The following is a 241,251-nucleotide window of genomic DNA, read 5'->3' as shown; positions in this document are numbered from 1 at the left end:
TTTAGAAAAATATTCACATTTTTAAAAACAAAATGTAAGAGTGTATAAACCAAACATTCCATAAATGTTTTATAAATATGTGCATGTTTTTATGTGTATGTGTAAATGCTGTTTGTTATATCTATATGTAGTGAATGACATGATCAAACATTTTAAGATTTGTTCCATTGTGCATTTCAAAGGTATGTATCTACAGGTTGAACATTGTAATAAAACTTATTGATGCTTCTAGTGCAATATTTGTTCTTATCTATTGTGTAATGCTACAGTTATTTTGGCACAATGATATTATTCCCCTTAACCAGGTGGCGTTGTTTATTTTATCCCAGGGAAACAGTATATTCTGATTGCTAACCAAAGTACTTTTATAACACAGTTATTTTAAGTAAGGAAGATTCTGAAAGCTGATAATGCCATTCCTGATGGATTTTATTTATTTAATATTACATGTTTTTTGTTTTCTTTGGGAGAAACTATCCATGTAAGTTTTAAAGGTTTTTATAAAATTAAATGGCTATTCCTTAATCAGTCCTACATGTGTATATTGCAGAGAGCTTTCCTTAATTTATATAGATTGGAAAAAAATGAAAATTAAATGTTTCAAGTAATGTTCCTAATTATTCTGCAGCTGTGTTAAAGGTGCAGTTAACTCAAATATTTATTTCAGCAATTGCCATTTAGCAAAAGTGAATATGACATACTATTATTTTAATTCTAGATGCAATTTTGAAAAAGGTCCTCTAATCTTTTTAACAATTTTATCAAACAGTACCAATATTTTTTTTATTTTTTAGGACAATATGTTTAGTGCCATATGAAAAATGTATCTGCTGAATAATAAGAAACACTGTTCTTGCACTTGCAGATGTCAAAATAATTCCTATTCCTGTTAAATTTGTCATGATTTAGAATTTATTTTACGTCATCAATGCTTGAATGCATATTGCAGTGCTAGGAAGGGCAGTTGCATGCTTTTTTGCTAAAACCTTATCTTAAGAAAGACTTATAAGGTTGCTATATGCTACATGTATCCTAAGGAGTTGGTCATACATTCATAGATTATGCAGTTTTGATATGTATTTTTATTATCAATTTTAACTTGGAAGTCACAAAAAATATCTGTAAAGACCCTTCACAGATTCAAGATCAGGGACACAAACAACTTTTTAAAGTATAGACCTTTGTTTAAAATTAAAAGTATTTCTTTTATGCAATTGCATATATTGACTCTTAGTGCTTGGTTAATATCAGATTGGTTTTACATTGGGATCAAAATATTGTCTGAACATACAATTCACAATCATTTCATTTATTATACAAAATGTGGAAATACATTAGTGGTTATCAGCATATAAATTTAGAATCCATTATAGGAAATCAATTATTCCTGATTTCTATTCAGTTGAATTGAAAGGTCAACATTATTCTAATTTTAGTTGTTATATGTATTGTTTTGAAGAACTTATCAAATTGTAGTCTCTTCATTAGCTCACCTGGCCTAAAAGGCCATGTGAGCTTTTCTCATCACTTGGCGTCCGTCGTCGTCGACGTCGTCGTCGTCGTCGTCGTCGTCGTCGTCTGTCGTCGTTAACAATTTTTCAAACATCTTCTCCTCTGAAACTACTGAATGGATTTGGTTAAAACTTAACATGATTGTTCCTTAGTATATCCTGCACAAAATGTGCGCTTCAATTTTTGATACGTCAAAAAACATGGCCGCCGTTACTTAAAATAGAACATAGGGGTCAAATGCAGTTTTTGGCTTATATCTCAAAAACGAAAGCATTTAGAGCAAATCTGACATGGGGTAAAAATGTTCATTAGGTCAAGATCTATCAGCCCTGAAATTTTCAGATGAATCAAACAAACCATTGTTGGGTTGCTGCCACTTAATTGGTAATTTTAAGGAAATTTTGCAGTTTTTGGTCATTATCTTGAATATTATTATAGATAAAGATAAACTGTAAACAGCAAAAAAGATCAGCAAAGTAAGATCTACAAATAAGTTAATATGACCAAAATTGTCAATTGACCCCTTAAGGGGTTATTGTCCTTTAATGACAATTTTTCACAATTTGTTCATCATATTTGCTAACTTTAAAAAATCTTCTCCTCTGAAACTACTGAATGGATTTGGTTAAAACTTAGCATGATTGTTCCTTAGATTATCCTGCACAAAGTGTGTGCTTTGATTTTTGATCCGTCAAAAAACATGGCCGCCGTTACTTAAAATAGAACATAGGGGTCAAGGGCAGTTTTTGGCTTATATCTCAAAAACGAAAGCATTTAGAGCAAATCTGACATGGAGTAAAAATGTTCATTAGGTCAAGATCTATCAGCCCTGAAATTTTCAGATGAATCAAACAAACCATTGTTGGGTTGCTGCCACTTAATTGGTAATTTTAAGGAAATTTTGCAGTTTTTGGTCATTATCTTGAATATTATTATAGATAAAGATAAACTGTAAACAGCAAAAAAGATCAGCAAAGTAAGATCTACAAATAAGTTAATTTGACCAAAATTGTCAATTGACCCCTTAAGGGGTTATTGTCCTTTAATGACAATTTTTCACAATTTGTTCATCATATTTGCTAACTTTAAAAAATCTTCTCCTCTGAAACTACTGAATGGATTTGGTTAAAACTTAGCATGGTTGTTCCTTAGATTATCCTGCACAAAGTGTGTGCTTTGATTTTTGATCCGTCAAAAAACATGGCCGCCGTTACTTAAAATAGAACATAGGGGTCAAATGCAGTTTTTGGCTTATATCTCAAAAACGAAAGCATTAAGAGCAAATCTGACATGGAGTAAAAATGTTCATTAGGTCAATATCTATCAGCCCTGAAATTTTCAGATGAATCAAACATCCAATTGTTGGGTTGCTGCCACTTAATTGGTAATTTTAAGGAAATTTTGCAATTTTTTATTCATTATCTTGAATATTATTATAGATAAAGATAAACTGTAAACAGCAAATATGATCAGCAAAGTAAGATCTACAAATAAGTCAATTTGACCAAAATTGTCAATTGACCTCTTTAGGAGTTATTGCCCTTTAAAGACTTTTTTCACAATTTGTTCACCATGTTGACTTACTTTAAAAAATCTTCTCTTATGAAACTGCTGTATCAATTTCAGCAAAACTTATGCTAAATGAGTTTCAGAGTTTCAGAGTATCTAGTATAAATTTTATATTTCATTTCCTTGTATGTCAAGAAACATAGCTCCTATGGCTAAAATAGAACATAGGAGAAAATGATTTTTTTTTGCTTTTGAAGAAAATAGGACGATTCAAAGAACATTTAAATAAATTGAAAAGCCAAAATAATCATTGATGAGAGATTAAACCAAAAAAATTCAGGTGAGCGATTCAGGCTCTTGAGAGCCTCTTGTTTAAAGAACACAGACCTTAAATAAGTAAAAACATAAATTTGCCATATAGCTGCCCACTAGATATCTTAGATTGTAGATAATTAGGCTATAGCATACAATGTTAATTTTTATTTTGACTTCAATAAGTGTGCTATGCAAAAAAATTGTAGTTAAATAACTATCCCACCTTAAACTTGTTTGTCATAATAAATGTAAATAGAATTGAAATTGTACATATTTAATTATATTTATTTGTTATATAAGGTTTATTTCTATCTTTGACAACTTTATTTATACATAAAAGTATATTTTTGTTATTTTAATCAGCTAATTGCTTTCATATATATGTTTAAAAGCCTTAATCAGAGCTTATGGGTTCCATGCAGACACATGTGTATGTGTATGTGTATGTTAGTAGAGATTTATTGTAGGTAAATAATCGCGTAAGCTCAATTCCACTGTTATAACAAGAGACCATTCCCATGGATTGTCTTCCCTTAAATTCTGATTCACCATCTGTTAGTCTTGTGTTAGTTTTGAGTTGTTACACAATTAGTTAAGTCTGTAGAGAAGTTTGTAGTTTAAATGAAGGAAGAATTTCTCATTTAGTAAAAAAATTATGATCTGAAAATACCTTTTTCACCTGATCTATTAATTATTCATGCTACTAGGTTCAAGCTCTTCAGGGATTTTTAATAGTGAAGTATTTGATTATTGAAAATTTGATATAATGAAAAATACCAAACTTTAAGGTGAATTTCAAATGGAAAGCCCCAACTAACTTCAAAGGTACTGTTTATTTCCCAATTAATTAGTGGCAAAAATAGTTTAGCCATGTTTATAACTCATTTATCTTTCATTAATCCCAAATATGAACACCTAACATTTTCATACAGTTCTATAGTAATATACAAATATACTAAGGAATAAGGATCTTACCTCCTCTCTTTCTTGCAATTCTTTAAGGCATTTAGGTGTATCTAAAGTAATTTGTATTTTACACACAAGTTTACTACTTTTAATTGTTAATGTTGGCATATTTGTATTGTGTATAATTTCACTGATGAATTTGGTGTATCTATTGTATGATAACTATGTATTTAATGATTTTGGTGTTGCTTAATTTGCTGTTATAACATTGGCTCTTTAAATTATATTAATTTAAGTATCATCATAAGAATACGCTTTTAATTTCTGTTTGTTATTATTTTTTTATTGATATGGCATTAATTTCAAATTAAATGGTATGGTTGTAAATAACATTATATCATAGTCAGTAATTTGAAAGTTGTGCATGAGTGTTGAACATTTTGTAACTCATTTCCAAGTGGGGAACCTTTAATAAAAAGGAAGACCAAATATTTCTTGTTATTACCAGTAATCTGATAGAAATGCATTTACACAAGGATCTGTGTTGAAGGCCGTATATTGACCTATAATGGTTTACTTTTATAAATTGTTATTTGGATGGAGAGTTGTCTCATTGGCACTCACGCCACATCTTCCTATATTTATATTGGCAGTAATTTTATAGTCATATGAATTACTAATTGGCTGTCAAATCTTGATAAGTTGGCCCCACAATCTGTTCAAGTTGGGAAACTAGTCAGAGGTGTAATTTGTCATAACTTAAAATGGTGTTGGGTTTTTTTGGTTTGGTTTTTTTCGATGTATGAGTTTGAATGTCCCTCTGGTATCTTTAGCCGCTCATTAAGTTTTTTTTGTCATTTGATGTCTTTTCACAACTTTGTTTTACATTGATGAATTATAGTGATCCAGCTCTTGGGAGCCATTCTGTTCTACAATTGTGTCAATGATTGGACTACGAACCCCCCCAGATTTAAGACTGCAACCATAGTTTATGACAAACATGCTAATCAGACTACCATTAACTCTAAGATACTGCTGAGACACGCATATTACTACTACAGTTACTTGAGCAAATACAGACAATTGACGTTTTAAAAGACTGCCAATATCACTTTAATTTGTGAACAGTCATTCCTAGGCAGAACATAACTGCCGCTGTGATATACAGTCTTTTATAAGAAAAATCTTTTTGGGGGGATTGGGGGTCAAAATAATCAATTTAAGATCGGAATCTGATTACCATTTTTAGAGGGACAACCATATCATCACCCAACTATAAAGTGGAAGTTACAGGATAATGCTAGCTTCTTTTCATTCTTTCTAAAAGCTTCTGTATGAAGAGTGCATCGCATGAATAAAGGAACAAGTCCACGAGGACATAGAGCACAGTCTGTTTACATGGGGATGACGATTGTTTCTTGAATAAGTTCTCCGAACGAAACTAATATGTTGTCAATCAAGTATCACAAGTTTACGTTTGACAAGAAACTCAGTGTGTATAGATCAAGTCAAACCCTCGACCACCGTGTACAGTCTTACCTGTCGCTGGCTTGTTCTTCTGGACATCTGGTCATCTGATTTAACTATGTCTAACATTTTTGTGACCAATCCCTCTGCTTGCTTTGTTGTCCCTTGTGATAAATCTTGGATCATTTTATGTTGGTTTATATCGTTTGGTGTGTATATATATCCTAAAGTATACTATTCCCATATATTACATTCTAGAAATATAATATATAAGATGTTTCCATGCAATCTTTAAATCAGATTCGTTTGTAACGTCTGAGGGCCGAGTGTTGAGTTTAATTTCTCAATACCATTTGAGATGTTGAAATATTTAGTAGTCACGTTGTGATTTGGTCGTATTGTATACTAGTATTACAGACAATCAACAGCCTAAGTTCTTGTAATTGATTTAACTGCATCTGGTAGGTCGTAGGTGTGATCTGACAGAGGAAGAAGACCGAGTTCAAATCCTTGTGTTTCTCTCGAGTCGACCGAAGCATCTCATTCATTGCCGCCATCAATAAAGAATTCAATTTTCGTTGGTGTTAGTAAATTTGAACTATTTATTCGGTTAGTTGATTGTGTGACACAGTGTAGAGTGCTTTTGAGAGTAGAGGATTGCGACTTCAGTTTTGTGTTCCAGAATGATTCATGAATTATTAAGTCATGCAGTTTAATTTGGATTTCACGTAAATGGTCGGACCTAACTATATATATATATATATTGATATTGTCACTTTCTGCTTTTCTTGTGATTTAGCAGGTTATTACATATATGTGTTATATAATTTCTACCAACCGTGTTAAATCTTGTTTTGTAGGAACCTCGAAATAAAATAAACATGTTACTAAAAAAACATTTTCCATGCAGTAGACATTGAAGTCGTTAATTACGGTTTGTAAAATACTGCATTAACATAGGTTAATGATATTTGTTCTGTAGTTTTCTGTCGTATATTTATTTCCTTTCTTAAATACTCTTGAAATGTAAGCGATTAGTCAGTAACTGCATTAGCAGTGTTTATGGACTTTGATATATCGATGTTTATAGCACACCCTTGGGATTTTATTTGGTATGTGGATCTAACGCTATTTTGTGTTGGCTGATTTTGGTTTTCTTCTCTGGTAAATGCTGATTTTAATTCTAGCAGTGATTTTGCAATTCTTTTCCTGTCGTTTACTTTACGGTGTTTGCTTTTCAAAGGTAACGTACCTATTTAATCTGTTTTTTTTTCGGAATTGTACATATTTCCAGAAGGGAATTGGGTTGTTGTTGTATCAAGGAAATATGGTAGTTGGTATACATTATGTCTGTTCACTTATGAAGTCTAATGTTTGATTTTTCCTGTTTATATGGACCTCTCCTGTTTTAATTTATACTGGAGTTTAGTATTTGTTGTTCATATTTTTTTAGTCCTTCCAAAAATAAAGTATTTATGTAGACCCTTCAATAATTCCTGAATTATCGTTTGCATTCTTCTGTTTTGGCTCTCTTTTCTTAATGGTACACCCTTGTTTTCTTTTTAAACATTTTCCTGATTTTGTTGTTTTTGCATTGCAGGCTTGTTTTAGAGCGGGTTAGTTTTGATGTTATGAAATACTCTTCAAAGATACTATGATTATAATTTGATATACCAGACGCCTATTTCGTCGTCTGCACAGCACCCAGCAGTGATGCGACAATCAAAACAGTTGGTAGGTCAAATAAAATACTATGTTAAAGAGACGGTGATAATAAAAAACGACAAACCCTAAGCTATTTATTGTCAACACTTAACAACTGGCTACTGGGCTGGTGTTACACTGGGAGACTGAAACGTCCATCATCAGTGGTATCGACCCAGTGGTTGTAAAAAACTCAAAGAAGAAACTCATCTATATTCGCAGGGATTTGTTTTCAGTGTATCTTAGAATTCATGTTCTGTAGGGCCATGTTGGCACATATGTGTGATTTTGAATGTTAAGATGGTGACTTTTATCATAGAATTATTGCTTTATAATCTTTACTTCACGATTAAGTTATCAGTTCTAAAGGACATCGATCTACGGGTAGCGGACACAAACATTGTTTAACTAGAGACACATGTCATGTTAATGAAGTTAAAGTAAAATAGGTGTGTACGAGATCTATGGGTGAATAGGTACTGTTCCACTAGTAGAACATGTCTGTCGTGTTGCAAATAACATATAATATTCAATTATAAGTCGCATTAAGTAACTGTCATTACAATACATGATCTTAACCATTATGACATGTAATGACCATAAGTGAATTGTTCTAAAGGAAGATGTCTGTCCTAACCATAATATTATCATTCACAAGTGACATACTGTTCAAATGTCTGCCCGTCATCTCTCTATGGTCATTTTCCAGAACTTTTTATTTATATTTTCTATTGTTTCTCATCCTGGAATCGCATTAAACATTTGCAATATGCTTTAAGCAAGCAAAACAATCAATTAAACACAAAGTTATATATACGAATTTAGAATGAAATCGTACGAAGGCTAACACTGAAATATCTGCTGACGAAGCATAATTCATAAATGGCAGTCCATACAAGTAGGTGTGTTAAAAAATGCAAATGAAATAGAATATAAATTTAGAAGATATGGTATGATTGCCAATCAAATAAATATCTGAATGAACCAAATGACGTTACTATAAGCAACTACAAGTCATCGTATGACTTTCGTTAATAGTTAAAGTTCATACCGTGTGTTCAGCTGTAAAAGACACTGACATGACAAAATGACAAACGAATAAAACAACGGCTTAAGTTATATAACAAAACAATAATTGAAAACCAAATATGACAGATATATAAAAAAAGAAGATGTGGTATGACTGCCAATGAGACTCCTCTCCACATGAGACCAAATGACTCAGAAATTAACAACATGTCCGGATGAGTAATACAGGCTGAATAGATAATATACAGATAATTCAAATATTATCAACGTATTTGTGACAGTTTATTAGTAATATAAAAACAATATTATAATTAATAACATGATAAAAAAAATATATCAATGAATTCATACACATATATGTAAGGCACGTTTGCAATAAACACCTTAATAATTTCATAATTATTTACGTATACAGTGAAAATGTTAAAGAATTTATACATGTTCAAACAACAATTGATTCATTTTACACTACTCTAGTTCTTTAGTTGGTTATCCCGTACCGTGACCTCTTCTTACACAATATAACCAAACAATCAATCTCATGTAAAAAAGAAAATAAAACAAGTGAGATCCACTTCAAGCATAGCACAAAAATCTGTATGGAAATGGTTCAAAATAACATTTTTTAATTAAACAAATATTTTGTTATAACATCATAGTATCAGTTTTTTTCTGACAGGAAAGCGTCAATTGCATAATTTACTCATATGATATATATGATTCGAACATGAGTATTATTGATATTTCAATCATATTGACCGTTCTAATTCGATATATCAGTCATCTTAAAAACCCAAGCATCAGTGCTTGGTATCTTCGAAAAAGATATATTTGGCAATGTTATATTTACACCAGACGGTTGCACTTTTGAATAACTAAAGTTATAATCTTGAAACCCTAACATTGTTATCAATGTGCTGCTACTAGTGATAGGTGCATTCAAATACAAATAATTTGTATCTGACCAATCCAATACGATTGCATAAACATTTGTTGCTGTTTCAGTCTTTTTCATTGTATACCAACATGTCCTAGTGGCATTGTCTTGTTGAACTGTCCACGGTTTTGAACTATAAATAGCTTCGCCATTTATTCTCATCCATTTTCCAAACTGTAGAAGTCTTTCTTCATAAACTGGTTGTATAGTTCCATAACTAGTTGGTCCAACGTTCATAAGCATATTACCTCCACAGCTTACAGTTTGTGCGAATGTTGCAATTAGTTCTCGTGCTGAAAAAAAGTCCTCTATCCGTGCATTTCGTCGGAAGCCCCAATGGTTTTTGTCTATTGTCATTGCATTTTCGAACTTTCTTTTCTGAAGAGTTGTAGGAAGGTATTTATCAGTGCACGTGAAGTATCCACCATGATGACATATGTCGCCTTTGCCCCAGCGGTCATTAGTGACAACCGTGTCCTTTACTGGGCTGTCATTGTACAGCCAAGCTAAGAATTCCTTTGACGTCCAATAGGTGTCCGGTGCTTCCCATGCTCCGTCCGACCAAACTACTTCGGGTTTATATCTATTCACAAGCTCATATAATTCAGGCATCGATTTAAATTTCACAAAATCTTGTGTTGTAAAATTGTTTGCTTTGTCTCTAAGATATAGTGGGTTGTACCATTCAAACAGAGAATGATACAGTCCAAATCGCAGATTTGTTGTATTGCGAATAGCATCAGCAAGTTCCCCCACCAGGTCCCTGTGTGGACCAACGTCATAAGAATTCCAGTTCCAAGAATAATTAGACGGCCAATTGGTAAATCCTTCGTGATGTTTTGAAACCAAAACAACATATTTAGCACCAGAGGCTTCTAGTATTGCAGCCCATCTTTTAGGATCATAAAATTCTGCTTTGAAGTCTGCTGCAAAGTCGGCATATGTAAAATCAGGGCGATAGTTGCGCTTCATAAAATTGACAATGTCTCGGTTTCCATTTTTCCAATTATTCCAGAACCATACTGCATTGTAACTAGGAACAGAGAAAACTCCCCAGTGCATAAATATGCCAAGCTTTGCTTCGTCGTACCAGTCCGGAAGGGGTCGGCTTTCTAGGGAGTCCCAGGTTGGTTGATATCTCTGGCCGAACGTTAATAAAGTGCAATAAAATAGCAGGAACAGATATAGAGCAGCCATTTTTAAATTCATGTTATGAAATGAAGTTATCGACCCGTATAGTCAACGAACCCGATGTGTATGTGTATGTTCTTTTCTTGAAATAAACAGGAAGTAATAAAAACAAATGTTTGCAAATAATGTCTCTGTCATTGATGATAAGTTTATTATAATATCATGTAACTAGTTCTAAAAGACCACTGCAGTGTGGTGATGCAAAAAGTTGAAAACAACACGTTTAATAATTTCTTGCGTCCAAAGCGCTATTCTGGATGCAAAGTGACCGCTTATTTATATGCACAGGTCGTTAACAGAAATTATATGTCTTGCTGTATTATTTCCTTTTAATTCATTTTAAATCTATTTTTACAAAATCGACCTAATTTGAATTCAATGGCCTATGCAATTTTGACAGAATTTATGTTTTGATTACGTGTAGTAAACAAGATATACAAATGTCCAAATGATTTAAAGATTACCCAATAGGACTACCATTTCATATATTTTGTACAATTTTGACAGACTTGAAGTTTTGAGTACGTGTATTTTACATGTGTCCAAATGACTTTAAGATTACTAAACACGATTACCATTTCATATCTTGACAGATTTTAAATATTACGAAAATGGAAAAAAAAATATTCTAACCAAACGTAATATGGACTTTGGATTCTGAAGATCTGGTAACTACATCTGGTAAACCATTAAATCTCGAGCAAATGCTTAAACGATAAAGTTTTTTACAGGCACTTCCTTGTTGAGCTTGTATAAGGTGTAATTCGATGGTGTGTCTATAAATGTTTTAGCTCGAGAAGGGTTGGTGTGTTTATTTAAAGGGATGAATGAGTTAACATCGTAAGAATTTGGATGTGATATTCTGTTTAAATAAGAATTCTTTAGGAACAGCCAAACTTTCTAGCGAAATCTTTCCGTCTATGAAAGAATTTAGTAAATTTTAGTTAATTTGTGGTGACGCAATCTCTGACCAGGGCAATTGACATTCATTTAAGCCTGTTTACAACGTTGTATATATGAGTGGCTTGCATACTAATAACATCAGGTTTTTTTTACCCGATCCAGAGGGACAAAATTAGAGGGATATGCAAATTGTTGACCATACCAAACAGCACCTGCATGTATTTTCAATAATGGTAAGATAAATTGATTCAATTTAAGCGAAAACAAAATTAAACCAAAAAAAAAAACATCAATTGTTCAGTATCGGTCATGTTAGCAACAATGAAGCCTTCATTAAGGAAATCCATAAAGCATACACTTCGTATCAACTGATATATGGGCGTTTTTCAATAAAAACGTACTTTCTTGTCCCAGCCACTTTAAAAAAAAATATGTTTGATCTTTGCAAGTAATTTTTTGTGCAGTCAGTACATTGAATTATATATAACATTTTTAAGCAAAGAAACAGTTTATTTTTTAGAGGGATTGATAAGATATTGATTCCTGAATGGTCCAAAACAACAAAATGGCATGTCCCTAGATCGCCTTTTCAACATTCATACTCTAAAATATCGTAAAAAAATGTAGAAATAAATATTAATTTTACTTAATATAAGTTCTTTAATAATTCAAAAGTATGTTTAGAGCCAACATATTTAAATAAACAGCTTTTAACATAGGATTTTTTATTTCAGAAGGTGTGTCCCTAACACAATGTTAACTACGAAACGAAGTCATTAAAACTTGCTTATAAACAGTTTTATAAAATCAATGTAATTTTTTGTTAGCAAGAAATATAAACATTAGGGTCTTACAAAAGAAGTGATGCTTTTATAACGGCAATTAAATTGTTGGTAAGAAAAATTGAGCACATCAAATGGACCAGAGTGATACCGTATTTTTGTAAATGTCCACTACGAAACGGGTCAAATCTCCTTCAGTAACTGGTTTTAGAATTATGAAAAAAATATCAGTGTACAGCTTAATAATGCTTTGATGAATACAGTCAGTCTTGTTACTATTGCAATATAGGGGTTGTGAGAAAAAAAATAAAACATGTGAATATGTCCCCTACGAAACGGTCACCTACGAAACAAGTTTGGGAGAACGTTTCGTAGGAGACACTAACACTACCATGCAGTCTGTTTTTACTCTTTTTTTTTAATTATATTCGTGCAAAGCAAATAACAATGGTTAGTTTCATGTAATTTTTATTATGTTTTTATTAACATAGAATAGGGTTGATGTCAACTACGAAACTTTTTGTCCACTACGAAACGGTTTTGTCAACTACGAAACGTATCAAAATGTCCACTACGTAAATGAGTTGTACCTTCATATGTGAAGTACTGTCTAATCTTTATCGATAAAAAATGGTTCTCCAATTCAGAAAAAAATGAGATTTTTCTAGTATATAAAGTAAACAAACTGGAATGTCTATAGGAAACATTTAAAATTGCAAAAATATGTTTGTTAAGAAGCAGTTTCGTTTTTGTCCCCTACGAAACAGTACACAAATTATGAAAATAATATCATTTTAAAGAGTATTTAAGATTGCACTTTTGTTTACAAACAGTTCTATAATAGAGGTATTCAAAATAACTCTTGAAAATAAATTTTAGACTAGTTGATTTTCCATTTTTTTTTAGGTCTGAAAGGAACGCTTTTATTGAAAAACGCCAATATTCCAAGATAATGTGTTGGTTAGAATATTGCTATTCGTAGCAGAAATACAGTATAAAAATACGCTATTGGAGACATTACTAGTTACGATTCTCCAAGTAAAGTTAAGCTTTCACATGCCATTTTTATGTATTATCCATAGTTTAAGCATGCCTGTTAGCTTTCTCTGTAGTCTTGATTTCGTTGTGTATTGATAGACTGTATAAAAAAAGAACATGTGATATGATTGCCAATGAGACAACTTTCCACAAGAGACCAAATGACACAGAAGTTAACAACTATAGGTCACCGTACAGCCTTTAACAATGAGAAAAGCCCATACCACGTAGTTAACTACAAAAGGCCCCGAAATGACAAATGCAAAACAATTAAAACGTCGAGTAAACCAACGGCCTTATTTATGTACAACAAATGAACAAACACCAAATATGTAACACGTCAACAAACGGCAACCATTGAATTTCAGGCTCCTGACTTGGGATAGGCACATATATACAGAATGTTGCGGGGTTAACATTTTAGCGGGATCCCAACCCTCCCCTAACCTGGGACAATGATTTAACCGTACAACATAAGAGCGAACTATAAAAAAAAAACAGTTGAAAAAGGCTGAACTCATCAGATGGATACAACTAGAAATACATCTAACAAAAAGACAGAGTGGACGTGACCGGCAACTTGTATATCCCAACAACAAAGAGACACTAAGTACTGATCTGAGAGTACTCGAAGTTACTGACAGCTTGTTCAAAGCCACTAACAACTGTTAAAAAAATCATGCATCTAAGACTAAATTATCAATCAGTAAACATCCAACATCCAATGGATTTAGTGTAAAAACATCATAAACAGTCAGAGAAAAACATGACCTTATACAATGCCAAGATACAGCTGGTATCGACAGATTGTAGATCCATGAATGTGTATATTTATATAACAATAATATTTAGTTTGCATTTAATTTACTAATAACCAACTGATATTGATACCAATCAATGATCTTATTAGAGTATTGAATTTTAGAAAAAGTTTATTTAAAGAATCGATAAGTTTCCTAAGTTCGTTTCTAAATTTCTGGGAACGGTAAACAATAGTTATCAAAGGTACCAGGATTATAATTTAGTACGCCAGATTTTCTTATCCCAGGAATGGATTACCTTAATCGTATTTGGCATAACTTTTGGAATTTTAGATCCTCAATGCTCTTCAACTTTATACTTGTTTGCCTTTATTATTATTTTGATATGAGCGTCACTGATGAGTCTTATGTAGACGAAACGCGTCTGGAGTACTAAATTATAACCCTGGTACCTTTGATAACTATTTACACCACTGGGTCCATATCACTGCTGGTGGACGTTTCGTCCCCGAGGGTTTCACCAGCCCAGTAGTCAACACTTCGGTGTTGACATGCATATCAATCATGTGGTCATTTTTATAAATTTCCTGTTTGCAAAACTTTGAATTTATCGAAAAACTAAGATTTTCTTATCACAGGAATGGATTACCTTAATCGTATTTGGCAAAACTTTTGGAATTTTGGATCCTCAATGCTCTTCAACTTTGTACTTGTTTGGATTTATAATTATTTTGATATGAGCGTTACTGATGAGTCTTATGTAGACGAAACGCGTCTGGCGTTCTAAATTATAACCATGGTACCTTTGATAACTACTTACCAGTAATACATGGATTACGTTCGTTAAAATAAAAAAACGTCACAAAAGACACAGACATAGCAAACTAATTTTGAAATATAAACACCGAAAGATGGTGCCAAAGGAACATTACCACCCAAAAATGGAAAATTAATAATAGGGAACGAAAAATCGTCCCTTTTGACGGTATTTTTAGTGTGGAGTTCCCCGTGTAAAACCGAATATCTAAACTAGGAAAGAACAGTTATTTCCGTTTAAATTTGATTTTTTAAAGTAAGTTCCTCTGGGTAAATGTTGACAATATATTTAGAAAATTCTTGATTATTTAACGAAAAATATCATCGAAATAACGGTAAGTGTTGTTGAATTCATCAATTAAATACAATTTAGACGGGTCGTTACTAAGTTTGGTCATAAACTGTGATTCATAACAATACAAAAACAAGTCTGATGTTAAAGGGGCTCATTGGGATGCCTACAATCTGTCGATAATGTTCGTTGCCGAAACTTGACGTACATGGATATTATCAAGGAGAAAATTAACAGCTTCAATCATCTCATCACACCTCCAGTAAGTATATCTAGAATATTTAGCTTTTCATTAGAGAAGAAGGCTTTAAATGAATTGCAGCAAATATATTTGCATTCAGATTTTCCAAACGACCATTTAATTAAATAGGAAAACTTTTGTTTGATAAGATTATGTGGAAGTGTAGTGTAAAGAGTAGAATCAAGAAGATCATCAGAATTGAAAGCACTGAAATATTAGTTGTAGCACACTTTCTATAGGCCGATATGAAACGATTTGTTTCTGTTTTTTGTGTAGTTTAGATGAAGCCTCAAGCTGTGATGTGATTGTGATATGTTTGTTTACTCTATGACTCTCTGTTGAGTGCACGGACTTGAATGTAGATGAATTTAAATTTTCATTCTTAAGAGCGTCCGTGTAGTATTTACGGCATATCACCACAACATTGTTGGCTGCTTTGTCGGCTGCTTTGTCGGCTGGTACAAATACAAACCGCTTTGAAAATTCTTGAAGTTAATTTCTTATTCTAAAAATAGGCGTATTATGCACTCTTTTCAAAATGTTATATTATATCATCTACAACATTCATACATTTACACCAATGTTTACAAAACGAGGAAATTGCGTATTTAGTGACCTGACGACACTGTTTCAATTTCAGATGGAGAACGATGTTTTGTTCCTTGTTTTTCCTTTTTTTTAACCTCTCTGTCCTGGACGATATTGATGTCCCCCGTATTAACATGGTCATAGGGATCATATCTTAACTTCGACGATTCACAGTTACAAGTTAAAGGAGTATTATTTTCTACATTGACGTCTATTGTTACCGACGTACAATTAAAAATTAAACTTCTGCTGTGTTTTTTTTTTGTATGTGTACGAAATAAAAGGTGGTTCTGTGTTATCAAAATAGGCCGGTATAAAATGTGAACGGTATAGTCATTAGAAATGCTCGATAAGTTAATAAAATCCATACCTCTGTTAATATATTTAATTTTCAGAAAGTGTCGTTTATCATCAGATTGTCGATACGCGGAGACAGTCTATGGTGGCAAAAAGCTGTACACGAATATTCATAGAATGGGGTGAAGAAAGAGATGATGTCACACTCCTTGAAAATATCATGTAATTTACTATTGATAATTGACCCAGTTTACAAAATAAAGGATGCCTATATAGCTACCATTGTTTTTAAATATAGATTGGAGATTACTAAGTGTATAAAAGAGGGATAGAAGATACCAAAGGGACAGTCAAACTCATAAATCAAAAATTAACTGACAACGCCTGGCTAAAAATGAAAGAAGACAAACAGACAAACAATAGAACACATGACACAACATAGAAAACTAAAGAATAAGCAACAAGAACCCCACCAAACACTAGAGGTGATCTCAGGCGCTCCGGAAGGGTAAGCTGATCCTGCTCCACATGTGGCATCCGTCGTGTTGCTTATGTGATAACAAATCCGGTAAATAGTCTAATTTCGTAGGTCACATTCATGAAAGGGAAGGGGATTGTAGTTACGACGTAATGAACATATCCGATATCATTTGTGAATTCGTTATTCTGTGACTCACATGTCGAAATGTAGTATTTTATTTATATATGTATTTCTCTGTCCTCAGTGTTCTTGCATTTATTTGTACTGTATGCCTGTCGTGTAATGTTGTCATTTTAGCGGTAAATTTAACATTGTCATAAAGCTCGAGGTTAGCCTAGCCACAAAAACAGGTTCAACCAATAACTTTTTTCTTAAAATGTCATGAACTAAGTCAGGAATATGGCAGTAGTTATCTAATAGTTCGTTTCTATGTATGTTGCAATGTCTTTTTTTTTTGTACGTCGGTGTTTCTTTTGTTTCGCTGTGTTCCTCTTTTAGTTGATGTGTTTCCCTCGGTTTTAGTTTGTAACCCGGATTTTTTTTCTCTCCATCGATTTATGACTTTTGAGAGGCTCCCTTTGAACAGCGGTATACTACTGTTGCCTTTATTTAGAGCAGATGAGTTTTTATGATATAAAAAAAATCTTCAAAGATACCAAGCTTATAAATTTGTATGTCGGAGGCACGTTTCGTATACGTAATACCCACCTGTGACACACGAATCAAAGGTCAAATCAAATACGTGATTGAGAAACACAAAAAAAAAAACGAACATTCTGTGTACCTAATACCGTAGTTAAATACGACTGATGAAAGTTATGCGAGGGGTAAAAAATCTACATGGTTCATTTAATATTTTATAATAAGGCAAACAAATCTGCTGACTATTGGGCTAGGGATACCTTGGTCGACAAAGCGTCCACCAGCTGTAGCATCGAACCAGTTGTTGTAAAAAACATTAAAGACACTAATTCAAGTTGGCATACATTTTTTTTAATGTGTCCCAGAATTTATGTACTGTAGCACCATGTTGGTGTATTGGATTCAATCACTGTGTTAAATATCTAAACTACATAAGTGTCCTTACAAACAACGGTATAGTACTGGGTATTCCAAGTGCTCCACGAAACCTCTTTCCAAATTATTAACATCTATTTTATCAGCAATCAAAGCCTTGCTTCAAAGTTATTGTGGAACTGCCTTTTCTAGAGGTGTCGTGATTATAGTTATCAAAGGTACCAGTATTATAATTTAGTGCGCCAGACGCGCGTTTCGTCTACATGAAACTCATCCGTGACGCACAGATTTGATATCGTTAATTATCAGATTTAACAGTGTTGTGTTTCCTTGAAACAAATGATATGTAAAACGTGAAATCACCAAAAAACTGACTCCGACGAAAGTTCAAAAAGGAAAGTCAAAATCAAATGTCAAAATCAAAAGCTCAAAAACACCAAACGAATGGATAACAACTGTCGTATTCCTGATTTGGTGCAGACATTTTCTAATGTAGAAAATTGTGACCTAAATCTGTTTTTAAAGCAGCTAGCTAAACCCCTCAATTGAACAAGAGGCGCAAGCAACAAATTCCATTATATTGACGACTATGTGTGAACAAAACAAACAGATATAAAAGGTAAAAATGTAACAACAGGGGTAAATCAATCAACATCGGGTTATAATCGTAATCACTATACAAACAAACAAATATATGTAGGACTCGGAGGTTCAATGGGGACGCCTGAAGTGCGATGGTCACTCTGAAGTGCGATGGTCACGCTGAAGTTCGAATGTTTACGTCGAAGTGCGAAGGTTTACGTCGAAGTGCGATGGTTTTACATGACGTTCGAATACTGTGACGTTTTCCAATATAACTTATATACAACATTGATTTGCGAGCAGGAGGATATGTATTTTTAGATGAAAGTTTCATGCTCACAAAGGCATTGAAGAGGAAAAGAACGAAACGAACAATTCAAGTCCCAAACAGTTTTGAGCATTACATGTGGAAGTTACAATTGTTTTTAACCATGTCAGGCAGTAAATAAGGGAGAGCATCGAGACTAAAACTTGAACGTAGTCAGCAAATGGGCAATACAGTGTTCGGAATTATGCCGCAAACTTGTTGCACGATAAATACAACTGAAATTTAGTATACTGATATATTTTTAATATTAACGTTAATTTATCTTTAAGTAAGCTTCACGTGATTTTATGTAAAAAAAAATTAATAGAAAATTATAATTGAGAGCATTAGCAATGTTTTCTTGATCAAGTAAATAATCTTTTATAATTCCGAGATAAATTCTGATTTGAAAGAACATCGTCGCGCTAGTCTTATTTTATTGCGGTTACAGTGTTAATTGTCTGCAACATGGTAGGCCGAAATTTACCTGACTGCTTCCTACGTGTACTTCCTAAAATAATACATTGGAATAATTGTTTTGATCTATTTCTATGTTTTGTCATAACATTGTATAAACTGAAATAAACCCTGCTAAATGTTATCATATAGACATACTCGCTAAAGTTTTCTCTCCCGTTTCGCCCTTGGACATTCTACTGCGTTATAATTGGAGAATTTGCAAATTTAAAATTACATTTAAAAAATCAAAATTTAAAAAACTAAACACATTTATTTAAAAAAACAGTTGTTGGAATGACACCGGTTGTGTTCTTCTCATATATGTTATGATGGTATGATACTAAACCCCTAACGGGAGGGATTGTGCCTGATATTCATGTGATGAAGATATAATTTTTCAATCAGTTTAATTGAGGTCTGGAGCTGGCATGTCGGTTAACTGCTAGGAGTCTGTTGCTATTTATGTATCATTGTCTTTTCATTTATTTTCTTTAGTTACATCTTCTGACATCGGACTCGGACTTCTCTTATACTGAATTTTAATGTGCTTATTGTTATGTGTTTACTTTTCTACATTAGCTAGAGGTATAAGGGGAGGGTTGAGATCTCATAAACATGTTTAACCCTGCCGCAATTTTGCGCCTGTCCCAAGTCAGGAGCCTCTGGCCTTTGTTAGTCTTGTATTATTTTTAATTTTAGTTTCTTTTGTATAATTCGGAGTTTAGTATGACGTCCATTATCACTGTTCTAGAATACATATTTTTTAAGGGGCCAGCTGAAGGACTCCTACGGGTGCGGGAGTTTCTCGCTACATTGAAGACCCGTTGGTGGCCTTCGGCTGTTGTCTGGTCTATGGTCGGGTTGTTGTCGCTTTGACACATTCCCCATTTCCTTTTTCAATTTTATTTGGTTTGATTTGAACAAAAAAAAAATTTACATTTTTAAGTTGAGGACGGACCGTTTTCTTCTAGATCTTGCATTTAGTCCGCTAATGTAGTTTGATACGGACGCCATCACGAGTTGGTTAACCGTTATGAAACATGGTATTGCATTATTACTTTGTGCCATTATTAAAAAGTTTTCTCTTAACATGTATTCTACCCGGTCGGTATTTTCGTACTTAGTTTTTCGTACCTTTGTGTGAACTTTGATACAGTTGATGGTCTCGCGAAAGCGCCACCGGAAACAAGGAGACGTGACTGTGTTTCGTTCAGTTTTCGTCTCATTGAAGTATAGTTTGTTTTTCTTTGACATGAAATGATATTCATTGATAGACGACATATGTTAGTTGGTTTATTAGTACACATACTTTGGGTACGGATGCAATATAACCATGCAGTATCAGGTAACTTCCTAAAGAATAAAAAAAAGTCAGTAAAACATGTCAAAGCGGGGCAAAAGATATCATATGGACATTTAAACTCATATATGTCGAAAATAAACAGACAACCCCAACGTCATCGGTTCATATGATAAATTGTTTTAGGAAAAGAGTTACACAACTGGTATAACATAAGCGAAGGGAGTGGCGAAAAATACTAGAGGTAGGGTCAAACTCATAGATCGAAAAAAAAAACTGGCAATGCCGTGGCTTAAAAGAAAAAGACAAACAGACAAATAGTAGTACAGAAGACACAACATAGAAAACTAAAGACTGAGCGACACGAACCCAGCCTAAAACTAGGAGGGATCTCAGGTGTTCCAGTAGGGTAAGCAGATCCTACTCCACATGTGAATCCCATCGTGTTCATCGGTCAACCAACTCGTGATGGCGTCTGTAAAGTTTACGAAGGGAATGATTTTAACTTCACCATTTGGAAATCTTGGTCTTATAGCTTCCTTATGAGCAACAACCATCTATCAAGGAAATCATGATCGGGAATACAGGCCCGGGAACTATCTCAATGAGGTGTATGTTATAAGAACCATATTAGATAGATATATACCCTGTCTTTCATTTATACATAAAATACAGTCAACTGTTTCCTATTACTATCCGAGATATAAACCTTCTCAAGAAAACTAATCTTCTACACTTATCACATCTGGGGACCGTTATAGCGTGCTGTTCGGTGTTGAAGTCCGTACTTTCAAACTAGAAAATGAGAAAACAGGCATACATTTCCATCCAATAAACCACACATAGTTAATCTATCACTGACCCCATCTGAGAAACAAACTTAATCATAAACATTGTATTAAAACAAGGTTTAATTCCTCATGTTCTAAATAAGAAAATGTCTGTACCAAGTCCTTAATATGACAGTTGTTATCCATTAGTTTTGTGTGTTTAAGCTTTTGATTTTTCCATTGATAAGGGACTTTCAGTTTTGAATTCTTCTTGAGTTCGGTATTTTTGTGATTTTACTTTTTAACTTTAAACCAGCATACCTGCATATTTTTTTGTTAGGATTTAATTTTGAAATTATTAATATCCATCACCTTAGTTATAGCAGCAATATACAAACTTTCCATACATATGAGATATACATTTCCAAATTCAATTTGTGTTCAACATGTAACACCTGCTACAAACACTTGATACAACGTAATCACTGTCAAAGCAAAAGTTTGATGAACCAGGATTATGTTCTTTTTCTAACAAATGTTCTTTGGAGGATATCTTTACAAATAACACATGAATAATACAAGATGGGCTTAAAGTTTGGATTCAAAATACTGACGTTGTTTATCATCATAATATCGCTGTTATGGTGATCATTTATTTGTCTTCGTGAATCACTAGCCTAACTTTAAAATTCACGTTTGGTAATATCCTTTTGGCGTGGATAGGTTTTTGTACATTTCACCTATTGCGCTAGTCTTTGATTTTTGTTTAATATGATCTTTGTCCATATGTCATTTTGTTTTTCGATGTTTACGTATATGTTTCTTTTATCATTTTATAGTGATTAAGATTGTATTGAAATATTGACTGCTGTGCCAAATTTTTGACTTTTTGAATTTTTATGTCATTTTGTTTTGTTCTCAAATTACTGTCAATATAATTTTATGCGACTGTTATACAAGTAAGAGGTTTAGCTAGCTTTGAAACCGGTTTTAATCCACCATTTATTCCATAATGAAACGACTTAAATTTTGAGTTTGATAATTTTTGTTATTTTACGCTCAGGCTAAATAATCGAATATAAATGCCCAATCTATGGTCAAATGAAAACAAATCTACGGCTTCCATGAATTATTTCTTAATTTAGATACATGCATAGAAAAATGCAATCAATTATTAAAGTATAAGAGATCAGAAACGTGTCTTTGTTCCGTAAAATTGTAACTCTAAATTCAAATCACTTCAAATACCTGAACAAATCATTTCATCCACCAACATAAAACGTGATGTTAACAGGATTTTTTGTATGGAATGGTGGCTCTCTTCAAATTTTGAATGATGTGGATCTATGTGGGTAGAAATATTTCTGTCAGATTGTGACTCCGGATTGATAAATGTTTCCAAAGCATTGTTTTCTCTATTTCATTACACGGTTTGTTATGAGCATATATGAGTTTGAGTTTTTAGACATGCATTTACCTCTTTTTTTTATAAAGAATCTTTATCTATTAGCAACATATAGGCATCGACAGAATGTAGGAACATGAGTGTAAATACATGGATAACAATAATTATTACCTTAACTTATTCGTGTTAACTTATTTACTTTGAACAATAAATGCGATGTCAGTAATAATAACCTACTAAGTATTAACAAGTTCATAGAGTTTACTACAATGTCTGAAATCATACTCCTAAGCAAACACGTTGTTAAATATATCACGTAAAAAAAAGTACCAACGGAACACCACTGGCCAAAATAGGAAAATTCGCAAAATACTGTAAAAAATTTGGATACAGAGAGTAATGGTGTGTTTGTTGAAGAGAAAACAAACAAACAACACACATAACGAAGAAGCTTGTTTATTTTGAATATTGAGTAGTAGGGACACAATGATAGTTATTGTATAAACAGCATTTTAGTCTATTCATAAACATCGAATCTTAATTGTTTTTTGGCATGAAAACAGTTATGAAAACTATGCATTTCTTATTTTCTTTTTAATCTTAAATTGTAGCATGGTATCCGTAAATGATAACAATGAATTTCTGAAAGACAGATATTCCGATATTTTACTCTGTCATACAGTCTTGGTTATTATTGGAACAGTTATAGGGGTTCTAGGTAATATTGCATCTATTGTGTTTTATTCTTGTCGGATTAAGGAACGAGGAGAACGTTATTTTATTCCTTTATTAGCAATTATTTTTTTAACCGTTTGTTATTTTATTACATTTTTGTCAAGGTTTGCTTCCGGAATGTCAGAACACATCATATTGATCATTAGTCTTCAAATGTACCTTTTAGTATGCAAACAGTTCGGACCAAAGATGACATAGTTCTGGAAAAGAGTTTCACTATCTGTTGCGTGTGTATTTACATTATTGTATATTTGTCCACTTTTAGGAATATCAGGAACGAAAACATTCGCAGACGTATTTCGAAATCATACAATCAATACCACATCGTGTAGTTTGTCGACAGCTGGCACAAAGTCAACAGCTATTTACTTTGGTCTACTTGCACTGATAATTCTGTGTAATCTCGTTATCACCACAGTTCTGTGCATACCAGTCTTGAAAAGAATTCAGACTTCCTTTCCAAATAGTTCGGGACAAAAATCTTTAAACAATAAACAGGAACAAAACATATCCAGTCAAGAAGTTTTGGAAATTAGCTCTAAGAAGACATCCGGTATTACGATAATATATGTTATGAAAACCACAGCTAATAGTAAAATATACGGAAATAGTGACACTCTGAACATTGTCTCGAATGAAGAAGTCGCATATGGTTCAAATCGAAATAAGGGTCCTCTTACTTATGCATTGCAAAAATCTTCTACAACAATTCAAGTTCTAAACAGGAAGAAAATGAAGAAAGCTTAACTGAGTCTACAAAGTCAAAGAGTAGTTCAGTAAAAGGAAGAATAAGGATTATGTTCCTCGCTATAATAACTTTTTACGTTATTTCTTATATACCAATGCTTGTCTGTGTAATATTGAGGTACACAATTGGTAGTTTTAACCTTACAACTTCATCTAGAGGTGAAATGTTTGCTTGTTTTTTTATAGGACGTTTTTTTTTAATCACCTTGCAAATCCTTTTAGTTATTGTTCTTTTGATGTAAAATTGAAAAGGGAATTGAAAACGTGCTTTACACACGGGCCAAAAATAAAGAATTAAGGTTTCGTTGGAAACGTTTTTAGATAGAGAAAATTATTCAGCTAAATTCAGCAATCTTGACAAAAAATTCACCATTCGATCTTATGCTTATTCGTTAGCATGGTAATCATAATCTCATTTAATTTGTGAAATATTTTGATGATAATTTTTTTTTCTGTGTTCTTTTTTAATTAAATTTCCTGATCTTAGTTGATCCTTAGGACATACTCGGCAAATGTGTCTCTGTCTCCTTTTTATATATATACTTCCAATTTGATATAACCGGTCATCGCAGAACCAGAATCTATAACAAACGAGACGAATTCAATCTTGAAGCTATAAACCCCTACCTTATCTTTAGCAGCAATATACCAACTTTAACTTCCTCTGCATATGAGAAATATATTTGATAACTGATTAGAAAGTGTTTGCAGCTGCTACTAAGATTTTATAAAACATAACCAGCTTCTTAGCAGAAAGTTGACAATCTTAAAATGTCAGGAATATGATCGTTTAATGTGTTTGAGCTTTTGATTTGTACGTTTGATAAGGGACTTCCGTTTTGAATTATCCCCAGAGTTCGGTAGGTATTTTTTTGTTTTACTTTTTGATGAACAACGATAATACCGTAAATATAAAAGAAATATATGAAATGTTTTTCTGAATAGTAACACCAAGTTTGCTTTATTACTTATCAATTTAATGACAAATTGAGAAATATCTTTTAACAATAAAATTAATGAAGTGAAGTTAGACTTTGCTATATTTTTGTTTTCAATAACAGTTTTCCACATAGCAACGGTTTTTTAATATTTCGTACTAGACATTACAAGGAAATGTTCGAAACAGTACCTTAAAACTACTTTTGACAATAGAACGGGGGGTTTGGCTTTGTATGATGTGTAAATATACATCCACTTCCGAACAAATTATAGATGTGTAATCAACTAATGTGTGGGCGAATTCCAGGCAATCTAGATAAGGAAAGCCCAATACCTACGCTTGCTCGTAGGCCGCAATTTTACCCTGCAGGAAGATGTATAACTGCACAATCACATTTATTTTATACAATCGGAGAGTTTTACACGCTGCATAACCTGGTTCAATCAGCTACCAAAATTCAGTATTTTGACTGTTAATCGTCAGCTGTTTCTATAAGCATTGCTTGAAATATTCCCCCAAAAATAACAAGTGTATAGTTACTAGTAAAATTGTGAATGGAAATGGGGAATGTGTCAAAGAGACAACAACCCGACAATAGAAAAGACAACAGCAGAAAGTCACCAATATGGTCTTCAACGAATTGACAAATTCCCGCACCCGGAGGCGTCCTTCAGCTGACCCTAAACAAATATATATACTAGTTCAGTGATAATGAGTATGAACGCCATACTAAACTCCAAAGTATACACAAAAAACTAAAACTAAGAATAATACAAAACTAACAATGGCCAGAGGCTTCTGACTTGGGACAGGCGAAAAAATGAGGCGGGATTAAACATTTTTATGAGATCTCAACCCTCCCCTATGTCTCTACCCAATGTAGAAAAGTAAACGTATATTAGTTTTAGTTTTTTTTAATTCTATCATTACATTTTTTAGGTACTCTTATTTGAATTTCAGTTTAATTATCATTAGTTATCTGTCACAAATTAGTTCAAACAGGGATCAAGCCCGTGTAGCAAACATGAGCATCATTCGTTCTGAGGATAACGAATTAGGCTAGACGATGAAAAAAGAAAAACATAACGAATTAACCTAGACAGTTAAACACAATAAAACATGACACGCGACAACGTTACTTTTGAAATATTTTAGAAGTAACATTGTAATTTATTGAGCATATTAAACTTCACGCTAAAACGTAAACTATTTATCTAATAAAGAGCTAATACTCAGGAGATAATCTACTATATCCAATGTATCCCATATGTCAGCGGGAGACATATGTTTTGAATATTTTATTCAACAACTAGTATTTTCGAGGTCGAATGGATTTTATGCATATCGCTAAGATACGTGATCAAGTTGGATGCGTAATTCGAAAATGCTTAGGTTGTCGAAAAATAGAGTTGCCAACAAAGCAACAGATCCTCCACCACTACCAAAAGATAGATTATCGTCCGAAAAACCATTTACTATATCAGCGTCAATTTCAGTGGTGCACTTGTAACATACAGAGACAATGGACTATTTTGTAAAGTGTATATATGCTTGTTTACATGTGCCAATATTCGAGCTATTCATCTTGAAAGAGTTCCAGATATGACTAAAAAATCGTTCATGCTAGCTTTCCAAAGATTCATATTCATTGATATCAGACAATGCTATAATATGTGTTTGCCGCCGTGGATGAAATACGTAAGCTAACTGACTCTGAATGTTTACATGACAAATTCAGAAAATTTAGAACCACATGAAAATTCATGCAATAACGTGCCCCATGGTACGGCGTTTTGGGGGAAGACTGTTGTACTCACGACGAATTGCATAAATGTGGTTCTTGGTCGCGCATGTATAGATTTAACTCTAGTACTGACTTTAGTTGTGGAAATAGAAGCTAACCTTAACAAAAGACCGCCTATATATCGTCGGACATTGCCGATCTAGAGCCGCTTATTTCGTCGAATCTATTATATGGAAGACAAATTAAATATTTCCGGTATCCATTACATACAAATGATAGAGACTGTTATAGGACTGATTTTACAAACAATCATTAAACTATGAATGATCAAGCAAAAAAGAGAGTCCGTCTTATTAAACAATTCTAAGCAAGATGGAAACACGTTTATTTGTCTTCTTTAAGAGAAATTCGCCGAGTGTCTGGATATAACAATAAAAAAAAGTAAAACTAGTAGAAGTAGTTCAAATAAACGTTCTACAAGCTGTCGTTGTATTCTTTTCATGCGCACAAGTCCAAATTGTATTGTCTCAATAAGAATTGTTATGAAGTTTATGAGGAAAAACAGTATGAGACGAAGTTCTTGACACAAATTTACATATCATCTTCATGTATTCGTTTCTCACCCCAGACTACAAAACAGCATGCCCTGTCTTCAAAAAACAGATTCTATCATAATTAAATGTTATGACAGTCTACGAACTAGCTTTGTGCTAATGAAGAATATATATTAACACTAGCTTGTTCTAGGACGGATGTTCAGATCATTAAAACCACAGATATACAGTTTATAAAAAAAGATGATGCGGTATGATTTTCAATGAGACAACTCTCCGCAAGAGACCAAAATGACACAGAAATTAACAAATATATGTCACCGTACGGCCTTCAACAATGAGCAACGCCCATATAAGTTTAGCCTATTTACCAATACATGCAATAGCTTATCACTGAAACCATATATTTTATTATTCAATTTATTATTTTTTATTACATTTTTCAAATCCTTTAAAGATATTATCTAAATTATGTCACATGACATTATATCCGTTTCAGAACTCCTCAGTGCATTACTAAATAGTGTTATTTAAGGCATTCCATGTGAAATGATGCAAAAGTGACTTCAAATACACGTGGCAGAGTTGTCTCCCACATCCAATGTCCACCCGTGAAAATAAGTAAAAAATAGTTTCCTTTATTGTTTGAACCCGAACTAATATAACTTTCAAATCGTTATATAAAAGTAAATCTCAAAAATACTGAACTCTGAGGAAAATTTAAAACGGAAAGTCCCTAATCAAATGGCAAAATCAAATGACGAAACACATCAAACGAATGTAATAATCTTGACTTGGTACAGGCATTTTTAAATGTAAAATGTGGTGGATTGAACCTGGTTTTATAGCGCTAAACCTCTCACTTGTATGACAGTCTTATCAAATATCCGCAAAGCCTATATTTGCATAATCAAAGTGCTTGTGGAAATGAATTGACCGAAGTGCTAAAAACTAAGTTGACAGTAATTCGTATATATGAATGTAAGTAGATCAAAGAAGCTAAGGAAAACATGCTTACAGAATCGATTAATATGACGCAAAGATTAACTTTTTTTAAATTAAGCAACTTATACTATACAAATTCAAACATACCTACTCTGGTGTACACATTGAATGAGAATACATTGAGAATACCACAATTGAGACGACCTGTGCTTATAGAATTGTAAATAAATTATTTAAAAGCTTCTAACGAACAACCTACCATGTATATAAATATGTGTCTTGAATTTCGTAATAGGCAAATTCACAAAGTGTAATTCGTTATATTCATGTATTTATGGAAAAATAATAGTTCTATGTTGAAAGTACACGTGACAATGAGTAGATCGGCGTATTCCTAAATTAAGTTTTATGAATTAGGTACCGTATAAAGGTTATTTTCGAGGTTGTACATTTCGCAAATTTTTTTTGGAGAATTCAGAACATTTATGAATGCCTTTGCATGTTGACTTTTAATTGGCGAGATTTATTTTGCCGATTTTGTTCTGTCCACGAAAATAAACGAAAAGTTACACCCTGCGAAAATAACCCACTATACGGTATAATACCTTGGGAATTTGTAATATGCTAAGTACTAGAAAGAATACTCCACACATAAGTGACTCGAGAGCGCTTTAGATTTTGTATGTAACATAGTTTGTCAATTTTTTTTTATAGAATTCACCCAAGATTTATAAACTTTAAACTCAATTATCTAAAAATGAAACAAACAGTGTTTAACAAATACTTCCTTTAAAATGTACGATTGTTGTCCCGAAATAATTTTTGAATGGTTACAGGCATATCCTTTATATTATTTTTTTGTCGAGTTTTTCATATGAAGAGTTTCCTTTCTATTGTTGAAATTGTTATCGCGTCATCGGATTTTTTTCCCTATTGTTCTGATCGGTTTTCCCACGGCTTATACTGAACATGCTTAGGATTATTTTGTAAGTTGTTTAATAAGTTGAATATTTCATTAACTCGTTATCCCTTCCTTTCAATGTGTCATCAAACAAACTGTGCAGCGGTACGGAAATAATCTAATATTGGTTCGTTGTTGTTCGAGTAAAGAGGAATTTTAATTCGAATTTAAGGTAAATTGTGAACAATTTGCAGTGTATGAACATATTTATTTAAGTGTTAAAAGGTACACTTTCAGCTTTTATTCTGAATATCTTTAAACGATTTCTTTTTATATCGATGTTTTTTTTTTATTTAACCGGTTTGATTATAAGAAACTGTGTTTGTTTTCTAAACGGAATTTTATGGTATTTTCTGCACGTGCTATTTCCATTCAAACATGTTAGCTTCCTCCTTCGAATTTTGAAAATATGAATCGGCACTTTTCTGGTGTTGACGAACGTATATTACACTTATATATAATTTTGATGAAGAAATTTACCTAAAAGCAATCGTATTAAAATTTGATTAAAAATCATGATATCATGGACATAAAATAAATGCCCACGGGTGAACTAGAAGTTATTTAAAGGTAAATTTCAAATACTGCAGTGACAAATTAAAAAAAAAGCATTTTAAGAGTTTAATGGACTGATTTGCATCACTATGAAAAATCTACACATGGAAAGAGGAAACATTTGTCTATCATTTTAGCTCTGTCGTAGAGTTTTTAGGAGGTATAGACTGTTGTTAAATCGCAATAAAATGTGACTTTCTTTTTTTTGTGAATAATTGTTTTCGAACTTAAAAAAAATATACATTTAAAAAGGAAAACAACCAATGCTACTAAGGTTTATATTATAAGGTTAGATAGTAAAGATTTAAGTTAATAATTAAAAACATCGAAATTTTAATATTCTTTATTATAAATTGTATCATGAATATCCTAATTGATACCATGCAGTTCTTATTTTGTAATTTAAATTGCAGAATGGCAACCGTTATAGACTACAATGAAGTTCTGAAAGACAGACATTCCGACATTTTTCTCAGTCAAACAGTTCTAATTGTTATTGGAACAGTAATAGGGGTTATAGGAAATTGTGCAACTATCGCCTTTTACTTCTGTCGGATTAAGGAACGAGGAGAACGTTATTTCATTCCTATATTAGCAATCGTAGATCTCATAGCTTGTTTAATTATTTCGACAAAACATGTTATGAATAATACATATTTATTTGATTTTCCTAGTAACACCTTTTGTTGTGTCACAACATTCTTGCAAATGTTTGCTACCGGACTGTCGGCCCACATTATCTTGATCATCAGTGTTCAAAGATACCTTTTAGTATGCAAACCTTTCGGACCAAAGATGACAATTTTCTGGAAAAGAGTTTTGGTTGCTGGTGCCTGTTTATTTACAGTATTGTATTCCTGTCCACTTTTAGGAATATCAGGAACAAATACATCCGAAGACGTTTTTCTAAATCATACAATAAATACAACAACCTGTAGATTGTCGACAGTACACTCAATACCGACAACTATTTACTTTGGTCTTCTTGCTCTAATAATACTGTTAAATCTTGGTATTACCACAGTCCTGTGCATACCAATCTTGAAAAAGATTCAGATTGCCTTTCCTAATAATAAGGAACAAAACATATCTGGTCAAGAAGTTTTGGAAATAAGCTTGAAAAAGACATCAAGTATTGAGGTATTATCTGTTATTAAAACACCAGCTAACAGTAAAATGACCGGAAATAGTAACACTCATAATATTGTTTCGAATCAAGAACTCGAATATGCAAATAGAAATAAGGGTCCTCTTACTTATGCAGTGCAAATATCTTCTGCAACGGATAATTCAAGTACTGAACAAGAAGAAAATGAAGAAAGCTTAAAGGAGTCTTCCAAATCAAAGAGTAGTTCAGTAAAAGGAAGAATAAGAACTATGTTTTTTGTTATAATTTTTGTTTACGTTGTTTCTTATATTCCTACGATTGTCTGTATAATTCTTAGATTCGCAATTGGTAGTTTTAACCTTATAACTTTATCGAGAGGAGAAACATTTGCTTGGTTTTATATAGCACGGCTATTTTTTGTTAATCACATGGTTAATCCTTTTATTTATTGTTATTTTGATGTAAAATTGAAAAGGGAATTGAAAAAATGCTGTAAACACGAGTCAATTAAAAAAACAATAATTGTCACTGGAAATATTTAGATTAAAACTTCATGGATACAGAAAATTTATATCAACCCGGGCTGGAATCAAATTGACGACCTCCAGGACTCTTTTTCGTGTCTGAAATACTTGTGTTTCTAAAATTGTTTTGTTATAAATAAGACCTTTAGTTTTCTTCATGTTTCATATTTTTTATGTTTGGTGCTTAATTAACCATCAATGCGGAATAGCATTTTCTCTTTGATGAATGTTATTAAGTTGGCTTTAATTGCTTACATTCATTTTATTTCAGTCTTAACGAACAGTTGTAGTCTCGCTTTATGTAAAAATGGCAAAAATAGGGGAACAGCAGTCAATATTGAGTTATAATCTTAATCACTACAAAAACAAACAAATATGTAACAAAAAAGAAAGAAAAAAGGCACATATAAAAATTAACAACTTTTTTTCATAATACGATTTTATTTATCTATGTGAAATCCACCCATAATGGATTGAAAGATTTTAAGAACTTAGACTCTGTCGTAGAATCGCTCGTTTAACGTTAATCAGTGGATTGGCATTTAAACGTCTCACAGGTAGATATAAAATAATTTTGTCGTTCAAACTTGAACAGAATATAATATATAGTTATTTAAGGCATAGTCTCTGCAGAATCTAAATAAAAAGTGTCCTTGTCCTTCTTTCCCCTCGTCTGTATGCTTATTGTGAATTTCTTCTAAAACAAAAGAGCCACGTCATTATTTATCAAAGTAACACAAAAGTGCATAAATACAATCATTATCAGATATGAAAGACAAGAACACAAAAAATATCATATAACAATAACACAATGGCGGGATCCATACGTACAGAGCCACGTATTATGCATCAAAGAAACACAAAAAGTGGTATAAACAAAGAACATTTAATTTAGCAAAAAATAAAAATAAGTATACAAAAATTATAGAACAAAAACACAATGACGGTACAGAGTCACGTCAAATGGATATCAATAAAACAGACTAAACAGTAATATTATAAGAGATTCTTTAGGAAACGAGATCGTCAAATTTGGCAACCAGTTAAATAGAAAAAATATACGTCTAAAATAAAACAAATGAAATAAAACAAAATTATCAAGTTATTGTATAACGGAGAGAAATCTTCTCAGAAATATAATAAAAACATGAGAAATGCAGATGTTTTTGCATCGATGATTTTGATGAAAGTTTGTGTTAAGTCCTATTGAAGCACCCTTTAGTTGTTGTATGAAAATAATTCTGTACATTACTGATATATATCGTCTACATTATCATCCACTTAAAACGTTTAAGCAACAACTCTTGAATCCTAAAGATGAGCCTTTGATAGAAGTTGGCGACTTTATAAAGCAATCTTTAGATTTGCGAACGTGATGTCCATGTCCATCAAAAATTACATTACCATTTACTTTTGTATTGTTTTATGTTTACATTTGTAGTTTTTTACTTGTCTATCTGTAATATATACATGTACATTTGTATTTGTGTTTGCTTGACCCATATGGGTGTATTTTGAAAATAAAATTATTATTATGTGTATGATCACTTTAAGTATAAGGTTTGTCTTTTTCATATTTAGCCATGGCGTTGTCACTTTATTTTTGACTTATGAGTTTGACCGTCCCTCTGGTATCTTTCGTCCCTCTTTCAAAGTAATTTAGAAAATATTTTTTTCATTGAAAAACGAAAATCACAAAAAATACTGAATTCCAAGGAAAATTCAACACCAAATGTCCTTAATCAAATGGTAAACTCAAAAGCTCAAACACATCACACAAATGGATAACAACTGTCACATTCCTGACTTGGTACAGGCATTTTCTTATGCAGAAAATGGTGGATTGAACCTGGTTTTATAGATAGCTAAACCTCTCACTAGTATGACAGTCGCAAATGAATGTAGACGTTGTGATATTTTGTTTTGAGTAAACGTTTGTATTCTATTTAAAAACGAAAAAAAATTAATTCGAGACTGTACATGTACTTTACAACTATTATTGCCAATTGAAGGTGTGTTTGGCTATGCGGGATGTATGAATACACAACCAAGTCCAAATTAACTGCAGATGTTTAATTAATTATTTTTACCCTGCAAAATTTATAAATGGCAAATCACGAACATCTTTTTCGTTACGTTTAGAAACCTTGAGATATTAATTTCAATCTATGTTTAACATACTATATAGTAAAAAATCATTTCTGTAGATCACCGAAAGGGGAAGTGGTCTAGAACACAGTATTATTTTATTTAGGGGGTTCACTATACACGCAATTTTTATTAGTCTTCACTTCAAGGTTAATCGAGCAAATTTTATTAAATAAGGCTTTTTACAGTTTTTTTACTTTACTACGGGCTCATAAGGATCTTAAATCTGATTTTATTGCTGTGCCCACAATAGACACAGCAATATTATTCTACGTATTTCACCTGTATCGGTTTGGACAATTCCATGGACTATTCCATACACACACCATTATGCTTAAGGGGTTTTCATATGTCATGTAAGATGATATAGGCTATTTACCGTTGTTTGCCACCCAAAAAAATCTGGTAAAGTCACTTTTCTGAAAAACCAATATAAATATAGTTAACATATTTATATATTTAATCTAACTGTGTTCATTGACCCGAATGTTTTAATGACAACACACACCGAAAATTCGTTTTGGTCTATTCCATGACATTTGCGCGGGAAATATTCATCACAGACTTAATTTTAATGGACGTTCATTTGGAAAAAAAATTACTATCTATTTTATGTGAACAATTGTCATATGTGTTTGTGTTTCGTACATTTAAAAGATCAACGTTATTTAAATTCCGTATATCTTCATTTGACATCAGGTTTGTACGCATTTAGTCTCTTCTCTAGTCTATAATCTAAACTGAAGGCCGCGAAGGGACACATGTCATGATGACACGTGCTGCACAATCCCACACATTTCAACGAACAAAAAAGTTACTATTGAATATACTTTATCAGCTGTTTATAGTCATCTATATGCATTTCATCCCCTAATGTCAGTCATGATAACACTGGCATTAACAGCGGAAACCGTGTATTCGCGAATTCTCAGATCCGGACATCCTGGCATTTACATTTGTCAGGAGGTGATGTCATCCGGAATCCTCTAGATTTTTCATCTATTTGAAGGGGATTACTGATTATTTATATTGCCGATTATTTTTTAACCAGAGGTTACAGTATGTTAAAAATCAAAATAGAGATATTATATAGTGTCTTTAACAGTATTAAAAGAGTAAAATTACTATATTCAACTGGTTACGATATATATCAATTAAATTAATTTGCAATAAGTCTATGGAAAATCTAGAGGAATCTTATCCGCATCACCTCTCAGCATTGTTTACATAACAAAAATGCTAATCATTGATTGGTCAGTTACATGTTGTGATGTCACTGCAGATCTGAGAATTCTGTCTTTCGCCTGGACGATTCCATACAACATTGTATATTAGGGGTTTACATTATGGACGATTCCGTATAACATTGTAGTTCAGGGGTTGTTTACATGTTTAGTCGTATCTGGTATCTTAATTAAAAAGATGTACATTATTTCTACATATTTGTATATGTTGAAGGAAACAGCTCAATTTCATGATAATTTGGTATACAGAAACATGACATAAGTTTTTTGTACAATTCTGGTGTGTATAAATGACCTACATTACAGCCCTGAAATTCTTGGTGCATTTAATGAGGGGGGGATAGGAGGGGTTTTCTCTTTAACAGATTTACTGTACGCATGGCAGGGGTGTGGAAATGCTATGCCCGACTCGTACATTTGAACAACCGGACAAGTAATTATTTTTGTCTTGGTTGCCCGTGGACAAGTAAAAAAATACACAAGACAAAGTTCAAATCCAACAAAAGATAAAATTAATTTCAAAACGTATAGAGATGTTTAATTTATGTAAGAGAAACCAATGTTCAGCAAGTAAAAACATCAATGTTCATGACGATAAATATTACATGATACTGGAAATAGATCGATTACCAAAACAAATAAAAATAAGTATGCGAACCCGAGTTGCGTAACATTGCATTGGCTTTGTCCATTGAACCGGGATCGTCGATTAGGTTTTATCCGTCATTTGCCGGAAGTGTCATTTCTTTCAATTTTGTATTGAGATTCAGATTGATAAATACTAAATAAAAAGCTGGGCAAGCAAGACAAAAAGAGTCATGAGTCGAGTAGAAAACCTTAAATGCAAATGGAGGACACAGAGTATTTAAAAAATAAAAACGGAAGCGAGAATTTCAGACATCGTGGATATCAGATTGCCCCTGGCTATCTATGGAAATTCGGAAAATAAATTAAGTTTTTGTCTTATTTTATAATGGATGAAAGGTCAACATTATTTGTTGTCAAAGTGGTAAAAAGAAGGGACGCTTTAATTGCCCATCAAGACAATAATGAATAATCAAGAAAAAAACAAGTGTGTCAGTTGAGAGAAACACCACAAAATCAATAGTTTTATCTATTATTTATAGTTTACTTTTTTTCAAATTATCAGTCACTCTCCTCAAATTTAGTATATGTATACTGGCTACAATTTTTATCAAAACTGCTGCAAAATTGACCTTTACATGTCATGTCATTTCATTGGTTGGTTTGCTGTTAGGTTTCTGTCCCATTGATGTTAACCCATTTCCTACTTTCCTATTTTTTTTTACACATATAAACAAATGGATGATGCACAACAGTGCGAAGTAAGAATCATATATTAGCTATAAACGAGAAATACTTCAATATTTATTGAGATCATCAGGGCAAGTAAATATTTTTCTGGACAAGTAAAATGTTAGGTTTCACTTGCCCGGGGACAAGTGCTCACAACAAATATTTCCACACCCCTGCATGTAAATACTGGTGGAGGATATTCAGTGTATTTTTATACACCGTACTCAGCTGGGTTTGCATTGCTTGGAAGAATATCTTTACAGACAGCTATAGTATTGATGAAGCAGCTGTATTTAGACTTGGCATTTACCTGGGAATTCCCAAAATACAATGCTGACATGGAATTTACCATCAATTTAGAATAAGCATGATAGTCATACTGTCATACACATCAATATTTCTTTTTTTAAACCAATATTTATTTATAAATGCAGTGGCGGATCCAGGAATTTCCATAAGTGGGGGTCCACTGACTGACATAAGAGGGGGCCCGCTCCAGTCACGCTTCATTGATTCCCTATATAAGCAACCAAATTTTTTCCCATCCGCCTCTGAAATGCATAGAGTTTGAAATGTATAGTTTAGCAATGATTGTGTATATCCCTCCCGTAAATGTGCTTTAAATTTGGTGTATCTATTTGGTATTATTCATTTATTTAAAAACATGATTTTATCATATTTTACAGAAACGTATCCTACAATTGTCATTTTTTTGGTTTATCTGTCAGTTTTGGTGTGATAAAATGGCAGCTCATAAATTGCCATGTTCAGTCATGCAGGGGACAAGTTTACTGAAATCAGTGATTTTTAAATCACTTTTTTTAGTAGAAAATTCAATTTGCAAGGTTTAGTCACAAATTGGGATTTTGTAGTTTTTCAAAACTTAAAACAAATAGATTTAAATGACATCTTTTATTTAGTACATGTACATTTAAAAAAAAAAAAACAACACTTTTTGCTACTTTTAAGTAGCAAGGTGTATGCTTTTGATGCTATCATTTAGCTGAAAATTCTATTTTAGTTGAAAAAATGCTATAATATTGGCTTTACATATTGAACTGATACTTTTTTAAATGATTTTTCCCAGTAATTGGAGTATTTTTCCTGTGAAGTTCAAGGTTTCATCTTTCAGATTATGTAATAAAATTCTACTGTTTAGGGGTGTTGAAATTAGGTCTTACATAGTTGATGTGTATCTGATCTGTGATTTGTATATATTTCAATGGTGCTCTCAGCCTCTCAGTAAGGCCAAAAAACTATATGTTTGTTTACGGGTACCTGACCGATCCTATTTTGAGAACCCACCCTAAGCCATTTTATTGCCGTCGTAAGAAATAATCCAATTATTATAAATAGGGGAACTCTCGCCCCATGGACAACTCGGACCATGCAAGACGGACCACACAATTCAAAATCATGGCGCAAAAAAAAAAAAAAAAAAAATACCGACCTACCTACCTACCCTACATATTTTGATGATGTAACCTTAAACAGACATGTTAGTTTTCTCGTTTGAATTGTTTTACATTGTCTTATCAGGGCCTTTTATAGCTGACTCGATATGGGCTTTGCTCATTGTAACATGTACAACAATCAAACATCAACCCACACTAAACTGAATGTAATTGAAAGACATCTAGAGGTTGATATCAGAGACGGATTTAGGGGGGGCGGGCCCCTGCTATTTGAGAAAAAAATTGGTTGCTTATATAGGGAATCACTGAATCGTGACTGGAGCGAGCCCCCTCAGTCAGTCAGTCAGTGGGCCCCCACTTTAGAAAATTTCTGGATCCGCCACTGGATATACAGTATCGAACAGAAGATAAAAAAGGGAACAATATGGTGAATTTTAGAGATTAATATTATTTCATGTACATGCATTTGAAATATTTAAGATATATTGTTTCGATTTTTTTAGTTCTAGGTTCCACGGTGACCTAGCTTCCATTTTCGAAAACTGTGATTTAAATGCTAGTCTATTACAGGGATATTTCCTTTTCATTGATTGTAGATATGGAATCTTATTTTACCATGAAGTCAGATTTGAAAATGACTTTGGGAATGAAGATATCGTAAAGACTGAATGTCAGTTTTAGTCTTATATATGTACTTTATAATTTTAGTCTTGCATGTACATAATTATGTGTACATATATCACTGATTCAGTGGCAATGGTAAATAGACACTGACAAGTCTTAGATAATATTTTATAGTTTTGAATGTTTTGTCCGTTGACTAAAATTAGGTGGAGGTTTGTGTGTTCTTATTTCCAACAGAGGTAAACTCAACACATATCAATATGTGCATGAAGCAAATTGATAGTTGCTAGATTCGGAATGATTGTACCACAAGAAAGTTTTAACCTGTGTATATATACTTAAAATATGATAAAAAAATCGTGTCTTTTTCAGGACTTCTGAATCCAACCATGTAGTTAAAATATGATAAAAAAAATCATGTCTTTTTCAGGACTTCTGAATCCAACCATGTAGTATGGAATGTTTTTGAGATGTGGTTTTGGTCGATGGATGTTAACGAAGGACCTGTAGTACAAAGTATATCACTGAATTTAGCTCTTTGTCTAAGTGTATTATTGAATACTTTGCTTTGAGCTCAGTTCATTGTTATGCAAATCATTCTTTGTGAAATAAAGATTTGACAGAAAACTCTCATGTACAAGGATTTGTCAAAGTAGTATCACCTCTATTTACAATGTAAGTATTAGGGAGATAAAAGCATTCTATTTTGATTTGAACCAAACATATTTTAAAAAAAAGAACAAATTTACCCGAGAATGCTACTACCACTACTAGCAATATGATGCTAGGTTGTTTTAATACATCTGTACTAGCTGCCTACTGATGACTCGGTTCTGAGTGTAAATGGTCCTTCAACTATGCAGGGAAAAATTATAAGGCATATCTAGGCTTATCAATTTCTAAAACAATATTTCATTGTACATGTTTGAAATTTTTAAACAACCACAGAAATTTTTGCAGTTGAAATACATGTAGGTATCCTGTCGTCGTCTTCCCAAGACGGATGGTTTCCAGATAATAACTTCAGTATAAGTAAAAAGGAAGCCTAAAATTATAACATACTGTGGATTCATTTATTTTTGTGGGTACCAATTTTCGTGGATTAAAGAAAATTTGCATTTTCGTGGATATTTAATTTCGTGGTTTTGCCGAAGTCTGCATACAAGCATATATATAGAAAATTTGTTAATCATTGAACATTTAATTTCGTGGTTAGACTCTACCCACGAAAGCCTCGAAAATTGGTATTCAAAGAATAATTATGAATCCACAATAATATTTATAATCATAAAAGGAAGCTTGGGATTGTTTTGGTGGGGGTTATATATATAGTCCCTAAGGTTTAGGAATAAGGGTTCCAAAGGTGACCAAAACAAGCATTAATCTAGTGTCCGTACAAAAAGTCGTGTATAAGTATTTCAATTGTTCTGAAATTGTACCATAATATTGAATACCATAAGTAGAAGGTTGAGGTCTATTTTGTGGGTTATGGGGCATACAGTCTAGGAATTAAGGGCCAAAAACAAACATTTTTGTAAATTCTAGACAATAAATTGGAGTTATTTCTTTGTCCAGAATGGTTGTTGAATTACCTAAAACCAATGCTTTATGAAATCTTCTTTAAAAATTGGAGTTTAGATTTCTCTGTCCAGAATAGTAGTTGAATCAACTTAAAATAATGCTATACATGTATATACAATATACAATGCAAAATTCACTTTACTACCAACTGATAAATTTAAGCAGTCTTTAATAGCCATTCAGTGATTACAAGCACTTTGATTATCATTCTAGGGAATGCCCTCTCACAAATGGAAAAATTTCTCAAGTTTGTCTCAACTAAATTTAGTGAAATATGTATATAATGCTTATTACCTCTAAACTCAGTTTAAGTTCAATTTTTGGCAGCTTCACTTTATGTACCTTTTTAACGTTATATGCTAGCGAGGGCATCATCACCATGACTGTATGACATTTATATTTTAATACTTTATGTTTTATTAAAATGAGTAGTTGAATAATTATTGTTGCATTAGAAATTTGATTTGAGATCATTTTTATACGACCGCAAAAATTGAAAACTTTTTGGTTGTACATTGGTATCACGTTGGCGTCATCGTCTTCATCCAAAGACATTTGGTTTTCGCACTCTAACTTAAGTAAAAGTCAATAGAAATATATGAAATTTAGACACAAGGTTTATGACCATGAAAGGAAGGCTGGGATTGATTTTGGGTATTTTGGTCTCAACAGTTTAGGAATAAGGGCCCAAATTAGCATTGTTCATGGTTTTTGCTCTATAACTCAAGTATTAGTAAACAGAAATCTATGATATTTTAACATAAGGTCTATGGCCACACAAGGAGAGTTGGAATAGATTTTGGTAGTTTTAGTCCCAACAGTATAGGATTTAGGAACCAAAAACAGGTCCCAAATAAGCATTTTTCTTGGTTTTTTTAACAATACCTTTAGCATAAGTTAATAGAAATCTTTAAAGGTTTATGACCACATTAGGAAGGTTTGGATTATTTTTGGGAGTTTTGGTCCCAAGGAATAAGGGGCCAAAATTAATCTTTGTTTGCTTTCATAAAAAAAAATGAATTATTGTGTTTCTTTGATATGCCAAATCTAACCGTGTTAAGATTCTTAATTTTTGGTCCTGTTTTTAAATTGATCTACATTAAGGTCCAAAGGGTCCAAAATTAAACTTAGTTTGATTTTAACAAAAATGGAATTTTTGGGGTTCTTTGATATGGTGAGTCTTAACATGTACTTAGATTTTTGATTATGGGCCCAGTTTTCAAGTTGGTCCCAATCGGGGTCAAAAATTATTATACCAAGTATTGTGCAATAGCAAGAAATTTTCAATTGCACAGTATTCTGCAATAGCAAGAAATCTTTAATTGCACAGTATTGTTCAATAGCAAGAAATGTTCAATTGCACAGTATTGCACAATAGCATGAAATCTCCAGTTGCACAGTATTGTGCAATAGCAAGAAATTTTTAATTGCATTGTATTGCACAATAGCAAGAAATATCTAATTGCACAATATTGCGCAATAGCAAGAAATTTTCAATTGCACAGTATTGCCAATAGCCCGGAATATTCAATTGCACAGTATTGTCCCGTTTTCAAATTGGTCTACATTAAGATCCAAAGGGACAAAAATTGAACTTTGTTTCATTTCAACAAAAATTGAATATATGGGGTTCTTCAATATGCTGAATCTAACCGTGTATTTAGATTTTTAATATTTGGGCCCGGTTATCAAATTGGTCCACATGGAGGTCTAAAGGGTCTAAAATTAAACATTATTTGATTTCATCAAAAATTGAATTCTTCAGGTTCTATGATATTCTGAATTTAACCATGTATTTAGATTTTGGATATTGGACCAAAATAGGTAAATGTCCAATTTAAAATTTTTAAGTTGAAGTTCTTTATAGACCACGTTCAATCTGTGTCAGAAACCTATGTTGTGTCAACTATTTAACCACAATCCAAATTCTGAGCTGTATCCAGCTTGAATGTTGTGTCCATACTAGCCCCAACCATTCAGGTTTCCACTTCTGCAGTCGTATAAAGCTGTGGAGTATCTGTCCCATTCATTTGTTATTTCTTAATTTGTGTGAATTAACATTGTTACAGTAAATGTTAATTACTACACTTGCATACCACAACAAATACTGTATTGGTACATGTATCGCTTATATTTGTATCCATATAACAAAACAAAAAATGAAAAGGAATAATTTTGCAATACCTTTTGAGTACTAAATAGCTTTTTAGGTATTTAGACATATTAAGGCTTATTAAGTAGATGTTGATGATATCTGCTTGACATGCTTCAAATTCGATCAGATTACTTTTGGAGCAGTTATGAGTCTTTGAAGCATGCTCACAAAGGTTCTTTTGGTGAAATCATTTTTATATTGGTCAAAATTTGTCTTTGCTTCGACCAGCTTTGGAGGAGATATAAAGAATTGATATAAATCAGCACAGAGGTTTACTTCCTATCTTATTTAGCCCCAATAATCATGTCAGACATAAGCCATTGTCATTACTTAAAACCAATAAATGTATTCTAATCTGAGGAAGAAATTCAACATTTTAACAAAAAAATTTACTAATGATACTGACGATCCACCACAAAGTAATGTAAATAGAACCATACCAATAGTAAGCAAATACATATAAAAAAAAGATGAGGTATGATTGCCAATGAGACAATTTTCCACAAGAGACCAAATCGACACAGAAATTAACAATTGCTCTCCCAACTACAAAATGTATCCAAAACCAAAGATGTAGAACATGTTCTATCATAATCATTTGGTAACTAATGTAATTACTGTCTCCCCATGTCTGTATTGAACATAAAAAAATATCAAATAAATAACACTCCTAATGCTCAGATCGGTTGTCACCGTGGAACACAGTTATCAACACCATATAGGAAAAACATAGAACTTTATTGTCATTAGACACTGTCAAACATCCAAACATACTATCCACACTCATCTGTGTCCACACTTGTATATATTGAAATAAAAATTACTGTCATACCATCGGGAGGGTTTACACGCAGCATAACCTGGTTCAATGATCCACTGTCTTCCATTCAAAAGAAGATTCTTTCCACTTTGCTAGAATTTATTCTCCTAAAAGTAGCTAGTGTATTATGAAAAATAATATCTTAATCTTAATCTTTTTCGCTTTTGGATTATTGTCATTATCATTAGTTATCTGACACAAATTAGATCAAAAAGGAACCAAGCAAGTGGAGCAAAAATAACCACCAGTCATTCCGAGGATAACGAATGAGGCTTGATAATGGGAAAAGGAAACATAATGAATCAGCCTATACAGTGAAACAAATATAAAATATACAAAAGTGAAACAAAAGGGCTTGTATTTATATATTTAAATTCATCAATTAAACGGACACGCGAGACCGTAACGTTTGTACATATTTAAAGTTACATTGTAATTTATAAAACTTCACTTTAAAACGCAAAATATTGATTGGCTAGTACGGGGGAGATAATTTACTCTATCCCATGGCTCAGAGGGTGACAACTTTTTGGGAATGTTACGCTCTATTTAAGATAAATTAAAAATCGATACTTTAAAAAGGGGCGAAGATACCAAGTGGACTGTCAAACTCATAGATTGGAAATAAACTGACATGGCTAAAAAATAACAAGACAAATATACAAATAATAAACATAGAAAACTAATGACTGATCAACACAAAACCCACTAAATACTGAGAATGATCTCAGATGCTCAGGAAGGGTAAGCAGATCCTGCCTCCACATGTGGCATCCGTCGTTATGCTCATGTAATTACACATTTGGTAAATAGTGTAATTCGGTAGGTCAAATTCGTGAAAAGGCAGAGGATTGTAGTTACGACATAAGGAAAAATTCGATATCATCTGTGAAACGGTTATTCCATTACGGTCAACAAACTCGTGATAGCGTCCGTAAAATTTACGAAGGGAGCACTAATCGCAACTTCACCATTTGGAACTCTAGGTTTCACAGCTTCCTTGTGAGCAGCAACCCTCTATCAAGGAAATTATGATAATATTTACAATTCCGGGAATATCGTATCAATTGGGAGATATATAGTCCGTATGCAGACGCTGCTGGAATGTTGTTACATGGAAATGGAAAGTTCACAATTTGGAAGCAGAAATCATCTCTATTGTCGTAAAATTTTGTTTTCAAACGACCATTATTGTCATTGTCAAAATGTAAGCCAATATATGAGGCAGACTTACCTGTCTGTATCTGTTGTTTCAATTATTACTATTTCGGTGGGATAGATGCGTTCTATATAGTCACCAACATTTGCATATTTTGTGAGAGAAAATCATTTAGATAGCGGAAATAAAGTTAAAGAACATTGCCATATTCTTATCTTTTTTCCGAAATAAATTTAGCCTCTAACTTTAAAGGAACAAGTCGACAAGAAGAGGGGCACAAATGGTTCCCGTTGCAATGCCGACAGTCCTCCAAACATTACAAATATGTTGTCAATCAAGAAATCAAGCATCTTGATAATTTCAGTTTCAGAAAAAAATGTGTTTGAATCAGAGTGATTCTTTACATAGTAGGATTTATCCCTCCTAAAACCAAGATACCTGTATTGACGTTGGCTATTTTTTTTTATGAAACAAAGCATTTCAGTTTAGAATGGGGAATGCCTGTGTGAAGTGTAGAGAAGTCAAATTTTAAATACTATTGCAAGATAAAGAAAGAGTCTTAGTTTGTATGTACTCTATAAGATCTTTTGAATTTTTAAGATGCATTAAAGGACAATGAATTGAGATTACAAGAATGAAAAAGGGAACTCAAGTTCTACGTTTTAGCCTCAAACCTTTAAATGGACTTTCAAAATGAAAAAAAAATATTTTGCTTCATTTCTGTTTTTTTGTTTGTTTTTGTTTTAATTATAACGTTGCTTACGTCATTGTTTTAAAGGTACTATTAATGTATAAGGCGATGACAAAAATGTAATAAAAAGAAATAAATTTTACGACAGCTTAATCGAGAATGGCAACTCGGGGATGAGATCAACCGCGGGTTAATGAATTTTAGCAAGCTAAGTAAGAAATCGACACAAAATTGAGAGACTCGAATATTCAATATATCTTTTTGAACAACACCGTAATCTGGTAATTGATAACGAACAACAAAAGGTTGAACCAGTCAATACATGCTTTGCATTCCAGTTTAATATCAGCAAAAGCAATATAGTTTTGACTGAGTAACCCAGCTAGATAGACACTTTTAATGAGTATTATATTTGTTTTGAATCCTTTCATATATGTGACGGTATCTTGCATTAATTTGTAGAGTCCTTTACTATAGATAATTGAGCTGATCTGTAACAATAACATCTCAATGCCTTATAAATCATGTACTGTATTACGACGCTAGATTGAAACTGACGAGGAAAGAAAACACCCGGCCACCGAAAGCTTCATTTCTATGAAGCCCAGATGGTCGTGTGGTCTAGCGGGACGGCACGAGACAGTGCAGGCGATTTGGTGTCACGACATCTCAGTAGCATGGGTTCGAATCCCGTCCAGGGAAGAACAAAAAAATTGCGAAAGCAAATTAACAGATCTAACATTGTTGGGTTGATGTTTAGACGAGTTATATATATCAATAATATTAAGTGACGTTTTAATTTAGTGATACAAACACAAATGTTCATACCAATAATATACAAAGATCTCATTCAGTTGTAAAAAAAAGAAGATCTCATTCAAAGTAATACTTTTGAACAATTTTATTTAAATGTTCGATAAGTAAACCCTGATCGTATCTAACAAAAATTAATAGTACTAGATCAACAATTATGTTATCTATTGCATAAGGTCATGATGCTGAGGTCAGTATGATTAGCAGTTTACAAAATGCAGTAATCACTTTGAATTGTGTACTGTCCGAAAGGCTTGTTTCATTTTAAAATATACGTTTGACATATGCTACAAAGATTGAAAGGCTTTACAAAAAAGTTTAAAAGACTCCATTAAACAAGCGTAATATTTCAATAATTTAATTTTGGATGTAACGCGTCTTCTGATTGGCTGACGTCGTCATGTTTATCAGCTCATAGACACAATTTTGTCATGTAACCTTGCCGTTATCAACGTTTTTTCATCGTTTACTCCGTTTTAAAATGGAATTGAGAATTGAATTATAAGAAATGACTGTAATACTTTTTTCTGTCTATTCGAAATAACATAAAAAGTGTGGTACACACTTTAGAATAACCCTCTTTGCAGGTTATTCAGTGTGCACCTCATTTTTTATTTTATTTCTTCATAGACAGAAAAATATTACATTTATTCATTAAATAGAGTTATCATTAACATATTTGAATCTAGACTGTGATGTTTATAACCCTAATACAACGTAGTACACAGAATAGTTAAAATACGAAATAGAAGAACGATGTTTAGTAGTAGGTTATATGATTAATATGTTAATGCAGCTATGGGTGTAACCACTTTTTTTTTCAAACCAATTCAATTGAAATATTTGTTTACTAACTTATTAATGTTATGGCAGAAATATTATCAACATGAGAATTTCTGAAGCTGGCGAAATCAGACAAGCTACTAAACTTCCATCTTATCTAAATATTTTTTTTCTATGTTCTTGTATGGTGATGATACTGATGATGTTTTTTCGAATAAAAATAAATGGGATTTTAAATGTATGTGCATTGATGGCAATTCACATCTACCTCTTATGAATATCCGTTCAACCTGATGAATATATACGATCTATATATAAAATGAAAAGTGTTTAACTATATCGAAAGATATTTTAAAACCCAAAGGTAAGTATATTTATCGCCATTTTGGGAGGGTTTTAAAAAAACTGGTTTTATTTTGATTAAGGATTAAACAGGTCGGGACCACTACCTTATATGGAAATGCATAAATTAGCATACTTATGTTCTCGCACATGTAATTGTTTATTTACATGTGACGTAATTTATTTTTACCTAGGTTTTTGACCAATCCACTAAATGAGTCACAATGCATGATGGACTACTACGTGTTTACAATCAACCAAGAACACGTGCTATTTACTGAAATACAACACTTTTTTTCGTGCAATGCGGGATTCACAATTTCGCTTAGTTTTTCATTTTGTGTATCCTCATTTATAGTTCGTGATATAAAGTATTACTTCCATGCTCAGATTAACGAAGAGTTGTTTCTATGCGAAGAAAAAAGGGTTTGAATTACCCGATATATAGCCATTAACATGTTTGATGATGGCACAGAGATTTCATGTATTTGTCCACCAGAAGCAGCGAAACAACAGCGAAAAAACACAATTACCCATGAGACAAACTTACTGGTGTAAAGTAAGCCGTCGATAACAGCGGGTGCTGATATTCAAGAGTACAGCAATGTTCGTATAGATAATTAAAGGCAAATGTGGGATCCTTGAATTTTGTGTTCGTAAAAAAGGCGAAGAAATATTTACATACATGGCAGTGTTAACTAAATCTATAAGTATTTTTGTTGGTCACATTTTAGTATATGGGACTTCCAAACTGTTCCCTTTTTTTTAAGGTAGTGAAGTCAGCAACTGTAGTTTCAGTTTGTTCGTTTTTTAACGGGCTCTGACATTTGCCAAACTGAATAAAATCATTACAGCTGATTTCTTAAACCTGAAAAGTAAAACTTTGGTTGGCTTGCTTGTTTTCTTTGTATAGTTGTTTATACAAGCTTTAAAAATAAGATTGACATCTTTAAACAATATATATATATAGGCATAGTTTAACTTATATATTTTATATTTTGTACAATATACAAAAAAGCAAGCAAGCTAACCAAAGTTTTGCTCCACATGCATTAGGAAATAAGCTGTAATGATTTTATCCATATGTATGTGCGACAAGGTGGAACATTTGATATGTTTTGTGAAAATTGCAGCGTTGAATCTATAATAAAAAAGAAGATGTGGTATGATTGCCAATGAGACAGCTGTCCACAAGAGACCAAAATGACACAGAAATTTACATTTATAGATCACCGTACGGCCTTCAACAATGAGCAAAGACCATACCGCATAGTCAGCTATAAAAGTCCCCGATATGACAATGTAAAACAATTCAAACGAGAAAACTAACGGCCTTAATCATATAAAAAAAAATGAACGAAAAACAAATATGTAACACATAAACAAACGAAAAAAAGGCCACTGAAATACAGGCTCATATACAATATATTTTTTTTTTGTTGGGATAGATATCTTGTCCTTTTATATATTTAATTGGGCCGTTTTTTTTGTTTGTTGTTGTTTGGATTTTTTTACACAAGTAATTTTTGGGTCATTAATAGCTTACTTTTCAGCATTGGACCTATGACTGCTTACTTTACTAAATTATGTCTTTGTTGGAAAGATGTCTCATTTGGCACTCATACCCATCTTCTTATTTCTATATACAAAGCACGTTTTAGAAAAAAAATAATAGGTAATATGGCACCCACTATGATCCAGAGACTTTTAATATTGGAGATATTTTACATATGTCAACAGGACAGCAGCCGAACGATAAAAAAAACCTCTGAGGTATATTTTGTGATAAAATTAGCAACAAACGGATATTATCGATGGATGAAACTATAAAAAAAATATTGAGCTATATACCGTACCCACTCAGTGGCAGATCCAGGGGGCGGGGGTTCCGGGGGACGGACCCCCCTTTTTTGGACGATCAGTGCATTTGGATGGGGACATGTAGTTGGAACCCCCTCCCCTTTTGTCCAGGGTTTGGACCCCCTTTTTAAAATGGCTGGACCCGCCCCTGCCGCTTTCATAACACTTCTTTTTAGCATACTGAATATTATGATGTTCTTACTATTGGTTCAGGTCCTGATTAAAAAAAAATACACATTCAGTACAGAAAGAAGTGTTTCAATGAAAGTTTCGTGTTTTTCTAGGCAGAAATGATTTTGCAATGACATTATAAGGGTTTAAAAGAGCTCAAATGATTTTCTTACTGGACAGTGGTCACTTCATTGGATATTTCACTGTGTCATGTCGTGAAATTAATGCAGGTTCAATTCATAACAATGCACAAAACCGGTTCAACTACTTTTGCAAGGCGAAAAAGAAAGTCGAATCGTGAAGCCAATAAACAATATTTTTTTAATCTGAGCATGCAAATTGAAGATTACGTTATGTATTTTACATTAAATATATTTGCAGAATAAAAACTTTGGTAATGAGAGTCCCAGACAATATATTAATTGACTGTTTTCCCACTAATTCCACGTGTTTTAAGTAGTAGTTTACTCGTAGTAGCCCACAATGCATTGTAGTTCATTGAGTCGATTGGTCAGTTTTTCAAGGCCATATTGGCCTTGTGTTTTGGAAATTACTATGCAAATATATTCTGACGTCAGAAAATCTAGAGTTCTCGACCTGTTAAAGTTGATCCATTTATAAGGTTATGAATACTAACTTTAAAGAACAGAGTAATACTGCCTTATTTGTAACACTTTCTTTAGAAACAGTCTTGAAAAGAAGAGAGTTATAGAAACATAACCAAACGTTTTTTGACAACAACTTATATAAAATATCTTATTTACTTTATTGTATATCTTACTAATTTTAAAATATAAGCTAACTTATCAGCTTAGCAAAATTTCTTATATAATTGTCGAGTATGAGACAAAGCGATATAATGCAGAACGAAACAATCACAAGCCAGCAATCTAAGACCTTGTTTTTTATACGTAATGGTTTAGAAAACGACCATTTTATAAAAATACAATATACAACAGGAATACAACTGAATTGTATAGGATTTTTTTATTGTTTTTTATTACATGAACATAATAAATTAAAAAAAAAAGAGGAACGAAAGATACCAGAGGGACAGTCAAACTCATAAATCGAAAATAAACTGACAACGCCATGGCTAAATGGAAAGGACAAAAAGACAAACCATAGTACACATGATACGATATAGAAAACTAAAGAATAAACAACACGAACCCCACCAAAAACTAGGGGTGATCTCAGGTGCTCCGGAAGGGTAAGCAGATCCTGCTCCACATGTGGCACCCGTCGTGTTGCTTATGTGATAACAAATCCGGTAAATAGTCTAATTCGGTAGGTCAGACTCACATTCATGAAAGGGAAGGGGATTGTAGTTACGACGTAAGGAACATATCCGATATCATTTGTGAAACGGTTATTCCATAACGGTCAACGAACTCGTGATGGCGTCTGTAATCTATACGATGCATAATTTATACGATGTTTAATTCGTTGATTTCGATTGATGGTTTTGTTTGAAGCAACTATATGTTCACGATTTATTTGTTTTACAGTTTGATTTAGAAGAAATATCGACATGTTGGTTTTGGCTTTTAACTAGCTGTCAGTAACTGCGAGTACTCTCAAATCGTATTTTCTTGTTAATTCGACCTGTTGATACTGTTTATAATGCTTTTTTTGTTATCTTTTATTTATATGGATCTTGTCTGTACACCAGCTTTCATTATTTGTAATATCTTCAATTTTTCACTTATTCTTACAACATTTGTATAAACTTCAAGATTATAAAAAAACCGGTTTTTTTCTAAAGTGAACATTGATTGGTTGAATATTTCTCAGTCAAGTCCTGTGTTTGAATTTGTTTGTTAGCTTTTTGGTCATGAATGTTTGTCTCTAATATTTAATTAACTGTGCATTTGTATTCAGATGTCGCAGATCAAATTTATTCGTTCATTGTTTAATCTTACGTTTTTTGATTGAGTTAAGTCTGCCAATTGATATTTTATCGTATGTTTTTCTTTGTTGTGATGTTATGCTATTGTTTCAGAAAAAGGGAGAAGGTTTGGATCCATTAAAACGTTTAATCCCGCTGCAAATGTTTGCACCTGTCCTAAGTCAGGAATCTCATGTACAGTAGTTGTCGTTTGTTTATGTAATATATACGTGTTTCTCGTTTCTCGTTTTGTTTATATAGATTAGACCGTTGGGTTTCCCGTTTGAATGGTTTTACACTAGTAATTTTGGGGCCCTTTATAGCTTGTTGTTCGGTGTGAGCCAAGGCTCCATGTTGAAGGCCGTACTTTAACCTATAATGGTTTACTTTTTAAATTATTTGTATGGAGAGTTGTCTCATTGGCACTCACACCACATCTTCCTATATCTATAGCTAGATAATACAATTAATTATCTAATCACTTATACAATTCTATAATTAATATTCTTGTATAATACATCAAATTACATAATTAGAAACCTAATCTTGATTTATATCCAAAGCAACTTTTTGTTGCGTTGATACCCTCGTACAACGGACAGTTCGTATTTCTATTATGTTGTTTTTGTGTAGTGTCCTGAATCATTTTACGTATTCGTTGTTATTCTGTGACTCACATGTCAAAATATACTATTTTATTTATATATGTTTTTCTCTGTCCTGGATGTTCTTGCATTTATTTGTACTGTATGCCTGTCATGTAATGTTATCATTTTAGCGGTAAATTTAACATTGTCATAAAGCTCGAGGTTTGGCTAGCCACAAAAACAGGTTCAACCAATATCTTTTTTCTTAAAATGTCATGAACTAAGTCAGGAATATGGCAGTAGTTATCTAATGGTTCGTTTCTATGTATGTTGCAATGTCTTATTTTTTGTACGTCGGTGTTTCTTTTGTTTCGCTGTGTTCCTCTTCTAGTTGATGTGTTTCCCTCGGTTTTCGTTTGTAACCCGGATTTTCTCTCTCTCAATCGATTTATGACTTTTGAGAGGCTCCCTTTAAACATCGGTATACTACTGTTGCCTTTATTTAGAGCAGATGAGTTTTTATGATATAAAAAAAATCTTCAAAGATACCAGGCTTATAAATTTGTATGTCGGAGGCACGTTTCGTATACGTAATACCCACCTGTGACACACGAATCAAAGTCAAATCAAATACGTGATTGAGGAACACAAAAAACGAACATTCTGTGTACCTAATACCGTAGTAAAATACGACTAATGAAAGTTATGCGAGGGGTAAAAAATCTACATGGTTCAAATTTCATATTTTATAATAAGGCAAACAAAACTGCTGACTACTGGGCTAGGGATACCTTGGTCGACGAAGCGTCCACCAGCTGTAGCATCGAACCAGTTGTTGTAAAAAAACATGAAAGACACTAATTCAAGTTGGCATACATTTTTTTTTAATGTGTCCCAGAATTTATGTACTGTAGCACCATGTTGATGTATTGGATTCAATCACTGTTTTGGATATCTAAACTACATAAGTGTCCTTACAAACAACGGTATATTACTGGGTCTTCCAAGTTCTCCACGAAACCTCTTTCCAAATTATTAACATCTATTTTATCAGCAATCAAAGCTGGGCTTCAAAGTTATTGTGAAACTGCCTATTCTAGAGGTGTCGTGATTATAGTTATCAAAGGTACCAGTATTATAATTTAGTACGCCAGACGCGCGTTTCGTCTGCATGAGACTCATCCGTGACGTACAGGTCAAAAAAGTTATAAAGCCAAACCATGTACAAAGTTGTAGAGCATTGAGGACCCAAAATTCTAAAAAGTTGTGCCAAATACGGCTACGGTAATATATTCCTGGGATAAGAAAATGAATCAGATGTGGAGACTAAAAAATTCCAAAGATCTTTCAGAGTACATACAATCTAAGACTCTGTTATCTTGCAATAGTATTAAAACGTTTGACTTTTTTACACTTTACACAAGTATTCCCCAAACTAAAAGACAAATTGAACGAGTTTGTATTGCTCTGTTTCATAAAAATGAATGGCAAACGTAGATACAAATTCCTTGTCCTACTTTTTGAAGGCTCACTCTGATTTAAACAAAAAATTCTCTGAAACTGACATTATCAAGAGACTGTCGGCATTCCAATGGGATCCTATTGTGTCCCTCTTCTTGTCAAATTGTTTCTTTATTTTTATGCGGCTGACTTCATACATGAACTTCTTAGGAAGAAAGATAAGAAGTTAGCAATATCCTTTAATTTTACTTTCCGATATATAGACCATGTTCTCTCACTAAATAATTCAATATTTGGTGACTATGTTGAACGCATTTATCCCATCGAACTAGAGATAAAGGATACAACAGAATTTTTTAGTCTGAGTAGGAGCTGCAAGCTCTTGAATATCGAATAAGAACAAAATCAAAGTGCCCTACGGTGAACCCTACACAATTGGCTAGATATATTATTAACAGTATTTTACGCGGATTAAAGGGCATTCGTTACGAAAAACAGTTACGTCGACCTCATATCTCGACTTGCATCTAGAAATAGGCAATGAGGGTCGGTTGAAAACAAACTGACTTTATGACAAAATAGATGATTTCAGCTTCCCAATTGTGAACTTTCCCTTTCTATAAGTAGCAACATTCCAGCAGCGCCTGTATACGGAGTATACTAGTATATCTCCAAATTGATACGATATTCCTGTGCGTGTATTTCCTACAATGATTTCCTTGATATAGGGTATCTGCTCACAAGGGAGCTATTAAACCAAGAGTTTCAAATGGTGAAGTTGATATCATCCCTTCGTCAATTTTACGGACGCCATCACGAGTTGGTTTACCGTTATGGAATAACCGTTCCACAGATGATATCGGATATATTCCTCATGTCGAAACTTTAATCCCCGTCCCTTTACATGAATGTGACCAATCGAATTATACTATTTACCGGGTTGTTATAACATTAGCAACACGAAGCACCTGAGATCATCCCCAGTTTTGATGGGGTTCGTTTTGCTTAGTCTTTAGTTTTCTATGTTGTGTCATGTGTACTATTATTTGTACTTTTGTCTTTTTTATTTTTTGCCATGGTGTTGTCGGTTTTTTTCGATCTATGAGTTTGACTGTCCCTCTGGTATCTTTCGACCCTCTTTTGGTACATATGTGTGATTTAGGTTGATGATGATGGTGAGTTATGGAGTTCTTCCTATATGGTATCTTACATTTCGACTACATTATCAGCTCCGAAGGCTATTTACGAGTAGCGGACGCAAACACTGTTCAACCAGACACATGTCGTGTTTATCAAGTTCAAGTATAGTAGGTCGGTGACGAGACTTCATCCTGGAGTGGATAGGAAGATGTTTCAGGCTTGTAAGTCCCGAAATAAATTAGTGAATAATATGAAACATCAGTGCATGGAAAATGTCACATACAAACAGCACAAAAACAACGCAAATTAAACTTAAATTATAAATACATTAGCTGCACTGTAACGGTTAACATTTCTTGTTCCACTAGTAACACCCGTCGTGTTGCAAATAACATCCAATATCCTATGATTAGTCGCATCAAGAATAAATGATCAGAATTATTGCAACAGTTCTTGTATGGACCATAACATTTAAAGTGACCTGTTCCAAAGGAAAATATCTGCCCTAACCATTATACCCTCACACATAAGTGACAATCACAATTTCTGGCCTTCATTTCTCGACAGAATTGTCCAAATTCCTTATTTATTCAAATTTTTGATATTTTCTCATCCTCGACCACTTGCAAAAGAGGGACGAAAGATGCCATATGGAGAGTCAAACTCATAGATATAAAATAAACTGACAACGCCATGGCAAAAATTAAAAAGACAAATAATAGTACAGAAGACACAACATAGAAAACTAAAGACTAAGCAACGTGAAACCCACCAAAAATTTGGGGTGATCTCAGGTGCTCCGGAAGGGTAAGCGATATGCGTAAAGCAAGCACAACAATCAATTAAACACTAAGTTATCTAGACGAATTCCGAATGAATCCAATGGATATTAACAAAGATCTGATACCGATGCCTAATTCATAAAGGGCAACCAATACAAGTAGTTTTGTCAAAAAGTACAAGTGAAATAGAATATAAAAATACGGAGATACCGATATGGTTAATTGCCAATCAAATAATATCAGAATAAAGCAAATGACGTTGCTATAAGCTACTTCAAGACATTGTATGGCTTTCATTGATAGGTAAAGTCCATACCGTGTGGTCGGATATAAAAGACACCGCGACATGACAAAATAACAAACGAAAAAAACAACGGCTGCATGGAGTTATAACAAAACAATAAACGAAAATCAAATATGACAGAAATGTCCGGTTGATTGATACAGGTTGGTAGATATAAAACAGATAATTCAAATATTATTAACAGAATTGTGACACTTTATTAGTTATATTAAACAAATGTTTATAATGTAAACCAAGGTAAAAAAAAATATATATATATATAAATGAATTCATGTACAACATGTACATGTATATATGATTGGATGGAAAATATAATCATCGAAAAAACATTGTAAAAGTAAGTTACATTTCCGATCAACACGTTTATAACTTTATGATTATTTACTTATACAGTGAAAACAGTTAAAGAAGTTATAGTTATTCAAACAGCAATTGATTCATTTTACACTACTCTAGTTCTTGGTTTTTCGTCCCCAGCTGTGACCACTATTACACAATGTCAATAATCAGTCTCATGTACAAAAAATGTGATTCACTTCAGGCATAGCACAAAAATATGAATGTCTATGGTTCAAAATAACATTTTTGAAATAAAAAAGTATAAAAATAAAGTCATGTGATTAACTTCGTTTTATCAGTCTGTTCTAACACGAACGCGTTTGTTTGCACAATTTCCTCAAATGATGTAGTTGATTCATACATGAGTATTACTGCTATTTCAATTGCATAAACCATACTAATTCGCTATATCAGTCATCTTGAAAACCCAAGCATCAGTGCTTGGTATCTTCGAAAAAGAAATATTTGGCATTGTTATATTCACACCAGACGGCTGCACCTTTGAATAACTAAAGTTATAATCTTGATACCCTAGCATTGTTATCAATGTGCTGCTACTTGAGGTCGGTGCCTTTAAATACAAATAATTTGTATCTGGCCACTCCAGTATAATTGCATAAACATTTGTACCAGTTTCAGTCTTTTTCATTGTATACCAACATGTCTGAGTAGCATTGTCTTGTTGAACTGTCCACGGTTTTGAACTATAGATGGCTTCGCCATTTATTCTCATCCATTTTCCAAACTGTAGAAGTCTTTCTTCATAAACTGGTTGTATAGTCCCATAACTAGTTGGTCCAACGTTCATAAGCATATTACCTCCACAACTTACAGTTTGTGCAAACGTTGCAATAAGTTCTCGTGTTGAATAAAAGTCCTCTATTCGAGCATCTCTTCGAAACCCCCAATGGTTTTTGTCTATTGTCCATGCATTTTCGAACTTCCTTTTCTGGAGAGTTGTAGGAAGATATTTGTCATGACACGTGAAGTACCCGCCATGATGACACATGTCGCCTTTGCCCCAACGATCATTAGTGACAACCGTGTCCTTCACTGGGCTGTCATTGTACAGCCAAGCTAAGAATTCCTTTGACGTCCAATATGTGTCCGGTGCTTCCCACTCCCCGTCCGACCAAACTACTTCGGGTTTATATCTATTCACAAGCTCGTATAGTTCTGGCATTGATTTAAATTTCACAAAATCTTGTGTTGTAAAATTGTTTGCTTTGTCTCTAAGATATAACGGGTTATACCATTCTAACAGAGAATGATACAGTCCAAATCGCAGATTTGTTGTATTGCGAATAGCATCAGCAAGTTCCCCCACCAGGTCCCTGTGTGGACCAACGTCATAGGAATTCCAGTTCCAAGAATAATTAGACGGCCAATTGGTAAATCCTTCGTGATGTTTAGAAACTAAAACAACATATTTAGCTCCAGATGCTTCTAATGTTGCTGCCCATCTTTTAGGATCATAAAATTCTGCTTTAAAGTCTGCTGCAAAGTCGGCATATGTAAAATCAGGGCGATAGTTGCGCTTCATAAAGTTGACAATGTCTCGGTGTCCATTTTTCCAATAATTCCAGAACCATACTGCACTGTAACTAGGAACAGAGAAAACTCCCCAGTGCATAAATATGCCAAGTTTTGCTTCGTCGTACCAGTCCGGAAGGGGTCGGCTTTCCAGAGATTCCCAGGTTGGTTGGTATCTCTGGCCGAACGTTGACAAAGAGCAATATAATAGCAGGAACAAATATAGAGCAGCCATGTTTAAATTCGTGTTATGAAATGAAGTTATCGACCCGTAAAGTCAACGAACCGGTATTTATGTGTATGTTCTATGCTTGTAATAAACAGGTAGTAATAAAAAAATGTTTGTTACTATAATGTCACCATTGGTGATCAGTTTATTATGATATTTGTAACTGCATGGTTCTAAACAACGTCTGCATTGTGGTGATGCAAAGTTCCTGATCATTGATCATGTTGATATACACAGTTCATTAACAGGAATTATGAAACTATAATTCTACCTCTATATTATTTCCTTTTAATAAAAATACATTTTATATCTATTTTTACAAACAAAACGACCTCATTTCAATACACATTTTATATAATGTAATAATATCCTATATTCCTGGTATATCTTTTTTTGTGGTAATTATGTTTTCACAAAAAATATTATATTATGCTCTATTATGGTGCATATGTTTCTTGACGATTGGTAAATAAATAAAATTGAGAATGGAAATGTGGAATGTGCCTAAGAGACAACAACCCGACCATAGAAAAGACAACAGCAGAAGGTCACCAACAGGTCTTCAATGCAGCGAGAAATTCCCGCAACCGGAGGCGTCCTTCAGGTGGCCCCTAAACAAATATATATAATTGTTCAGTGATAATGAACGCCATACCAAACTTCAAATTGTACACAAGAAACTAAAATTAAAAATGATACAAGATTAACAAAGGCCAGAGGCTCCTGACTTGGGACAGGCGCAAAAATGCGGCGGGGTTAAACAAGTTTATGATATCTCAACCCTCCCCCTATACCTCTAGCCAATGTAGAAAAGTAAACGCGTAACAATACGCAAAATTAAAATTCAGTACAACAGACTACTAGCAGTTAACTGACATGCCAGCTTCAGACTTCAATTAAATTGATTGAATGTCTAGGTCACTAAATGACTATCATTTCATATACAAATGTATTTTGTGTAATTTTGACAGACGGTGAACTTTAGCTGTTAATTTCTGTGTCATTTTGGTCTCTTGTGGAGAGTTGTCCCATTGGCGATCATACCACATCTTCTTTTTTATATATAAGTTTTGAAAACGTGTCACTATGATTTAACAAATGTCCAAATAATTTTAAGATTACTTAACATGATTACCATTTCACATTTTTACAGATTTGGAGTATAATGAAAATAAAAATAAAATATGTTACTGGCTTTACTATTATGGACTCTGAGATTATGGACTCTGAAGATCTTTTAAATACAACTTAACCCTAGGCACCGAAACATGTCGATCAATAAATTTTCTGCAGCAGTCCCTAAAGTGTTGTTGTTATAAGACTCTCTACATTTTATGTTTTTATCATAACGACCCTACATACCCTCGGGTATCCACTTTATGGACTCTACCGTACTACAGACTCACCAGGCGTTGGTTCACTTTCGTTTGTAACTTAACTCATTGTATAATGTGTCATTCGATAGTGTATCTATAACTTTGTTTTTTTTTTTTTAACTCGGAGAGGGTGGGTGGGTTTATTCAAAGGGTCAATGAGTTAACATGGATTGTATCAAAATCCAATGGCTTGATACACAACATCGCCATACAAATTAGGATGTATTCTGTTTTAATAAGAATTCTGTAGGTACAGCCAAAATTTCTAGCCAAATATTTCTATCTAGGAAAGAATTCAGTTAATTTGTGATGACGAAATCCCTGACTTAATAATATACCAGGTGGCATTCGTTTTTAGCGTGTTTACAACGTTGTATATATTCTTAAAATTGAAAAGGGAAATGAGGAATGTGTCAAAGCGACAACAACCCGACCATAGAGCAGACAACAGCCGAAGTCCACCAATGGGTCTTCAATGTAGCGAGAAACTCTCGAGGCTACTGACTTGGGACAGGCGCAAAATTGCGGCGGGGTTAAACATGTTTATGAGATCTCAACCCTCCACCTATACCTCTAGCCAATGTAGAAAAGTAAACGCATTACAAGACGCACATTAAAATTCAGTTCAAGAGAAGTTGCATGAGTAGCTCGCATACTAATCATAACATTATCTTTTGGATCCGATCCATGAGAGCAAGATTAGTGCGATATGCAATTGTTGACATACTTAACAGTACCCGCATGTATTTCCAATAAAAGTATAAGAGATTCATTCTATAGATATAGGCTACTCTAAAGGAGGGTAGTATACCTCATCGAATAATGACGTCACGATTAAGCTTACAAGCAAGCTAACCAAAGATATTCCCTTTGCCTACACATTCAATGCAATCGGCTGTAATGATGTCGAATCGCTTGTATTTTAAAAGACAAATGTATCAACTATCTAATGAGCATCAGTTAATGATCTTGTCTGCATTGATTCAACTTAAAACTATTGTCTGATCGGTTGCCAGGTGGAATTTTTGAAAATTCATAAACATTTAAAAAAAAATCTAATTAAATATTTCGTGGAAGGGCAGACTAGATTTTTTTAGTGGATGAAGACTATAAACCCTAATTTTCACACACAAACAAATATAATTTTTCGAAGATATGCATTTTCATCATCCAACTTGAAAGACTGTCGTCAAGTACTTCCAGTAAAAAAATAGCTATTCGAACACACCTACTCTGTTTTTGTGATTCATTAGATAGGTATTTCACTTGACCCATATATTTAATCTTTTAGAACTGTGATTTTTTTTTATTTTATAAAGGCAACCTGTAGCTTTGATATATAAAAATGATAGAATCTGAAGCGAGACGATGTATGAAATATTGTTGCTTTGTACGTTTTCAAGACAAATATTCAACTCAAACACGCCCTAACATATAAAGGTGCACTCGATTTTCTCTTTTCTATACAATTGTTACCCATTTTTAAGAATTTTTTCTTGAGTCACATAATGGAAGGGCAGACACAAAAATTACTGAACTAATAGATTGACATGTTTTCCGTCCGTGGTAATCTTTTTTTTAAATCGGAGGTTATGCATTTTCTACATCCAACTTGATAGATACCCATGTCGTTGACTTGATATCTAATTTTTCTGCTTAACTATGTACTAGATAAATTAAATACTCATGAAATTGGTGTTTTTAAAATAAAACACTTCGTAATTGAGAAGAAAATTGTAAGTTTTATTTGTTTCTATTAACTTTTAAAATGTTTGTCACTATAGTAAACATTACAGTGAGCATTTGTCGCCTTCTCTATCAAAGACCTTCGATTCTTTTGTTCTATTTCAACCGGGTTTCCGACTGTAGTAAGCAGTTTTTAATTGTAGTCTATTTAAGGAATGACTGTAATATTTTTTCTGTCTATGAAGAAATAACATAAAAAATTAGCTTAGCAGGTTATTTAACAGTGTGCACCACATTTTTTTATGTTATTTCGAATAGACAGAAAAAATATTACAGTCATTTCTTATAATTTAATTCTAAATTCCATTTTAAACCGTAGAAAACCATGAAAAAACGTTGATGACTTCACGGTCACATGACTAAATTATGTCTATGGGCTCATAACAAAATAACGTAAGCCAATCAGAAGACACGTTACATCCAAAATTAAATTATTTAACGTTAAAACAATTTTCCACTATAAACGAATGTTACTTCATACAAATATAAGGACTTTGTCAGCTAAATCTACATTTTTTTATAGATATTATGAATTTTTATTACAATATAGATTAATATGCTAAACTATGTCAATAATATTGTTTTGAGTATTCAATCGATGGTGGTCGGTGGTGAACTGTAGTTTTCGATGGTTAAAAGACATACCTCATTAAAACCGCGGGAAAATAGTTACCTCCCTCAATGTTGTAGTTTTTCGATACTTCTCTGCTCTTATCAATTCACTTGACATTTTTTGTCAGAATGTTTTGATCACATCACCTGTCTATGACAGGTGAAAATAAGGAATAACATTACGTAGAAACTGAAAAAGAATCGAACATGACTTCCGTCAAAGTAGCAGTTAGAGTGAGACCGTTTAATAAGAGGTATTCTGAAAACTATTTGACACGAATAGTCATTGTCTTACCAAAATAGATGGACTAGCTTTAATACTGAAATTGAAACCCCCAAAATTCACACACACAGTTAAAAAGGTAGAATAAATAAATGTTTCCTCAAACAGAGGAGTGAAACAGGACTCTATTACATAATCTGAGACTACTATTATAGTAGTCTCAGTACACAATTAACGAATCCCTAACATGGTTGTTTTACAGTCCAAAAAGTTAAAAGAATTTTGCATTCATAATTTTGTTTTTATGACTGTATGCATTCAAAGGATTATTCAAATTAATTGTGATGTTTCAGAAGATAGACTTTTTTTTTACAAGTCAAACATTTTCAAAACAAAAATGAAGTATAAATTATATAAGTATGTTAAAAACAAGACAACTCTCGTAGTTGGGGCACTCTGTGAGGTAGTGCTGTTGTGTTTCCTTACAGTACGGGTAAGGACTTATTTTTATGGATGTCTTAATCCGTCTAGATGTCAGACTGGTCGGACAGTTGTCCCAGTGTAATAAACACCTGCTGTGCAATATCCAAGTGGAAGGTCGTAAATATGTACCAGCTTGATTAGAATTAAATTTTACCTGTACAGATATATTAGTATTTATGGAGGATAGATAAATGTAAAATATTGTTTTGTATTCAAAGAGAAAGAATTAAAATTAAAATTAAATATAAGAAATAAAATTAAATATAAGAATAAAAATTAAAATTAAATATAATTTTATTTTTTTTATAATTTGAAAATGAAATAAAGACGATTTTTAACAATATATTGTGTTGCCAATTATTTCAATAGTTTTGTGCCAATAAACTATTTTGTATTTGTATTTGTAAACCGTAAATATTTCATCTAATTCAAAATAATAAGCCTTATAACGACCAAGACTGTTTTCAATAGAAGTTTAAATCAAATTGTTGAGACTTCAATCCCGTAAATTATACGAGTTTTCGTTGATGGTTATATTATTTCCCACTTTTAACGTCCTGTTCCTTTATATGTTATTATAAGAAACTCAATTTTAAGTACATGTATAAGGCCAACATATCGTATTTATGAAATATGTATAAGCATTGTGAATTAAGTTATTTTCCTTTTGATACAACTTTCCCCGTCAGAGCCTCTACATCTATTCACACCTGTCAATCATTTCTCGCGAGTGAAACATTTGGTCAGACGGATCACTCGTGCTTTCTATTTTGACATATTTCCCGGTAATCTCTTTGAAAGTCAAACAATTGGTTTCCTTTAATACAATATTTATAACGCCGAGATCATATTTCGATTCCTATTTTTTTTATTTTATTTAAAATTGTTGACACTCGAGATAATATGCCTTTCTATTTTCATGTCTGAAATTTTTTATGAAAATCGCCGGTGTTATAAATATATTTTACAAATTGTATCAAATCGATACACGAAAATCAAAGTTTAACCTTATAGTTTATTGACTAAATGCACATTTATACCCCAATGGGGTTGAAGGCTAGTCGTACTAGTCATGATCAGCTGTCTTTACTTTTTGTCGTACTTCTAGTCATTCTAAAGCTCGCGCAGTCAGTATGATTTTTTAAATCGATGTTGTATTATTTCCACTTATGTAGTTCCACAGCTGCATAAGTCGGTGGTGTTTTGCCCTGTGCATTGTTTATAATAGTTAAGGATTGTGTAGCCAGTTCTAAGTTGTATGAAGATGCTGAAGAATTTTTTGGTTGGATAGTCAAAGATTGGGATGTTTTTAACGTTTGGTGTTATCTCAAAAAGGTCTCTTCCTGTGTTGCTTAGTTCCCATCGTCTTTGCCACTTCAGCATGACACTCTTGTGTGCACCTTGTTTTACGTCTTAAAGGGTAATTATGTTGTTTTTTGGCAAGAGTTGTGTTGCTTCTTCTGCTGCTTGCTTTGCCAATAAGTCCGCTTCATCGCTCCCTTGAATATTTGCATGTCCTGGTGTCCATAGGATGCAAATTTCCATCCCTTTAGTTCGTAGGTCCTCTATGTGTTCTTTGATGTCTTGAATCACATCAATATAGGATTTGGGTGCCCAATTTAGTGTAAGGAGTCCTACTGCACTTTGACTGTCAGAGAAGATCTTAAGTGTGGTGATGGTGTTGTGTAGTCTTTCTAGTATACAAAATTCCAGTACCATTACAATTGCTACAAGCTCTGCTAGTAAGATGGATCCTCTTTGAGCGACAGGTCTGTGTAGTCGTATGGCTGGTCTTGAGTCTTCTGTGTACAAAATGTATATGATTGCACCAGCTCCACATGGTCCCGGGTTTTCTTGATGCATTTCAAATAAAATTCAAAAATATTCATACAAAGTAAGCAGACCAAGTCCTCAATCTCTTTCCGTCGTTTAGATTTTGATATTTGTCTCTTGTCTTATTTTTGGTACAATAATTTTTTTTAAGAAGAAGAAAATTAATAAAATATATATGGGGTGTCGATGACGGTGGTTTGCGAATTTGTCATGTTATGGACTTTCCTTTTCTGTTCGGCGTGTTCAATGTCAAAAAAATGAATGTAGATAATTGAAATTTGAATCTTATAATTTAATATTATTGTTAAATTAATAACTGAAATATTAAATTCAGGTCACAACTAATATGATAAAACAGAAAAACAAAATTTTTTGGGTGTTCGGCGGTGTGCGGTTGTGATTGGTGATGGAAAGATCTACCATCTGATTAATATTAGTTCATGCATTTTGTAACTTTTATGAAAGTTTAGTTATTTTAATGTTATGTTGTATATTTAAGTTGTTTTGTTGTTTGTTTTTATGTTCTGTGGTATATTTTGAGTGTTCTGTGGTATTCTGTGGTGTTCTGTTGTAAAAAGACGCTTTGGTTTCGGAAGGCTATTATTTTTTGCTTGTCACTGTCTGAGAACCCTATGAAACTTTCAACAAACCTGTGACTATCAAACTGATATATTTGTCCTACATGTACATGTATTATAGAACAAACAGACAGACATTGTTAATAGTGGGGATACCCCACGTGAACCTCATTTTATGTACTTCACTGTTTGTTTCCTATCTTGATATTGTCCTGAAGATGCCACTTTGAGTGGGGAAACATGTCAAGCACTACTCTATAAAATAATTTCCAGGATATTGTCTTCCTGTTATAAATATATTTTATATAAAAATATTACCTTAGTATTGTCTATTTAAACTACACAAGAAATATATACATGTAATTTGGATTTATGAGGTTTAAAGACAAATTGACTTGACTTTTTAATAATTAATCTTATCATGCTTATATGAATAATGTCCAAATTTTATTTTTGTTTTGCAATTTTTTTAACAAGTTTCCAGCTAGGTTGCACTTCTGTAAATATAGAAAACACAAGTTCCCAAAGGAACTCCCTTTGCAACTAAAACTGTGACACCTTTACTATGAAGTTTTAAAAAAAATATATATTTAAGAACGGAAGGTTGATATGCAAAATTATTGTATTCTAAGGTCAAAACATAAGGCTGTGACTGTGAGGCATATTTTCAACATTTATATGCCCCAAACTTCTAAGAGTTTAAACTTATGCTTAAATTCTATACTACCCTACCTTCACTTTGGGCCTTCTTCAGAATTCAATTATCACTGATACCATCTGTTTTCATACTGGTAACATGCCCAAGTTATGTCTGTCATGTCTGTGTGAGAATGAAACATAGAGATCACATCTGGGAACCAGTACATAAACAAAATATCTATGAATTTAATATATCTCCCTAAAAGAGGTGTGGCTTGTGAAACATCTGTACATGTATTTACAAATTTCAACCTTCAGAGCCTTTCCATCTATAGTCAATACAATAATAATGACGCACAAAATCTAGGTGGAGTTCAGATATTTTCCTGAGTTTATATATACATGATATATGACTCATAAAAAACTTAGGGGATACTGAGACTTTTCAATTTTGAAAATTGTTCTTCTCTTTACTCATCATATTGACCTTCTTTAGTTTGAACAGGTTTTTTTTCTGTTATTTTTTTTTCTCTCTGGAATGTATGCGTATCACTAGTGTAATTTATAAATTAAGTAATAACTACTCCTTGTCCAGTGCTGCATATTTCATGCAGTTTTAAGACCACTTTTTTAAAGTTCTTAATTTGACTTACCGGAGATTAAATCAAAGACTTAGAATCCTTGATAGCTTGCTGTTCGGGGTTCTAGTAAGCCAAAGCTCTGTGTTAAAAGTCCTTATTTTGGCCTATAATTGTTTTCTTTTTACACAATGTGACTTGGATGGAGAGTAGTATCATAGGCACTCATATCACAAGACAGGTGCTTGCTATCGTAAACAACTTGACAGAAAAATGTTTCATTACTGTTACATATCTAACTTTTAGACATCTGATTTAACACTGTAATAGTCTAAACTTCTAATTTTAAATTATGCAATTTATTTAATAGGGAAATTGATCTAGAAAGCAAATTTATAGTGTCTATGAATGGAGGGAAAACAACAATCACCAATCCTAAGGCAAGTATTTTATTTCATTTAGTTCTATAAGATGATGATGAGGAGGAGGAGGGATCGACGACGACAGATGTTTGTTGAGCATCCATTAGCCAATTAAATGCATAGTTGAGAAGCAGCGAATACCAATAAAAAAATCTTTGATTTGACCAGGACATGGACAAACTCACCACCTTCTGCATTAAAGGCACACATGCTATCACATGATCACAGAGGTAGTCTTGTATAAAAGAACTGAGGACATTTATTTTAGTCAGAGCAGTAGGAACACAATCACAATTGTAGAAAATTATATGCACTTGATATTTTACAATTAATGTTTTATGGTAAGGCAACTGCACTGAAGTATTCTTGACTATTAAAAAACCTCTTTATCAATCTCAGCTAAAAGGCATTTTGGAAAGAGCTGCAAATTTTTTTATGCATATCATTTGATAGCCTTGTGAAATTCAATGGAAATAAAAACATTGTTTTCCTTATTTATATCAATTATTAACTTTGAGTTTATCTCTTTGCATTGGTTTCAATGATTGATTGTGCTTTCACAAAAATTTGCTGTTTTGTGGGTTGCTTACTCAAATCAAAATAAGAATTTTTGATAATGACAGAAAAAAGTAAATTAAGTACATGTATAAGTAATTTTTTTACATTGCAGATTCCTGAAAGGAATGCTGAAGGAGGACATGGTAAAGATGCCATGAGGATAAAGGATTTCACTTATGACTTTTCATTTTGGTCTGTGGATAAAAATGAGCCTAAATATTGTTCTCAAAAACAGGTTTGTTTCAATAGATACTTGCATGCTGGAAATGTATCACTGAACTGTAAATACCCATGATGATTGAAGTGTACTGAGTCTCTAATTTGGTGTATTTATTTTTTATGAAGATGGTTTATATTCTATTAATCAAATGGGTAGTACTTTGAATATAAAAAGGAAGATGTGGTATGATTGCCAATGAGACAACTCTCTACAGAAATTAAACAACTTTAAAACTTGTTTTGAGTAGGAAATTCATTTTTTTATCATATGAAGATTAAAAAAAACAAATCTTCTGTGATTTATCAATATATTCATGATGATGTACTTCCAAGTATTGTTTTTTTCCACAGAAAAAGGTCTCCCATTTTAACAGTAAAACACTGTTAATTTTTGGCATTTCCTGAAATCATGAAAACTTCTGAACTTACAGTTCTGTGATGTTTATAAAATATTTTTAACTTATTACAAAAAACATTACAGTGATATCTTCATTATTTAATGTTTTAATTTTGATGACTTATAATTATAGAATAACTAATCGAAGAATTCAAATAGAGAAAAATATTCAACAAGTGATCGAACAACACATTAATTCATGAAAGCACAGCGCATGAGTTAATTATCCGTGTTGTTTTCGGTCACTAGTTGAATATTTTTCGATATTTGAATTCTTTGAGTAGTTATTCTTTTTATTACATTGAACAGGCTATTATTTGAACTTGGAATTATTTTTAATTATGGAATTTGCATAATTTCTTGTGTTTAAATTTTTCTGATAAATTCCATGTTTATTTGGTATTATAATCTTTTGAGCGGTTAATAACACTTTCCATACAATGTATTTTGGTTAGATAGTGTTGTGCGCGGCACAGTACATTCTATTGAAAATATACTATTTTCTTTGTAATAGAAAGTGTTGTGCGCAGCACAGAACATTTTAGTACAGAATAAACATGGAATTTATTAAAAAAAATCAATAATAAGAAATCAAGCAAATTCCATCATTAAAAATAACTCCAAGTTCAAATAATAGCCTGTTATTGGCAAATGGCTTTTTTTGATGAAATTAAAGTAGAAAATGTAAGGAACTATATCTTTTTCTACGCATTCACAATTTGTTTTGATCCGAAGTTATCAACATCTTGACAACACCTATTGTTGTATGACGTCAGAGGAGTGAAATAACCACGTTTATTTCACATGTGAAATTATCGGGTTTTTTTTCACTGGGAAATCAATGTAATTCATTGCAACCAATGTAATAAGTTCAATTATATATGTCTGTAGATAATTAATATATATATAACAGTAGAAGATTATCTGTAGTGATAAGAAATATTTTTGAAGATCTCACAGACCTACCTAGATGGAGTTAACTGAAAATGCTACTTTTGTGATTTACAATTGTTGATATCTTCTTATCTTCAGTGTGTAAGGTAGCAGATTTGTCTCTTGTAAACTCTATAAAATGTTATGTTTCAGGTTTTCCAGAGTTTAGGGTCAGATGTGGTGACTTCAGCGTATGATGGTTACAATGCGTGTGTGTTTGCCTATGGACAGACAGGGTCAGGAAAGAGTTATACTATGATGGGCAGCCAGGTATGTGTATTCATTATGATTTTTATTTTTATAACCTGCCTTCAACAGTCTCTCTGTTCATCCATTATATGTATCAAGTAAAAGTTTTGGTTTGAGGTACAGAGTGTGGCCATAAGTATTCGTCACATCATGAGAAAAACAAAAACAACTGAAGATGAAATAAACAATTAATCTTTAGACAATTTTCCATATTTCATCACCTTATTTATAAAACCTCAAACTATAAATGCCTTCAAAATATTTTTTTTTTTTTAAATTATGCAAAATATATACCTTAAAAAATGTATGCGACAAATACATTTGGTAATTACTGTAGTTAACTACAAATTTTTAATCACATCACCTAGAAACTTAGTACACATGTTCATTGTTTTATGAACGGTTTTAAATATATACCAAATTAGGGTTTTGATCCTTATTTCATGATTCACTCAACACGAAAATATATCAGCAAGGAATTGTATACTATATAAATCCTTAGTAATTGGTTAAATTTTTTGCAAAAAGTAGTTTATCATAAAGTTGATGTCATATCAATTTGAAAGTTATTGCAAATACTCATTATGGTGTGATCTAGAGTTTTAGGACAATGTGTACATTTAATCTTTTAAACTTTGTCAGGCTTCTGTAACTAAAATAATAAAGAAACCATATGAATTATATTACTTTAAAACTACATGTATATGATGTACTCCGGTAAATTAAATCTATGATTTGCATTGCTTGAAAACTTAATATAATCATTGTCAAGTTATGTCATTACCAAGATCAGTCATATTTGGTATGAAGTTCTACCATTGCATGTTTAGTTGGAATTCTAAGAATGATTTTTTTTTCATATTTTTTCATTTTATTTTGCATTTAATTAAGTTTTATGTTTTGATCTGACCATATAATTTATATATAACTATTATCAAAACCATATTAAAATAAGTACAGGCACACAACAATTGGATATAGAATTATGTTTAAGAATACCACATAATTGTCTCAAATATTTTTTTTTCAGGATGACCAAGGACTGATACCAAGAATTTGTCAGGTATAGTAAGCCCTAAATCTAAAAAAATAATTTAAGATCAGTAAATAAAAGTACATATGTAGAAAGGATGCGTCCAATAGATAATTAGTACAAACAAAAAACTTTTTTTACCAGACAAAATATAGGAATGTTCTTATAATCATGATGATGCAATATTCCTCAAAAAAAGATTTTTCAATGTTTGCAACTTCATGTACTAGAATACATTTATCATGGAAATAATATACAAATAATTTTATTGGTGTAAATTCCTATACAGAAATGATACCAGCCGACATTTACAAAATACAAATACAAAAATAAACAAACAAACAAACAAAAACAAAAAAAAACAAACCAAACATATTTTCTCAATGATAAGAGATACATATTTTATATTTACATTACGTGGAAGTGTTATTCATACAATATTATTAAATCAAGCTATTACAATCAGCTTTAATGCTATAAAAGCTTAACAACATTATGTGTGCTTTAAATGAATGTTCAAATCATACATATCGCTTATTCCAGCTATACATTATAAAGATCTTGACAACAAATATTTTATTGTACAATGTATTATGAAAAGAAATAAAATCAAGCTATAATAATCAGACTTGTATGGATTTTTCACTCATTATGATTTGAATCATTTTTGTAGGAGCTGTTTTGTAGAATGAGAGAAGACGATACAAACTATAGGATAGAAGTCAGGTAAGATAACTTATTTGTTGAAGTTTTAAAAATGTTAAATTGGCTAAATCACATTGAAAGATACTGTGGATTCTTTTTTATTCAAACTTTGTGGGTTACTTGTGTATTTGTGAACAACGAATTAAATTGTTCAACAAGTTACAAATTCTGTACATGCTTGAATTGAGACTTTGGCAAAACAAAGAAATCAAATATCCACGTAAATTTAAATTTTCCTCCATCCACGAAAATTAATGAATCCACAGTAACACATACAATCTAGAGAAGTTAGAGGATTGTTTAAATCGAGACCTCCTTCAAGTGGCATGGTTTGAGAGGAGATTTTATGCAAATTAGTGAAAGTAATCATGTAGTTTCATTTCGTCAAATAAAAAGGTAAAAGGTTAAAGTAATGTGAAAGGTTTATTTACTTTATATTTCAGCTATATGGAAATATACAACGAAAAGGTTCGTGACTTGTTGAAGCAATCCTCAAATTCCAAGACAGTGCATAACCTACGAGTCAGAGAACATCCGAAAGATGGACCTTATGTCCAAGGTAAATACATATATAAATACACTAATGTTTTAATGATGTTAAATTTATGTGAAACGATATAAAAACATTAAAAAAAAGTTTTAAAAATATATGTTTAAAAGTATTTTCTCCCTTTTGAAATAAATATTGACTATTAAATGATATTATTTACAACTCTTTTTCTAAAAAGGATCAACACAAACTTACAATAGGATGAGAAAAAAACAGTTTATTGCAATTTTGTTTAAATTGTCTGTGTGAATTAATTCCTTGTTTACCATTTTGAATTATTTATTTGAGACTTGATATTTCTTGTGACAAAAGTCTTGTCTCTTGTAAATTTGAGTAGACAAAGGTAATATTTATATGTTCAATTCTTATCGAAGAGAGGTAAAAGCTACCAAAGAGACATTCATACTGTTTAGTAATTTTCAACCTGCAATAAATATCAGAATCTCTTTGTTTTAGATCTGTCAAAACACATAGTAAATAATTATGAGGATGTAGAGGAACTAATGCATAGAGGTAATTCTGTCAGGTATGTTGTTTGTCTCACTTTATTATAAAATCGGATAGAATTGTTTTAAACATAAAATAATGGCGTATGGATATGCAGTTAATAAGAAAAAAGGAGAAGTGTTGTAGCAACCCAAAGACGTGAAAAAAACAATAGAAATTTAGAGGTCAACAATAATATAAAAAAGATGTGGTATGATTGCCAATGAGACAACTATCCACAAAAGACCAAAATGACGCAAACATTAACTATAGGTCACCGTACGGCCTTCAACAATGAGCAAAGCCCATACTGCATAGTCAACTATAAAAGGCCCCGATAAGACAATGTAAAACAATTCAAACGAGAAAACTACTTGCCTTATTTATGTAAAAAAATGAACGAAAAACAAATATAACAAGACTATTGTATACAAAATTTGAAGCTTTGAATTACCCTTTGTCTGGACAGGTAGTAAATAGATTTTACAGTAGACTTTTTCTTTAAACATCTGCTAGCAACAACAAATTACCAAAAGGATAAAAACATTTAAAGATCTTGAATAGATTACGGTAATTTATAATTTGATATAGACCAATACTGTGGATTATATTAATTCATACCTGGTTTGACCCCTGCAGACTGTTTCCATTAAAAAAAACCTTTCATCATGTAATTTTATTTCTTTCATGTTTTTATTGGCCTGCCTTCTGATTTAAACCATGTTTATATTTTGACAGAGTAACTGCTACAACAAAGATGAATGACGTCAGTAGTAGGTCACATGCCATATTCACTTTGGTCTTTACACAGGTTTGTTCTATATTTAGATTTGACATTCGTAAAGATAATCTTATCTCTGTAAATTGTATTGTGAACTCATTATTATTTTAAAGTTTATTAATCTTAGTGGAGTTATTAATAGGGTTGCCATAATTGGAATACTGTAGGATGTTCTAGATGCATAAAAAATGCTCTCATGAAACATCAAATTGTACAAGTTGAAAACAATTTTGAAGCATTGAGTTGTTTTCTATTACAAACACTACAGTTTAATACTCTTTAAATAGCAATCTTAAGAAAGGGTAGTAGTGAAGATAAATTGTTATAAGATACATTTTAAAATGGAAACAAAAAAAACCTAATGATTATGATCTCCAATATTTTCAATACTTGCTATTTCCATTCATATGAAGCAAATTATATTGGATACACAGAATAAAAAAAGAGCATCTTTTTTTTTAGAAAGATCATGTTTTGCATTGAAAATAAATTGAGCAATGTTTGATTTTCTGATATTTTTATGTCCAATTTATGGGAAATATGTTTTCTGGTCTGTGTGTCAGTCTGTTCGTTTATTCGTCTGTCCGTCCATCCGTCCGTCCATCTGTCCCACTTCAGGTTAAAGTTTTTTGGTCGAGGTAGTTTTTGATGAAGTCCAATCAACTTAAAACTTAGTACACATGATCTTTCTAAATTTAATGCCAAATTAGAGATTTCCCCCCATTTTCACGGTCCACTGAACATAGAAAATGATAGTGTGGATGGGGCATCCGTGTACTGAGGACACGTTCTTGTTCGTGCAATTTTTTATTCCGTGTTTTATGTCATGTATGTTAAAAACGAGGGTCGGTTGAAAACAAAACTTTACGACAAAAGAGATGATTTCAGCTTTCCAATTGTGAACTTTCCATTTCTAAGTAGCAACATTCCAGCAGCACCTGCATACGGGGTATATATCTCCCAATTGATACGATATTCCCGTGCTTGCATTTCCTATCATGATTTTCTTGATAGAGGTTTGCTGCTCACAAGGAAGCTATTAAACCAAGAATTCCAAATGGTGAAGTTGAAATCATCCCTTCGTAAATTTTACGGACGCCAATCACAAGTTGGTTGACCGTTATGGAATAACCGTTTCACAAATGATATCGGATATGTTCCTTACGTCGTAACTACAATCCCCTTCCCTTTCATGAATATGACCTACCGAATTAGACTATTTACCGGATTTGTAATCACATAAGCAACACGACGGGTGCCACATGTGGAGCAGGATCTGCTTACCCTTCCGGAGCACCTGAGATCACCCCTAGTTTTTGGTGGGGTTCGTGTTGTTTATTCTTTAGTTTTCTATGTTGTGTCGTGTGTACTATTGTTTTTCTGTTTGTCTTTTTTATTTTTAGCCATGGCGTTGTCAGTTTGTTTTAGATTTATGAGTTTGACTGTCCCTTTGGTATCTTTCGTCCCTCTTTTAAAATTGTTATTCTTGTTTGTTTACTTTAGGCCAAATTCATAGATGATTTACCATGTGAAACAACAAGTAAACTGCATTTAGTAGATTTAGCTGGCAGGTGAGTTGTTAAAAAATGTATTAATATAAAATCATTTTAACCTTAAAATATCATGTGCTAAATTATATAGAGGATATTATGATGTTTACCAAATTTTTCATTTACTTAAGCTTTTAAGGGGGCTCGCGGGTATAAATCATTTTTTTTTTAATATAAGATTTCGCTATATTTTTCTATAAATGAACTTTATCATATACTTAATGGAAAAATGAAATAAGAACATGGGGTCACCGTTCATTTAAGCTCACACTCTGCCTCCGAAGAAGTATACACATTTGTGAATGTCCTTTTTTTCTGTTGAACTAATAGGAGAAATAGAGGTAATATCGAAATAAAAAAGAACTAAATTACAGAAATCACTTAAATTTTACAATTATATAGTTTATGTACAGCTTATTTGAAAACAATAATAAAAAATATAGGTCACTAATGAGTTAAAAAAGATAATTCAATTTTAATACCAAAAAATGGCATTTTTGCACCAAAGGGAGATAATTTGGAGTTTTTACAATGATATTAACATTTTAAAATCAATTTTTTGGTGTTTTTTTTGTACCATATTATAAAGCAATAACTAATAGTGTAATAACTAAAATTTGTAATGAAAAAACAAATGTTTAAATTTTTGCTGAAATTTTTGTACCCGCGAGCCTCCTTAATGGTTTCAAAGCCAAACTTATTGTAATCCAGAAGTATTCACTGTATACTGTTCACATACTGAATTTACATGAAACATTTGCGACTGGACAATTATTTCCCCACACTACGTCAATTGATCAATGGCATCTTAAAAACCTTAAAGGAAGAAGGTAGTCATATACTTATTCAGTAGTATATTTTCAGTCGTATAAACACTATACGACTGAAAATATAATATTGTATAATAATTAAAACTAGAAACTAGAATTGACAAAACATACAGTATACACAGAATACAAAACTATAGGTGTTTTGGAAGTAAAAGAATATATGTTTTAATAAACTTGATTTTTTTTAAAAATTTCCATTTATAGTGAGAATGCAGATGCATCTGGAGCCACAGGTCAAAGGTTGAAAGAGGGCGGAAACATAAACAAATCACTGGTTACCTTGGGAACAGTCATTTCACTACTTGGTATGTAATTTAAAAATCTGTTGTTATCTTTTCATTATAACCAAAATATTTGAGTTAGTTTTTCAGATGTAAAAGTCAGCTTTCTAATGAAACTGTAGAACTTACTGTATGGCTAGATATATAGAAGCAAATGGGCAGGTCATTTCCTGATTTGTTGACTGAATAAATTTTGCATCAGAGTTTTTTCTCAAGCACAATTATGTAGGGATGTACATCCATCAAATGCAGTCTTCATGATTTAAATTTCAAACCTCTTGACATCAAAAAGTTTAATTTAACTTCAATGATATTACTCATATTGAAATTAAAATGGATTGAACTGATTGCAATGTATGAGCAATCATGTCAGATAACTCTGATGAGCAAATGATATTTAAAATAATGAAATCTTAAATTAGCATAATAATATAGCTGACAGTGATTTGTTTCCAGGAATCCTCTTTGTCTTGCTGTTTATGGAAAAGGTGATGATTTATAAATCAAACAGCTTTTATATCTATCTTTTCAATGCTGTAAAAAATGCTTTCACTCATCCACAAAACCTTTTGACAAACTTTTTGTTTTATTTATTTCATGAAAAATAATGAAATGGTAGAGCTTTTCAACAGGTAATTAATATTAAATAATTTTATAAAAGTAGTTATTAATCAAAAGATCTCTTTTAAAATCAACATTTGTCTATGTATTTCCAAGCTGATATATAAATATATGATATATGAATATAGATGAAAATTCGTGCAAATGTATAATCTGTAAAAAAAAATGTGCAGATCAGTAATTTTGAAATAACATATAACTTCTTACTAATATTTAATTTTGTTATAACTAATTGCAAACTGTTTCATAGATGTTATAAATTGGTTGTTACTTTTCTTTTGTAGCTAAGAATTGTAGTTTGAAGGAAGGAAAACAAGTGTTTATTCCCTACAGAGATTCTAAGATTACCTGGTTACTGAAGGATAGTATTGGTGGTAATGCCAGGACCATTATGATAGCTAGTAAGTACCTAGTTACTGAAGGATAGTATTGGTGGTAATGCCAGGACCATTATGATAGCTAGTAAGTACCTAGTTACTGAAGGATAGTATTGGTGGTAATGCCAGGACCATTATGATAGCTAGTAAGTACCTAGTTACTGAAGGATAGTATTGGTGGTAATGCCAGGACCATTATGATAGCTAGTAAGTACCTGGTTACTGAAGGATAGTATTGGTGGTAATGCCAGAACCATTATGATAGCTAGTAAGTACCTAGTTACTGAAGGATAGTATTGGTGGTAATGCCAGGACCATTATGATAGCTAGTAAGTACCTGGTTACTGAAGGATAGTATTGGTGGTAATGCCAGGACCATTATGATAGCTAGTAAGTACCTAGTTACTGAAGGATAGTATTGGTGGTAATGCCAGGACCATTATGATAGCTAGTAAGTACCTAGTTACTGAAGGATAGTATTGGTGGTAATGCCAGAACCATTATGATAGCTAGTAAGTACCTAGTTACTGAAGGATAGTATTGGTGGTAATGCCAGTACCATTATGATAGCTAGTAAGTACCTGGTTACTAAAGGATAGTATTGGTGGTAATGCCAGTACCATTATGATAGCTAGTAAGTACCTGGTTACTGAAGGATAGTATTGGTGGTAATGCCAGAACCATTATGATAGCTAGTAAGTACCTAGTTACTGAAGAATAGTATTGGTGGTAATGCCAGAACCATTATGATAGCTAGTAAGTACCTAGTTACTGAAGGATAGTATTGGTGGTAATGCCAGTACCATTATGATAGCTAGTAAGTACCTGGTTACTGAAGGATAGTATTGGTGGTAATGCCAGAACCATTATGATAGCTAGTAAGTACCTAGTTACTGAAGGATAGTATTGGTGGTAATGCCAGTACCATTATGATAGCTAGTAAGTACCTGGTTACTGAAGGATAGTATTGGTGGTAATGCCAGAACCATTATGATAGCTAGTAAGTACCTGGTTACTGAAGGATAGTATTGGTGGTAATGCCAGAACCATTATGATAGCTAGTAAGTACCTAGTTACTGAAGGATAGTATTGGTGGTAATGTCAGGACCATTATGATAGCCAGTAAGTACCTGGTTACTAAAGGATAGTATTGGTGGTAATGCCAGGACCATTATGATAGCTAGTAAGTACCTAGTTACTGAAGGATAGTATTGGTGGTAATGCCAGTACCATTATGATAGCTAGTAAGTACCTGGTTACTAAAGGATAGTATTGGTGGTAATGCCAGTACCATTATGATAGCTAGTAAGGACCTGGTTACTGAAGGATAGTATTGGTGGTAATGCCAGTACCATTATGATAGCTAGTAAGTACCTGGTTACTGAAGGATAGTATTGGTGGTAATGCCAGAACCATTATGATAGCTAGTAAGTACCTAGTTACTGAAGGATAGTATTGGTGGTAATGCCAGTACCATTATGATAGCTAGTAAGTACCTAGTTACTGAAGGATAGTATTGGTGGTAATGCCAGAACCATTATGATAGCTAGTAAGTACCTAGTTACTGAAGGATAGTATTGGTGGTAATGCCAGTACCATTATGATAGCTAGTAAGTACCTAGTTACTGAAGGATAGTATTGGTGGTAATGCCAGGACCATTATGATAGCTAGTAAGTACCTAGTTACTGAAGGATAGTATTGGTGGTAATGCCAGGACCATTATGATAGCTAGTAAGTACCTGGTTACTGAAGGATAGTATTGGTGGTAATGCCAGAACCATTATGATAGCTAGTAAGTACCTAGTTACTGAAGGATAGTATTGGTGGTAATGCCAGGACCATTATGATAGCTAGTAAGTACCTGGTTACTGAAGGATAGTATTGGTGGTAATGCCAGGACCATTATGATAGCTAGTAAGTACCTAGTTACTGAAGGATAGTATTGGTGGTAATGCCAGGACCATTATGATAGCTAGTAAGTACCTAGTTACTGAAGGATAGTATTGGTGGTAATGCCAGGACCATTATGATAGCTAGTAAGTACCTAGTTACTGAAGGATAGTATTGGTGGTAATGCCAGTACCATTATGATAGCTAGTAAGTACCTGGTTACTGAAGGATAGTATTGGTGGTAATGCCAGGACCATTATGATAGCTAGTAAGTACCTAGTTACTGAAGGATAGTATTGGTGGTAATGCCAGGACCATTATGATAGCTAGTAAGTACCTGGTTACTGAAGGATAGTATTGGTGGTAATGCCAGGACCATTATGATAGCTAGTAAGTACCTAGTTACTGAAGGATAGTATTGGTGGTAATGCCAGGACCATTATGATAGCTAGTAAGTACCTAGTTACTGAAGGATAGTATTGGTGGTAATGCCAGAACCATTATGATAGCTAGTAAGTACCTAGTTACTGAAGGATAGTATTGGTGGTAATGCCAGTACCATTATGATAGCTAGTAAGTACCTGGTTACTAAAGGATAGTATTGGTGGTAATGCCAGTACCATTATGATAGCTAGTAAGTACCTGGTTACTGAAGGATAGTATTGGTGGTAATGCCAGAACCATTATGATAGCTAGTAAGTACCTAGTTACTGAAGAATAGTATTGGTGGTAATGCCAGTACCATTATGATAGCTAGTAAGTACCTAGTTACTGAAGGATAGTATTGGTGGTAATGCCAGAACCATTATGATAGCTAGTAAGTACCTGGTTACTGAAGGATAGTATTGGTGGTAATGCCAGTACCATTATGATAGCTAGTAAGGACCTGGTTACTGAAGGATAGTATTGGTGGTAATGCCAGTACCATTATGATAGCTAGTAAGTACCTGGTTACTGAAGGATAGTATTGGTGGTAATGCCAGAACCATTATGATAGCTAGTAAGTACCTGGTTACTGAAGGATAGTATTGGTGGTAATGCCAGTACCATTATGATAGCTAGTAAGTACCTAGTTACTGAAGGATAGTATTGGTGGTAATGCCAGTACCATTATGATAGCTAGTAAGTACCTGGTTACTGAAGGATAGTATTGGTGGTAATGCCAGTACCATTATGATAGCTAGTAAGGACCTGGTTACTGAAGGATAGTATTGGTGGTAATGCCAGTACCATTATGATAGCTAGTAAGGACCTGGTTACTGAAGGATAGTATTGGTGGTAATGCCAGTACCATTATGATAGCTAGTAAGTACCTGGTTACTGAAGGATAGTATTGGTGGTAATGCCAGTACCATTATGATAGCTAGTAAGTACCTGGTTACTGAAGGATAGTATTGGTGGTAATGCCAGTACCATTATGATAGCTAGTAAGGACCTGGTTACTGAAGGATAGTATTGGTGGTAATGCCAGAACCATTATGATAGCTAGTAAGTACCTAGTTACTGAAGGATAGTATTGGTGGTAATGCCAGGACCATTATGATAGCTAGTAAGTACCTAGTTACTGAAGGATAGTATTGGTGGTAATGCCAGGACCATTATGATAGCCAGTAAGTACCTAGTTACTGAAGGATAGTATTGGTGGTAATGCCAGGACCATTATGATAGCTAGTAAGTACCTAGTGATAGCTAGTAAGTACCTGGTTACTGAAGAATAGTATTGGTGGTAATGCCAGGACCATTATGATAGCTAGTAAGTACCTAGTTACTGAAGGATAGTATTGGTGGTAATGCCAGGACCATTATGATAGCCAGTAAGTACCTAGTTACTGAAGGATAGTATTGGTGGTAATGCCAGGACCATTATGATAGCTAGTAAGTACCTAGTGATAGCTAGTAAGTACCTGGTTACTGAAGAATAGTATTGGTGGTAATGCCAGGACCATTATGATAGCCAGTAAGTACCTAGTTACTGAAGGATAGTATTGGTGGTAATGCCAGAACCATTATGATAGCTAGTAAGTACCTAGTTACTGAAGGATAGTATTGGTGGTAATGCCAGGACCATTATGATAGCTAGTAAGTACCTAGTTACTGAAGGATAGTATTGGTGGTAATGCCAGGACCATTATGATAGCTAGTAAGTACCTAGTTACTGAAGGATAGTATTGGTGGTAATGCCAGGACCATTATGATAGCCAGTAAGTACCTAGTTACTGAAGGATAGTATTGGTGGTAATGCCAGGACCATTATGATAGCTAGTAAGTACCTAGTGATAGCTAGTAAGTACCTGGTTACTGAAGAATAGTATTGGTGGTAATGCCAGGACCATTATGATAGCTAGTAAGTACCTAGTTACTGAAGGATAGTATTGGTGGTAATGCCAGGACCATTATGATAGCTAGTAAGTACCTGGTTACTGAAGGATAGTATTGGTGGTAATGCCAGGACCATTATGATAGCTAGTAAGTACCTAGTGATAGCTAGTAAGTACCTAGTTACTGAAGGATAGTATTGGTGGTAATGCCAGGACCATTATGATAGCTAGTAAGTATCTGGTTACTGAAGGATAGTATTGGTGGTAATGCCAGAACCATTATGATAGCTAGTAAGTACCTAGTTACTGAAGGATAGTATTGGTGGTAATGCCAGAACCATTATGATAGCTAGTAAGTACCTAGTTACTGAAGGATAGTATTGGTGGTAATGCCAGGACCATTATGATAGCTAGTAAGTACCTAGTTACTGAAGGATAGTATTGGTGGTAATGCCAGGACCATTATGATAGCTAGTAAGTACCTAGTTACTGAAGGATAGTATTGGTGGTAATGCCAGGACCATTATGATAGCCAGTAAGTACCTAGTTACTGAAGGATAGTATTGGTGGTAATGCCAGGACCATTATGATAGCTAGTAAGTACCTAGTGATAGCTAGTAAGTACCTGGTTACTGAAGAATAGTATTGGTGGTAATGCCAGGACCATTATGATAGCTAGTAAGTACCTAGTTACTGAAGGATAGTATTGGTGGTAATGCCAGGACCATTATGATAGCTAGTAAGTACCTGGTTACTGAAGGATAGTATTGGTGGTAATGCCAGGACCATTATGATAGCTAGTAAGTACCTAGTGATAGCTAGTAAGTACCTAGTTACTGAAGGATAGTATTGGTGGTAATGCCAGGACCATTATGATAGCTAGTAAGTATCTGGTTACTGAAGGATAGTATTGGTGGTAATGCCAGAACCATTATGATAGCTAGTAAGTACCTAGTTACTGAAGGATAGTATTGGTGGTAATGCCAGGACCATTATGATAGCTAGTAAGTACCTAGTGATAGCTAGTAAGTACCTGGTTACTGAAGAATAGTATTGGTGGTAATGCCAGGACCATTATGATAGCTAGTAAGTACCTAGTTACTGAAGGATAGTATTGGTGGTAATGCCAGGACCATTATGATAGCCAGTAAGTACCTAGTTACTGAAGGATAGTATTGGTGGTAATGCCAGGACCATTATGATAGCTAGTAAGTACCTAGTGATAGCTAGTAAGTACCTGGTTACTGAAGAATAGTATTGGTGGTAATGCCAGGACCATTATGATAGCCAGTAAGTACCTAGTTACTGAAGGATAGTATTGGTGGTAATGCCAGAACCATTATGATAGCTAGTAAGTACCTAGTTACTGAAGGATAGTATTGGTGGTAATGCCAGGACCATTATGATAGCTAGTAAGTACCTAGTTACTGAAGGATAGTATTGGTGGTAATGCCAGGACCATTATGATAGCTAGTAAGTACCTAGTTACTGAAGGATAGTATTGGTGGTAATGCCAGGACTATTATGATAGCCAGTAAGTACCTAGTTACTGAAGGATAGTATTGGTGGTAATGCCAGGACCATTATGATAGCTAGTAAGTACCTAGTGATAGCTAGTAAGTACCTGGTTACTGAAGAATAGTATTGGTGGTAATGCCAGGACCATTATGATAGCTAGTAAGTACCTAGTTACTGAAGGATAGTATTGGTGGTAATGCCAGGACCATTATGATAGCTAGTAAGTACCTGGTTACTGAAGGATAGTATTGGTGGTAATGCCAGGACCATTATGATAGCTAGTAAGTACCTAGTGATAGCTAGTAAGTACCTAGTTACTGAAGGATAGTATTGGTGGTAATGCCAGGACCATTATGATAGCTAGTAAGTATCTGGTTACTGAAGGATAGTATTGGTGGTAATGCCAGAACCATTATGATAGCTAGTAAGTACCTAGTTACTGAAGGATAGTATTGGTGGTAATGCCAGAACCATTATGATAGCTAGTAAGTACCTAGTTACTGAAGGATAGTATTGGTGGTAATGCCAGGACCATTATGATAGCTAGTAAGTACCTAGTTACTGAAGGATAGTATTGGTGGTAATGCCAGGACCATTATGATAGCTAGTAAGTACCTAGTTACTGAAGGATAGTATTGGTGGTAATGCCAGGACCATTATGATAGCCAGTAAGTACCTAGTTACTGAAGGATAGTATTGGTGGTAATGCCAGGACCATTATGATAGCTAGTAAGTACCTAGTGATAGCTAGTAAGTACCTGGTTACTGAAGAATAGTATTGGTGGTAATGCCAGGACCATTATGATAGCTAGTAAGTACCTAGTTACTGAAGGATAGTATTGGTGGTAATGCCAGGACCATTATGATAGCTAGTAAGTACCTGGTTACTGAAGGATAGTATTGGTGGTAATGCCAGGACCATTATGATAGCTAGTAAGTACCTAGTGATAGCTAGTAAGTACCTAGTTACTGAAGGATAGTATTGGTGGTAATGCCAGGACCATTATGATAGCTAGTAAGTATCTGGTTACTGAAGGATAGTATTGGTGGTAATGCCAGAACCATTATGATAGCTAGTAAGTACCTAGTTACTGAAGGATAGTATTGGTGGTAATGCCAGAACCATTATGATAGCTAGTAAGTACCTAGTTACTGAAGGATAGTATTGGTGGTAATGCCAGTACCATTATGATAGCTAGTAAGGACTGTTTTACTCTCAAGTCATTAGTGTGTGGGAAGGAGGATAGGGCACGTCTACCTCATTTTGTTAATTAAGTTAACTATTTCTGGAGTGATCTTTCTCTTTATACGTGAACCACAAATTTAAATGTTAATGAAGAAAAACAAATCTATAGGGTATTATGCAAATTTTGGCAACAAGACTAAATCAAATATCTGTGAAAATTCAATTTAACTCCCAAACAAGAAAATTGGTACCCACCCAAAATAAATGATTCTTCAGTATGTAATTTTCAGTATGTCTTTATAGTTTAGAAATAAACTAAAAAAAGGACATTGAGTATACAACACAACATTTTTAACTTTATAAGGCAAGACTTATAAGGAAACAACAATTGATCTTAAAAAAATAATGATATTCTCTCATTCCAAGCTCTAAATTTTCGACAGAAATAGCCAAATAAAGTAAATGGAATTAAAGAGGTTCACTACTCAGTTTCAAAATAACAAGGATTTCAAATTACTGTTATAAATAGGTGGAAACTAAGTGGAGAAAATAAAACAGCTGAAAAAAATATGGGTCAGTGTCCTTGTTTTTGAGATAAAGGCCATTGAAAATTTTCTCTAGACTTTTCATTCATTTAACATTGGCCACTATCTTTTGTTTAAAAACAATGAAAAATAACAAGGATTTTATAAGACCTTTAAAAATGGCTTGTTAAAATATATGGAATGAAAATATGTAGAGAAAAAAGGGGGTTAACGGGCAAAAAATTTAAAGGCACTTCGATGAATAAAACCACAGGATTCAGATAATCTGACAAATTGTCATAATACTGAGTAACAAACCTCCTTCACTTGAAGAAATACATATAAAGGCTTTAAAAATCTGGATTTAAAAAAGACACTTTAAAGAGGTAAAAATCTAATAATGGTTAAAGCTAATGTGGTTAATGTCATTGTAATGTACATGTAAGTATAAATTGTATAATGGAAAATGGATATAAAAAAAACATATAATGCAATGAGATGTCATAATCACAAATAAATTAGTGAGATTTGATTTATAAATATGAAATCCTATTTTGCAGCTATTTCTCCGGCAGATGTTAATTATGGTGAAACACTAAGAACCCTGAGATATGCCAACAGAGCAAAGAATATCATCAACAGACCGACGGTCAATGAGGTATTGATTTTTTCTTTAAACTGGTCTTATTATAGAAACAAGTACCGTAGTGTAATAATTTAAATTGTTGTGAGGTAAAAAAATAAGTTATATACATTGAAATGGATAATAATTTGAAATTTTGATGTCCTCACCAAACATCAAGTGTTTGAGTTTTGCATATCTTTTTTTATGAGGTCCTTTGATGACGCATTTATGTAAGATAAGTTAAACTGTTTATACTCAGAATTGAAAAAGTGTTTCTTCATTCTTTGTATTTTTTTAGGATCCAAATGTGAAGTTAATCCGAGACTTAAGAGCTGAGATATCAAGATTGAAAGCCTTACTTGGTGGAAGTTTGGTAAGTTGTTTCTCATGTGTTAACCAAACTAGAATGTAAAGTACATGGATGCCCCATGCGCATTATCATTTTCTATGTTCATTGGACCGTGAAAATGGGGTAAAAACTCTAATTTGGCATTAAAATTAGAAAGATCATATCATTAGGAAAATGTATACTACGTTTCAAGTTGATTGGACTTCTACTTTAACAAAAACTACCTTGACCAAAAACTTTAACCAAAACTTTATCCTGAAGCGGGACAAACAGACGACAAGATGAACGAACAAACAGAAGAATGGATGCACAGACCAGAAAACATAATGCCCATAAATGGGGCATAATAAATGGGGCATAATGAATGATTTTGTTTTTCAAATAAATATTTTTATTCTTAAAAGTTTACCAATTGAAAATGGACAAACTGTAAATTTGTTAATCAATTAAAAGTGGGTACCTTAACACAGGTTTATTGCATTTGATTTTCCTGGTTGATTTAAGAATAAAATTGAAAAAATTTCTTACATGTACGGTTGAATATCAAAATGTATGTTACAACAAGCATTACTGATAAAAACTTGTTTAAAAATGTGCTTTTAAGCAATCTATGACTTTTAAAATTGATACCCAACAGTTTTGACAAATTATGCATTACTTTTACTAGCTCTAAAATATTTCTCACATTTAATTTTCAGGATAATATTGTGACACCTAAAGTTCAGGAAAAACTTCATGAGAATGAAGCAAGGGTAAGTTATAACTTTTAAAAACAAGATTTAAAAATAATTATTCACCATCTTCTTTTTCAGGTAATTCATTCTAAAAGTATATTGTCTATTCTGTAAGAATATATATATAATTAGTTTAAGATTGTAAAATGGCAACTGAATCGAACACACAGAATGTATATGCTAGAATAGGAAATGGTAAATGTGTGAGCTTAATCATGTATATGGAAATAAATATAAACTTACTGCTTGAGTAAAAAATGGTCATCAAAATTATATAATTCCTATTGTCATTGTAAACAGGATTAGGATTTAATTCAATTAAAAAAAAAAAATACAAAATTATGTAAATATTATAATGCATTAAATATTTATATTTTTTGCATTATTTACTTTATGAAAGATAAAACCATTTTTAAAAACTGTTCAGAATATAGACAGGCATTATAACTTATTTAAATTTAATTAGTCAGCTGACAGAGAACTCAGTGTGTCATTGAGTAGTCATATCATAAAACTTAACAGTGTCATTTTCTTAAAAGACCAGAGGTTAATTGGCAGTGTGTTTATTACCTATGCTATTTGTTTTGCAATCATGTCAGAGGTGTTCCTATCAATAGGAAGCTTATACAAATAAAAAGGAGTTAGCTGTTCAATTGCAAAACATGCAAATTTTGGACAATGATATTGTAAGTTTGTGTGCATGAAAGCTTTAAAAAGTTAAGCACATTAGAGAAATTGTCAAAAATGGTGGCAATACATTTTTAAGTTGACAGATCAAAACACTGTACATACTCATGAGCAAAAGTCCTGTATGATTTTTTGGATACACATGGTATTTTCATGAAAAGCTGACAAATGTATTGTAAGAGGAACTTTCTCACTGACTTAACTTGAAATGTAAATGTATTTTTTTCACTTCAGGTTAAAGTTCTTACAGAAGAATGGGCTGGCAAATGGAATGAGACAGGAACTATTTTAAAGGTAACCTTGGTGTACTGTATTTTTATTTCTTGTTGCAAGTCTTTTCAATTTTCAGGGACCCTGTACCCTTTATGTAAGTTTATCAAATAGTTTCTGTATTACAGTTTCTTTTATTTTCATAATTTACAACTATCTTCTTTTGTACAATCATGTTTAATTTTTCTATAAAGGCTTCATATACTAGAGAGTTATGACATTGAAAGGAAAAATTGAAAATTGATGTCTTGTGAATTTTCAATGTAACTTTCTGTGAATTAGAGCCATGTCAAAAAAAATAAAAGTAACAATTACTCACATTGGATTGTTAATACCAATTTTAAAGTATTTAAAAGCATTGACTGTGCTTTAATTTTTAATGAATAGTTGAATATGCTATTTAAATTGGACAACATGTTTTATTCTACAGTAGAAAGTTTTATTATTGTGTTTGATGTCATACTACTTTATTGAATCAGTATTAATAACATAATGAATTTAATTGCTTTATTTAGAATGATATGTTCGCTGTACGTAAGGAAGGTCTTGGTGTTGTGCTAGATTTCCAGCTTCCACATCTGATTGGTATAGACGACGATATTTGTAGCACTGGTATTATGTTATACCACATTAAGGTTTGTATACAAAAATACTGTTGACAATTCACAATGTTTAATTTTTTCTGAATATTTTTCTGACACATTTATTATTTTCTCCAGTGATTTAGTCTCATTGGGTCATTTGTTATGGTATTCAACTGTCATGCAAGTTCATAAATAATTCAGAAATAAATTTAATATTTTTTTGATAAAAAAAATGCAATTAGAGCCCCCCCCCCCTCCCTTAGATGCACCTCACTATGATTAAAACATGCATTATCAATGATTGTTAATGATTAACAGTAAAATATGTATGCATGCAATGAATTGTGAATTCTCAGTAAAAATAACGGTTATAGAAATATATTGTCATGTTTCAGGAAGGGAAGACTACAGTAGGCAGACCAGATGCTGATGTTACTCCTGATATAGGTATGTATAGACTATCCAGTATGTGCTCATTGATAACATAAAATGTTTATTCTAATGCAACATCATTGTAACATGCATTTTGATTGGATAACGTCATCAATTTTCATGGCATCGATTCACAATTGATGCTATGAATGAAAAATACATGCAAGTGCAGACGACATTTGGCAGATTTTAAATGTATTATTTAACATTGTTTCTGTCAGTTTCCTTAAAATGGAGATAACAATATTGTATTTTAAGCTCCAACAGCATCAATTGTTGATTTGATGATCGCAAATACCTGTTTACTGGCTCTGCTAACACGTTGCCAGTAAACTTAATTGGCGACAATCAAATGGGTCAGGATCCCTAATAGACCTTGAGATGAGGAACTCAGATGACGTAATTAAAAAAAAATATTAGTCCGCCATACAATTGTGGATGCTGTTATTTTAAAAATGGACATAACTGAACAATAAGAACTGTTTTATAGAGCTGATGTGATGAGAAAAGAAATATGTAGATTTGACCTGAAATAAATTATTAGAAAGGACAATTTTTTTATTGAATTTTATGATCAGACTTTTGGGATTATTTCATGAGGAGAGTGACATTTTTCACCATCTTCTGGGGTCCAGCAATTTGCTGAAAAAGTAATCTCAGTTGCCACCCCGAAAATTTAACCAGACATGTATAAATGTATCAGCTTCGAAATGAGCCATCATACATGTTCAAGTAAACGATATGGACTGAGCAACGGAGGAAAACGTTACCAATACCGCCTATGGAGAACTAATTGTAAATGATGACCCAATTCACCAATTGATGCCGTCGGAGCTTAAAGTACAATACAGTTATTTCCTAATTGTTTCTAAGCACGATAGCATTAGAATTACTTGAAATTACAAAGTTCAAAAAGTCAAACACATCAAACTTTTGGAGCATTAAAATAGGTGACTAAATATGTAAAATTATCTACTATAGTTGTTTTTTGGAAAGACTTGTATTTTTGTATTGCCACACTGAAAGATAAATATTTCAGATATGACATAACCTTCTTTTCATAGTACTAGCTGGTATTGAAATAGAAAAAGATCACTGTGTGATAGAATATATCAATGGAGAAGTTATTCTCTATCCTGGTACTGCAGCCCTGTGTGTTGTCAATGGAGTGACACAAACTAGTGCAACAACATTATCACAAGGTATTGTTAAATAGATTGAATCGGAATAAGTATGAGCATCTTGCCTTTCAATCATATTTTGTTTTGTTTGCATCTTGAGTGTCCATGTTATAATATTTTTTTCTCTATTATTATTAGAACAGGATTTATCATGGTGGCCTTCCCCCACAAACATGGTGTACAATAATGCAAATAACCAAAGTACATGTAGATTGCAACATGCAGATTAATGCCTCGTTCATACAGACATTTAATTTGAATTGAATTGGAATCAAATGCGAATCGAATTCGCTAATCGCGTTCACACACTCTTCTTTTTTAATTCAAATTGATTCGAATTGGCTAATTCATTATCCAATTCGAAATTAGGAATATGTTTTTGTTAATACGAACTAAAAGTTAAGTTAGTTTGGACAGTAAAGCAAATTTGACGTGCATTGTAATTCGAATTAGAATTGACGTTTGGACGTAAAATGTTTCGAATGCGTTTTCAACTGATTCGAATTAATAGTTAATGCGAATCAAATTTGAATTACGTGTGAACTCAGCATTAGACAGTAAACAGATGTCTGTAAATTATGGCAAGCTCTAAATTACCCCATTGAATTAATAAAGCAAAAACCAATAAAGATCCACAATCAACACTAGATTCTCAAAATAATAAAAAAAAAAAAAGGATACAAAAGATATGACATAAGACATTCACTAATGAAGTTCTTTGGACATGCACATCAATATTTTAGTTTCATAAAAAAAATCATCTGATTTGATTATGTAAAGTATATTTTGTAAAAGTTTAATAAAGTTCTTTGGACACATACATCGATTTTTTAGTTTTATAAAAAAATCATCTGATTTGATTATATAAAATATATTTTATAAAAGTTTAATGTTAATTTTTAAATTGTCTTTCTTATTCAGGGGCAGTAATATTACTAGGAAGAACAAATATGTTCAGGTTTAACAACCCAGCAGAGGCTGCTAAAATGAAGAAAGATCTTAACAATGTATGTAATACTATTATATCTTATACTTTATAATTCTTGTAACTTGTTTTTAAAACATTTTGACATGAATTTAAAATCTTTCTGATTAAAATTTAAATATTTAATTATTTTATAGTCTATAAATTGTGTTTTCATTTGACTGCTTTTAGATGTACATTATTAAAAATTTAAGTATATTTATAATATGCATATCACTTGTAAAAAATAAAAAATAAATGTTTTGGAAAATCCTTTAAATCAAAGCTAGAATTTTAATGACAATATAAAGGGGAGATAACTTGTTCTTTTTCAGTGTGGTTTAAGCATGTCCCGGTCATCACTACTGAGCTATTCTATGACAGATCTATATACAGATAGCTTATCTAATTCAGGATACTGGTATGTGTCATTTCTAACATATTTTAACTGATTATTATGAAATAGCTTCTCTGTGGTATTAATTGTTCAATATTGTTCCTACATTAGTTAAATTATCAGTCTTTATGTTTTGAAGTTTTTAATAAATATGTTGTGTCCTTTATTGGCAACAGCTATTAATTTTGGTAATATGAAACACATGTAGTTTTTCATAATGACAGGACATCACATACCATATGTGCTTTTTATGCAATACTTCCAGAAAATTCAGAACATTAGTTTTTTTTGCATAATAGAAATGGAAGCTGTTCTAAGAATGTCTCAAAGAATCAACCTACAGATATTTTGACCTTTTCATTGCTATTTACTTATTTCCTTATTTTCCCCCTTTTATTTAGGTGGGATGACAATGAAAACAAGTTAGAAGAAGAGAGTATAGTAGATAATAACAGGTAAATTGTTAAGTTCTTTAACTGTTTTTTCTAACATTTTATAAAGGACTGTCGAATCAATTACTACATATTGAAAAACATTAAGGTTAACTTTAATTGCTATTATAATAAAATTATATTTGTTTTCTATAATTTATCTGATGAGTATACATTTTAATTTTTTTGATGCTTGGTTGTTCCACTTAAAAGTAAAAATAATGACTAATTTTATTTGAGTTCAAAATTGACTTATTTTTATATCAATATTATTGTATTTTTATGCTGTCATTTGCTTCACTTTTACAAAATTTCAATTGCTTATGAAAAAATCATAAATTCTAAATTCCTTCTCTTGTATATCTGCAAGATTGAAATGTGCAATACCTTCCAATTTCTGAGAACTAAACATGAATTAAATGAGTTTTTTAGAATATTTTTGACTTATAAATATAATTAACATGTATTCCTAGAAATAAGTTAGATGATTTAGAACAGATGTACATAGATTCTGAGAGAGAAAGGGAGGTAATTATAGTACAGTTAGAGGTGGAACTGGAAGAAAAGAGGAAGCAGCTAGATAAAATTGAACAAGATTTTGAACAGGTGAGTCCTCAATGTATTCCTTATTAGATCATATGACACTTATGGATCTCCAATTGTTGATTTTTGTTTAATTGGAAATTTCTATGCTGCTGTCATTACAGAAAATTCAAATCCCTCAATTTGGAAATAAATCTTAAAATATCTTCTTATCTCCTTTAAATTTGTACCAGATATGTATTTTTTTCCTGTCTATAAAGAAATAACATCAACAATGCACACTGAATAACCCTTGGAGCGTGTTATTTAAAAGTGTGCACCACATTTTTATGCCTCACCTATGATAGTAAGAGGACATTATGTTTTCTGGTCTGTGGGTCTGATCGTCCGTTCGTCCGTCTGTTCCTCTTCAGGTTAAAGATTTTGGTCAAGGTAGTTTTTGATGAAGGTCAAGTCCAATCAACTTGAAAATTAGTACACATGTTCCCTATGATAGGATCTTTCTAATTTTAATGCCAAATTAGAGTTTTTATCCCATTTTCATGTTCCACTGAACATAGAAATTGATAGTGTGTATGGGGCATCAATGTAATGGGGAAACATTCTTGTTCTGTCTATGGTGCACACTGAATAACCCATGTAGCTGATTATATTATAGTGTGCACCAAATTTTAAGGTTGTTTCCAATAGACAGAAAACATATTACAGTCATTCTCTTTTAAATTCCATTTTTGATAAGTAAATCATATAAAAACATTGATGAAGTCGGGGTCACATGACAAAATTGAGCTGATAAAAACTTTCAGCCAATCAGAAGACGCGATACATCCAAAATAAATTAATTTAAAGAAGTAAGCAAATAGTTCATAAAACAGTCTTACTTTTCTCTATTATTATTTTCAGTTAAGACAACAGATAGATGAACAGCCGAGTAATAGTCACAGGGAAAAGGTAAGTTTGGCTCTTAAACAATATATATTTTGAATACTGCGGATTCAATTACTTGTGTGTGTACCAATATTTGAGGGTTTAGGAAAAAAACATTTTCACTCAACAAATATTTGTTAAAATGCTCCATATATTTATTATATCCGTGGAAGTTTACCAGATGGAAGGTATAATTGAATTGCTAATGTATTATTTAGAAAGCAAACATTATATAAAGAATTTCATACATACGTATAATAAGCAAAACTCAATCAAAAGACAATGGTTGACATTTTTTTCTCTCAATATTACAGTTTTTATTTGAGAAGGTTTGTCGGGGTTGCTGCTTGAGCCTGTAAAAAACTGGGACAGATAAATATGTACTTTAAATTGTAGATGTTCCAAATTGATGAAGAACTAAGAGATCTTGAGACAAGAGAGAAAGATATAGATGAGGAAACAAGATTGGCAAAAGAACAACTTCAAATGGTAAGAGTTTTTTTAGATTCTAAAAAAGTTAGGACTCTAAAACTGCTTTACATGTACAACTTACAAGTTTAATAATGTAATTGTTTTGGTCCTCCTTATAGCAATGTTTCAAATCTCCAGAATTAATACTGCAATTTTTTTTTTTTAATGAGTTGAAAAATAAACGACCCTTTTAATATTCCCTGACATCTATATATTATGAAATTTTTGGTTATGCTCAGAGTACATATTCGTATAAAGTCTGTAAAATATTTAAAAAAAAAAAATCCATTTACCGCAGACATCAGACGGGGATGTAGAGGGGATTTAGTGGGAAAATTATGGATTGAGATAGGGAATCACTGAAGCATGATTAGAGGGGGCAGACAATGAGCCCCCACTTATGAAAATTTCTGGATCCACAAATGAACCTATCCTATTTTTTGCCATTAAGCTGGACACAAGTATATATTTTTTTGCTTTATATCTATCTATGCTTTTATAAGGAAATAGAAGATTTACAGCATGATTTTGAGGAAAAGAAGTCAATAGTGAAAGATGAGGTGAAAGAACTGAATGAAAATCTACAGACATTAGAAAAAACATACTCAGATAAATTGAAACAAATAAAGGATAAAAGAGACAGTGTTAAAACAGAACAACAACAGGTAAGTGTTATATATTGGGGAAAATATTTACTAAGTGTTTTTTCAGAATCTAAAAGAATATGTGTAATTACAAAGTCTGTATCCCAAAATGAAAAAAATGTCACACAATAGACCACTTTCCAGTTTGTCCATCACCGGAGAAAACTTGTCAATCATGCATGCCTTTATGACGTCATTTACCAGATCGAGAGGATCGCCTGTATCCCTGCACTATAAACATTCATCAAGCGTCTTAAGTGATTGTTATTGTACAGGATAAACTAGAAATAATATTTGTTCTGTAGGTACTTAATCCCTATTCCTTAATAACAGCAGTGCTGAAAGACAATTATGATAATTCAATTTGCAGAATAATTCGTGCAATATAGCTTTATAGTTTTCCAAACACTCGCTCAATATTGGAACTGAAGTGACAATGCCCCTTAAGGCACGAATGATGTTTGCTAAAACCAAAGTTTTTGACAGAAATGCATCGAACTCGAAAGTTGTCTATTGGTTGAATTCAGGAAGTTGTTAGTCTGTCACAAGGTTTTGATGTACGCGTTTGAAAATATAACCAAGAATGTTATTCACCAATTCCTATAACCTATTTTGAATATAGATTTATGCTGTTGTCAGGTTATGATCATTTACAGTTATAATTTCATCACTGGAGATTTGATGTAAAATTTTGAAATAAAAAACCAGAGAAAACTGTGGTATATAAAAAAGAAGATGTGGTATGTCTTTTTTATATTCAAAATACAAACAAGTATTCTTTCTATTGATATGAATTTTTAACTTTTTTAGCTTTATTACCAAATTGAAATGAATGAAGAAGAACTTGATGAACTTCAGAATAAGGTTCAGGAAAGAAGGGACACTCTTGCCCATGATAATCCTCATCTCGCCCAACAACTTGAAGAGTTTGATAATGCAGAAAAAGAACTTAAATCAATACAAGAGGAGATAGAACTGACTCATAAAACAAAATGGAATCAAGAATTGGAAAATGTTACACAAGAAAATTTAAAAGTGGAAGAAGCATGGAGAGATATTGAAGACAATGAACAAGTTATTTCACATTTACTCAGTAGAGTAGATAAACTTAGTGAAAAAGAGAGAAAAAGTCTTGAAATAAAGCAAGCAAGTATTCTGGAAGCAAAAACGTTATTGAAAGATGAAGAAAAAAGACTTTCTGAGAAAGAGAAAAATGTTTTAGAACAAGTAGAAAGAGAGATGGAGAAATGGGAAGAGACAAAAAACACAGAAATGTCAAATTTGCTGAAAAAGAGACAACACATTATTGAAAGTGGGGATGTAGAATTGACAAATTTACTTCAAGAAATGTCAGAAAAATCTGATGAATTACATAGTTATGAAAACACATTAAAAAGTGTAAGAAAAACATTAGATGAAGCTGATAGTGAGGAAGAAGAAACTAAATCACAGTTTGAAGTCGCTGGAAAAGAAATAAAAGATGAGTTATCTACCCTTAGTAAAACTCTTTTGTGCCTTGATGAAGAGGAAGATGTTGAAGTGAGTGATATGAAATCCATGTTACAGCAGATTGAAGACTACTGTAATACAGAGATATTGGGTATTCAGAAAGATAAAGACATGTAAGTTCGTTTTATAGAGCAATGAGTTTTAAGCAGTCATCAATCTGACAGAGGCTACTGCTGCTGTCCATACACAGAACATGCCGTGATAAAACAAATATCAGAAATACAGTGAAAATATTTGGAAGTCCTAAATTCCAGGAATGTGTTGACTGTATGAAATTACATGACATGTTTTTCTAATTTAATTTATCTTAATGATAGTTTTTTTAAAAGAAAGTTTTGATATTCCATGTTTTCAGAAAATGTTTTTCTTTTCACTTTTGAGTTGTTTAAACATCAGTTTTGATAAACAAGAGAATAAAAACTTGTATTTTTGGTGAAAATTCAAAATTGTCATCTTTAATGTACATTTTTGATATTTTATATTGTTTCAATTTTTTTTTGTCTTTACAGGATGAATAAGAAACATCAAGAACTTTGTCAGCTTGATGAAGTAGGGGTATCAGATAATGACAAGAAAATTCAGGTAAGTAAGCTTAATAAAACATTAAAAAGGGGAAGATGTTACTATGTTATTGCTGTTTGTCATACCAAATATCATCATTTTTACTTGTGCCTAAACATGTGAGCTCATTTGCTTAGTAATTTTTTTTTCTGCAGTTTTGTGATGCTGTCTGTCCCACATCAGGTTAAAGTTTTTGGTTATGGTAGTTTTTGAAGGAGTGTAATCAACTTGAAATTAAGTACACATTTTCCCCATGATATGATCTTTCTAATATTGCCAAACTAGAGTTTTGACCCCATTTTCACGGTCCACTGAACATAAAAATGATAGAGTGTGTGTGGGGCATTCATGTACTTTAGACACATTCTTGTTTCAAAACAAGAATAAAAGTAAATGTTTGATATACATCAAGCAAACAACACAATAAAAACAAAAGACATCTACACATTAACATACTGTCTTCACCAAACGACAATCGTCTGTACAATATTTCAAACTCTACATCACCTTGTAGCTAAAATGGTCATGAATAAGTCCTAAAGTTAACTAGAGTTTAATTGTATGATCTATTTATTATAGGAGTTTGAAGAAATGAGAAGGTCTTATGAAGTTACAAAGCAAGAATTGGATGAAATACAGAAAAAATATGATGAACAAAGAAACAGTGAACTTGATAAAATAGAATTTGAAAGATTAAAACTGAAAGAATTAGAACATCAACAAAGGTATGTAAATCTATATATGTCAAGGTAAATGAGATGACATTAGGACTTTTGTCTCACCTGTGAAGAAAGTGGCAGAATGCCAGACATGTAGGGAGGCTTATTTGGAGGTGCCAGTAGCTTCAACTATATAAAAGCATTGTACATTTTAGAGGATGTAAGACTTGTTTGAATCATACCTAGTAAAAGTCTTTTTTTAAAACTCATAACTAGACCCAAAGTTGATTTTAAAATTTCAATTAAATACAGATTATTTCCCTTTTATTTCCCAGATTTAATTGAAAGGATACTGGTCTAAAAACTAATGTACAAACTGGTTTGCTCTAGTGTATAACAAACTGAGGAGTAAATAAAAACGAAATATGTGGTACTATAATTTACAATTATTTCCATCTTTATATTTGAGATTGATTCCTAGTAAATACATATTAAGTTTTTCAGATGTTCAGAGTACATTAACTTTCCCATTCTCAAATAGTTTTTAAAATTTTTGGCACTGTTTATTACCACATGTTTTTTCCTTTCAGAATAAATACTTTGGTAGAACAAGAAGTAAAAAGAAGAATGTTTGAAGAAAAAATCCTGAGAGAAAACTTTCGGAAAAAAGAAAAGGAGAAAGAAAGGATTGACAGAGCTGCTGAAATTCAGAAAATTAAAGACATGCACAATAGAGAATTAAAACAACTTAAAGACAAATATGAAAACCCCAGGTAAACCTATTGTTATTGTCTTGTAGATTTGTAATTAGCATGTGACCTCATAACCTCAAAAAGTATCTTTGGAGAATACTGATTATTAAGTGTTATATTATTGGTGTGAGCCATCTGTTTATAAACTTTACAATTATTAAGCACTACTAATGTAAAAGACCTTTGCAACTTAGGAAAATATGTATTTAGAGCGCTGAAGCTCAAAAATGACTGTTTTCAGTAAGATGATTTGTAATTCATTTGTTACAAATATTTGCTATTTGGAATTATAAGTGTCCAAAAATAAAAAAGCGCAAACGTCCTGCGCCGGTATACCGATTTTTTATTGGTTTTGGTCAAGAAATATTAATAAAAAACAGGTTTATGTCAAATTAGTTACTTATTTAAATTTATTAGTACTATGATTGTGAAATTATTCTCACGCAGAGGACTGGCTTAAAGATTATATAAAATTGCTTTATTCATTGAAATAAAATATCTAACATGTACAACAGTGATACTGGATTGTTAAATAGTAATGATGATTTGTTAAATAACAGCAGTTTAATTAGTTTTTCAAATTGAAGAGCAGGCAGATATATTTTAATGAAGTACAGTAGATGATTTGCTAGTGTTAACAAGCCAATGTCATATTTTAACCTCTTCAATTGTATCTGGAAAAACATTTTTTAAGACTGAAATATATGTTTATTTTCTTATTCAGAAACTATTTAAAGAAATTCTCTGATTCATTATTTTCTTCTTTCTGTTGTAGCACATCTTCGAAAAGTTTGATGCCATCAAAGTCTAACCCTTATGTCACAGTGAGTATTTAACCTTAAACAGTCAAAATATGTTATTGAGAACGAATATAAAAACTTATCCCATAATCAGATGGTCTTTACCTGTGATTTAAATTTTTGCAAAGTGAACTGTTCCGTTGAATAAATACAACAGCCATTGTTCTCTGTCAAATTTTCTCAACTGGAACTTTAAATCTCTTCTAAAATAAAATCAATCATTTATTGGTTAATTTGGAGGTACACAGCAGTTAAATTTTAGTGATGAATTTATTTACCTGCATTGAATCATTTTGCTTTGAAATTGCCCATTTTCAAAACAAATAAATGTTAGATGGTTCTATATAGTTCAAAAGCATCAGTAATATGTCACTTGTTAATTTTAAAATGTTTCTGTTTATTTCAGTCTCCTGATACTGGAAAGCAGTCACAACTTAGTCTACGAAGCAGATTTGTAAGTGTTGTTTGGAGATTTTTGTGGAATCAGTTTTATACCTCATATTATAATTATCTGCTCATTTAACATAAACATTATCTTAATTTTTGGGATACGATTGCTTTCAAGCAATCTGTAGACTTATACCGGTGGCTCAGAGCAATTTCCCTCACGTCAATCGTTTTATTCTAAACATTAAGAAACATCTCAGATTCTTATGATTGTCTTGCTTTAAAAGTTAAAAACAAACAAAGGGATTGAACTTAATCAACTTTCCTATAATGTTCTTTTCATAATCTTCATGTTTGATAATTCCCTTGACGCGTGTTTTTAACAACACGGAAAATCAGAATTAAGCAGTATTTATATTTAATGTAGTTATAAATTTAGAAACACGTCAGAGGGAATTCCCAGTTTTGATAAAATGCGAGAGTTCTCTGAATACCGATAAATCTATTTCTGTCATATAGGAACTGAAGTGGAGTTTTTCTTATATGTTACCGTTATGAAACTGATATTTGAGATTTTACTTCCATAAAGAAATTGAGAACCATCTAGGTCGTTTAATAAGCATTTAATATATCTTCCCAGGGTTTGATTTGGAAATTATGCGCATGCGTATAGTTTTCTTGACTTTAAGGGGTTTTAGATTGAATGGTTGCTCTGGATTCCCTACTCAATTAATTAATTTATAACTCATGGGATCTTTCCTATGTATGTCTGCTATTAAGGGTTATTGTTGTTGCATAATTTTAAATCATATGCATCATTTAGATTAAAATAAATATATTCCACATCGTAGAACACCCCTTCAGGCGAAATGGAGTCTTCCATATTATCGTTTCGAGTTGTCTCCCTTCCGGCAGTAACTTCCGTGAATTGTGAATATAAACAAGACGTCGAGTATTAGCTCGTTCTGTCAATAAACGTCGTATTATATTAAAAACGAATGCAATTTAAACCGATAAATGTGTACGGAAAGGAGCCATAATGACTGACCCAAAGGAAATTAAATATTTAAAGAGTTAGGAATGGGGTTCCTCCTAGAATTAACGTAGGGAAAAAGGTGATAAGATACGAATTGAAATCTACATCTACATCATACGACGACCCATCAGCACATTGATGACTATACATCGGCGCATCGCTAACAGACACTTAATAAAATATAATAACCAATGAGTGAAATAAAATACCTTCTCTGACATCTCTCACTCTGAGTCAGTCAGTGACTGCTGTGGAAAGTAAACTTGGTATTGATAGTACAAAAATAAAACTCAATAGACCTAATTACATTGTTCATACACTTTTATCCGGGTTAGGCTATTTTGTAACTATTTTACATGTCTGTTTGTCATTTGAATTAGTTTTGAAAATAACATTATCCAGCTACATGCATACATGTGTCAATGAAACAATGGCAATCGTATCCCTCAGAGCAATCTGCTCTTTGATTACTATATGTTGACATCTTGTAAAATATATTGTCTTCATAAATATTATGTATGTAACAAAATTGAAAAACTTCCAAAGTGGTCTCAGGTAGAATGCACCTGGATCAATATCCTGCCAAGTCAAACAAAAATCCTTGTTGTTTCTGCATTTTATTCACATTGCATTTATGGGTAAAAGCTCCACATTTGATCATGTTTGTTTGAACAAAAGACTGGAATAATTCAATTTACATGTAACTGTGTAACTAATGGTAACATCAATGAAATGTAACTTTATTCATTTATTTTCTTACAGAGTGGATCTAACATATCATTATCTGGTTCCCAGATGGGTGACATTCCAGCACTGAGTATAACTATACCAGCATACAGGTTACAAGGTTATGGATCTGATGAACATTATGCATATGAAGTGCAGGTAAATTGCCATGACAACTCTGAGCAATTGTTTTCAGTTTTGAGAAAGGTTTAACAGCAATGTTTTCATATTTAGACATTTATGTCAGAGTTTCAGTTGACTTTTAGCAATATTAATCAATGATTCAATATCGAATTAAAATGTATACTAGGTTTTTGTTGACACACTTAGTGACATGTTTTATTGGTCTGTGTGTCTGTTGGTTTGCATGTTCCATCGGACATAGAAAATGAGAATGTGAGTGGGGCATCAGTGTACTATGGACACATTATTTCATGTGAAGCTTATTTTGCAGGCTATTAAATTTTTCAACTAAGAACAATAATATTTTCATTATTTTTATTCATATGACAATCTAACAGCGTCAAATAATTAACAATACACAATACAAAGCAATTCATGGATCATTTAACAATGTAAATTTTTGGTGGTCAAGTCCATATCTCAGATACTATAGCAATAGGTTTAGTATATTTGGTGTATGGAAGGATTGGCAAGTTGTACATGTCCAACTGGCAGGTGTCATCTGACCTAACCTCATTTTCATAGTTCAGTGGTTATGATTAAGTTTTTGTGTTTTGGTCTGTTTTTCTTATGCTTTATGCATTAGGTCAACTATATTTGGTGTATGGAAATATTTAATGACGAACATGTCAGTCTTGCAGGTTTAATTCGACTTTGACCTGTGGATTCATTGCTCAGTGTTGAGTTTATGTGTTTTTCTTAACCTATAAACATTGGGGTCAACTATATTTGATGTATGGATGGATTGTAAGCTATACATGTCTGTCTGGTATGGTTCATCTGACCTTGACCTCATTTTCATTGTTCATTGGTCAATGTTTACTGTTTAGTTATCCTGGTTAGGTCTATTTCTCTGAAAGTATAAGCAATATGTCAACTATGTATTTGGTGTATAAAATGATTGTAAGGTGTACTTGTATTTCTTGTTTGGTTTATCTGACCTTGTCTTCATGTTCTTTAATCATGTTAAGTTGTTGTGATACCTGTAGTAAAGCTTTATATATTTGACTATCAACATAAAATCCATATGGTGAGTATAGATCACAAGATATTTCAGCTTGTGCACTCTTGTTTAGTATTGTAACAATAACCCCAAGTGAAGCCATTCTACCTCCTTATAATTTCTTGCAGACTAAGAAAATTTCAACTTTAAATAATAATGTTTTTATATAGGAAAACGACAATGTCAACTATTTAACAAGTCACAGTACAAAGCACTAGTTTTATATAACAATACAAAGACAAGTCACAGTACAAAGCACTAGATAACAATACAGGTGTTGCAAGGCACAATAAATTTAACAGTTTCTTGAGAATATACCAAAATCTTCTGTCAATGACTGTACAGTATTGTCATTGTCTTGTTGTGATGGTCTTGGTGAACCCTCTGGTGAACTATCAGTAGATGTAGGAGTGGCGTTGTCTGACTTCATGATCAGGGTAGATAACTCTTTAACTTGGTACCATTTCTTCTCTCTATATTGGTTGTACATTTTACGGATACCAATTATAGTTGACTTCTGAGTCAGAAGATGTTTACTGTATCCATGACTACCATTGATGTCTGCTGTAAACAAGTAGTGATCTAGTTGTTTGAGTTTACCATCTAAGAAGCTGAGTTGAGTAACTGCTTGGTCATGTGCTGTGAGTAAGGTCTTGAGCTGCTGAGCATAGTAAAGAACAGTAGAGTATTCCATTATTGTAATAGATTATGTATTGGTAGTATGTTGGTTAGAGGACTAGTTCAGTGGTTTGAATATCTTTCCCCAAAATATGGTTCTGTTTATATATCTTTACAATTTACTCAAAATTAGAGTTAGCTTGGGTTGGGCGTGTGTTTGTACCAAAATCTTCTCACTTTTGTAACTTCCTTTCTGTAAGATTAAAAGATTGTAAAATAAAACAATTCCTTAATTAGTATTGATTACAGGAATTTATCAGTTCATGATTAAAGATGAAAGAAATTAATCAATTCATAATTAAAGATGAAAGAAATTATTCAATTCATAATTGAAGATGAAAGAAATTAATCAATTCATAATTGAAGATGAAAGAAATTAATCAATTCATAATTGAAGATAAAAGAAATTAATCAAGTTGTAATTGTATGCAAGTAAAATTTGTATGCAATAATTGAAGATCATAGAATTTTTATGCCCAGCTAAGGGGTATTATGTTTTTTCTCTGTGCATCAGTTCATTCGTCCATTTGTTCATTTGTTCGTTCTTCCATTTCTCTGTCTGTCCCACTTTAGGTGAAAGTTTTGGTTTAAGTTTTTGGTCAAGGCAGTTTTTAAAGAAGTTGAAGTCCAGTCAACTTGAAACTTAGTACACATGTCCCCTATGATATGATCTTTCTAGAGTTAATGGCAAAACTATGGATACATTCTTGTTTAAATACAGAACTGGAATTATTCATTACAGCAAAATGAATGAATTTGTCAAGCATTTAGAATAATGAATTTAATTTCTACAGATAGCAGTAGGAGAGGAAAGGTGGACGATATACAGAAGATACAGTCGATTTAGAGATCTGCATCAGGAATGGAAAAAACATTACCTACAGGTATGTTCTTTCCCCTCTTAGCTCACCTAGTAAGCAATTTCTTTCTATTATTTGCTTGTTAAATATTTTCAATGGCTCTTGTATGCTTCCTTATATTGAAACTGATGACCTTGTCACTAGATCAACATGGCCAAAGTTAAAGTGAAAAGGCTAAGAGATGAATGAAAGATAGCAACCATACAATACAAGGAAAATGAAAATACACATCTAATAAAAGCCTGATTTTTACAAAAACAGCCCTAAACCTCTATGTGTTACAACGAAAGAAATACATCTTTTTCTAACAAACATTGTTTGTTTCTTCTGAGTCAAATGTCAAATAGGTTGACCAAAAATGTTACAAGTTTAATTGAGGACTTTTCTTTTAGATTGGAGGTCTTGTTTTTCCACCAAGAAAACTGCTCAGAAAACAAGAGAAAATAGCTATGGATAGACAACTGCAATTAGAGGTATTTTAAATGAAACTACTAAAATCAAATATATCCATCATTCAAGATTTAATCTAGATTTTTTTTATAACAAGCAGTGAATGGTATTTAATTTAACATGAAAGGATAACATGAATTATTAGTAACAAAAATAATTGGACTTTAGAATAGATCACACCAACATGGGATTTATAAAAAGTGGGTGATGCTAAAACACATAAACAGAGCTTGGTAGTGGATTATAATCTGACCAGTTTTGGTCCTTCACAGACCTTCTTTCAAGGCAGAATGATGAATTAAACGATGGAAGTTTTTAGCAACCTTCACTGGCATATATGTGACAGAGTTGTCAAGCCACAACTGGAGATTTGAAAATTTTCAGCTGGAGTTTGGGTCTCATAACTGGAGATTTATTATCGACCTTTTATCGACGTACGCAATGTTTTTTTTTTGTGTGTGTTTAAACTGCATATCTCCCTTTTTTTGGTTAAAGGAATAATAGTTCCATACCTTTCAACACCTGCATATCCATTTTTACTTGATAAAAATAGAAGATAAGGGGTTTTCAAAAATTTATTCATTATGTATAACTCAAGATAAAGTGATCAGCTATCATACATAGTTGGCAAAAAAGTATCTCTGATAAAGCTAAATTGTCAACTTTGGTACCACAACTGAACATGCTTGTAACAGAAGGTGTTAAATTGATAGATATGTAGGCCTGCTGGTTGTTAGCTGTCTTCATAAGTTTGGTCAAGTCATTAGGGCTATCATAGTCAGCTTTGCATGAAGTGTAGTAAGCATGGTCTTGACCCTTGGTACTGGATCTGCACCATTTAAATTCAAATCTAAAGACAGAGTTAAATTGGGCTAGATACTTGGTCTTCTTTTATTTGCTGTTGGGATTTGGTGATAAACAGTTTGCATTTTGTCAAATTCTAAAATTTAAGAATAGTCCAAGACAACTATACTTATATAGGTATTCCATTGGCTTGGATAGAAAATTAGCCATAAATATCATATTTGAGTTGATTTCATTTGTCTTTTATGTTCAGTAAATGTTCCATGTTTTCAACAGCATCACATAGTGAATTACATCGTTGTTTATACAACTTGTACAATTAGTCAATTTAATCCTTTGTCAGTATTTCACTTTTAATCAACCAGGCTTGTGTCTTAAACTAGCTAGTTGTCACCTAGTAATTGTCTATTATCTTTAATTTATTGCTGTATAATCCTAAACACCTCAGGCTGATTTTACCTATTTTATGACCTCATGTTATGTTTTGACACAACAGGAAATTTCCGTTTTTCTCTGACTCTTCCCATATCAATTTCGAGTTTCTTGGACTTTTTCTCTGTCCCTATCGATTTTGTAAACAAAAATGTGTATTGAAAATTTGACGAAGTTGACATTTTCAAAAGCGGAAGATTTCAAATTTTAACGGGAGGGACGGAAGAGGGTCTGAAAAACATGTATGCACTGGCTATAAAGCCCTTGCACAGTTGGCCAAAATTATATGGATTAATATTGCTAGGCTGGTGGAAGTATTATCAGTTATGGTTATTTCATTCAACTAAATTTGTATGTTTACTTGGATTGTAATTTAATGACAGTTTATATTTTACCTACAGGTCTATTTAAAGAATGCTGTGACTATTTTAATGAGAACTCCAGATTGTCCATTACATCCATCCAAGAACTTGTATCTCAGTAAACAGATATTATGTGATTTTGATCCCTTCTTCAAAAGAGGAATATTTGAGACATCTAAACACAGCACATCATGATAAAAAAGAGAGGACAAAAGGTTGTAATCAGCATAATGTAACCAAGGAATCTCAAATTACAAATTGTGTTTGAAATCCATTAGCTTCGTCACAAAAATGTTAAAAGATCAATGTAATTTTATTAAAATTCCTGAATCTCAAAAAAACATTTCAAATATTGAATCATTAGTTAGAAACTTTTTTTTATTTTAAATGTTATATTGAGGGATTTTTCTTAGATATTCTAGTGCCATAGAATATATAACATTAAGAAGTGTTATGTATGATATTTGTGTTCACAAAATAAGGCTGTGAGATTTATGTTTATTCTTGTATATTTATTGCTATTATGTAAACAGATGTTATCCCTTTTAGGATGTGATCAGTTCAACATTTTATATGAAGAGAATTAGTAGTTGTATTATGATATTAGTGCAGTCTGTTCTTTTCACAGTTGCTTTTGTTCTTATTTTTATTTTTAAATGAACGATACTCATTAGTATGAAATTTAGAAAAGAGAAATAATAGTGCTATATTCAATTGTAAGTTTGCCAAATAATAGGTGAAGGTTGAACATTAATTTTATAACAATACTCGTTGTTTACAAGGATATATTAGAATTTGGAATGAGTAATGATAGTGCTATATTCAGTCATAGGTGCAGGAAGTTTGGTTGAACATTATTTTTAAAGTTGTACATTTATTATTGTATCATGTGATAAAATCTAAAAAGATCTCATATCTCCAACACATCCAAATTGTTAATCATATTTATCGCTATATTTCAAAATTTTCCTTTGATCTTATTAACTGATAATTTCCTTTCTCAGCACAGTAGAGTGATATGAAAATTTATCGCTAGAAAATAAGAATGCATGTGCCTTTGCCACTGAAATAAACAACGCCTTCATAGGTGAAATAGCAATAAACAGATTATCATTGGTCATCCCACATCAATTGCTTTTGTCACTTTTGCCATACTGGCTCAAGCGAGATCAATCACTTTGAGATGACCAACGATAATCTATAAATATTTTCTATCATGAATATGAGATATTTATTTATTTCCCCAGCAAAACAGGCTTCTTGCTATAATATAATTTAACAAGAGATAATACATTTTGTTTTCCACATCACAGAAGAGGTAATAAGTAATGATGATAATTTTCTGTTTCTATTGTAAAATTTTTACCCTTTATTGGGAAGAGCTGTTTTTATAAAGAATATGAAATGTTGGATTTATAGTAAGGTTCTCTTGGTCTTTAATTAAGCTTAAAATGAACTCTCTACATATTATTCAGTGTTTTCCTTTTTTCACTAAGGGAAGGTGGGTGTTTTAAAAAAATCACTTGCAACCGGGTGGGTTTTTTTTAAATGTCCACCCGTTTTTTTTTTTATTTACTGTGGGTGCACGTGGGGTCACAAAAATAAAGATTAGTATAATATTCACATTTAATGGAGTTGAACAAACATAAATAGATGTAGTCATGGTAGTCATATTAATTGTCAAATATTCTTTGATTTGATTTTTTCAACAATTTATCTCTTTTCTCTCTTCTTTCATTTACAATTTTATGTCCTGTTTCTTGCTTTTGTGCCGTATTTTTGGCCCATAGAACAGTAGTATCCTTCCTATGTGACTATTAGTCATTTGAAGTCTTGCTCATATTTGTCTTCACTTGCGTGTCTTTTCCGTTGTTTGGTTGATTTTTGTTCAATTTCCACAACTTCAACATTACTATCAATTTTATTTAACTTATTTGGTGTAGTATTTTCCTTATCATCATCGTCATCTGCTTTTCTTGTACCCCGATTGATAAATGAAAACATTGAAATTTGACGATTGGACGCCATCTTTGTCAATGAAAACAAATCAGCGAGGCGCGATGAGTATTCAAATTTTAACGGTACGGAACCGAAAAAAATCCGAAATTTGAAAAAAAAGCCGACCACCTCCTAAAATCGAAAGGTGGTCGGCTTTCAAAAGAAGGTGGTCGGCACACCCAGCTTAAATGCCGAATGGAAAACACTGTTATTGAAAGGGACCTAATAATGCTAATACACTTTTTAAATATAATCAATGGAATCCAACAGGCTTCCATGAAATTGTCTACAAGAATCATATTTCCTTTTAAAATTAATTTGGATTGTATCTTATTTGGTTTTTACAATGGCTCACACAATAATCTGTAAGCAGAACTTAAATTCCCAAATAAGTCAGTGGTGAGGGCGTATGCCCCTAATTGATTTGAAAATATACATTTATGTATTTTATAGTATAGATCTGTTCAAATTTTTACGACTCACTAGCTGGATGGAATATAATATTCCAAATTCCTGGATCAATGGCAGAAAGTATTGCACCTTGTTTGCTTAATTAGATATAGTCTGCTGAAGATATGTAATGCTTTTGAATGAATGGCTGCAGCAGATGACACATTTTGTCCCAAAAACTTTGCTTCATCTTTCTAGTCTACTTTTATCTTTAAAATGTATCAGTGATTCTACTGTTTTCAGTCACAGCTTGGTTCATAATTAGAGGCAAGCAATAACCATACATATTCCATTAACAATCACTCATAAATGGTACAGTAAAGTTGGGTTATCATGTTCCTGCTATTTGTTTAAGGCACATTCCAGCTTTCTTATGTTTATTTGTTTTCTTGCTGACTATCACTATTTATTATTCATGACAGTTTTTATCTAAATATATTTATAGATGTAAATTCATTGAGTGATAGATGCATGTTGTATGTTGTGTTCTAGTCTGGTATTGTGTTCATTGCACTTGTTATAGGAATGCAAGATTACTTGTTACATTTTTGTGATAGTCTTTAATGCATATGCACTGTATATATATAGATATATTTTTACAAAATGTATATTTTTATTATAGATGTTAAAGATTTTAAAGTCCCTTTTACATTGTTTATTATCAATGAAAATATAAAAAAAACATTTTATCTGTGTAATACACCTAACCATTTACAAGAATCTCACAAAATAACATTAATTATTTCCTCTTCTTTGTATTAAGGTGGTACCCAACACTTTCACTAAAATTAATTTGGCTCGTTTAATTTTCATGAAATTTTGTCAAAGTATTTACTTTGTCCCTTTAACAAAAATATAAAAATTTCAAAAATTTTGAACCAACCGTTTTGCCAGAAAAATTACACTGGTTATATAGCAATTTGACAAACACCAATTTTGATTATTGAGAAGCTTAATAATCCTTTTACAGCATAATGTAATTAAAACGTTTAGCTGACTTTACAGAGTTATCTCCCTGTAGTGTTAGGTACCACCTTAAACATATGATACAGTAATTAAAATGCTTTTTGTTGGAAACAAAATTGAACTAATTGTTCCTTTGGCCAATTGAGATATTTTGGACATATCAAATTTGAATTATTAAGTTTTTCCCTATGTAAAGATAATTTCTTAGAGCGTATTTGGCAATACACATCCCCAAAAAAATGTCATGTAAGGAGAGTACATGATCAAGAAATTTTGAAAAATAAACATGTTTTATAGGTTAAATAATAATGGTTTAAAGTCACATCCAAACCATTAACTATGTTGAAATTTCGGTCAACTATTTCCTAATAATTTCTTCAATTTCATTTATATCTATTTAAAGTTTTTTATATTTTCAGATTTTAAAATGGCAATTTGTATAAACATATGGCTTATTTATTGAAATTTATAACAAACAATAAATTGATGATTTAAACTTATTATTTGTCTCATAGAAAGCCCTTATTGTCTAGATGCAGCACTTTCCAAACCAGCTTTTTCACAGTTTTTGATTGGATTATTTTGCTGAGAAGGTAGATGCTAGAGGCTGTCATGGTATGAGATAAGGTATAAACTTTCTAGGTCACCCCAGGTTTTTATTGGGGTTCATTTTGCTCAGTCTTTGGTTTTCTTTGCTGTTTTGTATGCTATTGTTTGGCTATTGGGTCTTTTTCATTTTTAGCCATGACATTGTCAGTTTGACTTGTGAGTTTGAATGTCCCTCTGCTATTTGTTCACAACTCTTTTTTCTAGTTATGCCACCCATTAACAAATTTGATTTGCAAATTGGTGTTAAGTTCAGAACCTTAACTTTGTAACTACCAGATGGTGCATCACTAACAAGTTTAAAATGTCTGTCTGCAAAAATTCAAGCTCCAAATATCTCCATTCTATCAGTCATTTCTGACTGACAACTTTTGATTTATATTTTCATTTATACGAGGCAGGTGCTGCCCATGAAAGTGGAAGTAATATGTTTTACTAGTGTGACTGTTTTAATTTTGGTATTTAGAAAAACCAATTTGGTTTGGACAGAGTTGGTGTTATATTTGATAGATAGTAAATTAATTTCAATTCTGTGGTCGTTTATAAGAAGGAGATGGTACATTTGAATGAGGAAGAAGTCTCACAAGTGTATATCCATTAGTCATAATTTTTTTTTAGTGCAAACCATCTGTTTCTAAACAACGAACTGAAAAAGATTTCAAAATTTGCATCTGAAAGTGTATTTCCTTTAGAAATAGGAAACATCCTGTTTTTATAACAACAAGATGGCAGCTCTTTCAAAATCCAGAAGGACGTTAAGCAATGAAAAATTAATCAATAATCAAAGAGCGATTGCTCTGAGGGATACGATTGCCATTGTTTTCATTGATACATGTATTAGTATTATTTTAAAAAATAATTCAACTGCACGTGTAAAATGCTCGTAAAATGTAATTTACATAATCTGAATAGTTAATCAACTTTAAAAATAGCCAATCCTCGATACAAGTGTATGAACAATGTACTTGTTGTGTTTTATTTTTGTACTATCAATTCCAAGTCGACTTTCCACAGTAGTCACTGAGAGTGAGAGAAGGTATTTCACTTCGTACCTTATCACCTATTTTCCTACGTGAATTCTAGGTGGAACCCCATTCCTAACTCTTTAAATATTTAATTTCCTTTGGGTCAGTGGGCATGACTCCTTTCCGTACATATTCCTCTGTTTAAATTGTGATTGGTTTTAATATCAAACAACGTCTATCGACAGAAAGAGTTGATTTTTGTTGACGTATCATCGTTTGACGAAAGTAAATTACGGAAGGGAGACAACTTGAAGCGATAATACGAAAGACTCCATTTGGCTGAGGGGTGTTCTAGTTGCACCTTTACGTTGTGGACTACATTTATTTTATTTTAAATGATGCATATGATTTAAAATTATGCAACAGCAATAACCCTCAATAGCAAACAGACATATAAAGGATCTTGTGAGTTTCAAATTAATCAATGAAGTGGGGAATCCAGAGCAACCATTCAATCTGATACCCCTTCAAGTCAAGAAAACTATACGCATGCGCATAATAACCTAAATAAAATTAAGAATGGAAATGGGGAATGTGTCAAAGAGACAACAACTCGACCATAGAAAAAACAACAGCGGAAGGTCACCAACAGGTCTTCAATGTAGCGAGAAATTCCTGCACCCGGAGGCGTCCCTCAGCTGGCCCCTAAACAAATATATACTAGTTCAGTGATAATTAACGCCATACTAATTTCCAAATTGTACACAAGACACTAAAATTGAAATAATACAAGACTAACAAAGGCCAGAGGCTCCTGACTTGGGACAGGCGCAAAAATGCGGCGGGGTTAAACATGTTTATGAGATCTCAACCCTCCCCCTATACCTCTAGCCAATGTAGACCCTAGACTTGTGATTTGTAGCAAGGATGTATATTAAATGTTAATTAAAAGACCTTCATTTCTTTATTGAAGTACAATATCAAATATCAGTTTTATAACGGTGACATATAAGAAAACTCCACTTCAGTTCTTATATGACAGAAATAGATTTATCGATTGGAATGCGGAGAACTCTCGCATGTTATCAAATCTGGGGAATTCCCTCGGACATGTTTCTAAATTTATAAAAACACTAAATATAAATACTTCTTAATTCTGATTTTCTGTGTTGTAAAAAACATGCATACAAGTCAAGGGAAATATCGAAACATGAAGGATATGAGGACAGTTGTTTAAATTCAATCCTTTTGTTTTTATACCATTTAAAGCAAGACAATCTCAAGAATCTGAGATGTTCCTTTATGTTTAGAATAAAACGGTTGACGTTAGTGCCCTGAGTCAATTGTATAAGTCTACAGATTGCTTAAAAGCAATCATATCCCAAAAACCCTGAAAGGATTATTGTGCATATTTGAAGGAGAAAATAGAAAATGTATGATTTTGGATTCACTGCTGTTTTGAGTTTTTACTGTAATGAAGAATTCATACAGACAGAAGATTTCAAACATTGTGCGCTCTGTCTTGCACTATGAACATGAAGAACTTGATGGATCATTTCAGGCTAATTGATAAAATTTCATAATGCTGAACATTTTGATTTGATGTTACAAGATCATACTGCAATTCAAAAAAATACAATAAAACTTCAGCAAATCAAATAAAAATGGTTGGAAAATAAGTCAGGCCAAAAGTAAAATAACAAAATTACTGAACTCCTGGAAAGTCCCTAATCAAATGGCAAAATCAAAAGCTCAATCTACAGTGGATCTTGTGTGTCTTTGTAGACGAGGTGAAAATGCATTACATCTGTCAGCAAAGCAATGATGGCAATAAATATGTAAAAAATAAACCACAATAAATTGATCTCTCCTGTAATTTGTATAATATTTGTTCTATATTACATAGATGTCAACTGGAAAGTTGTTATAATGAGCTGATCAGCCAGGTACTGGTATGTGACAACCGTTTAAAAAAATAAGTCTTCCTTCAGACTACATGAATTTCACAGTTTAAAAAACACACAACTATCAAGTCTCACTTTTGCTAAACAAATCCACAAAACAACTGCTATACAATTTAAAAATCCTAATCATATCCTCTATCATAATATCGTACATGAAGACTTTTCTTCCTCTTGAGGTATAGGTTTTTTGCCCATATTATAAGCTTTAAACAATGAAACTTTGTTCTCCCAGCCTGGTACTGGTTTGTTCCAATCTTCAGGTGGACTGTCTCTATATTCCCACATATTGTTTGCTAATGATGCTTTTCTTCTTGCAAAATACCTTTCTTTTTCATTTTCAATTATCTTATTCTGAAATGAATAAATAGAAGATGTTAAAGTGTAAGAAATATTATACCTACAGATACCGGTACATATATAAAAAGAGATAAAGCATACAATGTTCAACTATAATTTGTTGAGTTTTTCTTGCTTAAGCATGATTTACACTACTATGGGTATTACTTTTTCAAAGGAAACATATATTACAACAATTTAGTTCATAACAAGAATAAACACCAAGAATAAAACCCAATTGTATAGAATTAAGTCATCATTTGTCTTCTTATGTTTCTGCAGTTCAACCTTTCCTAAAGTGGCACATTTGTTTTGCAGTGTGGAATATATAAATATGCAGCCTCTTCTCATCAGGGCTATGACATTAAATCCTATGCCTTTGTGAAGAGATAGTGAAATTCTAGCTTAAAGAAACCCAGAAACAACCATCTGAGAGGTCCTTAAGTGACATGTTGCTTGGCAAAATTTTGGACCCTATCCAACATATCCTTATTTTCTAGTGACAGTCTAAATAACCTGCCTTTTTATAGTTTGTTCAGTGTGGGCCTAGGCTCCATGTTGAAGACCATACTTTTAACTATAATGAATTATTTTTACAAATTGTGACTTGGATGGAGAGTTGTCTCATTTGTACTCATACCACATCTTCTTATATCTATGAGGTAGTTGCCAGTAGACATCGTCACATGGTAAACATAATACAAATCAACCAGTCAATCAAACCAGAATAATAAACTTACAGCAGCTTCAACATCATTGGACTTTGTATACAGTAAACAGTTCTTGTAATCATCTTCCCATTTTGAACAATCTAATTTACATCCTAATGTATACCATTGGTGTCTCCTACCTTTACGACCTGTAATAAAACAAAAAATTCAAATAACTAACTAATACTAATAAGAAATATCATGGGACTTTTAAGTTAAAATTTAGATATATGATCGTCTATAAAGAGTGCTTTCAAGCCTTAAAAACATGTAAGAGTGCCAGGGTAGACATGAAAGACAGACATTAGACTTTAACCCAGCCATATTCTGTATTTGCCTGTACTAAGTCAGGATTTTGTAATTCAGTGGTTCTTGTATTATTGACTTCCGGTTAAGATGGCTGCGTCCAGTACATTGTAAAAACTCGGCGTGGTTTTGCCCTTTTAGATGACTGACCAAGAAAAGGATGAGAGTTTTACCCTTCTATAAACACTCATAAGCATTAATATGTCAATATAGATAAATACCAGTGACAATTCGGCGTTATTTCTACACATAAAATGTCAAACTCCTCGTCTGCACACGACGCACAAATCAGCATGTCAGATAAATTTCCATTTGAGATACACGAGGATGAAATTGACAAGTCAGTCACCCCAATATTTAAGGATTATCCAAGAGAATGTCTTCCAGAAAAATTTAAGAATCCCTCGGGTGCAAAAGCCAAGAAACTACAATACGAGATAATTGATCCAAATCTTTATGAGCCCCCCGCAAGAATGGTTGCATGTAGAATTAAGAGAAACAGGTTGGAGGCTTGGATACGTGCACTTGGTGTCTTATATTATGAACATTTTGGTAAAAAAGCTGAATTGTTTCAAGTTGACTGGTACGATGATCCTCACCAGTGGGAGGGGGAAGGTAACAAAGCTATATGCATAAACCTTACCAATGATAAACAACTTATATACAAGATTACATTATTCATCACTACTGGTGTGTTGCAAGCTCAAGGACTTAGCAAAGACCTCTTCACCACAAGGGACTTCCCAACATTAATAAAACTAGTTAATTCTATTTGTGTACACAATCCTTCGTTAATAGTCAACACGGATGTTGATTCTACATGTAAATCTTCAGACAAAAACTTAATCGAAGAATCTACAAGTGTAAAATCAGTTTTTAACTCAACTGCTAGTTCTGTAGACAATAAATTAACAGATAGCAACAACAACTCACATACAAGCATTCAAGCAAATGTTCCCACTTCTAATACATGTACAGAAACTACAATTGCCACACAGGCTAAGATTTCTATCGGATATGAAGACTTAGATAGGCTTCAGACTACTTTTGTTGAAGCTTTAGCTGGTATCACCAAATCTCAAACGGCACTTATAGTGCAAGCAGAAAAAAGCTTTTCGGATGTTATAAGATCAGCAATTACACCAGTTGTAGAAACAGTTAAAAAGCTACAAGAGCAGGTTAATAACAAACATCAATCAGATACAAGTTTGCATAATGCCTCTACGTGTAATATAAAGGAACACAGCAACATGGAAAAACAATTCAATAAACTAGAACATCGCATTGTAGAACTAGAAAACCAAGTCCATAACCTTTCTATGGACAAACACAAAGCTGCAACAGATTACGCTGAGCTTGATTCCAAATTTCGCATTGAAAATAATAAATTTGAAATAGCTAAAACTAGAATGGACCAGAAAATGGAGGATATAAATCATATTAATGATGATCTCAAGGTTAAATTGAACACCAAATCTAGTGAAATGATGAAAATTAGTGAAGAAAACAAACTTTTAAAAGAGAAAACTGACTCTCAATTTAATGAAATATTATCTCTCAAATCACAGCTATCGAGCATGTATTTACCTACACAGCAACAAAATGAGCAGCAATTTGCTAATGGGTCCTTCAACAATGAAGGCAAATCTAACAAACCTACAGCTCTATTTATTGGCACATCAAACACTGATAGAATTAATGAAAACAAACTCTCAACGGCAGTGGATATAACAAAAACTACAGCATATACTTTAGATGAAGCCTACGAGGTAATCTCAACCGCACAGTGTAGGCCTGATGTTGTTATCATACATTCCCTAACTAACGACGTTAAAAACAACAACCCAAATGAATGCATGGACAAACTACAAATGGTAGTAGAATCAATTTCTAGCAAATGGAAAGAAGCTAAAACCATAGTGTCACTAACGACTCCCCGCCTGGATAATCGCCTACATCGTCTTAATTCAGAAATCATTGATGGACTAGTAAAACGAAAATATCTAGACAATAAAGATGTATATGTTTCTGACAACTCAAACATGTGGCATGGGCAAGTCTCAATACAACAACTCTTAAATGAAGATAAATTTCACTTGTCAGAGAGGGGAACATCAATGTTGGCTTCTAACATTAAGAATGCGTTACATACTGTCTTAGGTATTAAGGTACAACAAAGGAACAACAGATATTCCAGATCCACTGACCGTGCTCGTCAACAGTATCGGCCACAACATCGCCAATCATTTAACAATTATCATGATCATAATGAGCAAAATAGGGTCAAGTTCAAAAGAACAGGGTAAACCATGAAAATATACTTATTGTACTATCTTTTTATTTTTTCCTATAAAAGAATCAGCAAAGAATTTATTAAGTCAGATAATAGCTAGCTTATTGATCTTTATTTGTTCAAGTGTTATCTGTATATTTTTGGAAAATTAAAAGCTGAAAAAAGGTAGTTTGTTACAAGTGGTAATTTTTTTTTTATTTTTTTTTCTTCTTTTTCTGGCAAGTAGCCAATTTGTCTCTGAGACTAATTAAGTTTTAGTTTTTGTTGTTTATTTTATTTTATTTTTTAAAGTTTTTTGTTCATTATTAGTAGCCTATTTTGTTACCAATTAAGAAACATTACTTGAAACAAGTATATTTGGTGTCTAATTTAGATTTTTAAATATGGCTATACATTGTCGTTCTATTGTTAAGAACAATTTGAAAATATGTTACTGGAACATTGGTGGTATAAATACACATAATATGAATAAGTTAGAAGATCACCTTTTTGTACAAGAAATAAAAGAGTATGATGTGGTTATTTTAGCAGAAACACATATTGGATATGATGTTAACTTACATGTTGAAGGTTTTAATTATTTTCCTGTTTGTAGAAATATTTCAACCAATGGAAGATACTATGGTGGGTTAGGCATTTTTCGAAGGACTTCTTTAAAAGATCATATTAAGATAATTCCTGGGTTGTCCAAAGATTTTCAGTGGATAAAATTTGAAAAACAGTTTTTCTGTCTTCAAAATGACATATACTTATGTGCAGCATATTTACCCCCTGCTAATTCATCTTATACTAAGAAGTTAGATTTTGATATAATTGATCAAATAGAAAAGGACATTGTTTCCTACAAAAGTAAAGGGGATATTTTGTTTTGTGGTGATTTAAACGCCCGCACCTCCACTGAAGAAGATTACATTGCACAAGATAGCTCCAGATATCTTCCATTGTTTGAATCTTATAAACCTGATAATCAAATTAGATTTAGAAAGAATTGTGATGAAACACTTGATAGTAGAGGGAAAGAGATTATTGATTTATGCATAAGCAATCAAATGCGAATTGTAAATGGTAGATGCATGGGTGATTTACTTGGTCATTTTACTTGTTTTAATACACATGGCCAAAGCACTGTTGATTACCTTATAGCAAATGAAAGATTATTTAATCAGATACTTTATTTCAGAGTGTCAGAGTTTGTCTCAACATTCTCAGACTGTCATTGTAAAATATCATGGGAAATTTTGGCTAAATATCAATTAACAGAAACTCAGTCAAATAATCTTCATGCTGCCCCCGTTAATTTCAGATGGACTGAGGACTCCCCACTTAAATTTCAGCAAGCACTTTTGTCACCAGATAACCAGCAGAAAATTTCATCTTTCCTTAATAATGATAGTGATTGCTCTTCTGAAGACATTAACAAAAAGGCACAGGATTTATGTGATATCTTTCTTTCTGCAGCCAAAATTTCCCTGGTAACCCCAAAAAAGACTAAAAAGGGTTCCAGACCCCAGAAAAAATGGTTTGACAGTGATCTTTTTAAAATGCGCAAAAATGTTATATCCTTAGGTAAAATTTATTCAAGATATCCTAAGGATCCTGTTATTAAAGGCAGATACTATAAACATTTTAGAATCTATAATAAATGTAGAAAAGTTAAATATAAGCAATTTATCAATTCCATGCTACAAAAACTTGATACTCTTAGAGTTGAAAACCCTAAGCAGTATTGGAAATTAATAAATGACATTCAGGATAGCAAAAAAGAAAACTGCTCTTCACAAATTGATTCTGATACATGGGCCAATCACTTCCGTAATCTTCACTCTGCAATTGATAACACATTTTATTCACGACTTAACCAGTTGGAAATGATCCTGAATGACAAAGAAAAAAATTTAGTTTTTAATGATTTAGATAATGATATTAGTAAAAAAGAAATTTCTGATGCTATTGCAAGCTTAAAATCAGGCAAGGCCTGTGGACCTGATTTGATTTCAAATGAAATGTTAAAATATAGTCAGTCATATTTGATAGGTTGCTTATATAAATTATTTAATTTGTGCCTCAAGAATAGTGTGTACCCAAAGATTTGGGCTGATGGTTTTATTTCGCCAATTTTTAAATCAGATGATCCTTGTGATCCATCTAACTATAGAGGTATAACAATTACTAGTACCATTGGTAAACTTTTTAACAATATTTTGAATACAAGACTTGACAAATTTTTGTACCAAAACAACTTAATTCATAATTCTCAGATTGGTTTTACAAAAAATGCCAGAACTTCAGATCATATATTTATTTTAAAAACACTTATAGACAAATACTGTCACAATAAAGAGGGCAGATTATATACTTGTTTTGTAGACTTTCGCAAAGCATTCGACAGTGTAATTCATATAGGTCTTAAACTGAAGCTTATTAATATGAAAGTTGGTACTTTATTTTATAATATTATATCAGATATGTATAACAATAGTCAAGCATGTGTAAGAGTTGGAGCTTCTCTCACTGACCCTTTTAGCATTAAATTAGGTGTAAGACAAGGAGACAACTTGAGTCCTTCATTATTTAAAATTTTTATAAATGACTTCCCATCTTATCTTGACTCCTGCCTGGATGCAGTTTCCCTGCACTCCGAGAAATTAAATTGTTTGATGTATGCAGATGATATTGTGATTATGTCAACATCAGCCACAGGGCTTCAAAGTAGACTTGATCAGCTAGAAAAATATTGTGCTGACTGGTGCCTTAAAGTTAATATTAAAAAGACTAAAGTCATAATTTTTAATAAGGCTGGAAGGAAAATTCAAGCGAATTTTCGACTGCAGAATAACTTGATTGACTGTGTCGCTCATTACAAATATTTGGGTGTTCACTTTACTGCATCTGGAAGTTTTCATCTAGCTAAAACTGAACTTTATAATAAGGCTCTTAAGGCCTACTATAAACTTAGAAAGGATTTTATCAATTTGTCTCCTGGAATAAAATCTTGTGTTCATATTTTTGATCATACCCTTAAACCCATTCTGTTATATAATTCAGAGGTATGGGGAGGTTATAATGTTTCTTGTAATAAATTACAGTCTTCCTTATTTAATCTTGAAAATATTTTTAAAAATCTTAAGTGTGAGAATCTCCATCTTAAATTTTTTAAGTTTATACTTGGTGTACACAAAAGAAGTGTCAATTTTGCTGTATTATCAGAACTGGGGCGTTTCCCCTTACATTATGATATTGTAAAGTCAATTGTAAAATACTGGTATAGATTTGAAAATCTTACAACTGAATTCAGTCTATTGAAAGATGCTTATAAATGCAGCCAAGAGCTTCACAAATCTAACATAACTTCTTGGTACTCATTTGCTAAGAAAGTATTAGAAGTTTTTGAAATTAAACCAGAAGTAAAACATTTTGGACAATATAAATTTTTGAACATATCTAGCAAATTAATTCACACTAAATATATTAGCAATTGGTATGCTAGCCAAAATAAAGCTTCTGATGGAAAACTGTTTAATTATGTGAAATTTAAGCAGAATTTTGGTTATGAAAATTATCTTTCTTTAATAAAGGACTTTGATTTAAGAAGATCTATATGCAAATTACGTATTTCTGCTCATAAGCTTCAAATTGAAGTTGGACGTTTTTCAAATATTCCACGAAATGAAAGAATTTGCAAAAAATGCTCCTCTGGCTGTGTTGAAGATGAAATCCATTTTTTAACTAACTGTGAAAATTCTAAATCAGATAGAGATGCTCTCTTTGACTTTGTTTGCCAAAGAATTCCAAATTTTTCTTTACTGGATAATCAGCATAAATTTATTTATTTATTAAACTGTGAAGACAATCAGGTCCTTAATGCTGTTGGTAAATTTATTAAAGTGAATATGAGTTAGTAATTGTATTGTTACTGTATGTAAAATAATGTTTGTATCTACATTGTATGTATCTATCAAATTAATATTCTTTTTCCTTATTCATGTATGCTCTGTATGCCCCTTGTGGGCCCTTAATTGGAAATAAAATATGTTCTGTTCTGTTCTGTTCTGTTCTGTATTATGCTGTGTTACATATTTTTCATTATTTTTTTTTGTTCATTTTAATAATTAGACCGTTATATTTATTGTTTCAATTATTTTACATTTATCATTTATCATTTCTGTGCCTTTTATAGCTGAATATGTGATATGGGCTTTGCTCATTGTTGAAGGTCGACCTGTAGTTGTTAATTACTGTGTCATTTGGTCTCTTGTGAGTTGTCTTTATATTGGCAATCATACTACATCTTCTTTTTTTATATTTAGGGTGTCCTTTTCCTTGTCTTCAATTCTAAGTATGCATTGCTATCCATTCTGATGATCTCAGTATAGCTATAGTACAAGAAGTAGTTAATTGAATATCTTTTAAAATACCATGAATTTTAAGAAACCATACCAAACTTCTGTTCATACATTAAATATATCTGACTGAATTATGAATGAATGCATAATTTTATGGTGTGTTACTTAACTTGTTTGTTAATTATGTAGTTATATTTACTATTGACTAAGCTATTCCTGTTCCATCCTACCTCCCATTTTAGACAGCATACATGACAATTTTGGAATGGTTTTTGAACACTTAAACCAAATGTATTGAGTATCCATTTACCTCTGTTTAGTTCCAGGCCCCCTAATTTACTTACTTTTACAAGTGTCAAATTCTTCTTTATAGATGTCACATTCCCTTATCTGTAAAACAGAAATACCATGATTATAATATAGCTTGATTTAAACTAAACTGTTAAAATTGTAATTTGGAATATTTTGAAAATTTTACAGTGTCTGTGACTTGATGTAAGTGTTGCTCTCCACCTATAGCCTTTTATCAAAATTTTGAATAAATTACAATTTTTTTTTATCAAAACAAGCTGTACAACTGGTCAGAAATTTTAACCAACTGCTATTGAAAACAATATAGTTTAGTTTTGAAAGGACTAAGGTGATTAAACAAAGCAGATCTACAATCCTATAAAACTTTAATTCCGCTGCATTTATATTATTAAAATTAAGAATTTCTATACATATATTTATATCAAATCAGAATTTCCTTTTATCAATCCCAACAACATGAAAGTTTTGAGGAAAACAATTTTGGCATACTAGAGTTAATGTCATTATGTGCAATATGTAAAAAATTGCCTTAATTCAAATGGTTATTTAAAATCATGCAACTCTGAGAAACAGATGAAAAAAAAATAAACAAAGAAATGAAAGTAAACTTTGTAGACATCCTACCAATACTACAGAGTTCTGAGGAAACCAATCAAGACATCCTGTGGAAATTGTTTTCATTCAAATTTTCAAATACCTGTATCTATGGACAACAAACACATGGTTTTTTTTGGTAAAATGGGAGCTTCCTTCCATCAATCCTTAGAGGTTGTGTTAAAATTACTGTACATGAGATTGGTTTTAGAAAATTTGAGTAATTATACAAAATGTTTACAAATGGACTAACATTGATTGGTATCATTACTATATCAAATCAAATCAAATATTTTATATTTCCAATCAGGGTCCATTGAATAGGAGGCATTTACAATTATTAATCATGATACTATGTATACATGTGTGTGTTTATTCCACTTAAATACAGTTATAGGGGAGAGTTGACAGGGGCGGATGCAGGAATTTTCGAAAGGGGGGGTGCTAACCCAGGGCAAACAGGGCAAACAAGGTGTGCAAAACATGTCCCGATACAAATGCATTGATCGGCCAAAATAAAGGGGGGTGCGCACCCCCGGAACCCCCCCCCCTGGATCCGCCACTGGTTGACATCTCACAAAATAAGTTGAACCATGCCCATTTTCGTACCTGTCCCAAATAAGGAACCTCTAACCTTTTTTGTCTTAGTTTTGGTAATGTTGGTTCATTTGTATGTGTATGTTTCAGATTTTAGTGCCACATCTATTTCCCTATACAAGTATACATTATAGTTAGATGCTAGCTTACACCCACTTCTGATTGGCTAATTGGTGTTTAACACCACTTTTAGCACTATTTAGCTTTTTTGTGGCTGTCAGTTTTTACTTGTGGAGGAAGCTGCAGCGCCTTGAGAAAACCACCAACATTCAGCAGTAAAATTGACAATCTTAGTGAATTGACATTGGATTCGATAGCAACTGCCACATGCACCAACTCATTGGTCAAGAGACAGATTATTTGGTTTGTTTCTAAGAGTCAAATCTGTCAATGTCATGAAGATAAAAAAATCATAGGATCCTTTTGAATGAACTAGAAGAAAGACAACAAAAACATGTCATGGAGAACTTTATGTTTCAGGTTACTTAATCTTATTGTTTAATTGTAATTGTTTACCAGCCAAACATCATCAGGTAAATTTTCAGAGTTTTGTGTCATTTTTACATGGGCGCAGACATTTTATTTACATTCGTGATACCGGCACTCGTCGGTATAAGTAACGGAAAGTCTAGAGAAGGAAGAATTACAAAATCTTTCAAACGTTTTGTCCCACAGAATATTTTCATTACAAGGCCAAACATTGCATTGAATAAAAAAGCATCTTCTGCAATGAAGAGATTATTCGTCTGCAATTGCTTTTACTCTCACAACTTTTTCTTAAAGAAATACAACACCCACGTAGTGTTTACATCAGAACAACAGCTTTTGGACCAATATTTAAAAGTAAAAATGCACACCGTAATCGTTTACACACTTATTTTTGATTGTATCAAATTTTAACAGAGATATCAAGAAATGAAGAATTTGTATACAAATCCTTGCAATAATGAAATATTTATAACTTAAAAGAGGGTGGTTATGGGGGAATGACAAATACCGTTAAAATTTCTTGCCAAGTGACGAACTTAACAGTAATTTTTGGTGCATGACGATAAAATATGCAAGATTTTGACGAATCATGTTAATTTTTTTCCAAAAATAACGGTGACAACAATACAACAATTATTTGAGACCTGTATCACGACAAGGATATTTTGACAAATCACCATAAAAATTTTTAAATCGATTTGACGCTAACAGTAGTCGAAAATGGCTGTTTGATGCCTAACAGTAAAGGGCATTACTTAATTTACTACCCTAATATAAGGACCTTCAGGTTTCTATGAGTATATGGAAAGATGGCTTTGTCAGATCATAGATGTCAGATTATATGTGTTTATACGTCATGTGTATTCGTACCCATGTTTAATGGAAATTGTTGTCACAAAATAGTTCTAAATGGAAAAAAATATTCTGGAATATTATTTCCACTGGAATAAGTATTACAGTAAATGTTCCTAACGTAATACATTGTATGGAATATTTATTCCAACACTGAGGAACAGATATTATGACATTATTATAACTTCTGTTAGGCGGTTCAAATATATATGTTAAACAACATTTTGACGTCACAATGTATTAATAGATTTAAAACCCATGATATAAGGATTCTAATCCTTTTATATGAAAACCTTTTTTAGCTCACCTGGCCCAAAGGGCCAAGTGAGCTTTTCCCATCACTTGGCGTCCGTCGTCTGTCGTCCGTCGTCGTCTGGCGTCGTTAACTTTTACAAAAATCTTCTCCTCTGAAACTACTGGGCCAAATTACACCAAACTTGGCCAAAATCATCATTGGGGTATCTAGTTTAAAAAATGTGTCCGGTGACCCGGCCAACCATCCAAGATGGCCGCCATGGCTAAAAATAGAACATAGGGGTAAAATGCAGTTTTTGGCTTATAACTCAAAAACCAAAGCATTTAGAGCAAATCTGACATGGGGTAAACTTGTGTAACAGGTCAAGATCTATCTGCCCTGAAATTTTCAGATAAATCGGATAACCTGTTGTTGGGTTGCTGCCCCTGAATTAGTAATTTTAAGGAAATTTTGCTGTTTTTGGTTATTATCTTGAATATTATTATAGATAGAGATAAACTGTAAACAGCAATAATGTTCAGCAAAGTAATATTTACAAATAAGTCAACATGATCGAAATGGTCAGTTGACCCCTTTAGGAGTTATTGCCCTTTATAGTCAATTTTTAACCATTTTTCGTAAATCTTAGTAATCTTTTACAAAAATCTTCTCCTCTGAAACTACTTGGCCAAATCAATCCAAACTTGGCCACAACCATCTTTGGGGTATGTAGTTTGAAAAATGTGTCCAGTGACCCAGCCATCCAATCAAGATGGCCGCCATGGCTGAAAATAGAACCTTGGGTAAAATGCAGTTTTTGGCTTATAACTCAAAAACCAAAGCATTTAGAGTAAATCTGACAGAGGTAAATTTGTTTATCAGGTCAAGATCTATCTGCCCTGAAATTTTCAGATGAATTGGACAACCCGGTTTCGGGTTGCTGCCCCAGAATAAGTAATTCTAATTAAATTTTGCTGTTTTTTGGTTATTATCTTGAATATTATTATAGATAGAGATAAACTGTAAACAGCAATAATGTTCAGCAAAAAAAGATTTACAAATAAGTCAACATGATCGAAATGGTCAGTTGACCCCTTTAGGAGTTATTGCCCTTAATAGTCAATTTTTAACCATTTTTCGTAAATCTTAGTAATCTTTTACATCTTCTCCTCTGAAACTACTTGGCCAAATTACACCAAACTTGGCCAAAATCATCATTGGGATATCTTGTTTAAAAAATGTGTCCGGTGACCCGGCCAACCATCCAAGATGGCCGCCATGGCTAAAAATAGAACATAGGGGTAAAATGCAGTTTTAGGGTTGTAACTCAAAAACCAAAGCATTTAGAGCAAATCTGACAAGGGGTAAAATTGTGTAACAGGTCAAGATCTATCTATCTATCTTTTTTAACAATTTTCACTAATTTGGTAAATTTTTGAAAATTTTTACAAAATATTTTTCACTGTATCTAAAGGTCCAAGTTTATTATAGATAGAGAAAATTCTAAGTACCAAGAATGTTCAGTAAAGTAAGATCTACAAACACATCACTATCAGCAAAACACAATTTTGTCATGAATCCATCTGTGTCCTTTGTTTAATATGCACATAGACCAAGGCATACCTGTCAACCTGTGACGATGAAAATGCAGGTCATGACCTGCATTGAAGAATCAAATCTCAGGTCATAATGCGTACAAACTTTTTCGAGCTGAATTTCAGTATTTATGGTACATTTTCTTATAATGTATATCAAAGATACCAAAACATCAATGCATGTTCACTTGGTTAAGTCATTTTAAATCTTATTTATTATCATTTCATTACACTTTTAAAGATATTTATAAACTTGTGTATCACAGTCTTATGTCCTTTACTTTTTGTCATCATCTAAAATTTATTTTTCAAGTGTAATTTTTAAATGAGACTACTAGCCTTTAAACATACCATGTAGAGGTATTACAGGTATGAACATTCATCTCTCAATTGACAAGGAAATTAGACTATGATAAAATATAGTAATACAGTTAAAGGAAGTATAAATATAAAAAATAATTTTCAACTTTTTTTTAAAAAATTGTATAAAGGTATAAAAATAATGAAAAGTTATTTTTCAATATGTATTTGAATTTTACATTATTATGATTTTATCTTTTTCACCCATTAAACGTAAATATAAGGAATAATTTTGAATGGTGACAAATAAGAGGAAGTAACTCTTAGTTGAAATCGGCAATGGACATTTGAGCGCATTGACAGGACATTTGAGCGAAAAAAAAAGGACGTTTGAGCGCCAAAGTATAGGACATTTGAGCGCCTAAATTTTAGGACATTTGAGCGAAAATAAGAATAAGCGTAGGACATTTGAGCGAAAACAAGTCTTGGATAGAGAATTGTCTTATTGGCAATCATACCACATTTTCTTACGAATATAGTTCATTAAATGAGGAGTTTACCAACAAAAAGATTAAAACATATTTTAATTGTAAAAAACAAAGCACTAAAAACAAAGCACAGTCATAAAACAGGAGTTTACCAACAAAAAGATTAAAACATCTTTTAATTGTAAACAAAGCACTAAAAACAAAGCACTGTCATAAAACATAAAACTCGGCAACGGCATTATTTACAAGTCTGTTCGGGCTTGGAACTTATATCCCAGGCTTCTGACATAAAAATCCCTCGTAATTTCCTGCTGGCAGTATTTCGAATGCAAATCCCGGAGATTCTGTTCCTTCTCCTTTTCTGTTCGGCTCTGCGGTGCATCAATGTTCAAACTCCGAATTTTTATGTAAGTCACAGATTGCAATTTGATAATAGTGTCAAGGAAAATATAAATTGATGGATGACTGTGATAGAACTGCTCGTTATAATGGGCATGAAATGATTCGGGCCCATTGTTAGTACGTTTTAACGAGGATGGAACTTCGGCCCAGAGATGAGGGGGAAATAACGATTCATCTGTTATATAAGTATCAGTCAGGTAATCTGCAAATTCTATACAAGGCTTGTCGTTAGGTACAACGGCCATAAAATCTTCTACGAAACAGTCGGCTACTTCGTCTGGAGCTAAAAAGGCTATCCCAAAAATCCCTTTAAGCCATTTACTAATGTCTGAATCAAGCTCTTTGTATTGTTGACTAAGTCCAACTTTCTGGATTTTTCGCCACCAGGCTTGGCCTAAGTGAAACCTACAGCATTTGATCTCTATAGACGGGAAAAAATCCTTCATAACTTTCATTACCCGTTCTTCAAAATCGACGTGTACTGCTTTCGGTTGAAGTGTGTGACCTTGATCGGAACATAGCTTGACAATTGAGGAAAAGCAATTCACGTAAATTTCTTCAGACTTTCCAGGAAGTAAGCAGAATACAAGAGGGACATAATTTCCTTTGTTATAGCCATGAATAGTATATAACTGTTTAAAGAACTTTGGGCAATATTTGTAAGTACCATCCATAAAAATTTCCGGCACACTGCATAAACATTCAAGATTGGTTGGACACGTAAGAATAATTATACCAGTTTGTTCATCATTAAACTGCACAAAATTTTCAAATTTATTTGACTGAATATTAATCTTCTTTAATGATTGGTGTGTTTCCTCTCTAGATTTAGGAAGTGCAGGGTGAGATTTACGCCTCTTTCTATATATAGCCTTTGAAACGCTGCCAATGTCTTCAGACTTTAGATTTGCTTCATCCATGTTCTGTAACTCTGTACGGATAATTTTTGAAGGACGTTGAGCAATATCATCATCCGCTTTTCTTTTTGATCGTACCCGCAGCAAGTGACGTTCATTGTCACGATCACTGGTATCATGGTTATGAGTATTTTTCTGTTGAATTATAACGGTTCCGGTACAATCTGTCCTCAGTCTTGCTTTGCAACCTTTTGCCTGAAAAATATTGAAAGGACAAATACAATTGAAGTGTTTAAATGCTTTTTCATTTGCTATTGCAAGACATAAAAATAAGATGTAGTATGAAATGAAATGAAATGAAATTCATAACATGTTTAGAATGGGAACACCACAGACATTTATGTGTTTAGCTTCTAAACATTTTCCTAAACATGTTTAGGCTCTAAGCACAATTTTTACAGTGTATTGTATGAATATTGTAAAGTGCCTAGAAAATCAACCTAACAATGTTATATAGGTTACAGTACGACCTTCAACATGGAGCCTTGATACCTAACCCTATATGTGGTAGCTTATATTCAAATGTGTTAAAAAATTAATCTAAAGGAGGTATAAGATAGACATATAATGATATAGATATAAATCAAAATTAAAAGAAGTTATGGAAGTTGAAGCGTAACAGACGAACAAGTAGTTTACATTAACATTAAATTTGTAAAAAAAGGTACTTACTGTACATCTCCAGGATATTTCTTCTCCTTTTAGTGTTTTGTCCACTCTATATCGGAAACTGTCACAAACAAGGCTTCTTTTTCCCTTATTAGTCTCGGTCAAAATAATATCCATTTTAACACGTACATGTATTATTAGTATTAAGATTTCAAGTGCCAAGGGACATTTCACTTAATAGATATATATATAAGAATTTTAGAACAAAGAAAATTTGCATAGCCAATGAATTATAGTAGAATTGATTGGTAAATAGAGATCAACTTAGGATTTCACTTACATAAACCAGCCAGAACCGGTCGAATTACTCGGGTGTGAAATAAAATAAAAAATATTTATAACTAAATCTTACTTTTTTTTCTTACTTTTAAAAAAAAATCTTAATTCGTGTAAAATTATCAGGGAAAATTTCGCTCAAATGTCCTGTCTGAAAACTCAGGTAAGGTTAATATCCCGGCGCTCAAATGTCCTATGAAGTCGGCGCTCAAATGACCCTATGTGCTTTTTTCTTTTTCGCTCAAATGTCCTATGCCCGTTGAAATATATTTGTAAAACAACAGGGCAATTTATTTACGACCTAAAGCTAAGGTAATTGGTGTTAATCAACAGTGTGTTTGACACCAAAGCTGTCAAGTGAAGCCATGCACTTAATGGGTCACTTAATTTGACAGTTTACATAGCTAAATGAACTGCATGTTCATGGAAGAATTACGAATTTGCCGGTATTTCAAAGGAATATTACTTATGAAAATCAATCTCAAGGCTAAGAAATACGGGTTAAATCGGGTCATTTTCGGAATTTCCGGGTTATTTCAATGACCCCACGGGTGATCCGGGTGATCCCTCAGAATTGTGAAAATCTCGGGTCACACCCGCAGAATCCTGGTCAGTTGACAGGTATGCCAAGGTGAGCGACACAGGCTCTTTAGAGCCTCTAGTTTTGCAGTGTTATAACCCCATTCAAAAGGGGACCAGTGATATGTTGGATCCAATTGACTTCCAAATATAAGTGAATATCATATATTTTGCATTTTCCTGTACATTTGTGTTGTTGGCTCTACCTCAACATCAATTTGGCAATTTACATCATTTACATAGAGTTTAACTTTGCATGAAATAGCTGGTATGGAAAAAAGCATGTTTTGATACATAAATGTGACATTTTTATTCAATTTTGAATGTTGTAACTGATTTTTTATTTTTTTTAGACATTAAAAAATAAAGGATGTGTGACAGAAGATCAGATCAAGGAAGTTTTGAGTGAGGTATTGTTATCAGTAATATATAAATGAATTTTGTAACAAAAGAAGAGAGCTTAGAAATCTAACAATTAAAATTTAAAAAAACACCATCTGCTATCAGCTGACATCATTACAATGCTTGTTTGAATGATTTAAATAATTTTTTAATGAAAATCAAAATGATTTTTTCCTAGACAGTTAAAACATTTATCTATATATCCAAGGCTATCATACATACTACGGTAAGTGTTTGTAGAAATGCAACACTTCATATTGATTATTCCAAGCCCCCTTTGGTTTCTTTTATTACTTAAAAAACTACAATGTTCTTTCAAGGCATTCCACAGGTGTAACAGTTTGGTCTTGTATCAACTTTCTTTACGGTCCAGAATCTTGAGATTAGTCCATTAAGGGGTCAAAATCAGTATTAAACAAATTCCAAGATAAAGTTATAGTATAAATTCATTAATTTAAAAAAAATAATCTTTGCTGTACTCACAGGGGTTCATTTTGGTGGGAATTTGCAGTTGGAAGTTGAAATTTGTTTTTTTTAAAGTGGAATTTTATAACATTAATATGGTCTAAAATTCCTAAGATAAATACAGAGTTGCATTTCTATCGGCACTCTATATATATGTCAAGCATTTTAATCCTCATATTGAATCATGAGAATAATAATGTTCATTAGAGTCAATATTTTATGCACCACCTACTAGTGTAAAATGATTTTAATTCTGTGCATCTGTTTTTTTGATCATTCCTGTTTTTAATTAAGTTGAAATCCAATCAAATTGAAACATAGTACACATGTTCCCTATGATATGATCTCTCTAATTTTAATGCCAAATTAGAGTTTTGATCCCAATTTCACAATTCCACTGAACATAGAAAATAAATAAATAATAGTGTGAGCAGGACATCTGTGTACTATTGACACATTCTTGTTATTGCATGCCTTTAATCATGGCTGTATAAAAACTATACACTGCTACCTTCTCAGATTAATAAATTTATAATTGATCTCTCAACAATAATGTTTAGACAGTATTCTTTACTGTTTGCTCTTGTAGGTTAAGAAAGAATTGCATAGAAGAGAAACTCTTGGTCAAGCTTACTTGGAAAGAAGGAAACTTATACAAGAAAAATATATTCCCAAGCATCCTCAGATATTTAAGTTAAAGGTATGAGATATATTTGGAATTGCTATTTAAAATTGTCAAAATTTCTGCTTCAATGAATTCTTCCACAATATTTTTTTTACTGTTGAAACATGTTTTCTTTTACAAGGTGTGTTCATAAAGAGGAAATTTTGATTGTTATTGGTATTTGATATACTGTTGCATAAGAAACTATACATTTCATCCAGAGTATGTGTTTCAGTGCTTTGATTTGTAAAGTAACATGTATTCTACATAAGAAGGAGCAAAAGTATTAAGAATAGGAAATTTAACAGATGTTTAGAAGTTTAAAGATAGAGAAACCTATAGACATCTAGGGGTCAATATAATTATGATCTGTAGACTAGACTATAAAATTTGTTTTACACAATTCATTTACTTTTAGTTTAAACCTAAAATTGTGAATGCAAATCAATGTTTTTAATTATGAATAAACTTCTCCAATTCTTTTTGAATTCAAAGGTTTTACTGTTTATATGTAAGTGTACTTTCAATCTGTAGTGTAATATTTCCATAATATGAAATACACTAGTGTATTCCTTCTTCATTCTAGTTTTTTTTTTTCCATTGAAAAGATTCACTGCTACATATGTTCCATATTATTAATTAAATCATTATTTTCTAGGAAGAATTTTTATCTCAAGATTTTATCAGCTTAGTGAAGTTTTGTAAGGAATCCCAAACTACTTGTCCTGATGTTATTGAAAAGATCCAGAATGGACCAGGTGAGAACAAAATGCTTTGCAGAATTTATGGAGTATAACTTTATTTTTTTTTAGATATTTTACTTGGATGATAAGGAGTGCATGACATGATAAGGTAAACATGGTATATATTGATAAATCACAATTTTTATTTTTTTTAATTTTTTTATTTCAAAAAATTAAAACATATATACATAACATACATGTAAGATATATATACAATGTCATCATTATAATACATCATAATTGGTAACAATTGCAATTTTAAAGTTCAGTGGCAAATTTTTCATGCATATTCAGGAAGATCATGTTTACAGATAATGAGACTATATCTCATATAAAAAGGATTCATTTCATCACATAATTTAATTCCTTAGGTTTAAAGCTGGTAGTCTCTCTCTTTCACCTTTACTACCAAGTATGTGTATTGCTTACAAGTTTTTACATATAACATGTATGATTTTAGCTGAGAAATGTTATACATTACCTGTCTTTACTGAAGAATACTGTAAACTTATGATGGAAGAACTTGAGCATTTTGAAGACAGTGATTGTCCAAAAGCCAGACCAAACACCATGAATAACTATGGGGTAACTGTAATTATAATACGAATTTTATAAAAATTATAGATCTATGAAGGGAATAATTTGTTTTAAAATATATCTATCTTGTAAGCACAAGACCTATTGAAACCTATTTGGGTTGCAGTCTTGTAATTGACTGCTCCATAGGCTTACATGCAAAACAGCTGATCTTTGAAAAAGGATCCACTTTCCTGGATTGATATCCCCAAAAAAATGCAAGATATTTTTTACATCTATATATATGTTTAATTCAGCATAAACCTATAATCAAACAAAAAAAATCAGAAAAAAATGGACTATTTTGTTTCCTTCCATGTTTTGACATGCACCGGAAACTGGAGTTGTAATACAAAACTGGTAACTATAATTGTTTGATGGTTTGGTGATAAAAAATTTAAGGGGAGATAATCAAAACTAAATTGCTAAAATCTGGTAGGGGAAACATTTGTCATCACTAATATTCTCTGACAGTGAAAATATTGGAATTGGATGTTTCTTTTCTTTTAAACACATTTGAATTAAGTTTTTCATACATTCAAAAATTTCAAATGTTAAAATGTGTATTTATTTGTTTGAATCATTTACAAAAATTTAAAAAAAAATGACTTAGTGCAATGCCAAGATACAGTTATTGACAGATTGTAGAACCTTGACTGTGCATATGTATAAAAAAATGATGTTAAGTTTGATTAATTTTACTGTTAACAAACTCAATATATACCAATGAAAACAATATTCCAAAATCTCCTTAGGCAGATAAAAAAAAGTCTGAGTTTCCGGTAACCTGACCGACCCTGTTTTTTAGCCCAGACCCTAATTTAAAAAAAAACAACACATGCTTCTGTTAATCGACATAATAATTTATCTAAACTTGCTTCTTCTGGCACAGAAAGCCAGTAAAACATTTTATTAATGTCAAAAGGTATTCCAAATAGGTTAAAATCCAAGAAATTTGCACAGCAGGTGCTTCAAAAACATTGCAAATGGCCGACTTCTGGTATTTGAAACTAATTACAGACTTGGACTTGGGGAAAACCATGATAATTTTCTGGATTTCGTTTACAATGTCAAAAAAAAAAAAAAAAAAAAAAGTATTCCGACCTTCCGACCCTATTTTTCAAAATGATGTTACCGGAAACACAGATTTTTTTTTTTAGGCCTTAGTGTTGAATTGGTAAACTTTTAGAATGAATTTATTTTAAAAGATTGATAAGTTTACCTGGATGGTATCTAAATTTTCTGGTTTATGATTACCTAATCATGTGAGGTTTTTTAAAGCAATAAACACTCATTTGGTAAATTATGGGGAAAAAATCTTTACAAAGTGCATTATAATTACAAAAATTGTCATTAAAACAGCCATCCAACAGCATATAGCTACCAAAAATTGAAAAGCTATTGGATACTATAAAGACTTACATCATAAAAGACATATCGTAAACTATATTTATAGGTCAATGAGTTAATAGCTACCATGTATACATCATTTGCCCATTGATTGTGAAATCAACTTTTACCTTAATATTTTCTTAATTTGATTAAAATCTAGTAAAATGTGTTTTTTTGAATAGCTACTATTGAATGAAATTGGATTTGATGAAGAGTTTTTGATACCATTACGAGAAAAGTATCTTCAACCAATAACAGCTCATCTGTTTCCTGAATGTGGTGGTGATGACCTTGACTCTCACAAAGCATTTGTTGTCAAGTACAAGATGGGAGAAGACCTTGACCTCAATTTTCACTATGACAATGCTGAAGTCACAATTAATGTTGCACTAGGCAAGGATTTTACTGGTGGTGACCTATATTTTGGTGACATGAGAACAAAACACAATGCTCAATCACAATACAAAGACTATCAACATATAAGATATACAGGGTTATTACACAGAGGGCAACATATGCATGGGGCTAAACCAATACAATCTGGAGAACGCTATAATCTGATTATTTGGATGAGGTCCTCAAAAATAAGAAATAAATTATGTCCAATGTGTGACAATGAACCAGAACTTGTTGAAACTGTAGGCTTTGGTGATGGTTTCACAAAACAGGAAGAAGTTATTAATATTTGTGCAATATGACCTTTACTTAGTTAAACATTATGCAATTATGGATGAAATGGTGCTAGGATTGATGGTTATATGATTAATGACATACACCTTATCGCTAATCTTGGCTGAACCGGCCGCTGGACTTTTTGACGCATACAACAATCACTTTTCCATTGTGGCGTTAGATATTTTGTATTATGACGTCAAAATTTTACGGGAACCTGTGTGATATCCAGGAATGGCAGACAAATAGCGATAAGGTGTATTATCAATTGGTGTTGTTAATTTGGACCATAGTGTATTTATCTGATCGAATTAAAAACTAATTTAAAAAGTTAAAATCTACAAAGAAAAATTATAAATATTTTCCTGGAAATGCACTTGTTTTTATATTTGTGACATTCCTAAATTGAAAACTTCAATTTTAATTAGTGATTTGGCCAAGTGAGGTAATTTTCACAAATGTATTCAATGCAGAAGTTATTTGTATTCAAGATTTATTATTGTATGTTTCATTCAATAATTTATATTCATTGGTTAAACCTAATTAATTAATTATCTAAAGTTTTGTATTTTATTCTTGTCAAAGTTTAATTTAAAAATTGTGACATTGTAATTTAAGAATTGTGGTACATGATGATATAGCTGATTGTATGGCCTTAAAAATATAAATCATTACCCTCTGGGATTAATTATTAAAAGATTCTAATTTAAATATACATTTTGAGCTAGATGCAATGTTTCAAAAATATCATGGTCCTCCAGCAAAGCAAATTTCAATTAATAATATAGAAATCTTTTTCACAGTTTTGAGATAAATTATTGCACAACTCTGGCATGGTAAATCACAAAGTGGAGACTATCTTCACCTCATATTTTTTTTTTCAGGGAGCATAATGAATCCCAGTTTTCCTTTACATTTTTCTTCAAATTATTAACTTTGATGAGTTTGTTATTTAGAAACTACCACCTAGTAAAATTTAGGGGTACTTTTAACAGTGATGTATTTTAAGTCAGTATTCTTACACGATTTGTTTGTAATGAATTAATGTTATATTTGTTTTAAATGTCTACATGATGCTGACAAATCTCAATATTATCAATTATCTGTGATATTTTCTGGTGATTTTGTATGCTAAATATTTTGAATAAAAATTCTGATGTATTAACACTCTTATGCACATTTTTGTCTTGCCTGTGGCAAAATGTAGTAACTGCTATCCAGCAGCATCAGCATAGACTATTTGTAAAAAGTTTTAACTTTCAGAAAGTAGAACTAGATGTTTCATACTTTGAATGCAGATGCCTATTTTATGAAGTTTTTGTCTAATATGTTCTTTGTCCTTGACCTCATTTTCATGGTTCAGTAACTAAATGAAAAGTCTCCTCCATTGACCAAATTTGCCGAAACAGACGTTTGGATTGCTTTTCTGACAGTGGCGTCATCAATAGTTACGTTTTCTGCTTAAGTTAGTTGAAAAGAACTACTTGTGATAGATCATTGAAATATAATGTGAAGTTGCATTATTATCAGTGCATATAAATTTGACGACTATTTTGAGCCCCTGCCCCTAAATCATGTCCCAGTGACTTTGAATTAACAAACAATTTTCAATGGTCCATATCTTTTCTACAGGGCTACCCGGGTTATAAATAAATGCTAATTAATCGTTGTAGTTCCTGTCAATATAATACTTCCATGTTATGAGTAATGGCCATTATGGGACAACTATATTTGGTTATGGGATCTTTGCAAGGTCTACATGTCCGTCAGACATAGTTTACCTAACCTTAACCTCATGTTATGGATCTGGGATCAAGGTCAAGATTTTGTGATCTAGTCTGTATTAAGGTTCTATAAGCAATAAGTTAATCATATTTTGTGTATGGAATGGTTGTAAGGTGTACATGTCTGTCAGACTGGCAGCTACCATTCAATCTTTACCTAATTTTTTTTGATTCAGTGGTCAATTTTAATTCTGAGATTCCACCCATTTCTAAGTCTAACTAAATATATTTTATGTATGGAATGATAGTGGGGTGAACACGTCTCAAATTTCATCTGACCGTGACCTCATTTTCATGGTTAAGTGGTTGTTAATTTCTCAAGGTTTTGTCAGTTTATCCAAAACTATCTACATAAGGTCAACCATATTTAGTGTTTTGAATGATTGAAAGGTGTACATGTCTGTCTGGCAGGGTTTATATGACCTAGGCCTTGTTTTGGTTCATTGGTCAATGTTCAGTATGAGTAATTAGGTCTGTTTCTTAGATACTATTAGAAATAGGCTAACTGTATATGATGTATGCAATAGGCTAACTATATATGATGTATGGAAAGACTGTAAGGTGAATATGTCTGTCTGGTTGGATCCATCTGACCTTTACCTCATTTAAAAGGACCACTCATAATGTTAAGCTTACGTGAAACTTGAAGTTAAACCTTCATATGACAGACCTTCAACATAAGTTCAATCAGAGAATAAGTAAATGAGGCGAGATACTTCAGTGTGTGCACTTGTGACACTGTAGGTTATATATATATATTTGTGTTGTTGAGTTACAGATCTTCTTACACAGAAAATACTCACACTAGTATGGGTTCATTATTATTTGTGTGATACTTTTTCATGGATTTCATTGGTTAAGGTGAGCCAGAAATTTGGATACATTTTTTTCTATAATATTTTATGCAGATTTTGGATATCCAAACCAGGATATCAAATATACACGAAATATAATTTTTCCTAAATTTCATGAAAATTTTGTGCCAACAAAAGTAAATGAATCCACAGTATACCGAAGACCTGCTAACTGCATCAACACCAAATTCTGTAACGAAATTATTAAGATACAACCAAGACAACAACTGACTTGGATCAGGTAAATAATCATGCAGCTGGATTTTACCAATATGTGCAAATATCTAACAAAGTAAAAAGACATATCAAAAATAAGTATTTATTAGTACTACAAATATTTGTATAAAAATAATTTCAAATAAATACATTTATATACAGTATTTTCTGTAACAGATGAATATATATACAGCTTTCTTTTTAAAACAAAATTAAATGATGTTACTAAATAAATAATTAGTAATTTAGTTAGGTTTATAGCTTTATATAAAAATTGTGATTATGGCATTCATTTTAAAGTATTTAGTACATGTCCAAAGTATGATTATACAACATTCTATCAATATCAACCCAAATACTTCTGATCTTTATGCATACATTTATTTTATTTTTATTTTTTATCATACTTTATTTGATTTGGAAAAAAACCTTAGGTAAATCATGAAATTTAGAAAATTATAAATTAAAACAATTAATGAAATGACCCTAGTCATTAAAAATAGAACTGAGTAAAACATATAAAAATTATCACCCTGTTCAAAAAATAAAAAGTATAATATCACATATCAGTACATGTATATCGTGTCACAAGTTTTGAAACAATATTTTGTATGCTGCACAAATCTTGACTTTTTGATTGTATTCATAAGATACCCATCAAACCACTGTAAAACTCTCAAGGACAAATTTTAAACGTTAGATTATCAAACAGAATTTTGTGGTCAAAATTATTTCAAATTTAGATCTAATTCTTTTAGAGATATGAAAAATAGAACATCAAATGTATTGCATAAATTCATAGGACAATAAAAGTTTATTCAGTAAATTTTCCAATCAAGATTCCTGAATAACTCTTAACAAATGGGGGTCATTGTTAACACATATTTACATCATTTCTTAATAAAAAATAAAGCGAAAGTGTATCAGCACTAGTCAAACATTGGAGGTATTAAATATATCTTTCTACCACATAAAATCAAACAAGTGACAAATGAAGATTTACAAAATGCACTGGTCTTTCTAAGCATAGCCCAGGGTGAAACTTGCAAGCAAAACCACCATACTAATATTGCAGTTTTACATCTTAAAGACACAACGAGTTATTTCTGCTCATATCTGAAATATTTACTAAATAAAAGGTAAATGATGATAATAATATTGGTAGTTATATTGGTTGGACAATTATATAAAGGAGAAGCTCTAAAGATGATTCAGCTGAAGGATGTACTTAGGTGAAATTTAAAAAATCAAGAAATTAAAATTGATACCACATGTCGAAAGAGCACCAGTTAAGGAAGGAAATATGCTAAAAATATTGATAGATCATGAAGCTCCTTATCGAGATATTTTAGTTCTAAATTTCTGGAAAAGGCTAACTCTGACTTTTACCTTACATTTGCATTGGTATTATTTGGGTCTCAAATCGTAAGAGCAAAAATCAAGAATCTGCCAAAAATTTGGAAAATGGCCTTTTATGAGCTATTGAAGTCTTTTATGAAAAGAAAAATGGGTGTTATGGAGCAAAATATTTTACCCTGTATTGATGGAAAAAAAACATGGAGTCCGAAAAATCTAACACCAATTTCCAAAACCTCATCAAGTACATCCTTAAGTTCAAACTTTGGTCTAAATTGGACCTGTGTTTTCTGAGATTCTTTTTTTTTCTTTTAATTGTCCAATGGTACATATTTTAGGACAGATAGACAGACAAGAGCTAGACATTTGCAGAAGAATTGGTGCCAACATGAGCTGGACATATACAGGTCAGGTGAGCCAGTATGCTTTAAATATAGTTGGCCATCACAAAATGAAATATAATATATAAGATCAAAAATGCCCATCCTATCATTCATAATATGATTCAACAGAAACATGAAACCATTGTCTTATTCCAAATCTCTAAACAAACTCTCAATGTAATAAATGAAGTCTATACTATGATCAATGATGGAACTAAATGAGAAATGTATATCCAATACATCTTAATCAATGTGTGTATAACAACGATGGAACTGAATGATACATTTATATCCTTTACATATGTATGTGTGCCTATTACAAAGATACTTTTTGGAAATCATGTCCTTCATAGGCAGAATTATCATAAGCAGCTGGATCACTGAAATGTTCCTGATCATACGAATTGTTTTTCTTCACATTGTGTTCTCTTTTAACTAAATTCTCTCTCTTTCTGTGTCTGAAATATAAGTAAAACAACATTTAACTTATTTGACTAAATTAAACATGTCACCTTTAGATTATATTACATATGCTTTGATCATGTAGTATCTTCTGATTTTTAAAATTATTTATAACATCTATATAAAGGAGTACATTTGACAAGCATTTAAATTATATAGGTCATTCTTGAGAAAAAAATACAAATCTAAAAGTACAGATTCAAAATAATAAACAATCTACCAATAATTATTGAAGGTTTCTGATTAATTGATTGTTCTGGATTAGCACCACTTTCAGCTATCATGGCTATTTCTTTTTCTGTGTTTTGTATAAGAAGACTAGTTATATCATCATTAATTTTAGCACATGAGCCTGAAGATGGACATAAACATTAATAATCTGACATTATACATAAATCATAGTGACCTAGTTTTGTTGAACAGATGTAACATAGCAGGAAAATATCAGTACTACATTATAAGAAACTTAACTGGAACTATTTACACAGAAGGATGAAGTATCATTATTACATAGGTCAATTTGTGGAGGGGCATAACAGTTAAGGCATTGTTGAGTAAAAATACTTTTCATATAAAATACAAAATCAAGGAATATTACAATAAATAGAAGTACCTAAAAATATATCATGTAATCAAAGTATTTTAAATATATTCTTTGAAGTGTGTTTCATATGATCTGATTATGTACAATCACAGCTGGTATAATAATTAATGCATTATTTATGGTATATAATTATGATAAAATAGCATTCAATTTTAGCATGTTGAGACTTGAGTACAGTTAACTTTTATTATGACCAATTCTAAAATAGCATTTGATTTCATATCATAAAGTGTAAATTCTGTTTAAAGTTCAGCACATTTTCTGGTAAATCTAAAACAGATTCCATCAGGATCTAGTGCAACAAAATAATGACATCATATTGAAAACTCAAATTCTATATCTGTATAAAGTTGTTGCAAAGTAAGATATTAAACAGAACTTCCACCACTGTATGTCATGCAATTTATGAAGGTCAAAATGACCTAATTGAAGATGAACCTTTTATTACATCTCACTTTTTATCTTTTCTGAACATTTATGCAAACCTGAATGTATCATATACATGATATACTAAAAGAAGAATATGTATATTGTCCCCCAACTTCAATTTATTTTAGGTATTTTTAACATATAGCTCTTCAACGATTTTCGGTACTTATACATCTTCGGATTTCAAATGTTTGGCTTTGAGCGTTCCTGATGAAGGTAAATCCAGAAAAGCGCTTCGGACGCAATAAATTATTAAACGTGTTGTTTTATATTTTTACATCACTGGGTCGATACCTCTGCTGGTGGACTATCAGTCCCCGAGGGTATCATCAGCTCAGTAGTCAGTGCTTCGGTACTGACATGATTAAACAAACTTTATTTAAATTATCCGTTTATAAATTTTGAAATTATTATGAAACTAAGGTTTCAACTCCCTCAGGCAAAGTTGGCTTTAGATGAATTTGGCTATTTATTTTAGGTATTTTTAACATATAGCTCTTCAACGATTTTCGGTACTTATACATCTTCGGATTTCAAATGTTTGGCTTTGAGCGTTCCTGATGAAGGTAAATCCAGAAAAGCGCTTCGGACGCAATAAATTATTAAACGTGTTGTTTTATATTTTTACATCACTGGGTCGATACCTCTGCTGGTGGACTATCAGTCCCCGAGGGTATCATCAGCTCAGTAGTCAGTGCTTCGGTACTGACATGATTAAACAAACTTTATTTAAATTATCCGTTTATAAATTTTGAAATTATTATGAAACTAAGGTTTCAACTCCCTCAGGCAAAGTTGGCTTTAGATGAATTTGGCTATTCATTTTAGGTATTTTTAACATATAGCTCTTCAACGATTTTCGGTACTTATACATCTTCGGATTTCAAATGTTTGGCTTTGAGCGTTCCTGATGAAGGTAAATCCAGAAAAGCGCTTCGGACGCAATAAATTATTAAACGTGTTGTTTTATATTTTTTCAACCACCAGTGGGATCACAAACTGATTTGTAGAACCAGAACATGAAATGTTTTAGGACAAGGGAATGTAAATACAACTGGAGAGACCATTTAGCTTCAACTGTTCAATTACAAATATCTAGCAAATAATTAAAACTTTTTGACACCTACAACAATTTAGCATACAATATTTAATTAGACAACTAACAAATATAACAGGATTTTGTTTACATTATTCCATAATTTTGTAAGTCAGATAGATGTTACTAACTTCCTTTTTTGTATTTTGAAAAACAACTAACACTACAATCTATAATTCCTCATCACAAGCAGAAAGAATAGCATGAATACAGACAAGCATGCAAGTCTTAACTGCGACACTACAGGGAGCCCATCCAGATGACTTTCTAATATAACTCAAAATCCACTGTTTGGAAAGAAGAAAAAAAACAACAACAAAAAAACAAACAAACATAAATGACTATATTGCTTTAGAAAATATGTCATGTTAACAAATTATAAATCTTTTTGGTTATCATCATTCTGCATGCCGAATATAATCAATTTCAAAATATGATTTTTTTTTTAAAAACATTAAAACAATTTTCAAGTTCTCAAAAGTAGATCTTGAAACATTTTGTTAAATTTGTTGAATTTTTAAAAATAGTTAACTTATCCACCAGATTGCAAATGATGTGGAGATAGTAGTCATTTTTTTTATTACCTGGGCATGAAAATTTAAATTTATTGTTTATTTTTTCTCACTAACTACAATCTTTGGAAACAACCAAAATGCAATACAGTCATTCCTTGAGTAAATTTCATGCAACTACATGCTAAAATCATATGCTGATAAAATGCGCTACACATAAGATATCAAATATATTTCAATGATAAATGCTTTTTACTTGATATTTGTAACTTTTCAACTTCATATTTCTTTTCCAACCTACAAGAAAATGTAACCTCTTGATTCTTGTACATTGTAAAATCTTGGTTTTATTTCAGTACATGTATTAAAAGTACCATTTGAAAGCAGTTTTTAAATCCTAGAAAAATAAATTCTGCCCTGATTTCTTTTATATCATACAGTTGTTGCATTAAAAAAACCTACTAATTTGCAAATTATAATGATAAATCTTTATACTAAAAAAAAGCACCTCACTCCTATAATATTTTTGAAAATCACTAGGTGCAATTTGCAAACTCTTTGTGCAAAATGATATCTAACTTAGCAATCCAGATATAGAATATATTATAATCAAGACATAATAACAAATCTGAAAACAGTGCTTAAAAACATTGTGTTGTGAAATAATCATCACTGTGCTTCAATGGGGTACATCATTTGTTGTGTACATCTTATTACAATTATAAAACAATGGTAATCAAAATGCAGCAAAGATAAAATTTCAGAGTGAGCAAAATGAAAGTATTTACTTTTGACTTGCAGACAGACATGTGAGTAACTTCAACAATGTTAAGGTGGTACCTAACACTACAGGGAGATAACTCTGTAAAGTCAGCTTAACGTTTTAATTACGTTGTGTTGTAAAGGGAATATTAAGCTTCTCAATGATTAAAATTGGTGTTTGTCAAATTGCTATAGAACCAGTGTAATTTTTCTGATAAAACGGTTGGTTCCAATTTTTTGAAATTTTTATATTTTTGTAAAAGGGTCAAAGTAAATACTTTGTCAAAATTTTAAGAAAATTAAACGAGCCAAATTAATTTTAGTTAAAGTGTTGGGTACCACCTTAAGCACATCAAAGTCCATTAAAAAGTTGTGTACAATATTTGGCCTTCGAAATTTTTTTTATCAAATATCAATCAAAGCAAACTGTCCTCTTCAACAGAAATGATTTTTTAAATTATTATTAGAAAGATGATGGGTAAAATGGTATTGGGAGCTACAATTCTGTGCTGAAATTATCCTTCTTTGCCATTGGTTTATCAATATAGAGAAATATACACACATATGTCCCACCATTTAAACACAGTGATTATGAGTGTTAACAGATAAAGCAGTGATTGCAAAAATGGGAATAGGAGCATTATATATATATAGACTATCTTCAAACCTTCACTTACTCAAAGGTATAAACAATGCGATTTAATACTGACCTTCTTTTGTGTATACAACAGCAAATTATAGCAATCACTATGATCGCAGCCAATATTCCCAAAGCTATAGCTAGTGGTAATGTCCATTTCTGTAAATAAATTAAAAAAAATATTCCAAGTATCTATCAGATATCTGATCCTTCAGTCTGTGAAGAACAAAATATAGTGTACCAAACATTATTGAGAACTACTGTAGTATATAAAATTAATCATAAATGTGTACACAATTTAAAACCATTTCAATTGAAAAATGTATGAATAGTAATTAAAGATGTTTGACCAATAGATTTTGTAATTCAAAAAAATTAAATCATCTCTTGCAATCTAAAGTATATTTCGTTTTTTTGTTAACAAAAGTTAGATGGATATAATAAATTTCTTTGTTCATAAGAGGGATACTCAAAAGTGCCTATACTATACCTTATCCTTGTCCTCATCTTTTGGTGCTCTAGAATGTAAAGTTTTCCCTGCTGTTGCTAGAGACTGTTGTAGATGTGCTGTAGAGGGAGATTTTAAGTCCTCTACATCATCACTCTTTCGTCCCACTCTATAGCTTACTTCTGACACAGGATTTCTATAATCAAATATAAATTACAGCGTGCATACATTTTATCATTATAAATATGATAAATGTGCCCAATGAAAAATGTAAAGACGAAAACACTGAATAATATCAGGAAAACTTAACTCTTTCTGCCTTTTAAGATTATAAAGTTATCCACTTTGTTATCATTATTTAACTTTTTATGAGTTGCTAAACTAAGAAAACAGATAATGTGGTTTGTAATGTCATTTTCTCATCTGTAAGCAATTCCTTACCCATCTTTGTCTTTAGCTTTATTGTTAATACCAGTGACAGTCACATCTAAGTCTGGTTTGGTCACATCTGAAAGGAGGAGAGAAGAATTTAGAGAAACCATTTATTTTTATGTCCAAAGAATAGTTTCCAATCATCATCTGCCTTTTAAAACACAATGTCTAATGAAAATTTATAAGTAATTGCAAACATATCAAATATAAAACTAAAAGATCTGCTAAGAGTCAACTTCCTGCTACTTGTTTATTAATGGCAAAAAATTTATGCTTTGCTGTGTAAAACTGCAAAAAAAAATAGACCGAATAGAAGATGCCCAATGTCATTTGTAATACATATTCTATCAAAGTTTCATTCAAATAAGGTAACCATTTCCAAAGAGATGAAATATTTCCATAGATACTAAATATTCTGTTCAATTTTCATTGAAAATCCAGTCTCCAGTATATAGACAGAGTTGCAGAACAATTAGACTTACAGTCAAATGAACACATTACTGTGTCAATATTTTGGAGGATAAGAAAAACTGTTTTACATGTAAAACATATTCAGGCAAAGCCTTTTGTAATTTTAAAACTCTAAACCAAAAAATTGTCTTTTTAAATATTTACCAGGATTTTCTTTGACAAATGCATCTTTGATGGCATCTACAATTTTTGGTTTATCTGCATCCTGTGTTTGACCGTCCAGTTGTAGAGATCCTGCCAGTTTTGGTTTACATAGACACGGTTCTGATCCTGCCTGTTTTAATGGTGCTTTTACATCATTATTACTGGGTATATTCACAAATAATGGTTGTGGTTCTTCATCTTCAACTGCCACTGTATACTCCATAGGAGTTACTTCCCTTCTGTAAAGTTATAAAATTATTATTTAGTCGTCAGTTATATTTCAAATGTTTCAGACAGTGAAATCCTACTTTATAGGTATCCTTTTAAAGATAAATTGTGCTAATACGGCGTAAAGCAACCAACAATCAATCAATCAAAGATAAATTACTGGAATTCTGATTAAGGTTGAGTTACAGTAAATGGGGTATGTCTCAGATTTTGGTAAAATTTTCATACAACTAACTTATTATAACTGAAAATCCAAAATATTCACAGTGCATCTATCTCTTTTATTTTCTGAAATATCATTGTTTATTTTTTTCAAAATAGGTGTTCACTTGTATAGAAAGCACACACAATCGGCAGAAAATGTTCTTAAATATGTATTTGGATTTGAAATTGGGAGATTTCATGTTTTAAAGACAAAATGTAGAACATCACTCAAGACAAAGCATATCATTAAATAAAGTAAATACCCATTTCCATCCACCAGTTTATGTGATGTATGAGTATCTCTCTTCTGTCTCCTGGACTGTTGCTTTACTCTAACAGATAATGCTGTACTGGACAGCCCTGAAAATATACAAATTATGCATTAAGTGCTATTTTGTACTTTTGATATGATTGAGACTCCTTTTGCATGATAACTTCATGTCTTTAGACATAAACATTAGAAAAAAGTTGAAAAACTTTTTCGAATGCTGCTTAATAATGAAAATAAAAAATAAATAATTTATTTTGTAATGAATATAATCGTACATACCCATGTAATATGTTAATCTCTAGTCTCTAGATGTGTTTTAGTATTTAGTGTTCTTAGGTTTCTGTATCACTGACACCATTTTTTATTCACACTTTTGTATGTTTTAACAGCAGTTGTTTTAACATCAATTTATATTTTTAGTTATCAACAAAGAGCTACAGCACAAACAGAAACCCAAATTTATAACACCTCCCCCTTACAAATAGTTCTAAGTATCTTGATCACCATAAACATTTACTTACCTTTGTTGGCACCATTCCACACTGTACTAATAGCAGTTCTAACTCGTGTTGAGTTGATAGTTTTAGAGTATACATAATGTTTCTTTGGACTAGTAGCACTACAGCCACACTGTGACAGGTTAGCATTTAGAGCAGTATATTTTGGAGGGTTAATGCCCTTTGATTCTGGGTCTGTATCATTGATGCTAACTATGTATCTCACTTTAGTCACTAACTTCCTATAAAAGAATTTAGAAACAGTTTTTAGATTAAACACAATTTACATATTTTCTAATCAATATTCTTGAAATTTGAAATCAGATTACTAAATAAGTTGAAATTCTTTCACACTTGAACAATTTTCATGCCATTAGGAATTTTGCATGCTTGAATAGATGCTTGACTAAATTTTCATATCTCTTATTCCTTTAAAAAGAAGAAAAATGCAACTCCCCCCTCACTCCCTCCCTCCTAAAATCTAAGAGCTGAAGAGCTCTGAAGGGAAAAGACGGCCATTGTTCCAATTTTTAGGGGGTATCTTTTGATAGTCTACATACAAAGAATGAGCAAAAGAACAGCTAGAACATATAGAAAGGCTGACAATAATGAAACTAATTGTTGTTTATTGTTATTTCATTTCCTTAGTCAAGAATTCATCATAGAGACAATTTGGACCAATGAGATCTGCACCTTCTAAATCAAAACATTTGATTTAAGTTGGGAGTTAATTATCTAAAATTCAATTGAATTTAACAACTACTACATTATATTTTAAAATTTTAATTATGTACAACTGCAATGCAGGCTAAGACTATTCTCAATTTTTTGTGACAATATTCTCAAGAAAGTGAGGACTGAAAAATCTATTCAGTTTTAATTTCCCATTGATAAAGTTCCCAGTTACAACTCTCATCACAGGGATACATGTACTTATAAAATCAAATATGATTGATATCATGTGTGAAGTTTGTTTCCAGATCCCACATTTTGATATATCTGTAAAATTCATGAATAAATAGCTAAGACTATTCTCAATTTTTTGTGACAATATTCTCAAGAAAGTGAGGACTGAAAAATCTATTCAGTTTTAATTTCCCATTAATTTCAGTATGACATTTTGAGGGGGTTTCCAAACTATCAAAACAAAATGATTGACGTGAGGGAATGATACTCTGGCCAACCCCATTAGGGAATTGACGGCTTGAAGCCGTCTTTCCCCAAAAACTTTCCCTTATATGGTATTGGCTATTCTGTTCAGGTGCTTGATCTTGATTATCTCAACTGTTTCATTTAAATCACATGTAGTATCATACATTCAAATAACAACAAAATAAGAAAAAGCTTCCTTTTCTGCACCAGTATTATGTGTATTGGATAATTGTATTATGCAATTTACAATTATGAGTGGAGTGGTCCTAAAATCAACTAGATGTGTCTGAATGACACGAATGGCCCCGTCTTAAAGTTGAAAAATCTGCAATTTCAACAACACATGTGGACACAAATATGATGGTAGTCTCACATATAAAAAGTAATAAAAATCAGAAGGCGTACAGAAAAAAATCTGTGTAACAGTAACTGTGATTTTCAACATTTTCAAAGTCCAAAGACATTTTTGGCAAAAATTAGCGAAGCGGACTGAAACATAAACTTGATCTGTAACTCATCATGGTTAACTCACATACCAATATCAGCTCAATATCTGCAGGCGTTTAGAAAAAAAGTATGTATAACTGTGATTTTTAACAATTTATCAAAGTCCAAAGCCCGTAAATTTGGCAAAAATTAGCAGAGCGGAGAGGAACCAAATTTAAACTTGATCTGTAACTCATCATAGTTAACTCACATACCAAAAATCAGCCCAATTTCTGAAGGCGTTAAGAAAACTAGAAGCTCTCAAGAGACTGTATCGCTCACCTGACTCTACTTGGGTTTTTGAAATCATATAAATAAAGATAAAATTTGGCTACAAAGTTACAAAACTTGGTCAGCACCTCATAACGAAGGAACATTCATGCTATGTTGGGTTTCATTCTATTCAGTGGTTCCCTAAAAGAAGACTTTTGTATGGTTTTCCCATAGGGTCCTATGTTAAACTAAACCCCCCGCTGGGGGCCATCTTGGATGATGGATCAGCTACAAAGTAACAACACTTGGTCAGCACCTCATAAGATATATTCATGCCATGTTTGGTTTCATTCGATTTGGTGGTTCTCTAAAAGAAGTCATTTGTATGCATTTCCCATAGGGTCCTATGTTAAACTAAGTCCCCTGCTAGAGGCCATCTTGGATGATGGATCGGCTACAAAGTAACAACACTTGGTCAGCACCTCATAAGGAATATTCATGCAATGTTTGGTTTCATTCCATTTAGTGGTTCTCTAAAAGAAGTCATTTGTGTGCATTTCTCATAGGGTCCTATGTTAAACTAAGTCCCCTGCTGGCGGCCATCTTGGATGATGGATCGGCTAGAAAGTAAAAACACTTGGTCAGCACCTCATAAGGAACATTCATGCCATGTTTGGTTTCACTCCATTCAGTGGTTCTCTAGAAGAAGTTCAAAATAAATGTTAACGACGACGACAGTCAATGGACGCCAAGTATTGAGAAAAGCTCACTTGGCGCTTCGGGCAAGGTGAGCTAAAAAGTCTGTATAATGGTTTGTTGTGGAACGACAGAATGACAAAAACTATATGGCCTGGACAACTTTGTTGCGGGGCCATAAAAATGTAGTGACACTTAGTAAAAGACAATGAACTACTACTAACATTAAAATTAAAGAATGAAATGATTTAAATAACTTACCAACTGACATCTACATATATGCTGGTATCAATAATTTTAACTACAACTGTTTTATCTGAAGAAAAACAAAACAGTATAAAAAAAAAAGAATCACAACTTCCAGCTATTCATGAAATTCATAGGTTAAAAGTGATTGTGTGTGGCAAGTGAATTTATGTGTAGGTGAAGAATTGCATTTCACTGCTGAATTGTTTTGTCTGCTATCCTTTCAAAGAATTATTAAATGGAATAAGTGCATTTGATTAGTTGAATTTTTAATAAATCTATTTCAACAGAACATTATATAAAATTCTTTTTCTAAGACTTGCTTCCCTTGAGTAAGGTTATCTTTAACGGATTAAACCTCAGAGTTTTAAAATACTTCGAATTCAGTTATAATCTGTTCTGTTTTGTACCTTCAGCAGTATTTGCTGTTGGTCTCATTCCAGTCATTTCAATTTAATCTGAAAACTGATTGATAACTTATTCATTTTAAATCTTGTTAATAACAAAGCATATAATTTCATTTGTATAAATAATATCATAACTTACTTGGTGCAACAGCCATCCAATTAATTTTCAAAGCAGATAGCAGAAGTTTGTCAGTTTTCTGGACCTTCCCCTTGAGGTATAAGACATAAACCTTCCTCTGTGGAATACTTGTGGTATCTGTCTGTACCTTAGGGTCTAGTTGATTGTCCAGCTTATATTTCAGTGTAGCTAATGATGTCTCCCATAGTTTTCTAGTGGTGTTATTTATTTCTAGCTTAAAGTATAGCTTTGCAATCTTTACACTGAAATTAGACATGCATAAATAAATTGTTAGTTCAGAAATCAATGCAATATTTTATCAATGCCAGATGACCATTGCCATAAATAAAACTCACAATTTAATTGGTAAATTCAAATGAAGAAATCAAATTAATCAGTTAGGCATTTCTGAGAGTTTTTAAGAGTTACAATCAAAATGTCTAATAAAGTTTAAATGATGGCATTTTGTTTTATATGTCAAATATATTTTGAAAGAAAGTATAAAAGTGAGTTCTATGCAACCAACTGTATAGTGTAAGCTTCAATGATAAGACATTATTTGTAAAATATAGGACATTCATTCTTGTATTGACAAAATCCCATACACTTGTTTGAACTTCTAAGAAAATAACAAAGTTCATAAAATTTGAAAGTGATTAAAGAAAGGTTTATCAAGCGCCAACTTACACAACAGTCATAGAATATCAAAGAAAGCTAACAAATATACACAAAAGAATGAAACTCTATATTTAGTCAATTATAATACATTTCTTACCTGGTGTTTGAAGAGGATACATAGTCCTTTTTCAGTAATACATGTGTTTTAATACTCTTTAGTTGATCTGAAAAAAAAAAAATCAAAATTTTACTATTTTTATATTATTATTTGTGAAAACTACCTTTTATTTGACAGAACACAGTAAAATTTAATGTATAAGATTTTTTATGCCTCATTTGTGGGCATTGTGTTTTCTGGTCTGGGCGTCAGTCTGTTTGTTCCTCCGTCCTTTCGTCCGTCTATCCCTCTTCAGATTAAAGTTTTTGGTCGAGGTAGTTTGATGAAGTTGAAGTTCAATCAACTTGAAACTTAGTATACATGTTCCCTATGATTTGATCTTTTTAATTTTAAAGCCAAATTAGAGTTATTACACCATTTTCACGGTCCACTGACCATAGCAAATAATAGTGCAGATCCATGTACTGAGGACACAGTCTTGTTTTGTTTGTTTTTTTACAAAACTGCTATTCTATTTACAGAAAAATGTCTGACTTAAAAAAAATGTAAGTTTCAGAGATATAACCTTCTTCATTGATTTTCCCAGGTCTGTGGGTGTATTTTGAAAGCTACATCAGATTAAAAACTATTTTCTGCACAAAAAGTTGTGCTTCAAGATCTTGAGCTATGTGTGAGTAAATTATATGAATCTACACTGATAATTCGTTTGTGCATCATCTCACACTTCATCAATGCAAAGCAATATACCTATTCATGTGCAAACCTATGATGAAGAGAAAAAACTTAAATAGCTCACCGTTTGTTGCATTTGCGACAGCAAGATTCAGCACATTCTCCACATTCTGATTATCAGTAACTGTCATTGTATTCTCATATCTGACACTGGCAGTGAACAATGTATTAATTCTATATTCTGCTGCAGAATATGGTTTTCCCTGAATTTTCAGTTTTTCTGCCTCTTTCTTCATTACTTTGGTATCTGGTTCCATCTCCATGTCAGGGGTTACTGCCCAAACTGCCCCTTCTCTTACTTTCTGAGCACCATATAGGACAGAGGTCAAATGAATACCAAGGTCACCTACAGACTGTTCTATTGATATTACATGTACCAAGTATCCTGAAAGAAAAATTGATGTTTATTTAAGATGTATGGCTATGTTTGTTTTCTAACTCAATTTGTGACAAATTTAATTTTCAAATTATCTACTTCCTAAACTATCAAATTTAAATATAATGTTTTTGGCAAATGATAAGAGTATTAAGTCAGGAATCTGATGTACAGTTGTTGTCGTTTGTTTATGTATTTTATGAGTATTTTATGGTTTCTCGTTTTTTATATAGATTAGATTGTTGGTTTTTCTGTTTGAATGGTTTTACACTAGTAATTTTGGGGCCCTTTATAGCTTTTTGTTCGGTGTGAGCCAAGGCTCCGTGTTGAAGGCCGTACATTGACATATAATGGTTTACTTTTATAAATTGTTATTTGGATGGAGAGTTGTCTCCTTGGTACTCACACCACATCTTTCTATATCTAATTACCATGTTTTGAGGCATTCCAAGCATTCTCTAGAAGTGCCTTTATAACTGTCTTGTTGATTGGTTTATGTTGAGACTGCAGTACCAACTTGAAACACCAGCTGTACCTGGTCACACGTGTCTTCCCTGGGAACACCTGTACCTCAGGTACAACCATGTTAGTGTAATTGACACGTTCTGTCAGAGAAGGGTACATCATTTTTCCATCAGCAGTAATGATAAAGGTGAAGGTTGTCAATGATTTTCTAAAAACATTAGATAAAATTTCTAAATCTGTCATATGTTATCAAATTTATGCAAGATAACACAATTTTACCAATACAAATTCGTATTGATAGACATTTTTTTTCTTTGGACAATAAATTTTCTGAATCAATTATTCATAGTTAATTCTTTAAAAACTTATCAGACCAGAAGACCGAGTTTTGCCAAGAAGTTTATTTCCCAAGGAAAGTAAATAAACTTACCCAGTAATATCCTCCAAGGTATCTTCTTTCGATACTGAAGATAATTCTACACTGCTATAAGCTGCAAATCAAATAAAAATAAAATTAATAACTATATCTCCTATTTATGAAAAACCTTCCACAAAATTATTATAAAAATTCCTGTCACACAAATACCATTCTGCTTTATATGAACAGTGAACCAGTCCCTTCAGAATTATATATAATAAATAACAAATACATTTAATATATTTGTATTCATTCTTTCAGAATATAAATTCATTGCTACTCAAATTTATATGGAAAATATTGGGCCTTGAAGACAAATTTTAAATATTTTGCTTGACAAACAATAAGGTAAAACTGTTTACCAAACTTTTTTCTTCAAGTAAAATTTGCATTCTGCATGCAGGATAAAATCTGTAACCAACTGACAATATATACATGAATCAAGGAGATGGAAACAAGTAAAACTGTGAGCTACTGCTCGCTGATGACACCCTGCCAAAATATTTTGTTAAATAGGATGTTGTTGATGGATGAATCTGGAAACCAATCACACGGTATAGCTGACTTATATAAACCTTGAAACAAAATTTCAGAAATCATTGTATTGTAGTTCCCGAGAAAACTGTGACAAAAATATTCATGGGTCAGACGGACGGACTGACGAATGGATGGATGGACTGACCAATGGACAGACAGAGGAAAAACAGAATACCCTCATTTTTAAAGGCAGTGCTTTAAGGCCTGACTTTCAAGTCATGAGGTTCATCTTTTCATACGCAATCTATGCAGGGGGTCTTATGGCCAGGAATAGATCCGGAAATGTTCGAATTTCTCCTCTTCTTTTTATGGTATGATATGGTTTTTGTTTCTTTCATTTACATTGGGGACTGAAGAAACGATCAGTGTGTATTGTTCGTTTTATAGAACTTGTTATTAATGTGTATTTTGCATTATAAGCAGTCAACCTGACTACAAACTATCATTATTTGTATTCCGTGTGGAAAGAGGTCGGGTCAATTTCGAGTGTTATCTGACATCTAAAGATTTTTTAATTAGTTCAGACGTTGATATCACAATGAAAAGTCGACTGAACATGATTAATATTGCATCTTCTATAATTCAAAGCGGAATTCGGTTTATAAACGAGAAACCGTAAAGCGTTTTCAATTTCGGTATTAGTTATGTATGTTGTCTACGTATTATTCTGGTTCCCGGTACTACGTTCCGGGTATTAGCTATTTGATATATCTGATGTGTAACATTACGATCAGGTACCAGCCAATTTACGTGTGTATGTGTACATGATTTCCCGCCAAAATGACCGACTTACAGCTATGGAAAAATAGTCCATAAACGTTCCGTATAATGATATGCAAATTCATAATTAATCGTAACTTTTTTTTATCTTTATATAATAAATATAACAAAATGGATTCCACAAAATTGAAAATAGCATTATTTCACGAGGATTTCTAATATTTTTTTCACTTCCGGGCGCAGTAATACGTATGTTTTGAAGAAATTGACAAAGTGAATTGAGAAGGAAACGGATAGATATACGTCCTTGCTATCAGGTAAAACAATTTAAATGTACAGAAAAAACACATTTACTTCACACAAATAGTACAGGCTTAAGCATTTTATTGTCTTATACACGACTGAAGTCTAGTGTTTAAACGACGGCGGTGACCTACAAGGTACGGGTCATACTGGGTCAAGTCTAAATATGTAAACATATCCACGTGCTATTAGGTAGAAAGCATCGTAATGCAATATCTACAATTTTTTCCTCCTTTATACATCGTTTTACCAGATATATTTCTCTTTCAAATACACTTAAACACGGGTTGTATGTACGTATCTTTTCTAGTGTTTTCTTGTCCTTATTAAAGTTCATTTGTTGATGTTTAAATATTTTTGAACGACTGAACACAGGAGTGAATGAATGCAACAATTATATATACTGAAGACTTGGGCTGTACAATGATAGTGTACGTATATCATACTGATAATTATTCTAGCAGTAATTATGTTAATTTAGGATGTAATGACAGGAATTCATGAGCTATGCCTCAGGCTTTCTGAAAAAATATCAATGACAATGTAAACAGGAACAAAACATTGACACGAATGATGCTCTCTTCTATGTTATAGTTATTTAGGTATGTGTGTTGCACAAGTTTCAAAAAAACTTAAGTTATAAAACTTTTTTTCAGGGCACAAACCAACTTTAAAGAGACTTGTCTACTGCCATACCCATCCTATTTTCATGCACCATTTGCAAGCAAGAGACTGAATGGTTTGCAAAATTAATCAAAGCCTTAAAGGCTGTAAAAGCAATTGCTGCCATGTTAATGTTTGGGGACTTTTATTTTTCATCCACATATATACAAGAATTAAACCTGACATGAGTGTTGTCTAGTTAAAAGTAAGAAGGTTTTAACTTTATATAAATAAAAGACTTTAGCAGAAAGTCATTTTTAATATGTTTTATATTTCACAAGGAGACAACACATTTACCAGGCTACAGTTGGGGTCAAATATACATGTGCTGAAACACATAACTCAAAAAGAAATCATCATGGATTATCCCCTGGTAGTGTTTGTAACTTCCTTGGCAATAATTTCCTTTATTGATTTAATTTTAACAATTTTCATTATTAATTTATATTTAACCATTAACACAAATGATTAAGTTAAAACATTTCAACTTTCCAGACGCAAATGTTAAAAAACGGGAAAGAAATAAAATATCTTACAAGACATAAACATGTAAAGAATAAATGTATATTTCAGCTTAATAAAAATATTTTCATAATGTTACTTTGTCATCATTTTTAAAACTAAGTTCCAAACATTATTGCTCAGTTGATATGTGTCCTTCTGATGCGGTACGAGCACAGGCACTTGTTTCTATCCATAGGAAGGTCGATTATCCATATAAATAGTTTTATATGGATAGTCGACCTTCCTATGGATAGAAACAAGTGCATGTGGGTACGAGATAACTACAATTCTCATGCAATCCCGAAAAGGGGGGTCATCACAGACAAACATGACATTAAATCGTTATCACTGAACTAGTATATATATTGTATAGGGGCCAGCTGAAGGACGCCTCCGGGTGCGGGCATTTTTCGCTGCATTGAAGACCTGTTGGTGACCTTAATTCTGCTGTTGTATGTTTTTCTATGGTCGGGTTGTTGTCTCTTTGAAAAATTCCCCATTTCCATTCTCAATTTTATTATACGAACAAGAACAAACAGCTCTACGTTGCTTTGATATTTATCAATTTTTAGGAAACATTGTGAAAAATGATCTTCAATATTTCGAAAACATGTGAAATAAAATTGCTAACACGGTGGACCGTCGAGTGTCAACAAACGTAGTAGACTTGTTCACTGAAAAGACGAGGATAATGGTTTCATCTGACATTTGTTATGCAAACCCAGTTTTGATCATGATATTTAAAAAGACGTACTTTTTTTCAATCTATGTATTAATAAACTAGAAAATTCCAAATTGTAAATATCTCTTCATCTGGACCGACTTGGCACCTACTACGTTTGGACGGATCCATTTCATTAGTAAGGTGATCGATAAATATTACGGAGTTTTGACAGAAAAGGAAAACGTACTTATTGTTATGTGTTTTCAACAAGGGTTTCGTTCCGCTAAATTATTTGCGCAAATAAAGTTTGTCTATTTTTGGATTACAGGTAATAATTTGACACTACGCATTAACCTGTGTAGTGATTTTGATTTTACGATAAATGTATGAATGAACGATAATTTTATGAATGAACAAGAGCACCTGACCTCTTAAAGAAACACAAATTAAACATAAAAAACCGTATTTATTAGGAGACAATTCAGTTAAATTTTCAATACTAAATCAACAACTGAAATGAATCCATATTTTGTTGAAACATCGTACGAACGGCGGAAAACGGAATCGCATTTATAAAAATGTACTTTTTTTCACTCGGACTTCTATGTTATTTGATAGTCAAACGGTTGACCCTTTAAATACAAAAATACATCTACAAGAACATATTCTGAAACTTCTTAAATCCACTAACTTTTTTTTTAAAGTTTCAAGCTATGTATTGCATTAGAAAACATACATTGGTGTTAAAGAATGACTGACCAGGAGCCTGTTTAACAAAATACTATGGCTTGATCTGGGCGGAGTCTCTGATCTGGGTCACAAAGATGGCCATACGCGACGGCATAAAAGCAATTGCTTTAAAAATCAGGACGGTGTCCAATTAAACCAAAAGAACTAAACTGGATGAATATTGTAGGAGAAATCTAGAGGAAAGTTTTGATTTGTGAAATTGGTTTTCCTGAAAAGTCATTCATCCTAGCCTGCAGAAAGGAACTATAACTGTCCACCACCAACTGACGAGCTAATGTTGAGCTTCACATATGGAATTACTCAAATACCATCAATGTCTATGTTTTCAGCACAGATTTCACAAGTTATGACACAGCTGTGCTTTTTTTTTATACCTGTTAAAGAGTTGTATACTAAATTTTATTTTTTTATCAATAAATATATCTTGTGTCATTTAAGAACTTGTATTTTGCCAAAAGATGCATACTAGTGAATGAAAGTGGTGCAGTTCATTTTGCTTTGGTATATAGAATTGAATTACAATTGTTCATGTTATTGGAATGCATATAAAAATAAGGAGATGTGGTACAATGTATATACATGATATTTAGTGAGTTTATCAAGCAAAAGTGAATAAGAAATAGGTATAAGCAGTTACAGGTACTACTGTACAATCTCAAACAATGAGAAAAACTCATACCGTAAAGAGAATTTCATATTTACAAGTAAGTTTTGTTTTTGCGTTGAATAATTTTCTTCTATTGTTTTAATTGCAAATATGGGAAGTGGTTAAAATGCTAATGAGACAGCTGTTATGGCCACAGAGCCTTAATTGAAAACTTCTTTTTCATTCATACCGGTAGATTTTGCCTGGAGTTAGAAACATATCTGCCAACTTTTCAAAATGCACATGGGGGTTTTACGTGAAAGATGGTTCATATAGTCATACAAAACCTTCAAGGGGGCCTTCAAATGGAAGCAGGACAAGTCGCCCCACTGGCTAATCGCCCACTTTTAAAATCAAAGCCTTAAAGGCTGTAAAAGCAATTGCTGTCATGTTAATGTTTGGGGACTTTTATTTTTCATCCACATATATACAAGAATTAAACCTGACATGAGTGTTGTCTAGTTAAAAATAAGAAGGTTTTATCTTTATATAAATAAAAGACTTTAGCAGAAAGTCATTTTTAATATGTTTTATATTTCACAAGGAGACAACACGTTTACCAGGCTAAAGTTGGGGTCAAATATACATGTGCTGAAACATAACTCAAAAAGAAATCATCATGGATTATCCCCTGGTAGTGTTTGTAACTTCCTTGGCAGTAATTTCCTTTATTGATTTAATTTTAACAATTTTCTTTATTAATTTATATTTAACCATAATAACACAAATGATTAAGTTAAAACATTTCAACTTTCCAGACGCAAATGTTAAAAAACGGGAAAGAAATAAAATATCTTACAAGACATAAACATGTAAAGAATAAATGTATATTTCAGCTTAATAAAAATATTTTCATAATGTTACTTTGTCATCATTTTTAAAACTAAGTTCCAAACATTATTGCTCAGTTGATATGTGTCCTTCTGATGCGGTACGAGCACAGGCACTTGTTTCTATCCATAGGAAGGTCGATTATCCATATAAATAGTTTTATATGGATAGTCGACCTTCCTATGGATAGAAACAAGTGCATGTGGGTACGAGATAACTACAATTCTCATGCCATCCCGAAAAGGGGGGTCATCACAGACAAACATGACATTAAATCGTTATCACTGAACTAGTATATATATTTTATAGGGGCCAGCTGAAGGACGCCTCCGGGTGCGGGAACTTTTCGCTGCATTGAAGACCTGTTGGTTACCTTAATTCTGCTGTTGTATGTTTTTCTATGGTCGGGTTGTTGTCTCTTTGACAAATTCCCCATTTCCATTCTCAATTTTATTATACGAACAAGAACAAACAGCTCTACGTTGCTTTGATATTTATCAATTTTTAGGAAACATTGCGAAAAATGATCTTCAATATTTCGAAAACATGTGAAATAAAATTGCTAACACGGTGGACCGTCGAGTGTCAACAAACGTAGTAGACTTGTTCACTGAAAAGACGAGGATAATGGTTTCATCTGACAAGTCACATTTGTTATGCAAACCCAATTTTGATCATAATATTTAAAAAGACGTACTTTTTTTCAATCTATGTATTAATAAACTATAAAATTTCAAATTGTAAATATCTCTTCATCTGGACCGACTTGGCATCTACTACGTTTGGACGGGTCCATTTCATTAGTAAGGTGATCGATAAATATTACGGAGTTTTGACAGAAAAGGAAAACGAACTTATTGTTATGTGTTTTCAACAAGGGTTTCGTTCCGCTAAATTATTTGCGCAAATAAAGTTTGTCTATTTTTAGATTACAGGTAATAATTTGACACTACGCATTAACCTGTGTAGTGATTTTGATTTTACGATAAATGTATGAATGAACCATAATTTTATGAATGAACAAGAGCACCTGACCTCTTAAAGAAACACAAATTAAACATAAAAAACCGTATTTATTAGGAGATAATTCAGTTAAATTTTCAATACTAAATCAACAACTGAAATGAATCCATATTTTGTTGAAACATCGTACGAACGGCGGAAAACGGAATCGCATTTATAAAAATGTACTTTTTTTCACTCGGACTTCTATGTTATTTGATAGTCAAACGGTTGACCCTTTAAATACAAAAATACATCTACAAGAACATATTCTGAAACTTCTTAAACCCACTAACGTTTTTTTAAAGTTTCAAGCTATGTATTGCATTAGAAAACATACATAGGTGTTAAAGAATGACTGACCAGGAGCCTGTTTAACAAAATACTATGGCTTGATCTGAGCGGAGTCTCTGATCTGGGTCACAAAGATGGCCATACGCGACGGCATAAAAGCAATTGCTTTAAAAACCGCCACAAACTGATTTATCAAATCGCCCCACATGTGAAATTGGTTAAATCATGTTAAATATTACTCCTGCCAACCCGCCCTACTTATAAAAAAACGGTAATATTTAGATTAATATATATATATATAATTAAAAATAAAAACTCGCACCACTTTAATGAAAACTAATCTACACAGAATACAAACAAACCGAAAATGTATTTAATTACTATTATTGATATACTGAAATTATAATTCTAAAAAAAAAATGTATTGTTGAAGAATAACTAAGTTTTGAAGCTTAGCTATTTGCATAACAATTGAAAAGAAACCTGTTAATTGTATCATAATGCAATATAAGGAATTTAACTTGTATTCAACGGGATAACATCTTTTTCCATAAGTGGGGAGAGTTGGCATTACTAAATTCATCCTGGTTAATAATATATTTATCTAGATTTCACCGATTTCCATTAGGTGGGACCAGTTAGCAGGAGTAATATTAACGGAATATAACTTATATACAACGGGATAACATCTTTTTATATGAGTGGGGCGAGTTGGCATTAGTAAATTCTTCCTGGTTAATAATATATTTATCTAGATATTATCGTTTTCTATTAGGTGGGGCAAGTTGGCAGGAGTAATATTAAGGGATATAACACATTTCACAAGTGGGGCGATTTGGTTATCCAGGTTGGGGCAGTTTTTTTTTAAAGTGGGGCGAGTTAGTGAAAAAGTGGGGCTATTTGCTAATGGGGCGATTTGTCATGGATTCGACAAATATATTCTAATGTGGTTTTTGGCTTCTTCGTGCATAAACAAGCTCATTGCCATTGTTGAATTAATTGTTTTCTTTAAAATAGTCGACAAAATTGCTCTTACAAAATTTCCATTTGGGAGCCTCGAGCTCGATGGGGGAAATACTCTGCAAATACTGACAGTTGGCAGGTATGGTCATCAAAAAAGTTGCTGTGTTACTATGTACATTTACCATTATGTTACTTGATGTTCTTGCTATACACACAGTACAGAGACTAGTCAATCTTTGTGAACTATTTTTTATGGGAGTCATAGAATATGCGTATACAATCAATAATTAAAAATAGTCTATTTATATTGAAAAGGAAAAGTTCTTATATGTCTAAAGAAGAGGGACGAAAGACACCAAAGGGACAGTCAAACTCATAAATTTGGAGCAAACTGACAAGGCCATGGCTAAAAATGCATTTCATGGCGAGGCACAGAAAATATACTGTAAACAGTAGACTATAGATATAGGTGAACTAGATACAAAAGAACTCTAAATCTTAAATTCTACAAACCGCCTCTGTTCTATGGAAGATAATGATATAACTGGACTAGAAATACACACAACCTGTAATTAACTGCCTTTACAGCGCTTTCGCGCTTTGATTTTTTAAAGCAGGGGTAAACCCAATAGATTTCTATAAATATAAGAGGATATCATATATATGACAAATAACAATACACATCCTTTACCTGTTACATTTTCCCAGTATAACTTTACATGGTTCATCAATGATAACTTTTTATCGTTAGGAATGATTCCAAAGAAATGAACTTGAAACAAATCTGAGTATGCCACAGTACTGATGTCCGATTCCATAACTGTGTACTTTTGTTGCCTTGGTGAAGTAAAGTTGATTTCCTGCTGTAGATCTTCCTGAGTTATGCCCCCTTCCTCAGCAGCATTCAATATATTTCCACTGACATCCACAATGTAATTATATCTCCATACTGTTTTGCTTAAAATAAATAACAATAAAATTTTATAGTTTGAAATCACTAATAAGAAATGTTACAAGATACACTGATATTTTTTCAAATGATTTAAAAAATAAAAAAAAATAATAATAGTTTGAAATATAAGTACTTTTTAAATTACAACAAAGAAATCATTCAAAATTTTTGTCTATGAATAAAGATTTGGAATCTAAGCTTGTTAGAACATAAATAATTGTTAAAATTTTCTGTAAAAGTTGAACTATTTAATGAGTCAACATTGTACTATTTATTTCAAGTATGTGTATCTACCTTGATACTGTTGTAACAAATTCCTGTTCGTTGAACACTACTAGTTTAACATCACTAACATTGGAAGCTGTAAATAAATCATTTAAACATGATATAATCATTTTTATATTTGCATAGATCTCTAGTCCATATACTGAAAGGAAGAACAGTCAACATACAAATCTGGACTAAAAGTTTAAAATGTTCTTCTCTTCTTAAAAAATATATAATAGAAAGTATCATCATAATTTTCTCTCTCGAAATTTACACTCCAGTATCATTGTCTAGAAACAGTAAGTTTGATTTTCAAAATTTGTGTTCACTTAAAGTCATGTCCATCTATTTTCTAAACAAAAAAATAATGAAAAGTTAACATTTTAGCAAAAAAATTCCACATTTACTGCATCTTTTTCACTATTACAATTATCCACACCTTTCAAGCTGTGTACTTTCCAAAATAATTGGCTTCTAAATTACCAACTGGTTTCCATTTTAAAGACCTTTATGAAGCAAATATAAATAACAAATATATTGTCCACTGATAGGAGAAATAAGATGCATTTATAAATGTAAATCAAAGTCACATGTCAAATACAATGAAATATTATTTCTGCTAAAAATTACCTTTAACTTTCTTAGCTAAAGTTTGTTTCACAACACTATCAAATTTCTTTTTATCCACATTATAAATTCTTCTGTTGAGCATCACTTTAAAAGCCTGGGTTAATCTGTAAGTTTGAAAGGCATCCACATCCGTCATTAAATATGGCTCTAATAATGGATTAGAGACAACGCCCATGGCTGTGTATTCCTTAAATGATGGAGTAGCATCAAGTTGGCTGTTTACTGTTGTACCATCCGTTGTTGTTATATGGTATGAAAGCTTCCAAACTGTTTCACTGCAATAATTTATACGATAAATTAAAAGACCTTTATCCAAAACTTATCTATACTATTAAACGAGAAGACCTCATTTTGTGTGTCGCTTCTCTTCTTTCCACAATAAATTAATCAACACGCCTCTGTGTCCTTTAGGTACAGTGCAGAGTCGCATTTGTCATCCATTCATATGATTATTCAGATTGAGTTATTTTGGGAGAAAAACAAGAAAAAAGGCATCCGGATATTGTCCCGTCATTGGACGAAATTTTAAGTCAGATTAGACTTCCCCGGTTTGCGTTTTTCTGTATACTCTGAACATACATATACAAAGAATAAAGGGTATTTTCAGAATTCTATCTGCTATCATTTTCAAGTTTACTATACACGGCGGTCACAGAGCTTATTAAACAGAGAGAGTCTGTATACTATATTATTAATTAACTACACTGCCTATGCAATATAACGTGTAAACTAGGCCAATACAGAATAACTCGGCCAATATAGATTTTTTTCTGTATTGGCCGAGTTGACATAAGTGCAGGATTGCGGAACGTCTCTAGATTTTACATTTAAAGTCACGATAAACACAAACTGAAAGTAAACAGTTGTTTTAAAGACGCAGTTGTCATTTAGTTATCTTAAACATGCTGAAAATGTCAGAATGGCATACATTTCAGACAAAAGACGGTCACATTCATATAAAAAGGTATTTTGAAAGCAGACGATAGAACTATTTCAGGTTTGGGGAACGAGTAGATTATCACAAAGTTCATTTCTTGACGACCTCATAATTTCACGATAATTTGTACATAGTTTCTGCATAACACATGCAATGGCAGTACCTTTACAATTACTATTTATGTGTTGCGTCTAAATTTAAGTTGTAACACTTTATAGCGACTGAAAAGGGTAGAAAAATTCATCAGATGAGAAAATGCTGAAGACACCTGGAAACAGCACCAGATCATTATGTATTACATCTAATAAAAAGAAACAAACTGAGATTTGGATAGTTCCACTTCAAGGTAATTATATCTTTTGAAATGAAATTAAAAAAATATTGCAACACTTAGTTAATTAATAAAGATATTATTACTTGTATTTCTGTATTGGCCTTGTTATTGGTCCTCGGCCAGCTGTATTGGCCTTCGGCTTAGCCTTAGGCCAATACAGCAAGCCCCGGACCAATAACAAGGCCAATACAGAAATACTTACGTAATAATATCATATCAATGACCACCATGGATCGATTAGTAAACTTAGAATTGAAAGTAAATACACTATATTTATATAGTAATGAATGTTCTTAATATACAGATAAGCGCTAACAATATTCATGTGAACTTTTGATACCTTTTCTGAAATTCTCCAGTCATTAAATCTTTTACAAAATTCATTGATTACAAAAAGAAGATGTGGTATGATTGCCATGTTGAGACAACTCTCCACAAGAGACCAATATGACACAGAAATTAACAACTGTAGGTCACCGTACGACCTTCAACAACGAGCAAAGTCCATACCGCATACTCAGCTTTAAAAGGCCCTGAACTGACAATGTAAAACAATTCAAACCAGAAAACTAGCAGCCTTATTTATGTATAAAACATGAACGAAAAACAAATATATAACACATAAACAAACGACAACCACTGAAGTACAGGCTCCTTACTTAAATGTCCATAACGTACTAAATGCATGTTCATATTGAAACTGATAGAAAACCAAAAATTGGGAATTTTGAAAATAAAGGAGGAGGGATAAAAAAAACATTTTCCTGTCCCCAATAACCTATGACTTATGATACTTTTGCTGAAATTCTCCGTCATTCAATATTTTACAAAATTCTTCCAACAACACTTTACATACTTTAAACTATGCTCTGAATGCCCCAGATTTCGCTGGTGTGTTCTTTTTTTTCTTTAACTCTATAACAAACATTTAAAATTAACATGTATGGGAAAAACTAACACACATGTATGATCAAATTGTCCTTACCATTTAGTTTTACTCTATCACACCTAGACATAGCATATCTATATCTACTGATGGAAGTAAATTTACCATAAAAAAAAAAAAGCAAACTCAATGAGTGGTTTTTCAACATTGAAACGACAGTTTGAATGATAATTTTGTAAAAATGTCATAATTTACCTGTAGGATTTTTTAATTGTTTCTTCTTGCTTCAAAACTGTAACATGTTTTACCTTTGTACCTGGAATATAATAGAATGACCCCTCTTATTGATAAGAATTCAGTTGTCCACTCTTATCAATAATAATTCAGTGGCCCAATTTTATTGATAAGAATTCAGTTGGCCACTCTTATTAATAAGAATTTAATAAGATTCTATGTTCAATCTTAACATCAATATCAAAGTTATCTTATTTAACATGTATAAATCCATTTTTACTGATACATGCTGAATCAGGTGTCTATAAACTTGGATATTCAAATTGAAAACTAACTATTGACAAGCTATTATTGTTCTGCCATAACACATTTAAATTGTAAACCAGAAAACTATTAAGATATTGCAAATAACTTCCAATAAATGATAGTTTCTTGAGATTTGTTCTTTGTATCAAACAAAGATATCTCTACAAATACCAAACTATTACCTATTTTTTTCTTCCATAACACAAGAAGCTTATCTTGCACTTTATTGAAATCAGAGTCTGCAATTCTCTGAGCAAAATGTATGCTCAACAAATTATCATATTCAAATACAGCCTCTGTTGTGGTCTTGACTAATTTCCCATAAAGCACATTACTTCCTGTTCTGGTTACATTTAAGTGAGTTTGTAAAGTACTACTTTTAACACTATCTTCTTGAACTGGACTCACTGCTGTATTGTTGGCTGTAATTCTATACCATAATCTCCACGATGATAATCTAAAAATAATTAACATGTAAAAGTTCAAAGTTAAGCAACATTTAACTCCAGTATAAGTTTAAATTCTGCCCTGAAAAAAAGGCTGGTGAAACATAAAAGAGTGTTTTTATGACAAGAAATGGTGACATATGTATAATGGAGATTTGTAAAAAAAAATTATGAGGTTTGAAGTTTCAAATTCCACATTTTTTCAGCTGAAAAAAAAACATGTCTGCAGTTAGAGAATAACAATCTTCAGATGTTAAGTGTAAACATATGCATATTTGACTAGATCTTACAGGCTGCCATAAACTTTTTTTTCTTGTTTTTTTTATTCCATTTGCTGAGACCCCTGTCTGTCATATCTTAGTATTGTTTGGCAAAGTGTTTCCAATATCAAGATTTTATGACACTAGAAACATTGTAAAATGGTTTTCTATAAGCACCAAGAAGATTGGACTATGAAAAACAAAATTCTGTATCAGAAAATTACCAAAAAACATCAGAAATTAATGAATCATTATAGATATTCACCAACTTATGCATAATGTCCTTGGGAATTTTAAAGCCAATTTTGAAGAACATGGAACATTTTATCTATTGGGAATGGTGGTGAATTTCTATCTCTAATGTATCTTCCCATTTAAGACTAACTTGCATTACATACCTGGAACTTGAAACCATTTCTTCTTGATGAACAATTACTGTTTTAGTTTGTTTCAAATCTGAAATGTATAGTGTATAGATATGATAAGTTTCGTTGAATTTGTAAGAAACCCATGAATAAAAATTTTGAATGAAGTGCACATTTTCTAAATGAATGAATGCAGACTTTGGTCAAAACAACAAAATCAAGTATCAACAAAAAAGACAATTCTCTATGAATCTTTGAAATGAGTACCCATGAAAATGAATGAAGCCACAGTACATGAATAATAAAGATCTGCAGATCATAATTACTTTCCCTTCAACTTGACTGACTATTTGTGGAATCACTTACCTGTTCTAAACACTGCCCAAGCTGCCTTTAGTCCTATTTCCATATTGACAATATCTGTTTTGAGTACTGGTAATGTAAAATCTACATGGAAAAGACTTTTGTAGCTGTATAATCCTGGTCCAGGAGATATTCTACCTGGGACCTTAATGTCTTGTTCTGGTACCTGGTCAGGATGAATTGCTTTTCCATCAACAGTAAGATAATAGCTTAATTTGCTTACTTTCTTCTTAGACCTTGAAATATTCAATACATTAAACTTTTAATGGAAAAAAAAAGAGCTCCCAAGCAATTTCATCGTACAAACAAATGTTAAAATTTGATACAAGTATTTTCTGCAACATGTACCATTTCTGTTGAAGGAAATAACACACCAAAAATCCAAACTCGATTTCCAAGATTTTGTCTAAAGCCATCTTTATACTTATATTTTATATTTTTATTGGAAAAAAAAGTAGGTATTAAAGTTTACTTATATCGTCTTGGTACCTGTTTTGACGCGGACCAGAAATGACGCACCAATTTAGTTTTGGGTTTTATATTTCTAAACAAAAGCTGTGACGTCATCGATAATTACTATTCATAACATGATGGTGAAGGTCATATGACTACAACATAGATGCCTCAAACTCTGTCCAGAAATGTTATTATTGCTTGAATTAGTAAAGATAATGCAATTTCCGCCATTTTATTAAGGTCAAAAACAGTCTACCCTTCCCAGAATGATTATCAGTCCTAAATCCACTTTGGCCGGCAAAAGTATGTAAGCACATGCTGCCCCAGTTTGTGTTTTTCAAATCATATGACTGTCATGTGACATGGTTTTACATTTAAGCGGGAATCACTGTAGAACAAATGATCGTCGCTTATATAATTTTCTATTGTTTATCGATTTTTTTCATTCATTGTACGAAGTATACATTGATAAATGTTTTAATGTCAATGTTGTTTTATGAATGCAATTATTTCTTATTTTCAAGTATATGGAATATATATGTCACTTTGATAAATTTTGAACAATTTTATATAAAATTTGAAATAAAATATAGGTTACATTTAAATTAAAGAAAAAAATTGTGTTGCTATCAACATGATCATAAAAGTGACTGTAAATGTCAAAATTTGTTATTAAAATTAAATTTGTTGAATAGTGTTAACTTTAAATTATCCGGATTGAAGCAATTTTTCGAACATCAGGTACACTGCAAGTGGTTTTTACTGGTTTGTTTATAGTGCGTCATTACTGGTACCCATCATAAGTTGACAGTCCGTTTGTAATGTTAGCAAACATGATTTTTATTGCTTTTACTGTTTCAAAAATCAACTGTTTAATGATTGAAATACATTAACAAGTCATCAATCTTTCATTCTGTTCCGTGTTTCTTTTTCTTTTAAATGGTAGATTAAATGCAGAGACAAACACAACGTTAGGTGCGTCATTACTGGTTCCTCGGGGATACAACTTGCCAACTCACATTTGTACTGCACCATAATAGTAAAGACAAGTCACATTTGTAATGCACCATAACAGAAAAGACAAGTCACATTTGTAATGCGCCATTCCAGAAAAGACAAGTCACATTTGTAATGCACCATTACAGAAAAGACAACTCACATTTGTAATGCGCCATACCAGAAAAGACAAGTCACATTTGTAATGCGCCATAACAGTAAAGACAAGTCACATTTGTTATGCGCCATAACAGAAAAGACAAGTCACATTTGTAATGCACCATAACAGAAAAGACGAGTCACATTTGTAATGCACCATAACAGAAAAGACGAGTCACATTTGTAATGCACCATAACAGAAAAGACAAGTCACATTTGTAATGCACCATAACAGAAAAGACAAGTCACATTTGTAATGCGCCATAACAGTAAAGACAAGTCACATTTGTAATGCGCCATAACAGAAAAGACAAGTCACATTTGTAATGCGCCATAACAGAAAAGACAAGTCACATTTGTAATGCGCCATAACAGAAAAGACAAGTCACATTTGTAATGCGCAATAACAGAAAAGACAAGTCACATTTGTAATGCACCATAACAAAAAAGACGAGTCACATTTGTAATGCACCATAACAGAAAAGACAAGTCACATTTGTAATGCGCCATAACAGAAAAGACAAGTCACATTTGTAATGCACCATAAGGGACGACATCAAAAGTTCAATGAAGGATAAAAAACTTAGTTCATCTAGTTTTTTCACTGACTCTCCTACCCCTCTCTTAACTTTATTTGGGAAAAATTGATTGACCAATAAGGATATATGTAAAATTGATGCCAATTTATACAAAACTTGCAGCAATTTGACACCCCACCCCTAAACTATTTGAATTAAATTTTTTATCCTTCATTGATTTTTTGATGTCGTCCCTAACAGTAAAGACCAGTGACATAAGTAATGGGCCATAACAGTAAAATGAAATGTACTACTTACATCGATTTGTACAAATACCAATCCTGACTTCCAATCGTGACACTAACATTCGACTTGGAATCAATAAAAACTGAAAATAATAAAATATTTTTGAAAATATTGATGCCAAATGAGATCAATTTCACGAAGTAAAAACATTTAGATATTTAACAGGTATTGTTTGTTGGATTTAATATCTATTTTACATCAGCATATCTGTCCATCATAAATCTACTTTATAATTCATTTACACAGTTTTAATTTTGTAACACCCATGTTAACTTTTAATTCTCTGCTAAGTTATGCTACAAGATTTGAATGATTGATTGACTGATTGTTGATATCTGTTAGTTTTTAAAATATTTTTTTGTCAGTCAGTTTTTATAATAACCATTTTCTATCATTTTATTGTATGTATTGTTTGAATTTTCTACAAAAGCAATACAGAGAATTTAAGGTATAAAGTTCTATAAGTCGAAAACATTTATCATGGCCCTATGATATCTACTGACCTGTTTCCTTCCATGTCTTTTTGATCTCATTTATGACTGAGGTAACTTCAGTTCTTTTGATGGCTCTGCTGAGGTACATAGAGAAAGCAGTATCTAATCTCTTGTAGCTTGTCACTGTATGAACTGTATACTTGTCATTGTTTACACCAGTAAAATCAATCATAGATTGTATCATTGTTGTATTCACATCCTTAGTCTCTCTAGAATCAACATAAGTTTTTTCTTTCTTGACAAATATGCTTAACATGGTGTATTTCCTGCAAAAAACATATTTCAACATAAAAAGTTAAGGAAATTATTTATTACGTTTAGATTATATATTATATATTAACATGCTATATTCAGTATGATCAGTCAAAATTATAAGAATAACAAGAATATGTGTTCATAGGATACTATGCCCACATTTCCCTGTTCAGTGTACCACAATATCTGAATATCTGTACTTGGATCAAAACCCTATAATAGGCTTTTATCATATATTTAGTAGTAAATACAGTAGTTTTGAATATTTGATAAATAGCCTTTTGTCTAATCCATATCGCAATACTTTGATGCCCACCCTTTATCACACCCCTACTAATTTTTTTTTTCATTTTTACATAAAGTCCGTTTTAATGTATGCAAGCTTATCAAGAACGATTTTTTCTCAAAACAGGTCCTTAATGAAAGGTCATTCGGGGGTGATGCAATTCATTGAATGATGTCATTGTTCGGCATGTGACGTCACAAACGTCAAGTTTTCATGTTTTCTTGCACACGAAATCCAACTATAAAAAAGAACTCAATGAAATACCATACAAAACACACAAAAAAATACAATAAATAAAATATTTTTAAAACAACAGCACGCAAATTATAAGGTTACCCAGGTGCTTCGGTTGAGTAATTGATCAGTGTTTTTAAAGCTGTTAAAATAAGACAAAATTTAAACTGAAGGTAACCCATCCAGGTGCTAGGGATTAGAAAGCAGTTCATACATGTTTATACTCTCCTGTTGAATTATATGATAAAGCATATAAAACATGGCAAAATCCGTATCACATGCTGTATCACCCTAGACCAATATCATCCCTCTGGCCTAAAGGCCCTCAGGCTGATATTTGTTTCTCTCGATGATACAGCATTTGATACGGATTTTACCATGTGTTATTCTCTATATATCTTAAAAAGGTTCACATGTGCTGAAATGTGAACCTAGCATCAAGTTCATGTGACTACAAATTTATGGCAACTTAACTTCTTTATTATAAACCTTTCACCTGATATGGGATAAAATATAGGGAAACTTAATGTTCACTAATACCAAAGGTGACTGCAAAAGAAATAAAATTGTAAAAATTAATGTCATTTTAAAAATTTATAACTTGAACTTTGATAAACTTATATTTTATTATGTTGATCAATATCATTAAATAAGACTTCACTTACTTGTTACCACTTAAAACTTGTGTCTGTTCAGGAATATCTACATGTACAACAGTTTTATCATCTGAAATAAAAAGTCAATCACAAATAACCTAGATTGAAAGATATTAGAGGCTTCTCACATGGAGCAGACTTCCAGTTTTTAAAAATCAACTTGTTGTTGGGTTTCTGTTTCATTAATGTTCATTATTGAGTAAATTAAGACCTTGCCTTAATCATGTGTTGAGCAATGCATATATATATTAAACAGCCCTTGAATAAAATTTTAAAATATATATACAGTCAAATCTGCAGAAAAGGTCATTTTCAGACCATACCAAACATTTTCTATATCAAATGTAACCCTTTTCAGCAATCACCTCTCTGACGGGGATACAAACACCCAATTTTCAAGTCATTTTAATGTCTCATGAGTGACTGCTAAATACAGGTTTACCAAAGTTAGTTTTGAAATTATTTCTAAACAGCAACTTTTCTACTAAGTTCTGTTACCTGTAATATTAAGAGACCTTCAGCATCATCAAGTTATTAATGGTCTTTAGATTTTGAACGATTTTTTTTTACATTCAAATAATCAATAATCGTTAAAAGATAAAATAATAGTACATGCATTCTTACCAATGTTATTTGAAGACTTCCACCATTTCACAAGAACAGATTTCAATTTGCTTATGTCTTTTGTTCTTATTTCTCTATTCATAAAGATCTTGTATCCCATTTTGTTATCAACAACATTGGTCGGTTGAAGAATGGTGTAGCTATGACCATTGGCATCAGTAAAGTTCAAATGAAGGTCAGTCAACATAGATGTCACTGAAGGGTCAACTAGAGAGCCATCTTTTTTCAAATAGTAATCAACTTTCCAAACTGTCTTCCTGTAAAATAAAACAAGAATGTGTCCCTAGTACACGAATGCCCCACTCGCACTATCATTTTCTATGTTCAGTGGACCATGACATTGGGGTAAAAACTATAATTTGGCATTACAATTAGAAAGATCATATCATAGGGAATATGTGTACTAAGTTTGAAGTCGATTGGACTTCAACTTCATCAAAAACTACCTTGACCAAAAACTTTAACCTGAAGCGGGACAGACAGACGGACGAACAAACGGATGCACAGACCAGAAAACATAATACCCCTCTACTATCGTAGGTGGGGCATAAAAATGTCCTTGAAGGTTTTAAGTTAGCATAGGAATGGCCATAATGGAAAAATAAATTTGCCAATAAATTGCAAATTTGACTTAATAATTTGAGATGAGTCATAGGAAATTTCTAAGTTGAATGGTAAAGCAAATTGGCCTTCATGGTCATGCATTTTTAAGTGGATAGTGGAGCATTCTGGTTTTAAATGGTAGAGCATTTTGGTGTTGATGGTGGAAAGTTTTTAAAGTATGGAAGAACATTTTGGTGTAGATGAAAAATTGTTTTAATGTTGTTGGAAGAATTTCTTGTAGTCAGTCACTGCTGAATTCATAAGGAATCCATAAGTTCAACCAACTCATTAGCAACAAAAAATGGATTGAAAGCATTTACTACATAAGTGGACAGTTTTTTTTTCTAATTTCAAACTTACTTTGTTGTTATGTCAATATACTTGGTATATCTGTTAACTTTAACTTCTGTGTTGTTATATGTCAATGAACCTGTGGAATAAATACAAATATCAAACTTAAGTCATTTTCTTTTAATGTGAAAATAAGACAAATTACAACATAAGTTTTTTTTTACAAAATAAAATTAAATGTTGACTATATTTAAAATACTTATTTTTCAAATAAATTAGTTTGTTTCCATTATGGTTGACAGAGCCTCAGTGGCCAAGAAGTTCTACTACTGTAATCACTAGCCAGTCAACACTGAGGTTGTGTGCTGGAACCCTGCTCATGCTGGTGCACTCGACTACAATCTTAATTGAATAGGATTCATTGTTTTTCTCCGGGCTTTCCGGCTTATTCCGCCCATCAAAACTGACCATAACGAAATAGCCAATAAGTGGCACTTAAAAATGACATTAAAACACCAACAATCAATCAATCAATTATAGTTGACAAAGCTTATAAAAGAATACCTTTCATTTTCTTTATCCAAGATGCTTTAATGTCCTGTTCAAACTTAGCCTTCTGCTTGTATCCCATCTCTTTAGATAGATAAAATGAGAAAGCCAATTTTGTTCTCATTAATTCTGTTTCTGTTACATTGGCAACTTCATACTGTTCCTTTCTTAGATTGACAATGCCCTTGACCTTCTGTTTTAAAACGTCATGGTCAATTCCAGTATGTGTCATAGACTCCACCACTGTGTGGTTCTTTTTAAGGAAATACATCACTCTCCAATAAGATTTTCTGTAAATAGATCACATGCAAATATTAGAATAAATAATATCTTCTCTAATATTCATCAAATTAATCTAAGGGTGACTGGGGAATAGAAATATGGTCACTTGGTCTTCTCCCGACTGGCAGTGAAATGATTGCTGAAGTGGGGCGTCCGTTTGGCCATGTGGGATGTATCAAGTTTGCAGTCACGTCCAGTCAGAATGGGGGGCGCTAAATCCGATGTCTCGTGTAGAGAGTGTCACGCTCTTTGCATGTTAAGAACCCTTGCAACAACTCTTAGAGGGGTCCATAGGTGGCCTGTTGCAAGGCAAAATTTCTGTCCCTATCCAATATACCCTTATTTTCCAGTGGCAGTCCAAATTTCCCCGACCATCATCCCAGATGGCCTCTGTTGTGACAAGACCTACCTATTGTATTTATTGTGAACTTGTTCTCGTCCAGAATACGCATGAAATATTTGCCACTGGACGTTAAGCAACCAACAATCAATCAATCAATAATCTATCTTATAGCCATAAAAATCATTCAAATGTTTACAAAAGGTTAATAATTTTTTTAATTCCTATCAGAAGATTTAAGTTAATATTGCTTTTTTTATAACTTGCAAAATGTACCTTTAATCATGCTTTATGGGCTTAATTTATTGTTGAAGGCCTTACAGTGACCTATAGCTATTATATGGTCTCTTATGGAGAGTTGTCTCATTGGCAATCATGCCACATCTTCTTTTTTTATACTTTAAGTATGTGTAGTTGGATGTTAACTATTAACATAAATACTATTAACACAAATTGTGTATGATTGGTTGAATAATGTTCCGTTAATCCTCAAACTTTATGAAAGTTGTAAGAAAACTTACTTTTAAATGTTCAGTATAGGCAAGATCTGTCAGCTTTATTGCATAGACCTTTGTATTTTTCTTATATTGAAACTTGTTCATATTTTCATTATTTTCTTTAACTCCAGCTAATAAATACCTACCCATTCTTATCAACAAACTCTTCAATGTTTTCTTTCGATATATTGGCTATGGAAAGACAACCACATAAGGAATATTCTGAAAAAATAAAATAGCCTAAATATGTAAGTTTATCAGCAATTTGTATATTTTTTGGTTGATCTTAATCTATGCTAAGATTATGGACAGGACTAGATACTTGAAAATATTTGGCAATGACGTCACAAATCAGTGCAGCAATGTTGCCTGTTCACGTCCATCCAATCAATTCATTAATAACATGCATGAGACTTCATTTATACAACCGAAAAAAAAATCATGTTTTGTACGCAAGTAGTTTTGTTAACCAATTCATATTTATTTCATATTCAGTCCAAATCATTAACTTTAATAAAAGATGACAATGCTGGAAATGGAATGCTATAGTCACCAGTCTTATGCAAGACAACTTTCTTACCAATTGCACTTTTCATTGATTTATGACACAACCTGTTATGAACACAATTTTTTATTAATTTACAAGATTGTTCCGATCAAAGATATATATCGTACCTTTACTAGATGAGTTCCAAGTTTCTAACAGTGCTGTCTGTATAGCTGTGAGAGATGTTTCTGACACTTTACCAGTGAAAAAGACAGAGAATCTATTTCTGTAGTTATATATCATGGATCTATCGGTCTTAACAATCTGGTATTTTTGTCCACGTGGTCCAGTGATGTTTAATCTGGATATCAACTGGTTAATGTCTAAACCAGGCACAGAAGTAGCTGGCACAAACTGACCATTCACTTTTACAAAATATACAAGCTTCCATACTCTTTCCCTGTAAAAGTCACATTAGTCAATATTAACATGATACATAAATGCCTGACCAAAGATAAAGCTTTTGGTTGATATATTAGTCTAATAGAATCATATAGCAGTTTACAAACTTTTCCTCAATTGTACTGATAACTTCCCCATGTTTGTTTTTCAATATATTTTTGTATGTAAAAAAAGTACAATAAGTTAAACCAACGTACAGTAAGCTACCATGATCTACTCAATAAATTCTGATCATATTATTTTGCATTTCCAGACATCACAACAATCAATCTTGCTTCTTGTCCATTGATCACCTACTACAATTAATTTATGAATTTTATATAGAATTACTAAAAGTAAAATGTTGAAAGCAAAGCAGTGCAATTTTAACTTTTTTGTTTTCTTTGTTATGTTGACAATGCTGAGTTGCTATAAGTACTTTGCATTCAAAAATATATATTTGAAGTACTGTAAACCTATTTATTTTCATGGATACCGTTTGCTTTTGGCCCTTTCTAGACTACTTTCGATCAATTGAATTGTTTTCAAGATTTTCTTATTTTCTTGCTGAATTTATATACTAAGATCCAAGTTTTATATATTCACGACGATTTCAATTCATTTTTTTTACTCATGAAAGGGGTGAAAATAAATGGCTCAGAAAAATAAATTGTTTTGCAGTATTAGTCATGTGTTTTTCATAGAGAAAACACCACTATAAAGGAAGGAACATGAATAGAAATGCATTGCGAAATATTGTGATGAATAAGGAGCATAATATTACTGAAAATTATATTTACGAAAAGATAATATTATAGGGTTATTGCATGAATATTGGGGAACAATGTCCCGAGTAGAATTTTATATTGCAGGAGCTTGCGAGTGCAATATATGTTCTACGAGGGACAATATTCCCCAATATTCATGCAATAACCCTTTTATTGTATAGCAATGTAATATTTGAAAGTAAAAATTGGTTTAAACTAAGATTTTGTTGTTGATGACGTCATGAATTTTGAAGATTTATTGCACTAGCGCAATATTGGAATTTATTGCACGCTAACTTTTGGTTACTTTCTGTGGGAAATATTATATTGCTATGCAATAAACGTATTTTTCATACCCTGTAGATGTAATATATTCTTCCTGTCTTTTAACTTCTACTGATACAGTTGTAACTGTTTGTTCTGTGACAGTCTTGTTTACCACAAATACTAAAAAAAAAAATCAAATATTTATGATAGAATTGTGTTTATTAATATTAAAAGTATTTTATGTAATATAAAAAATCTGTTATATTTACTTATATGTGCCCTGAGGTGTTTATTTATTTAACGACAGAACAAATAACAGTAGGCCAGGGAACACAGTTATTGTCCTTTGATTTTTGTCCATGAATAAAGTCCCTAGTGTGGACAGTGTGTTACTTGCCATTTTTTTATACTCCTTCCTAATTTATTTCTTCATGTGTTATGCCTCAAATAGCAAGAAGGGGAACGAAATTACACTAAAGAATTTGGGTTATGAATTCTAAAGTAAAGTATTGATTAGCTGAAGCTGTAAAAGGTTTAAAATTAGCATTTTGGAAGCTGTCAAAACATTGCACTAGCCCCTTAGCATAAAATTTTCCATATTTTGAGTTCAAGCTTATGAAGTTTTCTATAATTTAGAAATAATTTGTCCCAATAGTAGTACAAAACACTGTAAAATATTATTGAGAAAGAGCAGGTGAGATTTTCTAAATTTTCATTTATTGTCTAAAAGAATTGTACTACAAAATAACTGTGTTCTCAGACCAGTATAAACACTGCCTGCTACACATAAACACAAGATAACAAAAATACTCAAATTGTAGAAAGCACCGCAAATATTCCTTTACAAAGCGATCATGTTTTTAAAATACTAAGAAACTTACCTTTACATGTAGTTGCTTTTAGCTTGGACTGTATGGTATTCAGGGCATCAAAATTGTCCACAGTGAATACATTATTGTTATCAGAGGCAATAACTTTCAACTCATTGGTTTGAATTCCTTTACCAATACCAATAGCAAACACTTGAATGCCAGCTTGATGAAGTTTACTTGCCTCCAATTTTGTTTTATTAAAATCCCTCGATTTGCCGTCAGTCATGACTATAACAATGTTAGCTGCATTATTTCGATCACCAGCAGATTTTGTAAATGAATTATGACCAACCCATTGCAATGCAACATCAGTGTAGGTACCACCAGAGTTATATGAAACGTTTCTTATTGCTTCCACTAAATTCATCTTTACCAAGTATTCATTCATATTAAACTTATTATAAACCATTTTAGAAAATGTTGTTACACCAATCTGAATATTGTCAGGTCCAATTGTAAAAGATTCTGCAAACTTTGCTACAAATTCTTTTTGTTTCTTAAAATTTGCACTTCCAACACTTCCGGATGCATCTAAAAGAAACTGTACATCTGCTGGAACCTCATTACAAACTGAAACAAATACAATATCATTCGTTAATATTTCAGTCAATAGCTAATTGAGATACTGAGATTCAATGTTATTTGTTGTATACAAGTTTTCATTGCTAAACAACAAATTGAAATGTTTATCAAACAAAAATTACTTGAATTAAATATAAAGGTTGAAAAATCTCAACAGCATTACAGAAGGTGTGCACAGCATATTTCTTTATTTCAGGGATTAGTGTTTTATATTTTTATAGTCCATGATTCTGATTGTCCTTAAAGATCAAACATATGAGTTGAAATTCCTTAACACTGCAAGTTTAAATATATCTCACATTTTCCTAACTTCTAAGTCATTTGCTCTGGTGGAGAGTTTTCTCAATTGCAATCATACCAATTCTTCTATATTTACAAAGTATGCATATGTCATCCATATTAAAGTTTATATAGTAACTTTGCATTATTTAGAAATCTTATCATAAAATGAATTATTTCTAAATCTGCACACAAGTTTTAAAAAGTCAATGGATACAAAATAGGTTTTTAAAATCACCTGTGTTTTCTTCAATTAGATGTAATTTTTCTTCCACCATTTGTTTCAGGAGTAAACTCATTTTCTTGGTAGACTCTGATCCAAATCTATGATTGACAATCACAGAAGACGTCCATTTATATGGTAAGAATGACTTGTCAATCTGGTCTACTTTGTTTAACACTCTATATATCCCTCTAGGTCCTGTGATGCCATGGAATATTGTGGTGTTTAATCTGACTGATGTCCTGGAATCTACCACTTTTCCTTCTTTCTTCACAAAGTAAACTAATCTCCACACAGAATGGCTGCAAAAATAACACAATATTTTATGTCACTTATATAATTGAAAAACATAAAAAATCAAAGAGCAGATTGCTCTGAGGGATACGATTGCCATTGTTTCATTGACACATGTATGCATGTAGCTGGATAATATTATTTTCAAAACTAATTCAAATGACAAACAGACATGTAAAATAGTTTTAAAATAGCCAAACCCGGATAAAAGTGTATGAACAATGTAATTAGGTCTATTGTGTTTTATTTTTGTACTATCAATACCAAGTTTACTTTCCACAGCAGTCACTGACTGACTCAGAGTGAGAGATGTCAGAGAAGGTATTTTATTTCACTCATTGGTTATTATATTTTTTTAAGTGTCTGTTAGCGATGCGCCGACGTATAGTCATCAATGTGCTGATGGATCGTCGTATGATGTAGATGTAGATTTCAATTCGTATCTTATCACCTTTTTTCCTACCTTAATTCTAGGAGGAACCCCATTCCTAACTCTTTAAATATTTAATTTCCTTTGGGTCAGTCATCGTGGCTCCTTTCCGTACACATTTATCGGTTAAAATTGCATTCGTTTTTAATATAATACGACGTTTATTGACAGAACGAGCTAATACTCAGCGTCTTGTTTATATTCAGAATTCACCGAAGTTACTGCCAGAAGGGAGACAACTCGAAACGATAATATGGAAGTCTCCATTTCGCCTGAAGGGGTGTTCTATGATGTGGAATATATTTATTTTAATCTAAATGATGCATATGATTTAAAATTATGCAACAACAATAACCCTCAATAGCAGACATACATAGAAAAGATCCCATGAGTCATAAATTAATTAATTGAGTGGGGAATCCAGAGCAACCATTCAATCTAAAAACCCTTAAAGTCAAGAAAACTGTACTCATGCGCATAATTTCCAAATCAAACACTGGGGCAAGATATATTAAATGCTTATCAAACGACCTAGATGGTTCTCAATTTCTTTATGGAAGTACAATCTCAAATATCAGTTTCATAACGGTAACATATAAGAAAAACTCCACTTCAGTTGTTATATGACAAAAATAGATTTATCGGTATTCAGAGAACTCTCGCATTTTATCAAAACTGGCAATTCCCTCTGACGTGTTTCTAAATTTATAACTACACTAAATATAAATACTGCTTAATTCTGATTTTCCGTGTTGTTAAAAACACGCATCGAAGTCAAGGGAATTATCAAACATGAAGATTATGAAAAGAACATTATAGGAAAGTTGATTAAGTTCAATCCCTTTTTTGTTTTTACCTTTTAAAGCAAGACAATCATAAGAATCTGAGATGTTCCTTAATGTTTAGAATAAAACGTTTGACGTGAGGGAAATTGCTCTGAGCCACCAGTATAAGTCTACAGATTGCTTGAAAGCAATCGTATCCCAAAAAATCAAACATTTTCTTCAAAAGCTATTTTTTGACCCTGAAGAATCTTCTCTGCTAGTTTTGTAACATTCCAGGAGAATCGGATGTCTTAAAAAATAAATCACAGACTGATTCCAATAAGGGAATATAGGATTGATATGTCTTGCTTCCATGACTTTAGTCAGAGGCATGACAAATAAGTAGAGAATATATTGAAGATCCAGTCAAGTATAGGGTTTCTAATACTTCTCCCTTCCGATTTTATATCAAATATATATTTGTTATATTGTAATTTGTGTCTTCCTTTACTTACATCATTGATAACATACATAATATAAAAAGTCTTACCCATCAACTTTATCCACCAGTTCTTCTTGTGTCATATGGTCAATAGTAACATTCATTCCTGAAATTCATAAATAAAGATTGTTCATCATAACTATCTAATATCTTCTCTAACCTCAGCTACATTGATGTGTAATACGGAGGTCAAGGTGTTCAAATTCTTGCATGGACCTAAAAACGTCACTAACCTTATGCATCAACTGAAAAAAGATTATTTCTAACTTAGATAAGGGGCAGCGCAGTAGAAAGGGATTTTATCAAACATTCACTAAAAAATTAAGCATTTTTTACTGGATCCCTATAAAAGTAATGAGTCCCTGTAAAAGTAAATTACAAATTTCCACAAAAAAAATAAAAAGGTCCTATCCTCAATTCCCACAAAAATAAAAGGCCTAATGATGATGTTCTGCAAAATGTCCATCTGCACCGTTTTACCTAAACTCAATAAACTAAAGACATTTGTGCATACAGTGGAAGTAAAGGTGACCTTCGTAACTAAGCTGATGTATTAACTAACGAAATGAACATTCCTCTATGTTTCTTTGTTTCAAGCTGATATATTAACGTGGTTGCTTGATATATTCATCTATTACACATTAAAGGTAATTCCATACAAAATCATAATTTAAAATTGAATCTGAATGTTATTGTCTTTAAGCTTTGATTTTTTTCCCCTTTTCTCTAAACAAATGAATATTTTTCAAAAAGTAAATTTACAAATTGTTGTGAAACAAATACTTTACCTTTTGTTTTCCAGGCCTGAATAATTCTTTTCTTGAACTCCTCATATGAGTTATGTGTAACTTTACTGGATAGATACACAGAAAAGTGACTGTTGTATTCAATATTAGATGTAGATGGTTTCACTAATATCAGTGAGGCCCCAAGGGTGGATGTCACATTCTTAAAAGCTGCCACTAAAGATGTGTGTGAAAGCTCAGGTAAAGGTATATTTACAGGTACACTGTTGTTCATGTTTATCACATACTCCCAACTCCAGATTTTCTCTCTAAAATAAATATATAAATGAAAATTAATATTTCAGGAACATAACAGTATTGTAAAATGACACAATAGTATGAAACAAGAGTACTGTAAGTTCAGAAATTATAACGAAGTTTTTATAAATGCGAATAAAGGGATTGGGTGAGTATCGCCATAATATTTGAACTCGCATTCTGACAACTGAAACATAGACTGGTATGCAAAACAATGATATACTACCTAAGATACATCCTTTCACCAAGTCATATGATTATATGTCACTTATACACATGTATAATCTCTGTAAAACTCAAAAGGAATTCTTCAACGATATCTGATCTCAGATGGAAATTTAATATATCAGTGTAGAATAAATGCAGCTCAGATTGACTTTTTTCTCATGTGCAGCTAAACACTCCCTGGTGGGTTTTCACAATTTCTTTGTTAATATAATGAAATTTTATGTGACTGTCATACAAGTGAGAAGTTTAGCTAGGTTCAATAAAACATTTTCTACATAAGAAAATGCCTGTACCAAGTCAGGAAGAATATGACAGTTGTTATCTATTTGTTTGATGTGTTTTATCTTTTGATTTTGCCATTTAATTAGGGACTTTCCGTTTTGAATTTTCTTCTGAGATGACACTTATATTTTTACATTATTATAAGTATCAAATTAGTCAAATGCATGAAAAAATCTTTTGGTTTTCACTTCACTTACCATCAATTACCAATGACTTACCCTGTTTCTGTAACCATAGGTCTCTGTCTGATAAATTTTATATCTATATTGTCTAGTCCAATTCCTGCAAAAACAGGTGCTCATTTAAGTTCAATTTATTCAGTATAAACAAGCATGGGTATGAAAGCAATTAGAGTGAGACAAAGTACATATGCAATTATTTTTGTTTTCAGGCTTATGGATTTCCTCATTAGTAGAATTGCATATTGCATTAAATGTTCTCATACCACATACTTCTCAAAATCTTCGTGTAGGATTTAAATAAAATTGAGAATGGAAATGGGGAATATGTCAAAGAGACAACAACCCAACCAAAGAGCAGATAACAGCCAAAGGCCACCAATGGGTTTTCAATACAGCGAGAAAATCCCATATCTGTCATAGGAAATAAGTACATCAATGTTATATACATGCACTTTGGTTTTAAACAACTTCATTTCCACCTGTATAACATTGTTTATTCTTTTCAAAGTCCAATGTTATCAATTTACATATCAAGAATTTCAAGGTTAAAAAAATAGAAGTTGTTACTAATGCAAAAAGTGTTACCTTTCAATTTAGCAGTCCATGAAGTTTTCAATTTTTTGGCAACCATCTTAAAGTCAGTTGTGGCCACAAATGATTTAAAGTATAAATGATGAAGACTGCTGGTAGATATGTAACTTTTAAGATCTACTGTACTATAAGGGACACCTGTCACAGAGGTAAAGTTGAGGTGTGAAGAAAGATGGGAATTAGTTAGACTTAAAGAAGTCCACTTGTCAGTCTTAGTTCCATTTACAGACAAAGTATACAGCAGTTTCCATGACGATTTCCTACAAAAGAAGCCATAATCTTACTAAAATTGCAAATTTTTTTTTTTATTAGAGACAATATTTATTTCTAACCATACACAAAATCTTGTCTCATTAACCAGCATTTCAGTAATTTAAATGTAAACAAAAATATAGATCTGCTAAAATATCATAACTGTAAATTCTAGTGAAGGTATTTCAAAACAAGTCAAAATTTTAAATTAATTTCTTTAATTTGATGATGTTGAAAAAAATAAGCAATGCTTATCTAGGTTTACAAATAAAAATTATAAACCATCACACAACATAGGAAATTACTTTTAGCAAAAGCAACCTATATAGCAAGATGTCTGAATAATTGTCAAAATGATACTTCTATAACTTAAAAAAAAAAAAAAATTACTTGTGTTGGTTAACTGCATCAGAACTGCTGATTATTCTCAGCATGACATAATATGTGACAATTTTCTAAATATATCCTCATGATCAGAATAAATCCAAAGTTTCATTTGTAAGAGAGCAATCATCAACAACATATGATCACTATTTTGACTCAACATGTTGATAAAGGATAATTCTTCACTCAGCTTTGTTTTGAGTATTCTTTTTCATCAAAACATATTTTTACAGCCTCTGCACTCATGTGATAGCATGTACTGTGGATTCATTTCTATCGTCATGTGGGTACCAATTTTCATTTTCCTTGATATTTGCTTTCGTGGTTTTGCAAAAGTATGCATACATTTCTATATAACATTTGAAATTTGTGGTTCCCATGTAACCAAGAAATCCCCAAAAAATTGGTATCCATTGAATAATAATGAATCAACAGTATAATTTAATTTGAGGGGTTGTTTTTTCACTTTTCAGCCAAAACTACTATCTTTAATCCTTACCCTGTTGTTTTATCTACCAGTTCTTCTTGTCCTGTAATGTCTACTGTTACTGTGGAAGGATCTACCCCTGTAAAACAGCATATTACAAAGTTTAAAGTATGTATAAAAGAAGAATAATCAAATTCTACAATATGTATGAATAACAAGAATATTTTTTCAAACTTCTATTCCTTGCAAACATCCAAGTACATCCTGTTTTCAGTTACTGGTTTTTTTTTCTAATATTTACACAGGTAAAAATCCTGAACACTTATTACCAAAATATTAATATGAATTTCTTTACTTTTCTGAAAATGCTTTCCTCAAATAACAGTTTAAAGGTTAAAATGTGATCAAAATGGAAGATGGGTTCAAAGAGACAAATGGATTGTGGACATCATACTAACAAGGGAGAACTGTTTCTATTCAAATGTAATAATCATCCCCTATAATAGAGATCATAATTTTTCATTGAAATGCAATCTGAGTGCAACAAGACATATTGATTGCAGACAAATATACTAACCAGGATGTTCTGTGCACCAGGCAGTAATGACAGCACCTTTCATTTTATCATGATCAGTAGTTGATACTTTGTGGTTTAAGTTGAAGGAGAAGATATGGGTAGCATCTATTGTGTGTCTCCCAGTCTTTAGTTTATAAGATTTCCCATTGGTAGAATTAAAATTTAACATTGCTTCAAACTCTGTTGTGTTGAGTGCTGGTGGGTTTACTGTTTTACCATCTACTGTAAGAATGAAAGGGAGCCTCCAAGTTTTCTCTCTAAAAATATGTATAAAAAATAATAACTTTCTACAAATTTGTCATTATATTTATGCATTTATTCAAAGCTTTCGATTTTCTTCTTTTTCTTTCACCATTTTATTTTCTTGTTAAAATCACAGTTGTCAAATAGTTTTATAAGCTTTATAATGCATAGGAGAATCATGTCATTTTTAATACCACTTTTTGTAGTACCAATGATAAAAGTGTTTATCATAAAGATCACTTGTTGAGTAAAAAGCTATACACAGTAAAACATCCCTTACCCAATTAAACATCCATTACTCAAGTGAAACATCAATTACCCAGTAAAACAGCACTTACCCAGTTAAGCACCAATTACCCTGTAAACCATTAATTACCTAATTAAACATCGTTTGCCCAATTAAACATCAATATCCCAGTTAAACATCAGTTACCCAATTAAACATCAATTACCCAATTAAACATCAATTTTCCAGTTAAACATCAATTTCCCAGTTAAACATCAATTACCCAGTTAAACATCAATTTCCCAGTTGAACATCAATTTCCCAGCTAAACATCAATTTCCCAGCTAAACATCAATTACCCAGTTAAACACCGATTACCAAGTACAATATCACTTACCAAATTAAACATCTATTACCCAATTAAACATCAAGTACCCAATTAAACATCGATTACCCAGTTAAACGTCAATTACCCAATAAAACATCAATTACCCAATTAAACATCAATATCCCAGTTAAACATCAATTACCCAGTTAAACATCAATTACCCAGTTAAAAACATCAATTACTCAATTAACCATCATCAACCCAGTTAAATATTAATTACTATTAAACATCACTTTACCAGTTATAAATATTACTCACCCAGTTGAAGTATAATATTCCTTTGTTTTATTTAATCCTTCAATATGAATTTTCTGCCCTGAAATTGTAAAGAAAAGAAGTAATTCTCAATTGGTTTTTCAACACAGACAGACCATGAGAAGAATAATTTATCATATCATAAAACAGCTAAAATCAGTTATATATTCAAAAACAAGTTTGCCAAAACACTATTCGGGTCTACATAAGATCGTAAAATCTAACATACCTTTGTAATGCTGTTTGTAATATTCAATCAGTGCGCTGTAAAACTTGGTATAATCCGTTGGTTGAATCCATGACCCTACATATAATCCCCCAAGGTAACTATAATGGAAGTATTTCTGCCAGTCTGTCCAGCCCCAGGAGAAGTGATACTTGTGTCCGTGTACATTGGTCATGTTTAAATTAAATGTAGACCAGTTGATTGGTTTGATGCTTGACGGCTTAATGGTCTTCTTATTTTTCAACACTTGGTAATTTATCTTCCAAACAATCTCCCTGCAATAAAAATGTAGTTTTCTTTCAGCATTAATCTAAGATAAAAGCTATGATAAAGTCTGTTTCTGGCCCCTGAAATTTCAAAATTATGATATAATGATTTAAAACTATGACTTCTGAATTTTTGAAGTTTTTCCTGTACATATCCTGTGTCCCAATGCTTATGGTATTACTCCCACAGTAATCACTGTTTGTTTAATGATGTTGCTACACAGAGGGTAATAAATCCATAGCATATTTTTAAAACAGGGGGCGGCAAGATTAACTAGAGGCTCTTAAGAGCCTGTGTCGCTCACCTTGGTCTATGTGCATATTAAAGAAAGGACACAGATGGATTAATGACAAAATTGTGTTTTGGTAATGGTGATGTGTTTGTACATCTTACTTTACTGAACATTCTTGCTTCTTACAATTATCTCTATCTATAATGAACTTGGACCATTAGTTACTGTCTCCGAGGAAGATATTTTCTTAAAATTTACAAACATTTACAAAATTTATGAAAATTGTTAAAAATTGACTATATAGGGTGAAAAAGGGGAACATTCAGAATTTAACCAAATTTGCTTTATTTCACAGATTTTAAAGAAATTAACTCAAATATGAAGTTTTATAAATATTTAATGAAGATTGATAGAATCCTGGGCCTTAAATATGATGACTCAGCATAAATTCACAGTTTACAGTATGCATAGTTGACTTAAAGTCCTGGATACAAAATTAATTCATAATATTTGCATATTTGTAAGTTTAATTGTTAAGACCTGCTTATATTTACTCTTCACAGTCATTGAAACTCATAGATCCTTCCTGAATATTATTTATGGGGTATTTGTTTACATACTGGTTCCCAGTTATGCTCTCTGTGTTCCATCTCACAGAGACATAACTTGGGAATGTTACCAGTAAATAAACATGTGCATATTGTTTTCATTGAAATCTGTGGTAACCTTTCATTCGAGGTAGGGGTAGTTAAGAAAATTAGTGTTAGTTTAAACTCTGAGTTCAGGGCATATAAACGTTGAAAATATGCCGCACATTCCTATATTTTGACCTTTGAAAAAAATTGTGGTGCAAATGAACTTTCAATTCTAGGATAAGATTTTTTTCAAAACTTCATAGTAAAAGTGGTACAGTTTTAGCCATAAAAGGAGTTCCTATGGGAAATTGCATTGTCAATATTTACAGAAATGCAACCTATAAAGGGCAATAACTCCTTAAAGGGTCAACTGACCATTTTGGTCATGTTGACTTATTAGTAGATCTTACTTTGCAGAACAATATTGCTGTTTACAGTTTATCTCTATCTAAAATAATATTCAAGATAATAACCAATAAAGGGCTGCGCTTTAGCGCATGATACGCCCGTTGCTCTTTTAACTTGTCTTTTATGCTTTAAATGAATTTATATGATCAACTAGAAATATATATACAAATCAAAAGGGATGTTACATTAATATATTCACCAAAGTTTCATAAAATCCCCCTTTTTTAAGTATAAAAATTCATTACTTAAGAAAACGTAAAACCTAAAATTTATAAAAATGGAAAGGGAGCTTATGTCAATAGATATAAACAATTTATCAAAGTTGCATAAAATTTTGTTAAAGTGTTTGTTATTGTCCCAAAATTGGAAAATCCCCCCTTTTTTAAGCATAAAAATTCATAACACGGAAATGTAAAATCTGAAATTTATAAAAATTGAAAGGGAGCTTACATCAATAGATATAAACAATTCACCAAAGTTTCATGGACATTGGTGAAAGCCTTTTTGAGTTAGTGTCCGAAGTGTTGAAAATCCCTCTTTTTTTATGAATAAAGCCCCATAAATCCAAAACTTAAAATCTGAAATTTATAAAAATTGAAAGGGAGCTTACATCAATAGATATAAACAATTCACCAAAGTTTCATGTACATTGGTGAAAGCCTTTTTGAATTAATGTCCGAAGTGTTGAAACCCCCCCTTTTTTATGAATAGAGCCCCATAAATCCAAAACTTAAAATCTGAAATTAAAAAAAAACGAAAGGGAGCTTACGTCAATAGATATAAACAATTCACTTAAGTTTCATGGAAATTGGTGAAAGTGTTTTTGAGTTATTGTCCGAAGTGTTGACGACGGACGGACGGACAACGGTATACCATAATACGTCCCGTCTAAAAGACGACGGGCGTATAAAAACAGCAAAATTTCCTTAAAAATTACCAATTCAGGGGCAGCAACCCAACAACCGGTTGTCCGATTCATCTGAAAATTTCAGGGCAGATAGATCTTGACTTGTTAAACAATTTTACCCCCATCTCAGATTTGCTCTAAATGCTTTGGTTTCAGAGTTATAAGCCAAAATCTACATTTTACTCCTATGTTCTATTTTTAGCCATGGCGGCCATCTTGGTTGGTTGGCTGGGTCAACGGACACATCTTTTAAACTAGATACCCCAATGATGATTGTGGCCAAGTTTGGTTAAATTTGACCCAGTAGTTTCAGAGGAGAAGATTTTTGTAAAAGTTAACGACGCCGGACAACGAGGGACACCGGACGCCAAGTGATGAGAAAAGCTCACTTGGCCTTTTGGGCCAGGTGAGCTAAAAATTAAAAAGAAAGGGTTTTACCATTTTATCAGAACGTATAGAGATTTGAAAGTATACTTGCAATTGGTTGTTAGTTTGAATTCAGTATTCTTTCTTGGTAATGAGCATAAACTTTTTTCAAACATGTTTCTTTTATTGTTATTTCAGTTAAAAAAAACTCAATGTAACAATGGTGTGATTACATTACCAGGACTTCTTTTAGAAAATAATTTTGACTTATTTTTCTTTTATCAATAACAGCAACTCCCTGCTTTTCTAAATAATAGAAAAGATGAATCTTACCCTTTACTGTTCACAACTTGTTCTTGAGATGTTATTTTTACCGATACACATCTGCATGTCTTGTATTCTGAAAAATAGGCATTAAAAAAGTCAATTACTGTAAACCAAATAATTTTTGCAAGTGATAAATTTATAGAAAAATTTGGCGAATACAATCATCATACATATGTGAAATTTGGATTTTTCCTCGTTGTCTACGTCAAACAATTTTGAAAATCACAAAACTTAATTGCGACAAAATGGGTTAGAAAGGGCTTGACTTGAAATAAAGTACCCGCAAAAATAAATTGGTTTACATGAAACAATTATCAACTAATAATATACTATACAGCAGCAAAATTAAAAGGTATAATGGCTGAACAAGATACATTTTATTTCAGGAATTCTCTCAGATAAAAAATTGCTCAAATTTCATTTAGCTTAAATGTGAAATCTATAAAAGTTGTCTTGTTCAATATCACAGAACTTATCATTAGCCATTACCTACCGACATTTTTCTCTACAAACTTGGTAATTAACTCCCTTTCCACTTTGGTTATATCTTTCTTAGACAATTTGTAGTTAGAGTAGAATGACATCAGGTTGACAAACAGTTTGGTATCGATGTTTGTTAGGAACTTAAATGATTTCTGTGAACTGATGTCAATCGTCGCTGGATCAATACGAGGCCATGTGGTAGAGTGAACCAAGCGGCCATTGATGCGGATAAAGTAGTTCAGTTCCCACATTGTTTTCCTGTAATAAAAAGAAGTGAACTCAGATCAATTGATTAAACAACATGAACAACATGTGATATGTGTTGGAAAGTATTCACTTTACTAAACTATAAAGATGATACCATTCTCAATTGTATTGCCGTAATTGTTATATTGTCAAAACTATAGCCAAAGTTCTACAATGGAAATGACTTTCAGATATGTGAGGAATACAGCCAATTGTACCCCTCTCAATTCTGAGTTAAAACAACTGCTTATTTAAGTATGTGAGGCATTCAGCTAGCTATGCTGCTTTTAACCTATGAACTAGCTAACCAAAACATACAAATATCAAATGCTTGGTCTAATTTAAAATTATCATGTCATGATGAGTTACCAAACCTTTCTGGAACACACTTAAAAATAATTTACAGAGCAGCCCCATTTGAATAATACATTGAATTTGATCCCTACATCATACTTACCCTGTAATATCAGTAACAAGTCGCTGATGGACTGTGTCAATCTGTAAACACTTGCAATTTTCAGAAACTGAAAAATTAAAACAAATATCTAACATCATAAAATTCTTTTTTTTTTTAAATATGCATGTAAGAAATGTGGAATTATATTTTTATAAACAATTTAACACACACAAAAATGGAGCAAAACACAAGTTTTCAGACTTCTTCAAGACAGATGCTTTTGATATATATGTACAGAAATAGTATTCTTATATGCTAAATCTTTTGTTAGTTTCATCAATATCCATCTAGATGTTAATGAGTTGTGATTGTGATACATTATTATTGCAAATTGCAAAATTGAAGTAAGTATAATTTCTTCCCTTTAACATGTGGAATCATTTTCCTGTTTGCACATCCTCAGTTTAGTGTTCCACATCTGTATAATTTCACCAATATTATTTCTGTCCTGTTTGCAACTTATTATCCCATAAACATGTAGCAATATTAAAGGAATTATTTCAAATTATCTCCCCTTAAACATGAAGAATAGAGAAAATATTTCCTTAATTACTAAATCTGTGTATGCAAGGAAGTATAAAAACATAGCAATACAAAACATCTAGACCCAACAGAGCTCAAAAAGCAAGTGTCAAGGGTCAATGATGAATGTAAACTAGTACTCATCTTTTAGTACAATTAGTCTTGAACTATTAGTTTAGGTTAAAGGAGGTAGCACCCTAATGATTTTTTTACAAGAAACATTGTAATACACTTTATTGCTAATCCAGGCTGACCCGGCCCTTTGAACTTTTGACGCATACAACAATCACTTTTCCATTGTGGCGTCAGATATTTTGTTTTATGACGTCAAAATTTTACAGGAACCTGTGTGATATCCAGAAATGGCGGACAAATAGCGATAAGGTGTATTTGAAAGCAAGTTTACCTATTCCTTTAAAATACCAGACTTTGCGTAAAGCTTCTTTTAGATAATTGATATTGCTTGTTACTGGGTAGTCAGTGTAGAGATGAAAGCCATATGAAAACTTCCACATAGTAACAGGCCTGTGAACAACAACCTCATACAATCCTCGATATTGATTGGTCCATTTAAACATATCCTTGGTTACAGATATTTTATGGTAACGTCTAGAATCTATAACACTGCCATGTTCCATCACAAAGTATACAAGATTCCAGTAGAAGTTTCTGAAAAGAAAGATTCACAAATTACTACTGGAAATTCAAGATGTGAATACTAAAGTATAGATGTTTTTTTTTATAGCAGACATTGTTTTGAAAATATCATTTACAACAGACTAAACTTATGTAATCAATATTTGCTACTATGCTTTACTAATATAACTTTCAACTCTATATTCTCAGGGATTCAAAATGGTTTTTACTTAAAAGTATTCTTCAGTTATTATCATAATTCTGGTAGCTGTAAATTTGAATATAATAACAAAATATAATTTTACCCAGAAATGTCCACATATTTCTCCTGCTCTGTTATTGTAATAGAAATACTAGTGCTATCTTTACATCCTGCAATGTAAGAAATAAAAATAAAATAAAATGGACACTTTTAATTCATTAGACATATTTATTTGAAGTAAATTGAGTAGTTGGGATACATGAGTATATACATCAAAGTAACAGGGATTTAAAGTTATATCACAGCCCATACTGCTAAATTTCATATCAACACCTGCTTCAACAATACATTTTTATACTAGCTAGGAGTTTCCATATTTTTAAATAATTTTCTCACTATTAAATTTCTTGTTTTTGGGATTAAGAGGCGAGTCCTTTTTCCCTGTCAATATCCAAAGAATGTAATTCACTCTATACTTTTGATAGAACAATTTTCTCTGCTAACAGTTTGAATAGGAAGAAAGCATTCTTAAAATAAATATATATAATTAAATGTCTGCTTTTTTCCTATGGGTCTTGTATCACCAATGTTATTTCAACTGATCAGGCGGAGCTTACGTTTTAATTTGCATAAGGACTGTCTATTTGAAGATGTGTGTGATAAGGATGATTGCCGTTATAATTGTTATTGAAATCTAATCATTATCAGTGTCACCAATCATTATATAAAACAATTGAGTGTATGATATTGGATGAACAACTTGACACTTCATTGATGAGTTTATCCCAAAACTCCTATCTATAGATGGACTGGTCTTAAATATGCTAACTTCTAAAATCCCACCCAGTCAAGTGAAATAAATCTAGTAATAATTTTCAGGTAAACATCTTAGATATTTCAATTTTCATGATTTAATCACATTTAAAGAAGAAGTGTTTCAGTCATTAGAGATTGTTTTTAGGAATAACAAGTAACCATTTCGATAAAAAAACATGAATTAAAGTTAAAACCTATGTATAACAATTAGTGTTACAAAATTTAATCTTAGTTAACTATACCTAGATGTTTGCACCATATCACTCTGAGATCAGCTTCAATCCGTTTCCAGTCAAACACTGACACCTCTCTTGATAGCAGCATATTAAAATGATGATTTTTATACAGGATCCTCTGTGATCTGGCTTCAGTATAAAGTTTATACTCCAATCCATTCAAACCAGTCCATGGTAACGTCTGGTACAATAACAACTCGGTTATTGGTTTGGAAAACTCTGATTTAATTACTACTGTTCTGTTTCCATTAGTTACATCAGTGTCAGTCAAGAAAAATACCACTCGCCATGCTTCTCTGAAAAAAAAGAACATTCATGATCTTGTGCTTAGCTCAGTCATTTCAAAAAAATGTACATTTTTCGGTTATTGTCTATTATCCGTTTAATTTGTTTGTTTTTCATCATTTTTCTGTTTAACATTATACGTTACACATATTGCAAGATAGTAAGTGCAAATATTAGTGTGCAGAAATTTTATTTATTTTTTTATAAATGTTGAAGTATGAAAATTTGCCAATTTCCATGTGTTCATATTTGCTATCTTACTTTTTCATTTAAATAATCTGTAATTAAAATAGCTTTTGCATGATCAAAAGGATGATTTTTTTATTCAGTAACATCATAACTTTAAGAAAAATAACTTTCCATGGTTAAAATCATGAACACAAATATTCCTCAGTAACTAGAATATCTGTTCGTGAATATTTGTCCTTCCTGTTACTATTTACTTGTTTACGAAAAAAAAATAGTTTCTCCCTTCAAAAACGGAAGTCTTTTAGTGTGACGTCATAGACGTTGATCCAGGACATAACGGCAGCGTGAAGATTTAAAAGGGAAAACGTTTGGCTATCAAATTCGAAAGATCGGTAAGTACTGATTTATGCGTACCTTTTTATTATGTCTTTAATGTTACCTATTATTTTATAATTTTTAATTGCAATATACTAATAAAACGTGTTATCGTAACGTATGCATGGTCCGGAAGTATAAAAACACTGCATCAGTTATGAGGGAGCGACTATTTTATAATAGATTCGGGTTATGCTATAATTTTTCCATCCTGTTACTGTCCTTCCTGTTACCAAGAAAATAGTAACAGGAAGGACACAAATGGTAACAGGAAGGACAAAAAAGTTAAAAGATAAACATTCTTTGTAAAAAAAAGTCAAAATGCTGCTTAAAATGATCCTCAATAATTATTTTACAGTTAACACTTTAGATTTTTATAAATATACGGTACATTATGTTATGAAATGTACGTTCATATCGAAATATTGTTTGGACAAAATATGTGTTTCCTTGATTGGTAACAGGATGGACAAAACTGGTAACAGGATAGACATTTATATATGATAATGTACAGGAAAATAAAACAATGACCTGCGATTTAAACTTGTAAAATTCATTCGAAACTTGCAATATGTAGGCTCCATTGATGTCTTATCATTTTCAACTATAAATGAAAGTTCAGTCGCCGATATTACCGTACAACCATTAAGCGTGTCATATTAAATTTGCATTGGTTTTTTTCAATAATCTTTTGATATACTTCATCGTTTGTGATAAAGTCTTAGATATTTATTCTAGTATATGAACTTAAATTGTTACATATTTATTCTTGGTCAATGGTTTTTGCTCTGCTTTGTAACTTCTTTATTTTTAACCTCAGATTTAACCAATATTGCTTCAGTGTGATATTTTGTAATAAAATATAATAACCAATTTTGTATTTCTTTCTTGTAGTCATGGTACTATCTCAGGCCGAGAAACAGCGTCGTTACAGGCTTAAAAGAGATACTGACCCTTCTAGACGTGAACAATATTTAAGAAATGAAAGAGAAAGATACAAGATGCTCAAGGGTGTAGGGAAGAAAAAAAATAGAGATGAAATGACTAAACGAGAACTTCGTTCCAAGAGAAAATATTGGAAAAATTACAAAAGGGATCTACGAAAGAGACAAACCAATATGAAGAATATTTTAACACCCCCTGGATCCCCTCATACTAACGATGAACAAGCTGTTCAAGAAGAGGGCGTACCAGTTGCCTTACAAGAAAATGTTCCAGGACCGTCGAGACAGAATATTGCAAGCAAGAGGAAAAGAAAAAGAGAAAAAGCTAAAGTTTACAGAAAAAACAAATTACTGATAAGAAAACTTGAAGAGTCAAACAGAAGAGTGCAAATGTACAGAATGAGGTTAAAGAGAGAAAAAAATAAGATGAATTTGATAGAAAATAAAAAACTAGAAACACCACGAAGCAGGACAAAACGGCTGTTTAAACATGCATCAAGGAACTTTAAGTCTGTTCGAAAAACTTTAGACTTTCACCATGTTCTTATTAATGAAATGCAAAACAGCTGTGAGAAAAATAGATCGATGAAGAAGTCAATCTTGGAAATTCTCAGGGGCAAGTTATTCCGAAAGTATAAACTGACGAAGTTTGCCCATAGCCAAATTCAAGTGACAAACCAAAGTAAAAGGAAAAGAAAGTCAAAACAAACAATATCAGCCAACCTTAGAGGAACAGTAAAGGCCTTTTTCGAGAGAGATGACAATTCCAGAATTACCACTGATAAAAAGAAGACAAAAACTGTGAATAAAATAAAAAAACAAATTAGATTCCTGAACGACACACTTTCGAATCTTTTTGTCAAATTTAAAGCAGAAAACAATGATAAGATAGGCTTTATAACTTTCTGGACACTAAAGCCTTACTGGATTAGAAAAGCAACAGAAAAAGAAAGAGAAACTTGCCTTTGTAAATGTTGCGAAAACGTAGGATTGATTGCAGATTGTCTTAAGAAAGCAAAAATTGTTGAGACTGCAAACTTAGAAAGTTTAGTTAAAGAAACAGTATGTTCCATGGATAATCTTGATTGTATGTATGGTAATTGTCTAGACTGTAAGCAATCGACTGTCAAACTAACAGTAGAGGACAAGAATGATGAAGTAACCTGGTCTCAATGGCAAACTAAAAAGATCAAAAAGACCTTCAAAGGTGGGGACGAAAAAGAATTGAGCGTCACGGTGAAGGAAAAAGAAAGTGCTTCTATCGAAAAGGCAACAGAAAAACTTCATGAGTTATTAAGACCCTCGTACAGTCGCCATCTGTTCAATATCAAAAATCAGTATAAACATTACAAAACTCTCAAAGAAACTTTAAGTCAAACTGAATGTTTGATTCATGTAGACTTCTCAGAGAACTACTCTTGCAAGATGTCAAAGGAAATTCAGTCGATGCATTTTGGAGCATCATTACCACAAATTTCCCTTCATACTGGCTACTATGTTACAAAAGATATGGATACTATCCGTTCATTTTGTGGAGTGTCAGATTCCCTCAGACATGACCCTCAAAGTATATGGGCATACATGCTACCTATTTTAAATGAAATCAAAGATCTGTATCCATTTGTAGAGTACTTGCATTTTTACAGCGATGGACCTACAAGTCAGTACAGACAGAAAATTAATTTCTATCTTCTTTCAACCATGCCATTTGAGCTTGGGTTTACTGGTGCTTGCTGGAACTTCCACGAAGCAGGACATGGGAAGGGAATACCAGATGGCATAGGAGGATCGATTAAACGATCAGCAGATAGACAAGTTAGCTTTGGAGCAGATATATTGACAGCAGATGCATTTATCAAGTCGATTGAGACTGGTACAAAAATCAAGCTTTACGAAGTTAAGGAGCCTGACGTTTTAGAAGTAGACAAAAGAATTCCTATACCATTGAAAACTATTCCAGGTACGATGAAAATACACCAAATCTTCACCGAATCAGAGAGAAAGCTAAGGTATAGAGGCATAAGCTGCATTGATGTTCATTGCTCTGACCATCTTTGTGATTCGTTTGAATTTTCTGCAGGTGGAGGTACAGATGAAGCAAAATTGATTAATAAATCTGAACCACTGGTATCTACATCAACACCTTATACAGATTTAAATTTGGAAATCAAGAATTCTTATAAAAAAGATGTTATATTACAGAGAAAAATGGAAAAGGACAAAACCTGTCAAAACAAGAATTCAAGTCTTTTGCAAACATTGCAACAATGTGGATCTTTCGAACATTTGCAAATTACTTGTTTGGAATCTATTACAGAAACTTTGCATGGAAAAGATCGGTTTATTGAAAAAGATAACTTTGCTATTGACAACAGATCCATGAAACTATTTCCAGATGACGTCTGCACCGACAAAACTCTATTTCCAGTACAGGTCAGAGCTGATGGGAACTGCCTTCCAGCATGCGGAAGTGTTTTTGTTTTTGGAAACGATTCTTATGCCGATGAAATCCGAGCTCATATCATAAAAGAACTATCTCTAAACAAAAAGTTTTATCTAGATAAAAACTACTTGTCAAATGCTTTTGGAACCGATGACCAGAATAAAAACATTCTAAAAAGTTTCGCAATGTATTCTGATGAATACACCCATGGCGTTGTATTGACGGAAAGATCAATTGAAGATATATATGAGAGAGAGATAATGCAGATAAGAAATTCCAAAACATACATGGGCATATGGCAGATTTTTGCTCTGGCAAGTGTTATTAGAAGGCCAATAGTGTCAGTGTATCCAAACTAGAGGCTCTAAAGAGCCTGTGTCGCTCACCTTGGTCTATGTGAATATTAAACAATGGACACAGATGGATTCATGACAAAATTGTGTTTTGGTGATGGTGATGTGTTTGTAGATCTTACTTTACTAAACATTCTTGCTGCTTACAATTACCTCTATCTATAACAGTACTTTCTGTGGAAAATGTTATTGAAAATCTTCAAATTTTAAGAAAATTGTTAAAAATTGACTATGAAGGGCAATAACTCCTTAGGGGGTCAATTGACTATTTTGGTCATACTGACTTATTTTTAGTTCTTACTTTGCTGTACATTATTGCTGTTTACAGTTTATCCCTATCTATAATAATATTCAAGATAATAACAAAACTAGAGGCTCTAAAGAGCCTGTGTCGCTCACCTTGGTCTATGTGAATATTAAACAAAGGAAGCAGATGGATTCATGACAAAATTGTGTTTTGGTGATGGTGATGTGTTTGTACATCTTACTTTACTGAACATTCTTGCTGCTTACAATTATCTCTATCTATAATGAACTTGGCCCAGTAGTTTCAGAGGAGAAGATTTTTGTAAAAGATTACTAAGATTTACGAAAAATGGTTAAAAATTGACTATAAAGGGCAATAACTCCTAAAGGGGTCAACTGACCATTTCAGTCATGTTAACTTATTTGTAAATCTTACTTTGCTGAACATTATTGCTGTTTACAGTTTATCTCTATCTATACTAATATTCAAGATAATAACCAAAAACAGCAAAATTTCCTTAAAATTACCGATTCAGGGGCAGCAACCTAACAACAGGTTGTTCGATTCATCTGAAAATTTCAGGGCAGATAGATCTTGACCTGATAAACAATTTTACCCCATGTCAGATTTGCTTTAAATGCTTTGGTTTTTGAGTTATAAGCCAGAAACTGCATTTTACCCCTATGTTCTATTTTTAGCTGTGGCGGCCATCTATGTTGGTTGACAGGGTCACGCCACACATTTTTTAAACTATCTGTCCCAATGATGATTGTGGCCAAGTTTGGTTTAATTTGACCCAGTAGTTTCAGAGGAGAAGATTTTTGTAAAAGATTACTAAGATTTACGAAAAATGGTTAAAAATTGACTATAAAGGGCAATAACTCCTAAAGGGGTCAACTGACCATTTCGGTCATGTTAACTTATTTGTAAATCTTACTTTGCTGAACATTATTGCTGTTTACAGTTTATCTCTATCTATAATAATTTTCAAGATAATAACCAAAAACAGCAAAATTTCCTTAAAATTACCGATTCAGGGGCAGCAACCCAACAACAGGTTGTTCGATTCATCTGAAAATTTCAGGGCAGATAGATCTTGACCTGATAAACAATTTTACCCCATGTCAGATTTGCTTTAAATGCTTTGGTTTTTGAGTTATAAGCCAAAAACTGAATTTTACCCCTATGTTCTATTTTTAGCTGTGGCGGCCATCTTGGTTGGTTGGCAGGGTCACGCCACACATTTTTTAAACTATCTGTCCCAATGATGATTGTGGCCAAGTTTGGTTTAATTTGACCCAGTAGTTTCAGAGGAGAAGATTTTTGTAAAAGATTACTAAGATTTACGAAAAATGGTTAAAAATTGACTATAAAGGGCAATAACTCCTAAAGGGGTCAACTGACCATTTCGGTCATGTTAACTTATTTGTAAATCTTACTTTGCTGAACATTATTGCTGTTTACAGTTTATCTCTATCTATAATAATTTTCAAGATAATAACCAAAAACAGCAAAATTTCCTTAAAATTACCGATTCAGGGGCAGCAACCCAACAACAGGTTGTTCGATTCATCTGAAAATTTCAGGGCAGATAGATCTTGACCTGATAAACAATTTTACCCCATGTCAGATATGCTCTAAATGCTTTTGTTTTTGAGTTATAAGCCAAAAACTGAATTTTACCCCTATGTTCTATTTTTAGCTGTGGCGGCCATCTTGGTTGGTTGGCAGGGTCACGTCACACATTTTTTAAACTATCTATCCCAATGATGATTGTGGCCAAGTTTGGTTTAATTTGGACCAGTAGTTTCAGAGGAGAAGATTTTTGTAAACGATTACTAAGATTTACGAAAAATGGTTAAAAATTGACTATAAAGGGCAATAACTCCTAAAGGGGTCAACTGACCATTTCGGTCATGTTGACTTATTTGTAAATCTTACTTTGCTGAACATTATTGCTGTTTACAGTTTATCTCTATCTATAATAATTTTCAAGATAATAACCAAAAACAGCAAAATTTCCTTAAAATTACCGATTCAGGGGCAGCAACCCAACAACAGGTTGTTCGATTCATCTGAAAATTTCAGGGCAGATAGATCTTGACCTGATAAACAATTTTACCCCCATGTCAGATATGCTCTAAATGCTTTTGTTTTTGAGTTATAAGCCAAAAACTGAATTTTACCCCTATGTTCTATTTTTAGCTGTGGCGGCCATCTTGGTTGGTTGGCAGGGTCACGTCACACATTTTTTAAACTATCTATCCCAATGATGATTGTGGCCAAGTTTGGTTTAATTTGGACCAGTAGTTTCAGAGGAGAAGATTTTTGTAAACGATTACTAAGATTTACGAAAAATGGTTAAAAATTGACTATAAAGGGCAATAACTCCTAAAGGGGTCAACTGACCATTTCGGTCATGTTGACTTATTTGTAAATCTTACTTTGCTGAACATTATTGCTGTTTACAGTTTATCTCTATCTATAATAATATTCAAGATAATAACCAAAAACAGCAAAAATTCACTAAAATTACCAATTCAGGGGCAGCAACCCAACAACGGGTTGTCGGATTCATCTGAAAATTTGAGGGCAGATAGATCTAGACCTGATAAACAATTTTACCCCATGTCAGATTTGCTCTAAATGCTTTGGTTTTTGAGTTATAAGCCAAAAACTGCATTTTACCCCTATGTTCTATTTTTAGCCATGGCGGCCATCTTGGTTGGTTGGCGGGGTCATGCCACACATTTTTTAAACTAGATACCCCAATGATGATTGTGGCCAAGTTTGGTTTAATTTGGTCCAGTAGTTTCAGAGGAGAAGATTTTTGTAAAAGTTAACGACGACGGACGACGACGACGACGACGGACGACGGACGACGGACGACGGACGACGGACGCCAAGTGATGGGAAAAGCTCACTTGGCCCTTCGGGCCAGGTGAGCTAAAAAAGGGAATCCTAACGTACGGAAAGATCTTTATCGGAGAATAGAGCCAATGGAAAAAGATTCCGACAAACCGTTGTATATTATGTGGACATCAACTCGCCTCGATATGAACAATAACTACTGGGTTCCAAACCACTTTGTGCCCTTATTGGAGCCTGTTGAAATCATCCCTGACGCTAACAATTGTCTTCACAAGTATGTTATTGTAGACTATGAAAGCACACCATATCCAGGGTATGTGGAAGACGTAGATTCTTCAGATGTATATGTGGTATGCATGCAAAGGCTTGAAAGAGATATAAAGAAGAATGTATTTTATTGGCCAAAAGCTGTAAAAGACAAGTGCTGGTACAACTACTCAAGAATATTGGCCATTATTTCAAAGCCAAAGAAAATCAAAGGGTCTTCCAGTAATTATGAAGTGGATCCGGAAATATGGACAAAAACCTTGTCAAGATTACAATATTAATCATCGACAATCGAAAATGTTCTTCAAATGTTTTGTTGCGTTCTTTTAACAAGTTTTACTTTAAAGTTTAAAAAGATGAAATTAGTTTTGGTTTTTACTCCTATAATGTATACTTTCTCTACGATGGTATGACAGAAGGTCAGATTGGTAATTGGTAAGCGCCCATTTACATTTAAATGCATATTCAGGATGAGATTTACATAACGAGATAAAGGCCAACATACTGAGCAAAATTGTAAAAGCACTGAACTCACAAAATGACATGTCACTTTATCTTTACCCATTTTTATGACTTCGGGCCAACCAGGTATTGCTCTTACTTCAGGGTAAGCGATGAAACAGCGAATACAAATCAACCAGTTTTTGTTATTTGTTTGGTTTTGTATCCGTAGTAAATCCCCCAAAGTTTTTTTTATTGATTTGTGTGACCAACAGTTTTTTGTCTTTACTGTTACTTCCTTGTCTTTCCTGTTACTGCCATTGTTCGTTCCTGTTACCTTCAAAAATGTGTAAAATAATTTTTACTTTGAACATAACTGATCATTTGGGTAAGTTTCCATTTAATACTATTTAAAAGGGACATACTAGTCGATTTGTGCTGCCAAGTTTACCAAACCTTTTTTTGTAAGATCTTTTAGAAAATTAAAAAAATGATGATTTTTCTGAACGAACCGACTATCTGCAGAAATGGGATGTCAAATGTACACTGTTATATAAGTACGATACATACTTTGATTAGATATATTCTTTTTAAATATCATGTTTTCTGACATTTGAAAAAAGTAACAGGATGGACAAAATCGAACACCATCTGGCACAATATTTAAAAAAAAAAAATTTTCAGGTGTCGATAAGATTGCATAATTTGGGAATATGTTCGAAAAGCAATGTGTTTTCAGTTCTTTAAATATAATTTGTATTCAAACCACTTTACTTTTTAAAAAGTTCCTATTCGGAATTGTACTTTATTTTGAAATGACTGAGCTAACCCCAACACTTAATTCAAAGTTTCTGCAAACTGGAAGTACGTCTCAGACAGAGCAAATAAGAGCCCAACTCATCAGTTAAGCTGCTGACCAAATATGAAGTAATTCTGTTCATTAAATAGTTTGAGAAAAGAGAGACAAAAATAATTGGTCTACATGTGGAAAAATTTAAAGTAACCATAAACAAGAAGTATGTATCACAAAGATCCAAACAGTTCTAGCAATTTTAGATTGAGGGTATAACATGAAGAATGGACCACTTTCAATAAGAAAAATTGTAATCTGGTGGTTTTTGAACCCAGTCATCCAAAGACAGTTAAGCATTCTCCCAAAGATTTTACTGCTAGTAACCCACTTATCAAATACTACTTACTGATTTAATGCAAACTTGACATTGTGCATGCTTTGTGGATTCTGGACATTAAGTAACTAACAAACAATAATTATTGATACATTGATCTCATAAAGACATCTGACCACATGTTTTTTGTCAACTGTACTTACGTTTGATTAATGTCAATGTAGACTTTCTCCTGGAATGCTACATGTACTTCTAAACCTTTTCCTGTATAACCTGAATATGAAACAATAAATGTGAAACAATTAGGTAAATGTGTGTCTTTTATGCTTATGAATAATACACCTACATCAACTATCTGTTTTCATTGTTTCTAAAAAAAATTTCAACCATGTTCTTTTTCTAGAAGCTTATAAGTCTATATCAAAAATGTTTTCATTTAATAAGATACATTAGCATCAACAAAAGATGATAAAATTTCAGTTTTTATGTAAAAAACTTAGCATAAAATTATGGTCATACCCTTCCATTTTGCCTGTAAGGCAGTAACAAGCTGTGATGAAAAATTTGCCAACAATTCTATAGATGATAATTCCATCTTGAAGTATAACTCAAAGTGATAGTCCATAAACATTGTAGACTCTGATGTGTTCGAGTCATACAATGTGTAATTCAACATAGAAAGGTGTTTCCTAATGTAAATAATGCTGTTCTCTCTGATTAGCATGCTGGTCAGTGATTCTTCCTGTACAGCATCATTAACTCTCCATACATAGTATAAAGCTGTCATTAGTTTCCTGTTAAAAACGTAAATATGTTAAATAATATCATATGATATGTGAGTATTATCATCCAAGCAGGGATAGCATAGGGCTAAAATACAGTGATTGATGTATAAATAAATGGAGAAAGTTTTCAAGGGACACAGATGATGCCCTCGCTTCCATATAACGTTATAATGGGGCATAACTCCAGAACGTAAAAGTGACTCCACCAAAATTTGAACAGGGTAATAAGCATTATAACATTTGGTTGAAGCTAGAGAACGGAAACCAATTTTGGGATGTACGTAGGCAGGTACAGACTGATGTACAAATGGATGTACAGAAGGATGTTCAGACGGACAGACAAGGGTAATACTTAATGCCCCCTCCACTGCAGCTTATCTGCTGACTAGTTGATAAATTGTCTTACAACTTTAAGTTTGTAGACAGCATCATTGGTATGTAGTTAGTGGTAGGTACTAAATGATGATCAATTTTGTTGTGCTAAATGTTAATTGTGGTTAAAGTTAAATTAGGTAACTTGGTTGGTGGCATTTACTTTAATGTAGTGCAACAAACTTACAGCCCTTAGTTTTTTTCACAAACCATTTAAATAAGTTCTTTACCTGCTATTCTTTTCCATGAATATTCTGGCCTTTAATATCTGTACCTCAACATTGGCTGCTAATAAAACAAAAATATGATATCAAAGGATAGGCAATTTGATAAAGAAAGAACTATTACGTTAGCAAGCTTGTATATCCTTCAACACACATTAAAAGGGACGTGCTCAAAGTGAACTGATGGCATTGTTTTTTTGCTTATTTTAAGGCTATTCCTTTGTGATTTTAGAGAGTGATATTTCTTACAAGCCATAAGAATTAAGGGTGCTATACTTTTAAAGGTTCACCTAATGAAAATGGTAACTCCCATTTCAAATGTTTTTTCTTAAAGAATTCATCCAAGGTTTTGTTGGTTCGAAACAATTGTGGAGTAGGATTTGATAAAACTAAACTATGGACTAGTGACAAGAATTGATATATTAGACAACTGTGATTCCAAAGACCAAATATCTTTTCTTCACATTAGACTTATAGATTATCGTTGATCATCTCAACGAGATTGATTTTCTCGCTTGAGCTGGTACAGCGAAAGTGAGAAAAGCAATCGAGTTGAGATGACCAATGATAATCTTTTTATCGCTATTTTACCTATGACGACGTTGTCAATTTCATGTCAATTTCGTTAGCAACGCCACGTGGCCTCCTTAGTTTCTAGCGATAATTTTTCCATCTCAAGCGAGAAGCATGATATGAAAATTATCACTAGAAAAGATCAAAAGAAAAATGCACAAAATAGCGATAAAATGCATTAATGAGTTTAATTTTTTGTTCTCTACTTTATCCCACTTACTCTCTATAGTAACATTAATTGAATCTATCAGTAACAGTTCAATGGTCTTCATGTCTGACATCATAACAAAGCCTTCAACATTTATACGCCAGCTTTGATCTATCCTAAATATGTCCCTGCCTTTCTTATTATAAACCATGTAGTGCTTTCCACTCTCCTTCAGTACTTTTTGCATTACAAACCAGTCACGAAGCCAGGTTAATGATGGCGTGTCAGTTGTTCTAGCATCAATTATTTCTCCATCTCTCATCAGGAAAAATACTAAATCTGTTATTAGATCACTGAAAGAAATACAAATCAATGTTATGCTCTTCATATTAAACTGTTGCTTTCAAGACCAGACAGTCATTAAATCTAATGAAGATTTTGACTATAGAATGCAAAAGTTCAAATACATTTTGAAGGGAAGGATTATTCACATTACTGGGTTTTTTTTCTTCTTCTTTTTTTATAAATTCCTTGTATAAACTATTTTTTTTCCATTATAATTTCTCAAAACAGATTTTCAGGATGGTGTAATATAAGTTAGTCCATATGGGAACAATTAAAAATGGTATATTGAAAGCAGTGTGGACATTCTGCTGTATACAATAATTAGCTGATCCCATTTTTTCTTCCATTTAAAAGCGGAATGCATGTATAAAAATCATAATAAAGCTTACCCTTGGTCATCAATAAGGTTTTCTGTAGTTTTCAGAACAACTTTAATAGTCTTTGAAGCTGTAAAGGAGAGGAATTATAAAATTTAGTATCTTTATTATGACTGTACCATTATCAACATTTGCTTGTGTGAATGCCAGGGCTGAGAGGCCTTAATATATAAATTGCATGGGTAATTGTGGTTTTGGACAGCAGCTTTAAGTATCATATATATTTTATAAATATTATTATTTATGTCTTTGGTATAAAGAAGTATATTTTGACTCTTATTCCACACATACACATTGATTTCTTGGACATCTCTTATTTTGTATATATACCGGGTACGCATCAGTATATAAAATTCTTTTACAGGTTGACAAACTGTTACAGTGCTTATCCAGTGACCTTTGGGGTATCACAATAGCAATGGCCAAAACAGTTTACCAAATTGCAGTTAGATTTCTTCTCAAACTAACTGATCAACTGGTAAAATGTTTTAGCAGATTGCTTAAGTGAAATGTTGTTAGTATGAAGTGAGTACTGTAAAATCAAAAGTAATACTTACCATCCAGATCCAGTTAGTTGATATCTTTGTCATTGGTTTCAAACACAAAAATGACTTACTATAGTATGAGTCACTGAATAAGAAGGTCTAATTTTGACATGCTAACTTCTATCATAAATAGATTTTATAAATAAATAGTTCAAACCATTGTTTTGTAGATGTATATTTTATAGCTTTGTCTTCTAAGAAAAAGTTATTGTGCACTAACTTGTTGTTGGAAAACAGAGCTATTAATTATAGACTTACAAAACAATGTTTTCAACTATTTATTTCTAAAATCTATTTATGATAGAAGTTTCCATGTCAAAATTAGACCTTCTTATTCAGTGACTCATATTATAGTAAGTCATTTTTGTGTTTGAAACAAATGACAAAGATATCAACTAACTGGATCTGGATGGTAAGTATTACTTTTGATTTTACAGTACTCACTTCATACTAACAACATTTCACTTGAGCAATCTGCTAAAACATTTTACCAGTTGATCAGTTAGTTGGAGAAGAAATCTAACTGCAATTTGGTAAACTGTTTTGGCCATTGCTATTGTGATACCCCAAAGGTCACTGGATAAGCACTATAATGTCAATAATTATTTCCCCTTCAGATCATACAATGCCTTTTAAAGGACTGTTAAATTAAGATCTACACAACCATTGAATCATTTATGCTCTCATCTAGAGCAATAAAGAGTTGCTTCTTTACCACATCACTCTGTCTATGTTTGATAGACTTGAACAGCCATTTATCCATTTTAAATAATTCAGTAGGTACAAGAATTCAGTAGGTATAAGCATTGAATGTTTCTACTTCCACCAAACTGAAAGTATTTTGAAAAAAAACTTTATTTCTTTTTCTTTGTCCTTTTACAATTTATTATGATCAATACTCCTATTAAATGAAGCATACTTACAATCACTATAATTTAAGAAAGCTGCCTGTAGATTATCTGTTATAGATGTAGTAGGGATGTCCTCTTCTCCTTCTAATAACAAACTGAAGCTGTTTCTATATCTAGAATACACATCTGATGTGTATAGGATGTATGTACTGTTGTCTACCCCTCTCACATGTGTATTATCTACCATTAGTGTGTTGTTGGGAGGGATGAAATCTAGTGGTACTTGAAGAATTGAATGGAAGTAAAAGTAGTATATCAAGGCTGTTACTTCATTTCTAAAAAAGAATTATCATATATTTTTTTAGAATATTCTTTGCTTTTCAGATGTATTGAATGCATAAAACAAAAACAAATGAAACTCACTGGACATAAACAAACAAGAAGCCATCAATCAATCAATCTGAACTGTGACTATGGTGAATCTAACTTTGTGCAGTTACCTCATAAAACTTACATACCTATTTTGGTTGATTTGTTGAGTTGTTTTTTCATTGGATTTACCCAAATATTTTTACACATTTAAACCAATGCCTTTTGTTATATTACATAAGCTGAAACAGCAACTTTACACTTTTTAGCAACTGAGAATGTATTTAGAATCAACATTTATAATTCAACTTCTCTCATTATTATTAAATATGAAACAAAAAGATTAATTTGATTCCTGCAAAATAAATATTCATGTATCCTTTAAAGATTAAAAAAAAACTCTGAAAATCAAAAGGCAGACTTGATAAGGATATTTTTTAAATCAACATACATTTTCCTTGTAACTACAAATGAAGATATTATTTTTTAAATATCTAATTATAAACTTCTAAAGAAAAGTATGGGACCTAAATTTTGAATCAAACCTCACCCTTTATCTGTTAGATACTTTTCTTGTCTTACAATCTGGACAAAACAGTCTTTACATCCAGTGTAATATCCTGTAGATAAATAAAATCACATTTAATTAAAGTCCATGAAATATTGTGTATTCATTATCATTTGTCGGGTTCACATTTTTGTTGGTTTCTTTTAAAAGTAAATGTGAATCATGAATTCTAGTGTGTCACAATATAAATTTCCAAGGCATGCACACAAAAACTGTTAAAACCTATCTTCAAAAACTTGTTGAATTTTTTTTTTGTGAATCGACAGCATTTTCTGCAATTCAAATATTTAACAAATTATGACTATACATTTATTGGAGATGTTAAAGCTGACTTTATGTAAAGGACATGGCATAAAAGAAACATCCAGTTGCTACCTAGGGTTGTGGTACAGTAAAACTGACTATATGTAAAGTACATTCAATAACTAAGTTGCTAACCTGGGAATGTTGTGAACCAAGTATTTTCTAATGCAGCCTTAAAGTCCTTCTCATCTTCAGTTCTCACTTTACCATCAATAAACAGTCTATAGTGGAACCTGTATCTAAGTGTTTTAAGTCCTCTGTAAACAACAGTATGTATACCAGCTGCTTTAAAAGCCTCTGTATAATTATCAGAAGTAACACCACTGTAGTTTGTAGGGAGAACTACTGCACCAAAGATCTCAATGTAGTAGGTGATTTCTGTTATTTCCACCCTGTTAATAAGACAAACTTGTTATTAGTTTGCATAATAATAAGCAACTGTACAAGGTTAATTTGGTCATAGTTTTTCTTATCAAATGCAACTGTTTTGAATAAAGACTTATTGAGCATAAAACCTTATTTGTCAAGGTTGCATACCTATAAAAACTTCAACCTGACATAGGATAAAGAGATGGACATAGAAACTAATGATTGTACAGACCACAAGCAATGTGACTCCCCCTATTATCATAGGTGTACAGCATTTAAAAAAATATCTTGAAAAATTGCTTATGTTCAAGGACAATGATGAAAAATATGAATATTTTCCATAATAACAGTAGAACAACTTAAATACGTCTGTTTAATTTAAAGAACCAGATTAAAATATTGTAAAGTATAACTATAATGCCATCCCTCAATCAGTAGATCATGGTCTTGTCAGTATAACATATTTACCCATCATCTCCAACATATTCTTCTCTCATTCTAATAACAGCTCTGGTTTCTTTAGTAACTTCACATTTCCCACTACTCTCTAAAATAATAAAATTCCCTGAATTCATCATTGAATGATACTTTATCAAATGTAAAAGTAAGCAGCAGACTCTTAATAATCAATATAAAAACTTTTGTAATTTGTTGTACTAAATACTGTTCTGGATATTGCACCTTGGATATTAGAGCATTAGGTGTCATTTGAAGTATAACTGTATAATGCAGCTATTGAAACTATCAAGAAAATAGTTACTCTACACAGGCAGATCCAGGGGGGGCCCTGGGGGCCTGGGCCCCCCCCTTTCATGGGAAAAATTTGGTTGATTATATAGGGAATCACTGAAGCATGACTGGAGTGGCCCCCCCTTAGGCAAAGTTCTGGATCCGCCACTGCTCTACTAGAAACAAGTCTGTTTAGATGGTTAAAGAGATTTAAACCATTTGAAAATCTTAATTCAATACCAGATGATCTGCAATTCTTACCACAAGTATTGTTATGAGCTGACAAAATAGCCTCCTCCATGTGTTTTATCTGACTTTCAACTGGCCCTGGACCCTTTACATAAAACTTTAGACTATCTTTCAATTGAAAGAAAGGCCCTGACCCTGTATACAGTAATATTTGGTTTGTACTGTACTGGATCTTAAGCTGTTGTATTAATGTGTTGTCATTGGGTCGTCTTGCTGATACAGTGTTTATAACAGATGATTTTACTTTCACTTTATATCTAATGACCGTAACTGGTAATCTACAAAATATAAGCATGTAAAAATTTGATTTCAGAATAAAAGATTGGACATCATATATACGAAAACATTTCAAAATAACTTAAATTCTATTATCATTAATATTCCAACATTAAATAAGCTGACAAGAATTTGATGTAAAACAGTTCCAAAATAACACATGGTAATTTTAAAAGTGTGGACAATAAAATGGAGAATGGAAATGAGGAATGTGTCAAAGAGACAACAACCCGACCATAGAACAGACAACAGCAGAAGGTCACCAACAGGTCTTCAATGCAGCGAAAAATTCCTGCACCCGGAGGTATCCTTCAGATGGCCCCTAAACAAATATGTAAACTAGTTCAGTGATAATGAACGCCATACTAAACTCCAAATTGTACATAAGACTCTAAAATTAAAAATAATACATTTTAGACTAACAAAGGCAGAGGCTTCTCACTGACTTGGGTCAGAAGCAAACAAGCTCATACCTGCTAACATTTCAAAATGCCTATGGGGGTTTTACCTGCAAGATGGCTCTTATAGTCCTACAAAACCTTTTCAGGGACCTTTAAATTTATTTTAATGTTGTTTATTTGCTTCTTCATGCTTTTTAATCCCATACCCATGGTAAAATTGATTGTTTTGTCTTAATTTGTGGACAAAATTACAATTTCAAAATGTTTAATTGTGATCCTCCATTGGAGAAATCCCCCACAAATAATGACAGTTGGTAGGTGTGCATGCTATTTACTTTATGAAAACCTTGCAGTAACTGTAAACATGAAGAACAGCAAAACAAATCTTTATTTGTATGGAGAGACAAATAAGCAGTCACACCTATGCCATTCAAATAATTTAGGGGAAGTTTCCTTTCTGGACAAAGCTAGGTCATAGGTCATCTAGGGTTGTATACATAAAAAAGATGTGGTGTGTTTAGAAATGAGACAATTTTGACAGCCATCAACAATGAGCAAAGCCCATACTGCATCGTCAGTTATAAAAGGCTTGAAATGACAAATGTAAAACAATTCAAAATAGAAACTAAGACAACTAATGGTCTAATTTATTTACAAGAAATGAATGAAAAACTAATATGCATCACAGCAACAAACACTGAAATTACAGGCTCCTGTCCTGGGACATGCACATACATACAGAATGTCCACTTTAAGCATGCGAAATTATTAAGAAAAGGTATATTGATTGTGAAAATTTTTGGCCTCATTCAAGTTAATGTAATCACCTACAACACAGCAAATATTTTGAAAATAAAAGTCAAGTCTGCAAAAAAAACCTCCAGTATAACTTACCCTTCAGCAATGGTTTCATCATAGTCTGCAATGTCTATTTCTGTGTTGTTTTTTGTTAAATTCAGCAGTCCTGGAATATCAAGTTAAAATCATTGAATAAGATACTTATAAACACAAATGTAAGTAGACGTTTAAGTAAGAAGGTATAAAAAGGGTATATTTTTGGCTATAAAGATTTAAAAAATCACAAAGTTCATAAATTTGACAAATTTTGAGATCTTTTGAAAGGTGGCACCACACACCTTCACTAAAATTAATTTGGCTCGTTTAATTTTTATAAAATTTTGGCAAAGTATTTTCTTTGACCCTTTGACAAAATTATAAAAATTTCAAAAAATTTGAACCAACCAATTCATCAGAAAAATTACACTGGTTATATAGCAGTTTGACAAACATGGATTTTCATCATTGAGAAGCTTAACATATCCCCCCCCCCCTTGAGATTTCTGGAAAATCACGCATTTTTGAAAATTTGCAATCATATGCAAATTATATGCAAATTAGCACTCTTGATTCTGTAAAAGAGGGACGAAAGATACCAAAGGGACAGTCAAACTCATAAATCTAAAACAAACTGACAACGCCATGGCTAAAAATGAAAAAGACAAACAGAAAAACAATAGTACACATAACACAATATAGAAAACTAAAGAATAAACAACACGAACCCCACCAAAAACTAGGGGTGATCTCAGGTGCTCCGGAAGGGTAAGCAGATCCTGCTCCACATGCGGCACCCGTCGTGTTGCTTATGTGATTACAAATCCGGTAAATAGTCTAATTCGGTAGGTCAAATTCATGAAAGGGAAGGGGATTGTAGTTACGACGTGAGGAACATATCCGATATCATTTGTGAAATGGTTATTCCATAACGGTCAACCAACTCGTGATGGCGTCCGTAAAATTTACGAAGGGATGATTTCAACTTCACCATTTGGAACTCTTGATTTAATAGCTTCCTTGTGAGCAGTAACCCTCTATCAAGAAAATCATGATAGGAAATGCAAGCACGGGAATATCGTATCATTTGAGAGATATATACCCCGTATGCAGGTGCTGCTGGAATGTTGCTACTTAGAAATGGAAAGTTCACAATTGGAAAGCTGAAATCATCTCTTTTGTCGTAAAGTTTTGTCTTCAACCGACCCTCATTGTCAATTTCTAGATGTAAGTCAAGATATGAAGCTGACTTAACTGTATCTGTAGTATCCTTTATCTCCAATTCGATGGGATAGATGCGTTCCACATAGTCACCAAATTTTGAATTGTTTAGTGAAAGAACGTCATCTATATAGCGGAAAGTAGAGTTAAAGGATATTGCTAACTTCTTATCTTTCTTCCTAAGAAGTTCCTGCATGAAGTCAGCCTCATAATAATAAAGAAACAAGTCAGCAAGTAGAGGGGCACAGTTTGTTCCCATTGGTATGCCGACAGTCTGTTGAAAAACACGTCCTCCGAACGTAACAAATATGTTGTCAATCAAGAAATCAAGCATCTTGATAATATCGGTTTCAGAGAATTTTTTGTTTGAATCAGAGTGATTCTTTACAAAGTAGGATTTATCCCTCCCTAAGACAAGATACTTGTATCTACGTTGGCCATTCTTTTTTATGAAGCAAAGTAATACCTGAGCTCTTTTAATTTGTCTTTAAGTTTGGAATGTGGAATACTTGTGTAAAGAGTAGAGAAGTCAAATGTTTTAATACTGTTACAAGATGAAAGAGAGTTAGATTGTATGTACTCTAAAAGATCTTTGGAATTTTTAAGTATCCACATCTGATTCACGCCACCTCTAGAATAGGCAGTTTCACAATAACTTTGAAGCCCGTCTTTGATTGCTGATAAAATGGATGTTAATAATTTAGAAAGAGGTTTTGTGGAGCACTTGGAAGACCCAGCAATATACCGCTGTTTGTAACTGATGCTCATGTATAAAACTATATATTGGGATTTGGGGGTGGATGGCTAGGTTGGGGCTGGGGTGATAGGTGGAATATTTTCTCGTGGGTTTGAACCCACCCCCACTGAAAATGGTAATTTTCCGTCTATTTTCCGATTTTAAAACAACCTTGAGAGGTGAACATTGACAAGACTGTGTTTATTTGTCATTCAAGTATTATCCTATAGTTACAGCAGTCCATTCATTCTAACTGGGAGTATATTGGACTTGAAAGTCTTGCTGGGGAATTTTTATTGTCAAGTCAGGTCTGCCTAAATGTCTGTTTTTACGGATTTTTGACAAAACGGTGACCTAGATTTCACAGATTAGATTCCTAATGGCCATATTATACCTCTTTGTGTTCCTGTACCACCTATGCATGCATGTATGAAAATAGTTTATACCTACAGTCACTTCCAGTTATGGTGTGGCCATCAAAAGATGCCCACCCCCACCTGATTTTGGCTTCTTTTCACGTTTTTCCGATTTTGAACTCTTAAACACTTTCAAAGTGCCATATTTTCATGAGCAGACATCTGAGAAGAGTTTATGGACCATGAACTGCTTGGTTAAAGTCCCTGCTATCATTTCAGTTCAGCTGGGGCATTTAAAAAAAAGTATGGAGGGTCCTACAGGCCATCAAAGAATTGTTGTCGCCATCACGCCTACAGGCGGGATTGGGGGTTAAACAGTTAATATTCCCTAAACAACGCAACATAATTAATACGTTTAGCTGACTTTACAGAGTTATCTCCCTGTTGTGTTAGGGACTCCAAATTAACCATAATTGTTTTTCATTAAAATAAAAGCATTGAAATATTACAGCACATTTACACTTTTATATGTTGTAGTATATTATGTTTATTTGGTTTTGTGGTAGTTAGTCATTAGTAATAGACATTGTAATAGTTTCTTTCCCTTTTCTTTATAGACTCCTGTAATCATGAATGATGGTTTGGATTTAAGTTGATAAATAAATCATGTATCTACTTGAGAACTCTTTTGAATGATTATTAACTACACTACAGTTTTATCAACTTAAATCATCATGCATAAATACCTCAGACCTGAACGATTGGATGCCAATCCTGATTCACCTACAGCAGCAAAAGAATGGTTTCACTGGAAACGAACTTTTACAAACTATTTAACCTCTGCCGGAGAAGAAGCTCCAGACAAACTAATAATGTTGATCAATTTTGTTTCGCCGCGTGTATATGAGTATATTGGTGAATGTGAAACTTACGATACCGCTATATCACTGTTAGAAGCTGTGTATGTTCGACCAAAAAACGAGGTTCTGGCTAGGCACTTGTTGATAACACGCAGACAACAGACAGGTGAGACACTTGACCAGTTTCTACAAGAGCTTAAAGTATTGGCAAAGGATTGTAACTTTCAACCAGTGACGGCCGATAAATACAAGGAAGAATACACAAGGGACGCCTTTATAAATGGACTTTGCTCACAAATTGTTCGACAACGTTTGTTGGAAAATAAAACTCTTGACCTTAAGACAATGTTTGATCAGGCGCGAACATTAGATCTAGCTCAACGCAGTAATGAAGTGTATGTTCAGCCATTTTCTGTGACAGCCGCGATTGGACAAAAATCAGATGAAAGTGTTCCAGATAGCACAAAAAAACTTCAATTCGTTACTGAAGAAGACAAGATTACAGCAGCTGCTGCACAACGACCCGGAAGTAAACAAAAGTGCTTCTTTTGTGGGAATAATGCTCACGCGAGACGTTTTTGTCCGGCAAAGGATGCCTCTTGTCATAACTGTAGTAAGAAAGGACACTTTTCGAAAGTGTGTAAATCTAATACAACAAGTACTTGGACATCTGCCTCTTGTACTCCCATATTAGCAACCGTGACTGCTGCATCTCCGCAATGTTTAAAGAAAGCGGTAATAAATGTGCGTGTGAATGAACGTCCGTGCAAAGCCTTGATAGACACGGGTAGTTCTGAAAGTTTCATTCATAGACAATTTGCAAAATTAATGTCAGTAAATATAAATGACGCTACCGGAAGTGTATCGATGGCATCCAGTGCTCTCAGTAGTCCTATAGTAGGAATTTGCAAAGTAAACTTAAACATTGATGGACATTTCTATCGGAATATGCAGTTGTCTGTCCTCAATAAACTCTGTTGTGACATTATCTTGGGACAGGACTTCATGAAAAGACACGACAGTATAAAAATAAGTTTCGGTGGAAGCAGACCAGCCGTAGAAATTAATGATTCAAATACAGTTTGTGGTTTAGCTGCTTCAAGTGTTGATCCCCCAGAATTATTTGCCACCTTGACAAGTGAATGCCGACCTATTGCTACAAAATCAAGGAAGTACAGTGCAGTCGATAGAGAATTCATAGAAAAGGAGACAACAAGATTACTTTCCGAAGGTATAATTGAGCCTAGTATGTCACCATGGAGAGCTCAAGTTTTAGTAACTTCAAATGAAAGGCACAAGAAAAGATTAGTAATCGATTACTCTCAAACTATAAACAGATTTACTGAACTTGATGCTTATCCGTTTCCTAACATTAATCAAATGGTCTCAGATATCGCCAAATACAAGGTATACAGTACGCTTGATTTACGTAGTGCCTATCACCAAATTCCGTTACGTGAACATGAAAAGAAGTATACAGCTTTTGAAGCCAATGGCAGTTTGTATCAATTTCGGCGAGTCCCCTTTGGCGTTACGAACGGAGTTGCTTGTTTTCAAAGGGTAATTGACCGTCTAGTGGCCGAAAACAAATTAGAAGCAGTATTTGTGTATATTGATAATATCACAATAGGCGAAATGGACCAAACCGAACATGACGAAAACTTACGTAGATTTCTTGATGTTGCCGACAAACATCAGCTAACATTTAATGAGGACAAATGTGTGTACTCTGTCGAGTCAGTTGATCTACTTGGATATACCATCAGTCAAGGTGTTTTACGACCTGACCCTGATCGAATGAAGCCGCTAAGGGAACTCCCTGTTCCCCACAGTCCTAAATCAGTGAAAAGAGCCATGGGAATGTTTTCGTATTATAGTCAATGGATACCAAGATTCTCAGACAAAATCAAACCTTTAGCTAACGCTACTTCTTTTCCGTTAGACTCTATTGCAGTGAAAGCATTCGATGATTTGAAATCCGATCTTGAAAACGCAAGCATAAGTGCAATTGATGAAGCTATTCCTTTTGTCGTAGAAACCGATGCATCAGATTCTGCAGTAGCCGGAAGTCTCAATCAGGGTGGAAGGCCTGTTGCTTTCTTTTCGAGAACTTTAAATGCTCATGAATTAGGACACTCATCTGTAGAAAAGGAAGCATGTGCCATTATAGATGCGGTTCGCAAATGGAGACACTTACTTAGTGGGAAACACTTCACTCTTGTCACTGATCAGGAAGCAGTTTCTTATATGTTTGATTCAAAGAAGCACGGTAAAGTGAAAAATGACAAAATAATTCGATGGAGAACTGAATTGAGCTGTTACAGCTATGATATAAAATATCGTCCTGGACAAGACAATGCATCAGCCGATTGTTTTTCTCGAGCTTACTGCTCATCCATCAGCTCCGATTCTCTTTCTGAACTAACACAGTGCACTTTGCCATCCGGGCATCAATAGACTTCTTCACTTCGTCCGTTCAAAGAACTTACCTTTCTCAGTTGATGACGTGAAGAGAACAATCAAACAGTGTGAGATTTGTGCAAAAGTAAAACCTCAGTATGCTAAACCGAATGCATCACCACTTGTGAAAGCTACACAACCATTTGAACGCTTAAGCATTGATTTTAAAGGACCACTGCCGTCTGTTAGTACAAAGAAGTATATTCTTACCGTTGTTGACGAATACTAAAGATTCCCGTTTGCCTTTCCTTGTTCCGATATGACAAGCGCAACAGTTATTCAGTGTTTACGACAGTTATTTGCTCTTTTTGGTATGCCTGCTTATATTCACTCGGACCGTGGTCAATCTTTCATGAGTGCCGAACTCAAAACTTTTCTACAATCGCATGGAGTAGCTACTAGCAGGACAACGCCATACAGCCCACAGAGCAATGGGCAATGTGAACGCTATAACGGTATCATCTGGAAAGCCGTGACACTAGCATTAGAATCTTTGGGACTTAAAGAGACGCAGTGGGAGAGTGTATTGCCAGATGCACTGCATTCTGTTCGAAGTTTGTTATGTACATCAATAAACTGTACTCCACATGAAAGGTTTTTCAACTTTACAAGAAGATCATCATCTGGCCAATCTATTCCGTCGTGGTTAGCCAATCCTGGACCAATTTTAATGAAAAAGCATGTGCGTGCAACTAAATATGATCCTCTCGTCGAGGAAGTAGATCTTTTGGAAGCTAATCCAACTTATGCTCATGTTAGATTGCCTGATGGACGCGAAACTACTGTATCAGTCCGACATCTAGCACCAAGAGGACAATCAATAAGCAATGACAATCTTGATCATTCCGTTTTGAACGATCATACAACTATGGACATTTCCGAAACCGATGTTGAAAATACAACACAGGAAGCTACCAACAACACGGACAACACTATGGAAACATCTCCCGTTATTAGACGTTCTACACGTGAAGTTAAGAAACCATCTAGATTTGGATTTGACGATTAACTGAAATTTTTAATTGAACTATTGTGTTGACTTTTAGAGGGGGTGAATGTAGTATATTATGTTTATTTGGTTTTGTGGTAGTTAGTCATTAGTAATAGACATTGTAATAGTTTCTTTCCCTTTTCTTTATAGACTCCTGTAATCATGAATGATGGTTTGGATTTAAGTTGATAAATAAATCATGTATCTACTTGAGAACTCTTTTGAATGATTATTAACTACACTACATATGTATTAACACTGGTATCTCAAAAATCCCAGAAAACAAAACTAGATATGACCGGTATATTTGAATTTATGTTGAAAGTCTAAGAAAAAAAAGGTTATACAGTAAGTACTAAATGAAACTAGAATTATCAATGATCTAAGTAAATGAGGGTAAAAATGCAGAAAATAACGAAGAAAGTTTGAAGATTCATTTACCTTTATTTTCAATGATCCATGAGTTCAGTAGTGTATTCATCACAGCTAAACCATCTAACTCAACTGAGACCATGAGCAAGTTTAACGTAAAAGGATCTGACAAGGACACTGTAACAGGAGTTGTTGGTTTTAGTGTAGTTGGTGTTGTTGTCATTAAAGTTGTTGGTTTTTGTGTAGTTGTCAACACAGTTGTTGGCTTTGGAGTAGTTGTTGTTGGAGTTGTTGTTTTTGGTGTAGTTGGTCTTAAAGTTGTCCTCACAGTTGTTGGCAGAGTTGTAACTGTAGTTGAAGCAGTTGTTGTTGTTGGGGTAGTTGTAGGCATCATTGTTAGTGGTTCTGTTGTTGGTTCTGGTGTAGTTCTAGGTTCAGAGGTAGTAGTTGGTTCAGAAGGAGTTGTTGGTTCATGTGTAGTTCTAGGTTCAGAGGTAGTAGATGGTTCTGATGTAGTTTTAGTCTGTGTGGTTGTTTCAGTCGTAGTAACAGTAGTTGTTGGAGTGGTGTTTAGTTTTGGTGTAGTTGTCTGTATGGTGGTAGGTTTAGTCGTTGGCAGTGTAGTTGTTGGTGATGTGGTAGGTTCAGTTGTTGGTATTTGCGTGGTTGGTTTTGGAGTTGAAGTTGAAGCTATCGTTGTTTGAATTGGAGTAGTATCTTCTGTAGTTGTTGATTCAATTGAAGTTGTGGTTGGTCTTTGGGTAGATTTAGTTGTTAATGTGGTATGTGTTGTTGTTGCCACTGGAGTTGTTGTCTTTGTACAACTTGTACCAATTGTTCCTGCAAAATACAAAATATATTTATGACACTATATTCTGTTAATACAGTCTAAGATGTGAAGCAGATAATTGAAGCAATAGATGTTGAAACTCTTCGAAAGTTGTACTTTTTAATGAAATAAAATGTTTAAAATAAAACTGAAAATATCCCAGAAATATCAAATGTAATTAAGCTTGTCCTCAATGACTCATAATGTCTACCATTGAATTGACTGCAAATATATCAATCAAAAGTTGTGTTGCATGTTATACCGTGGATTAATTATTATTGGTTGGATAGCAGTTTTCGTTGATTTCATGGTAACATGGGTACAACAAATTTCAATGTCTAACGAAGTACAAATTTTTTATTTAAATGTATGTAGACTTTGGCAAAACCACGAAATCAAATATCGACAAAAAAGAAAATGTTATTCAATCCACAAAAATTGGTAACCACGAAAATGAATGAATCCACAGTATTGCATTAGAATGATACATGATTAAGGAAAACCATCTGTTAAATTAAGAAAAATACTACAATGTTTATTCTGACAATCTTTTATGAATTTAACTAACTTGTTTGGATGTAAACTAAAATATTGGTTTTGTGAATATAATACATTACCATCATTACAACAGCAATAATAGTTCTGTTTACTCTTTCCATATCTCACACATGTTCCTTTAAAATCACATCCGTCAAAATACGCTGAAATGAAGAAAAAAAAATAAGCATTGTTCACAACTTTACATTTTTTTAATCATGGTATCAGATGAATTTTCAATCTTTGAAATACTGAAAATTAGTTATAGAATATCTTTTTTTTAACAAAAATGGAAACAATACTATGTATATTCTGTAATTAGATATCCATTTATATGAGCTGTTTCCTAAAGCAGGAACATAAATTGTCATTGCCAATGAATAAGGGATTCATCTCTTCTTAATATGTGAAATCTTTTATAAACACCTAAATATAACTATCAACTTATCATGTTTTGCAACGAAGTAACAAAGTTTTTCCAGTCAGGTACCAGTCTACAATTAGCAAAGGGAAACAACTTTTGTTAAAGATTGATATAATAGAATCAAATCAGTAATTGGTAAGAAAGCTATAGAAGGGGGGGGGGGGGTGTTGAGATCTCACATAGCATGTTTAACCCTGCTGCACTTTTGCTTCTGTCGCAAGTCAGGAGTCTGTTGCCTTTTTTATTCTTGTATGTCTATTAATTTTAGTTCATTTAAACGTGGGGTTTAGTGTGACGGTAATTTTCACTGAACTAGTACACAATTGTATTGAGCGGCCAGTTGAGGACCACCTCTGGGTGCAGGATTGTTTCGCTGCGTTGAATACCCATTGGTGGCTGTTGTCTGCTCTTTGGTCGGGTTGTTGGCTCTTTGACATATTTCCCATTTCCATGCTAAATATTATATTATCATACCTTTTTTTAAATTCAGAGGATCAACAGTACAGATCAATTTTCCGCCATCTGCTTTATATAATGATAACTGTCCAATCATACCCGATGTACTAATTTCTGTGGTTTCTAAGGAAATCTTAGTTAAATTATGACCTTCATATAAAAGTGATGTGTCCACTTGCAAAGCTAATGCCTTACTCCAACTTGAATATGTCCCAGAAACTTTGACTGTGTTGTTTCTAAAAGAAACAGTTGCATCAATATTCAATGTATCTTTAGGTTTTGTGGCATTCAAGAAAATTTGGTAACTGTGTTGTTTATTGTCGCAGGAATACATTCCTTCCCATTCACTTGTAGAAAATTCTGTTTTATCTGAAAAGTAAAAGAAATAATTTACTTATCAATTCTTGAAGCATCAAAAAGATAGGCTTGTCAGGAAATGTGAGCATCAGCTAAGCATTAGTGACACAATTTGAAAGGGATGTCAGAAGTGAAATTTGACAGATTTGGGGCAAAATAAGCTGTTACTTTTATAAATTGTTATTTGGATGGAGAGTTGTCTCTTTGGAACTCAAACCATATCTTCCTATATCTATGAAAAAGCTTTTTAAAATAAAGTCTAATTAGTTGCTATTGTACTGAAAATCACAAACGTATAAATAAAACAGTGCTTTTACTTTCTGCTTTCTAAATATTGACAGTCACTAGAAAGTCTAAAAGCTAACACCTTACAGCAAGGTAAAATTAGCCTTAAGTCAACTTACTTGTGTATACACTGCAGTCGACATCACTGCCTGGAACCTGTTCTGTACAGTCTGTTCCCCTCCATCCACTCAGACAGACCTTGTTTCCCTGATGATCACAAGTATAATGACCATCACATTTGTTTGTAGGAACACATTTTTTAGAGCAATCACTTCCATAGTACTGTGGGTCACAATATACTGACAGGGAAAATCTCAAACTGAAAAATAAAAGCTGTGTCATGGCTCTCTCAATAAACAATATTTCTATTTATATATTTGTTCATGTATACTGTTCATTTTCTGATAATGATGGTGGACATATGTACATAAGTCTGTATATTCTAGTCTAAGATGAAATATCAGACTGATAAAACACTTTATATAAACATACAATAATGTCAATTTTGTTTTTGATGATGACTATTCCAGCCAGAATTTATAACATGAAAACATGAAGTAGTTTTGCAATACATATGCTAGGTTGTATGAATTACCTTGTGTACATTTCATTAATAAATTGATGGGGTTGGAAATTGCCTAATACTTTCAGTATCAGTACATCATGTCCTTGATTCAAAAAAATGTTAGGCAATATTATCAAATGGAAAATGTAAAAATCACTGAAAAATGTGAATAACTTTCATGTAAAACATTGTCTGAACACTTGTTCATGATAACTTATTATGACTGTAGTTTATAAAGTCTAATCTTCTGAACAGACAATGACATATAGACAGAGATATTCAAAACTTTATACTTAAAGGGGGAATGTTGTATGAACAAGAGGCTCCACAGAGCCTGAACCGCCAAGGTTTCAAAGGAAAGATATGAGGTTACAGGTCCAACCTTACCTTGTAGGATTTTTACTTCTTGTACCAATAAGATTGAGGTTAACTGCAACATTGCTGGTTTGGTTGAACCCTGCCTTTGTTGAATTGTATATATCAAGGAACTGATCAACTAAGACATTCTGCTTATCATCTGTATTGGAGTCAAATACCACAATCTGGATAGGTGCTTCTCCCTGAAATAATAATTCAATGTGTGTTATTGATCTTGGTTAAAGACTGTAGGAGTTACACCAAATGGGTTCCTTTTTCCTCAGCATTCCAACCTAACAAACATGACCATAATATAGCCTAGGGCAATAAAGTCTTCTTCATTGTGTGATTTATCGGGAACTTATCAGATCAACTCTTTTTTTTTATGAAAGTAGATATGGACCTGCCAGGAACTTAAAATCCAAAAGTAGGGGATATGTGATAATGGACAACAACCCGACCAAAGAGCAGTATACAGCAATAACTTTTGACTGCTAAGTGATTGATCTAGTAGTTGTATTATTTTATTATTCAGATTACTGGTCTAGAGCCAGGGAAAAAAACAAATATGTCAGAAATATGCATCCTTTCTTGAAAACCTAAAGAAGAACTCTGTTTTAAAATATTATGTAAATATAAAGGAAAGGGTTACCAAAAGTCAGGTTTTGGCAAAATAAACTTTGAATTTAATTCTCTTAAACCCAACAAAGCATGTTATCTGGGTTATGCTGATTTTTGTGAAAATTAAATTGCTTCAAAAAGTTTTTAGTAATGGTACAAAAATACTAGAAAGATGTTTGTAAAATGACAATGCACTTTATGTAAATATGTAAACGCATTTTAAATGTATACAGTTGTCAAGATAAACTGACGTCAAACTTTTCAATTTATTGCTATTTACTGAATACTTTTTGGTATATTTGATTAACCATGTAAAATAAACTTGAAGTCAGATAAGAGAGAAACGAATAATAAATTCATTCATGTTTTAGGTGCTTAATGTGTGTAAAAAATCAATACATGCATCTGTTTGAATATTATAAAGCTAGGTTCAATGACAGTACACTTTAATGTTAATATATGGACATCTTGTTCTATCACATATATCTTAAAAAAACCATTTTGGGATAAGTTAAAAAGGACAAGGTGGGATTAACCTGTTATTTAGCTTTTAGTGATTTGGTCTGTATTAAAAGTTGAGATACTGTAATACTACTACCCTGCTTTCATGATATTCATGTATTCATGAATAAAGTAGAATATTCATGAATATTCATGAATATTCCACTTCCATTCATGGTTACTATTCCAGTGTCAAAATTATTCATGAATATGAAAAATGAATTAAGTGGAATATACATGAATTCTTAATAACTGTTTGGAGACAACAAATAAATGTTCTTAAAATGCTAGTCACTTACTATATCATAGTATAATCAAGTTTCCTTCATTCAAAATTGTTTTTTGTGGTAATAAAACCCTTTTTGTCAATATGAATAAACATGAATAAGAATGAATGTTTGGACTTAGAATTTTTTTGCATACATTTCATGAATAAGAATGAATAATGAGGAATAAATTTTGGGCTTAGAATATTTTTCCATTGTGTGACAAACATGAATAAGCATGAATAAAGCTGCATGATAATGACTCAGAATTATTTGTGGCAAACGGCATAAAAATTGATAATGAAATTTGTTCTAGGACTTTTGTATGTATATTTTTACTTGATTGTTGATGCTGAATAACATACATGTACATGTATGTATTCCACAGTTAAATGAAAAAAATATATGATAAGTTTAATAGATACATTGTAGCTCATGTAGGTGATATTCATAACATCTTAATACAAAACATGTAAGGTATTTTAAATTTAATTTTATTAATTACCATGATCATAAAATAAACATTGTAAATTTTCTTTTTTTTTCACATGAATACCCCTGCGAGATGAAATTCATGAACCACCATGAACTGTTCATGAATGTTCATGAACAATGCATGACTGTTCATAATGAGTTCATTAAGTTTCGTTCATGAATTTAGTTCATGAATAGTTCATAAAATGCAGTTCATGAATATTTTCTGAACTTTAATGAACTGTAAGTCAGTTCATAATGTTCATAAATTGTTCATAACACATGTTCATGAGCATTTTATGAACTTTTAATGAATAAATGAATACATAAAGTTTATAAAAAAAATTATAAATTTGACATCCATTACATTGTTTCATGACATCACAATTAAAGTGCTTTTAGCATGACCTCCAGTTTATTCATTTACAGATCTTGAGATCATTTTGAGACAAAATTCAGTTGAATAGCAAAAGTGTAAATACATGTATGAGGGGGAGGACAGGGGTAAGGGAGACAGGGAGGAAGGGTGTAGGAGAAAGGAGAAAGGGGGTAGGAGAAAGGAGAGGAAGGCTGGGAGAAAGAGAAAAAGTTGGAGAAAAAAATAAAATATGAAAAAATAAAATATCTCTCTTTTTGTGGTAAATTAAAGAAAATAAAATAATCATTAAAAAAAAATCATTTAACAACAGAAATTAGCTCAGCACCTTTTTCTTTTTTTCATACTACGCCAGAAGAGTGTTACATTTTTAGAGTCATACAAAATTTGGGACTAACTTTGAAGTTTTGTAACTTACTTTGAGCTGGAGATGTTTCTCATGTTTCGTTCTTACAATCATGACAAATTTGGTAAACTTAATTTCTTTCTTCTAAAGATGTAATTTCTGATTGTCTCTCAAAGTTCAAACATGTGCCTTTCTTAACCATCATACAGCACATAGAGGAACTTGGAAAAAAAGCACAGATTAATGACAATTCATTCTTTCCCAAACATTGCAGACTGGTGTCAATAATTTTCATTATTAATGAATTACGTTTACCTATTGTAAAACGCTTCAATGACTTTGACAAAAGATTACAATGTAGACAAATGATTACAAGTGACTGGGAATAGAAAAACGTCATAATGACGTCAGCAAAATGATGTTTTTGACGCTTACAATACAAATGAAGATGTTTGATGAGGAGTGAAGTAATATAGCTGTCAAAACAAAGCAGATTTGTTATCAGATAAGTAAATTATATATATTTTGATTATATTTTTTTGCTGAATAACTATATTTTGAAGCATTTTATAATAATTATTGATTAATTAAAATAAATATAAAACACCAGAAAGTAGCCTTTACATTTTACAGTGTTAGTTTAATGATTTCCATTCAGGAATAACTGATAGATTTGTACAATATATTGTATTTCAAGGTAAAAATAATTCATGCTTCAGCCACTCTTATGATTGTGTGTGGGTAAATTAAAAGGGGAAAAAGGGGGGTAGGTACATTATTTGAAATGTCATGAAAAGGCTGAAGTGATATTCATGTTATTAATCTTACTCTATTGATATTTTAATAAAAACAACATTTATTAAATTAAATTATTACATTGTATTATACCTGTTAGAAACTGTTTAATCTTGAGTGTTTATTTATAAAAACAAATATCAAGGACTTTTGATTCTTTGTGGAGTGATTTTTGATTTTGCAGGGGGAAACTCAGATGCATTTATTGATTAAAAGATCTGTTCAACTGTGAAGAATTTCAAGCAGAACAACTGCACCAAGATGTTATTTAGCATTTCTAGTTGGAAGTCCTGATACAGCAATTTTAATTACAGACAGGAAGAGAAGTTTACTTATGATAATAACACAAAAAATGAAAATTAAAAAAAATCCTTTTAAATTATTTCATGAACTTTAGATGAACAGTTCATGAACTACAAGTGGACAAACAATGTTCATGAATTAAATTACTAATGAACAGTTCATAAACACAGTAGTTCATGTGTTCATGAATGATTCATGGACTGGTATGGTTCATGAACAAATTCATGAATCATTCATAAAAAATTCATGAACTATACATGAACAGGACATGAACTACAAATGGACAAGCGTGTTCATGAACTATAAAATCATGAACAATTCATGAATAATAAAAGTTCAAGAACTATTTTTGTTCATGAACTTTAATGAACCAAAGAGTTCATGAACACTTTCTGTTCATGAATAGTTCATTATTCACTGGTTCATGAACGTGCTTGTCCATTTGTAGTTCATGTCTAGTTCATTAACTGTTCATGAATCTTTTATGAACAATTCATGAATTATGTTCATGAATCATTCATGAATCATCCATGAACATTCATGAACTATTCATAATCATTTCGCAGGGTTGAGCATAGTATGAAAGGAAGAAAAGCCAATGCAAAGCACGAAGTCAAGCCAGCATAAGATAGGCCTACATGTACATAAGAACTTTTGACAATGACAATTTTAGAATAATGACCAGAGAATCGAGAAAAAGATATTATTGCAAAATTACTAAACTGCTAAATGTTCAAAAAGCTATCAGACTAAAAAAAATATCTGCAAATAAGTAAAAATTATGTATGATTATCACTTTGCTCCATTAGATTTGTCTGTCTTCAGTTTAAAAATAGATCTGAAAACACATAGATTAAGGAAGGGTTTGGATTAAATCCTAGATCAAATAGTGTACAATTTTGCTAGATCTTAATGAAAGTGATTGTAAATTCATATTTCACAGCTACATTTGTATCATGATTAAATGATTAAAAAATATTTTAAACTTAAATGTCTGTATTTGCTTTTGGTTTTCAAAAAACCTCTCAAGGACACTTATTTCAATATTCATGGTTAATCTAGAATATTCAACCATTCAATATTCATGGTTATTCTAGATTATTCAACCATTCAAATGACAATATTCATGGTTATTCTAGAATATTCAACCATTCAATATTCATGGTTATTCTAGAATATTCAACCATTCAATATTCATGAAATATTCACATTCAAGGTTATTCTAGAGTATGTATTTAGCATTCAATATTGGGATAGATATATATTCTATCATTCATGGTGATTCTAGAATATTCTATCATGCATTATTCAAAGACATCCTATTTCATTTTCATGAATATTCTATAGATAATTATTCATGTTAATTCTTGGTTATTCAGTTCATACAATATTCATGTATATTCAAGCTTATTCAGTTCAAACAATATTCATGTATATTCAAGGTGCCATTTAACATTCATGAATATTCATGAATATTCATGAACTGTTACCTTGAATATTCATGAACATTCATGAATATTATTCATGAATATTCATGAATTGTTCATGAATATTCATGAATAATTCAAGGTCAGGAAAGCAGGGAAATAAATAAAAGCAAATACCTCAGGAGCCATGAAATCACAATAAATGCTTATTTTTATAGTTTGTTCTTATGTTGTATTGTTACACCACTGTTCCAGGTTAGGGGGAAAGTTGGTCACTTCAAACTAGTTTAACCTTGCAACATTTTGTATGCGCCAGTCCCAATTTCAGGAGCTTTTAATTCAGTGGTTGTTGTTTGTTGCTGTGTTGCATAATTGTTTTTTTCATACTTTAATTCGTATATAAATTAGGTCGCTAGTTTTCTCATTTGAATTGTTTTTCATTTATGGCTGACTATGTGGTACAGGCTTTGCTCATTGTTTATGCCAAATGATGACCTATAAATGTTTATTTCTGTGTCATTTGGTCTCTTGTAGAAAGTTGTCTCATTGACAATCATACCATATCCACTTTTTATGTAAGCACACAACATAAAATAACCTTTCTATAGAGTATCTTGTACAAAAAAAAGGACATAACAGCTTTGAAATTTTTGAGATTCATTCAGATATAAAGCATGCAGGAACTAACTTAATAATGTACATGTATAATAGTGTTTGTCTTAATGATCAGAACAGCTCTTCTTATTTTATACTTGGTGTTTAATATTTCATCTACTTCACAAAGGAAAACTAAAATGTAACTTCAAAATTTAGAAAATACAAGACTTGAGTCAATACTATGAATAATTTGGCATATAATCAAATTTTGAAATCTTTTAAACTAATACCCTCAAAGAATACCCTCCTCAACTTTATGCTTTATTATTTCAAAACCACTGAAGGACCATATATATACAATACTAAAATATGTTTGTACTTAGAATATATTAAAAACTCTAAACACATGTAAAAGCTTTCATAACATGCATTAGAAAACACCTGTTAAAAAACTTTATTAGATTCATAACTGGTTCTCAATACTATAACTTTGTGTTTTATGAATAATGAAGGTTTGTTTAATGTGCCTCATGGTTATATTTTTTTTGAAAATCTATAACTGACATGAGCAGGCAATTTAGACTAAAATGAACATTGAGTCATCTAAGTAAATAGGAGAATTATACATTGTAACGTAATTTCCTTACAGGAATTCATTTAAAACAAGAAAGAAAACTTCATGTTGGGAAAGACAAATACACTTTTTATTGTGTTTCAAAAGTATATTTTTTCTGTAAGTTATTAGTCCTACAGTGAATGAGGGCGGAATTTTGATGACAAATACAATTGAATGAAAAAAATAAAATGAACTTTTGTCAATATAGAAACAATACAAGGATATTACCTCCTACAAAGAACCTATAAAGATTACTGAGATAATGTATTCCACTCATGACGATCTCTTATTCTTACGTTACCAAAGAATTTATGATGTCAAACTATTAGGAATATTACATTAAACTACTGTCCAACAAAATGCAGGACTTGGATTTAAAAGGAATTGATAAGAAATCTTTCAATAAGAAAAAAAAATCAAAATTGATTTAGGTGTGGTTTAAATGGTTCATGCAGTGTTTACTTAAGTTTTGAAATTCTAATCTTTCTTTCTTAATAAAAGTTCAAAGAATCAATTACTGTCAGAACTTGACAAATTCTTAGGATTTTCCTGGTCCTTAGTACTTTGAGAGGAGTGTTTCTATATTTTGTCATATCATTATTATAAATGTTACAAATACCCATGATACATGATGATATCACCATATTAATAACATTTGTCATTATTCATTTGACTTCTATTGTCAAAACTAATAGATAATTTTAAAAGTTTTAATACATTTTTTTGTTTATTCAATTTTATACTGATATATCTATCCAGACTATTACTCTTTTCAACAACCAAAAATGAACACATAATTTTAAATTGTCAAGACCATTAAAGAGAGACAAATTTGGATATATCAAAAGACTTGGAAAAAGTCTTTTTTATCCAAAAATTTTAGGCAATAACAACTATTTAAAGAAAAAAATACATTAATCTATTTTAAATAGTTGTGCAATTATTTTTTAGTGATAAAAGAACACACATTAAGATCATCACAGGAAGAACTGTCAAGAACATCGTGTTTATTTTTCCTAAAAAATCCTGTTGTAGGTTAATATAGATATAGAAGATGTGCTTTGAGTGCCAATAAGACAACTCTCCATCCAAGTCAAGATTTCATACAGTAAACCATTATAGATCAAAGTACAGTCTTCAGCTACATGTATACATGTGTGGACCGTAAAGTTGGGGTCAAAACTCTGGTTTCGCATTAAACTTAGAAATTCATTAAAGACTACCTTGACCAAAAAACTGTAACCAAAAACTTAAACCTGAAGTGGGACAGATAGACAGGCAGACAAACAAACAAATGCATGCACCAGTTGTATAAAAACCTAATGCCCCTTGGTGGGGCACAAATAATTGATGTCATGAAACATCATTTGCAATGTGATCTTGTAATGTCCACTGTATTGTAAAAGGCATGCATGTAAAGATGTTTCATATTTTCAAACTGTGCAGATGTGCAAAATCATTTGCAGTCTTCAGACAACTTAACTTTTTTAAAGAATATTAAAAATGTCCTACCTTCCAAGTGTCAAACACAAACTGAACATTTTGTAGATTCTGGTCAAACTTGACAACATTTTTATCTGAAGTTGTAACTTCAGTAGACTGTAAACAATTACTGGTATTTAAACTGAAATATAAAAAATAATACAATATGTACATCATAAATAAAAATCTATTATATACATTTTGTAAATGCAGACTCCCAATTTTTCTGGACATAGTTTAGAACTATAATACATGTATATCAAACTTATCTCATTGCAATATTGAATGGGTAAGAGTGCTATCGTCACCTGGTCAATTTGACACTTCTAGAAGAAAGATGTGGTTTATTTGCAAATGAGACAACTCTTGACAAGAGACCAAATGACACAGAAACTAACAACTAAAGGTCATTGTACAGCCTTCAGTAAAGTTTATAAGACATATAAGTCAACTATATGAAAGACCCCAAAATGACAAACGTAAAACAGTTCAAACAAGAAAACTAATGGCCTAATTAAAAGTCTGCACTTAGTCAAATAGGCATCCAGTCAAATCAGTATCTATCTAAAGTCATTTGAGCATTTGGTTAGTCAATTTGGCACTAAATATTGTTTAATACTTGTTTTTACCTTTTTGTTTATTGTAGGGGGAGAACAGGTTTTTTGTTTTCTAAATATATTTTTTAAATAAAATAGGTTGAAGTATTCTTGATATTTTATTCATTTAGTTTGATTGCGTATCATTCTTACATGTATATGACGTGCTTCTTTCGCTTCATGAATAAACCCATGCTCTAAATGATCCAATAAATTTTGTTCTGCACATGTATATTGACTACAGCAAAATAATGAATTTTATCAAATTAGCATGCATTTAGTATATTTCATAAACTTAAAACTCTTCCAAACTCTTAAATGATGCACATGTTGTTACTAATTCATTTATTATGACTGTAATGTGTTGCATTCCGAAATTGACATATTTGACCTAGATATGACAACCGTTCATGCTGGCTGTTCCAAAACTCCTCCCTCTGAAAAATCAGTGTCAGCTGTTTGCTTCTTTACAAACAAAAAAGGGAAGTTCATGGAAGAGCCTATACAATCGCTTTACCCTTATACACATCGGACATAAAAATGACCTTAATTGTCCTAATCAGTATCGGAATAATTGATGCAAGCTATACTTTATTGTTTGTTTTAACATGGGTAGGCATTAAATTCGTGTTATTTTAGCCCTCACTATCGCTCAGGCAAAAATTCACGAATATAATGCCTACCCATGTTAAAACAACCAATAAAGTATAGCTTGCATCAATTATTTCTTAATTTAAAAAAAAGTGGTATTCAATTTAAGAATCCATGACAAATCGCCCCACAGGCAAATCGCCCCACTTTCTAAAAAATAGACCTACTCTTATTTACCAACTCGCTCAACTTATAAAATGAGAAAAATCAAATTGAAAATAGGTTGGATAACTTGCCCCACTTAAGAAAAGAGTTAAAATCACGCTGAAATAAAGTCTGCCAACTCGCCCCACTCATGACAAATAGATAATCCATGATGAATTTAGTAATGCCAACTCGCCCCACTTATGGAAAAATATGCTTTCCCCTTGTAGACGTTCCTGCCACTTATATATAAAATCAATACCTATGAAAACCTTAGATAAACATCTTTTGCATTTCTTTTCTTTTTGTTTCTTTTCATTTGCATTATGATACAATTAACAGATTTCTTTTCATTTGTTATGCAAATAACCAAAGACATATATATAAGGTACAATGTACATGGGGCCCTATAGTCCTCCACCATATTACGTACATGGGGGACATATACGTTTGCAGGAGTAATATTAAAGGGATTTAACCACAGGCACTTCTTCCAAAGGATAGAAAAAAGTGGTTATGGGCGAGTTCGTGAAAAAGTGGGCCGATATGCCCACTGGATATGCCATTGGGGTGATTTGTCCTGCTTCCCATTTTAAACAATAAATAGGTTGATGTTTACACTTTTTGCTGGTAGTTTTTGATGTTATTTTTCTATACAAATCCTTGTTTTTCATTACTCATAGTAGACTGTGGTCAGTGGTAGGGCAATATTTTTCAATTCCTATTGACGAAACGTACAGTAATTTCTTGCAGAACAATTTAACATGGATGTCAAAATAACTACATTGGGTGCCAACTTTGCCAGGTGCTGAATTGACTATATAGAATTCGAGTTTATGAGCTTCCGTTCTTGCTTGGAAGTTGCGAGGTTTTTAATTCTTGATTTTGATCACAACATGTATTTATCAACCTCGTCTATGGTCCTGGATGAATAAATGATACGTTATTTATAATTCATTCTTTACGCATTTTATAACGACAACAAATAGCAGCTGCTACAATTTTTTCTTTTTTTATGATGACATTTGGCGGGAAATGTTTGTCTAAATAAAACGATGCTGGAACAAACATGAAATGTTTACGAAAACTACGCTAATTTGTATTTTTAAAAGTATTCATCACGCAGATTTACGTACAATTGTCTGCAAATATTCTGACAGTATACATCTAGTATTTTTTAAAGAATTTATTCGGTTGATATATAGAACATAACATAATATGGATGTTAAAATATATAGATCTAGCAGCAAATTTCGGGGGAAACGCTGAATAATATTGGGTAAGTTTTTATCATCAGAAAATAAAAACACTTCACCAAAAATATGAGGCAGTATTGTAATGTATAATCTAACACAATGTGTCAGTTTTGCACACTCTGTTGCTTGATATAAACCTCTCCGTGACCCTTACTTCTTGTTATTTTTGAAAACAGCATGATAGAAACGTCATTTTTGAAAATCGTTAACAATATTAATTCTATCGTTTATAACTTAGGCATATCCCTTCGTTTGCCTTAAAGGTATCACAGACGACCAAAGTAATGTCTATAAGAAATAAATTATTTTGAATACAGAATAACAAATTTTCTTAGTTACTGAGAGCGAGTCGTCAGAGTAATCTTAGGCAAATAATCAGGTCTTCTTATTTTTTACTTTTAAATCGGCCACTGGCATTTATTTTAAGATAGAAACCACAAACGTCGTAAAAAGTTACAGAAATAAAATTGAGAATGGAAATGGGGAATGCTTCGAAGAGACAACAACCCGACCATAGAATAGACAACAACAGAAGGTCACAATGGGTCTTCAATGCAGCGAGAAACTCCCGCACCCGGAGGCGTCATTCAGCTGTCCCCTAAACAAATATCTATATTAAGGTAGATGGGGTGTCTAAATTATAATCCATAGAATTTTTTGATAATTTGCCAAAATGTAGTTTATAACCTGCTTGTTTCAAAACATTAATTAAAAGAATGGGTCACCAGACTTATTTTCACACTACAGGTTGTGCAAAATTGTCAGATTTAGTATAGAATATGCATGGAAAACCCAATTTTCCTCATTAAAACAAAAACTACACCATAGAATTTTTAGATAAAATATGAGAAGATGGCTGCAATATTATTCTTTCAGATAAGAGAAAGAAAAATGAGGGTCACCGAACTCGTTTTCTTGCTACATAATAAAATTGGTAAATTCCTAACACATTCTATTGTAAAAATTACACAATCTGGATTATCTGCCCTTGCATTTGAGTTATCTCCCCTTATTTGACAAAATTATAAAAAATTGAATCAAACAAAAGTATTCGGTTAATGGTAAAACACAACCATAAATATGATAAAACATTGCATATTCTATATTATAATGAAAAATCTTACACATGAATTACCTACTTATCTCAAAATTTGCACATTTTTGCAAAGATATAGACCTTGTTTTCTGGTATTTCAAAATCCAAGATGGAGGAAGACACCCTATCTACCTTAATATATACTAGTTCAGTGATAATGGACGTCATACTAAACTCCGAATTATACACAAGAAACTAAGACTACTAGACAAAGGCCAGAGGCTCCTGACTTGGGACAGGTACAAACATGCGGCTGGGTTAAACATATATACCTCTAGCCAATGTAGAAAAGTAAAAGTATAACAATACGCACAGTAAAATTCAGTTCAATAGAAGTCCGAGTCCGATGTCAGAAGAGGTAACAAAAGAAAATAACTTGACAAAATGACAATAATACATAAATAACAACAGACTCATATGACTAGCAGTTACTGACATGCCAGCTCCACAGAAAAGCACGATGTGTTGTTGAGTTTATAGCAATAAACTGAGACTACTATAAGTTATTTTATAATAGTTTCAGACGTAAAGATCTATCTTCAATACAGTATGATAATAGAACTACTTGAAGTTACACCTCACATAACTTGGTAATCGTCTCGTCACTCAGAAAAAGAACGGTTATTGATGTGGTCAGAGACAAATAAGATAATTGCGGTCACGTATTCAGTTTGTTTTAACTTTATTTACTTATTTTTAGATCAATGCATATTTTCCTCAATTGTGACTACTTTCCATCAGAAAAACTGGAAAAAAATGAGATAGTTATTGTTGGACATTCATGCTTGACATTGTAAGCTCCTCTTCACAAGAGGTAAAACCCGCCGCTTTTTTCAAAACACTTTTGATTGCTATGTTGTTGTTTCTTGTTTAAAAAAAATACTTACTTAGATATATTGTCTAATAAACATATCCTAAATAAGTGATCACATGTTCCTATAGTACAACCCGGAGTATTTACAGGCGAATCACAACAGTCTCCTTTAGCATCAGTTCCTGTAGGATTATTATATTCTAATAACTTCAAACTTATTTTTCCTTTACAATGTGTGTCTTTTATCTGCATTCAAAAAAGAAGAAAGCATGATTAAACAAGGGATTTAAAATGGAGAGAAAAGCTTCACAATGAAAAGGGATAGTCAAATAATTTTAAGATATATGGTTTCGACAAAATCAAAAGCGGTGTTAATGTTGTTGTATTTTTTATTTTTTTTATTTCAAAGGCAAGTCTCCTCACGAATCGAGCAAAAGTTAAGAAAACACTACAAGTTGAAGAAGACTCGTAGAATCGGGGGCAATTGCTCGCAAGATGTTGACCACAGTACATCTGTGCACACCCAATTCAGGGGGACGAATGAAATCTAACCAATACATTTATTATGTATATACCAGATCATGTTGCTAGATTTTTTACTAATTCTTCGGTCGTTTGTATGCTCTTTTTTTTCTTATTTCTTTTTTATTTTCTCTTATATTTTGGCTATTTTTTCACGTAAAAGGTCTCTCATCTGGTAATTGTGCGATGCCATTGCCGAATAAATTAAATGTAAAAAAGAAGATATGGTATGATTGCCAATGAGATAACTCTCCACAAGAGAATGGTTTATAAGTGTTTCTTTCTATTCAAAATATGATAAAATAAAATACCTGAACGTATAATAGCAATAACCATATCCCAAATTTTAACGAAATCATTTTAGTAATTATCCAAAACTACAAATATCACCAAACATTGAATCTAACAAATATCCAGCACCAGAATTGTCCAAAGTCTACTGATATGAACCTGGCTAATACTAATGATTATTTCCTTTTGTATTAAGATATCAATAATGGAAATTGTTTCTACCTGACATCAGTGGTATGCTGATAAGGAGAAGAAAGGCGTGTAGGGCAGGGTTTCTAGTGATGTCGGGGGCGGAGACACAGGGGTCATTAAATTTTAAATTTATTTCTGTCAGTTTGTTTGCTTTTTATTAAACGCCCTGACAGAATGTATTATTCACTGGACTTTGTATTCTGCTTTATCAATGCGTAGTATATATGGTCATTTCTTAATCTCTGATATTGACATGAACGATTGTTCATAGTAAGAATTTGCCAATACCTTCACGAATGACATAAGTGACATATATGTACATGCATGTTACATGTCCAATACGGCTTAAGGTAGTGAGACCTTCACAAGTTTCCGTTGAGAACAATGTGAAGCAACCACAGCAATTTATTTCAGGAGTGGACGGTTATGAAAACATTCATTTCCACATTATATTAGTTTTTGTCAGTATAATGTATGTTCGATTGTTTATTATTTGTTTTCCCCCCTTTTTTCATTAATAATAATAACTTTTCGTTGTTTTTTTCGTTGTTGATTTTTTTTGGTTATTAATAATACTTACTTAATCCTTGTTTTTCGTTGATGAAGGTTTTTTTTTTGCTATGTTTTTGTTGGTGTCCTTTTATTTTTCATTCCATTTTTGATACATTTTGTTGCTTGAAGATGCAAAAGTCGCTGGTTTTAACTACCAAGTAATACGACGATGAAATGATATTAATATATGAAACTATTGACATAACGACTTGTTGTACAGGCTTATAAATAAAAGTGTTACAGAATACAGCAATGATAAAAGATTTGTATGACCAAAATGTATAGTTCGTATAAAAAACCATATCACGTTTCATTTATCTTCAAGTAGCACCTTTAACAGTTGGAGCTACTCATAAGAATGCTTCAAACACACCTACGCATGCTAGAAATTCCATAAAACAGTTGTATAAACCCACTTACTGCACCTTACTCATACAACTGTTTCTAAGGTAGGAACAAATAATAGATACCTGCATATATGGATATTTCGTAACGATTTATTCAACAATTTTATCTCTGTGTTAATAAAACTACCTTATGATTTTATGATAATTCCAACTAATATTTATCACTTGTGTCACACATTTTCTAGCATAAATAAATATATTAAGTAATTTTTAGTTTATTTTTTTCTATTAAAATGTTCGAAAATTCGTGGATTTGTCGCATACATTTTCACATGTTTGTTTTATGAGTTTTCCTTAGCTCTTCTATCGATGTTCAATTTCCTCTTTCCTCGAGATTGCCAATTAAGCAACAGGCCGGAGACTAAATCGATATTCAACAAAACCTATATTGTCGTTTTAGTAATTATGCCTTTCTGTCTGATATGATTTTCACTCCAAACTTTTCACATGTTTAAAAAAAAAAAAAAAACCTTTGCATGTTTCAAGTCTCATTATACTAGCACAAGAAAATATGAACCCTTCTACATAGTAAGTCATTGGTCATACTAACTTTGTTCTCATTAGTCAACTTATATTTTATTCAAATTAAATGTCCACCACAATAACCAATGAGGATGCTGAAAGTGATAAAACCGCTTTTACCCATTTTATTAAATGTTAAGTTGTTAAAAGAGGAAATCATATCACCATCAGTAAGCCTAATGTCATAATATTTGTACACAATGTAAGACATTAATTGATAAAATGTTGTTTGTTTATATGTGAGGTGTCTCTGTTTTATAAACAGTTCACTCAAATTAACAAGTTCTGGGGATATCAATTCAAACAGATTTGTTTGGTATTTGCGATTAGCATATGTATATTATTGGTCATATAAGAGTATCAAACGATGTATCAGTTTCTGTAACCAGAATTTACAGTTATTTTCTCTGTCATTTTTCAATTAAGAGCAATGTTTTGGTAAATCTTATGGTACCACTCTGTATTTGACCAATTTAAGTATGTAAGTTTAAATTGCATCTAGATCAAATTGACATATACTTTACCTAATATCTACACTTGGGGTGATCGTCAGCTAATCCAGCTGTTGAGGAACAATATGTGAGGACTGTCGTAATGTTGCATTTGTATATACCCCAACAAATTGGGAGTACATCTCGTAAATATATGATTCGTCCGAAATATACACCATCATGTACTAAATAAGAAGTTGATACTAAAGTAAAACAAATGCCTTGATATATCGAATTCGCGTGAAATAAATACATCAAGCAGCTTTATATTGAAAAAAGAAGCCATTACCTGGCCGATACTTCACCATTAACTGATTCGAATGGTCAATTTAGAAACACGTTTAAATTTTAGCTTTAGTATTGGTTATGGTTTGACTTGTGTAAAGATTCTTTTATTTGTTCGAGAGATTTAAATGACATATGAATAATTAATAGTCGAAGAACGTGACGCAGTTCTGTACAAAAGACAAAACTATTTCTTCTTTTTTTTGCTTCATAACTAAAACTAGTTGTATAATCACATCCTCAAACATGTCACATCAATGGTCAACTGAGATTAGCTGGGACTAGTGGTATGTGAGATCTTATGTCTTTAGTGAACTATGTCATACGTTTGAATTCATTTTGACACCATTAAGTGTATCCTTCAAGGACATTTTTCGCTTTTGACTAGTATTTCAAAATAGTTATGAAAATATAAAAATATACAAAAAGAATTTTTACACACGTTACATATTTACATTTGTCTAAGGTTATTCAATTTTTTACAATTCCAATAGGCAAATGTTTAATGTTCATTTAATATAGTTGGCTTTAAAAAAAATAATAAAGCAAAACACGTTTATTGTGTTCTTTTAGTGTTTACTTGACTGGACAGATGAGGTTTAACATATACGTTCAAAACTAAAACAAAATTAGTTTGTTTTCGATAAAATAGTTTTCGGGTGGTAATTACTTCTTTTTTAACTGACATATTTTGTACAGTGTATATTATAGTGGAACAGTATTTACTCTCTTTGTACACTTCACAATTTATTTAGCAGTTTTATCTAATCGCATTACAGTATCCAAGAGACACCACTATAAGTCGCCAATGTTCAGCGAGTATGAACAATAAAAAGACTTTAACTTTGATATTGGACAGTTATTGATTTCAAAGTTCACAATTAAATGAAATACTCCTGTGATATCTAAACTGATAACTAAACAGGAAGGATGTTCTATCTCATTCATTTCAATTTATATTAGAAGTATTTGGTCAAATAGTGTCCTATATTTGAGGACAATCTTTTATGAAACTTTGATTTAATTGGCATGGGATAGACAGGTTGGTGTTTAACTCTATGTCCAAATTGACTTTTAGAAAACAACGTGTCTTAAACACGAACAAAAACAAACATAAAACTAACAAAAAACTGACAAATAACAAAAAACACACTAACAAAACCTTACAAAAAATAAATTACAATTATTAAAGTAAAACATCTAAACTAACGAAATCGTACACAATTAAATGAATGCTGAATTGTGTCGTTTACAAATTTTGACAACATCAACTCTTTCCTCTCTCTGTTTTGAATGGTATGTGTAATTCATATAAACAGTTTTACTTTTAACATTTATCATGTAATACCCAACAGCTAGTGCCGCAATACTGGGATGATTTAAGTGAGAGTTCTCCAAGATTGCTGTACGGACACGTTCATTTGTCTTATTTGGCATTACCAGATCTGAGTGTTTTGTACACACGGAATGTATTTTATTTATAATTGCATCGAATTATTGTTATAATAGAGTAAGTATGTGCAAGTCTACGAAGCCGCATTAGTTTTCAATTCTTGTCCGTTTGAAGAAAAACACAATTAATCGCCACCGACTGTTTATGTGGAAATCATTCTCGTCTTTTTCCATTCAGGGGTAGGGCTAGTAATTTCCGTAGGAAATTCAGTTCGCTGACATTGCTTGAATATGCGTCTTAGTAGTAGAAGTAAAATAATAATTCAAAACGAACAGTCCCCAATTAAACGACAAAACCAAAAGCTTTCTCAGTTGTCAGCACTTCGGTGTTGACATGGATATCAATCGTATGGTCATTGTTATAAACCTGTTGACAAAATTTGATTTTTTCGAAAAACTAAGGATTTTCTTATCCCTGTAATAGATTACCTCTGCTGTATTAGGCACATTTTTTTTTAAATTTTGGGTCCTTAATGCTCTTCAACTTTGTACTTGTTTGGCTTCCAAACTATTTTGATCTGAGCGTCGCTAATGAGTCTTATGTAGACGAAACGCGCGTTTGGCGTATTAAATTAAAATCCTGGTACCTTTGATAACCATTTATACAACTGGGTCGATGGCACTGCTGGTTGACGTTTAGTTCCCGAGGGTATCACCAGGCCAGTAGTAAGCACTTCAGTGTTGACATGAATATCAATTATATGGTCATTTTTATAAATGGCCTGTTGAAAAAAATTGAAATTTTAAAAAAAAACTAAGGCTTTTCTTATGTATGCCACGAATAGATTACCTTAGCCATATTTGGCACTATTTGTTTGGAAGTTGGGTCCTCAATGCTCTTCAACTTTGTACCTGTTTCGCTTCATAACTATTTTGGTCTGAGCGTTCACGAAGGAGTCTTATGTAGACGAAACGCGTGTCTGGCGTATTAAATTATAATCCTGGTACCCTTGATAACCAATTAAACACATCAAACGAAATTTCGTTTTAATAAGGTTTTCATATATGTTTTGAAGCAGATATATAATGCGGTGTAGACAAACATAAAGATCATGCGGCCAAAATCGAACAATTGAAGATCTCGTATGGACATAAGTGGATGCTAAAAAGAAAAGAAAAAAAAATACCGAACTCCTGGGAAAATTCAAAACGGAAAGTCCATAATCACATGGCAAAATCAAACACTCAATCACTTCAAACGAATGGACAACAGCTGTCATATTCCTGACATGGTACAGGCATTTTCTTATGTAAAAAAGTGGGATTAAACCTGGCTTTATAGCAAGCCAAACTTCTCACTTTTATGACAGTTGCATAAATTACATTATATTGACAACATTATGTGAACAAAAAAACAAACAAAAAAAAAACAGATACGTCTTTCTTGTCTTGCCATCAGCTGTTTTCTGCTCTTTGGTCGGGTTGTTGTCTCTTGGACACATTCTTTATTTCCATTCTCTATTTCAAAATTGACTTAAAAAACCAAAATTAGGGGTACAGTAGTCACCATTTTGTTATAATCTTAATCACTATAAAACAAACAAATTTGTAAACAATGAAAAACCAAATGACATGTAGACAAATGAAAATGAAAGACAATAATACAAAAATGTACTTTGTCATAATAACTAGATGACGACATGAATAAAAAACGAGCAATGTCAAAGGGATATATCCAAAAATAGATTAAAAAATAAAGGCAACAGTAGTATACCGCTGTTTAAAATTCATAAATCGATAGAGAAAGCAAATCCGGGTTACAAACTAAAACTGAGGGAAACGTATCAAATAAAAGAGAACTGCGACACAACAGAGACACAACACCGAAACGTAACACACATAGAAACGAACTATAATGTAACAATGTCCTGACTTGGTACAAGGCATTTTATGGAAAAAATGGTGGGTTGAATCTGGTTTTGTGGCATGCCAAACCTCCCGCTTTAATGGCAGTGTTAATTATGACATTAAAATGACAACAATACACGACAGGGTACAATAAATAAACAGACAAATGGGAGAAAATAAAGGACAGAGAAACAAACGAATAATAGCCATCAAAAAGTAACAGGTTAAAAAAATATTTTTATACTCCAGACGCGCGCTACGTCCACACAAAACTATGCTCAGATGTAAAAAGTCTGAAAGCCATAACAACTACAGAGTTGAAGATCGCCGAGGACCAAAAGTTCCAAAAAGTAAATTTAATAAAATGACTTTGTAATAGATATACATGATTAAACTGAAGTGGTGACTAGCTACAGAATAAAAACGAATCCAATACAAAATCAAAGCCCTGTTAGCCATAGTCAATGCAACGCTCAAAGTGACGTCACATTTAAATTTCTAAAACGTGCTCCGAAAAGTAAGAAAGGATTTGGATGAAATTCAAGATTAGATTTGTATGACTCATCTAGCTTATATTAATGGTCCGAGTACACAGTTATTTCGTAGTGCATTTCCTTTAGACAATAAATGGAGAAAAAAAAATCCCACCTGCTTTCTCCATAATATTTTTACAGTGTGTTGTACTACTTTTGGGACAAATTATATCAAAATTATAGAAAACTTCATCAGTCATCAGCTCTAACTCAAAATATGGACAATTTTATGTGAAGGGGGTCTTGAAATCTTCTGACAGCTTCCGAAATGCTAATTTTGACCTTTTTCAACTGGACCAAATCACAACTTTACATTATAATTCACGAATCAAATTTTTTTAATAAACATGAATAAATAAATTTGGAAGGGGTATACAAAAAATTGACAAGTAACACACTGTCCACAGTAGGGACTATATTCGTGGACAACGAAAATCGAGGGACGATAACTGTGTACTCGGACCTAATAACAGTGAAAATTATAATACTATTAAATATTCGATTGTAGTAGTAATTAGATAATTAATTGTATTATCTAGCTTTGTGGGTGTATCTTCTGATCAAACTGCAAACCAAATATATAGTGAAAATTTCGTTGATCCAAAATCTACCAAATGAACTGGATGAGTAGTTATCTCCAACACAACACAAGAATACAACATAAAAAAATACGATTTACAACTACAAACGTTAAGACATTTGACAAAATACAATAAACACAACATCAAAACCCAACAAATTAATTTGTGATGAAAAAGTACGTGCCACGTCTTAAAGTAATACGAATTCACACTCAGCCACATTCGGGAATAGGTCACGTTCGGTAATAAAAAGATTAGACGACGTAATGACAAACCACAATCTAACATGTGGTAAAAATGTCCATAGTTAGTTTGGACAAAGGTACATCGTATGGATCAACCAATTCGTGATGGTGTCCGTAAAATTTATGGAGTGTCATTTTTAATCCGTCCTCCTCATAACTTTGTTCGAGCAGTTTCTGCGTTAGGAGCACACTCCTGTATATGAAGTGATAAAAACGTGACAATTGTCACAGATTAATAAAAGAACAATACATTACGTAATTAACTAAAGATGGTAAACAACGTAAGTACCTAGAAGCTTTACTCCAAAATCATCATGTATTATTTGTCAAGTTGATATAGAATATTTACCAACAAGGTCTAAATATCTTCCGATAATTTTGTTTTTTACAAACTGGTCTAAATAGTTGTCAGGAAATGACTGGAATTTATACTGCAAAAGGTTCGCGTTCACCATCACGAATCAATGTGTCCTTTTCCTGATTGTGACATTTTGTCTTGATGTACGTTTTCATGCCGAGTGATACACGGATAACAGGAGACGCTTACTACCCGAATCTAAAAACATGAAAAGACGTTCTATGACATTACCCCAGTTCATCAACGTTTTGCTCTGATACTGGTGATTTATTATATAAACCCTATTGAATACACTTGGCACACAATTATTTAGAAGACGAGTTTCACACATAAAACATATTGCCTAAATCAGTTACCACATCTAATCTTAAAACAGGATACAATCAAAATGTTTCAAGTTATTTTATTAACCAGTCAAGAGTCACTGAATTATTAAAACCGGATGTCACACTTGAAAACTCAGTCCCTGTGACTGATATAAATGACATGTACCATTTTGATTGTTTTCATGTTTTTAGATTCGAGATAGTAAGCGTCTTCCGAACGTATCCATGTATCACTCGTCATGCGAATCCACACCAAGACAAAATGTCCCAATCAGAAAACTCTGTGTACACTATAGACAAAACATAAACACTAGTGTAACGTATTTTAAAATGATCTAATATCAATATATGCGCAATACGATGGGACAGAATGAATGTTACTGGTGATAAATAAGGTAGTTTACAATTAGAAAGTTGAAATCATCACGCTGTCATAGATTTTAGTTTTAATTCATCGAGCTGTGTAAAAATCAAGATATGGTGAATACCTTGCTTAAGTTGTATCTTTAATCTGAAGGCCACCCAAGCACTCACTGTCTGCTGAAATATCAATCCACAATACTTAACAAACATCGTGTCGATAATTAAGGCGGCAGTATTTTTTTTTATGTTCGAATCTCTTGAATCGATTAAATAAAAGACAAATCAAGTTAACAAACTAAATCCTAGAAAGTCACTTGGATACAAAAAAGGAGCGAGAACAGGTGAACGGTAAACCAACTCGTGATGGCATCCGTAAAATTTACGAAGGGTTGATTCTAACTATATCATTTGGAATTCTTGGTTTAATAGCTTCTTTGTGAGCAGCAACCTTCTATCAAGGAAATCATGATAGGAAATACAAGCCCGGAAATATCGTATCAATTGTGAGATATATACTCCGTATGTAGGCGCTACTGGAATGTTGCTACACAGAAACAGAAAAGTCACAATTGGAAAGTTGAAATCATCACTTTTGTAGTAAAGTTTTGTTATCAACCGACCCTCATTATCAATTTCTAGATGTAAGTAAAGATATGAGGCAGACTTAACTGTATCTGCTGTACACTTTATCTCTAGTTCGATGGGATAGATGCGTTCAACATAGAAACCAAATTTTGAATTATTTAATGAGAGAACATCATTTATATCACGGAAAATAAAGCTATTGCTAACTTCTTTCCTTTCTTCCTAAGAAGTTCCTGTAGCAAGTCAGCCTAAAAAAAATAAAGGAACAAGTCGACAAGAAGAGGGGCACAATTGGTTCCCATTGGAATGCCGATAGTTTGTTGAAAAACACGTCCTCCAAACCTAACAAATATGTTGTCAATCAAGAAATCAAGCATCTTGATAATATCAGTTTCATATAATATTTTGTTTGAATCAGAGTGATTTTCTACTACAGTGAGTTGACTGTTAGTGTTGCTCTCCACCAATTGCAACTCATTCAAAATTTTGACCAAATTGCAATTTGTTTTATAAAATCAAATTGTTCAACTGGTCAGAAATTTGAACCAACTGCTGTAGAAAACCACAGCCAAGTCATGAAAGTGCAAGGTGATAAAATAAAACATACTTACAATCCTATAAGACTTTTACTCCACTTTTATGATGTTGTGACAAAATTAGTTTATCAGTTTGTATAGTTATATTATATTCATTTCCATGCTGAAGGGAACCTGTTTATTTTGAATTGCTATTAAATTGTCCAAACTAAGCTTTCATATAGTTTTTCTTTCTAAAAGTATTCTATATTTATAAGAATCAGACATTATGTGAATTAAAACTTTTCATATTCAGTAAAATATGTGTAAAATTGCAATATATGTTTGTAGGAAGTTTCCATGGGGGAGATAATAACTTTTCTTTCAAAAAGTCTATATTCAAAAGAATAATATTTTAGGTTATCTCCCCTGAAAACTTATCAATAGCATATTGTTATTTCACACATATTTTACTGAATATATGATGTTTTATTTAAAATGATATCTGATTCTTATAAATATAGAATACTTTTAGAAAGAAAAACAATATGAAAGCTTAGTTTGGACAATTTTATAGCGATTCAAAATAAACAGTTCCTCTTCAGCATAGAAATGACTATAATATAACTATACAAACTGATGAACTAATTTTGTCACAACATCATTAAAGTGGAGTTAAAGTCTTATAGGATTGTAAGGATGTTTTATTTTATCACCTATGACCAGTTGAACAATTTGATTTTATAAAACAAATTGCAATTTGGTCAAAATTTTGAATGAGTTGCAATTGGTGGAGAGCAACACTAACAGTCAACTCACTGTAAGTAGGATTTATTCCTTCCTAAGACAATATACTTGCATCTATATTGGTCAATCTTTTTTATTGAAACAAAGCAATACCAACTATTTCAATTGGTCTATATTATGGAATGCGGAATACTTGTGTAAAGTGCAGAAAAGTCAAATGTTTTAATACTAATGCAAGATGAAAGTCTTAGATTGTATGTACTCTGAAAGATATTTATTTAGTATACACATCTGATTCACGCCACCTCTAGAATAGGCAGTTTCACAATAACTTTGAAACCCGACTTTGATTGCTGATAAAATTGGTGTTTATAATTTAGAAAGAGGTTTCAAGGAGCACTTGGAAAACCCAGCAATATACCGTTGTACGTCACTGATGAGTCTTATGCAGACGAAACGCGCGTCTGGCGTACTAAATTAAAAACCTGGTACCTTTGATAACTATTTACACCACTGGGTCGATGCCACTGCTGGTGGACGTTTCGTCCCCGAGGGTATCACCAGCCCAGTAGTCAACACTTCCGTGTTGACATGAATATCAATAATGTGGTCATTTTTATAAATTTCCTGTTTACAAAAGTTTTAATTTTTCGAAAAACTAAGGATTTTCTTATCCCAGGCATAGATTACCTTAGCCGTCTTTGGCACAACTTTTTGGAATTTTGGATCCTCAATGCTCTTCAACTTTGTACTTGTTTGGCTTTATAAATATTTTGATATGAGCGTCACTGATGAGTCTTATGTAGACGAAACGCGCGTCTGGCGTACTAAATTATAATCCTGGTACCTTTGATAACTATTGTAAGGACACTTATGTAGTTAAGGTATTCAATACAGCAATGGAAGATCCAGTTCTTCATCTTTGCTTGAAATTCTCTAGGAACACATAGTATTTGTACATTACATATTAGACGACAAAATGTCATCTAAAGATCAATCATTTTGTGATGATGAACATAAACCTGTTTTATGTTAATTTAAATAGCTTTCCCGCACAACTGTGTATGAACATTTTTTGGTAAGGTACATTCACCTGTCAATGTATAATGTGAACATGTACGAGTGTAACGATTTAACTGAGATATGGAACGCCTCACGATCGAATCGCGGGAATGTTAATGATGAGAAAAGAGAAGTTGACCATTGGAATGGTGAAATCATCACGTTTGTCATAGATTCTAGTTTAAAAAATAACACGTAATAAATTTCATACGTCCGATGCACTTTTCTATATTTACTTTAATCAGCCGA

At 32.3% G+C, this 241,251-nt stretch overlaps 7 protein-coding genes across 7 annotated transcripts; 3 read left to right on the top strand and 4 right to left on the bottom strand.

The window, feature by feature from the left end:
• Positions 1–8,694: 8,694 nt before the first annotated feature.
• On the bottom strand, positions 8,695–10,592 carry LOC139523667 (alpha-L-fucosidase-like). Its single transcript, XM_071317867.1, has one exon. The coding sequence runs from the start codon at positions 10,586–10,588 to the stop codon at positions 9,206–9,208; it is 1,383 nt and encodes a 460-aa protein (XP_071173968.1). The 5' UTR covers positions 10,589–10,592; the 3' UTR covers positions 8,695–9,205.
• A 44,295-nt stretch (positions 10,593–54,887) lies between these two features.
• Positions 54,888–56,856, bottom strand: LOC139523662 (alpha-L-fucosidase-like). Its single transcript, XM_071317853.1, has one exon. The coding sequence runs from the start codon at positions 56,815–56,817 to the stop codon at positions 55,447–55,449; it is 1,371 nt and encodes a 456-aa protein (XP_071173954.1). The 5' UTR covers positions 56,818–56,856; the 3' UTR covers positions 54,888–55,446.
• A 3,763-nt stretch (positions 56,857–60,619) lies between these two features.
• Positions 60,620–103,073, top strand: LOC139523655 (kinesin-like protein KIF16B). The gene is made up of 36 exons (XM_071317840.1): positions 60,620–60,799; positions 65,250–65,319; positions 65,972–66,094; positions 67,562–67,678; positions 68,688–68,720; positions 69,364–69,416; positions 69,839–69,954; positions 70,402–70,471; positions 71,170–71,242; positions 72,716–72,783; positions 73,797–73,897; positions 74,779–74,895; positions 82,869–82,966; positions 83,232–83,306; positions 83,981–84,034; positions 84,938–84,997; positions 85,489–85,608; positions 85,953–86,004; positions 87,054–87,191; positions 88,092–88,177; positions 88,470–88,555; positions 88,933–88,986; positions 89,436–89,568; positions 90,409–90,456; positions 90,829–90,921; positions 91,407–91,568; positions 92,358–93,169; positions 93,566–93,638; positions 94,197–94,342; positions 94,867–95,049; positions 95,804–95,852; positions 96,235–96,282; positions 98,014–98,136; positions 100,636–100,725; positions 101,094–101,174; positions 102,789–103,073. The coding sequence occupies exons 1-36, from the start codon at positions 60,753–60,755 to the stop codon at positions 102,942–102,944; spliced, it is 4,008 nt and encodes a 1,335-aa protein (XP_071173941.1). The 5' UTR covers positions 60,620–60,752; the 3' UTR covers positions 102,945–103,073.
• Positions 103,074–109,580: 6,507 nt separating this feature from the next.
• Positions 109,581–119,819, bottom strand: LOC139523650 (synaptic plasticity regulator PANTS-like). Its single transcript, XM_071317828.1, has 4 exons — positions 119,706–119,819; positions 118,031–118,076; positions 110,775–110,893; positions 109,581–110,049 (listed from the first exon to the last, which is right to left on the bottom strand). Exons 1-4 carry the CDS (start codon positions 119,745–119,747, stop codon positions 109,837–109,839), a joined length of 420 nt encoding a protein of 139 aa, XP_071173929.1. The 5' UTR covers positions 119,748–119,819; the 3' UTR covers positions 109,581–109,836.
• A 62-nt stretch (positions 119,820–119,881) lies between these two features.
• On the top strand, positions 119,882–132,025 carry LOC139523645 (2-oxoglutarate and iron-dependent oxygenase domain-containing protein 2-like). The gene is made up of 6 exons (XM_071317813.1): positions 119,882–120,032; positions 126,345–126,401; positions 127,448–127,558; positions 128,181–128,280; positions 128,726–128,850; positions 130,416–132,025. Exons 1-6 carry the CDS (start codon positions 119,919–119,921, stop codon positions 130,929–130,931), a joined length of 1,023 nt encoding a protein of 340 aa, XP_071173914.1. The 5' UTR covers positions 119,882–119,918; the 3' UTR covers positions 130,932–132,025.
• Positions 132,026–135,802: 3,777 nt separating this feature from the next.
• LOC139523929 (uncharacterized) lies at positions 135,803–230,131 on the bottom strand. Its single transcript, XM_071318358.1, has 65 exons — positions 229,959–230,131; positions 229,199–229,371; positions 224,599–224,710; positions 216,795–216,967; positions 215,962–216,161; positions 215,219–215,569; positions 214,401–214,484; positions 213,024–213,794; positions 206,019–206,088; positions 204,460–204,725; positions 203,938–204,016; positions 203,236–203,492; positions 202,780–202,849; positions 201,933–202,195; positions 200,477–200,534; positions 199,815–200,095; positions 199,028–199,085; positions 198,160–198,434; positions 197,844–197,913; positions 188,105–188,394; positions 187,150–187,216; positions 186,615–186,877; positions 185,687–185,753; positions 184,994–185,241; positions 184,507–184,573; positions 181,362–181,633; positions 181,136–181,193; positions 180,021–180,277; positions 179,516–179,582; positions 178,375–178,640; positions 177,826–177,889; positions 176,843–177,108; positions 176,103–176,160; positions 174,080–174,366; positions 172,990–173,550; positions 172,198–172,288; positions 170,822–171,093; positions 170,293–170,368; positions 169,043–169,317; positions 168,548–168,617; positions 167,585–167,841; positions 166,970–167,030; positions 165,539–165,795; positions 165,048–165,117; positions 162,604–162,836; positions 162,271–162,328; positions 161,349–161,623; positions 160,882–160,942; positions 158,470–158,744; positions 157,867–157,933; positions 157,312–157,577; positions 148,756–148,816; positions 148,292–148,533; positions 147,549–147,869; positions 146,792–146,858; positions 146,038–146,279; positions 145,507–145,561; positions 142,723–142,940; positions 142,194–142,290; positions 141,499–141,737; positions 140,893–140,959; positions 140,494–140,647; positions 140,074–140,162; positions 138,858–138,898; positions 135,803–135,956 (listed from the first exon to the last, which is right to left on the bottom strand). The coding sequence occupies exons 1-65, from the start codon at positions 230,004–230,006 to the stop codon at positions 135,934–135,936; spliced, it is 11,397 nt and encodes a 3,798-aa protein (XP_071174459.1). The 5' UTR covers positions 230,007–230,131; the 3' UTR covers positions 135,803–135,933.
• Positions 211,851–212,798, top strand: LOC139523636 (uncharacterized). Its single transcript, XM_071317802.1, has one exon. The coding sequence runs from the start codon at positions 211,851–211,853 to the stop codon at positions 212,598–212,600; it is 750 nt and encodes a 249-aa protein (XP_071173903.1). The 3' UTR covers positions 212,601–212,798.
• Positions 230,132–241,251: the final 11,120 nt, after the last annotated feature.

This window comes from Mytilus edulis, chromosome 1 (genome assembly GCF_963676685.1).
Source record: "Mytilus edulis chromosome 1, xbMytEdul2.2, whole genome shotgun sequence".
Taxonomy (NCBI): domain Eukaryota; kingdom Metazoa; phylum Mollusca; class Bivalvia; order Mytilida; family Mytilidae; genus Mytilus; species Mytilus edulis.
This window is presented reverse-complemented; position numbering and strand designations above follow the sequence as displayed.

Coding starts and splice junctions, on each gene's coding strand:
- LOC139523655 (XM_071317840.1), top strand. CDS start 60,753: ATGACTTCCGTCAAAGTAGCAGTTAGAGTGAGACCGTTTAATAAGAG. Junction 60,800..65,249: donor GTGAGACCGTTTAATAAGAG/GTATTCTGAAAA, acceptor TTTATTTAATAG/GGAAATTGATCTAGAAAGCA. Junction 84,035..84,937: donor TTCATGAGAATGAAGCAAGG/GTAAGTTATAAC, acceptor TTTTCACTTCAG/GTTAAAGTTCTTACAGAAGA.
- LOC139523645 (XM_071317813.1), top strand. CDS start 119,919: ATGAAGAGATTATTCGTCTGCAATTGCTTTTACTCTCACAACTTTTTC. Junction 127,559..128,180: donor CTCAGATATTTAAGTTAAAG/GTATGAGATATA, acceptor ATTATTTTCTAG/GAAGAATTTTTATCTCAAGA. Junction 128,281..128,725: donor AAAGATCCAGAATGGACCAG/GTGAGAACAAAA, acceptor GTATGATTTTAG/CTGAGAAATGTTATACATTA.
- LOC139523636 (XM_071317802.1), top strand. CDS start 211,851: ATGACAAGCGCAACAGTTATTCAGTGTTTACGACAGTTATTTGCTCTT.
- LOC139523929 (XM_071318358.1), bottom strand. CDS start 230,006: ATGATTTCGTTAAAATTTGGGATATGGTTATTGCTATTATACGTTCAG. Junction 185,754..186,614: donor CTGGTATTTTAAAGGAATAG/GTAAACTTGCTT, acceptor TTAATTTTTCAG/TTTCTGAAAATTGCAAGTGT. Junction 145,562..146,037: donor TTGGATGGCTGTTGCACCAA/GTAAGTTATGAT, acceptor GTTTTTCTTCAG/ATAAAACAGTTGTAGTTAAA.
- LOC139523667 (XM_071317867.1), bottom strand. CDS start 10,588: ATGAATTTAAAAATGGCTGCTCTATATCTGTTCCTGCTATTTTATTGC.
- LOC139523662 (XM_071317853.1), bottom strand. CDS start 56,817: ATGGCTGCTCTATATTTGTTCCTGCTATTATATTGCTCTTTGTCAACG.
- LOC139523650 (XM_071317828.1), bottom strand. CDS start 119,747: ATGACACAAAACTCTGAAAATTTACCTGATGATGTTTGGCTG. Junction 110,894..118,030: donor AGAATTTGACACTTGTAAAA/GTAAGTAAATTA, acceptor GTTTTATTACAG/GTCGTAAAGGTAGGAGACAC. Junction 110,050..110,774: donor CCAATGATGTTGAAGCTGCT/GTAAGTTTATTA, acceptor TATTCATTTCAG/AATAAGATAATTGAAAATGA.